This window comes from Polypterus senegalus, chromosome 9 (genome assembly GCF_016835505.1).
Source record: "Polypterus senegalus isolate Bchr_013 chromosome 9, ASM1683550v1, whole genome shotgun sequence".
Taxonomy (NCBI): Eukaryota; Metazoa; Chordata; class Cladistia; order Polypteriformes; family Polypteridae; genus Polypterus; species Polypterus senegalus.
In genome coordinates this window covers 39,439,728-39,728,085 of record NC_053162.1, presented here as the reverse complement: position 1 = coordinate 39,728,085, position 288,358 = coordinate 39,439,728, and the positions used below count along the sequence as shown (strand labels likewise).

At 39.0% G+C, this 288,358-nt stretch overlaps 2 protein-coding genes across 2 annotated transcripts; one reads left to right on the top strand and one right to left on the bottom strand.

Moving 5' to 3' along the window:
• Positions 1–60,036: 60,036 nt before the first annotated feature.
• Positions 60,037–179,339, top strand: hsd11b2 (hydroxysteroid (11-beta) dehydrogenase 2). Its single transcript, XM_039762949.1, has 5 exons — positions 60,037–60,385; positions 120,439–120,651; positions 153,663–153,848; positions 155,319–155,456; positions 178,411–179,339. The coding sequence occupies exons 1-5, from the start codon at positions 60,118–60,120 to the stop codon at positions 178,761–178,763; spliced, it is 1,158 nt and encodes a 385-aa protein (XP_039618883.1). The 5' UTR covers positions 60,037–60,117; the 3' UTR covers positions 178,764–179,339.
• Positions 179,340–229,265: 49,926 nt separating this feature from the next.
• atp6v0d1 (ATPase H+ transporting V0 subunit d1) lies at positions 229,266–282,820 on the bottom strand. The gene is given in 8 exon segments (XM_039762948.1): positions 229,266–231,757; positions 232,237–232,314; positions 244,136–244,312; positions 244,789–244,866; positions 252,572–252,651; positions 254,996–255,174; positions 257,723–257,942; positions 282,537–282,820. Coding segments are annotated over 8 exon segments (1,104 nt in total). The 5' UTR covers positions 282,667–282,820; the 3' UTR covers positions 229,266–231,595.
• Between the last annotated feature and the right edge of the window lie 5,538 nt (positions 282,821–288,358).

Genomic DNA, 288,358 nt, shown 5'->3' with positions numbered 1-288,358 from the left:
ATACAGGACTGAGCCTTTCAAGTCCTCATGCAACTCACTGGAAAGTAACAACGAAAGCTGTTTGCAAAGAGCAGGTGAGATTGTGCAATTGCACTGGGAATCCCAACTAAAGCGCTGTTGAAAGCATGATCCTTGGGCCCTGGCAAGCAACTGCTTGTACTTGCAAAACAGCAGACATGCAAAGTGTGCCAGGAAAGAGGGAAACTGAATGTATTAAACGTCTTATCATGAATAGTAGAGCAAGGATCCAGGCCAAAGTAAACTGAGAAAGCCCTTCACACAATAGCACCAGAATGAAACTGAGATCTGGCTAAGCAAACAAGAACAGAAGTGTCAGATTTAACTGTTGAAGTTGACTGAGGTTGTTACCAGCACTATATAAAAAATGTTACTGAATTACCTAAAAAAAAACTGCACAAGATTATTCTTCTAGAAATTCTCATCAGTCTAATATGTCTCCATTTGGAAACAAATTTTCTTTGCCAGAATGTATTTTATTTAGTCAATGTTAATGTCAATTTATTTATATAACATATTTAAAACAACATAGGAATGCTGTGGCCAAAGTGCTTTACAATAAAAGAAGAAAAAAACATACAATTAACATAAATAACATAAATAGAAATAAAATAAATGAACATTGTGGCATGCGGCTGGGGGTGGTAATATTAAAAAAAATATTTTTAAAAAACTGTAAATATTAATGTAAATAAATGGCTGTGTTGGGTGATAAAATGATGTCCGTCTGTCTGTGTCTGGGGCTCATTCACAGTGGCATAGCCGGCAGGATGCTCTGCCTGGTTCAAGGCAGGGACCTGAATCAATAAATAAGTCTGTGGATGGCCCACCACAGCAGCGGAACTCACAAACACGCCGTGGGAGTGGTGCACACACAACCCCACGGGAGCGGTTCTCCCCACGGACCGCCACCGGTCCGTAGAAAGGCCATATTCCCCTGGTGCGGGGGTACTACAACGGGCGTTGCTGGAGTGCAGCGTGCTCTATCAGACGTGTTGTCGCAGAGGACGACCAGGACGGCATTGCGTCGAGAAAGGCCACACTGAGGCAGGCGCCTTGGAGTGACGGGATCCGGGAGGTAAGTGCCCTGCCCAACAGTGGTGGGCCCTGCGGGGTTGGACTCACTTTTTGTGTTTCAGGCAGGGACTGCCCGGTTCCGTGTCTGTGGCAAGGGTGTGCCGGTCCATGCGCCGTCGTCAGTGCGGAGGAGGCAGCAGGAGACGCTGCAAGGACAGTCGTTGCAGCTCGAGAGGCCGCGGCAACTGTGAGGTTGCCCGGAGGCACGCCACTGCACCTGGAGAGGGGGAGGCAAGATGGCCGCGGACCGGAAGTCACCTCCCCGTGACAGGCACAGGATTGGATGGTGTGTCTTATGTGCCTGCCAATGACTGTACTCAGGCGGGACCAAGGAATGTCCATCTCGTGCCGGGAAGAGACCCGATTGGGCCAGAGGAGAAGGCCCACAGAAAGCAGATAGTGGGTGACGAGCAGGTAAGCTCACTGCCGGCTGGCTTTTTTTCCTTGTCTGCGGCTCTGCGGGCGCTGGAGGCTTGCCTTCGGTCCGTAGAGTCACTTCCACAGGAGCTGTGTGCCCTCCGTGCAGAGGTGCAGAAGCCGGAGGGGAAGGCAGTCACGTCAGGGCAGGCACTGCATGTGCGGACAGAACGGTGCGATGCTCGATCCTTCGACCAGAGAGGTACAGCAGGGACGGTAAGTAGAGCAAACTTACTTCGGAGGTCCCACCGAAATGGCCCGTGAACCTTGTGAATGGAACCAAGTAGGCGGATCTCTGACAGTGGACGCGTCGGCAGGTGCTGTGTGCATCGTGAGGGGAGAGACAGCGAGGGGGCTGGCAGGACACGGGCTGAGGTGTGCCCCAGGTCCTAGCTCCCTCCGCCCTGAGCCAGTCACAGCCTTGTGTCGTTCTACATGGACGCAGACATATCAGGGGCTGTGTTTTTGCCATTGGCAGACCCAGACCATCACAGTGTCCCAGAAGAAAAGGAGGAATCGAGGAAGAATGCCGGTTCCTCCGATAAGGAAGGATGTGAGGCAGAATGCTCACATCTGTAGGCCGCCCTCTGCGGGTGCAGAGGGAAACACCACAGCCGGCTGAGGTGAAGGGGGGCGTTTGCGGTCCCGTTCAATGTCCCAGCATGGGGGGAAACGGAGGTCTCGAAAGGGGGGCCGAAGGCGCAAGCACCGGGGTGCCGGTCAGAGGGGGGAGTGTTGCCCCTGTTTAAGGCAAAGAAACGCCAAGTGGTGGCGTCAGGCCAATGTGCTCTGTTTTGTCTTTTGCAGGACCGGGGCCTGGACTGGAGCGTGTCGGCTTCCCGCTGAGGAAGTCCTGCCCTCGCGGGATGGGCCGCTGGTCCCTAGGGGTCTCAGCTTGTGGGGGGGTACTGTGGCATGCGGCTGGGGTTGGTACCCAGCTGGGACGCCCAAGAGGACCGGAGGAGGGTTTGCACCTCCTCCAGAGCACGAGGGGGCGACCGCCCTGGTTGCATTGGGAACCACGGGTGCCTGGAGAGCCCTGGACCTCAGCACTTCCGCCACACCCGGGAGTGCTGGGGGGAAGAGGACTGGGGACACCCGGAGTGCTTCCGGGGGCACAGCCGGCACTTCCGGCACACAGGGGAGTGTCTGCGGAGGAGTATCAGGAAGCACCTGGAGCCCATCCGGGCTTGTATAAAAGGGGCCACCTCCCTCTATATAATGACTGGAGTCGGGCGAGGAGTGGACGAATTCTTGATGGAGGGGAGTGGAGAAGGCCAGAAGAAGGCAGGCACTGGAGAGAGAGGCCTGGACTTTGCGGAATTGGTGCTGGAGCACTGGGTTGTGCACTAAAACTGTAAATATTAATGTAAATAAATGGTTGTGGTGGGTGATAAAATGATGTCCATCTGTCTGTGTCCGGGACTCGTTCCACAACATAAATAAAATAAATAATAAATAGAAGTAAGATTACATAGTCAAAGTACAGAGAAGGTAGCATGTCTTTCTTAAAACTTTTCAATACAACTTCTAAAACGCAGTTTGTTACAGACGTCTGTCCCTTACTGTACATACATGGGGAATGGAATCTAATTGTTTTGATAAAAGGTTCAAGAGAAGCCATTTCACCTGTGAAACGCTCAGCAAAAATATACTAGATCAAATACAAGAATATTACATAACTGTCACCCTGTAAGAAAATTATTAATGTTTGTTTTTACATTGTTTATTTTACATGTTACTTTTGTGATGTTTCTGCTTCTCCATTTTATTTTATAGGCACTGTTTATAGGCAACAGCACCATTTACAGTCTTGTGGTTTCATCAGCCTGCTACTGTAAAACATGGAAGAAATGTCTGAACTTTTCTCTCTAAGCAAAAGAAACATCATCTGCAGAATAGCATAGAGTAAAAGGCATGTAGAACTTTTTGATTTTAACTTCTTTTGTTTCTTGACATGTGAGTGAAAGGGGAAAAGGCTGGGAGACGCAAGGCACAAAAGGGACTGGCAGAAGTGTAATCTAAGTACAAGCAGGAAGTTAGTAAATCAAAATCTGCCTGAACTGAAGCCAAATTGTAAAATGGGAATCAAAGTCCAAACTTCACAACACTATGTACTATTTTCCTCTAAATATAGTAGGCTTGCATATTGTTATTAGAAAAAGTATCTGAATGCTGCATACCACCAAGTTAAAAAAGGTCTATGTCATTACAGGACATTCTGTAAAGGTGCTTGATCATGTAACCAGCAACAGATACCGTCTTTATAAGCAATATCATGTTCCTATATAGCTTCTTGTCAGACTACTGTCTGTTTAATTTCAGGTGGCATTTTCAGAAAGTTCACTGAAGTTTTTACAAGCCTCCTTGCTGTGACAACAACCAGACAGGAGCATGACCAAGAGTGCTAAGAAAGGGAGTGCTTTATTATTCCACAACTTACATTGCCATTCAAAATTTTATAATGCAAAGGCATATATTTCTATCTCATTGACTTACATTATAGAATATTCAGCTGTCATTATATTGAAGTTAGTGGCTTCAGTGATGCACAGTGGAACCAAAGGTTGCCAGTTCAGTGCAATCATTGACTTATTGTGTAAACATAAGCAAGGAAAGGTTGATTTCATGTTCAACTTCAAATTAATTGTCATATGTATAGAGTCCTACCGTAGTCACTCTGGCAAATCATAACGTTTGATTAATTTCTGTATCCCCAGATCCCCAGATTTAAGTCCAACCTAATTTATATGTATGTTTAAAGACTTATTTTGTATGGATATTAATGCAATTCTTTTAAAAGGTTAAACCTAGACAAATTTCTAATGAAAATATTCCCTGGCAATAGATGTCATTTCAATCAAACACATCAAAGATATATAATGGCTTATGTGCACAGCACAAAAAAGTGAAGGAAGAAACTAAAAGTAGAACAAAAGAATCAAAATGAATCAAAAAACAACCAACGGAATTGATTCCATATGTTCTATTAAGGCAAGTAGATAAATTTATATTATTTATATTAGTTGGAATGATTTAAAGGCATGCATGAGGGGGCCACTGATGTTATTTGAAAAGTGGCATAACTGTCAGGTTGGAGTGGCACATGCATCATATTTAGAAAATGAGTGAATAAACTGTTGTCCTTGGTATATGCCTCACATTTGTTTAGGTTTAGAGTGAAAAGACCCATGAACAAAATACTGACAATACAAAATAAACACAATGATAAAGGGAAATAAATAAAAAGGCAGTGGGAACATTGAGAACATTGTTTGGTTCTCTGCACACCAAAAAAAAAATACTATTCAACAGATGAGAAAGTGAAAGAAAACAAACCAAAAACATATTGTACACTGTTAAGCTGGGATGGATTTTGAATTTACTTGAAAGACAGTCTGGATTGTCCGCCAAAGAGACAAAATAGGGGAACAAAAGGATAAGAAAAGCGCAATATTAAAAAAAAGATAAAGTCATCCATACCAATGGAACATCCCAAAACTACCAAACTCCCCACCACACCACTTGGAGATGTCTGAAACAAAAAAGTAAAAAAAATGTTGGAAGTATGCCCTACACATCCACATTAGAAAAAAGTGACTTTTAATAAGTCCAACTACTTTTCAAGCAAGAGATTTCTATGAGCTGTGAATAGCTGCTGGCGTTTAGTTTACCAATCTAAAATGGATCAAATTATATCTCATCACAAGCATTCACACTAACTTTCCTATTTACATGTTGGTGGGAAGACTGGATGAGAATTACAAACTGGAATGTGAATTTACCATTCATAAAAAATTAATGGACTAGGCATGTCAAGGCTGCCATTTCAATTCTCTCCCCTGCAGGAAAAACTAGACAATGTCCTTGTTTTCTTAGGTACAGTACTGGTGTTCAAGATTTGCAGAAACACTTTCTCTTGTCCTTAGCTGAAAAATACTTCAAAGATAATAAAATACTGAGGGTTTCAAGACCATTGACCAACCTTTAGTGTAAGAGAAGAACCATTAAAACCTTGAGAAACAAGAAAACATTTGGACCCTATGCTCACCTGAATGACCATACACCTGACATGATCGTTGTTTATGTTAACTGGTAAACTTTCTCAAATTAAGTTATTTGAGTTATGTAATGTATTTAGTTATTAATAGTATTTATTAATTATTATAAATATTATTTATTAGTTGTTACTATTTATTACATATTTATAATTCTATTAATGATTTTTGAATGTTATGTATTGTTATTGTTCCTTTATATTTGTCCCAAGGCACAGACTAGATTTCATTTCACCGGATATTGTACTTTATATATAATTTGTACGTCAATTAAAATTTGATTTGATTTGATTTAATTTTAATCAAGTGACACTACTTCTGTGATAAGTACATTGAAGGATAATGTGCTCAGAACTTTATTTTTGTTATTTTGAACAATGACTAGGAGATCGGATTCAGGGAAAGACAAAAATTGTAGCCAAAGACAATCTGAGGTCAAATATCACAAAGGTAAGATAAAAGAAGCAATCAAAAACAGTTTAAAAAAATGAGATATGAAAACGAAGCAAAAGTTAAAGAACCAAAATTAACTGACAAATGTTCCTTATTAAAAAATGCTAGGATATCTTTGCCTATGTGCTGCCATCATATATAGGTGGAGGAAAATGACCCACTATATGAGATCAACCATCAATGATCACTGCCATGTAAAATTACTACAAAATGGGAGTTTACAGACAAATAACAAAATTGTGTGGCATGAATAATGATAAGAAAAAATTTGAATTAGCGTAAGCCGTCCTATTTTAGAGATTTCAAAGCATTTGAAAGTAATTCTTTTGAACAAATAACAAGAATAACTACAGCTTCATGTTTCTCTAGACTCTTAGACTCTCTGAAAATAAATAATTTCATAGTATCTCTTAAGCCTAATTTATCAAATAAACAGATGTTACCTTTAATGGGTAAATGAATGACAAAATTGGAGAGAAAATTGAATGAAAAAACTAGCCACACCAACAAAACTCTTAATTATTTAATCCATTCATTGAATTAAATTAAGGATGTGCAGCAAGCTGAAAGAATTTGGATGTCACTGCTTGCAAGGTCTGAAGTCTCTTCAGCAGCTAACTTGAGGCAGTTCTGCATAATAGCTTAGTGGTCAAACACATGACCTTCTGATCCAGTGGTCTGTGTTTAAATCCTACTGCCAACACCTCAGAGTGGCTTTTGCTGTGCCACTGCTGGGAGGCAGAGTAGAAAAAATAAAAATGTACTAATAAATGCCAGTCCAAAGAACTGACAGTTTAAATGGGTGCTTTTTTAAACCCACACTTTCCTGTTATAAAAAGAAGCTCATAAGGATGTACCAGAAGACTGATTGTGACTCAAACAGCTAGAAAAAAGACTGATTAACAGAAAGCCAGAAGTTGTTTTGTCAAAAGCAAAAATGCCAACCAGAAGTCAAAGTCAAAAATGATTGCTCAGAAATGCATACAACTTTCATTAGGATTTTTTTAATCTTAGTATTATTAATGCACTTATTTAAATTTTACTGGATTTCAGGTCATTGAGAGGTTAACTTCATATTTCAGTTTACAACTTTTAAATTCTGCTACTTTTCCTTCTGTGTTTTTTGAGTTTGCTAATTTTTAACTTGTTATGTTGATTGTTTATGTAGATTTTTATGTTGCAAAAAGTCACTCTTTTTTTGACTTCTCAGTTACTGACTATTTTTTGACTTTGCCATTTACCTCCATCAATGCTGGTCCCAAGGCCAGAGGAAAAAGTAAAGAGGGTTGGAGTGACGGGCTAAGAAGTATCCTCGCCATTGTCTCTGAAAAACTTTACTGTTATTGAAACAATGAGAGGAAAACCAGTGAGTGCTAACTGTCATGGAACATTGGCCTCAGCATCGAAAAATATGACTGTGCCGAAAAAAAACAATGATGGGGTTCGATTTTCACAGTGAAGTCATTAACTCAAATTGTAACATAGAACATCTGCACGCTATACCAGTATGGACGATGGGGACCTATTCTGCACGAATCTGACAACTACTGGATGGATTTCCTTGGAATCAATGAAGTTTGATGGACCAGAAGTGGTAAAATGATCAGTGATGGTGAAGTGTTCTTATATTCGGGCCCTGAAGACCAACACATGAGGGGTGTTGATGTGGTACTCAACAATCGTGAGTCAATGTCTCTGATCTTTTGGCAACTGGTGAGTGATTAAATCATTACAGCCCAGTTTCTGTGAGCTCATACAAAGATGATGGTGGTCCTGGTATACGCTCCAACAGAGGATGCCAATGAGGCTGGTAAAGACACTTTCTATATTGATAGATTGTTCTTTCAACATAAAAGAATCCACAAGCTGATGTGGAGTTCTCCGAATGGGTTAGTAACAAATGAGACTGATCATATCTTAATCAGCAGGAGCTGGAGGACTGGCATGCAAGATTGCCAAACTTTCCGAGGCACGAATGTTGGATTGGACCATCAGCTCATTGAGTAAAACATTAAATTAAAACTAAGAATGGTTATAAAGAATCAACTACTGAAGCCCCTTGTGGAAGAGAATTTGCAAAATTAAACTATGGCTACTGATTTTGCTTTGGAAATACATAACAAATTCGAAGCGCTTGAAGCATTGGATGGCATTGGGGATAAATGGATCTGGCACAAAGAGATGATTGTGAGAAGTGCTGATAAGACCATCGGACGCTGACAAGGGCCGCCTGAAAGAACAATGTATTCAGGATTACTTATAGTTCTTGATTGACCAATGGAAGTCAGTAAAACAGATCTGTAAACAAGCCAAAACCAATGACTGGCACCACCTCAGAAAGATATGGTCAGCTTGATTGGTTGGTCAAGCAAAGTTGTAGATGCAACAAAAAAGAGTGGATTGAGAAAACAGATGAAGAGGCACAAGAAGCAGTGGAGAGAAACATTAGCAAGTCCCTTTATTGTATTGTTAATTAAATCACAGGCACAAGGAATGCTACAAATGTGCCAATCAAAGACAGAAAGGGAATTGTATTGGCTACAGAAGCAGAGTAAAAAGAAAGATGGGTACAGCATTTTCGAAAGGCCCTGAATAAGCCCACTCCAGTGATCACCTATGATTTAGAGAAAGAAGATGCGTTGGAAAAACTGCAGGTAAACACTGACGAGATAACGAGATAACTAACGAGAGGTGAAACAAGTGCCTCTAGAACAGGAAAATGGCCGGTTCAAATGAAATCAGGGCCAAACCCCTTAAGGCTGGAGGTGAGACCATCATCCATGTGCTCACCAGTTTGTTTGATAGATGCTGGAGAACTAGGGAAGTCCCAGTGCACTGGAGAAGAGGCATAATCATCAAACTCTCAAAGAAGGGCAACATCTCGAATTGTAATAACTGGCATGGCATCACCCTCCTATCTGTACCAGGAAAAATATTCTGCTCCATATTACTCAGGAAACTCCAACAAGCGACTGACGACCGTTTTAGGGAGGAACAAGCTGGATTTTGTTGTGGAAAATCTTGCAGTGACCAGATTTTCGCCTTCCGGAACATAAAGGAACAGTCAGTGGATTCTGAGGATAAACATGGTCAACTTCAAGAAAGCCTTCAACAGTATCCACCAAGATTCACTCTGGGGTATCCTGAAGGTATACGGAATCCTGCAGAAGTTAATTAGCACTTTGAGCAGCCTGTATATACAGTGGAGCTGCTGCATTTGGATGGCTTCAGCTTACTCTGCATTCTTCGAGACTGAGACTGAAGTGTGACAAGGATGTATCTTATCACCATTTCTGTTCCTATTGGCCCTTGACTTTGTCTTGTGGAAGGCAATCAACAGCCAAGACGTTGGCTTTGATTGTAATGGAAATGATCGACTTGCCAAATTGGATTTTACAGCTGACATTGCTTTGATAGCAGAAGACAGCACCTGTCTATAGACAGCAATGTCATCCTTGCACCACAAAGTCAGTAAGACTGGGCTGCAGATTAGCACCGAAAAGTTGAAAATTATGCAAGTTAGAACTGGATGTGGAAGAACCAGGATACAGGTTGAACAAGACGAGCTTGAGGAGGTCGACAGGTTTACTTGCTTTGGATAGCATGATTAGCAAGGATGGGAATATGGAGGAAGAAGTACACTGTCAAATTGGCAAAACATTTGCAGTCTTTTAGAAGATGCGTCACATTTGGTCCTCAAAGTCCATTTGCAATTAACATTAAGGTTCACTTCTATACCAGCATCATTATACCCACGGCAATATATGTATCCAAAACCTGGAAATCAATGGTCAGGATTAAATATCGAGTCAATGTGTTCCACCAGCAATGCCTTTCGACTAATTTCTTTTGAATGGCAGCTAATCGGATTCTCAAAATGGCCATGACATGGAAATCATCAGGTGGTCGGTGAGGGAGGGAACGACTACAAATAACCTGGTGAGGGACATTCATTGATGATCTGAAACAGCTGGATCTGAGGAGAAGAAGATCCCACCTGATCGTATTTGCTGGAAACAACTCACTGCCTGATATGCTACATAATGTAAACATTGGTGGGACTAGACTAGACATTTTTACTGGTTACTTCTCAAATATTCTTGATAGTTTTCCTAGAGTAGTACTTGGAAGAAGAAGAATCTGTTGCTCAGATTTATAAAGTGTTGTGTCTATGATGATATACAGCATGACTTCTGGAGCCATGCTTCCTTGCAACCAGGTGAAAAAAAGACATGGGATTCGGAGTTTTGAAGGCACAGCTGCTGCTTCCCAGTTTTTATATATGAAAGTGTGCCCCACAATCTGATATTTCCAGTTGTGGATAAAAGTGGAAATACAGCCCATTGAAGCTGTTCACCTAATGGAATATGATATCATTTAAACCATCTCAGAATCCAGTGCTACAGTATACTATACATTTAGAAAATGGCCTTTATCCATCCATTTTTGAACCCACTAAACTCAATTTAGAGATGTGGTGACCAGAGTAGTGGATACAAGTCAGAAAGTGGCACTACATTGCCACTAACCCTAATTTAAAATCACCCGATGACTTGAAGGATAAAATTGGTAGTTTTCAAGTCACAGCTATTTCCTCACAGGCATGGTATGTAATAATTGGAGACATAAAATTGTGTTCTGAAGTGAAGCATTTTTGAAAAATTAAGACATGAAAATAAAATACCTGACCTGTCCATTAAAATGCTGGGCTTTGGAAAGTGACAGGGAAAAAAGTAAGTGCCAGGAGTAAGCCCATGTGCCTAGACTGTTACCATCTGAGATACTGAACCCCATTTCCAAAGGATGTGAAGTAGCAGTGCCAATAGCTTAAACAGTCCTTGAAAGAGTGGTTACCAAAGAACACATCCTATGTTTAGAGAGTGCATTCACACACAGGGAGTTTCACTTTTTTTTTTTTTTAATCATGTATACTGAATCTGTACAGAACATTTCAGTGGGTTTGCATAACAAATGAATATAATTATTTCTTACAGATACAGTATCCTCAGTTACCCTGGTGCGATATTAACTTTCACCACTTTGATTCTCATAATTCAATAGGACAGAAACTTATTGGAGCACACAGTGTTCTTGGAAAATCACAGTTACACAACACTTCACATTCTGCAAGAATTTGCTGTGTTTTTGCAAGTGAGTTAAATATTCCTAAAATATTCTAACAACCTCTTTTCATGTAGTCTATGCATCATTTAAACTGCAATAGTAATGAAAATCCAACAAAGCTGTTTCCAATCTACAGTCCTTGAGGGCTTGTGGTCTTCTGTTTTCCTTTACCCATCTGTTACCTAACAGGTTGATATGTCTGATTAACTTAATAGCCTCAGTGTTTTGAGGTATTCTAGCTAGAAGGGATTTTGGAAAGCCAACTGTAAAACTTCTTCAAAAACACTAACTGAGCAAATAAAAACATAAAGGAAAACTCTGACATTAATGAGGGCTGTAAAGAATATATAACATTCAAGGCCATGGGGGCCAAAGTTTACACCATCAGCACCGGTTGCAAGGGAAGGTGCACAGGGCACCAGTCCATTGCAAGACCCACTCAAACACACATATCTATTTTCAATTTAAAATCACCTGCTATCCTAATCTGCATGTCTCTGTGGATGTGGGGGGAAAAAAAGAGGAGAACCCACATGTGAGAAGAACACTCATACTCCACATGAACAATCTACAGGCATAATATTTAAACACTGGATGCTGGATCAATGAGGTGGCACCACTACCCACTGCACAACTATGCCACCAGCTGGAAAAATTATTCCAAGCTAATGAAAAGTTTTTTACATTATAAACAAACCAAGATGATCTTAAATTGGGTTTTCTATAAGACAATAGTACATGACTTATATTTCATAGACCAGTGATGAAGGTACTCTATTTTGAATAGATTCATTTGTTTCCTTTTCAATTGAGAATTTTACTGCATTGTGCACTGCATCATAAAAGAAAAAGAGGATGATTGGTAGATGCTTAAGCATATGTCAAAAGTTACTCGTTTGTGAGAACCAAAACAGAGTCATAAATCTGTAGTCAAAATATACAGAAGCAAAGATTATTAATTGTGAATTTCAAAGGAAAGTTTCACAGCACAGTGATTTAAAGGTGTATCAGTTAAATTCGGATACCCTGTTAATGCTTAGGGTGACTCTACACTCACCTAAAGGATTATTAGGAACACCATACTAATACGGTGTTTGACCCCTTTTCGCCTTCAGAACTGCCTTAATTCTACAAGGTGCTGAAAGCATTCTTTAGAAATGTTGGCCCATATTGATAGGATAGCATCTTGCAGTTGATGGAGATTTGTGGGATGCACATCCAGGGCACGAAGCTCCTGTTCCACCACATCCCAAAGATGCTCTATTGGGTTGAGATCTGGTGACTGTGGGGGCCATTTTAGTACAGTGAACTCATTGTCATGTTCAAGAAACCAATTTGAAATGATTCGAGCTTTGTGACATGGTGCATTATCCTGCTGGAAGTAGCCATCAGAGGATGGGTACATGGTGGTCATGAAGGGATGGACATGGTCAGAAACAATGCTCAGGTAGCCCGTGGCATTTAAACGATGCCCAATTGGCACTAAGGGGCCTTAAGTGTGCCAAGAAAACATCCCCCACACCATTACACCACCACCACCAGCCTGCACAGTGGTAACAAGGCAAGATGGATCCATTTCTCATTCTGTTTACGCCAAATTCTGACTCTACCATTTGAATGTCTCAACAGAAATCGAGACTCATCAGACCAGGCAACATTTTTCCAGTCTTCAACTGTCTAATTTTGGTGAGCTCGTGCAAATTGTAGCCTCTTTTTCCTATTTGTAGTGGAGATGAGTGGTACCCGGTGGGGTCTTCTGCTGTTGTAGCCCATCCGCCTCAAGGTTGTGCGTGTTGTGGCTTCACAAATGCTTTGCTGCATACCTCGGTTGTAACGAGTGGTTATTTCAATCAAAGTTGCTCTTCTATCAGCTTGAATCAGTCGGCCCATTCTCCTCTGACCTCTAGCATCAACAAGGCATTTTCGCCCACAGGACTGCCACATACTGGATGTTTTTCCCTTTTCACACCATTCTTTGTAAACCCTAGAAATGGTTGTGCGTGAAAATCCCAGTAACTGAGCAGATTGTGAAATACTCAGACCGGCCCGTCTGGCACCAACAACCATGCCACGTTCAAAATTGCTTAAATCACCTTTCTTTCCCATTCTGACATTCAGTTTGGAGTTCAGGAGATTGTCTTGACCAGGACCACACCCCTAAATGCATTGAAGCAACTGCCATGTGATTGGTTGATTAGATAATTGCATTAATGAGAAATTGAACAGGTGTTCCTAATAACTGCCATGTGATTGGTTGATTAGATAATTGCATTAATGAGAAATTGAACAGGTGTTCCTAATAATCCTTTAGGTGAGTGTATACCATTGTCCAATTGATGTCACAAATGACCATCATCCTGTGAAATTCTAAGAATGAAATACAAAATGGTGTTGTGATAAAAGGCAAGAAAATTTACATACTTTATTGGCATTTGTTATACACAAACGTTAATGCCAGATTCTGAATCTCTGAGTCTCTGAACTCCAGAAACAATATATAACTTGACAGTACTTCAGCAGGAAAATGCAAAGTACATGTTTGAAGTTTACAAAATATAATATTTTGGTCTTCTGGAATTATACAAGTCTAAAATCTCTAATATTAGCCCAGCATCTGCCTGATTCATAGAGCTGCAAAACCGAATCTATCACCTCACATAACTGACAGAAGTAAGAAAGCTAAAACAACCCAACAGTCTACATTTTGTGAAAACAAAATCACTTGTTCCACATGTCATATTGTGTCTTTTGGCTGTTTTGATTGCTGGGCAACAGTCCTTTGCATTATAATCTTGGACTCATGACACTCAGTTTCAGATATCAGCATCGGATTCCTGTCAGGTCTGAAAAAACAGGAAGGCCTCACTAGCACAAGTAATCCTGGCCCTCAAACTGAACAAGCAGGTGTGCGGCCTGGTCAAATGAAAAGGGGAAAAGCTTATAAAATGTAAAATGAGAGAGGAGAATTGTTACAAACTTGGTCCAAAAGAACAAAGAACAATGTTAATAACTGTATAGTTTTTTTGGCATAGAATGAAAATGGTCAAGAATACAGAAAGTGCCCTCAAAAGAACCCAATCTAGAATCCAGAATCCAAAGATTCCAGTAATCAATCAATAGCACGGGAGCAGGGTGACATTATGAAGTATGTCACTAGGTATCATATGCCTAAAGTCTTGTTAAACAACCTACCAAGTGGCATTCATTGTACTAAGGTTATCAGGATGTCTGCTTCTGACATTTATTCTACAATTGCATAGGTGATTTTGGCGATTTCTTTTTTCTACAAGCCAAAAAAAAAAACACGTCAGGTCATATCAAAAATCAAGACAAAGATAATCGCTTTTATTAATATTGTTAATATTAATAGACTTGTTAATAAAAAGTTTCCAAGTGAACAAACTGGTAATAAGCAAAATTACACTAAACTGCCAAGGTGTATGTTTTAAAGCATTAGGAAAAAAGTTGTGCAGCAGCGGCACAAGTAAAACTGTATTTTACATCCATGACAGTGCACCTGTGCTCACTGCACTGCCAGTCAAAGAGCTTTTGAAAAAAAAAAAAGCAATATGGCTGTTGCTTTGCACCCTCCGAATTTGCCAAATCTCACAACCTTTGACTTTAGCTGTTCCCGAAATTAAAATTGAGACTGAAGGACAGGCAATTTGCTACCATGGAAAGAATCAAGGAAAAAATCACAGAGGGCTATATACAGGACATACAGGACCTAGGACATAGTAACAAAATATAAGTACAGAAACAACTAAAACTGCTGAAAGTTGTATAATTAAGTTTTTGTTTTTTAACAATTTCAAGAATTTTTGCGTCTTCTCTCATATACTAATAGTTAACAAGCCAAAGAATCAGTAGACAATGACTTACAAATCAAAGAAAGATAGGCCAAATAACATGAGCGGGAGCTATTGCTGCAGCATCTCAGAACTTACATTGGCCAAGACTAGTCCTCAGTTGCAGTAGCAGTGGTTCCTGCCCATTTGAGCTCGGTATACAAAGGACAAGAAATAAAACTAACAGAATTAGCATAAATTACAATTACATAATTTGAAAACGAAATTATGGTGCAGTGGGTAGCGCTGGCTCACAGTTAGGAGACCTGGGTTTGCTTCCCAGGTAATCCCTGCGTGGAGTTTGCATGTTCTCCCCGTGTCTGCGTGGGTTTCCTCCGGGTGCTCCGGTTTCCTCCCACAGTCCAAAGACATGCAGGTTAGGTGCATTGGCAGTCCTAAATTGTCCCTAGTGTGTGCTTGGTGCATGGGTGTGTGTGTGTGTGCCCTGCGGTGGGCTGGCGCCCTGCCTGAGGTTTGTTTCCTGCCTTGTGCCCTGTGTTGGCTGGGATTGGCTCCAGCAGACCCTTGTGACCCTGTGTTAGGATATAACGGGCTGGATAATGGATGGATGGATGAATCAACAAATAATATTAATATAGCAAAATAGCTAAAAAACAAAATTAATAGCAGAAAGAAGAGGCCAGGAATGGAACCCTTGTAAAGCCATAACAGTCTACCACATGACGTCTTGTTTCTGACAAATTCCCATGTAAAGTTAAACATGTTGACCAGGCCATTACTTTGCCTGTTTCCAAAAAAAACATTCTGTTGTTTTCTTAATGTTCTGGTGCATCTGTTGTTTTCTTTAGTTTGGTTTTTGGTTGATCCTTAAGTTTAAGTTGCCTGAATATGTACTGAAATAAGATAAGTTGAATGCGATAATGTCTGATCTTTTCAAGGATGTCTGTTATTTGGTTTAACAGTTCTTTGTGCAGTAGAAGCAGGCACCTTATATTCATGTGAAATTCCCTTCACCTTCCAGAGATCCAATAGTTTAGTTGTTTAAGGCATAATCACAATTAAATTTTATTAAATCAAAATGATACATTCATGTTTTAGAGTACATATTTTCAAATTGAATACTTTCATATTTAAAAGAAGACTAAATTTAGAAAATGTCACAATGAAAAAGTGTTATTTTCCTTTTGGTATCTTCAATTTACTTACCTGAAAAATTTTATATATTACAATCAACATTGTGGATATTTCCACATTTCTATAATAGGAGCAATGTACCATAGTCAGCCAACAGTTTAGAAATTGATCGGAATAAATAATGGCATCCACTGTTTCCCATAGGCCTTAAGTTGAGAAACCTCTGTTTTGTTTTACTTTTGCCTCACCAGTGCTGAAACTGTGTTTAACTACAAAAGTTTAGTCTGAAACAATGCCCATTTTGAGCTTGGCTAAGTTGAAACTACTTGTCTTTAATCTAATGTATATGTATACTGTATATTGTGACTGCATCCAAGCACTCCACCAACTAACACACAAACTCTCTCAAAAGGGTTTCATGCCAAACAACTGGGAATTGATTTAACAGCAAATTAAATGCAAAGAAGTCCAAGCAGTAATACAATTTGAGGAAACAACAGAAGCATTTGATCAGAGGGGCACATATGGTAAAATGTATCTTGATTTTTAAAAAGCTTTGATAAGGTTCCACAAGGGGCATGCCATCAAACTAAACCAAGTAAGAGTTCAAGGTGTGTATTGTGTGGGTAGGTACAAAACTGATTCAAAGAGTAAAAGTGTAGGGTCGTGGTGAAATTAACTTTTTCTGAATTGAATACACTGCTCTGTTTAATTGATATCAATGCTAAAAACGCAACTTGGCTTGCAGATGACACAAAAGCAAGTGGAAGAGTGAATACCCTACAATAAGCAGAACCATCATAGATGAACCTGGACAGAATTCAAACTTGGGTAAGTAAGTGGCAGATACAATTTAATGTGAACAGTTCAAAAGAAATTTTGAACTGTTGTTTTTAAAGTAAATTTAATTTTTCATAATTTTAAGTAGGCTACCATCAGAGCAAACAGTGGATGTAGGGTTGCTCTATCTGACAAAGATCAGATTGCACACTAACAGTGTACTGTAACCTTTCACATTTGTTCATTAAGCATTAATTTTCCAGTGGATATTACCCCCATCAGAACTACAACGGTGTTGGAGGTTATTGTAAGCCCAAGACTGTATACAAGTGATCCCAAGCCCAGAGACCCATGAGCCTGAGAAAACAACAAGTTAACCTCCCCCAATGCTGGCCATCAGCCAAAACCAGCCTGCTGATACGTCATATAAAAATGCATTATTCACCCAAATGATGATGCCTATTCATATTTATAAGACGTGAAATACAATCTAATAACTTCATTAAACTATCTGAGTAGGAGGCACATACTATATCATTTACACAATCATTTTCATTCTGATTTATGTGTGTGAAGGATATAATGTATAAACTGGCATCCTGAGTAGAAGGAATGGTGTTTCCCTACCCAGCCTGGAGGTCATGGATGGATGGAGGGGACAGATGTACAACCTGGCTGGAATGGCTTCTATTCTTTGTCTTGGTTAGAAAGATAACATAGTGGAAGGACAGGGAATGACTGCTTTCCAGGGCCATGGGTTCCTCCAATACACTAGATGGCAGCATCTTTCTGTCACAGGGCCAGCTCTAGCTTTTTTGCTGCCCAATACGCAAAAGTGAAAATGCTGTGTCCAAGTTTACAGAGTCTTAAAGACAATTACTATACAAAATGCATTACTGCAGATCATATAGTATTTTCTGCTTTTTTTGTTTCATACAAGTCACACACTGATGTCAGATCATTAGGAAGACTGAAGGAAATTCAATTCAGCTGTTTGTCCATAGGTGTCATATAGAAAAGGTGGAAAAAAAATCAATCAAGTTATATATGGATGTCATATTGAAAAGTGGGGGGGATTCACGAGAGTTGCTCATGGGTGACAGACAGAAGAACAGGGGGTCCTTGGAGGGTGATGCAATTGGCACGAAAAGCAGGAGTCAGGGGAGCCATAGTGAAAGGAACAATCAGGGGCTGGGCACCAAGGATCACCCTAAGCCAATCCCTACCAATGCCAAAAACTACCTCTATTTTAGCTTACAAAATGACACCCCCCAAAAAGACTCCCAAGGAGACTGCCAAGTTCTCCTATATGGTAAAAATAGCCCTGCCTTCAGCAAACATTTCTTAGCCTTACTCTCCAAGAGCCCAGAAATTTCCTTGAGCCTTACACAATAAATCTCTTTAATTCTACAATGCAACTCATAATCTTGCCTTAATTTGAAAGTATACCTACTTGCTCAGGTGTGGAGCAAACCACAGTGAACTTAAGAAAACACAGAAGTATTAAAGAATTAACTGGATGGTGCATTGGTTAGCACTGCTGCCTCAGAGATTTAATGTCCTAGGTTCAAATCCCAGACCTAGTCATTGTAGGGACACTACACATTCACCCTGTGAGTATATGTATGGTTTTTCATTCAGGTATGTAGTGGTTTCCCAAAAAACCCACTGGTTCCAGACTGGTGTTATATGAATGTTGGTGTGTGTGTGATTGAGCATTATGGACTGACACCCACTCACAATGCTGCTGAGGTAGGCTCCAGTCCTTTATACTGAATCAGATTAGCATGGTCTGGGAATATCATAGTATGTTATGATTTAGCTCCAGGTCACTTCACACAAAAAACTGTAATGTGACAAATATTGTGGATTAAACAAATCTGGAGGATTCATGATTTCCGTTCAAGGCAAAACTGTGACATAGGCAGGTCAGCCACCTGCCTAGGAAAGGGTGTCACAAGCTTTGATATAGCTATCGGAAGTAAAGAGATTTTAGAAAAGATATGAGTTTCTATTATGTCTCTAAATCTGGAAAAATTAGCAAGTGTTTTCTCTTATCCATCCTGCTTCTGAACAACTAAGTTCATTGTGAACTATTTGAAACTAAAGCCTCAGAAGTCAGACAGGACAAGACTCCAGTTCACACACCTACATGTACTGTATATTTATATGGGCATTTTACACTTAATCTACCATGAACCCCTTTCAAATGTGAGTGGAAACTGCAGAAAAATCCACATGAAAAAGAGAGAACAAGTAAACTACAGAGACCATGACTTTACCATATTTTATCAGTTTCCTTAACGGGAGATGAAGTGGTACTCTCTAGCCACTGCACTGGTGTGACAACCCAAATCCTTTTTGTGCAACAATGTTTTAGGAATCACAAAGCCAAACCATGTTCTGCTCAAACTAGTTGAAACGAGTTGAAACATATTCATAGAGTATATTTAAATCTGGCACAAAGATGTGTCTTTCTCCTGCAAAAATGCTGAAATATATATCAAGAGTAACTTTAGGTCTGAAGGATCACAATGGCAAACCTGCAAGCTGGTATGATCTTCTTTATTTGCCTTGACAAACAGTCATTTCATAGGCCTAGAATAAAACAAAAAGTTTTAATCTTTAAATGCTGAGATGAAGGGGGCAGCTGGATGTTTGTACCACATGCCAACATTTTAATAATCCTCAGATTTTAAGATAGCCAGTACATCCTGGATCATAAAATTTGTTCAGTGAGGTTAAATGGTGGTAAAGAGTACATAACTTTATGAGCTAAAAGGTCAATTTTAAAACTATTTCAAAGTTCTGCACATTTTAACTTACACACTTAAGGCAAAACCAAAGTGGAAACAAATGCCGATCCAGCATAATTCACAAGCCTCTGGGATAGCTTGTAGTGATTAATAAAACGGCCAGGTGGAGGCATGTTGAGAACAATCTGCACATACAATAGAAGGATGACAAGAGAAAGCTAATAAATGGAGACCCCCTGGGCTTGTAACTGATCTGGAAAACTCTAAAGCAGGCAAGCTAACCACAATACCACCCATGAGCAGTGTACACATATTCATTTATTTAATGAAAATGCATTAATTTTAAGATTGTGCAGGTATCTATGTCAAACCAAAAAATAATATTAGTCGCTATGATGTGCCCTCTTAGGAGTATTTGTAGTTATAGAATATTGCTTGCTCTCTTTATGCACATCTTTGTACAGGATTTCAGATACTAATTCTGGCCATACACAAACTCTAAGTGCTGACTAGGTTTAGAAATAGGCCAAAAGTAACTGGCAGCCTTATGCTTTATTCTAAGTGGAATAAATTAAAGATGAAAGAGTTCTGTGGCTGACGTCCAACCAGAAAATGACCACAGTTAGGAATTAGGCAAGCGGAAGATCTTAAATAACACATCTGCCTTATATTTGTACGTTATCATAAATAATAATAAAACTAATGTAATTCACTTTGTGGAACTGCAAGAAAAAATGCAACAATCTATTCATTTTTAAACAAATTTAATCTAATTCAGCCTTGAGCTTGCCCCAGTTGAATTAGGCACCTGGTAGGAACTCTCTGGATGGGTGGTAAGTAAAATGAATTAAATAATTTTAGCTACAGTTATGAGAAGGTCACAAAGTTTAAAGTTGGGGTTATAATATTAATAGTTGGTACTCTTTCACTATACAATGTCACACACGCGTGATTAGGGGACAGCCAGAGGGCCTGACGGAGCGCGAATGAAAACGAGCGAGACAGGCGAATAAGACAAAGTATTATTGCTTTTCTCTCTTCCTCATTAGAAAACAAGAAGAATAAAAACCTACAACGGGTCTGAAAATGCCATCCAGACAGGACTCCACTTCCAGGTTCAAGCTCTGATGTCTGTTCTGTCCTCCTGAGATGACCTCACTTCTGGTCCTTTTCTGTTTTCGTCAACTTCGGTCTCCAAGAATGACTTCACCTCCCTTACTCCCCACGTCACCATAATTTCCTTTGTTTGTCTACTTATGCCCAATGATAGATAAAAGACCCGTAGAAACTGTTTGCGGTTGTCAACTGCTTATTTTGAACGTTTTGACCTTGGGAGCAGTCGTGACAGAAAGCTTGACTCCACCACGTTATACGTGGACAGCTCCCCAACCATTAATCTGTTTTGTTTTGTCTCGTTTCTTCACAGATTGGCATAGTAATAAGCAGGATTACTTTTTGAAGTATTTCAGAAGAACTGGACCTCAACTCTGTCAACTCTGTCTTGGGCTCAATACTAATAGAGCTCCAGACGATGAAACTGCAGCTGGAAGAGACTTGGACCCAGCTCATGGAGACAGAGGCTCGGCTTGTGGTAGCAGAAGCAGTAAAGCTGGAGACTGCATGGCCTACCCCTCCTCCGTTAGTACCATTAGCAGAGGGGATCGATATCGAATTGTACTTGTTGATCTTTGAACGCACAGCCACCCAAAACCATTGGCAAAGGACAGAGTGGGCATACCACAAGGGTGACGCACAGCATGCTTATTATGATTTCCAAGGAGGAGGCTGCTGATTATAATACCTTGAGGGGTAAAATCTATAAGCGTTATGGTGTTACCTCAGGCCAGCAGGCGAGGGAATTGCAGCATTGGAAATTTGACCCTGGCCAACTGGTGCGGGTCAAAGCATTTGGGATCTGGGGCAAACTGGGCCACTTTCTATGGCCAGATATCAACAATGTGTGGAAGGTCATAGAGCAACTTGCTTGTGAAGCCCTCGTCAATGCCATGCCTGATTATCTCACCCAGCAGGTCCGACGGCAGCCTTATAAAAACATGGATGGCTTTGTTGAGGTAGTCTAGCATCACCTGGCAGTTGGGGGGATCAGAACAGTCCACTTGTAGAGTCCAATAGGGACGTGTCACTACTCCTGAGTCCTCCTGCCGCACCACGGAGCCTCCAGCCAGACAGAAGGATAAACAACCCAGTCTCCCCCGCTGTTTTAGGTGTGGGGAGCTGGGTCAAACAATTACAGCCTACCCGCTGACAACAGAGCCAATAGACTGCACCTTGGCTCGGGGAAAGAGGTACTGTGCTTTGTCTATTCCCCTGTTAGTCCCACATAGGGGAGTGGTATTAGTGAATGGGCAACAGGTAATTGCGATGATAGACTAGAGGAGTAACATTACCATTGTTGCTTGCCGTTTTGTCCTACCATGACAATTCCTAAAAACAAAACTCATTGTGAAGTGTTTACATAGGGAGACCACATATTATAAGTCCACCAACCGTTATATAACCTGGGAGGGCGTAACCAAGAAATTATTAGTTGCTGTACTGCCTGATCCTCCTTACCTGGTTATATTAGGACGAGACTGATCTGAAAATAAAAGCTGTACGGAAATAACCAGTTCTAAGAATAAGTAGGGCCTCGTAATGGACAGACTTTCTTCTGACCTGGCTGTCCCCATGGCATGTTATCCCGGAAACCCAAAGTGGTGCTGACGCTCAAGTGGACGAGTCCACCCCATCACTGACTGACCAGGAAGTGACCCCCGGAGAAGTTGCAGAGGACGAGGCTCCACCTCTAGACGTCAACAACAACTCTTCATCCACTCTAGACACCCAGTTTAGGTCTAAGTCCTCATTCTTTAAATGGGAACAATGAAATGATAATTCCTTAAAATTTGCTAGAAATGCTATAGTTTCAGCTGATGGGCAACCCACACAAAATCCCATGCCACAAGGACCCTGTTTTGAATTAAATAATGATCTGTTGTATTGAGTAGCAGAGTATGAGGGGGAGCTGAGGACAACATTGCTAGTTCTGTGAACCTTCCGGTGGAAGGTTGGTGAACTAGCATATGTCCATCTCGTAGGCGCCCACTTAGGTGCCGAAAAGACACTAGAGATGGTTAAACTGTGATTCTTTTGTCTTGGAATAAACAAGAAGGTCCGACAGTTTTGTTGTTCCTGCCAATAATGTCAACTCCGTCAGATACCCCGTAGGGACCATGCTCCTCTATATTTCTCTTCCCTTGTTATTCCCTTTAAGAGAAACAGCATCAATCTCGTTGGCCCCCTAGAACCGTAAGCAAAAGGTCACAGCCTTCAGTAAAAGGTCACAAATATAAACTATTTATGGTGGATTACGCTACTCAGTTCCCAGAAGCTGTTCCCTTACACATGGCTAATTCTAAGAATATCACACGGGAACTTGTAAGGCTCTTCTCGAGAGTAGGAATCCCAAAGGAGTTCCTTATAGACCAGAGCACCCACTTTTCACCTCAGACACGTTCAGGGAGGTTGCCAAGTTATTCTGCATTAAGCATCTCAAAACGTCTGTTTACCATCAGCAGATGGACGGTTTGGTAGAGAGATTCAATCAAACTGATGCTCCGCAAGATAGTCAGTGAGGATAGGAGGAACTGAGATCAGTTACTGCCCCTTGTACTTTTTGCTTACCAGGAGGTACCGCAAGCCTAAATGAGGTTTTCCCCTTTTGAATTACTCTAAGGTTGAAAACCCCGGGGCCTCCTGGACATACTAAAGGAAGGGTGGGAAGGAGAGGCTCTTCCCTCTGTTAACATTTTTGTATATCGCACAGTTACACGATAGATTTGAGAAAATTGACCCATTCTAAAAGAACACATAGAGCAGGCTCAGTCACCATAGTTTTGGAACTACAATAAGATCAACACCCTGTGGGAGTTCCTCCCCGGGGATCACGTCATGGTATTTGTACCCGCTTCCCACTCAAAACTGTTGTCACATTGGCAAGGATGATACTAAAGAAAGACAAGGGGTTGTCGATTACTTTTTTAAAGAACCAAACTGAGCAAGCGGGTTAACCATGTCAACTTATTGAAACCAAGGAAGGACAGGGAACTCGACCCTCTCTCCGGTCAACCCTCTCCTTTTTCTCATAAAATTCATCTCTTAATCTCAGCTCAAATTTAACCCACCAACAGAGGCAGGAGCTGGAATCAGCCATCCTGCCAGTCCTAGAAGTGGTTAGTCAGCTTCCTGGTTGCACTGTGCTGATACAGCATGACATTTTGACAGACCCAGGGGTAGTCATCAGGGAATGCCCTTATTGCTTCCAAGAAGCAAAACATGCTGAATTGGAGTTAGAAATCAATTGGATGCTGGATCTGGATGTGATCGAGGAAAGCCAAAGCCCTTGGTCCAGTCCTATCGTCCTTGTCTCTAAACCGGTTGGGACTTGTAGGTTCTGTAATGACTTCTGACGTCTCAATCAAGTTTGATGCATACCCAATTCCCCGAGAAGATGAACTCCTTGAGAGGCTAGGGAATGTGCAATACTTGACTACTCTTGACATGACAAAGGGATACTGGCAAATTCCCTTAACGGAGTCCGCTAAAGAAAAAACAGCGTTTAGTACTCCTAGTGGACACTGGCAGTACAAGGTACTCCCTTTTGGATTGCATAGGGCATCAACAACCTTCCAATGTATGGTAGATACAGTGCTAAAGCCCCACAATGACTATAGTGCCGCCTACTTGGATAATGTTTTCATATATTCCGGCACATGGGAAGAACATGTGCTACAGGTCTATACCATTTTGCTGATGTTAACTAAAGCTGGCTTACGTATTAACCCAAAAAAGTGCTTCTTTGGGTTAAAGAAGGCCAAATATTTAGGCTACTTGGTGGGCAGTGGGACACTTAGACCACAGTGTTCCAAGGTTGATGCCATTCTAAACTGGGCCCGTCTGATTACCAAGTGGCAGGTACAGTCCTTTCTTGGATTAGCGAGTTACTACCACCGATGTGTGCCTCAGTTTTCAAAATGAACTGCCCTTGACTGATAGATAGACGAAGAAAAGGGCCCCTTTCAATGCAGTATGGAATCAGAAAGTGGAACTTGCATTTTGTCACTTAAAAGAGGCCTTTACGTCGGCACCTATATTGAGAACTCCTGATTGCTCTTCTCCTTTTATTCTCCAGACCGATGCTTCGGCGATTAAATGGACAGTGACCCAACTGCAGTATTATCTCTTCGGCCGGGAGTTCACCCTGATCACGGACCATGCCGCCCTCCAGTGGATGGCTCTTCATAGGGAGTCGAATCTTCGGGTCACCTGGGGCCTCATGCATAAACGGTGCATACGCACAGAAATGTTGCATAAGAATGTTTCCACATTCAAATCGCGAGGTATAAAACCTACACTTGGAGTAAAGCCACGCACTTTTCCACGGTACCTCATACCTTGTCGTACGCAAGTTCTCCGCTCGGTTTTGCAGACTGGTGGCACCCAGCGTCAAAGCACTGCTATTGTTCCTGTGTGGTTACTCCTTATTTTCCTGACGCGGCTTTATAAATACACTGAAACTAACCGCATATTGTTCATTAGTGTAATGCATCTGATTGTAATTAACTTGTAACAATATAATGGTCCAGGGAATAGCCACAGTATTCCAAATACCATAACTGCTTTAGCGTTGTTACTCTCACTACACCTTCTTCTTCTTTCAGCTGCTCCCGTTAGGAGTTGCCACAGCGGATCATCTTTTTCCATATTACTCTCACTGCACCACTTAGAGTATTTATATCACTGTATCTGAGTGGAGATTCACAGCAGCAGCTGATCCTAAATAGAATTATCGGTATACAGTATCAAGCACACGCTGTCTCGGCCAAGGCAAAACGTTTCAAAGCCTTTCCTGTACAGACCTTGCAGTTCAGAAACAGTTTCATCCCAAGAACTTTAAATGCACTCAATCAATTGCTCCTTGTAGAACTGTTTGTACTTATTAAGTACAATCACCCCACTGTAAACTTGCACTACAGTTATAATATTACACAACCTGAGCCACTTTATAAAGCGCGTATTTACATATGATGACGATATCATTTTTAAGATGAAGTGCAGCAAAATATGTTTATTATATTATACAGATAAAACTTTAACTTCATTTAAATAATCTATATTCTTCACTGGGAGTGGCATGAAGGATAGAATAATTAAACATGTACTACGAAGTACTACGAAGATATTTCACAAACTACTACGAAGATATTTCAATGTTCCTTAAATGTTTTAAAGAAGTGGCGCTCTAAGCTTACAGATGGCTTAAAGTCTATTACAGAGCTACCTGTGCAGATTCAGATGGAGGTGATTGAGCTGCAGTGTAATGGCACATTGAAGGCAAAGTACGATACTGCAGGGCCCGCACAGTTTATTCACTCCATTCCTGCAAAAATGCTCCAGCTCCGTCTACATGCGGCTCGAACCTTGTGCATGTTTGGTAGCACATATCTGTGTGAGAAGCTCTTCTCAGTCATGAAGACTAACAAAACAGCGCACGGGAGTCGCCTCACTGATGAGCACCTGCAATCCATCCTGAGAATCTCCACAACACAGAACATCACACCAAACATAAACAAACTTATTGCCAAAAAAAGATGCCAGGCGTCCAGCTCTGATAAAATGGCATATGAGCAAAGACAACTGAATGATTTGATTTGTTATTGCTGAAAAGAACAAATTTTATTTATATTTCCAGGTTTTGTTATGCACCATGTTCATATTTGAATTTGTATAATTTTGACAGGATATATTTTTATGGAGAGCAAAATCTTTTGGGATATTTAAAGTTTAAGTTTATTTTTTATATAAAATTACATAAGAGTAAAGAAATTTGAATGTCAGTTCTTTTAACGTTTACTTTATTTCTAAATTGTATAATTTAGACAGGATATATTTTTATGGAGAGCAAAATATTATAGTTATATACTGTAGTTATTTAAGGTTTGAGTTGATTTATTCCGGAATAATATTCTGTCAACTAAATAAAAAATCCTTCTATTTAAAATTTAAATAGAACTTGAACATATACGATAGTTGTGTGTGTGTCTGTGTGTGTATATGTATATATGTAGATATGTATGTATATATATGTTTATATATATGTGTGTGTATGTATATATATAAGTAAGAGCTGCTGTTGACATAGTTGCACCTGAAAAGACAGTGAAAAAATCTTCTAGCATTGTTATACCATGGAAGACCCAAAGAGTGTCTGATTTAAAGAGAACATGCCGTAGAGCTGAGCGTCAATGGAGGAAGACTAAACTTACTATCCACCACGAAATATTAAAAGTCAAAATAACAGAATACAATAACACTGTTCCTTCTTGAGAGACGCTGCTATTTCTCCAAGATTATAAATAACAATGCTAGTAATCCCAGAGTCTTATTTTCTACAATTGATCGCCTACTAAACCCAGGTAGCTCAAAGGAATGCCTCCTAAGTGCTTCCAGTGAAACCTGTGAGGCTGTCGCTGTATTTTTCAATTTTAAAAATTAATGATATTAGAAATAACATAGTATATCCCTCCAACACTAAGGATCCTCCTAAACCCCAGCATCCTGTTATAAACAAATTAAACTCTTTCACTAGGATAGATTTACCTGATTTAAAGAAAATAATCTCTCAATTAAAACCCTCCACCTGGGTCCTTGACCCGATACCAACAAGGTTTTTCAAAGAAGTATCAGGCGTGCTAATTGATAATGTTCTTGACATAGTAAATTCGTCACTAGATTCGGGGTCTTCCCAGACTGTCTTAAGACTGCTGTAGTTAAACCCCTACTTAAGAAACATAATCTTGACCCTCAGCTCTTGAAAATTTTAGACCCATCTCTAACCTGCCTTTCTTAAGTAAAGTTCTGGAGAAGGCAGTCATTATGCAGTTAAATGACCACCTAAATAAACATGCTATTCTTGATAAATTTCAGTCGGGTTTTAGAACAAATCACAGCACAGAAACTGCACTCGTTAAAGTAGTAAATGACTTGCGGGTAAATGCAGACAGAGGCCATTTATCTGTTCTCATCCTCTTAGATCTGAGTGCTGCATTTGACACCATTGATCACAACATTCTTAGAAATCGCCTTAGTCAATGGGTGGGCCTCTCTGGCAGTGTCTTAAATTGGTTTGAATCCTACCTGACAGGGAGAAAATATTTGTTAGTTGTGGGAATTACAACTCGAAGACACATGATATCCGATATGGTGTTCCACAAGGCTCTATCCTGGGTCCGCTGTTATTCTCAATCTACATGCTTCCGTTAGGTCAGATTATCTCAGGGCACAACGTGAGCTACCACAGCTATGCTGATGACACACAGCTGTACTTATCAATAGCACCTGATGACCCTGATTCTATTGATTCACTAACACAATGTCTGACTAGTATCTCAGAATGGATGAATAGTAATTTTCTCAAGTTAAATAAAGAGAAAACTGAAATTTTAGTGATCAGCAATAATGGATACAATGAGGCTATTAGAAATAAACTGGATACATTAGGATTAAAAGTCAAGACGGAGGTAAAAAGCTTAGGGGTGATTGTTGACTGTAATCTGAATTTTAAATCACATATTAATCAGATCATTAGGACAGCATTTTTTCACTCATTTTTCCGCTTATATCACTGAAAGATGCTGAGAAATTAGTTCACGCGTTTGTTTTCAGTCGACTAGATTACTGTAATGCACTCCTCTCAGGACTACCCAAAAAAGATATAAATCGTTTGCAACTAGTGCAGAATGCAGCTGCTAGAATCCTAACTAGGAAAAGAAAATCGAACACATTTCTCCAGTTTTAATGTCACTACACTGGTTACCTGTGTCATTCAGAATTGACTTTAAAATTCTGCTTATGGTTTATAAAGCCTTAAATAATCTCGCCCCATCTTATATATCGGAATGTCTGACACCTTATATTCCAAATCGTAACCTCAGATCCTCAAATGAGTGTCTCCTTAGAATTCCAAGAACAAAACTTAAAAGAAGTGGTGAGGCGGCCTTCTGCTGTTATGCACCTAAAATCTGGAATAGCCTGCCAATAGGAATTTGCCAGGCTGATACAGTAGAGCACTTTAAAACACTGCTGAAAACACATTACTTTAACATGGCCTTTTTATAACTTCATTTTAATCGTAATTTAACTTAATCCTGATACTCTATATGTTCAATTCCTCAAAATAACTATTCATGGTGGCTCTAAAATCGGTACTGACCCCTACTCTCTTTTCTGTTTCTTTTTCCGGTTTCTTTGTGGTGGTGGCGCCTACTCAAAGCTTCATGATGCTCCAACAATGATGGATGGATTAAAAGGCAGAAGTCTACGTGACCATCATCATCATCAAGCCCTTCCGTGAGAATCCTAAATCCAAAGAGGACTGTTTCATTTATATTAGGTAGAATGCCCAGAGGGGACTGGGCGGTCTCATGGTCTGGAATCCCTACAGATTTTATTTTTCTCCAGCCGTCTGGAGTTTTTTTGTTTTTCTGTCCCCCCTGGCCATTGAACCTTACTCTTATTCGATGTTAATTAATGTTGATTTATTTTGTTTTATAATTGTGTCTTTCATTTTTCTATTCTTTAATATGTAAAGCACTTTGAGCTACTGTTTGTATGAAAATGTGCTATATAAATAAATGTTGTTGTTGTTGTATATATGTATTTGTGTGTATATATGTGTGTGTATGTATATGTATTTGTGTATATGTAGATATATATATATGTGTATATATATGTGGATGTATGTGTATATATGTATGTATATATGTGCGTGTGTGTATATATATATATATGTATATATATATATATGTATATATATATATGACAGCAACACACATCACTCACAACAGTGACAAAACAATTACATTGACAATCATGTTACGTTATTTTCAAAATGTTTCCTTTTCTCTTTCATTGCTTCTTTAACACACTACTTCTCCGCTGCGAAGCGCGGGTATTTTGCTAGTTGAATATAAAACAGAAAGAGAAAATTACGACACAGTTAAAAATGCAGGGGCAAATTTACACAAGTTAAACGCTTGTGTCATGAGCACGAGGCGGCTATGCAGTGTCCGCAACGGATGTGGCCATCCACCGTGCATAAGATAACATTTTGACATTGGGGGGCGAAAGGGCCACCGATTCTTTCTCTGCCCAGGGCCGCCACAAGCCTAGAGCCGCCCATGAGTACTGCTGCAATAAATAATTTCATTGAAGGTCGCACACAATAACTGCGCCGTGAAACCCATGTTTAATAACGTGCTTTAACTCCTATCATCAAGAAAATTATATCATGTATACATTTCAGTATTTTAGTTATTCAGAGAGCTGTAATATCACAAATGTAATGGATTCTGTGTCCAATTGGAGGAAGAGAGCCAGTTTAAGAAGCAAGTAGTGATTCACACATATAGAGCACATAGAAGATCACATACAAAACAAAGCATTTAACATGCTACTTTAATTACGATGTGATTTGAGAAACTGGTTAATTCAACGATTTTAAGATGAAGTTTATGATGTTCTACTTTAATGGCAAAATAAACAACATGATTAAAGTGGAAATTTCGAGATTGAAATTGACATTTCATGCTTTTTCCCCACTGTGTGCCTTTTTTTTCTCTGTACCCTAATAAGCTTTCATATGACACTCAGACGGTGGGCTACAACTTGCCTTTTCACGGCGACTTTGATATCTGACAACTTCTTTTTTGTTTCCAGCACCGTGCGACTTTGTGAACGTGAGCTTTCAAGTTTCTCCAACACGCTGTCACCCGATCAACTTCCTTTTGTTGATTATACCACGGTTTAAATAAACAAATAGTATGTTTTTCCTTTGCCTCAACTTGGTATTCGCTGAAATTCTTATATTTTCCCCCGTGCTTTTCCCATTGTCTTTTCACAGAAGGCTGAGCTTAAGGGCGATTTATATTGATTTGCATATTCAAAGAGGCATCATTCTGGGAGGAGCTGGGGCGGGACAGAAGGCACGTGCACGAGCGTTACTTTTCACGCTGACCGGGATTTATGCAGCAGAAGAACGCGGAAGTTGTAGTACGCACTGATTCCTGCATCTGGATTTTTCTGTGTGTAAGCACATTTCGGCTTTCGTGCTTACGTCATGTTATAGTGTGAATTCTACACACGGCGTTATGCATTAGGCCCCAGGTGTTTTTTTGACCTGCAGCCTTATAGGTTCAGTGTCATTTATCACCGGGGCACTCTCCAGGCTAACAGCAATGTCCTTTCTTGGGTATTTGACCTTTTGGTTCGGGTTGCCTGACCAGGAGGCTGTATCACACACGTGTGATTAGGGGACAGCCAATGGGCCCGACGATACACAAAAGAAAATGAGACAGGGGAATAAGACAAAGTATTAATGCTTTTCTCTCTTCCTCATCAGAAAACAAGAGTTAAGAAAAACTGAAAACGCCTTCCGGACAGAACTCCACTTCCGGGTACAAGCTCTGATGTCTCTTCCGTCCTCCAGAGATGACCTCACTTCCGGACCTCTTCCGTTTTCCTCATCTCCAGTCTCCAAGAATGACGTCACCTCTGTCCCTGAATCTCCTCGTCACCATAATTTCCTTTGACTACTTCCGCCCAATGATATATAAAAGACCCATAGAAACGGTTTGGTGTTGTCAACTGTTTATATTGAACTTTTTTAACTTGGAAGCAGTTGTGGTGCAAGCTTGCCTCCACCACATTATACGAGGATGGTTCCCCAACCTTTAATCTGTATTGTTTTGTCTTGTTTCTTCACAATATATATTAACATATATTCTCTCCAGAAGCTGTTTTACAATTTGATGAGATACAAGCTGTGTATGTATGTTACTATAATAACTGAGTAGATGACTTTGATATCAAATACCTAAACTAAAGTTTGTAAAGAGGGAAAAGGTCACTGTACATAGTAACACAGACTTGACAAAAGAAATAAAAATTAAAATATTTTGATTGTTTACTGTAAATATTCATTTTAAATTTTTTTGGGATAGAATTTAATGTTGAAAATCACCGAAAACTTGCACAGGCCAGCAAATGCTGTGTAGCATTTGTAGATGCCACATGGGCTGGACGGGCCAAGAAGGAAACAAGAAGCAGACCTGGAAGGAAGGATACGAAAACATGGACAGACATCCCATGTAAAAGAAAAGATATCGCTGGGGAGTTTTTATTCCTCGAGTACGCTAGATGGCAGTAGTCCCGGATATCCGTGCCAAGTGGGAAGCTAGCAGGGCATGCTGAGAAATGTAGTCCAGCAGGGCAGCCCTGCTGGGGTCACTGGGTGCCATGAGAGGGCACTGCAGGGAGACAAGCTCCCTTTTATAATGGACTTCCTTGTGACCTAAAAATGCTTCCATCGGGCATTCACCCTGGCACCGTGTCAGGGTTTGGGCTTGCTGACACCCAGGTTTCCATCACACACTACAATAATTATGTGCATATATTTTATATATGATACTCAGTTTAATTATTTTTTATCCATAATAATATTGCTTTAATTTTCCTTCTTCAGGACAGAAGGTTTAAAAATGTATGGGGTGACCAGAGAGAAAGGGTGGCTCAACAGAGTGTAGCCTTAACAGAAATATATGAAAGAATGCTCTGACAGTAGCAATATAAAAGAGAATGTCAGAATGGGAAGAAAGGCACTATATGGAAAATAAACCCTATTATATGCACTGAATGTCCCAGAAGGGTTGGTGTTGGCCTCTTATGGCAGGCAGCATAAGACCTGGGCCTTTAAAGAAGGTTTCAAAAACTGAGGAGTATGGGCTGCCAGAAAGCAAAGTGTCCAGGTGGCTATAAAAATCTAAACTCTAACCCCTAAACCCAGATTTCACTGTAGTGCTTGGCTAGAAGTTACTCTGAAGAGGATTGGGTGAGATGTAAAGCCTTTTCTAGCCACAGTTGGGCTAATTGTGACATCATTGATGGGCTAGAGCACGGGTGTCGAACTCCAGGCCTGGAGGGCCGCAACAGCTACAGGTTTTCATTCTAACCCTTTTCCTAATCAGTGACCTGTTTTTTCACTGCTAATTCACATTTTAATAGCCCTGTTAGAAGGATTCAGTCCTCTGAATTCATTCGTTTCCTGATTAAAATGCAGCCAAACAGAAATGAGATGTGAAACGAGTCAACAGATGACCAGCTAAACTGAGGCTTCAAACTCCAACCAGTTTCTTAATGGGAAGCCAATTCTTGCTGTTAATTAAACTCGTTATTTAATTCCACGGCTTGTTGTTGCTCTCATTCTGCCACAGCTGACATTTCCAAAACTGTTGATTTTCTGTTTTTCATAAGAACATCGTCAAAGTGTTTTGGTGAGTTGAGAGATCAACCTTACTGAGACCTTCACCTTTCTTTATTCTCAGATATTGTGTGATGTGGCTGCTTGTTTTGTGTCTCAATATTGTTTGGCTGCTAATTAAGGAAAAAGAAACAACTAAAGGGCCTGAGTCAAGTTAATTAAAAGAAATAATTAGCAGCAAAAACTGGTCACTAATTAGGAAGATGGTTAGAATGAAAACTTGCAGCCACTGCGGCCCTCCAGGACTGGAGTTTGACACCCCTGGGCTAGGGCAAGGGCTTTGTGACTTTAAAAGAGTGCATTACTGGTGAGGAACAATACTATTTTTAGATAATGCAACACAACATTTGAGCATATTCAATTAGAGTGTCATGGGAAAACATAACCTTGAACTCTGCAATTTTCTTTTTTGTCTTCATTTTGTAGTTGTTTTTTATGCTTACCAACCTTTCTTAAACAATAGCTGAAAGAGATTTCCTCCTTCTATAGAGAATAGAACTTTTGGAAGAGAATAAGTAGCCAATGTGAAAGAGTAGGGCCTAGAATACTACAACTCAGAGACTATAATAAAAACAGAAAGATCTTAGAATGTTGTTATGTTAAAGACTCTTGTGTTTGCTTACTATGAAGACGTTCAATTTCTGAACCAATATTTAAGATAAAAGGTGTCTGGGTCTCTGAATGCACTTTGTAATATCCAAGTTTATACCTGGATCTTAATTTAAGCTAGGCTAAATAACATTTTATTGATTCATTCCTTGAATAACATTTTCATGAACAATACCAGCTGGTTTTCACGTGTATAGTTTGCCTCTGGTGAGCAATATGACACCTGAAAGGTAATTCATCTTGGATATGATTATATTCATAGCTCTTTAACTGCAACGTTGGATTAAACAAATCATCTTCAAAGCAAATTACTCTTTTCATCATGATCTACAAGGAAAAAGTTAGTGAGCAAGTTTAGCAAACTTATTTCATACCACCTAAAAATATTTGTGTGAACAGCGCCCTCTTTGGGGTGAACTAGAATAAATTCTTCACTTTATCAAAGAACAAAACAAGATATTGACTACCATGACAAGTGTCTTTCACAGTATCTCCATCCATCCATCCTCTTCCACTTATCCGAGATTGGGTCACGGGGGCAGCAGCTTGAGCAGAGATACCCAGACTTCCCTCTCCTGACCACTTCTTCTAGCTCTTCCGGGGGAATCCCGAGGCGTTCACAGGCCAGCCGAGAGACATAGTCCCTCCAGAATGTTCTGTGTCTGATACTGTCCTTTCCTGAAAATGTTTAAATAACATATGCATTATAAAATATCACATTGGCAAGGACCTTGTATCCCTGTGCATTCAATGAATATTTTGAATGCAATGTAGAAAAAACTTTTAGCAACTTACAAAAAAAAATGAACAGCAGAAGAATAGAAGGCCTTGACAAGAAAACAGTTGTTCAATGTGGCATGAACAATCAGTGTACAGATAATGACTACCTGAGAGGCATTTATTTTACATAAATATGCAATTATAGATTACCAGTATATTACCTTTTCTCCAGTAACTAACTGTCTAAACAATTTTGCAATTTGAGGCACTGAAATATGTCACAGCTTCACACAAACGACGATCATTTTGAAGAAGTGATGAAAAGTGTTTTTGTTAATTTAATTAACTGATCACAAAAGAAGGCACCCATCCATCCATTTTGTAACTCCATCAATCTATTACATATAGGGGATCATCCAAACACTGGTTAAAAAATGGCTCAAAAGAGCCATTAACTATGCTGTGATATCATGACACACTGTATTACATTAAATAAAGTTTCACCCTGGTAATCCTTATAGGATAGTATAATTACGGGAACAAGGTAAAATGAATTCCTGGTCTATGGTTTAAATTTAATTATAACACAATGTTTAAAATTAATAAAAAGGAAAAAGGAATGTAGAAGATCGTAAGTTAAATGTGTTAATGATTGGCAGAAAAATTAATATTCCTGCAAGGCTAACCTTGACACCACAATGTTACATGCTCCAATTGCCCTCAGCAATGTTCTGAATGACCTAAGAGCCACCAAATGTGATGAAAAAGAATGTATAATTGCATCTTTATGCTTTCAATATGAGCCTTTGGGTAGCCCTGCTCTCGCATTATAGCAACCGCATTTTTGATTACTACATACATTCTAATGGAGAAAGTACTGGAAACTGGATGAAATGTGAAATTGGAATTTTCAACAGATATACACTTTTTAAATCACCAACAGAAACTGTCCATTTCCAGAGTTATGCCTGTCCGCATATGTGCATGTTTGGCATGCATAGCTTCTGAACAGATCAACTGATCATGTTTACATGTGGCACTCTTACTATACTCCAAAATGCCAGAAAATTAATGTCATGAACTTGAAATATTCAGGGGTTTATTGAGTAAATTAATTGTTATAGCAATGACCCTAAATGTTTTCTTGTAAAAACATGTTTCAACAAAATGTTTGGAAAAACCACTATATTTAATTTGAAATAATTTTTGATTTTTTAATTTCCACTCTGAAGAAATGGAAAAATGTGTTTCAAAAGAATGTGGTTGAAAGTAAAAGTATATACAACATTTTCTTGAGCTGTTTTTTGAAATTCTCAACCACTGTTGAGCAGCAGAAGACCAACACGTGTTTTTTCTACTTAATGATATCCCATACACTTTTACACTCCTAAAATTCACGGAAGTTTATATTTGTGAAGTAAGCGCTGATATCAGCTTTTTTTTTGTTTATTGGTAGGTGACCCATGATAAAATTGATAAGAAAAAAGACTAGAATAAATGTATCATTATAATTTGAACATGAAAAATTAACAACTGTATAAAATTAAATTCTAATCATATGACTCTGATTAAATTCTAATTTCTATAATGAAACCAAGTCTCTTAGATCCAGTTGCACCTAAATTGTACTCAATTACTATACTTGTGAAGCCCAAACATTTTTATAAGTCACACATCTCTTTCTGCCATTACTATTTCTAATGCAATTCAGTATTTGTTTGCCAGTCATTTGTATTTAAATAAAGATCTCAAGTGAGGAAAAGAATCATCAGACTTGTTTCCTGTCACTTGTAAACATTTTGTTGAGGTTCCAAATGTATTTTGTTTTTCAAGTCCCCACTTTGCCAATTATGATGACAAATAGGGTAATCACAATCATAAAGATGCACTGGAGACAGAAAAGAAACTTAAGGTGCTTGCAAAGTACAAATTCTTAGACTCTTCTATAGGAATAAAGAACCAGGAAGGGGTGGTTACTAGATACACCTTTGAGTCAGGAGCAGGGGCTTCCTCTTTAATGAGATTTTCCTAAGGAGACAGTAATGTGCAAGATGGGGTGTTTGGGTATATCATCATGTTGAAAACATGCAGCATGTTGCATTTTTAAAAATCATGCTGGCGGTGAAGTGACAGATTCCTGCATTATGCAGCTACAGAAGAGAACACAGATAAGCAAGGGAGTGTGAAGAAGACTTTAGGGAGCAATATAATAAAATACTATAATTCTATTGTTACGTTTTTTTGTATGTCACAATTTCAGAACAAATTTCAAGATTTTCACTCATCACTACACAAAGGGCTGTTGCATGATGTAAAATGACTATGTAAGATCTGGTTGAGTTTAGCAATGATGATTTCAAATAACTATGGCACCCCAGAGGTTTATTTTTCTGCAAGTAAATTGTGATCTGAGGCATTTTTTTTCCTTCTCTCACATTGCCAATGGGCAGAATCACCTTATATCTTAAGATTTATTCATTTTCTAACTTTAGGAACTAGAAAACAAGAGGTACTTAGAAATTTTGTATATATTCATTTATGCCTATCTATTCATATAGATGTGTGTCATTGTATTCAGATATTGCATCATTCATTTCCTGTGACTATGTTCTGTTACAGTTTCATATTACAAATAATGTGCATGCAGTTCAAGCCTGCCTTCTGAGAATTAAACTGTGTAAGAAAAATTCACAATGACATGAATATACTAGGTCAAACTATGTAGTATAGGAGATCACAAAAGTAGTACACAATTAGCACTTTGTATATTCTATTCTGTTAAAGATACTGTACATGTAAACATATGTAAATTTATCTAATGACAGTTACCAAGTAAAATCTGAAAATTTTATATTAGTAGTATAGTGCTAAAAACAAATGAGTAGCGATTCATCATTTGCAATGTTATACAGTATGTTTGTGCATTAGAGACAAATGTGGCATTATTATATTTTCTTTGATATTGAGACTGCATAGTCATTGTGACCTAGCTACAAAAATTACAGCATTAACCACTGAGCATCTATACTTTCAAAGTATATAAAGCAAGACAACATAGCACAGTTCAAAGCATACTTTTCAAAACCCTCATTTCTATCTTCAGCTTTGTAGATAAGCAGCATCTTTTTAAAGAATGTACTTTAAATCTTCTGTCTGACCCTTAGGTTCAGCCAATGGTCCCAGGAGAAATGGTAAGCAGAGAAAAATTATAATATTCAAAAGCACTTTTTTGTTTTCATTAAAATCTTACCTGAATTAAATTGAGCTCATCTCAGGATCAGGATATGCAAAAACCTTTACTGCAAATAACGAATGTAAGGCAGAACTAAATCAGGAACTAGTCAGACATCAATGGCAGGTACAGACCCATTATTGTAGGCTGGTGTCAGTAGGCTGCATCCACACAATCAGATATGTGTGTAATTGTGAATTCATAAAGAATTAAACTGTAGATTTTAAATTTTATTTATCTATAGCTGCTCTTCTAGCATGGACGATTATCGTTCATGACTACAGAAGATTGGCTGGTTAGTTGCTGGTAGTAGCCAGAACAATCTTAACAGCATCATAGGCCCCTGGGCAAAGTAGTGCACTGGGGCCCCTGTTTTCATACCAATATGTTAACACTGCCATGGGGTAGCTCAGTGTTTACCATAGGTAGGTGCTTGTGTACATGTCCAAAGTCATGAAGGCAGACCTGTAATAATTTAAATCAGACAGCATTGTTTTAGAAAAATTACATTATGGATTTTAGACAGTGGCTGAAGTCACCACCCACCAACTAAACTGCAGGCAAGATCTGAAAGGACTCCATCACTGAGTTTTATTTTGCAACAAAAGAACCCCACATTAATGGTGGAAGAATAGAGCAAGCGAGTGGCAGGAATAGATTTTGCACTGGCTTTAGCTGTGAAGAAGATGCTGAATCACACATGTACTAAGTTTGTTCACTCTGGATGACATCTGCACAGACATTCCTAAACAAACTATACTGAGCAAATACTGTGCGAGCTCCAAACAGGGTGCGTGATCATTGTCTTCTCTGTTTCACTGCATTCATCTGCCATGACATTTACACTACCCATATTATTCATATGTGTGCTGTCAGCGTGTTGCCACACCCATGACATGACAACCACCTGGATTGGGACCCACCTGAGTGCGGCAGCCCAATGAAGTAGAGTCACTTCTGGCGTTTACGGGATTTGAACCGGCCACCTTCCTATTGCCAGTGTAGATGTGACCAAATTTAAAAGGTAAACAATGAATAAACATTACTTGTTTTTAAATACATTAATTTATGTTGATAAAACGTTGTCACTACCTGATGCTTACCAGCTACTGAAAATGTTTGGCCCAGCTATATTTTCTGGTTTGAAAATTTGGCCCAAATGAATTTATAATTCAATAGCCCTGATATAGCGTATTATTCAATGTTTCATCTCCAAAGACGAGCATGTTCAGTTAATTAGAGATTCCAAAAGTATGAGCTTTTGTGATTATGAGTTTGTATGAAAATATGCATGAGAATGTTTGGGTATGTGTGAGTATGAGTATGAGTGTGTGTGTGAGCTCTGTAATGGACTGGCACCCTTGTCCAGGGTTGTTTCTTGCCTTTAGCGCAGTTCTGTTAAAATAGGCTCCAGCATCTGAACTGGATTAAGTGGGTTTCACAACAGAATGTTATTTTTTATCTGGTAATTTTTAACAGGCCTTTGAACAATTGTACTTGGAAAACAATACAAAAAATGGAGCCATGGATATATGCAATTTACTGGGATTTGAGCATGTATGGTATAATGGACATTTTAAAGTTCACTAATGAAACGAAAGGTGCAACTTCTAGATATTTCTTCTTGAATGTTAAACATAATTGTTATATGAAGTACAGAAAACAAATAGCAGATGTGCCACAATAATAACTGTGCCACAAAGAGCAACTCTTCAGTGATAAGAAATATCTGCTGAAACACTGCTTCCATTGTAAGGGTATGCAAATAAGTACCAGGATATTATAGTACAAATACCTGTAGATACAATGATCTAAAAAATACTGGAGACTCAAAACACTGTAAAATGTAACATTCGGAAAGCCACAGCAGAAACTCCTTTCTTCTGAAATCTTTTATGGATTTTAAAATTGACAGTCCACTTTATTAGATTGATGTCACTCACCAACCCTTATTAATGATTCACCATATTTTATATGCAGATAATGCTTTTAAAATCAGGCAAACAGCTACTAACAGATCATTTATACCAGGGGTCCCCAACCCCCGGTCTGCAGCTTATTAGCGGGCCATGGCTGTCTGACAGCTGGGCCGCAAGAGAACTGCCGGCAACAGAGACTCACTCAATGAAGGGCTACAGCAAAATGGCTGCCCCCTTCATTGAGGACACTTTTCAGAATGCTAGGTGAGCGGGGCTTTGCAGTGGTGCAGAGAGAGGAGAGAGACCTAGGTGAGAGAGTATTACAACAAAATATTTTTATGGTCCCGACAGTTTCCCCATATGGCACAAGTCTATAGAAATCTCGTTATTATGAAGTACATTCAGAAGATACTTTGACCTTGAAATGCTTGAATGAATCATCCACAGAGCAGTTAGTTCTGTGGTCGCAGCTGAGTTGTGCACATTTGCACAACGATCCCCCTACAAACACTGTAAAAAAAATTTCTTTCTTCAAACTTTCCTCGTACTGTATTTTTGCTGTTTTTGTTGTTTGTGGTTTTCAGTGATACCTTTTGCTTATTGCTCGTCAACATTTGAAAAACATCCATTGAAACTTAACTCATTGTCACCCTCCTATAGAAGAGGCAGACACGAAAAAATTGTAACAGTGTTAATGTTTGTGATGTGCAATCTGTTGGAATGACAAATGCAATGCATATGTCTTTGTTATATGCAAAAAAAGAAGAGAAATCTAGGGTTGCAAACATTGCGAACTGCTGCATTTGAAGACAGTTTTTATGTGGTTCAGTGATGCTCGTTCAATAAACATTCCTATTAATGTGGCACTCATTCAAGAAAATGTGAGGTTTCTAAACTCTTTTGGGACCTCCGTCAACGGGACAACATGCCGAAGAGTGTCCCGAAGTGCGATCACCGTGTCTGTGGAAGACTGTTTATCTGTTGTCGGGACAACAGCAGGCTCGCAGCTCTGCTGTGTCTCTCCGCCAAAGCAAACAGAAAAGATCTCGATGGGTGATGCAAGGAACATTGTAAACACCAGGAAAATGATTACTTGGCCACTAACCTGGTCACAACCCTGCCTGACTGCTGTGTCTGTTTACAGGAGAGTGGCAGATCCCACTACAATAAATAACCGTGCTGTTCCTGTTTCAAGCTGAATAAAGCTGGTTTTGCTAAAGTACTGAGACACAGTCTCGTGTTTTGGGGTGTAGAAAGAGACTTACATCGTGACCACGATTTTTTAGGATTCACTTCTGTGGTGGTTCACTACAGCGCTGTGAGCCTGCTGTTGCCCTGCCCCGGCAACGGACAAACAATCTTACACAGACGCAGCAATCGTGCTTCGGGGCGCACTTCAGTGTGACATTCCCATTTGGGATCCCAAAAGAGTTCAGAAACCTCACAATATGAACAGGCATACAGGCACTATTGGGCTGCCCACTCTGCAGACTCAGTATCCAGCCAGGTAGGAGGAGGGCTGGAGAAGCCTAAGAAGGAAAATCTGAGCCAGTGGTGGAGCAGTAGCATGTGGGACAGAGGCAGAAGATACCCATTGTTCAAGATGGCAGATAAAGTGGCTGCATTCAAAGCCAAACTTGATTTATGGGGCTGACGAGTGAACACTAGGATTTTAGATATGTTTGAAATGTTAGCAGAGGTTGTTAAAGATACCAAGCCAGGGCCTTCTTTTTCCCAGCTGGTGTATGATCGCCTATCTCAGCTTTCAATAGAGTTTGAGCATTATTCCCAGCCACAACTGCTTGAGGTTGCAAATGATAGTGGTCTTAAAAGTATGTTTGAGACAACTTCAAATCTTCATACGGTTTGGATTAAAGTCAAGGCGGAATATCCTGACGTTGTCACAAACGCACTGAAAAGTCTGTTTCCATTTCCAACATCCTATCTTTGTGAGGCAGCGTTTTCTGCAGTGACAGCAACCAAAACGAGATTACGGAGTAGACTGAACATAAGCAACACACTTTGTGTGTCACTGTCTTCCATCGTCCCCAGATGGGATCGTCTGGTTGCAGGAAAACAAGCTCAGGGCTCCCACTGATTCTGTATTATGGTAAGTTGTATAATTTCTATTACGATATTATAACTTAATAATAATAAAAATGTAATGTAAATTGTGTATAAAACTGCCCTACGAAATTGCCCCAAATCCACACACCCCCTCTGGTCCCAAGAAAACAAGGCAGGAAACAAACCCTGGGTAGGGCGCCAGCCCAATGCAGGAAAAGTAAACCTTGCCTAGTATTTACAAGTTCAGGCCTTCAGGTCTTTTCATGGCTTAAGAACCTCAAGTGGTGCCACTGGCATGGTATTATGCAGAAGCCTAAAGGGTAAAAAAATCTTTTTCTTCATCATGTGATACACATGTCCTTTGTGCAACTGTTAACATTATGCTCTGCTTCTAGAAAGCATTGATGAATTTTTAAGATGACATGCCAATAATTAAAAACAAGATGATGGCAATTTATTTCCAAAATCGGACATTATTTTATGAAATTTCATAAAAAAATCTTTCTTCCAAAGTAAAAAGAATCTGAGTAGGAGTATGTATATTCTCTGGGAAATCTGCAAAACTGTAAACAGCACCTCAGTGCAATGGTGCTACTGACAACTACCCTGAGATAACATAACATAATCCAATTCAGGATCGTGAAGGGCCAAAGTCTATTATCCTAGATGCACTAACCTCAAGACAGGAAACAGCTCTGGGCAGACAGCTAGCCAACTGCAGGGCTCACTCATAAAAAAAAAAACACCTCAGGCAGAGGCTCATTTGGAATCAACAATTTAGTCTACCGCATATGTTTGGGAATGTGGGAGGAAAACCAGAGTAACCAGAGGAAACTCCACACAAATACTGGAGGAATGGGCAATCTCCATACAGACACTGTGCTGGGGTAATCAAAACATAGGATGCTGATTTTGTGAGGCAGTTTATAACCACTGTGTTATCAAGCCACACATCAGACAGAGATGTTTTTATTCATTCACAAGTCACAGTGTTGCATTGATTGATTGCAAGTCAAACTTTACTCATAGGTCTATAAAAGGTATTCTCCCGCTTGGATTTTTTTTTACATTGAATTGTTATACAACACAGAATCACAATGGATTTAATTTGGCTTTTTGGCAATGGTCAACAGAAAAAGACTTCTTAATGTCAAAGTGAACAAAATATTTGCAAAATTATCTATATTAATTACAATTATAAAACACAAAATAATTGCTCACATAAGTATTCACCCCGTTCAAGTCAGAATTTAGAGATGCACCTTTAGCAGCCATTCCAGCCTTAAGTCTGAGTGTACAAGTCTCTCTCAATCAGCTTTGCACATCTGGACACTGCAATTGTTCCCAATTCTTCCTTGAAAAACTGGTCACTCTCTGCATGGGGATTGTAAATGAACAGCATTTTTTAGATCCACCCTCAAATTCTCACTTAGATTGAGATGTAGACTCTGATTCAGCCACTCCATGACATTAAAATCATTGTTTTTGAGCCATTCCTGTGTAGTTTTGCCTTTTTTCTTGGGGCCATTGTCTTGCTAGTTGACAAATCTTCCCCTAAGGTGCAGATCGCTTGCAGGCTGAATCAGGATTTTCAGCGGGATTTCCCTGCATTTTAATGCATTCATTTACCCTCTACATTTACAAGCATTCCAGGCTCTGTTTGCAGAGAAGCTAAATGATGCTGTCATAGCCCCATTCTTCACTGTGAGAATGGTATATCTGTGATAATGTGCAGTATTCAAGCTTGCTGCTTAGTGTGATGGCCAAAAAGCTCAATTTTGGTCTCATCAGACTAAGAACATTCTTCCATTTGATTTCATAGTCTCCCACATGTATTCTGGCAAACTCTAGCTGAGATGTCCTGTGTATTTCCTCTTTGCCACTCTCCCAAAAAGCTGCGACTGGTGAAGCACCTAAGCAACAGTTGTTGTCTACACAGCCTCTCCACTGTCATCCAATGTAGCTTGTAGCTCCTTCAAAGTTCTCAGAGATCTTGATGGCTTTCCTCACTGGTTTAGGTCTTCCAGCATCACTCAATTTTTGTGGATGGCCTCCTCTAGGCAGATTTACTTGTTACATTTCTTAATGATTAATTTAACTGGACTATAAGGTATATTCAGTGACTATGATATTTTCCCGTATCCATCCCCTCTTGTAAATCTTTTAGTTATCTTTTCACAGAGTTGTTTGGAGTGCTCTTTAGTCTTCTTCACAGACTGGACCTCCCTTGTAAGGTGCATTTATATTATAATCAACTGAAACCCCTTGACTACAGGCAGGTGATCTTGACTGAACTCATTATGTAATTTCTAAAACCAAATGACAGCACCAGTGATGGTTTAGGTGTGTTACATTAAAGGAAGTGAATACTAATGCAATTAATTGTTTTTTGTTTTATGTTTGTAATGAATTTAGACCACTTTGAAGAGATCTGTTTTCATTTTTACATTTTTCTTTTGTTCAGTGTCAAAAAATCCAAGTCAAATCCACTGTGATTTAATACAGTTTATAAAAACTTTTTCAAGAAGCTGAATACTTTTTATAGGCACTGCACATAGGCAGTCAGAAGCTTTCTCATTGTTTTCAGTCTGTTTGAACTTACATATTAAACTTATTTATTCTCACATTTTACCTTCTGATTCTGATTTTTTTCTATTTTCACTTTATTCTTGTCTGCAGCAGCTGCACTGCTGGCTTCCAATAGCTCAATTTCCTTCAGATATTTAATAGTCAAATATATTTATCCACAGCAGAACTCTTAGTTATCTCTTTCAATAGTGCAGCCACTTATAATTCAGAGTCCACAATCTATTCTACCCAATGACTTTTATTGTATTCATGTTGTCCTTTCCAGTTCAATACCACAATGCAATTGATTACAGACAGGGTTCACCAAATGTTCTCATTTTTGTTCTATATTTTTCACTATGACTACACTAGCAATTTCATTCTGCATTTTACTGCATGGTTGGTTTTATTCTTGACTAGTAAAATACCCGCGCTTCGCAGCGGAGAAGTACTGTGTTAAAGAAGTAAAGAAAAAGAAAAGGAAACATTCTGAAAATAACGTAACATGATTGTCAATGTAATTGTTTTGTCACTGTTATGAGTGTTGCTGTCATATATACAGTGTATATATATATATATATATATATATATATATATATATATATATATATATATATTGTCACAAAGCTGAGACATACTCAAAGAAAGGTTTGGGGCAGCCACCCGTATATTCTGGGATCCTGGCTACAAAGTCGTTTTTTATCACAATCAACAGCACTGATGTGCATACAAATTAGTCCAAAACAAGACTGAGGGAAAGGGGAAAAAGGGCAGGCTTTTAAAGGGGAAGACAGGAAGTGAGGTCATGGGAATCGGGCACGTGTTCATCACTCATTGAATCAGGCCCAGACGTGACATCAGGGGGGCCGGCGCCGGTTAGTTCTGTCTCCATTGGTTCGGTCCCGGAAGTGATGTCACGAGAGCCAGGTGGAGTCTCCCAGGGATGGTCTACAGGGAAGTGAGAAAAAGAGTCAGTGTACTCTGCCACAGCCCGGCCTGTCTCAGAACTGCCGTCACTCAAGCCCTTTAGCTGCCTCCCATGCGCGTGTGACAATATATATATATAGCAAAATACCCGCGCTTCGCAGCGAAGTTGTGTGTTAAAGAAGTTATGAAAAAGAAAAGGAAACATTTTGAAAATAACGTAACATGATTGTCAAAGTAATTGTTTTGTGTATTTGGCGGCAGCGTCACAAAGTTGTTTCGTCTAGCTGCATCATAAAATGTACCACGATGTCTGACACGCTTCCTTTTTACTGTTTTCTCACAGCTTGGACTGCTGCTGTCAAAATATATATATAAATATCGAGCTCAACTCCATTACATTATATGGAGAAAAATAGGTTCCAGTTATGAACATTACGCGTAGAATTTCGAAATTAAACCTGCCCAACTTTTGTAAGTATGCTGTAAGGAATGAGCCTGCCAAATTTCAGCCTTCTACCTACACGGGAAGTTGGAGAATTAGTGATGAGTGAGTCAATCAGTCAGTCAGTGAGGGCTTTGCCTTTTATTAGTATAGATTGTTTGAATGTTCATTGCATTATCTGTCAAATCTTGTGGTATCATTTTCTGTTTACTCTTAGAATGCAGAGTTTGCTGTTTTTGGAGACGCACTCAGCTGGAAGAGGGTTTTCAGAAGCAAAGTTTATACTACACTGGTATAGAACAGTAGAAGGCCTATCAAGAGAAGAAGACAGAGAGCTGGAAGTTCACACTTGTTGGTGACTTCCTCTGCATGCTAGTGTCAATACTCATTGACCACTAGGGGCACACTAGATCATCTTCCAGAAACATTCTAGAATGGTGCTTTGCTAAGGTTTTTCCAAATTTCTGATAGAAACCCCAACATAATAGGTATGTGCATTCACATCCTTATTTAAATCTTAAAAGGGGATTAGAGGAAAAAAAAAACATATTTACATTTACAAACATATTTTTAGGAATGATTTTCTGCAGTTAATGACTGGAGTATTTTAAAAGTTTCTGTGATATTAAGTCTAATGACAAACAAGTTAACTTGCATTTCTTCATCAAGCATTTGTAAGCTTAATGATTTTTAACATTTTATATATATATATAGCTTGTTTACTGCTTTCATTTTTGTATTATTATTGAAATTGTTTAAATAATCACGAATTATAAAGAGCGTTTTCAATATAACCAAAGTTCATTTAGCTACCTGAGCCAACTTGCATTTAACACACAATACCTTTAACAAAAGTGTAATGAAAAACAAATAATAATGTGACCTGTATTTCATTTGTGCTCTAACAGAAAAGGGGCGAAAAAGAGAATTTGAGTTGATTTTATCTCCCTATTTTATTCAACAATTGCTGGCTATTGCCTGCAGTACTCAACTGGCATGTCGTGCTGCAGAATATGAAATAAGATCAGGTCACTTAATCTGTTGTTCATCAACTACAATAGAGGCAGCAGAATTTGTTTTATCTTATCCACAATTACTTGGAAGTATCTCTATAATCATGCACATCTTATGTGTTACATGCACTATTCTGATAACTTTGGACTACTTTGGCATTACTCTTTGTATTGAGAAATTTAAAGAGTCGCATATTACATTTTATACATAGGTATGCCACCAGCTCTTATGTTTTATATCGCTACCTAACATTTTACTGCATGAGAATTAAATGATGCCAGCTTAAAAAAAATTCTGTTGTCCACATTTCTTTACTTTGTTCATATTTACACCTTTCAACAGCAACATACAGAGCATCAGTTCTTTAAATGATCAATTCTTCTTCCAAACACAGGTTGTTTTTCAGATGTTATGAATTTGTTAGGAGTATTTTTGGTCCATTTCATTTTTTTTTATTACTTATTTGTTAGGGAGTATCATGGATAATAGGCATAATGCACACCATGTAAACTTTGACATGGCCACAATGCTGCAAACATTTCTATATAAATGTCGAGAAATCATAGGAAAGGATTGCAAATGACTATTGTCAAGAAAAAAAAAAACTATTTAGAAGATGTTTTTAGTTTAAAGATTTTGTTTGATGTTGACAAAATATTTTTAGTAAGCATTTTGGTTTTGATAACATTTCCAAACAAAACTTCTGTTAAAGACCTTAGCTTTTGATTGCTGTTTTATTTTTTTCCCTTAAGAAAGACATTAGTTCATTTCTTAAATACTCCAAATAAATCCTGTTTGATTGGACTTACAATCTGTCCAATTTGGTCTTAAAAACAAGTTTTGACATTTTTATTTCAGCAACCAGAGGTGGATGCACATTTTTGGGGCCCTGAAGCTTGAACTGTTATTGGGGCCCCTTTGCAACGAGCAACAATATCTAGGTAACCACTGTTATCTTATTCAATGGGGTTGTTCCATAACAGATCATAATTTTTTTTAAAAATAATTAACCACTACATCTCAGATTTTGATTAAAATTGCTGTTTTAGAGTGATCACAAACAAAGAAATGTGCCTTCATTTTCTTGATTATGGTTAGTGTTAAGATAAATAATTGTAATAAAAATGTGAATTTCTGTAATTAATGTTAATAGTGATTTAAATTATTTATATATATACAGTATATATATATATATATATATATATATATATATATATATATATATATATATATATATATATATATATATATATCTATACTAATAAAAGGCAAAGCCCTCACTGACTGACTGACTGACTGACTGACTGACTGACTCACTCACTCACTCATCACTAATTCTCCAACTTCCCGTGTGGGTGGAAGGCTGAAATTTGGCAGGTTCATTCCTTACAGTTTCCTTACAAAAGTTGGGCATGTTTCATTTCGAAATTCTACGCGTAATGGTCATAACTGGCAGCTGTTTTTCTCCATTTACTGTAATGGAGATGAGCTTGAACGCCGTGGGGGCGGAGTTTTGTGTGACATCATCACGCCTCCCACGTAATCACGCAGTACATAGAAAACCAGGAAGACCTCCAAAAGCGCTGAAGAAAACATGCATTATATAATTGAGAAGGCAGCTAAACAATAAGAAGCGAGCAGTGACATATACAACCATATTCATGAGTTCTGCTACTTCGGAAACAAAGCACGATGTACACCTACACTTTAAATTAAGTTCATAGACAGGCTGCCGCTGGCGTTTGTAATTTAGTGCCTGCCGGCAATCCAATAGCAAACTCCCACTAAATATTCACGAGTTAAGGACTGTGCTTATGCAGAGGAAGATGAGATGGTCAGGGTGGTGTTTGGCACAAACTCAGCAAAACTGCGAGAGAAAGTTTTAAGTGCCAGGACTAAGGTAACATTAAATACAGCCATGGACATAGCACGAGATGGCACCAGCACAGCTGGGAAACTTCGATGCATGTACACCGAACGGCTCACGTGAACTGACGAGTGCACAGATAAAAGCAACAGTTCCAAAGAGCGCTGAACAAAAACCGAATTACACAATTGAAAAGGCAGCAAAAAATATGAAGCGTCTGATAAGCATATTCATAAATCCAGCTACTGCGGAAACAAAGCACACGGTGGAAAAAGTCAATGTCCCGCTAAAGGAAGACAGTGTAAAAAAAACCGTGCATGCAGTGTGTCAGGTCTCAGATAAAGAAGAAGACGAGCTGTTTATTGATGCAGTAAGAAACGAATCGATGAATGAAACCTGTCATCTTTACAACGATTGACAAACACGGAATGTAACTTGAACACAACACATCCTACAAATACGAACCTGATTGAAAGAAATAATGATAATCAAATCCTTGATGACAGCAACACTCAGTAACACTCACAAAACAAATACTGTATATTGACAGTCATGTTACGCTATTTTTAAAATGTTCCCTTTTCTTTTCTAGCTTTTTAACACACTACTTCTCGCATGATACGCGGGTATATATATATGTATATATATATCTCGATCTACATACTCGAATAATGGATACTTTATTCGCCATCAATGATTGTTTTGGTAAAGCCATACTCAGTGTATTCATTAGATGAACGGTAAAAAGTAAGAGCGAGGGAGGATGACTTATTGAGGCATGCAGGCTGTAGCGCGTCAACTCTATCTGAATTGCGCGATCACATTTGAAAAAATATCTTTTCAAGTTCTATTTAGTCCATATGTGTCAAACTCAAGGGCCGCGGGCCACATCCGCCCAGCGTAATTATATCCGCCCCGAGATCATTTTATATACTGTATTATTGTTATTAATGGCCCGGTATATGAAGCGCTGGTAACACAATAAACTACAGATCCCATAATGCAGCGCTTCAGCTGCCTTGCCGAACACTTACCGCGTTAATCAAGTCTAGCTTATGATGCTGCAAGTTATTGGGAAGCTAGCTCACACGATGCTGAAGAGAAAAGTTGATTCTGAAAATAGAGCCTTTAAAAACCGATGGGAGGCTGAGTATATGTTTACTGAACCCGTGTGTCTCATTTGTGGAGCTAATGTGGCTGTAATTACAGAATTTAATCTAAGACGGCACTATGAGACAAAACATCAGGGTAACCTGAAAGACCTGAATGCAATGCAGAAGATACAGAAAGCAGAAGAATTAAATAAGAATCTGACACTTCAGCGGACGTTTTACCGTGCACAATCACAAAGTGATTTCAAGTGAAGCTGCTTTTATGGGAGACACAAATGCACCAGTGCAACTTGCCCCACTTTCCCTGTTGCCAAGTAATGTTAAACCAAGTCGTCACTACGGTGTTCCCAAATACGCACTTTTGTTGATAAACTGAGCACACTGAGTTTGCACGGCGCTTTGGTGACTTTGAAGAACAAAAAAAGTCCGTCTACATGCGGCTCGAACCTTGTGCATGTTTGGTAGCACATATCTGTGTGAGAAGCTCTTCTCAGTGATAAAGACTAACAAAACAGCACACAGGAGTCGCCTCACTGATGAGCACCTGCAATCCATCCTGAGAATCTCCACAACACAGAACCTCACACCAAACAGAAATGAACCTGTGGCCAAAAAAAGATGCCAGGCGTCCAGCTCTAAAATGACATATGAGCAAAGACAACTGAATGATTTGATTTGTTATTGCTGAAAGGAACACATTTTATTTATATTTCCAGGTTTTGTTATGCAGCATGTTCATATTTGAATTTGTATAATTTTGACAGGACATATTTTTATGGAGAGCAAAATCTTTTGGGATATTTAAAATCTAAGTTTATTTTTTATATAAAATTACATAAGAGTAAAGAAATTTGAATGTTTGTTCTTTTAACGCTTACTTTATTTCTAACTTGTATAATTTAGACAGGATATATTTTTATGGAGAACAAAATATTATAAGTTGTTTAAGGTTTGAGTTAATTTATTCAGGAATAATATTCCTGTCTGTTTTTACCATTCCTACCAAAGATATTTCTGTCGACTAAATAAAAATTCATTCTATTTAAAATTTAAATAGAACTTGAACAAATACGATAGTTCATAATATCCACGCAGACTTGCACGTAAGAGCGGGAGTTATCCGTTTTAACAAGCAGCGTATTGCACTGATACGAAATAGCTGTGTGTGTATATATGTAGATATGTATGTATATGTTGTCAGGGATGCCAGGGGCCATGACCCGGCCGGGACGCCAGGAGGGACCGGAAGAGGGTCAGAGCCCGGCCTGGAACACGTGGGGTTTGCCTTCCGGGTTGCTTTGGGGGCCACGGGTCAAGGGCATGGAAGCCTTTCCCTGTAGGGGCCTGTGGTCACCGCCAGGAGGCACCCCAGTGCCTTGGGGACCTGTTGCCCCAGCACTTCCGCCACACCAGGAAGTGCTGGGGGGGAGATTTATAACGGCGCCCGGAGGAATGCCGGGAACACCAGGTGCTCATCCGGGTCATCTATAAAAGGGGCCGTCTCCATTCATTCGGGCTGGAGTCGGGTGGAAGGAGGACGAGGCAAGAGGAGAGTGGAGGCGGCCAAGAAAGGCATTTGTGGCCAGGACTGTTTGGGGTACTGTGCACTGAACTGGGTCTTTGTGACCATTATTTGGGGTCTGGGTGACCAATTAAGTGTAAATATTGTAAATAAACGTGTGGTGGTTTGTGCAAAACAAGATGTCTGCCTGTCTGTGCCCGGGCCAGGTTCACATCTGGCGTAGTCGGAAGGATGCTCCGCCTGTTACAAGGCGGGGACCTGTTCTCAACAAATTTGTTGTGGACGGCCCGGCACAGCAGGGGACCCCACCCACGTGTAAAAGAACCCCACGGACCGCCAGGGGTCCGCAGGAAGGCCATGTTTCCCTGATGCGGGCGGGTGGCGTGCCTACAACGAAAGTGCAGCGGTCTCCCTACGAGCAGGCCGCTGCTGGAGGCGCCCGGGACCGCATGGCGCCAAGAAAGGCCACGCCGAGGGAGTGTCCTCGGTTTGACGAGTCCGGGAAGGTGAGTTCCCTGTCTAGCGGCAGCCGGCTCATGGGGTCCGGGCGTGTTTTCTCTTTTGCAGGCAGGGATTTCCCGGATCCACGCCGGTGGCAGGCGCATGCTGGTCTGCGGGCTGCGGCAGCGCGGGCGGCAGCCACGAGGGCTGTGGAGGAGGAGACGCTGCAGCTCGAAAGACGCTGGCAACAGCAGGGCTGCCGGCAGGCACGTCGCCACCGCAGAAGGGGAGGCAAGATGGCCGCGGACCAGAAGTCCTCCCCTGACAGGCACGCGATTGACGGTGTGTCTTGCGGGCCCGCCGATGACTGCAGACAGGCGGGACCAAGGAATGTCCATCGCGGGCAAGGGGGAGACCCGATTGGGCCGGAGGAGAAGGCCCACAGGAAGTGGCCGGCGTTGGAGGCTGACAGAAAGGTAGGCTCCGCGTCGGTTCACTTCCCGTCTTTGCCGGCTGCTATGGCGGAGCTGGGGGTGTCCCTTCAGTCCACCGGGCAGCGTGTGTTGCAGATGCTTTGTACCCTCCGGGTTGAGGTGCTGGAACTGGAGAGGAAGGCGCTCGCGGCGCTGAGACTGTTTCGATCACCAACGGGACGGCGCGACGCTGGAATCTCCAGCCGGAGAGGTACAGGGAGACGGTGAGTACAGCCGACTCGCATACAGCATGCGGGAGGGTCTGTTGAAAAAGGCTGTGATGATAATGATCAGTTCCGAGTAAGCAGCCCTCCGGAGGAGGAGGCAGGCGCCACGGGCTGTGCGCGCGGGCGAGGGGAGTCCGAGAGGACGCTGAGGTCACGGGCTGCTAAGTGCCCCGGGTCCTAGCGCCCTCCGCCCCAAGTCGGCTGCGGTCTTGCGCCGCACTACAGGGACGCAGACGGGACAGAGGCGCCTTTTCTTCAATAAGGAGTCTCAAACCGTCATGGCGTCCCAGAGTGAACGGAGGAATAAAGGGCTGGGTGCCGATTCCTCCGATATGATGGGGACGCAGGCGGGAAAGGGGCTCGTGTTGGTTAATACGGAGTCGCATACCGTCAAGGCGTCCGAAAGCGAAGGGAGGATTAAGCGGCTGGGTGCTGCCTTCCAATATGGTGAGACGCGTTGCTGGGTGCACGCGTACGGCTGGCTGCCCTCTGAGGGAACAGAGGGAATCCCTGAAGCAGGCAGAGAGAGAGCAGGCGGTGCCGACGGCTCTATCATCGAGAGGGACACGGAAGCCACGGAGAGGGTGCCGATCAGGCAAGTGCCGGGGTGATTGGAGGGGGGAACGCTGCCCGTGTGTGGCACGAGCTGGGTGCTTTGACAGCGGTTCTGCCCCTGTGTTCTCTTTTGTAGGGACGGACCCCGGGCGAGCTGAAGGAACCCTTCGAGGCGGAACAGCCCTCTGATGTCGGGCCGTCTGCGGAATGATCTCTGCCGGTGCGCAGGTGCGCTCACAGCTGGAGGAGCCTACGGGGGAACGAGTGGCTCGGAACAAAGGGGCGTGGAGGTCTCGGAGGGGGCCGATCGAGGAGGCCCCGGGTGCCGGTAAAAGGGGGGAGCACAACCTGTGGGACCCGTTTCGGGGCTCTGCTGCCCTCGCGGGACGGGTCGCTCTTACCCACGAGTAGTCTTCGCTGGCTGTGGGGCACTGTCAGGGATGCCAGGGGCCATGACCCGGCCGGAACGCCAGGAGGGACCGGAAGAGGGTCAGAGCCCGGCCTGGATCACGTGGGGTTTGCCTTCCGGGTTGCTTTGGGGGCCATGGGTCAAGGACATGGAAGCCTTTCCCTGTAGGGGGCCCGTGGTCATCGCCAGGAGGCGCCCCAATGCCTTGGGGACCTGTTGCCCCAGCACTTCCTGAGGGGCCGTCTCCCTTCATTCGAGGCTAGAGTCGGGTGGAAGGAGGACGAGGCAAGAGAGGAGAGTGGAGGTGGCCTGAAGAAAGGCATTTGAGTGGCCAGGACTGTGTTGGGGTTTGTGCACTTGTGGACAGTGGGTCTTAGTTACCATATATATTGTAAATATTGTAAATAAAATACGTGTGGTGGTGAAGAACAACATGTCCGCCTGTCTGTGTCCGGGTCGGCTCCACATCTGGCGTAGCCGGCAGGATGCTCCGCCTGTTTCAAGGTGGGGACCTAATAAAAACAATTTTGTTGTGGACGGCCCGGCGCAGCAGGGCACCCCACCCACGTACCGCCAGGGGTCCGCAGGAAGGCCATATTTCCCTGATGCGGGTGGGCGGCGTGCCTACCAGGAGTGCAGTGTCTCCAACGAGCGCGCCGTTGCGAGAGGTGCCCGGGACGGCATGGCGTCAAGAGAGGCCACGCCGAGGATGGTTCCTCGGTTGGACGAGTCCGGGGAGGTGAGTTCCCTGCCTTGTGGCAGCCAGCCCACGGGGGCAGGGCGTGTTTTTCCTTTTATAGGCAGGGACTTCCCGGATCCGTGTCAGTGGCGGGCGCATGCCGGTCTTCGGGGCTCCGGCAGCACGGCGGCAGCCGCAAGGGCTGCGGAGAAGGAGACGCTGCAGCTCGAGGGGCGCCAGCAACAACAGGGCTGCCGGCAAGCACGTCGCCACCGCAGAATGGGAGGCAAGATGGCCGCGGACCAGAAGTCCCTCCCCCTGATAGGCACACAATTGGACGGTGTGTCTTGTGTGCCCGCCGATGACTGCAGAGGAGGCTGACAGACAGGTAGGCTTCGCATCGGTTAACTTCCTGTCTTTGCCGGCTGCTCTGGCGGAGCTGGAGGCGTGCCTTCAGCCCGCGGAGCAGCATGTATTGCAGATGCTACGTGCCATCCGGGCTGAAGTGCTGGTACTGGAGAGGAAGGCGCTTGCAGCGCTGAAGACGTTAGCGACAACGAGACCGCGCGACGCTGGAATCTGCAACCAGAGGGGTACGGCGGAGACGGTGAGTACAGCCGACACCGTACAGCATGCAGGAGGGTCTGCTGAACATGGCTGTGATGTCAAAGATCAGCTTCAAGTAAGCAGCCCTCCGACAGGAGGTGCAGCGCTGCGGGCTGTATGCGCTGCGAGGGGGGAGTCCGTGAGGACGCTGAATGGACACGGGCTGCTAAGTGCCCCGGGTCCTAGCGCCCTCTGCCCCGAGTCTGCTGCGGTCTCGCGCTGCACTGGAGGGACGCAGACGGGAAAAAGGCTCTTTCTTTGTAATAAGGAGTCTCAAACCGTCATGGCGTCCCAGAGTGAAAGGAGGAATGAGAGGCTGGGTGCCGATTCCTCCAATAGGTTGGGATGCGGCGCAGGGGCTGTGCTGGGTGACAGCAAGGGGCTGGCAGGACACGGGCTGTTGAGTCCCCAGGTCCTAGCGCTCCACCCCAAGTCGGCGGCAGTCTCGGGGCAGACGGAAGGAGTCTCTTTCTTTTCCATAAGGAAACTCCTGTCAGGGCGTCCCAGAGCGACAGGAGGAATTGGAGGCCGAGTGTCGGTTCCTCCAATAGGATGGGACGTGGTGCTGGGTGCGATTCCACCATTCGGGGGCAGAGGGAATCCCTGAGGCCGGCGGAAAGAGCGCAGGTGGTGCCAGCGATTCCACCATTAAGAGGGACACGGAAGCCGCGGAGAGGGTGCCGAACAGGCAAGTGCCGGGGGGCCGATTGGAGGGGACGCTGCCAGTGCGTGGCACAGGAAGGGTGCCTTGGCAGCGGTTCTGCCCCTGTGTTCTCTTTTGCAGGGATGGACCCCGGGCGAGCAGTAGGACCCCCTTCGTTGGGGACCTGCCCTCAGATGTCGGACCGTCTGCTGAAGAATCTCTCTGCTGGTATGCGGGTGCCACCACGGCTGGAGGAGGCTGCAGGGGAGTGAGTGACTCCGACCAAAGGGGCGCAGAGGCCTCGGAGGGGGTGCCGAACAAGGGGGCCCTGGGGTGCCGGTAAGAGGGGGGAGCGCAACCTGTGCGAGGCGCAGGGGAGCACCAAGTGGTGGTGCTCAGGCCGCGTCTCCGGCCCTGTCCCTGCTTGGAGAGCGGGACCGGACCCGGCTGTCCTGGAGTAGGACCCGCTTCGGGGCTGTGCTGCCCTCACGGGACGGGTCGCTCTTTCCCCCGAGTGGTCTTCGCTGGCTGTGGGGCACTGTCAGGGATGCCAGGGGCAACGACCCGGCCGGGATGCCATGAAGGACCGGAAGAGGGTCAAAGCCCACCCTGGATCACGTTGGGGCCGCCTTCCTGGTTGCTCTGGGGGCCACGGGTTGAGGGCATAGAAGCCCTACCCTGTAGGGGCCCGTGGTCATCGCCAGGAGGCGCCCCAATGCCTTGGGGACCTGTTGCCCCAGCACTACTGCCACACCAGGAAGTGCTGGGGGGGAAGACTTTGGACAACACCCGGAGAGCTGCCGGGAGAACAGCCGGCACTTCCGCCACACTGGGGCGTGGCCAACGGGGGAGTCTCGGAAGCACCTGGAGCTCATCCGGGTCATGTATAAAAGGGGCCGTCTCCCTTCATTCGAGGCTAGAGTCGGGTGGAAGGAGGACGAGGCAAGAGAGGAGAGTGGAGGTGGCCCGAAGAAAGGCATTTGAGTGTCCAGGACTTTGTTGGGGTTTGTGCACTTGTGGACAGTGGGTCTTAGTGACCATATATATTGTAAATATTGTAAATAAAATACGTGTGGTGGTGAAGAACAACATGTCCGCCTGTCTGTGTTCGGGTCGGCTCCTCAATATATATATATATATATATATACAGTATATACTGTATATATTTAGAATGAAACAGCCTTAACTTGAACATTTTTCCATTTACGGTTAGCCTACATGATCCTTTAATAATCTTTTCATTTTTATTTTAACTATTATTTTTACTAAATTACACCGTATTATTACTATTATTATTATTTAAAACAAAAAAAAAACTTTCTTATACAGCAGACACCCTATCTTTTTAGGTAATGTTGGCTGGATTCGCTTCTGTGGCACTCTCCAACATTTGGGGACCTGAATTATAGACTTCATTAGTTTCATAGTAGAGCCACCCTGCCCTGATCCTTTTCACACACAGAAGAGAAATTGTCATGTATTTTGTTTCCATATCAGGAAACAAAATCAAACGTTCAATATTTCAAAAAGAGACATAGGTGAAGGAATCATTTGTTGGGATGCAGGGAGAGGTTATGAAATAAGAACACTTGTTCCAGTGGACAACACTTATACAACCCACTGATTGGAGACTGAGATGTACTGATGTGCCGATGTCATCTTTGCAACAAAGTGGCTGATACTTTTGTGTTCTGTGGTGTATTAATCAAAAAATACATTTTGCTCCTAAAAACTTTGTGTTTTGGTTGCCACTAAGGAGCCGTGTGGGAGTTTTTAAAGGTTTTTTTCCCCTTTAGAATGGTTGTTGCTTTGTTCCGAATGCTTACTTGTTACTTGTACTTGTTGTTTGTATTTAAACTAGCATTGGTGTGTCAGGGCAACAAGCAGCAGCAGCTGATATGGGACTCTCTAAGTAAGTAACAAGGCAGCGGCTGTCTTTAAAGCAGTAAAGAGAAGGGCTCAGAGGTACATAGGCAGGTGGCTAGAAATAAATCGATGATCAGGAACAAACGGTTGTAGGAGCAGACATGATAGCAAGAAATCAACTAGCAGTAGATATTCAGTAAGTGAGTTTTAATGTCAAAAAAGTAGAGCAATTATGAGAGCGAGAGAGCACAAACATTGCTAGTGGAAAGCTTTTAAGTAAGGAATAAGAAGAGTGCAAAGTTAGGAGAAGAGACAGAGAAAAATACAATAATGTTAAACTCATAGAAAGAAGAAACAGTATGCTGTTGAGAGGGATGCTTAAGGGGCCAGAAGGTCTACAGTAACTGTCTTTAATCTAATTTCTTTATCTTAATTTTTTTATCTTTACCATTAAAGTAAATCATTTCATTTTAATAACATAAAAAATGAAGGCAGTTTTAGTAATCCTAACTCAAATTTAAATAATGAGGCTAGTGCAATGCAATTCCTGTTGGATGTTGGACTTTCTAGAGGATGGCTTGGAGGAGCCTGTCTTTTGTTTGAGCCACATCTGCAGGAGATGTCAGCTGATGCAGCACTTTGAGCTTAGGGTCGCTGAACTGAAGGAGGAGTTGGCTAGCCTGCGATGTAGTGGAGAATTGGTGAACCTGGTACTGTTGTCCTTTAGAGAGTTAGTGTGCAACCATAAGTTGGTGTGGGAGTAGATTTCAGACCAGACAAGAAGAAATAGGTGGGTCACCGTCAAAAGGTGCAAGTTGAAGGGTGCATACTGTCCTGGGGCATAAATAACCCAGAATTGGAAGTGTCAAACCGTTTGCAGGTCCTTGAGAAGGCAGGCGGTGTCCCTGAAGATTCTGAGGTGGTAGACAGGCACGATGAGCCCTAACAGGGCACCTCAAAAACTGTTCCTAGAAAGAGAGATAAGCCTCACCTTAGTGAGGACATGCAGCTTCATCTGGAAAGCATAAGGGAAAGTGGCCTTATTTTAGGAGTTATAGACCACCCAAAGCAGACTGTGCCATGCAAACATTTTTGGTCATATAAAAAGGCAAGTTTACAGGGGGATATTATAGTCATGGGGGGCTTTAACTACCTGAATATTAACTGGAATAATGGAAGGAATTATTAAGGATAAGATTGAGCAACACATGGCAAGCACAGGAGTTTTACAGAACAGTCAGCATGGGTTCAGAAGAGGGAGGTCATGCTTTACCAACATGCTGGAATTCTATGAGAAAGCAAAAAATGATTTGATCAAAGTGGAGCATATATTATTTATCTTGTCTTTCAGAAAGTATTTGATAAGATGCCACATGGGAGACTGGGTATCACACAAAAAGAAGTGGGAGTTCAGGGTGTTGTTTATAAATGGGTGCAAATCTGCCTCAGACACAGGAAGCAGAGGGTTATGGTTCAAGGAACCTTCTCAGAATTGCTTGATGTTGAGAGTGATGTTGCTTAGTGTCAAGTGCCAGGGCAGCTTCTATTTTTAATATACTGTATATAAATGATTTGGATAGTAATGCAGTATAAGTAACAAGCTGATTAACTTTGCCAATTATACCAATCTAGTTGGATTGGTAGATAATCTGGAATCCACCGAATCATTACAGAGGGACTTGGACAGCATACAGGCTTGGGCAGATTTGTGACAGATGAAATTTAATGTAAGTAAATATACATTATTGCATGTAGAATGGAAAAAATTAAGTTTGAGTACACAATGGAAATCTTAAAATCAAAATTTCACTTTATGAGAAGGATTTAGGAATTATACTAGATACTTTTTGAGATTGGGCAACTGAGATGTTGTATGAGAGACAAGCCTTATATCAGCAACTGAAAACTCAGGGGCACATTACAAATGGGAAAATATATAGGGAGTTCTTTACTGGTATCTATATAGTAAATGAATAGTTGTCCCTGTCCTCAAAAGTCTCTTTGAGAATTGTGGAAAAGGCTTACCTGACTGGAGAAAAAGATAAGGGCTGAGAGGGAGAGACTGAGAGACAGAAAATGGAAGATTTAAGATAAACACCACGTCTTTGTTTTTCTATTTACTATGCACTTTTGTATTCCTTCTTGTTTATCACTCCCTCTATACTTAATTTGATTATACAATTTTAAAATTTCGTTTTCTTGGTGTTATTCTAAGGTGTCAGAGGTTCCTGGACTACAAAGTGTAATGTAATGGTGTTAGCCCCATCTTTCTGATCTATATTGGCTTTTTTCACTTTACTCTAAATGTCTTCCTGAATAATAAGATGTCTGATTTAGGTTGATTTGTAACTCTGAATTAGCATTGGTATGAGTAAGTGTGCCACGTAATGAACTAAAGCCGCACCCATGAGTCAATTCTATTCTGTGCCTCTCTATGACCCTTTATTCAATAAGAGGACTCGTAAGAAAAAAACGGAATATAAACAACTGCGATGTATGCTAATACAGTAGTATACATCACATTGGATAAATGAAAGAAATTAATAACGATACTGAATTCACAAACTTTGCTGTAGACTGACACCAGTAATTACAATATCATGAAGACACCATCATCTATTTTCCGCATAACTCCCAAAACTGTATGCATAAAATATAATTTAATATATATAGATATGAAATATGCAAAATAGGGTAGAGCCTTACAAAATCGCTCTTCACAAGGTACCAATTCTTATATTTGAGAGTTTAGAAAATGGATTGATGTAGAGAATGAAGTAAACTCTGCCTTCCACGTTACACCAATTCTTTTCAAAGGGAGTAGAAATCCGATTGTGTCTGAGCAAAGAATACACATCTTAACCGTTACCGCATGACAGAGTGATTCTAAGCATTCGGAGACCAGCTGCTTCACATTCTGCCAGGTACTGGAGCAGGTGTGCCAGATGGGGCTCGTTGTGGAAGAATTCGTGCCAGACACAAAGAGAGGGCTACAAGCTTGATTATCCCACTTGTTCCAATCAATTCCTTAAGCCCACTTCTGATCTCTTTAACTGTATGTAGTGCATGAAACTCCGGTTTTTAAAGTGAGCAGGAGACAGCGCTCCTTAGCCCCGCCCCTTCGCCTAATATAAAAACAGCGCGCACGAGACAACTGACAGCGGCGCGTGGCATCGGTCTGGCAGGCTAAGGCAGAGAGCGAATAACTGCTGGAGGCAATGTACTCACAAGCTTTTAATTCTCCCACTTGGATCTACCTGACTATGGGGTTACTCATTACAGGAGGGTCACTAATGCGGCAGCGGGCATGGTCTACTTCATTGGCGTTCTGGGTACCGCTGCTCGTTTTGCTGGGGCGCCTGTGTTCCTTCTGGCTACCTACGCCTGTTGGAGTCGCGATCTTCAGCGCCGTCTTCTGGTTCGTGGTTAGGACGGGTTCACAAGACAAACTTCTCCCTACTGAAGGAAAAGCGGTTTTCATTACAGGTAAGAACTGGCAGACTGGAGAGTGGCTCCAAAAAGCACCGAGGTGCCCGTGGTGCGTGTCTTTAAGTGTATGCCTCTATCGAGCGCATTCACATTTACTTATTATGCATCTGAAGTCATTATAACCAGCATATAGATTATTGATGCATACTTGCAAAGCTATGCCCAAGTTAAAGTTCAAACATTCTGTCTCGTGCGCCGTGAATACAGAGTGAACGTCCTCGATGTACATTCGCCCACACATTCACCTTTGTGTGGATTAAGTCATTTACATGTTGAACTCACTACGGCGTACGTGAGCTAGCAACCTGGTGAATACACTTAGATTTAATACAGTCTGAAGCAAAACGAAAGAGATTCATGCTCGTCACGATGTAAATGCTGAAAGATTTACAATGATTTACAATCACTGCATTGCTGTTGTGATTTTACGTGGTTACAGTTTCAATTATTGCTATCCTCTCTAGACATCATATCAGAATTTACTTCTGCATTTATAATGTGGCACATTTCACACGTGCCATCAATCTCTTGAATAACTACATCATTTAACATCTGTATGTGTTGTAACTCAAGTTCGGTTCACTTTTTATGACCACTGAGACTGTACCCACTGGTGACTGACCACAAGTCCCCACACTCTGCCCCTTGACTGACAAGACTTAAGAAAAGATTTTAAAACTTTTAAATAACATAAATAACATTGATATAATTTGCATGAATGTAAAACACTTTTAAAGTTTTTTATTATGCAGGTGTAGAAAGAATAACAGCTTAAGAATAATAGCTCTCGAACCTATTACAGCAAGCAAACATTTCTATTCAGTCAACATGCTGGATTCATAGTTACTTTGAAAAGAATGCCAAGGAAGGCTTTGGTCTTTATAGGTATATTTTGGTGACATCTTTTGCTACCGTATGACTGGATTGCGTCAAGCTGTGTTTCAGGTTCATTAGAGGTTCACATTTAAATGGAAGCTCACGGTAGCTGATTAAGTTTTTATGGGTTTGTGGGTGTGGCTGGAAGAATATGGTATTTCCTTGTCTTTAATAACCGTCCTGAGTGTGATTATCCCTCTTCAGGTTCCAAGTGATTTTCTGAGATATGTCCTTGAAAAGCATGAACTTGTATTTTGTCTACAGGCAGAGGTTAGTTGACCTTTTGGCAAATAAAGGTTTCTAAATGTTTCCCTGGTGGCATTCCCCTTCTGAAATACGTTGATTGAACTAAGATTATCTATTTAATCTTGTATATATCACTAGAAAATAATTATCATGTAAACTCATTAAAATCTGATAAATTTTGCATATTATGTTTGTGCATTTATTTATTGGGGATTTTGAAGGTGTTTGTTTTCGTTGTGTTGGAACAGACAATGCTTACCATACAGCCTGGTAAAGTTAATGTTTCTTTTTATTGTAGCTGGTCAGGAGAATTTCTAATGCAGAAAAGATTTACTTTTTTTTGTACCATTCTCAAATACATCAAATAGCAGTGTGATGTTTGTTGTCTGAGTAGTCTATTGAATGGTAACCTGTTTAATAAACTCATATCAATTTAAAACAAACATTAATATGTTTTATGGAAATGCATTTTATGCATAAAAGCTTCCACTTAATTTGTCAGTTTGAAACTGTGGAGGCAAACATTATTTGTCTTTCTAAGCAACAAACATAATATAGTTTAATCTTTTTATGAGACGTTATTACTTTGATAGTGTACAAGTAGTCATTGAAATACTAAAGGATTGATGTAATTAAGTTTTACTTTAACCTGAAACATAAAAAAGTACAAAAGTACAAAATAAAATGTGTAGTACATTATTCTTTTTCTCAATTACAGGGGTTAAAACAAGAAAAGCCTCTCAGCCTGAAACTTTGGGCTGGGTTTATTATAAAAGCTAGAATAACAATAAACAAAATGAAAATTAATTTGTCCAAAACTGTATTTATTATATAAATAATGTAAACAACAATTTGAAGTGCTGAGCACATTGGAAAAAAAAAAACCCATCCAATTAGCATATATTTAGTGTTATAGCTGAAATTAAAATAAAAGCTGCAACATTTTCATTTTGAATAAATTTAAAGTTGTTCCTGTATTCTTCACAACTTTGAAAATAAAAAAATGACAGTACATCAACAAAAATGAAGAAGAGAATTTCAACACAGGTTGCTGGCAGTGGAGGATAACCAAATTTAATAATGAAAGTAACTTCAAAATAAATTAATATTTAAATGCATAAACAAGTGAAGTGTGCAGTATGTTATTTCTCAGTTGTTTTTAGATTATATGTGTGTTCCAACTACATAGGAATCACACTCCTCAGCCTCCCAGGTAAGGTACTGTATATGTAAGGGGGCTGGAGGGAAGAATCTGTGTGATGTTTGAGTCAATGATACATGAGGAACAATGTGGATTCCATCCTGGCCATAGAACAGTAGACCAGTTCTTCTCCCTGGCACAATTCCTGAAGGGCATAGAAGTATGATAACCCAGTCCACGTGTATTTTGTAGATTTGGAAAAAGCATATGACCTTGTTCCTCAGGATATGTTGTGAGAGGTACTGCAGGAATATTGGGTAACAGGGCTGCTCTTTTGTGCTATTCATTCCCAGTATGAATACAGTGAGAGCTGTGTCTGAATACTTGGTGCTAAGACAGATTTGTTCACTTTCAGTATCATGATCTCTCAAGGCTATGACCTGTCACCGCTCCTGTTTGTGGTTTGAATGGACAGGATATGTAGGCGCAGCTGAGGATCTGAGGGTGGCACGCTTTGGTACGCATTCAAGCAATATGCTGTTGAGTCTGAAGCACCTGTGATGAAGATTAACACCTCCAAGTCTAAGGTGGATTGCTCTCTCTAGGTGAGGGGTGAACTACTGCCCTTAGTGGAGGAGTTTAAGTATCTTGAGAACTTGTTCGCGAGTGACAGAAAAAGGTAATGTGAGGTTAATAAAGAGATTGGAGCATTGGCATCTGTTTTGTGGGTGCTGTACAGGTCTATGATGGTGAAGTGAGAGCTGAGTTCAAAAACAAGGTCTTGGTTTACCAGCTGATCTACATCCCTGTCCTCACTTATGGTCAGGGGCCGTAGATAATGACTGAAAGATTGAGACAACAAGTACATGTAGCAGAAATCGGGTTTCTTCACAGGGTGGCTGGACTGAGAAACTTGGTGATTCGGGAGTGCCTCAGCTTAGAGTTGCTCCACCTCTGGATCAAGAAGAATCAGTTGTGATGGTTTGGGCATGTCGAAAGAATGCACCGGTGGATCCCCCAAGAGCTACTCCAGGCATGTACCACTGGGTAGAGACCATGTAGAAGACCCAGGACATGTTAAAGTTATTATTATATATCTTGGCTGGCTTAGGGCCACCTGGGAATTACCCAAAAAGAGCTGGAATCTGTAGCAAGGGAAGTCTGGGCTGACCTGCTTGGCCTACTGCCACCATGACCCTCACCAGGGAAAGCAGATGGGAAGATGGGATGAGATTAGACACAAGTCATTGAGGGGCTGAGTTATTTTGAATGATAAGTCATGCTCCACAATAAATTTGTCAATACATGTTTTTTGTTTGCATGCAAGATCTGTTATAGACAGAGCAGGAACACTAATGTACGTTTGTACAAGAACCCATGTGTGTTTGATTCATGTCATGAAGTAATAGTACCTCTGTCTTATGTTGTGGAAAACATAGTGCACAAACAAGTAATAGGTTCAATTAATTTGTGACACCAAGTGCCAAAGCATTGTCCTTCAATCCTTGTTTTTTCTGACTAAACCTACCACCATTTATTTTTAACATCTCTTTAACACACTTGTATCTTTCCCATGATTAACTAACTTTGATACCAATTCGAATGAAGAAGTTTGAATCATACTCTCAGTATGTTCCCAACAGAAAACACCTTGCTGACGACAGGTTAACATCTATCCTCCTTGCACACCATTTTAATTGTTCCTTTTCATACAATTCAGAACTAACATATTGAATATTAATATTAATTCCTGTTAGCCAGCAATAGATTGTATTTATTCCACCTCTCTACTTTTAAACTACTTCCAAAAAGCGATTTTCATAATGTAAAAACAACATTTATTTCTATAGCACATTTTTATACAAAAGATGTAGGTCTAGGTGCTTTACGAGATGTCAAAGAAGCAGTTATGTACAAAGAAAAATAAATTATAATTAAATAAGAATAATAATGAATAAATAGTATACAAAAAGAAAATAATGCATAATTACAAAAAGGGAGGTAACAGTTTGTAACTAAAAGAAGTACTGTAGAGTCCTTAAAGAAGTATTGTTGAAAAGCATTTCATAACGAAAGCATCAAAACATGACAAAGGTTATTCATATTTTGGGGTGTATTCCTTCATAATTACCAAGATAAATTTGGTAACAGTCTTTTGCCAGTATGGTAACAGTTTCAGCTAACTAGTTTTTCACATTTAATATTAGCTCACTCTTTTTCAACTGATATCAATATGTTTGGATATTGAATAAAGGAGGTACATTATATGTCTTATTATAATTTGACCCTATTTTATCTGAATGATAGTCTACCAACCATTTATTTTTACATTGTTTCAAAAGCTTTTTCATGTTTGTTGTATATGTAATTCAGTGTCAAATGTAGTCAAGTAGCAAAATTTTCATGAGAGCTACATGCAACAGATTAGTGAGGAAGAATTAAAAGCTATATATGCGTTAGATTACTAATTTAAAAAAATTGCTTTAACTGTCAACTTGTGAAGTGAAAATGTTATGCAATTGTATTGGCACTGACAAGTTTCATCGGACAGGGAATGAGTTACCAGCATATAAGCAGCTTCAGAGCCAATTACAGGAGAGCCTGTAAAAATGGCAAGCAGCCAAAGTCATAAATAAATTCTATCTAGTGGAGCAACAGCGATCAGTCCTATTAAGGACAGTGAGCTACCCCAAAAAGCAATGTAAAGAGGGAGAGTCCATTGACACCTTGTGTTGACAAACACTGTACTGCTGCAGCTCGACACAATTATTAAATATAGACAATCACCTCTTCAAAAGCTGATTCCTAACACCAAAGTTGTTTCAGCTAAAACGTCTTTGCTCAGTATCAATATTATGGCAGCATTGAGACTCTATGTAATCATAAGAGAAACACTACAGAAGCTTTTGCGATGCTGCTATTGTTTAGCCCTTGACTGAGCCTCTCATAATTAAAAACACATTAGTGTGAAAAGGGCTTATTACAAGAACACTATCATGTTTTGCTACAAAGAATCCACACTATTAGGAAATCCAGAATGCTGTTGTAAAACTCTAAGCTCTCCAATTATATATAAGCACAACATCAGCATATTTTATTGATTACTTATTTATAGCATTGATAAATCATAGAAAGATATCCATATCTAAAAAGCTTTAGAACCCCTTACTATCTAAACCAAGCTGACAGAAAAATCTATATCTTAACTCATATACACTTCTGTTCTTCTTCATTTGTCACTTATTTAAGAGAGAATAGAATCATGCTTGGATAAGTAAAATCAGATACAAGTAAATGCCATTATGCTAAAGCCATATGAATGAGTTATTTTCAGCATTCCCTTTACCTTAAGAATAGTGTGTTGTACATGATAATGATGACACTGTGCTTCACAGTTGAAAGTTCACACTGAATTACTGGCCACTGTATTATGGCTTCAAAGATGTGTGAAATTACTCTTTTCCTTATGAAAAGTCAAAATGCACCTAGAGCCATCTATGATGAGCTATTTATGTTCAAATGTGCAAGAAATGGCTCATTTTGCAAAGTTATTAGGTGTCAAAGAAAATTTAATGTGTTTTTTCAAAAAACATATATTTTGCATTTACTTTAATTTCGAAATTCTGTCTATGATTTGCAACAAGTACTTGTATCAAAAAGTCCACTGAAGATATAAAAAACACAAGAATGAAAAGGAAAGTGAAAAGGTTATATTTAGCAGCATGGATCTAGTGAGAAGTCAAGCAAAATAACACCTTTTATTGGCCAACTGAAAAGATTACAATATGCAAGCTTTCCAGGCAACTCGGGCCCCTTCTTCAGGCAAGATGTAATCATCTCATTACATCTTGTAACAGTATCCTTATCTGGCTTGGATGAAAAGTAGTTTCAGCATTTTATACTTCATACAGTTTTGCAGATACTTTTCAAATAGGTCAACTTAGTAGTAATTTAAATGTCCAAAAAATTACTGAGCCAGCTACAGTCTTTAATTTGTCGTTGTCTATGTTTCTTATAATCAGTTCACTTGCATGAATATAAGTGTGACCATCATGATATTTTATACATATTTAACATAACTGTTTTCTGGCTTTTTTCATACACAGACCTGTCAAATTTTTGCAAATTACCAGGTCATGTTTCCCGGGATACTTGACTTGGCTTTGTTCACATAGGCTTAATTCATCGGATAGTTGGTATCGCTGAATAGGCTACTGTGAGCAGAAGCTGGTGTATTATTGCTGTGAAAGAGGTTTTAGAAAATGTTCCAGAAAACAACAGGTAAGGAAAATGAGATATACAGAGACCCTGGGAGTGAGATGAGTTCAAGGCTTAGAAAAACATAAAATAGTGAAATGGAAATCGTGAGGAGGAAGACCAAAACAGAGGATAAACTAACCAAGTGTGAGAAATTCTCATATGTCTAGAATGGCAGCAATGGTGAAAAACCAAGAACAATGAGTGATTAAACTGTAGGGCCAGACACAGTTCTCATAACAAGAATACACATCTTGGGACGCCTCACTAAAATCTTGGTTATACATAGCAGAAAAATCTGTGTCTGAAAAAGCGACACCCACATGGAATTATTTCTAAGATCCCAGTCCAAATTTACTCCAACTGATGCACTGTAAACATTCAGGGTACAACTAAAAACACAGTTAAGATAACATTTAACAGTAAATTTTCAAAATGGATGTCTTATGATTAGAGAATTAGTACTGTGATGCATATCTACATAATCTATAGCATGTTTGGCATTTATAATTAGATGATAATTTTAAGCAACAGAGAACACGTATCTAATGTTCTCAGCACACAAAAACATACTTACACTCACCAGCTACTTTATTAGGTACACCTTGCAAGCACTAGGTTGGACCCCCTTTTGCCTTCAGAACTCCTGTAATTCTTCATGGTATAAGTTCAACAAGGTTCTGGAAACATTACTCAGGTATTTTGGTCCATATTGACATGGTAGCATTATGTAATTGCTGCAGATTTGTTGGCTGCACATCCATGATACAAATCTCCCATTCCATCACATCCTAAAGGTGCTCTATTGGATTGAGATCTGGAGACTGAGAGTATAGTGAACTCATTGCCATGTTCAAGAAACCACTTTGAGATGATCTGAGCTTTGTGTCATGGTGAGTTATCCTGGCCGGAAGTAGCCATCACAAGATGGGAACACTGCAGTCATAAAGGGAAGGACGTGGTCAGTAACAATGCTCAGGTAGGCTGAGGCATTTAAATGATGCTCCTCTGGTAATAAAAGGCCCAATCTGTGCCAGTAAAATATTCCCCACACCATTACACCAGCCTTAACTGTTGATACGAGGCAGGATAGATCCATACTTTCATATTGTAGACGCCAAATTTTGATTCTACCATCCAAATGTCACAGCAGAAATCTTAACTCATCAGACAGATCAGCAGTTTCTGAAATACTCAAACCAGGCAGCCTGGCACCAACAACCAGGCCATGTTCAAAGTCACTTAAACCACCTTTCTTCCCAATTCTGATGCTCAGTTTGAACTTTAGCAGGTTATCTTGACAATGCCTACATGCCGAAATGCATTGACTTGCTGCCATATGATTTACTGATTAGATATTTGTGTTAACAAGCAGTGCCTAATAAAGTGGCCATTGAGTATACATGTTTAACATGGGAGTTTTTGGATGACTTTTCAGTCAAAAACTTGCGGATATGCTATTGGCCAGATGATGCTGACAAAACCACCATTGCTCTTTGCCGTTTAAATAACTTTCACTACTATGAGCTATACTGAATCATTTTTGATATGCAGGCAATTGTATATTACTTTTCTGAATCCAAGTTTAATATAATGAATATGGTTTTGGCATTATTATCTGTTTTTATGATTTTGCTTTTAAAGCAATAAGTTAATTTAATAACTAGATGAGTTAATAATTACAAGTACTGAACAGTCTACTCGGTACATCTACAACCCCTGTTAAACCTCTGGTCTTTCTTGACTTTTTCTCCCAAATCACTCTTCATGTTCACATTAAACTTCTAAGTTTGACAAATCAGTTTTGCCAAAGTTGCACTAGCTACCATCAAGGTCCTCTTGCTGAGATGGCAAAATTTCTATGGCTGCTGGCATTTTAAGAACCAGTTCTCTTTTGCCCAAGTCCCCATCCTTACCCGGTATATTTGAAGAGGATTTGCTATGTTAAGAACTAAACTCTGCCCAAAGAAGGATAACAATTAGGCATTGCCAAGGCACCCTCTAAAATCATTTAACTGTTGTGGGTTAATCCAGCTAACTTCGACCATGTGACCTAACTTGTCACCAGGTAAGGTAAAATATACTACAATAGGAGGGAATGCACCACCAGCCAAGAAGTCTTGTTCCAATACTGTGTGCAGATTTGTTCCAGACAAATCTAGTGTATGTTTGTCAATTTTAACCACTAGCTTTTTCAGTTCCGGTGAAGTGATGTTCTATTTTCTATCTAGAACATTCCTGCACTGCATCTCCACTCAAATGTCATTTTGTCCTGAGCCCAGTCTTCGCATTGCAGTAAAATAGCCAACTTTGCACCTCCACAATCATACTACATTTTTTCTAGTTCATCAGATAAATCCTAAGGGTATAGTGAAATGCTCTTGTTTTATTTTGTTTCCTGTAAAAGATGCACTTACTATTTTTACTTTGAATGTCAAAAAATATGTAAATTGGTCAGAGGTGCCTGGTGTTTTGCAGAAACTGTATCTGCAGCAGGAGAGGATTTTTCAAGGTAAAAAAGAAAAGGCAAATGTGACCAAGTGCAAGCCAGTGGAGGCAAGCAGATTCACACCTTGGGACCAGCATTAAGTAGCATTACTTTTGGTGAGAAAGGGGTCATCTTTTGTGTAGAAAAACTAAAAAAAAAAAAATCAAATTTTAGAATTACAACAGCATTTTATTGCAGCTATTTAGTAAAACTGAAAGAAAGCTCAAGAAAGGGTAAGAGCATTATACACACATTCATTAAATAATTAAGCATTTAAAAGTTACAGTTCTCATTGGAATGGTAAATGCCTCTTCTAATATTAAGAAGTGGGTATTAACTGGAGCAGTTCTCAAAAGAGCAGTCCTGACTGAATGTCTAGTTGGAAGCTCATTTGAAAATGCAGTATTTTTATTATTAATTTCAATAATGAGTAAATTAGAGAAATAAACTGCTCAAAAAAATTAAAGGAACACTTTGAAAACACATCAGATCTCAATGGGAAAAAGAAATCCTCCTGGATATCTATACTGATATAGACTGGGTAATGTGTTAGGAATGAAAGGATGCCACATCGTTTGATGGAAATGAAAATGATCAACCTACAGAGCCCTGAATTCAAAGAAGCCCCAAAAATCAGAGTGAAAAAATTATGTGGCAGGCTAGTCCATTTTGCCAAAATTTAATTGCAGCAACTCAAAATTGTACGCAGCACTTTGTATGGCCCCTGTGTTCTTGTATACATGCCTGACAACATCGGTGCATGCTTCTAATGAGATGACAGATGGTGTTGTGGGGGATCTCCTCCCAGATCTGGACCAGGGCATCACTGAGCTCCTGGACAGTCTGAGGTGCAACCTGGGGGCATTGGATGGACCAAAACATAATGTCCCAGGGGTGTTCTATTGGATTTAGGTCAGGAAAGTGTGGTGGCCAGTCAATGGTATCAATTCCTTCATCCTCCAAGAACTGCCTGCATACTCTCACCACATGAGGCCAGGAATTGTCATGCACCAGGAGCCACTGTACCAGCATAGGGTCTGACAATGGGTCCAAGGATTTCATCCTGATACCTAATGGCAGCCAAGGTGCCTTTGTCAAGCCTGTAGCGGTCTGTGTGACCCTCCATGGATATGCCTCCCCAGACAATCATTAACCCACCACCAAACTGCTCATGCTGAATGATGTTACAGGCAGCATAATGTTCTCCATGGCTTCTCCAGACCCTTTCACTTCTGTCACGTGCTCAGGGTGAACCTGCTCTAATCTGTAAAAAGCACAGGGCACCAGTGGTGCATCTGACAATTCTGGTATTCTATGGCGAATGCCAATCGAGCTGCATGCTGCTGGGCAGTGAGCTCAGGGCCCATTAGAGGACATGGGGCCCCTGGGTCACCTTCATGAAGTCTTTCTGGTTGTTTGGTCAGAGACATTCACACCAGTGGCCAGCTGGAGGTCATTTTGTAGGGCTCTGGCAATGCTCATCCTGTTCCTCCTTGCCCAAAGGAGCAGATACTGGTCCTGCTGATGGGTTATGGACCTTCTATGGCCCTCTCCAGCTCTCCTAGAGTAACTGCTCGTCTCCTAGAATCTCCTCCATGCCCTTGAGACTGTGCAGGGAGACACAGCAAACCTTCTGGCAATGACACGTATTGATGTGCCATCCTGGAGAAGTTGGACTACCTGTGCAACCTCTGTAGGGTCCAGGTATCGCCTCATGCTACCAGTAGTGACACTGACTGTAGCCAAATGCAAAACTAGTGAAGAAACAGTCAGAAAAGATGAGGAGGGAAAAATGTCAGGGGCCTCCACCTGTTAAACCATTCCTGTTTTGGGGGTCATCTCATTGTTGCCCCTCTAGTGCATCTGTTGTTAATTTCATTAACACCACAGCAGCTGAATCTGATTAACAACCCCCTCTGCTACTTAACTGACCAGATTAATATCCCATAAGTTTCATTGACTTTATGCTATACTCTGATTAAAAAGTGTTCCTTTAATTCTCTTGAGCAGTATATATTAGGCCAGTTTTAAAAAGCCATATTGAAAACTAGCAGACCTCGTGCGCTTCGCTGCAGTCGCTGTATTTGGATTAATTATATATCTACATGCGACTTATAGAGCTTCTTTATATACAACATTTTTGGTTTGTCCTCCTGGAGCCAAAATATATAAATTTTCTCTATGACTAATTCGTGAACATGCTACATAAAAATAGAACGGGAAAACGGCAACACCGGGAACAACAGTAAAAAACAACAGTAAATGAGATAAAGTAAAAGTCTACTAAACACTAAAGTACAAAAACGAAGTAGAAAGTAACAGTAAACCGCAACACCGGGAACACCGCACACCGAGTACTAAACACAAAGAAACACTAAATAGAAAAACTAAAGGAAAAAATACTATTCAGTAAGTACTGCGTCTAGTAAACAGTACATCAGTAAAGGAGAGAAGACTAAACACTAATGAGAAAGAACGGCAAGACCGCGTCAGCTGCAGAGCTCAGCTCGGAGCGAAATGAAGTGATTGAAATGACGTAAATGGGAGGGGAGATGATCACGTGACTCCCTCACCCTCCCTCCACAAACACAGTCTCTTGGATCCCAACTCTCCTTTATATGTATAGATAATAGCAGTCGACTGAATATTGCTAGTCATGCAGCAGTGCAGACTATATTTTTTATTGTACAGTGAAACATTAAGTGTGTGTACTGTATATGTTACTATTAATACTTTTACTACTTTTACTATTAATACTCTTTCCTCAAAGGTGAAGTGCCTTTATTCGATCAGAAATAATAATTTAAATGGCTGATCCAGTGTTGCAGCCATATACAGCAACCTTTTTTCAAATACATATCTATTTTTAAGTCCTTAAAAGGATCAGATTTAATTTCTTGCTAATGATGACTACCTCCGTTAATGTGAATGCTCTGAATGAGATGAGAATGTAAAGGTGCCACAGTTAACAGTTTGGAAATGTCTCCAGCTTATTTAGCGTCAGTGACACACAATTCAGCAAAGCTGCCCATATACTGTATAGGAGAGTCAAACTCAAGACTTTGAGAGCCACAGTGGTTGCATTATTTCATTCCAGCCACTTTCTTAATGTGTAGCCAATTCCTGTCTAAAACTTAACCAGATTATTTTGTTTAATTTTAACTGACTTGCATTTTAAAATTAATAACCTGTCGTGTTTTTTCTTTAACCAAGAGGCAAACAAAGAAATACTAAACGAGCCAAATGATAACCAGTTTTATATAGGCTTGTCAAAGTCAGTTGCCGGAAGGCCACCATTTTTACTCCAACCAATTTCTTAATTAGAAGACAATTCTTACTTTGATTTAAACATGTTGATTAATTCAATTGCTTGCTACTGCTCTCATTCAGCTACACTACACATTTCCTGAAGTAAACTCCTGAAAACTGCTGGAAAATTTGCGTAATGTGGTATGGCTATAAATGAGTTTGTCACCTGTGCTGTAGTAGGTTGTCATTTGAGGTATCAAAAGCGCTTTTCCAACTTGTTAGAACACCAATCTGGGCACAGCTTAAGTTAAAAATGAAATACATAACCACAACCTAACAGCAAAATGCATGATGAACACAAAATTAAAATACAACATTTAGAAATATACAGTACAAATGAATTTGTATCAATTTTTAAATAAATTAGGCCTATATGAATAACTAATGGACTATCTGTCAATGGAAATGATAAAAACAAAATTCTTGCCCATACAGATTCTGTCTGCACTTAGCTAATTGGTAATCAGTCTCTCCCTGGGCATCCTAACAATTCACAATGGACCAAGGCAAATGTCTAAGAATCAGGCAAAATATGACAAGATAGGCCTGTCATTGGTAATATAACATCCACTCTAAAATACTGTCACTATGCCAAGAAATTTAGCTTTATTCAAATTTATGTGAGTTCACGTGCCATATGAAAACACCAAAAAGAGAAATGGAATGGGAGCAAAAAAAGCAATATAGGCATCCCTAACAGCTGCTGTCACAACTTTGGTAGAAATTAATGCTGAGACCAATTGAGGATTCCCCTCCCTTTCATGATTCTTACATATATACATATTAATATTAAAAAGACATTATCACTGGTCTTTATTTTCCTCATTTCAACAGTATCTGGGAATTACAGTATCTTATTACCAGTAATGGCGCACTGCATGATAACATGCAGTGAATATACTTGACTTGAGCATTCATAGTTTTCATACTCTTTCTCTGTATGTTTAGCATTCGTTTGCTCAGTGGTTGATCCGTTTGCTGCTTCCTGAGCAGCTCTTCTCTTCTTTTGTCTGCATCTTTTTGCGTTAAAACTGATTAAGTCAGTGTTTGTGTTGCAATTACTTAGTATGTTTTCTTTAATTTTTCACTTAAGCTGCCACTTATGTCTTCAATCTGCCTCAAGATTGATTTAAGATTTGAAGATTTAGGATAAGTGACAGCGAAGGTGGTAGGGATGAGAACGGCGCCCATACACATGTGCTGCACAGCCGCCCTGCTGGCCGCTGCCAAGAGTTGATTCTACAATAAAATGGGAATAACCTTGGAGGTCAATCATTACCCTGAATGCAGATATTAGACATCATATAGTATATGTGTACCAAATTTCAGGTCAATAGGTCAAACTGTTTGTGAGCTACAGGTGATTTAAAATCCTGGACAGACAAACGAACAGCCACGGTAGCGTATTATATATAAAGATATTTCATTTCAAAAATACTTTGCCATTGTTTATTGTACATGTTATTTCTTCAGTGACTAGGCAATAAGATGGATCCTCCTTGTTTCAGCAGCAGTAAACTGTGTCCCCTTAAGTATACATAACAATACAGCCTGTTTTACTGTTCATTATATTGACAGAAGTGATTATCATTCTAGACTTTATATTAAACATTATTTTTATTTCACATTTTATTAGGTTTCTTAGCTTAGGATTATTTGGATTGCTGGCCCCTACTGTTAATTTATTTTTAGTAATGGTAAATGTTCAGTTTAAATATGGAAACTGTGAATGCATTTACAGAAGAGAACATTTGGTTTAAATATTTATTTATAATCTTATTTTGTCTTCTACAGCAGTTTTATACAGTAGTACAGTCTTTTGCTGTTATCACAAAAACTGCTTCATTATGCTTAGAGTTAAATGTCACATGAGTTACATAAAGATTAAATGCAGCCTATGTCTTGTAATATTTGATCTCTCAAAAATTGTTAAAGTTCAATGATTTGATCCATGTACTGTTAATTGAAAATGCAAATTGAACAATGCACATTTTAAACCTCTTAACCTGTGTTGTTTAGGAGATTAGAATAAGTTAAATTCTTTTGGGGATGAAGGTTTATTTATATGGTGGGCAGTCCTGTTGTTACAGCAGTGGGAGGCTTGCTATACTATCTTGAGGTGTGAGTTTAGATGTATGAAGAACAACAATTCAGATCTGTAGAATTTTACATATATTAATCTGAGATTTTAGAAGAAAACTGCAGAAGAAATAGACACATAATCCTTAAAAATGTTTATGCTAAGAGGTGTGAGGAATGACTGCATCACCACATCAAATGTAGTATGCATGCCATATTGATAGCAACAGTAATTAATTAAATCAATTAGAGAAGAGAACTGAACTAGCAACATTGTGATGTGCAGGCTAGTTACCACAGAGGCTTTTCCCAACCACAACAGAAAGATCTTTTTTTGGCACAGTACAGTCATATTTCGGCTTTACTGCAGGGTAGTGGCTACTTTATTACTTCCCTGAATACAGGGTGTGCATGATGACTGACCATGAAGGAGATGCCTGTAGATAAGGACATGGAGCACACAGTCAAGGAGGAATTTTTTTAATGCTTTTAAAACCTTTGCCATTTTCAAATTGGGACCATTAAAAGGTGTGACTTCAAGTGCCATGAAATAAAATCATAAAGTTTGTAATCAATTTAAAGGCAGGTGAGTAAAATGCATCTTACTTTTTACTGATGAAATACTTGTATTGAGTGACATTGGTGTTCAGCTTTTTTCTTGGGAGTGGCTAGAGGTGTTTTGCTGTTGTGTAATATTCCTGTTGCTGTCCAGGAAAAACTAAATAATGAAATTCGTGTTTGTACCTGTATGTCTTCAGGGTTTCTAAATTTTACAAGTACGGAGATGGTATTCAAGTATGAGTATAAAGTGTAACACAATAAATGTCACAGTCTAAGTATATCTATTTTAAACTTTTTATTGAAATTGAAAGTAAAAACAATGAAAGGAAAAATCAATTAAAAACACACACACACACATTCTTATCCATGAGGTTTCATGCATCTATAGCTTTATGTTTCTTTAAGTTACTGTATTCCTATGTGACTACTGGGCAACATTATGCTATGATATATGTTAGAAAACAGAATGCCAATGCAATTTGCAAACAAACAATCCAAATTATTACTTATTTGGATAGCTGTTCCGTACGTGTTAACTTATATGGTAGAATCTTATTTATCTATTTATGTATGGTATTCATTTACAAGCCAAACAAATACATTATTTTAACATTAACTTAATATGAATGGCTATCACAGTATTTAATTTTGTACTGTCATTCCCACTAATTAGAGGCTCTTACTGTACAACCTCTGCTTCTGATATAATTTTAATTTTCCACTGGCTGTGATCATGTTACATAATATTGAAGCACTTTGCAGACATTTGAAATGTTTCACATTAAACTATTCCACTTAATAAGAGTGGAAAAATAGTGTGTTTGTGGATCCCTTTTTTAAAATATAAGTAGCGTAAATTTAAGTTTTTTTAAATAAGCCCAAGTGTATCAAATAATGCTGTAACAATATAATTCACACAAACAGATAATAAACAGTTAAATTACTTAAGTGAGGGAAAATATTTGTTTAGGTATAACATAAGCACCAAATAAAAAAAGAAAAAAAAAACTTAACTCTTGCCTGCCTTTACAGTTATTTTAAAAAGTAATTGTAGTACATATCAAACACACCAGTATTCGTTATGTTTATGATGAGAAAAATACCAAAGAAAACCTAATCTAAATACCACTTAAAATCAATAAGCATAAAATTCTGATTACTGGCAATTGAAGAAAGGGGTAATTTCAGATTTTTTTTTCATAACACACTACATCAGGGGTGCCCACACATTTTCGGCTTGCGAGCTATTTTTAAAATGACCTGGTTGAAATGATCTACCTACATTAAAATGATAATCACAATCTGATTGTATGGGTGGTTACCTACCAGGTAACGCGTGTGGTTGGTCTGCAAGTCGGCAGACATGCGCCATGGTGCCCTCTTCAGTTGCGAGAAGCAGATCATAGAATATTACATAGTTTACTGTCAAATAATGCAAAGAGTACGCGACACGTGTTTCGCCCTATTTTGGGCTCATCAGGCGTACACACTCCACTGCACCCCTCATCGGGGATCGAACCTCGGATGTCAGACAAACGCACTTCGATTGTGACATTGTGAGAAAAAAATCATCTTCCAATTCCACCTCCAGCCCATACCCTCCCTAAACATTTTTTTAAATCCCTTCTTTAGCCGATATAAATTGGAAGGCTAACTAAATCACATCCGGAGTTTTGCAGTAGTTTGATCGTGCGTGCGGGATGACCAGTGTGTGAGAAGAAGAGAGATCTCAGACTAGCCGCCCTGTACGTTAATCAAGTGGGAAATGGCATAGGGAGGATATTTGATAAACTAATGGTTAAAACATTAAAAAATGTTTTTTTGAATGCAACGCGATCTACCTGCACTACCTTTGCGGTCTACCTGTCGATCAAGATCGGCGCATTGGGCACCCCTGCACTACATGTTACCGTCACTACTTATTAAAATGTTTTAACTGTAGCCTGGCACAGAATAATAAGATTAAACAACTGTTCCTCTGGAGTTTAAAGTTCTGGCTGAGGTTCTCGGATCTACCTAGTGGCTTTTAGCGCTTGTAAAAACTACACCTTGCATTCTGCATATAACCCCTTAAAGCTTCAGCAATGCAAAAGAAAATAGGCAGAATCATACAATTCAATTATTAATATGGAATTCAATATTAATCATGAAATACATTATATATTGATAATTGTACACATTATTCATGAAATAATCTTGTGATGTAAATTTTGGTCTAAACAAGCATACTTACTAAAAGTGCATCAGCCATAACAATAGCATCAGTGGTTTATAGCAGGGTAAATAGAATAGGCTTCAGCTCCCTATGACACCAAATGACATAGTACATTGAAATGAATGCATTACTGAATGCTTATTATAAAACTAAGAACCTGCATGTTAAACGAAAAATATCGAACATTTCTGTTTCTAAACAATTTCTGTAAATGAATCAGTAATATTTTTTCTTTTAAATTCTTTTTTCTTTCTTTTAACTTCTGCCAGCATTGTGGTAAATGACACTGAAAGACACATTTCAGGAGGACATATCCAGATAATGTCTCTTCAATATAGTGATGCAAACAAAAATCTTACAGGAACAAATGTCACAAACCAAAGAAAGCGATTTTCAGACAAACCTAACTTGAAAAATTTGTTATCTCAAAAGTAGTGTTTGTGTAAATGAAAATATCCAGAATAATTTTGGCATTCACCAATTTATGTGGTTCTGATTTTATAATGTTTGAATTTTTAGTATTGCTTTTAGGTACCATAGTATTAAATATTTGTATACTCGACAGAAAATGGCAATGAACACATTTAGTATAGGCACATGGTACAATAAATAAAGATATGACCATCATGGACTTCCTTGTTTAAAAATACTATGCTGAAACTCCATCAATTTGTTGTTAAATTGGGGTACACTGCCACAAATAAAATTCAGCCTCTGAACTTGGTGACTAGAAGTGTGGCGAATATTTGGTGTCTTCTTCAAAAGCAAATCTCGAAAATTACAGACAGCAAAAGAAGCTAATGTTCAGACACTCTCCCCCACAGGTGCCTTTTATTCTACTCTGAATTTTGTTTCATCAAAATATTGCATCACATTTGTATTTTCTTTTAAATTGTCAATTATTAGGGATATGATCATTCTGACTTATACTATGGGCGGCACGGTGGCGCAGTGGTAGCGCTGCTGCCTCGCAGTTAGGAGACCCGGGTTCACTTCCCGGGTCCTCCCTCGTGGAGTTTGCATGTTCTCCCCGTGTCTGTGTGGGTTTCCTCCCACAATCCAAAGACATGCAGGTTAGGTGGATTGGTGATTCTAAATTGGCCCTAGTGTGTGCTTGGTGTGTTTGTGTGTGTCCTGTGGTGGGTTGGCACCCAGGATTGGTTCCTGCATTGTGCCCTGTGTTGGCTGGGATTGGCTCCAGCAGACCCCCGTGACCCTGTACTCGGATTCAGCGGGTTAGAAAATGGATGGATGGATGGATGGACTTATACTATTACCCAACTTTGGAAATTCTCTGCCAAAACATAAACACAATATTCAGCAGTTGCAGCTGACAATAGTTAAAGTACCTATTTCACAGATTCTATAATGTTATCACTCAAGTTCAGATAAATGATAGAAATGCAGTGTTTTAATACCTCTGGAACAGTGAAGGCTTTATTGTACCTGGCCAGTAAAAATATAGCCCGGAAGGTTGTTGCTCATTCTTGCTGAGTTAGTGAAGAGGTGACTATTTTCCAGCTGTGATTGTAGTTTGCTTTCAAAACCTCAATTTCCATGTGCAGGTTCTCAGACTGTGGTGACCATAGTTCTGAAGATGGTGATCTTCTCTTACATTGGATTTTTTTTCATGACTGTTTTACTGCAGATTAGAGAGACTGGTTGAGCATTTCCAGATGTTGGCATAATAATATGTTTTTGGTTCATTCATCCTTACAATAATTCATCTTTGCATCAGTTTTCTTCATAAGACATCTTATATTCATAACTAACTTGCAGTCTTAATTTAGAATGTCACTTCCTAGCTAATCAGTAAAAGTTACATGATTGGTTACAATCAATGTGCATTTTATGTTAGGAAAAAAAACCAATCAATTTAAAAGACTGAGTTAATTTAGAATGATAAAATGAATAACACCATAATGAATTCAGTGTAACATATACTTAATGATTCCTTATCTTATGTAAATATAAATCTGATTGGTTTGAAACAACATGTTACATTACATTACATGAATGAGGCAGTGTGTCTGTTAAAGTGTTTGAGAGGGGGGTGTGTGTGTATGTATGTGCAGGCGCTGAGGGGAGTCTTTGTTATGGCGAAATCTGGCCCAAATAGTAGTTGCTCAATGTGATGGGCCTAGGCATGATCTATTGAGGAACCCTAGGCTAAGGCATTATGATCCCATTAAATCAAAACAGCAAGGTTTATTTCACATACTCCCTTGTTACAAAGTGTCTGTCATCTTGTAAATGCCATTTTAGTGTCTTGAATTAATTCTCTGCCTACTCTGCCTTTGTTATAAAAGACTGGTGTTTGCCAATAGATTACTATTAAACCTTATTCAAACATTGTGAAAAAAATGTTGTTAATTGTAAATTAACGTTAATTGTAACTAAAAAACACTTTCACCAGAGTTACTTAACATGGCCAATGCAATAAATGTAGTATTGACAAAACAGGTTTCACTTATTTTCTATTCTGCTTATTCCTTGTTAGTTTGGTGCCCATGCTGCCTGCATTAAGCACTGCATTCATAGAGTGAAAAATTAACCTTAATGTATTTTTTTTTTCTTTTTTGGTATACCTAATGCAGTTCAGTATAGATTTTTGCATTGGAAACATACAAGTCAACTTTTCTATATGGTTATTCACTTTTACATGATTCTCAAGCATTGTAATTTCTGATATTATCTGAATATTACAACACCATGGTCTCATATCCAGAAACACATTTCACCCATCCTCTGAATTCTGTATTTGTGTCCTATGTCCTTTGATAAGCTTTTACTGATAGTTTAGCTGGTGTACCACAAGTGTAAACATTTACAGTCCACAAATATGGTAATTACTATAAGTGGTTCCTCTACCTTTAAGACTTCCTCTCTTTTTCTTTGTGCACACACAGTAACCAACCAAACTTCACTTAGAAACAGATTAATTTCCTTCTTTGTGGCAATTCTCTTTTTCTTATGCAATTCAGGATACAAAAACAAAAAAGTATAGGACAGTTTAGGTGTTAAATTTTGCTGCTTTTGATGGAAGATGTAATTCTACCTTTTACGTAGTCGCCAAGCATTCATGTTAAAAGGGTGAACTAAACTAAGATCAGATACTATGTGGCAGTAAATTTAAATATGAAATGTGTGAATGTTAATTACCATCAAAATAAAATATTTTACTTTTTTTGCTTCAGCCATCTCTGAATGGTGGTGGGGTGGGTAAGACGGACTTTATTCTTTTTTTGATGTTGCACTTTTCCTATCCTGTTGTTACCCATTTTTCTCTCTTTAAAAATAGTAAAAAATACTCCAGATCCTGAGTGCTGTATCTGTTTTGTGGCTGTCATAAACTATCAGCTTTTGTAACACATTATTTTCAAATTAGTCAATACTAATTCAGGATAATCATTTGTTTTATATTTTCCAGTGCTTTTGTGGCATTAGGCATTATAATCTTCTTTCGGCTGCTCCAGTTAGGGATTGCCACAGTGGATCATCTTTTTCTATCTCTTCTTGTCCTCTGTATCTTGTTCTGTTACACCCATCACCTCCATGTCCTCTCTCATCACATCCATAAACCTCCTCTTAGGCCTTCCTCTTTTCCTTTTTCCTGGCAGCTCTGTTATTAGATAGATAGATAGATAGATGGATACTTTAAAAACAATATTAAATTAAAGAGTGATAAAAATGCATGTATAACTGACAATAACTTTGTATAAATGTTAACGTTTACCCCACCGGGTGGAACTGAAGAATCGCATAGTGTGGGGGAGGAACGATCTCCTCAGTCTGTCAGTGGAGCAGGACAGTGACAGCAGTCTGTCGATGAAGCTGCTCCTCTGTCTGGAGATGATACTGTTCAGTGGATGCAGTGGATTCCCCATGATTGACAGGAGCCTGCTCAGCGCCCGTCGCTCTGCCACCAATGTCAAACTGTCCAGCTCCGTGTCTACAATAGAGCTTGCCAGTTTGTCCAGGCTCTTCTTCGTGCTGCCTTCCCAGCACACCATCATGTAGAAGAGGGCGCTCGCCACAACCGTCTGACAGAAACCCTAACCCTTAACATCCTTCTCCCAATATACTCAGCATTTCTCCTCTGCACATGTCCAAACCAATGCAATCTCGCCTCCCTGACTTGTCTCCCAACCGTCCAACTTGAGCTGACCCTCTAATGTACTCATTTCTAATCCTATTCATCCACGTCACACCCAGTGCAAATCTTAGAATCTTTAACTCTGCTACCTCCAGCTCTGTCTCCTGCTTTCTGGTCAGTGCCACCATCTCCAACCCATATAACATAGCTGGTTTCACTACTGTCCTGTAGACCTTCCCTTTTATTCTTGCTGATACCCGTCTGTCACAAATTACTCCCGACACTCTTTATCACCCATTCCACCATGCCTGCACTCTCTTTTTCATCTCTCTTCCACAATCCGCATTACTCTGTACTGTTGATCCCAGATATTTAAACTCATCCACCTTTGCCAATTCTACTCCTTGCATCCTCACCATTCCACTCCCCCCCCTCTCATTTACACACATGTATTCTATCTTGTTCCTACTGACCTTCATTCCTGTCTCCTCTAGAGCATATCCATTGCAAATAAGAAAGGGCTCAGAGCCGATCCCTGATGTAATCCCACCTCCACCTTGAATGCATCCGTCACTCCTACCGCAGACCTTACCGCTGTCACACTTTCATTGTAGATATCCTGTACAACTCTTACGTACTTCTCTGCCACTCCCGACTTCTTCATACAATACCACAGCTCCTCTTGAGGCACCCTGTCATATGCTTTCTCCAGGTCCACAAAGACACAATGCAACTCCTTCTAGCCTTCTCTATACTTTTCCATCAACATCCTCAGAGCAAGCATTGCATCTGTGGTGCTCTTTCTTGGCATGGAACCATACTGCTGCACACTAATCATCACCTCACTTCTAATCCTAGCTTCCACTACTCTTTCCTATAACTTCATGCTGTGGCTCATCATTTTTTTCCCCCTGTAGTTAATACAGACCTGTACATCCCCCTTATTCTTAAATATTGGCACTAATACACTTCTTCTCCACTCCTCAGGCATCCTCTCATTTTCCAAGATTTCATTAAACAATCTGGTTAAAAACTCCACTGCCATCTCTCCTAAACACCTCCACGCTTCCAAAGGTACATCATGTGAACCAACTCCCTTTCCATTCTTCATCCTCTTCATAGCTGTCCTTCCTCCTTGCTAATCAGTTGCACTTCCTGAATCACCACCTTCATATCATCCAACCTTCTCTCTCTCTCATTCTCTTCAATCATCAGCCTCTTAAAGTACTTTTTCAATCTGCTCAACACACCCTCCTCACATGTGCAGCAGGTTAGGGTGATGAAGGATAAAGAGGGGGACATTCTCACATCTTTCCCAGCTCGGTCCCTCTGTCTAGCCAATCGGTACAGGTCCTTTTCTGCCTCCTTAGTGTCCAACCTCTCATACAACTCATTATACGCCTTTTCTTTAGCCTTCGCCACCTCTCTCTTCACCTTGCGCCTTATCTCCTTGCACTTTTGTCTACTTTCTGAATCTCTCTGACTATCCCACTTCTTCTTTGCCATCCTCTTCCTCTATATACTCTCCTGTAGTCCCCATTCCACCACCAGGTTTCCTTTTCCTTCTTCCTCTATCCAGATGTCACACCAAGCACCCTTCTTGCTGTCACCCTTACTACATCTGCTGTAGTTGACCAACTGTCTAGTAACTCTTCACTGCCACCCAGTGCCTGTCTCACTTCCTCCCTAAACTCAACCTTGCAGTCTTCCTTTTTCAACTTCCACCATTTGATCCTTGACTGTGCCCTCACTCTCTTCCTCTTCTTGCTCTCCAACATCATCCTATAGACCACCATCCTATGCTGCTTAGCTATACTTTCCCCTGCCCCCACTTTGCAGTCTTTAATCTCCTTCAGATCGACTCATCTGCATAGGATGTAATCTACCTGTGTGCATCTTCCTCCACTCTTGTACGTCACCCTATGTTCCTCTCTCTTCTTAAAATACGTATTCACCACAGCCATGTCCATCCTTTTGGCAAAATCCACTATCATCTAACCTTCATTCCTCTCCTTGACACCATACCTACCCATCACCTCCTTGTCTCCTCTGTTCCCTTCACTAACATGTCCATTGAAATCTGCTCCAATCACCACTTTCTGTCCCTTGGGTACACTGTTCATCACTTCATCCAACTCACTCCAAAAATCTTTTTTCTCATCCATCGCACACCCAACTTGTAGGTCATATGCACTAACAACATTCATCATCACACCTTTAATTTCCACCTTCATAATCATTACTCTCTCCATCATATCTGGAAAAGGGAGAATAATACACCAGAACAGTTCATTATTCCTCCTTAGCCTGTGCTGGAAAGAAGAATACCTAGTCAAATAAAATGTACAACTGCCACAGGTGCTGCAGTAAGTGGTTGGCTTGTAAAATTATCTGGGCACTGGGCAGCACACATTAAGAATGCTGAGAAGTTTTAGAGTGTGGTTCAAATCTTTGTTTACGATAAAAGGTCATGGTTTTATGGGACCTTGGCTCCCTTACAGAACAGAAGGGACTTATTTTCTTGTGATGGCTTACATTTGAAATAGATGAAGACAAATGAGTAAGTTAGTCAAGGATTTAATAAAGTAGTGAATGTCTGGGTGGGGTGGCACAGTGGGTAGCGCTGCTGCCTTGAAGTTAGGCGACCTCGGTTCACTTCCTGGGTCCTCCCTGCGTGAAGTTTGCATGTTCTCCCCGTGTCTGTGTGAGTTTCCTCCCACAGTCCAAAGACATGCAGGTTAGGTGCATTGGCGATTCTAAATTGTCCTTGGTGTGTGTGCGTGCCCTGCGGTGGGCTGGTGCCCTGCCCGGGGTTTGTTTTCTGCCTTGCGCCCTGTGTTGGCTGGGATTGGCTCCAGCAGACCCCCGTGACCCTGTAGTTAGGATATAGCGGGTTGGATAATGGATGGATGGATGTCTGAGTGGGTTGGGTATTGGTACAAATGGTATAGATGTTGTTTGGATTGGGGTGTATTTGGCATATTGGCAGTTTAGGACAGTTAAGGTTTTTACTTCATATAAAGGGATAGAGTGTAGTATAACTTTGAAACTTCTAGCCCACAGTCAAAATGCCAAAGTAAAAGGAGTAATTACATTAAAAATTGCTTGCCTTAATCTAGGAGTATCTGGAATAGAACAAGTATATAGCTGAGCATAATTATGATATTACAGCAATCACAGAAACCAAGCTAATTCTGAGAAATGGGTATAACAAAAAAAAAAAAAAAGGAAAGCCAAAATGGTGGAGGAGTTGCTGTTTATTTAAAACAGTATCTGAATGCATGTCTACTTTATTTGAATGGTGAGTAGTAATCAGCGAACATTCCCAAGTTCGCTTTGCTGTGAGTTCCCTGAGATCACACGACGGTGTGAATCTTAGTGGCACCGGACCACTACAGCATTATTCATTTCTCCTTGCGGCTGATTGACTGTGAAGCATCCCCAGCTGAGTGTTCTTCAAAAAAAACCCTCTCAAAAATATTGCTCCCTTACTTGCTGGGCTTACTTGCGGCTGCTGTGTCGCGTGATATGCTTCTCGCACAATGCTACGCATACTTAAAGGCCTGAATAGCACATGTCCTTTTTGACTGATTGCTTTGTTTCTCTCTCCTCCCCCAGACATCCTCTGCACCCGTTATGCTCCCCTATGATGTTTGCCTATTCTTTTAATCGATAACTAACTGCATACTGAGCTTGTTTTACTTCTGAAAGAGACATGTTTGTTTGAAGTGTTTGAATAAAGTTCCTGTCTCTACAATCACCTGTGATTCTGTGACCCAATCGTGACACACTGCAGCCTGACTGTCTCTGGGATTGAGCCGCTGCACTATAGCCTGCCAGCATCAGTGCTTACCTCTTTGTGCTTGCATGCAGCCAGTTCAAGCGCAGTTGGCTCGGTGATTTCATCCATGGCATCAGTTACACCTTGTACATATTGTTCCGGTAGTTTTTTAAATAGTTTTTACAGTTCATTAGCAGTGTGTAAAATGATCAGTGTTGCAGTAATTGTGATGCTCTTTGCATGAAAAATGTGCTCCATTGAAATTTTACTTTTTCTTTGTGAATTGTGACGTTTACTTAAAGTGCAGAAAAAAAGTATTTGGTGTCCAGAGATGCATTAACCTCCAAGTATTAACAGTTTAAGAGTTAAAGTGCTAAGATGCCGCCGAAAGGCCCTGCACCTTCTAAGGCTTCTGGCAATGAAAACGCAATTGCATGAAATACAGTACATATAGCGGTAACATCACTATTTTACATTCTAGCATTGTGAGAGACAGCAGTACAGTACTATACAGTATACGGGTTTACCTTTACATTCTTTTTTTAGGTAATGTATTGAGCTGAGTTTGAAATTAAATTAAAGTGTTTTGGGGGCATATTTAGGGTTTAAACTATAAAAATAGGCATTTTTTTTAACCACATCCAAAATTCCGGTTTGTCACAATTTTGGGGGTGTACTGTAATTGGGAATGAAGAATGTGATGGATATGTAAGAGACCCTGAATGTAAACTGAAATATACAGTTTTAAATCTTCCCATATTCACCTGGATATTAAAAAACTAAAACTGTTACGCTTAAGGTTAATAGGGCAAAACTGCAACAGATTCAGTAAAGTCTAAAAAAGATAAACTGTAAGGTTTTAAGCATGTAGACAGTTAAGGATCAACAAAGCTGGTTTAAGTGTTTTACATACAATCCAGGATAAGTTATCTAAAAAGTTACAGGTAGTAAAATCATAGAAGAGAACTCCACAGTGGATACATAAAAAGCCAAAATGAATTTACATAGGATAAAACAGCTATACAAAATGTACAAAACAAATAATTCCAGTGATATCCTTTGAATTATAAGAGCATGAGAGCAATGATTAGCTTAAGAAAGATAAAATGTTCAGACAAAAATACTGCAGAAAATTCAAAAGATGACTGAAAGAGTTTAGTAGTAAAAAACAATCAAAGAGGATGTGATGTAAATTAGAAACAGTATGGGTGAATTAAAATATTCAGACAGTGAAATAGCTAATGCTCTATACTTGTATTTCTCTGAAGTTTAAACACCTGAAAAAGTCAATAAACTCCCAACAGTAAAACGGACTATCAATGAGGTATTTTAATGATTTGGAAATTGCACAACTGCTGCTTAGCGTAAACAGGGTGGAATCTCACAAGTTACAGGGACCAGATAACATTTCTCCTTAAGTACTAAAGGAGTTCACAGGGTACATGTAGGACGTTCCTAAGAACTGACAGCTAGCACATATTATTCTATTATAAAAAGGGGTGATCAGGCTGATTCAAGTGACCATAGACCAGTAAGGTTAACATTCATCACAAGTGAATGGGGAGATTGTGTTTTACTTATATGATGGAGTTCTATGAGGAAGCAAAAAAAAAATATACAATCTGGAAGGTGCATTTGAAATTTAACTTTCAGAACAATCCCAAATGAAAGGCTAGCAATCACACTAAATGAAGTGGGAATTTAAAGTGCAGTGTATAGATGAGTGCAGAATTGCCTCAAACATAGTGAACAAAGGGTTATTGTGAGAGGAACTTTTTAAATAATTTGATAAAAATGGCGTTCTTCAGGGATCAGTGATGGGACAGGTGCTCTTTTTATAACATATAAACATTCAGGATAAAGATAAGGATGACAATATAAAAAATAAACTCATTAACTTTGCAGATGATTCCAAACTAGGTGGAGTGGTAATAATCTAGAATCAACACAAATGTTTACAGAAGGAGTTTACACGGGGAAAATACAGGTTTGGATAGTTTTGTAGCTGATTGAAATTAATGTCTCTAAGTAAACGTATTTAGCAGAAGTGTTACATGTAGGATTAGTAAATGTTAGATTTGAAAAAGGTATAGTTTGAAACTTCACCTTATGAGGTGGATCAAGAAGTCATGGTGGACTCACCATTATCTACATCAAAACAATGTACAGAAGAGATCAAGAAGGCTAATTAGATGTTAGGTTATATATCACAATTTGTGGAATACAAGTTAAGGTAGGTTGTGCTTAAGTAACACAACACATTAAAGAGGCCTCACCTGGAATACTGTTTATAGCTTTTGTCTACATATTTCGAAAAAAGACATGGAAGCACTAAAGAAAGAGCAACTAGATTATTGAGAGGTATGATCTTTGAGGAAATATTGAAGAAGTTGAACCTTTTAAGTGTAACTCAATAGAAATTAAGGGGCTGGTTACATAATTTTAGTGTTTAAAATTCTGAAGGGAATTAGTAAATTGGGCTTCTGCTTGTACTTTAAAGGAATTCTTCAACAGTATCTAAGGGACTCAAATAGAAACTTGTTACAGTTAAATTCTGCACAAACATCACAAAGTGTTTCTTCTTACATAGTATTATAGACACATTGAATTAATCACCAAGTTTGTGGTAGGAACAAGGACTTCATGGATCTTTAAAACTCTAATTATATGAATATGAATAAGATCGGTGAGCTTTATTAGGCTGATTGGCTATTTCTTGTCAAAATTTTTGTAATGTTCTAATACAACAAAAACAGCAAATATAAAATTATTTATATAACATTCATATCACAAAACATATTGTCTTAAATGGCACAACAGTGTTCACATGTATTTGACCTTGCTCTGACACTTGATCATTACATGGACAATGTCAGTAGTAATCGATACACTTAATGAAAATTGTATTGTATTTGATATAATTAAAAAAAACAAGTGAATCTAACATGACCCTTCTCATTTTTTTTTATTCACTGGTAATATTTGATAGCTGTAAGAGATTCAACAATTTGTGGGTCTTCTCATATAAAATCAATGGCATAATTTCTTTTTCAGTGATTAAAATGAGATTCTATCCAGCTGTGAGGAGCATTCTGCTGTTTGAAATTAACTGCTCCCAGCAGCTGAACACTTCGACTGCTTTAGCAGTCTTGCTTCTTTGATTTAGGATTTTTCTTCCTGCTTTGATTTTATCTGAGTTTTTCAAAAAAATTAGTTACACATACTTTGTATGTTCAGTATCCAAGTGACAAGGAAGCTTGTTTGGTTTCAAGGCCTCATTTAACAAGACTTTGCAGTACAAAATGCTTAATGGTAGAGGTTTGTTTCTATGACTACAAATGTACAACTCAGCTTTCTGTTTGAATCTTTTCAAAATTCTGAGCTGATCCATTGTAAAGTCACCAGAAAGCACATCTCATGTATATTGCACCCAGTACGTCGAGTGACTATTGCGTTCAGGGTATAGCTGTTAAATATTAATTCAGAGACAGAAATGACTGTGTGCGTGTTTTGAGTGACGTTTTAAATCAATGTTGGTTTTCACATTGCCCAACAGGCCTGTCTTCAGTGGGCTAGTGGCCCAAATGCTGTGCTTGAGGGAGTCCCACTTTCAAAAAGAGAGAAGATAAATCATGAGCACCTGTAAAGGGGAGATGTTTTTCTGCTGTAAAAGTAATATTGGGTTTTGCCCTGTATTTCTAGAACTTCTCATTACAATGGATATCTACTGTAGTTTTCAAGCAGTACACTCTGAATTGAAAAGAGTAATGCATGCATAAGCAAAGAAAAATGTGAAATCGTGCATGCCCGTTTTCTTTCTGAAAATGTAAATAAGGAAAATCCAGAAACAGTCTTAAAGGAACAGCCTCAGCCCATTATTACATTTCAAACCTGTCTGGATTTTTGTTTTGTTGTTTTTTCTTTTCTGTGTTTTTTTTTTGCCACTTTGGGAAAATAGCTCCATAACGGTACGTTTTGCTTTTTATGTAAATGAAAATGATTATTGCCCTCTTGCAACTATGGGCTGTAACTAGCGCTGGGCGGTATACCGGTTCATACCGAAAACCGTTTTTTATTCTTTTTATGATATGGATTTTTCTTATACCGCAACACTGGTTTAAATTGCCTAAACGACGTTTGGAACGTGGCGCAGCGAGAAACTGTTCAAGTGGGGACCTTTTTCACTGCTACACCGCTAAACACAGATTTGTTACACTAGGGCTCTTTTTCACTGCTACACCACCAAATAGTAGGCGGTAGCATAGTATGCCGCGCGGTGAAAATGGACAGAGAGCATTCCGAATCTGAACTAAAAGTAAAGTTGAACATGATGAACAGAAGAACTTTTGCCGAAAAAAAGGAGTCACGTCTGTCGCCTGGAGATAACTTTAGTTTTAAAAGGTCAGATGTGTAAATACTGTTTCTATACTACTGGATAATACTGCAAGCCAAGTATTTGTTTTATTTATTTTCAATACAGTGTAATGTACCTGGGTACTGTAAAATAGTGTGACAACATGTTGACTTTATTCTCGTAATTTGTCATTAAAGTAGACCATCGTAAACTAAACTTCATCGTAAAATGAATATTTCATTTACTAGATCTTCTCAAACCCCGTCATAAGTTATATAGCACATTAAATGTTTTGTGTTAAGTGATTCTTAAACTGACTTCTTCTTGCACTAAGAGGAGGCGCCGGCAGCGATCGCCGACAGAATACATTCACTTCATGATCTTCCTGCTGTCTGAACATTTAGAATGCTAAGATAAATACTTAATATAATTTTCATGGTGAAATGCATTAAAGCATGCATTAATCATATAGGGGCACGGCGGCGTACCTGCCTTGCATTTGCATGTTTTTCTGGTGGGTTTACTCGGCGTGCTTCAGTTTTCTTTCAAAGTCTTGTAGGATGTGGGGTTTTGTTGTGCTATATTGACCCTGCTAGTGTATGTTTTGCTTGTATTCATCCTGCGATGTGCTGGTGACTGGTTTAGAGATGGGCGCAACTCTGAATGGATGGCATAATTAAACATGTATAACGAAGATATTTTTAAAGTTCTGAACACTCCGTGGGATAAGTTTATAACTAGTTTTAATTTCACAAAGACGTTTATCGTGTGGTGATTGGTTATGTGGTGAAAGAAAAAGGAAGGAAGGAAAAAGGAACTGGGGTTTTGGTAAGTCAGATAGAGACAGCATGCATGCAATAAAGATAGCCCGCTCAGAAGAACAAGCATTGAATTCTGTGTTTGTGTCTCCGACCAGCAGATCAGAAACACAACATTTGCACAATATTTAAGTTAAACCTGTGCGATAGCTATTCATACATCCAGTTTTTTGGAGCCTCATCACACCTGCCATAAAGTTCTCTACACTGAACATACACCTGGGGACCCCTTACTGCAAGGGAGCAGCACTACCGCCTCACTACCGTGCATGTGTAATACCTGCTTTAATGCATTTCATCATGAAAATGATATCAAGTATTTATTTTAGCATTCTAAATTTTCAGAAAGCAGGAATATCATGAAGTGAATCGATTCTGTATGGTGATTGCTGTCTTTTCTTAGTGCGGAGGAAGTCAGTTTTTTTTTGTACAATGTACAATACTCTTGACAGTGGAATAGGTTATTCTTAGCCAGTAATTGCAATGGAAAATGTGGTTAACATCCACTCATGCATGGGGAAAAATACCGTTGAATACCGTGAAACCGGGATAATTTAGAAAAATACAGTGATATAGAATTTTGGTCATACCGCCCACCCCTAGCTGTAACCCTTAGTTTTAGAAACACTGTCATAGTTTTTCCAAAGAAGTGCAAAAGTGTGAATTAGAGCTAAATACAGTGGAACCTCAATTATCTGGTTTAATGACCAGCGCCCATCATCCGGATAATCAAAAATCACGGATAATCGAAAATAACTCTAAAAATTCGCAAATCTATACTAATAAAAGGCAAAGCCCTCACTGACTGACTGACTGACTGACTCATCACTAATTCTCCAACTACCCGTGTAGGTAGAAGGCTGAAATTTGGCAGGCTCATTCCTTACAGCTTACTTACAAAAGTTGGGCAGGTTTCATTTCAAAATTCAACGCGTAATGGTCATAACTGGAACCTATTTTTTCGTCCATATACTATAATAGACTTCTGCTCGATGGCCGTAATTTAGTGCCTGCCCATATAAGGCCGTCCGTCAGCGGCAATCCAATAGAAACACTGCTGCTAAATATTCACGGGTGAAGGACTGTGCTTATGCAGACGAAGATGAGATGGTCAGGGTGGTGTTTGGCACAAATTCAGCGAAACTGCGAGAGAAACTTTTAAGTGCCGGGTCTTAGCTAACATTAAATACAGCCGTGGACATCGCACGAGATGGCACCAGCACAGCTGGGAACCTTCGATGCTCACGTGAACTGACGCAGTGCACATATATATATATATATTGTGAACTTGAACCCGGACACAGGCAGACAGACATCGTTGTTTGCACCACACACTCGTTTATTTACAGTATTTACAAACAGTCCCGCGCTCAAGTCCGCAGTGCCTCTTGCACCAATTCCTCAAATCCAGGCCTTACAATGCCTCTCTCTCTTTTCTCAGGCCTTACAATGCCTCTCTCTCTTTTCTGGCCGCCTCCAGTCCTCCCGCTAGCTCCGTCCTCTTCCACCCGACTTCCGCTATCGACGGAAGAGAGGCGGCCCCTTATATCCTGCTCCCGGATGAGCACCAGGTGTTTCCGGCATTCCTTCCTTGGCCACGCCCCAGCGTGGCGGAAGTGCCGGCTGTCCTCCCGGCAACTCTCCGGGCGCCACAATAAGTCTTCCCCCCAGCACTTCCTGGTGTGGCGGAAGTGCTGGGCTCCAGGGTTCCTCAGGCTCCAGGGTGCCGCCTGGCGGTGGCCACGGGCCCCTACAGGATTGGGCTTCCAAGCCCTCTACCCGTGGCCCCCTATACAACCAGGGCGATCGCCCCCTTGCGATCTGGAGGAGGCACAAGCCCTCCTCTGGTCTTCCTGGGCCCCAGCCCCGGCCGGGGACCACAATATATATATATATTATTGTGAATGTGGCCTGGCACAGGCAGGCAGACATGTTATTTTCCACCACCACACGTTTATTTACAATTATATACAATGTTCACAAGTGCACACAAACCCCAAAGTCCTGGCCAACACACAATGCCTTCTTCTTTGGGCCGCCTTCTCTCTGTCTTCTCCTGCCTCGTCCTGCTTCCACCCGACTCCAGCCTTGACTGACGGGAGACGGCCCCTTTTACATTATCCCGGATGAGCTCCAGGTGTATCCCGGCATTCCTCCCTGGACACGACCCAGTGTGACAGAAATGCCGGCTGTTCTCCCAGAAGCTCTCCGGGTCTTACCCCCAGCACTTCCGTCACACCAGGGCTTCTGGGCGCCCCTGGTGGTGACCACGGGTCCCTACAGGGTTGGGCTTCCCAAAGCAACCAGGAAGGCAGCCCCCCCGTGATCCAGGGTGGGCATTGATCCTCAGCCAGCGAAGACCACTCAGGAGGAGCGACACGTCCCGCGAGGGCAGCTTACCTCCGAAGCGGGTCCTACTCCTGGGCCACCGAGGTCTGGCCCTGTTCTCCAAACAGGGATAGGGGCGGAGACACCACCTGAACACCTCCAGTTGGTGCTCTCCTGTGCCTCGCACAGGCTGCGCTCCCCCCTCATACCGGCACCCACTTCTTCGGCACCCCCTCCGAGGTTTTCGCGCCCCTTTAGTTGGCGCCACTCGCTCCGTCGCAGGCTCCGCCAGCCGTGGTGGCACCCCCTCGCCAGCAGACAGTCCTTCCAGCAGACGGCCCATCTCCTGAGGGCAGGTCCCCAACGAAGTGGGTCCTACTGCTTGTCCGGGGTCCGGCCCTGAAACAGATAGAAAGGGGCAGAATCGCTGCCTGGACACCCTTCCCCGGCGTCCCTCTGTGCCACGCACTGGCAGCATTCTCCCCTCCATCCGGCACCCTGGCACTTGCCTGTTCGGCACCCCCTCCGCGGGTTCCGTGTCCCTCCTGTTGTTGGAATTGACGGAACCGCCTGCAATCCTTTCCTCTCCACTGACCTCAAGGATTCCCTCTGCCCCCGCAGAGAGTGGCCAGCAACCGGACGTGTGCACCCAGCACCACGTCCCATCCTATTGGAGGAACCGACACTCGGCCTCCAATTCCTCCTGTCGCTCTGGGACGCCCTGACAGTCTGAGTTTCCTTATGGAAAAGAAAGAGACTCCTTCCCGTCTGCGTCCCTGTAGAGCGGCGCGAGACTGCCGCCGACTTGGGGTGGAGGGCGCTAGGACCTGGGGACTCAACAGCCCGTGTCCTGCCAGCCCCCTTGCTGTCTCTCCCCTTACCGCGTGCACAGCCCCCTGCGCCGCATCCACTGTCGGAGGACTGCTTACTTAAAACTAATCGTTAGCTTCACAGCCGTTTTCAGCAGACCCTCCTTTATGCTGTACGGGGACGGCGGAACTCACCTTCCCCGCCGTATGCCTCCGGCTGAAGAATCCAGCGCAGCGCCGTCTGATTGCCTTCAGCAACTCCTCCATAGATGCGACCATCTTCATCTCCAGTACCTGTAACTCTGCCCGGAGGGCACGTAGCACCTGCGATACATGCTGCTCTGCGGGCTGAAGGCACGCCTCCAGCTCCGACAGAGCAGCCGTCAAAGACAGGAAGTTAACCGACGCAGAGCTTACCTGTCCGTCAGCCCCGGATGCCGGCAACTTCCTGTGGGCCTCTTCCTCTGGCCCAATTGGGTCTCCCCACTGCACGTGATGGACATTCCTTGGTCCCGCCTCGATACAGTCATTGGCGGGCACGCAAGACACACCATCCAATCGCGTGCCTGTCAGGGGGAGGGACTTCTGGCCCGCGGCCATTTTGATTCCCCTCCTGCTGCGGCGACGTGCTTGCCGGCAGCCTTGCTGTTGCCAGCGCCTCTCGAGCTGCAGCGTCTCCTTCTCCGCACCTCCTACAGCTGCCACCACACTGTCGAATCCCCGCAGACTGGCATGCACCTGCCACTGACGCGGATCCGGGAAGTCCCTGCCTGGAAAACAGAAAACACGCCCAGCCCTGCTGCCGATAGGCAGGGAACTCACCTCCCAGGTCCCTAACCGAGGAAACGTCCTTGGCGTGACCTCTCTGGACGCAATGTTGTGCCGGGCGCTTCCAGCAACGGCGTGCTCTTTGGAGACCGCTGCACTCATACTATGCACGCCGCCAGCCCGCGACAGAGGAAAACGGCTCTCCTGCGGACCCCTGGCGGTCCGTGGGGTACTTTTACCCCATGGGGCTGTGTGCACGCCGCTCCCGCGGCACATGGGTTGGGTCCCCTGCTGCGCCGGGCCATCCACAACGAGATTTATACTTTCAGGTCCCCGTCTTGCACCAGACGAAGCATCCTGCCGGCTACGCCAGATGTGAACGTGGCCCGGGCACAGACAGACAGACATGTTGTTTTCCACCACCACACGTTTATTTACAATTATATACAATGTTCACAAGTGCACACAAACCCCAAAGTCCTGGCCAACACACAATGCCTTCTTCTTCGGGCCACCTTCTCTCTCTCTTCTCCTGCCTCGTCCTACTTCCACCCGACTCCAGCCTCGACTGACGAGAGACAGCCCTTTTTATATTATTCCGGATGAGCTCCAGGTGTGTCCCGGCATTCCTCCCTGGACACGATCCAGTGTGGCGGAAATGCCGGCTGTTCTGCCGGAAGCTCTCCGGGTGTCCCTTTTCTTCTTCCCCCCAGCACTTCCTGGTATGACGGAAGTGCTGCGGTCCAGGGTCCCCAAGGCAATGGGGCACCCCCTGGCGGTGACCACGGGTCCCTACAGGGCTGGGCTTCCAAGCCCTCTACCTGTGGTCCCCAAAGCAACCAGGAAGGTAGCCCCCACGTGATCCAGGATGGGCATTGACCCTCTTCCGGTCCCTCATATGCCCCGCCGGTCGTGCCCCTGGCATCCCTGACAGTATATATATATATATATATATATATATATACAGCAACACTCATCACTCACAACAGTGACAAAACAATTACATTGACAATCATGTTACGTTATTTTCAAAATGTTTCCTTTTCTTTTTCATTACTTGTTTAACACACTACTTCTCCGCTGCAAAGCGCGGGTATTTTGCTATGCTAGAATAAGTGCTGTACAGTGAAATTCTTACCTTTCTTGTGTTGTTTATGAAGTTTTCTTGAAAAAAATCAGACAGGAGACACTGCTTTGTGTTCTTGCAGCGCTTCAATTTTATTGACGTGTTAGGATGTCACTAAAATCTGAATCCGCTTCCTGCTCAAGAAAGTCTAGCAATATTTTGGCACAATTTTGCACTTCTGCAAGTGAAACTTTCTTTTCTGAAGGTTCATCTTCAACCGTGCCATCGTCGCTTTCTTCCGGTAATTCCGCACTTGACTTTGTTTCTGCAGCAATGGTGGCGTCCTCTTTCACTTGATATCCAGTCTGATCATCATCCGAGAGTAGCCATTCTTCGATGTTTTCTCTGCCGACGTCTTCAAATCCATTTAAATTTTGAATTTCCTCCAAAAGTGACCCCGCTGTTATTTCTTGGCTTTCACTGTCATTGACGTTTTCAACACTATCCATCACATCAGGGAACAATTTTCGCCATGACTTTTGAAAAGGTTAAGTTCAGCATGTCATCCCAACTCTCTGAACATGAGAAAATTGTGTCCTTAATTGCCCATTTCTTCTAAAACTCACGGAGAGCTCCATCTTCTTCCAAGAAAGAACGGAGTAAAGATTTCCTGTAACAACGCTTGAATGCTTCTAAGATGCCCTGGTCCATAAGTTGCTTAAGCGACATCATGTTTGGAGGGAGATATGCAAGGAAAATCTGGTCATCGCTTGTTTTCAGGACATTTTCGCTAGGATGGGAAGGTGCGTTGTCCAACAGTAACACAGCTCTTTGTGGCAAATTTTTGGAGTGGTAGATAGTCTCGAACAGCAGGAACAAAAACCAATCTTTACTACAATCATGAATGAAGAGAGAGATTTTTAAAGGACAGGAAAATTGTGCATTTGTGTTCCCTTAAATGATCATAGATTCTTAGACTTTCCAATGCATACGAGTTTCAATTTGTGCGAAGCTAGCACTGTTATTCGTTCCTTACTGGACTTGTGACCTGGAGCAGACTTTTCTTCTTTTGATACGAGTGTTTTTGGCAGCAAAGCCTTCCAGTACAAACCAGTCTTATCAGTATTATAAAGTTGGTCAGGTGAAAGATCATGAGCTTTGACAAATCGTTTAAATTCCGTTACGTAGAGAGCTGCAGTGTCAGAATCACCGCTTAGTTTCTCACCATGGATATCCAACTGTGTAATTCCGTGGCGAGATTTGAAACATTGCAGCCATCCTTGAGACGCAGCTAATGGTTCAGGAATCTTCATCTCACAGTGAAACCATTTCACTTTTTCAAGCAGCAATGGCCCGGATACAGGACATCCCTTGGCGCGTTTTTGTTTGAACTATTCGAACACAGCTCTATCCAGATTGTCAAATTTTGAACCCTTTATTGTCTTGCATGCACTCGTCCCGTTAAATGTATTGGATGAAGTTACGAACTTGTAGAGTTCATCTTTCTTCCGAACAATATCACGCACTGTTTGATTTCCGATGTTAAATTGCGATGAAACCTTAGAAATTGATTTCCCCTTTTCGGCACGTTCAACAATTTGCAGTTTCGTAGCAATTGAGAAAACAACTCTTTTTCTTTTCACTCCCGCACTGGACCCCGACATTTCGGCACAAACTTACGCGAAGCCGCTTTCTAACCTTGAGGTGCGGACGCCAACTGAATGAACTCGGAACAATGGTCGCCTACACGGACGGTGCGACCCATACACAATCTTTTCCAAGCAAATTGTTAAAGCAGAAGACAAATGTCAAAACTTATTGACGAATGGCAGTCGTCAGAATTTGGAAAAAGGGGAGGGAGAGTGTTTGGAACGAGTTCTCTGCATCGGATTAAGTCTAATGGTTTTTCACAGCAGGGGATTGCCTGGCTGATGCACAGATGCTATACTTTCAATCCTTTTAGAATAATTCTCAGAAACCCATCGACAAAGAAAAGTTAAGCTGTGACACACATAGTGTACATTCCTGTATTCGGAATTCTTGACAGCGAAATCTTGGCGGTCTTGTGATGTCTAGCAGTTTTTGTTTTGTTTTTAGGCGATCTCGGATAACCGAATGCACGGTTAATTGAAGACAGGATAATCAAGGTTCCACTGTATATCAATTAGAAAGTAGACAACTGCTATGAGGTCTTACAACACTTTCTACTGCTTACAGTTTACAGGTATGTATGTTTTACACCACATTAGATGCAGAATGTCAGAGTAAGAAGTGTGGAAGTATTAATTACATTTTAACAAACTCCACTACTTGTATGTAAATTATTCCAATAGATCTTATTTTTAGTGCCACTGAATTTGCCGGATCAGTTTTCTATGGGGGACACAATTTTTATGGCAAAATGTATGAGGAAAAAACCTGAATTCAGCATAAGAACTAGAAAATTGTCCCAAATGCTAAAAATATTTTTAAAAACTTTTTGAAATTGTATTATAGAGTTATAGTCTTCCAAACTTTAACTTTTTTCAATAGAGCATTTAATAAGATTTTGAACCCAGCCACAGGGGATGCACAAACCAGTGTGTTTCTTTGTGCCAGTCCCAAGCCTGGATAAATGGGGAGGGTTACATCAGGAAGGGCATCCAGTGTAAAATTTTGCCAAATCAATATGTGGACAACAATACAACTTTCCATACCAGATTGGTCGAGCCCCGGGTTAACAACGACCACCATCAGTACTGTTAGTCAACAGGGTGCTGGCAGAAATTGGGCTGCTGTTGGCCGAAGAAGAAGAAGGAGAAGAAGAGGGGGGAGACGTGTCCGGAGGCAGGAGGAGAGGAGGATGGTAAAGAGAGTGGAACTGAGGCTGGGAACTTTAAATGTTGGCAGTATGACTGGTAAGGAGAGAGAGTTAGCCGATATGATGGAGAGAAGGAAGGGTGATATATTGTACATGCAAAAAACTAAATGGAAGGGGAATAAAGCCAGGTGGATTCAGATTGTTCATGGTGTGGATAGGAGAAGAAATGGAGTAGGGGTGATTCTGAAGAAACAGTATGTCAAGAGTGTTCTGGAGGTGAAAAGAGTGTCAGACGGAGTAATGATTATGAAGCTGGAAATTGGAGGTGTGATGATAAATGTTGTTAGTGCATATACCCCACAAGTTGGGTGTGCAGTGGATGAGAAAGAAGATTTTTGGAGTGAGTGAATGAATGAAGTGATGAGCAGTGTACCAAAGGGACAAAAAGTGGTGAATGGAGCAGATTTCAGCGGAAATGTTGGTGAAGGGAACAGAGGAGACGAGGAGGTGATGGGTAGGTACGGTGTCAAGGAGAGGAATGAAGAAGGTCAGAGGATAGTGGATATTTCCAAAAGGATGGACATGGCTGTGGTGAATATGTATTTTAAGAAGAGGGAGGAACATAAGGGTGACGTACAAGAGTGGGAGAAGATGCACACAGGTAGATTACATTCTATGCAGAAGAGTCAATCTGAAGGAGATTGAAGACTGCAAAGTAGTGGCAGGGGAAAGTGTAGTTAAGCAGCATAGGATGGTGATCTGTAGGATGATATTGGAGATCAAGAACAGGAACAGAGTGAGGGCAGAGCCAAGGATCAAATGGTGGAAGTTGAAAACGGAAGACTGCAAGGTTGAGTTTAGGGAGGAGGTGTGACAGGCACTGGGTGGTAGTGAAGAATTACCACACAGTTGGGAAACTACAGCAGATGTAGTAAGGGTGACAAGAAGAAGGGTGCTTGATGTGACATCTGGACAGAGGAAGGAGGAAAAAGAAACCTGGTGGTGGAATGGGGAAGTACAGGAGAGTATACAGAGGAAGAGGATGGCAAAGAAGAAGTGGGATAGTCAAAAAGATGCAGAAAGTAGACGAGTACAAGGAGATAAGGCAAAAGGTGAAGGGAGAGGTGGCGAAGGCTAAAGAAAAGGCGTATGAGTTGTATGAGAGGTTGGACACTAAGGAGGCAGAAAGGGACCTGTATCAATTGACTAGACAGAGGGACTGAGCTGGGAAATATGTGCAGCAGGTTAGGGTAATAAAGAATAAAGATGGAAACGTACTAACAAGTGAGGAGGGTGTGTTGAGCAGATGGAAAGAGTACTTCAAGAGGCTGATGATTGAAGAGTATGAGAGAGAGAGAAGGTTGGATGATATGAAGGTAGTGATTCAGGAAGTGCAACAGATTAGCAAGGAGGAAGTAAGGACAGCTATGAAGAGGATGAAGAATGGAAAAGCCGTTGGTCCAGATGACGTACCTGTGGAAGTGTGGAGGCGTTTAGGAGAGATGGCAGTGAAGTTTTTAACCAGATTGTTTAATGGAATCTTGGAACGTGAGAGAATGCCTGAGGAGTGGAGAAGAAGTGTACTGGTGCAGATATTTAAGAATAAGGGGGATGTACAGGACTGTAGTAACTACAGGGGGATAAAATTGATGAGCCACAACATACAGTTATGGGAAAGAGTAGTGGAAGCTAGCTTAAGAAGTGAGGTTATGATTAGTAAGCAGCAGTATGGTTTCATGTCAAGAAAGAGCACCACAGATGCAATGTTTGCTCTGAGGGTGTTGATGGAGAAGTATGGAGAAGCCCAGAAGGAGCTGCATTGCGTCTTTGTGGACCTTGAGAAATCATATGACAGGGTGCCTCGAAAGGAGTTGTGGTATTGTATGAGGAAGTTGGGAGTGGCAGAGGAATATGTAAGAGTTGTACAGGATATGTACGAGGGAAGAGTGACTGTGGTGAGGTCTGCGGTAGGAGTGATGGATGCATTCGAGGTGGAGGTGGGATTACATCAGGGATCAGCCCTGAGTCTTTTCTTATTGAGAAAAAGATGGACAGGTTGACAAATGAGATTAGACAAGAGTCCCTGTGGACTATGATGTTTGCTGATGACATTGTGATCTGTAGCCATAGTAGGGAGCAGGTTGAGGAGACCTTGGAGAGGTGGAGATATGCTCTAGAGAGAAGAGGAATGAAGGTCAGTAGAAACAAGACAGAATACATGTGTGAAAATGAGAGGGAGGTCAGTGAAATGGTGAGGATGCAATAAGTAGAGTTGGCAAAGGTAAATGAGTTTAAATACTTGGGATCAACAATACAGAGTAATGGGGATTGTGGAAGAGAGGTGAAAAAAGAGAGTGCAGGCAGGGTGGAATGGGTAGAGAAGAGTGTCAGCAGTGATCTGTGACAGATGGATATCAGCAAGAGTGAAAGGAAAGGTCTACAGGACGGTAGTAAGACCAGCTATATTATATAGGTTGGAGACGGTGGCACTGACCAGAAAGCAGGAGACTGAGCTGGAGGTGGCAGAGCTAAAGAGGCTAAGATTTGCATTGGGTGTGACGAGGATGGATAGAATTAGAAACGAGTACATTAGAGGGTCAGCTCAGGTTAGATGGATAGGATACAAAGTCAGAGAGGCGAGATTGCGTAGGTTTGAACATGTGCAGAGGAGAGATGCTGAGTATATTGGGAGAAGGATGCTAAGGATAGAGCTGCCAGGCAAGAGGAAAAGAGGAAGGCCTAATTGAAGGTTTATGGATGTGGTGAGAGAGGACATGCAAATGATGGGTGTAACAGAACAAGATGCATAGGACAGATACATATGGAAGAAGATGATCAGCTGTGGCAACCCCTAACAGGAGCAGCCGAAAGAGGAAGAAGGATTTAATAAGATTTTGCAGCACAGTATGTTTGTAGTTTTTTGTTATGCTTGTGAGCTAATAATATGAAAAATATAAATGTTTATTGGACTAAATTAACAGGGCACAAAAATTATGTTAATATGCCAAATTATTTTATATCTGTTTCTTAGTTTTAATAATTTAAATTTTTACCTCCAAAATATTATTTCTCAAAGAGACCTAAAAATAACTAAAATAATTAACATTATCAACAATGTAATTACTAAGGAACAAAATGTACACTTCTTTTAAATCTTCATGATCCAAGGAAACAGTCTAATAAACTCTTTAATGGTTGATTTAGGAATTGTAACTCATAGCAGAGTACCTTTGGGGTAATGAGTAGCCTAATCAATAACAAAGGAAAAGTAATTTATGACCTTGCATTCAGTTTTTTGTGAAGCCCAACTAGAACTACTGTGACCCTTTTAAAGTATTAGCAATGCTCAGAGGGGCTTTTGAATTTGAATTGACACTCTTTTCATTTCCATTTCAATACAGTAGCATGCATCTGCTTTCCTATTTTTTTTTTCACTGCAAGCTTGTTCTCAACTCTTGTCTGTTCCTCTCTGTATCCAAGGGGCATCACCTCTTTACTCAAACACCTACATTCCCTTCCTTGCTTCGCCACGGGATTCACGTCTCCCTGCTGATAACTACAGCCTTTTTATTTAATCCACGGCTTCTCCGCTGTTTTATTGTTCGTTTATTACCATTATAGTTATTGTGTAGGTATTTTAGACTTACTTTACATTGTTCAGGTACCCATTTCTTTTATCGTTCCAACCAAACCCCTATTAACATGTTTATCGAGGTGATCACCATAGATCAAAGAACTGTCACTTACCGAGTGATTTCCATGCCCGGTGATGGCACCTGCCTTTTCCATTCTCTTTGTTACATATTGCATGGCCATATCAGGCTCACTTTTGATATCCGGAGGAACATTGTGTCTTATGTATTAAATGACTGGGACAGGTTCAAAGTGTGGACTGATGACGGTACAGGAGATAATTATACTACACAGGAGCACTATAAGAGTGGAATGCTTAAGCCCTTCACCTATGGTTCTGCATGTGAGTTGATGGCTGCCGCTGAATTGTTCGGTTGTCGCTCTCAAGTGTACCGAAATAGCCAAATATTTTACACCTTTGGACAACCGCCAATGCCTCTTAACATCTTAGATTCACAGGTGACGATTTCAGTAGTGGACACTTTGATGTTTATGAATGTTTAAACTCTCAAAAGCTGGATGTGAAGTTATCGATGAAACCGGTTGTATGCTTACAACGCTTCACAGATGCCGAATGTCACTTCAACACAAGTCCTGGAAATACTGCAGTAATTGAAACAAACCATTAAACTCAAACCGATTATGACAGCAGCAATCCAAGCTGTGAGATTTGAAACAAGATTACTTTTCACATGGCCAACTGTACGTTGCATGTTCAAGAGTAAGCTTAGCGCACAGCTTGGTCATATTACAACCAGAGGGCTGAAATGACAATGTGGTATACAAAGAGATCCTTAACAAATAATTATTGGTATATTTTATATATTGGTATATTTTCCCTCAGTTTAAAAAGGTTTAATGTTCTTCTTAATAAAAATTTTAAGGCAGTACTTTGCTGCTGCGAAGTGCGGGTATTTTGCCAGTATACACACACATTATATATATATATACACAGTCATCCCTCGATATATCACGCTTCGACTTTCGCGGCTTCACTATATCTCGATTTTTTTCTCATACACGCTTACGTCACTACGCATGCGCTTTCTGAGAACTTTTATCTAAGCCCTACGATGGCTCCTAAACGTGCTGCTTTTTCTAAGCCTTCTGACAATAAAACTAAGCGCCGGAGGAAGATGCTTAGTATCCAGGAGAAGGTGAAACTCTTGGATATGATTAAAGATGGCAATACCCTACAAAAGCCTCCTCACGCATATGAAAAGACAGCGCCAGCAACTGCCCATCAAGATGTTCTTCAGCCGCGCACCCAGACACCCACTGCCTACTCCTAGTACTTCTTCACTGAAGACAACAACGCACCTGCTGAAGATACTGCACCACCTCTGAAGACTTTCCTACTGAGGTCGTGCCTTCATAGGTTAGTGGTTGTGTGCAATTAAATGTACGGTACAATAATCTACTATATAAAAGTGTTCGGGATTGTCCTTCCGTCCCGTGAGTGCAAAGCGTAGCGGTATTCCGCTTATTACAGACTTACTACTTGCGGCTTGAGGTACAAAGCGATGCAATGTGAGCAGAGTTCTGGTGCTGTCATCGTTCCCTTGCTTTTGTGTGCGATATGCTGGAAAAATAGACAAAATTATGTCTCTGGAAATAATTAATGATGATGGAGTACAAATGCCTCACAGCCTAGTAAATATCAGGGGAGATGGTGCTTGCTTATTCTCATCTAGAGCTTATTTAGTGCATGAAACTCCGTCTTTAGCGGTACAGATTCGGGCTGACATTGTACGACTTTGGACAGGCACTTGAGGGGATAAAAAACGTAGGTTTTCGGGAGATGTTATGAATGGGCACTTTGATGTTCTCATTCTCTACACTTACATGCCTGATGTACACAAGGAGCGCACAAAAATTGAGGATAAAAGTCTGTAGCCTTAAAAGGCGAGTGCGCCTAGTAATATGATATTTGTAAAGTCTAATATGTCTTATTTTCTCTTATTTTGTCTAATATATTGGGTAATACGAGTGTAATGGTGACTAAAGGGTGTTATTTCATGTCTAGAGGGCTCTAATAATGTTAAAAAACGTATTTAGAAGGTCATAAACAGGTTTTCTATACTCTAACTGCGAAAATATTCGATTTATAAATAAAGAATTCTACTTCGCGAAAATTCATTTATCATGGTAGAGTCTGGAACGGATTAACCGTGATAAACGAGGGTTCACTGTATATGGCACGTTCAAAAGGTATACACACCTTTTTTGTTTTTAACTATATTTATAAAGAATTTCAAAAACAAATTACATCACATTTCTACATAGTCACCTTCATTTGTGATGCAATCTTCCCAGTGTCGTACTAACTTTTTAACACAAGAATCCCTGAAGCCTACGAAAAAAACTTGTAATCCTGGGGAACCTTAAATTTCTTCGCACCTTCTCCATTAACGTCTTTTGTTTTGTAAATGTGTCCATCAGCACAAGCAACTGCTATTCCATCCCCTCACTGCCACAGCTCAACTCAGGCAAAAAGTTCTCCCAGCTCAAGTCTTGTTTATCTGGGTGTGAGGTGCCTGGAGTTGTATAGGGTAAATAATATATAGTTATTTGGAACACATGCATTTCATGTGTGATCTGTGTCTACAGCGATCTATGTAAATGTAGGATGACAGGAAATGCAAGAAATGTTGAACACATAACTAAAACAAACTTTTATCATGTTATAGTACTAACGAGAAAATTTTGACATGAAGTGTATAATGTGTGAAGACAAGTCCAAATATCAAATAAATACTTTCAAAAAAGGTACATGTATAACAAGTGCGTTTTTATTCAAAAATATAACCAGAGAAAAAGAAATCCGGTTAGGAAATGACGCTGACACACCACTTGGGTGGTGCAGCAGTAAGAACTGCTGACTCATAATCAAAGGGTCACATGCTTGATTCCAGAATTACCGTTTTAAGTACTGAGCTGCTCTTATTGTTACTATTATACAATAAAAATATGTATTGATTTGAGTCTGTAACAGCTGGTGTAAATTTATGGTACTTTTAAAGGATAGTGTTTATTTTTAATTCTCTCAGTCACGTTCACCCCGATCTGACACTATTGTTTTCAAATAAAGACATGCTACAACAATGGTGAACTCAGATGAAGGTTCTACATCAGAGAAAGAGAATAGAAATACTCCCCACAAGAAACATCCACTCACACATAAGAACAACACAGCTGCATCAAGCTACTTTTTTTCAGTTTATTGCTTGACTTTGTTTAATGTAAAGGCTAATATATCAATCGCTTCTCATTCACTGATAAAACAAACATCCACTTCCAGCTCTTTGTTTACACTGCAGAAAATTTGCAGCAAATGGAAAATAAATAAATACATTTTTAATTAACAATTAAAATTAACTTAATAATGAATTCAAAAATGTAGTAAAAAAGTAGGATAATGGTTATAATTAGAGACATTTAGAAATTGTGACAGTTATTATTTGGAATCATTTAAAAACTCTCTGCATTTTAATTGTCACTTAATCTTTTTTTTTTTAATATTTCCAGCCACCCTAATGCCATACGGTCCTTGACACATTACAAAAACCTTGACTTGGGTGGGAAAGTGAATTAACAGAAATGACAGTAGTGACAAAGTGGAATCAAACCAATGATCTTAAAGTGAAATATAACATTCATTCATGTTCATTTCTCACTTTTAAAAATACTAACCACGGTGAAACCTTACATGTCTGAAGTACTGGAAATATGTATTTGTCTACTGGGGAACTGAACCATCAATCTTTCTTAGAAAAGCCCAATGCTTTATCCAGTGAGCCAATTATCACCAAATCACTAAAAGGAGTATTTCACCATATTTCGGCATAAATGATGAAAAACTGGTAAAATTAAAAACAAAAATTTGTTTTGTTTAGTTAAACATTCAACCATTTGATTGAAAGTCCAACACACTAACCACTTAACCAATGCTGCTTAATTGTCATATTGAAGTAATTTGATAAAACTCATTTAAAGCCGAAAAACACTAATCACTTTACAAACACTGCTAATTTCTATATATGTAAAATCCAACTTCTCTCTGTTTGTCCGCTTTTCACGAGAGAACTACTTAACGGATTTAGATAGTGGTTTTTTTTTTTTCTATAATTTGCTTGAACATTCCAATTGATTTTGCGACTTCTCTCATCACGCTAAGTATTATAGTTTGGTTGCAGCACTGATGTATTTGTGCAAACCCGAGAGGCAGGCTGCGGGCCGAGGGGAAGGGGAGGCAGGACCTCAGGAGTAGGGAGTCGAGCAGGGCCATCCTCACTCATGTGCCAGCCTCAATTTGAGATTCTCTACATCTTGCCACATGTTGCAGCATACCTTTCCTCCACTTAGCTAGCAATACCTGTTTGTTCAGCAGACATTATCATCTAGAGACTGTTAAAGAGTAACGTTTGACATTTTTGAGAGAGAGATCACAGCTACGTGTGTTTTAGAAGGTACCTGCTCATTGGCAGAGATATCACAACCACATGCTCTTCTCTCCACGGGGGGACGCTCTCCAATCAGAGCTGAATATGACCAGATATAGTGGCAACATTTGATATTGGAGCGTACCTATCTTCCACTTGGCCAGAGATACCTTGCCAACTTTTTACATTTTTGGCAAAGAGATCACAGCTACATTCTCGACCCTGATAGCAAACCCAAAAATAATGTATATCAAGAGCCCCTCGGATACATTAGCAAGTCTTTTTTTAATAAAAAGGGGACAATTTAGATCGTTGGGCGATCAATCAGATCATCTCTAGAAAACAAAATAATTACAGTCAATAATTAATACTGCAAAAAAGTAAACCTGTTTTGTGCAATACATGCTGCAAAATATTTACAAATATAATTCTGTGCTTGTAACACAACATTTTAAATCAAACAATCAAATCAGATTGCAGCAAAGCTTGCAGTGCACATTAGGAAAAGGAGAGATAGAAAAAAAAAAACTTGACTTTTGCCTTTTCTTTACTTTAGGTCAGGAAGCATCTCTAGTCTGTTTGCCAGTACACTTGAAACATTTACCTAGATGACTACATACAGTAGCACTCACGTTAAGTCACCCTAAAGGTGTTTGCCAAACATGGTAAATATAAGCACTGTAAGCACTATGCTACTAGCCTGTTAAATTTCTGAAATAAAATAAACACGATGGCAAAGTGCTGTCTGTGTCCAAAGCACTGAAGTCAGAGCCAGTCATTGACTTCAGTAGCTTTTATCATATTTTTCACATTGTCAGTAGTAAAACACAATAGCCCATCTTCACATAAACACCAGCTAGCCAAAGTCCTCCAAAAACCCATAGCTATCGTACCGCTGACTTGACTTCCCCATCCCACGCACACACAGGAGGAGCGGGAAAGAAACATTTCAACTGCAGCCTGTCAGAAATGGGACAAAATACGTGGCAAAAAGAAAGTGGGAAGAGCCTGGGAGAACAAGAGGAACAACTAGCTAAGGATCGTGGGCGATTCAGGAGGACAGTGAAGAATAGGAAGAGATAGGTGAAAAACAGTGGCACCTAGAGCAGTGAGTGAAGACTTGGCACTAGTGACTATCTTGTTTTGATGGTGTGCCCAGGACCTTAACATCGGTTTGACAAGAGGGGAACAGTGGTGCGGACTACACTACATAATTAAAGTAAAGCTGTCCGGCATCCACGAAAGCTTAATTGGTGTCCTGTGTGGTTCCTTCAAAGGGATGCTACATTGGTGTCAGAAGTGATGACTGGTGCTCATGCGGCAAGAAGGGCATCCAGGCATAAAAATGGATGGAATGGCGATGAAGTCCAGGCAAATTTTGGGTATGCGCAAAAAGCACTTATCTGAAAATGTTGTACAAAGGCTCCGAATGGTAGGGGGCAATTTGATCACATAAATAGAGGAGCTATTTGTGGGCAGGCAAGATCACAGCGCTTGTACAACAGACCAGTACCCACAAACTAGTGGAAGCTTGGTGTCTTTTGGCAGCGTATGTACACAAGAGGTGCCTTGTCACCCTGGGCTGAACAACTGGGCAGACTTCAGGCAAAGTTTTAGGAGATATGCGGTAATGCAGACATGGACTACGGAATAGACAGCAAGGCAGTTTATCTTGCAGCTGCGGGGAAACACGATTCTGATGTGCAGAGAGGCTCCACAAAAAGGAGGCTGTGGTTATGCAGCTTTGGTAGAATACGTAGAAGCTACTGAGGGACGGAGCTCCGCTGCTGCATCAAGTGAGATGGGTGCTGAAACACAGACAGCTGCCTCAGAGGAAGTGACTTTGGGGAGAGGCGCTAAGTTTATAGGAGGATTAAAGGAGCCTCCACACACAGCTGCAGGTTAAACCTTAACATTATGATGGATGCTCTTCATGGGTGGCATATTATGTTAGATTTAAGATGATTGCTGTGGCTATTAGGTGGAGCTCTTTGGAGAAAGTAGTGCCGCTGGTTGCTACTTTGGAAGGTGGTGCCCTGCTGGCATTTATGGAGTTAAAAAAAAGGTGAGCTCCAGGATTATAGAGCTATTGCTACAGCACTAGAACACAGTTTTGGATGGGTGGAGCCTGCTGCAGGCCTGCATCAGTTGTTAGCTTCTAGAGTACAAGAACTTGGGAGTATTTCCTGCGGAGGTACAATCCTCATCATGACACTGATACCCTCAACATTCTTCAGTGGTGCAAGAGGTTTCGATAGGGGACTGCCAGTTTACGTCAGCAGATCTTGCTGACTGTACCACCTTGGAGCAGGCATTGGCCAAGGCACAGGAGGTAGAGCATGTGCTATTAGAGGACAGTGAGAGTCTCACTTCACCAAATACCAATCTGCAACAGGGAGTTTCCAATGAACCAGCACCCCAGACACATTCACTTGGTGCAGACCAAGTGCCAGTTGTGACAAGAGCAGCCAGGAGAAAGGTGGTCATGAGGGATCGGCTTCAATCACAGTATTTGCAAAGATCACAGCCATAGCCTCCTATTATCACAGGTGCATCATTTCTTGCAACAGAATGTGCCATTTTTGGTGAATGTAGAACATCTGAAGGCTTTTAATCAGTTAATAGCTGCACTTTGTTAAGCACTGGTGCTGACTTATCCTAATGTAAGTCTTCCTTTCCTGTAGGATACTGATCCTGGCAATTTTGGTATTGAGTTTGTGAGAAAGTGGTCGCCTACTACAGCCACCCTCTTAGTAAGGTTGAGCGTTACATGGCGAGAGCTGCTGGCAGTACTGGAGGCAGTTCGACACTTTAAGCCAGGGGTCCTCAATCATGGTTCTGGAGGGCCGCAGTGGCTGCAGGTTTTTGCTCCAACCCAATATATACTAATAAAAGGAAAAGCCCTCACTGACTGACTCACTCACTCACTGACTGATTCATCACTAATTCTCCAACTTCTCGTGTAGGTGGAAGGCTGAAATTTGGCAGGCTTATTCCTTATAGCTTACTTACAAAAGTTAGGCAGGTTTCATTTAAAAATTCTATGCGTAATGGTCATAACTGGAACCTACTTTCGTCCATATATACGGCCATACCCTGCAGCTCGGTCGCCGTGTGAGGCGGAGTTGCGTCCCGCATCATCACGCCTCCCACGTAATTGAGTGCCTGCCCATATAAGATAAATATTCACGGGTGAAGGACTGTGCTTAGCATATTCATAAGTGCGGCTACTGCGGAAACCCTCTGACGTTGAACAAGCCTTTATACACATATAAATAGGAAAGCAAGGTGTAAAGCTTAAGTTTAAATTACGTTCATAGACACGCTGCCACTAAATATTCGCAAGCAAATCCACAACTTAATACCGGGAATGCCTATTAAACATCTTAGATTCACGAGTACCGATTTGGGTAGTGATCACTTCGATGAATGAAACCGGTTCAAAAAACGCATTACACAATTGAGAAGGCAGCAAAAGAATATGAAGCGAGTGACACATACAAGCATATTCATAAGTGCAGCTACTTCGAAAACAAAGCACGGTGTAAACCTAAAGTTTAAATTAAGTTCATAGACAGGCTGCCGCTGGCGTTTATCATGCCCACAATGAATACGATATTCGCGAGATACAAGTTTAATGAGAAGACGCAGGGTATAAATGAGACTTTTGATCACTTTGTAACAAAGTTAAAAATGCTGTAACGGAGTTTAAATTGCTGGTGAAGGACTGTGCTTATGCAAACGAATAGGAAAGTAGGGTGTAAAGCTTAACTTTAAATTAGGTTCATAGACACGCTGCTGCTGGCGTTTGTCATGCCTAAGACGAATACGATATTCGCCAGATACAACTTTTAAGTGTCAGGTCTGAGCTAACATTAAATGAGGCCATGGACATCGCGAGATCGCACGAAATAGCACAAGCACAACCGAGAAGCTTCGATGCATGTACTCGGAGCGGCTCACGTGAACTGACTTTGCAGGACTGGGAAAGGTTAAATTTAAGTTCATAGACAAACACGGAATATAACTTGAACACAACACATCCTCCAAATACGAACCTGATTGAAAGAAATAATGATAATCAAATCCTTGATGACAGCAAAACTCATAACAGTGACAAAACTATTACATTGACAATCATGTTACGTTATTTTTAAAATGTTTCCTTTTCTTTTTCATAACTTCTTTAACACACTACTCCTCCGCTGTGAAGCGCGGGTATTTTGCTAGTTGCTTAATAAGAAGCACTTATTGCTCAAGTAGCACTTCTGCTTTACTTTAGTTGTCTCGCTCGTTAAGATTTTAAACCCTTACTGCTTATTTTAGTCTTAAACAGCTGTATTCTTGGTTTTCAATCACTCCTAATTACCTTGTTTCCCTGAAAGTAAGACCTAGCAGTAATTTCTGATGTACCGCTAATATAAGCCACCCCCCGAAAATAAGACCTACCACTAATCCGCCATTTTTGCACCTGTTCTGTGAACTGCCGTATTTAGCCTAAAAGCTGCCCTGGTTACACTTGACATTGCAATAAACAAGCCATTCAAGGACCATTTGCAAATAGAAGTCAATGATTACATTGAAAACAGAATGATAGAAATCAGCGGGGGAAATTTGTGAAGCCTAAGCTGCAAAAGGTGGTGACTTGGGTGAAGAATTCATGGGATAAAATCACTGAAAGCTGTGTTGCCAATGCACTACGAGCAGGTTGCCTGTACAAGAAATGTTCATTTAAGGAATTTAAATTAATTCTAAAGGAATTGGAAAATGGATGGAATTAGAGTCAAAAGAAATCCAGGAAGGAATTGCAGGTTCAGATATGGAGAGTTATGATGATATTCTAGAAGAAGATGACATAATTGTATTTGAATAAATGTAGAAGCAGTTAACATATGGTAGTTTGTATAACATGAATACATGTTGATTGTTAAACCAGAGTTAACATAGGTGGGGATGTCCAAGGGAGTCCGTGATACTGGTAGCGCTGCGCTGGCCTGGGCTTTTGGGGTGTACGTTTTTCCTGCTACGGTGGGTGAGTGTGGAACAGCTTTCAACCTCATTTTTTAGTTCTTCTCGTTCTTTGTGGTCGGTGTGCGGCTGTGGGCTTTGCTTTTGTTTCCTGCTGGGAAGGGGTTATGCATTTCACCTTTTCTTAGGTGAGAAAAATCTTTTCTTGTTTGGGAAGGGGTGAGGTGTGGCATTTCTCCTCGGCGGGGGTTCACGGCTGCACGCTGGCCACAGGGATCGAGAACGGCAGGAGACATTGAAACTTGGGGCACTACCTTGGAGTAAGTTGTTCTGTGCTTGCCTGCCGTGGCGGGGAAGGTGTGTGCTCCGGGGGCTCTGTCCAGCGCGGCGCTATTGTGAATTCTTTTGGGTACCCCCTCATACAGTAGTTTGTAGAACATGAATACCATACTTGTTGATTTGATTTTTGAACAAGCGTTACCGTACTAGTAGTTTGTAGCATAAAATTTGTGAACAGGAATAAATGTACTTTACTTTTTTGAACTTCAATAAAAATAACACCTACCCAAAAATAAGCCTTAGTGCATTTTTTGGACCTAAAAATTAATATAAGACACTGTCTTATTTTCAGGGAAACACGGTAGCGATAGCAAGCAAATAACAAAAGAGACCAGCATTTCTCCATTTAGCTTGTTGCCATTTACACATGTGTGTATTTATTGTGCACTATTGGGTTTAATTAAATACTTGGAAGGAAAGTGAAGAGAAAAAAGTGAAGGACTGAAAACTACTCATCCATTTTCGCCTTCAAATCGTTTGGAAGATATCCTTAGAAAGGTGCAGAAAATCTACGATACGAGAATTACCTGACATAGCAGAGTTAAAGCACTAACAGGCCATGAAATTCAATTATTGGCAAGAATTGCTTTCTAGTTAAGCAATTGGGTTAGAACAAATGTCCTTCCCACCACTGTATTGAGCCATAAAGGATATTGTATTGTATATTCTAAGACTATCCCTGTTATTATACCCAAACATTTTAATAAAAATATTTGCAAACACATAGTACACAGTATACTTTACTTCCAGACATACAGGAAGTAATCTATAAGCTTAATTTACAGTATGTACATTCAGTGCGAAAAGTTTACAATGAATATGAATTCACAAATGGGCAAATACATTTTCACAGCACTGTATGACACACATGCAGTACTTTTTCAATAGCCTGTTTAATTTTTATTTTGTTTCATGGGATATTGTAATTACTGTGTCACTGCTGTCTAAAGGCAAGCGGATAGAAGCCCTAGTTATTGCCTGAAAAAGAAATTTGCCAAGTCAACACTTTTAAATCATCTGGTAGTGTAATAAATACATATAAAACCACTAAGAAGTTAAATGCCCATAATCTACTACAGTCCCTAGTCAACAATATTTTATATTGTGAGCAACCAGGGGGTGTACAATAACCCTAACTCAGACACACACAGGCAGGACACAGGTTCAACACAACACCCGGTTTATTTACAGTTTAAAGTGAACAATCACTAGCACCAACACACCAATACACAGTCCCTTCTTGCCACCAGTCCATCCACCTCCACTCCTCTTCAAGTTTTATCTTCTTCTGCCCGACTGTGGCCATTCAATGGAGTGAGGCGGCTCCTCTGATTCAGGTCCCATGAGTGTTCCAGGTGTCTCATCATTATTACCTGGAATCACTCCCAGGTGTGCTGGAGGTCCTCTATAGGGTTCTGCAGCTCCCCCTGGCGGCCCCCACGGAACCCAACAGCGCTCCACCAAACTCCAGCTCTCGCCATGCCCTGCAGGAATCCGTGGTGCCACAGCCACCCAGGGAGGGCTGCCCTCTAATGTCCCAGGGAAGGTATTGCCTCACCAATGCCCTCTCCCCTGGTCCTTCAACTCTGTTGGTGTCCTGTGGGCGCCCGTCACTATATATATAAAAGTATTCACAGCGCATCACTTTTTCCACATTTTGTTTTGTTACAGCCTTATTCCAAAATGGATTAAATTCATTTTTTTCCTCAGAATTCTACACACAACACCCCAAAATGACAACGTGAAAAAAGTTTACTTGAAGTTTTTGCAAACTTATTAAAAATAAAAAAACTAAGAAATCACATGTACATAAGTATTCACAGCCTTTGCTCAAAACTTTGTCGATGCACCTTTGGCAGCAATTACAGCCTCAAGTCTTTTTGAATATGATGCCACAAGCTTGGCACACCTATCCTTGGCCAGTTTTGCCCATTCCTGTTTGCAGCACCTCTCAAGCTCCATCAGGTTGGATGGGAAGCGTCGGTGCACAGCCATTTTAAGATCTCTCCAGAGATGTTCAATCAGATTCAAGTCTGGGCTCTGGCTGGGCCACTCAAGGACATTCACAGAGTTGTTCTGAAGCCACTCCTTTGATATCTTGGCTGTGTGCTTAGGGTCGTTGTCCTGCTGAAAGATGAACCGTCTCCCCAGTCTGAGGTCAAGAGCGCTCTGGAGCAGGTTTTCATCCAGGATATCTCTGTACATTGCTGCAGTCATCTTTCCCCTTATCCTGACTAGTTTCCCAGTTCCTGCTGCTGAAAAAACATCCCCACAGCATGATGCTGCCACCACCATGCTTCACTGTAGGGATGGTATTGGCCTGGTAATGAGCAGTGCCTGGTTTCCTCCAAACGTGACGCCTGGCATTCACACCAAAGAGTTCAATCTTTGTCTTATCAGACCAGAGAATTATGTTTCTCATGGTCTGAGAGTCCTTCAGGTGCTTTTTGGCAAACTCCAGGTGGGCTGCCATGTGCCTTTTACTAAGGAGTGGCTTCCGTCTGGCCACTCTACCATACAGGCCTGATTGGTGGATTGCTGCAGAGATGGTTGTCCTTCTGGAAGGTTCTCCTCTCACCACAGAGGACCTCTGGAGCTCTGACAGAGTGACCATCGGGTTCTTGGTCACCTCCCTGACTAAGGCCCTTCTCCCCCGTTCGCTCAGTTTAGATGGCCAGCCAGCTCTAGGAAGAGTCTTGCTGGTTTCGAACTTCTTCCACTTACGGATGATGGAGGCCACTGTGCTCATTGGGACCTTCAAAGCAGCAGAAATTTTTCTGTAACCTTCCCCACATTTGTGCCTCGAGACAATCCTGTCTAAGAGGTCTACAGACAATTCCTTTGACTTCATGCTTGGTTTGCACTCTGACATGAACTGTCAACTGTGGGACCTTATATAGACAGGTGTGTGCCTTTCCAAATCATGTCCAATCAACCGAATTTACCACAGGTGGATTCCAATTAAGCTGCACAAACATCTCAAGGATGAGCAAGGGAAACAGGATGCACCTGAGCTCAATTTTGGCTGTGTACATGTACATTCTCAATTTTTTTATTTTTAATACATTTGCAAAAACCTCAAGTAAACTTTTTCACGTTGTCATCATGGGGTGTTGTGTGTAGAATTCTGAGGAAAAAAATGAATTTAATCCATTTCGGAATAAGGCTGTAACAAAACAAAATGTGGAAAAAGTGATGCGCTGTGAATACTTTCCGGATGCACTGTGTATGTATATATATATATATATATATATATATATATATATATATATATATATATATATATATACATATACACACGCACGTACGTTACCCAATAAAAATATATATAATTTATGTATGTGTGTGTTTGTGCGTGCTAGTGACATGTAAAAAAAAAAACTAGCAGGATGTCCGATTGCCCCATTATTTTAAAAATGCATCTGCATGGCAACAAAGGATGTGTTTGACTTACTCCTCTGTATTGACCAAACATGACCCTTTCAAATCTCTTGTCCTCACAAAAATAAATGGCAAATGTTTTTAGTTAAGTTTCAGTGAAGTTTCGGCCATCAATGTACCTTTATTTAATTAAATTTTACTTATAAGAAAATAGAAGCAATTGAGTAAAAACCAAGAACAAAAAGACTCCTACAACAGCACAGGGAGTTCAGAACTCATCCCCCAATGAAGAATTTTTTTTTTATCTAAATTTTTATAAATGCAGAAACAAATTATTCCATATGGCCCATCCATCCATCCTCTTCCGCTTATCCAAGGTCGGGTCGCGGGGGTAGCAGCTTAAGTAGAGAAGCCCAGACTTCCCTCTCCCCGGCCACTTCTTCCAGCTCTTCTGGGAGAATCCCAAGGCGTTCCCAGGCCAGCCGGGAGACATAGTCCCTCCAGCGTGTCCTGGGTCTTCCCCGGGGCCTCCTCCCAGTTGGACATGCCCAGAACACCTCACCAGGGAGGCGTCCAGGAGGCATCCTGATCAGATGCACGAGCCACCTCATCTGACTCCTCTCGATGCGGAGGAGCAGCGGCTGTACTCTGAGCCCCTCCCGGATGACTGAGCTCCTCACCCTATCCTTAAGGGAAAGCCCAGACACCCTGCGAAGGAAACTCATTTCAGCCACTTGTATTCGCGATCTCGTTTTTTCGGTCACTACCCATAGCTCATGACCATAGGTGAAGGTAGGAACGTAGATCGACTGGTAAATTGAGAGCTTTGCCTTACGGCTCAGCTATTTTTTCACCACGACAGACCGATGCAGAGCCCGCATCACTGCGGATGCCGCACCGATCCGCCTGTCAATCTCACGATCCATTCTTCCCTCACTCGTGAACAAGACCCCGAGATACTTAAACTCCTACACTTGGGGCAGGATCTCCCCCCCAACCCAGAGAGACACTCCACCCTTTTCTGGCTGAGGACCATGGTCTCGGATTTGGAGGTGCTGATTCTCATCCCAGCCGCTTCACACTCAGCTGCGAACCGCTCCAGAGAGAGCTGAAGATCACGGCCTGATGAAGCAAACAGGACAACATCATCTGAAAAAAGCAGTGACCCAATCCTGAGTCCACCAAACCGGACCCCTTCAACACCCTGTCTGCGCCTAGAAATTCTTTCCATAAAAGTTATGAACAGAATCGGTGACAAAGGGCAGCCCTGGCGGAGTCCAACTCTCACTGGAAACGGGCTCGACTTACTGCCGGCAATGCGGACCAAGCTCTGACACTGGTTGTACAGGGACCGAACAGCTCTTATCAGGGCCCATATGGCCCATCCATATGGCCCATACAGAGTAAACAAATATACACTATACAATACATTACATTAGTAAATCTTGGAAAATACCCACTCTCATAATGTTATTTCTGTTACCGCTTTGAATTAGGAGACATAGTATATAGTAAATTAAAGTAACATAACTTCACTTAAATCATAATATAAATATATATAGTACCTTTCACAGCAAGCAAAATCACACAGGAAAGAATAATATAATGCAAAACATGGTAAAAATCAATATTACATGTAAATTGGTGGATAACATTGAGACCGGCTGAGGGTATATAAGAACTGACTGACAGTAAGAATTTAACAGACAACGCACTAAATTCAGAGTTGGCAGAAAAATACAAATGACTCACTTATAAAGTAATTAGATACATGAATATCATGTGTACAATGAAAGCATGAAAAAGATGGGTCTGCAGATGTCATGTGATGCTATAAATAATACAGCTTCATGGACGTAAGGAAAGTGACTAGCCTTTGCTCATCTGTTACAACACAACGTCATGACCTGCTAATCATGGAGTGAACTTTTGCCCTTTTCTCTGATGTTATTAAATGTGTCACTTGCTTCAGATCCTAAAAATTTTAAACAGACATGTGCACTATTTATTGAAAATAGGAGACACCTTCTAACCTAATTAACTAGTTCACAAGAATGCAATTTTACACAATGTTCTTGGACTGAAGCCAGATAAAATCAATCTAAGAAAGATAATATGAGCCAGCAACTATAAATATCCTGAGTGAAAGTTCTTATGTAATATGCTGCTGGCAAGATTTCACTTGAAACGTGTCTGTGGAACTGTAGCCACTAAAATACTGAAACCCAGCAGGCACAAAAAAGACAATTTCTTTGAGCACTATGTACAATGAAAGTCTTTTGTTACTTGCCTTTACTACTTTATGGAAGTAATATCTACCAAGCTTTCTGTCAGAAGCTTTCTAAATTGGATATATCTGGTATGGCTAATAGTCGATGAGTTTAACTGCCTTTAAATCTCCCTAACATACAAAAGTTTTGTTACTGTATGCTGTAATTGCATCCCCTGATTGATTCATATCCCCTATCTAAATGAATAACTATATCGATAGGTTTTAGTAAACAAACATTCTGCCAAAATACTCATCCACTAAAATCTATACCTTTCAAACTCATTCAAATTTTATGCATGTTTTGTTTTTTTAAATTAAAGAAAAAGTTAAATTTCTAACTTTTCATATTAAGAAGTTCACTAAAAATATTGTGTTCCAAGATAAACAAATAAACAAATAATTTCATGACTCTAAAAAAAAAAACTCTATGGAATTTATTTTATTAAAGTAAACTAATTAGTGGCCCTTCTCTGCTATGCATTGTTTTTTTTCTCCCTGCAATCATTTCATGCACATGTGCAACTGCTGAGCCTTACTGTGTCATGCTGTACTTTGGGATATAATATTTTCCAATTGTATCTTATATAAACAGGCCACTTTGAGGACCCACAGATCACATCATCAGTAGTTTGAATGGGAGAATCTAAATCAGAAATACTTCATTTATTCACTGGCTGAATTAATTGGAAACTATCTGTACCTTTTTACATCAGCTAAAACAGGTATGAGCCATTATTAAAGTGTGAGATTTATACTGCTTTCTCACACACAATTTGCACATAACTACTTGTTCATCTGCTTGTTACTTACATCTTTAACAGCCACAAAATCAATTCAATTCAACCACCAAAAGGAAATACTAAGAATATTTTCAGATTTGTGCTCCTAATAGACATGTAACATTCTTCTGTTTTCAATTATACTGTACTTAAATAAACATTACAATATTTAATATGATGTGATCAGACTACTCCTGTCTCCGGAGCATAGTGCTTTTAATTATTCCTTCTGTTTGCAGTGTCTTTCTTAAGAATGAATTTCCACACTATTGCTAAACAGTCGTCATCTTTAAAAAGCACATTTCATGCTCTGCCAGAAAATAATGTTTTTGGTTTGTTTTATTTGGTTTCTTTTTTAACTTCTGTGTCATTTTTGAAAGTACAGATTTTCTAATCCACGTTTTGTTAGAAACAGTAAGGATAAAATCCGGTCATCCTGACAATACCTTAACTTGAACTTACTTAAACCTGTTGCATCTATGAAAGTTGGGGGATACTCCAAATCGGCTTCTTGAATAGTACATTTTGACAGGGAAAGACAATGTATTCTGAAATGTGTAAAGACATACCACGATACAGTGTCTGGTCTAAAAAAAAGAGCCTGAAGAGTTACTAAAGTTATTAATAATTTTACAATCATTTATACTTCAGTTAAATATACTTGATGCAGTGCATAAAATGCTTTCCTTCTTTTTGGTGGAACACTGAAAAAATCTGAATTGCTTTAAAAATCAGGTATTGCATTTTATTTCCTTACACTGTATTACACACTCAGTCCTACTTGTGTATACTTTTCATGTAGAAACAACCTATGCTATACATATTTGCATGATGTGAGTTTTCTGTTGCACCTCCTTGTACCATTATAACAGTAAAAATAAACGCTCATTTTGAAAATTATATTTTTTTGCAATGCTGCTGTCTCCTTATTGATGATTTTGTGTTTGCCACTCCATACTTTGCTTTGTTAAATTGTGGTGATTCTATGAATTTTACTATACTAAAGAAAGGTTTAGATAACAAATTGACGAGGACATGGTGATTAGTGTTCAAATGGAACCAGGAAAATGTTTCCTGGAAAATGCTAGTCACTTCAGGCTTCAGCATGCACATTGCCTCTTGCTGGTGCAACATTTCTCTTACAAACTTAAATTTAGCTGCTTATTGTCAGCAAAGTTGCCATACAGAGAGGGTAAGGATAGGCAGTATGTTAAAAAAACAAACATGGTGTATTATAAAACTGCAAGATCAATCCATTTTGGTGTTGAATACCAACTGCCACAGCCAGTCTAAATCCGGGAACCACAACCTAAGTCAAGGCTTGGTAAAAATGAACAACGATAACACCATATGGGACAAGCAAATCACCAAAATTTTTAAAAAACAAATGTTACAAAGCTAGAAACATTAGATATAAATTCAGCTCAAACTGAAGCAAGATATATAAAGGGCAAGAAGAATGGAAATTCACTAAATAATGAGTTGAAATAAATAATCTTGTGAAATACCAACTTCCACCTAACTGCTTCTTAAAGAGTGCTGTCAATTTGAGTAAAATAGGTGGCACCAAGGGCAAGTCACATACAGAATGAATATCGGGATCAAAAACATACTGTACTGTATATACCACAGCAGAGATGTGTGGCACAATGAATGACAGTAGTAGTTAAAAAGTGTGAGTCATTTCTTTCCAATTTGAATAAACTTCAGATGTAATTTAAAGTAAAAGTTGAAATTTAGTACAGAGTGGTACAGTGGAAGAAGTAGTAGTTTCATCAGGTATACAGAGTACAGTCAGTTTCATATGGGATGTCTTGCCAACATGCAGCATGTCATCATTCTCCTGTGATGGCCTGCTCACTGGATGTGTTTACTTTGCCTTTCTCAGCATATACGTTCCAATCTGAATTGTAACCATTTTCATATCTGTATGTTGTCATGAATAAAAATACAAGCATTTTTACAGCCGCCTTTAAAAATGAAAATAAGTAACTAATATAGATTAAGTGCATTATTGCTAGATCATATGTAATTTGACTGTAAAAAAATACTGCTTTTAGTGCAGTGTGATAAGTTGAACGATGTTTAACATTTTCCTAATCATACCAAAATCAGTCTGGTAATTAACACACTGAAAAATGTTACATAATTCTGCATCACACTGCAATCTTTTACCATACTTTTGTTCATTTTTTTTTTCTTTCTGATGAGATGACAATCTGTTATCTGCTTTTTTGTTTTCAGGGTGCGACACAGGATTTGGAAAAACAGCTGCTATCCAGATGGACTCACTTGGCTTTCAAGTGTTTGCCACTGTGCTAAACATGGAGGGGCCTGGAGCTTTAGAGCTTCGAAAGAGATGTTCACCTAAGCTGACCCTAATTCAGATGGATATGAGAAAACATGAGGACATCGAAAGTGCCTTACAGATTACAAAAAAGAAGCTTGGACGAAAGGGTGAGAATTCCAACATAGTGCATTTTGAGTAAATCAGAGACCAACCAATGGATATTTTTAATGTAGATGATTAAAAATGTAGGCTTTCTGGTTGTTTGTTGTTGTTGTTTTGTAAAATTAATGTGAATTTTTTGTCTTTGGGCTGAAACCAACATACTTTTGACTGAATAATGAAACCTTTGTCAGCATTCTGTTGGATGTCATTTATAATATTTCCTTGAAAGAATCAATGCACCACTTTGACTGTTGTTGTGTAGCTTTACATTGGATGACAAGAATGACAGGTGATAACACTGCACTATGCCTGAACTTCTGTTCTTGCTTTACGTTGCAGGCTTCATGATTGCAGCCCTAGCCAACACAAGGCAGCACAGGATAGCACAGAAGTCAGTAGTAACTCTTAAATATAAGTCATCTAAATCTTTAAGAAATCAGAGAGCATTGATTTAATTTACAAATACTGTGGTGAGTTTTTTATTTATACGACTAGTTTTAATTTTAGAGAAATATTCTTCAAGTCATCATGAAATTACCTTTAACCCTTTCTTTGTGTTTTCTTGATGCTATATTCTGATTATGGAGTTAATGGAAGTTTTGGAATTAAAATGTAAAGCTTGAAGTTATATTTGCATGATGCTGTAGTAAATGCATGATATCTCGCTTACATATTCATGTTTTCTTTGGTGCTATTCAGGTTACAAAAGAAAGTGAAATATGCTTTTTAAAGAAATTTTAAATAGCATGTTTTAGAAACCATTAATATGGCATCCAAGATAAAAGAGAAAGTATCTTGTACAGTGTTGTGGTTCATTAAAAGAAAAACAAATGTTTTACTATCTTAACATTTTCCAAAGATAATTTACTTTGTTTTCTTTTTTCTGTGATTTTATTAAATAAAATAAATAATAAATTAACAATTACAACTAAGTTTAAAATAGAGTTAAAAAAAAAAAAACTTCATCTGCTCCCTCACCATCCTAGCTTAGTAAAGAGAGGTTAAATGTTAAGGGAAAAATGGGACTTATTGGAAAGTGACAAAAAAGAGTGGCAATCTGGCCACCATGGCAGAAAACAAAGGCTACATGTAGGGATCAAAAAGACCAAAAGACTCCTATGTTATTGACTACCAGCCACCCATTTTCCAACAAGCTAAACAGCAGACAAGGAATTTTTGACATTGGAATTAGATGACCAATTAATCTGTCTCTCAATGCAGTGACCTTTAAATACTATTCAACAGATGCAGACTGCTTTTTGGATCTTTTAATGAATTTTTGCCCAATTTTGTGTTCATAAGGATTACTTACGAACACTTTGAAATCATTTCAGCTTTTTTTTTTTATCCTCCTGACTGACTGGTGCAAACACCCCCCACAAATGATATACTGTTTGACTTGTCTAATTATGCAAGACATCCCGCTTTTTGGCGTTTCCCCCCATTTTTGGCCCTCTGGACCCAAACAACAATCATTCTTAGGACATTCATGGACCAATTTTGTTCAGGAAATTACACTCTTATGATAAAGAGTCAATCAGTTGGTATCTTCAGCAAAAAAAATCAGAAGGACTTAGTAGTGCCTGCCACGGCAACCGACCCTAGGGGTTCACCCTCAATGCGATACTTGGGGTCAAAGTTACTCCTTTTCACAACATCACTACATCTTTTAATTTGATTCAGGTCTGCAGTTGATGGAATTTAATAAATACATGTAATGGCTGGATTGGCTCAAGCAGAGACTTGGAAACCAAAGTTGTGTTGTTCTAGCTGTCTCACAGAAATGAAACAATTAGTATTATCACATAGACAAAGTGGCTATGAAGAGTACAAGACTTTTAGGCTTACAATTGGCAGCACATGTTCCTTATACAGAAAAGTTGGCACTGTGTTTCCTGGCACTGTGATAATTACATGAAAGAACCGATTCTTTAAGAGCTACAAGAAGCCGAGGTGTGCAAGGATGGGGAGGATTTGGGGGAGTTCTAATCAATACAGTCCAACACTCAGCAGCTTGACCTAAAAGAAGGTCAAGTAGGAAGTAAAAGTCTCCTACCAGAAGAACTGTAAATTTAGATTTAGAAGTAAAGCGAAAACTTATTCTGACTGACATGTAAAATAGAGGCCATGATCAAAGGAAAAAGTGAGAGGTAAGAATGCATTGTTGTGAAAATTGAAAGTTTGTCCAATAGGAAAAATGAATCCTGTGCTTGCAAGCCCCAGTGTAACAGCTAGATTTTTCTTTCTTTTTTCTCTTCTCTTTGTAATTTGTGTTCAGTCTCTGCTGATCTCTCTCTCCCTCTTTCTGTATTTAGGTGTATAAGAAACATAATGTTGCAACATATTTTCTATTTCATAGCATTCTTCCAAGTCAGGAGTGATGCCAGAAGGATTGTTTCCTATTACAGTAGACAGAGTACACATACTGTACTACATATTGTGTGCTAATCAAAATTAATAATACTATGCAGGATGTCACAAGAAATGTCACTACTAATGCTAAAGAATATTAAATACACAGACTATAAGTAACTATACTGTTAGGTTCTCTAAGTTATTTAACAGGCTACATGAGGATAGTGGTGACTGTATCTTGGCAGTTCTGTCATCGGATCTGATGACTGTGGTAAGGTTTTATTTGCAAGTCATGGCTTCAGTTATTGACTGCAGCAAATAAAGTATTATTGCCAGAAAATCACCCACACAAATAATTTCCAAAACTTATTGGAGGAAAACCAGTATAAGCTGGTGTAAGCTGGTTATAAAGGTTATTATATAAAATGAAATGGAATAAACATTTGCAAAGAATGTAGGACAAAATAAATTATAATAGGGTGGTTGACATTAAAGTGCCTTACCCAAGCATAATTTATAAAAGGATAGCTACAGGAAAAAAAAAACATATTTTTATTACTCTTATAAAAATAAAAATGAATTTTAAGAGCAAGTAATCTCTCATGTATCTTTCTTTTGCAATTCTGTATTCATGGAAAAAAATCTTAGGTTTGAAGTTTATAGGCAGCACACAGGGCTCATGCCCTGAGTAACTCAAACTTTTGAAAGTGATTTAGAGCAGTTTCTTTTCTTTATACTTCATGATGGTCAGAGTTCATAACAACACTATATTTTAAGCAACACAATTTTTGGTGATTTGCTCTGTGATATTTTTTAAAAGCTAAACTAATTGACAATGACAATAAATTAAATATTTACACTACTGTAAATTTATTTTTGTACTCATGTACTCAAACTATAGATGTAAGAAACCAGTAACTGCACTGGCAGTAAAGAACAAAAAACAGATACTCATATTTTATAGATGTTGCTTTGACACAGCATTTTGATTAGAAGTATTATTATTCTTTAGACAGCAACTCATCTTGTATACCTGTTCATTTTGACATCCATATTTGATTCAGTCTCAGTCCTTGGACTAAAATATCTTCTGTCACATTTTTTCTCATGCTATCTGCCTGCATTCTATCCAAAACAAAATAATTAAAATCAGATTTACAATGAATTTTTAATTATTATGTAAACTGCTCCTTTTTTATAATTTACTGCTCAGTCAAAGACACCATTACGAGCATATACAACACTGTTTAAAGCAGGTATTTAGGTACAAATACATTAAGAGTATTCACATAAAAAAGGGCTGACTAAAGATATGATTGTGTGTGTGGTTTTAACAGATGGGTTACGGTAAGTTGCGTTCAAGTTTAAGATTAAGTTTAGTAATAACAAACTATGAAATTTTCATGAACAATTGTAGTGTTAAAAGAGGTATATTAGAACATATGCATTAAGCTTTTCACAGATGGAGTAATGTGCAAAACTGCACTACTGTTAGCATAAACAAAAAGATACATTTTCCGTGGGCTAAGTATACAAACACTGGTGGACTAGAAAAATATCTCCTGATCTAATGAATTCCTGATCCTGTTGATTCACACTACTGGAAAGTGGTAAGACCCTCATGAATCAATAAATTCATTCTGCCAAGTCCCATCTATTAAGTATTGTAATGCTGGGATGTATGTTTTAATGTCACCTATCTGTTTTCTTGATATAAGCTGAGAAACACTACTGTGTTACCACTAAAGATCTAACATTAGAGCAACACAATTTTCTGCAAAATAACTTTTTAGTGACGCAGTAATTCTCCAAGCTGCAAAGCTAAGAAAGTCCTGAAATGTTTCCAGGAGCATGAAAAGGAATCCAAATTAATGCCATGACCTGCTGATATACCAAATCTCAATCCAGTCAAACATCATCTTGGATGAAGTCACCTTTAATTAGAACATGAAGTGTTCATAACACAGGATGCATTGGTCACTAATTATAAAATAGGGTTGGATAATGCATACAATTCTCAGGTCAAAAAGTCATTGCCTTAAACACCATCAACTTATGATGTTATTGCCAGGGGTAGGATATCCTCATTTTTAATTGAGTAAGCTGACACTGCTGTTCTGCAATTTTAATTTTCTATTTGGTCATAGGGTCTCTTCACTGGTAACAGCCATGCCCTATAGCATGATACAAGAGTAGTTTGTTTAATGTACAAAAGTACAGATGGTCAAATTGGTGGCTAAGAAGAAATCAGCCATGCCAGTTGGGCTTTTCTTTGGCTTGAATATAAATAAGTGTGGTGAGCCAAAAGATTTAACCAAAGGTATTTGTCAACTAAGCAGGAAAGTTGTTGCTACAAAAGATTTAAAAATAACAAACTTGCATAATCACTTGCAACTACAGCATCCAGCTGACTATACCAGTTTACTCAATGCTGTTGATTTAAGTGCCTTACCGGCCGTTAAGTATCGGCATTAGAAAACTCACAAATTATAAGCCGGCCAGGGCAACATAGACATTACCAACACTACAGACAGATATTTTATTCACATAAAATATGCATGTTTTACACATTCTTTCCAGAATGTCTTTTTAAAGCACAAGCTTTAACTCATCCCAAAAGGCAACCTTAGCACTGCAGGGTATGATCAGTGATAGCCGGGGATAATATTAAGTGGTATTTCTTTGGGTTGTAATAACCTGCGTCAAATTGTTTTTGGGGCAGTGATGGAGATATGTGATCCATTAATTGAACCACCACACAGAGTAATTACATGAATTTGCTCCCCACAATGGAGACTGATGAATGTTTGGCTGAACACTGAACACACTGGCTTACTAATGATTACATTATTCTAAAAACAAAATGGATAAGGTGTTAAAGCCAGCACCCAGTTGCAAGATACTATACCACCAGAGTAACATACTTTTTGTTACATATAAAATTGTGAAATTGCATATCTTTTCTTCTCAGAAGAAGCTGCAGTCTTTCACAAATACAGGATTTTATCTCGTAGTCTTGATTCTGTTCAAGCATCCAGACTGACTACAGCACACCTGCAGCTTTGATGAAAATTATAACAAAGGCTGCATCAGTTGCAGCATTATAGAATGTCTTCTATTTCTCTTATCATCACTTAATAATATGCCACTGTTGGATTCTTCTATGGGCTGTCATTTTTAGTAAAAATGCATGAAGAATACAAAACTCTGCTGTACCCACCACGTAGACCAGATTGCTAACCTCTGTGTTGAAAAGGATGATGTCATCAGATTTGTATCTGCTAAAGATTAATTTCAAGTTTCTAGTGTGAAAGTATGTTTTGTACAGTGCATTTACAGCCTATTAACATACAATCAAGACACAGGAGCTTATTGTAACATGGTATTTATGAGGTGTTTAATCATGTGGTTTAAATCATTGGTAAAAAAATCCGTCAACATAGTAACCAATCAATTATCAATTGCCAAAGATAACATCCATTGGCACAAGTTATTACAAAATGCATGGCAATATCATAATTTCCCAAATGTACCAGTAATTTTCCCAAGACATCTAAAAAAATTCAATTGATATGTGAATAAAACAAAGCTTTTGGCTGAAGAGTCCCATAATGTCTGCAAAAGTCACACTACATCTCTCCAAAGAATGGCATACTTGTGTTATGAAAATTATGACAATATCCTGTGTTCTTATGAGAAGAAGATTAACACTAGAATTACCAAAGCATACGAAAAAAAAAACGTAAACCAGGCCCACCTTAAATCCGTTTGTACTTCTCCATCAGCGACTTTTGCATTGAAAATGTGTTGATAAGCACAAGCAGCAAGCAGCCAGCAGCCTGCTATCCCATCCCCCCACCGCTGCAGCCTTGTTTATTTGGGAGTGAGTCACCTAGAGCTGTATAGGATAAATAATATATCGTTTTTTGGATCACATGCATTTCATGTGTGTTCCGTGTCTACAAAGATCTATGTGAGTGTTGGATGACAGAAAATGCAAGAAATGTTGAACACATACCTAAAAGACATTCTTTTCATGTTTTAGTACTAATGACATTTAGACATGAAGTGTATAATGTGTGAAGACTGAAGTCCAAATATCAAATAAGCACTTTCACAAAAGGTACAGATAGAAAAAGTACACTTATATTCAAAACTATAACTGAAAAAAAGAAATTGGGCTACTGTAGTTTGTTGTCACAACCTCTTTGGTAGTACGGTGGTAAAAATTGCAGACTCATATTCAAGAGGTTGCCAGATTGAGCCTTCTCACGTCCCAAAATGAATGTTTTGAGTAGTGAACTGCTCTTATTGTTACTATTATACAATAAAAACATACATTTGATTTGAGTCTGTAATAGCCGATGTAAATATATGGTATTTGTAAAGGCTGGCATTTTTTTTTATTCAGTTTTATTCTCTCGTGCCCATGCTCCCCCTAATCTGGCACTGCTGTTTTCAAATAAAGACGTGCTATAACAGAGGTGAACTCAGATGAAGACGAGGGTTGTACATCGGAGAAAGAAAACAGAAGCCCTCCCTGCAAGAAAACGTCTACTCACATATAAGAACAACACCACTGCACCAGGCGTAAAGGCGAAAGATGACACCGTTTGGATGCAGCAAGAGGTCCAGCATCATCCTGCTAGTCAGTGTGCCCCACACCTGTCCTTCAATGAAACAGCATGGCTTACAGAGCGCGCCAAGGTATTGTGCAAAGTCCAGTTTGTGATTATGTTTTGTGGTGGTCTTTATATAAAACATTTACATGTACTTAAATAAAAGCCAAATCAAATGGTATTTACCTTGATTCATTTACTTATCTTCCTACAGCGTAAAGTAACAAGTAAACTGCAGAGCTTTCTGTGTTTGATCGACACGGGCATGCTGACACAATACATGTGTACTGAAGTGACTTCAGCTGCAGGTGGAAGGTAAATAACAATCGATCTGCTCCCCATCTCATGAAGCCCAAAGACTCCAAAACACAGCATCAAATCCATCTCAGGATAAAACAGGAGCTTAACAAAGAAAAGGGTCGTCACAATACCAAAATTTCAGACTCTGATATGACTAAGAAAAGTACTGAAATTCTATATTGTTTTTGATACCCAGTACATTATATAATGTAACTCAATGAAAAAAACTATTTAAATGAATTGCAATTATGAATGCATTAAAATTTTTATATTGATGAAAAAAGTAATAGAAAATGTAGTCATTAACTGCAAATGTTTGAAGTAGTGCAATCTTTTGTAAAAGGTTAGAGTAAAGTTAAACAAATAAAGAAGTTTAATTCTGGTCAACAGTTTTTTTACTTTGATGAAAACACATACTGTTACTGAGGAAGTACACCAAAACGTTACATACAGTATTTGTCATTAGCTGATTTTGGGGTTTGTCAGGGGTGTGTTCTTGCTCTTACTCTGTTCAGTGCTTGTATGGACTGGGTGTTGGGCAAGGTCGTGGGGTCCAGCAGCTGTGGGGCATCTGTTGGTGAAGAAAGATTCACAGATCTTGACTTTGCTGACGATGCTGTGATTTTCGCGGAGTCAAGAGAGGCTCTGATCAGGATGCTTGAGAGACTGAGTGAGGAGTCTGAATGTCTGGGCTTGCGAGTGTCCTGAATAAAAACAAAGATCCAGGCCTTTAATGACCTCTTGGGCACAGCCATCAGCAGTGTGTCTGTTTGCAGAGAGAGTGTTGACCTTGTTGAGAGGTTTACTTACCTTTGCAGTGACATTTATGTCTCAGGTGACTCTTCCTATGAAGTCAGTAGACGGATTGGGAGAGCATGGGGGGTCATGAGGTCGCTGGAAAGGTGGTATGTGGTGCTCTCGATATCTATGCAAAAGGACAAAGTCCAAGACTTTGGAGTCCTGGTGCTTCCTGTCTTGCTATATGGTTGCAAGACATGGATGCTATCCAGTGACCTGAGACGAAGACTGGACTCCTTTGGTACTGTGTCTCCCTGGAAAATCCTTGGGTACCGTTGCTCATGGAGTCCTGAATGAGGCAAATTACCTGCATTGTGAGGGAGCGCCAGTTACGGCACTACGGCCATGTGGCACGTTTCCCTGAGGGTGCTCCGGCTCGTAAGATCCTCATTGTTGGGGACCTGAGTGGCTGGACCAGGCCAAGGGGTCGCCCACGTAACACCTGGCTGCAGCAGATAGAGGGTCATTTCTGGAGGGTGGGACTGGACCATGTGTCTGCCTGGGGGGGTTGCAAACCGGGATCCTGAGTTGTTTCGCCATAGAGTGGGTGCGGCAACGCACTGTACCAGTGCATGCTCCCCAACTTGATTTGTCATTAAATTTTAACTGTATAAGTATGGTAATCTTTTGTAAACAGTGTACATAAACATAGGAAAACAAACATTAAATAAACATTAAAATTAAAAGAAAATTTTTTCAGAAAAATAACACACAAATAGGAGCACATAGTGCACATTGCATTTTTGTGAAAATAAGCTACAGTGTCTATGTAACAACCAATTCAAGTTTTTGCAAGATAGACTACAGTGTCAACATGCTCTTCTGTGAGGTGTGCTTTTGTTGGGCTGCACATGAGCCCTGGCATACTAAATACACACTCCGTATAGTAGTATATGAGTATACGGATAAATGGCACCAATGTTTATGTACATAAGCACTAAAAAGATGTAGAATCTTAAAATATACAGTAAATGTGATAAAATATATTTTTAAAATCGCACATAATAAAATCGGTGAGGAGTTAACTAGAAAATTGCTCTGGGGCACACAACAATGGCTGACCCTGCACTCTGACCCCCAAAGGTCATGTGAAAAGACAATTTCCCTTCGGGAATTAATACAGTGTTGCAAATAAAAATCAAGGAAGCTCTAGTGCTAAAGAGTGTTGCCACTGCATGACAGTGCAGAATAAAACTGGCCTTTAGGGAAAAATAACTGCAGACCTTAAACATTTAACTGGCTACAAAAAATGTTACATGCCTACTTCGAATGCAACAGTTTAAAGGTTTATACCTATTAATGTTTCGGTAATTTAGAAATTAGACACCTCCTGAAATTTTTGGCAGTCCTTCAAATGTTTGGCTAAATTTATTGTGTTAAATCCTTTAGTTGGTATTGTGTGTCAGCATATCTTGCATACAGACTTGCATGTATCTTGTGGTTTTCTGTTCCCATTTGCTACAAAGCCAAATTATTTCCAGATAGCACTCCAGCTACCCTCTTTATCACTTAAGTGTGCTGGTGAAGGCTCCACTAAAGTTGCCATCTTATTAACACCTGTGAGTGGGTAGTAATGGGGCTGCAACTTAAACCATGCCAATTGATTGCCTGCAAGGCTCAATTGTGAAAAGTCAGAGCAAACTGGAAGTATGTTTGTAATGTAGGATGTAGAGTTAATGCCATGAGGAATGAGTATTGAAGTCATTTTAAAATGTTAAAATCGTTTCTTTTCACAACAACTGCCAGTACACAGTATTGTAACAGCTTCAAACTGTGTGACACACACACACAGCCTCATAGGAGAGTCATGAAAAATACTAAACCTGATGGCAAAATAAGGAAAGCAATGAGAAACTTGCAATTATATAAAGATTTACCCAACAAAGATAATAAAAAGCATGTAAAAGCTGTTACTGAATTAATAATATTTCCTTCAGCAATTGTTTAGACCAAAATTATAAAGGGGGCGGGCATAATTAATTAGTTTACCAACTATTTATAATAAAAATGAGAAAGAAAACTAAGCTAACTTAGATTTGTATTTAGTGTTTATTTAGTGTTTATTATCCTGTGTTTATATACACTGTACATCCATATATAGTATCTATCTTATTACATTGATTGTGTTTGGGGTGAGAAAAGGAGACTATTGCCACATTCAGACAACAAACAGAGAAAGTGAAAATTTATTTATTCTCATAGTTCTGGCATCCTGGCTTGAATGTGAGGAAGAGGGATATATATTCCACACAGCCCTGTAGGTTACATACTCTGCATCCTAAGGGTGCTACATGTCTTCTTTGCAAGTCATCGTTCTAAATTCCACTTTTATAGTACATCATGCAAAACACCCACTGTGTTTAAGGACATTTAATTCCAGGTTTGTTGCCAAAGATTAATAAGTAACCACACCCTAAAGAACTTTACTGCATTTTTGAACAGCACCCAAATCCTTAGTCATAGCATGGAATCAATTAATGTAGATTGGTGAACGCTTTAAAGATAAGCTACCATGGAAAACACCTAGATCACATATGGCAAATGTTTTTCTTCTTTATTACTTTCTTTGTATCAAGCACTTTCCACTACTCAACAAGTTAACTGGGGAATAAAGTCAACATTATTAATAACAGTACAATAATAGAGTTTATACTTTGATAAAGAAAGCAACCAGCACTGTTACTGTTTTCAAATTTCAGACTATAAATATAACCATTCAAGTTATAAAATATTTCATGCTCCTGAAACACCTTTAGTTATTGTACCACTCTACTCAAATGTTTTACTGGAATCTGTCATCCTTTCAATCTCTGTTAATTCTGGAATGTATCCAAAAAATGTATTTTATTGACATTCTGAGAACATGGATCCTGGACTTGCAGATTTTATTTCAGATAAAGTACAAAATTACTACAACTGAAATGTTCAAAAAGACTTTAGCTACTCTTCTAAAAACAATGATAATTAAAGTGTACATTGTAAAGTGGAGTTGTTTAGTCATAACAAACACTGCTTTATAGTAGAGCACACATGATGAAAATATAAATCATAATATAATAATATAATTATAAAATATAATTAAAAAACAGTAGGGAAGATGACAACAACCAACTTTGGGGGAACCACAGCCATTTATAACAAAAAAAAAGGTTTTATTGACTTAGAATAACTATCTATAATGGTATTTTTAGTAAGTACTGAATCCTAAGGTACTCATACACTCTTGCACCTCAATCCATGTTGAGGAAACTTGTGCCTCAGCTGCATATTGTGAAGAGAACAGAATAGTAAAAATGCATGATCATCAAGCTTTTATATATGAGCAAATAACTAACCCAGCTGAAATATGATCTGGCTAATTAGCAACTGTTATAAGGGACTAAACTAGTCTTCTCATACAGGGGAACTATGGAGCATCCCTTACAAGCAGCAGGCAGATAATGCCATAGTTTGCTTGACTAAAGACTCGCCATTTTATAGAACTGTACATATCCTTGAAAGTTTTAGAAGATATTGTGGCATCTTGTGATTATAATGTGTACTCAGGGATGCATGTGTTAACGAGTTATGTTACATATTGGGTCAAAGTAATTAAATGGCTGTATGTAATAAGAGGACTATAGAAGGTATCCCAAATTTTAACTTAAAGCCAATCCAGAGACCCAAGGCTTAATATAGAGATTCATAATGCCCCATGTAGAGTATTTTGATTTAACTGACAGCTACAAACAGAAAAATGTTAAAAGCCTCTAGATAAAACATTACGTTCTCAATTCTACTTAAACTAAATATATATATTTTCTGTATCCTGCATAGTAATAAACCATATAATTTTCCAATATGCCCTAGCTACTTAAAACAGATTTTGGTTACTATAATGTGAGTGAAAAAAAAATGGATTAGTGTCAAAGATAACTCATAGGTTGCAAGCTGATTCAGCATAAGTAGTGTTCATGCCAGCTTTTATATTTGTTTAAAAAGAAACAGTTATATTTGTCTCATTGAAACTAAAAATTTAAGACAGAATATGAGAGACATCATTAGGATAAATCATAACATGAAACATCTGCATGAAGGATAAGATGAATATTATGTATTAATTATTATGAATATTATATTTAAAAATGTAAAATGAAAACAGTAAGAATCCTAGACATGAGCTCTGAAAGACACTGTATTTTGATGGAAAATTATAACCACATTTTTTAAATTGATTATGTAATTCTGAACTAAACAATTAAGTAAAAGGTGTCAAAGTGTTTTACATATAATACAGGACAAGGTTATTTAAAGATAAATCTGTAGTAGATAAATAAAGAGCTAAAAATAAGTTACAAAAAAACAGCTCTATAAACCATAAAAGACTACTAAGTCCAGTGCTAGCCACAGGACGTATGAGAGTATGAGACCAATAGTTAAAGATTTTGGGAAATCCGAGCGGCTACTAACAGAAACCTTGCAGAAGAGGCAAAAATGACCCAATGCTTTATTTTGAGTATTAAAGAACAGTAAAGGAGGAGGAGAAGAGTATTTTGAACAGTAAAAGCAAGCTAGAATATACTGACAATTAAATAACAAATTCTCTGAACTTGCATTTTTTTGCAAGTTTTCACATGTGGAAAAATTGATAACCTCCCAAAGGTAACATTAACTATTAAGAAGGTACTTACTACGAGGGTAAATCAGAAAGTAAAGCCAATTTGAATATTATGTGGTAACCACAATGGATAGAAGCTGACACAATAAAGTAGATTTGTGATGGATTATGGGTAGCTCAAGCATGCTCAGCGCAGCACTAGGCTGTTAGTCTAGTTGAAGCCAAGGTCAAATGAAGAAGGACACTCCGCTACAGGATTGCAGAACTGTTGAACATGCTGTAGTAAGGGAGTGAAACCTTCCGAAATTCACCAATTCACAGAAAAACAAGAAGAATACTATCAAAAACAGTCATACTACTCCATGACAATGCATGTCCCCCTGCAGCAACTGCAACAGTGGAGGCAATGCAACAGCTGCAGTTTGAACATCTTCCACATCCCCAACATAGCCCAGATCTAGCACCATGGAGCTATTACATCTTCAGTCCACTTAAAGAGGCTCACAGGTTCACGTGTGATAATGAGGTTAAGGATGTGGTACAGACCTGGATTCAGAAGCAGCCGAAAGCCAAGGAATGAAAAAGTTAGTGGCATGATGCACAAGAAGTGCATCGACTTGCAGAAGACTATGTAGAGAAGTAATATAACTGTTACATGCATCTGTTTACAGTTACCAGTACTAAAAGGTAAGTTGCCTTTATTTCTTTATTCTTCCTCGTAGCTTAGAATTTTTAGAGGAAGATATATTGCTTAGATTAAGTAGACTGAAATCTAACAAATCACCAGGACCTCTGTGTTAAACTGAAATAAACACGGCGTTTAATTGTTGATAAAATTTATTAGATGCGTTCAGCAGCTTCTTCGCTCAGTCTCCACCCAAACACCCTAACAAAAACCACCCACTCATACCTCCCCAAAAACTCCGCCCCCCTTATCCCGGAAGCACAGACCATGGGTTAAATAGTGCAGGTGAGATGTGATATATTAACAATATCCCATATAATTTTTTTTACAACAAAAACAACAAAAGAATAAAAGGGAAACATACAGTATGTAACAAAGTCCTTGGTTACCATAGCAGAACAATAAAGGCCACAGCAAACACAACAAAACAGTAGTTACATATACAATTGAAAGTGCATAGATTTGGAATGTAGCCCCTTTATTTTTATTAAACGTTTTGATAAGACAGTTTTAGATAAGATTTCAGTAGCACCGTAGCCCTTCGCTGAGTACTTTTAATAACATAAGAGCAGATGCTCCCCTTTTTGTAAGACAATCCGCAAGCTGAGTTTTTGTGTCCAACCAGAGAACCTTCTTTATTTTTTTACTCTGTATGAGCTCCTTTATACTGCTTATTTCTAGTCTAAGTCGTTTCTCAGTGACCTGTTTTGTTGACTTAAGAGCATCAGAGAGTGATTGTCTGTCATACAGACCAAAGGGGGAGCATTCAGATCAGCATTTCCAGTAGTAAGCTCAGAAAAGAGGGTCGCCAGAAAGATAGCATTATCTATTCCATCTGACAGGGCTAGAGTTTCCCCTGCCAGAGTGCTCCTCACCACACTTCTAATTCTCTTAGACTGCCAGAACAGGGGAGAAAACTTCCCTCCTTCTCCCATGAGACCAATTAATATTCCCCCTTGTGTACCCCCATCAGGAATATTTCCTAGGGAGGCATCACTGAAAACTGTCAGATTCAGAGCATCATTGTTTCCCAAATGCTGAAACCTGAGAGTGACTTTTTCAGATTTAAGCTTTCTAATGATCTTATTTATCTTGTGAATTGACTGAACTGTGGCATCTTTTATATTTGACCCTAATCTGCTTACATCAAACATGATGTCTGGTCTGGTTTGTTTTGCAACCCACAATAACTGTCTAATTTTTGACCTAAGCTGCTCTTTTTCAGTCTCATTAACAGAGGCATCTCTCTGCAGGACACGCGCTGCTTGTAGGGGAATTGGCTGTAAGTTTTCAATGTAAATAAGCTGATGAATATGAATTTCACCATTAAAAGTAACAAAGTCCATTCCCACATAGCAGAAATTTTCATGTTCCTCACGCCCCACCTGAAATGCAGACTTAAGCGTAGGAATCACATCTTTTGAGAAGGTTTGTGAGCCTGCCCAAAGAAAATCATCAACATGACATGCAAGTACTCCAGTAACCTTACACTGCTCATCCAACCAGTAGAATACTGCTGGATCTACTTTGGACATTTTACCACCTGTACTCAGCATGATTTCTTTCACCTTATTGTACCAATACAGTGATGCATCAGCAAGGCCGTAAACACACTTGTTGAGTTTCCATAGAGTATTTTTCTTTTCTGCTTCAGCAGGAGGCCGGATATGGATTTCTCTGGACAACTGCATGCCCTGTAAGAAAGCAGATTTGATGTCCATGGAATGGATGTGCCATTTGTTTTGACAGATTACGCTAACAATAGTCTAAGAGACTCAGAAGCACAAGTTGGAGAATCTTTCTGCAGCTCGTGAATATTAAGCTCTTCAAAACCTCTAGCTACGAGGCGTGCCTTGGGCACAATGCCATTGGGAGTTTCTTTGAGACTACACACCCATCTGTTAGAGATACACTTTTGACCTACATCGTCAACTTCTTCAAAAACATTGTTTTTGTACCAATTCATGATTTCATCCCGCTTAGCCACATTAAATGAAATGTCTTTTGTTACAAGCACATCACTCTCCCTAACAGGTGATTCAATGTTAAGATTATCAACACACGATAAATCTACTGGCTCCTTTTGCCCATCACTGCCATCAGGTTCAATATGTTGCAAATTATACCAGCTTTTGTATTTTCCAGAAGCTTTGCCTGCTCTACCTAAAACCCTTGCTTTCTGTAGACCACCACCATCCTGCTTCATAAAGGTCACAGTTTGTCCCTTCTTAATCTTTACACCAGTGGGAGAGGCAGGGTTATCATAAACAATGTGATCTGTTTCCATTTGTGTCATACTAGGATGAATCACTTCTCCTGTATTTACCTGTTTAATTGTTTCCTGTTTGCTGTCTGTATTTTCTTCACTATCTGAGCTTACATTGCTTAAGCTGTTTTTTTTTTTCTTTCTGCCTGTTGTTGTTCTGCCTCTTTCACAGTTTGCTCATCCTGAGATTCCTGATCCTGCGTGTTTATCTTACAGAGCCTGGATTGATGCACTCTTACAAGAATCCCCCCATTTCTTATAAACACCACAGCTCCATCCTGACCAATAACTACCCCTGGTCCCTTCCACTCTGGACAGTCCCCTCTTTTGTAATATACCTTGTCTCCGGTCACATACATTTCATCAGTGGGCCTGAGCTGCTTACGTATTGCCCTTCTTATCCGCTCAGAAGACTCAGCTTCTGTGAATGCTTTCCTGGAAGCATGTAAGGCAGAATTATGTTTTCCCACTCTAGCATTCATAATAGTACCTTCTAAAGCAGGTGGTTTATCGACTATCACAGAAGGAAGATTAGGAATTTGTCACAAACACTGATACGGACTGTAGCCATGAACGTTTAACATACTGTTCTTAGCCATGAGGGCCTAATCAAGGGCAGTGTGCCAGTCACATCCATTCTCTCGTTTGACCTTCAGGATGATTTCAGTCAGTGTCTGATTATGTCTCTCGAGTAGCCAGTTGCTCCGGGGACTGTATCCTGCTGTTGTTCTTGTCTCGATGTTAAAGTTCTCAGCCATGTCTCTGATCTCTTCACTTTTGAATTCACGTCCGTTGTCGCTGTACAGCCTCTGAGGGGCGCCATGAACACTAATCCAAGTGTGAATGAAGGAGTTTACAATTTCAGATGACTTCTTTGTAGTAACAATGTTTAGAAGCTGAACTGCGTAAAGTGATTGATTATGTGAAGATACCACACACCTGGCTCTAACTCGTGCAGATCCACCGCCGTCTCGTTATACTCTGAAGCTAAAGGTAACCCCACAGCAGGCTTTGGCTTTGTCCTTTTGTACTTCTTGCATATTTCACAGTCATTTACTATTTGTTGTAGAATAGTACAGCATTCTTTGTCCTTATTTCCTGAACTGTGAATAAGTCTCTGTAGTCTGTCTGCTGATGCATGACCAAACTGCTTATGGAGCTTCAAAAGGACTCTGCGTTTCTCATCTGTAGACATATTTTCTGTCACTGTAAGGACCTCCTCTTCACTCTGAGGTTTTTTAGCTTCTTGGTCTCTGATGTCTACACAGTAATGTCCAGAACTAGTAAATTCAAGAGGAATGGATTGTTTGAACATCACTGCACTGTCCTTTTTCATGTTCAGAATGGTTCCTGCCTTCTTCAGTGACGTTTTACTCAGCAGAAGTGGAATGTCAACCTTGACAACTTTGGTTTCAATGTTGCATTTTGTCAGTCCTATTTTAGCTGGTAGTTTCACATTTCTTGTGGAATACACCAGATTCCCATCGCCAAACTGAAATAGTCTGCAACTTGGAGTTTCTGTTTGCATCAGTTGGTTCACTTGTTCTTGAGTGAGGCTGGCAATATAGTTTTCTAGCCATTTTTCCCCACACACAGTACGAGTACAAGCCGTGTCAATAATCGCTGATCCCAATGATTCAGTCATAAGTATCTCAGCATCTGACATGGAGGCCTTTATGAACAATGTGATATTACACTCTTCTACATTTGCATCTTCAGTTATTCGCACTTGTTCAGTTTTCTTATGAGGACAGTCTTTAGCCCAATGAAATGTACACTGGCAAATAGCACATCTGGATCGCTTACCAGACTTATCCAGTTGATTAGTTCCCTGTAATGGCTGCTTTTGTAGTCCACTTTGCAACAACGCGTTCCGTTTCCCTCTGCCTTGCAGTCTTTGTTCTGTGAAAAACGCAGATTCTTGGTTCACTTGTATTCCATTCAATGATTCTGTAGTTTTCCTTCCAAAAATCCTCTTGAGAGCTGACTTCATGGAGGAGAACTTTAATTCTGTACAGGCCGTCAAAGCTAGCTGTCTGCTTTTTTCATCGAGGCAAGCCGTATCTAAAAGCTTAAAAACCAACACAGCATCAGGAAGCGTCATATTATAATTTTTCATCCGGTTATAACGCTGTTCAAAGTCAATTATGTAGTCCGCCATGGAAACTGAACTGCTCTTCATTATGCCATAAAAATAAGAATACGCTTCATATACACGATCCTTTTCCTCTTTTAGAAACACGGCATCATCGTCATACCGCTATCACTATCCAAATCTTCCGCAGGTATTTCCATCGCGGTTTCACAGGCTCTCCCTTCTAGCCCCAAAGTAACAGCAAGTGCTTGTTTCTTTCTGTCAAGGTCGGTAACTCGCGTCCAGACATTGATTTCATTTTTCCAGCACTCGTATGGTCTGGCTTCATCAAACTTCGGCGGGACTTTATAACTACCTGCCATCCTTATGAACCATCCTCTGCTACCATGTTAAACTGAAATAAACACGACGTTTAATTGTTGATAACATTTATTAGATGCGTTCAACAGCTTCTTCGCTCAGTCTCCACCCGAACACCCTAACAATAACCACCCACTCACACCTCCCCAAAACCTCGGCCCCCCCTTATCCCGGAAGCACAGACCATGGGTTAAATAGTGCAGGTGAGATGTGATATATTAACACTCTGTTTGTCTGAGTCCACCACTGCGTCCTTCCCATAAGCTGTATTCTACCAACTGATATTATTATTTCCTACTAGAAGCAGTACCCGGCGTTTCATGGGTAATTTTAGGCCCTGATTCATTTGTCTACTACTGTGGCTTCATTCTGTTCTGGTGTTTCACTTGCTCTGAGGCACTTGGTGGCACTGTGGGATCCTGTGGTGATTCATCGTGTGATGGGTGCAGCAATGTGCTGTATCAGTGCATGCTCCCAACCATCACCACCAGGACCAGATAACATTTATCCTTAAGTAACTACAGGCCAGAAAGCTTGACATGCATCATGGGTAATTTAATGGAAACTATTATTAAATAAAAGATCAAGCAGCATATGGCAAGAACATGTGTATTAGCAAATAACATAGATTCAGATGAGGAAGATCATGCTTCACTAATTTGCTTGAATTCCATGAAGAAACGACAAATTACTGTATATGATAAGGGAGGTGCACATGATATTATTTATCTTAATTTTTAGAAGGCTGTTGATAAAGTACCACAGGAAATGTTAGTGATCAAAGTAAAAAAAGTCAGAATTATAATTCTGTGTGTAGGTGGATAAAGAAATTGTCTTAAACACAAAAACAAAGGGCTGTAGTTAGAGGAACTTTTTCAGAACTAGGTGATGTTAAAAGTGGTGTCCCTCAGACATCAGTGCCTGGGACGCCTTTCTTTTTCTTATACATAAACAATTAGGACAAGAATATAAACAACAAGATGTCTAAATTTGCAGATAACACAAAGCTAGGTGGAAGGGCAGATAAGGCAGAATCAACTAAACTGTTACAAAGAGATCAGGACAGTATATAAGCTTGGGCAGATCTGTGGGAAATATACTTTCATTAAATTTTATTTAAGGTAATGCATAAAGGAAAGAGAAAGGATAGATATGAATACACAATTCAGGTTTGAAAGCTGAAATTACACCTCATAAGAAGGGCCTGGGAGTTACACTTGGAGTCCTCACTCTCTACATTAAAAAAGTGTACAGGGGTGATTAAGAAGGCTAATAGGAAATTACATAATATAGCATGAAAGGTGGAGTACAAGTCAAGGGAAATTATGCTAAAGTTGCATAATGCAATATTATTAATTAATTGTGATACTTAAATTAGTATACTGCAATATAAATAAATATGTACATCTGTAATTTATGATATGCATGGAAAGGTGCAGGTAACACCTGGAGTGTCTTCACTGTCTAGTTTGCATTCAGTTCCTCCTTCTACATAATGCAATGCATTAATTCCACTTCTGTGTTAAAGTAACACAAATAATTTAATTTCAATAAATGCTGGCAAGTAGAGGCTAGCTTAGAGTCCTAGATACAACTTGTCTCCATCATATATGATTAAAAGCATTTAATATGTGCTCAGAGTGTTATCCAAAGAAAACTGTCAATCAGATTTCAAATTCTGACATACTGGGTGGCATGATGATGTAGTGGGTAACAGTGGTGCCTCACATATACAGTCTCCTGGACTGGAATCCTGTGTCCGGACATTGCCCATGTGAAGTTCATTCTCCCTTTGGCTACATGGGTTTTCCTCTTATTTTACAAACAGTGTACAGGTTAAATTGATTTGTGATTACACACAGGCTCTTTGTGGGTGTGAGTGGGCCTTGTGATGGACTGACATCCTGCCCAGGGCTATGTCCTCTCTTGTATTTAGTGCTGCTAAGATAACCTCTGGCTTACCCTGATCCTGATTTGGATTGAAAGGTGTAAGAAACAGATGAGAATTTGGATACTGAAAAAATATTTTACTACACTGAAACAGAATCCAGCATGAGTTAATTATTATTGCATTCCATGATTATTAATCATGCATTAAGTCAGTCTGTTGTTGCTAGGTTCTCCTTTTTGTGATAAGCAATGTAAGCTCTTGCTAACCCCAGCAAAATTATTGTATAAATAATTACACGAGACCCTGCAAACAGATCTACAGGTGAAAGCTAAAAAGAAACAGTCAAAGAAGAATTGCTGATTTGTAGTGATACTTTAACTGTTCCCTTTTTCTTAACCAATAGCCACAAATTAATGAGATGCAAAAAGAGCCAACAAATGATCAACTAATCTGATCCCATTTGGACTAGTGCATGTTGGGCATACAATAGTTGCTTCAAGAACATACTTCAAAAGAGAAAACAGTAAAGACCTTAGAAATACTGATGTATTCTGGTTAGCAAAACACCCTGATGGTGCTTTTGGAAAAAATGACAATCAACTGTTTTGGAAATGTGTGGTGGACATGACCTTCCAGAAATCAAGTTTCAGATCCCCTGGGGATCTGTTGATTTGGTTCCCCTGTTCCAGACAATTATAAAGCTATTCTCACATATTTACTCTGCTTATCATCCCATATGGCCCTTTTATCATTAGAATCTCTGAAGCCTTCAAAAAAACTTGTAACCCTGGCCTACCTTAAATCCCTTCTTACCTCTCCATTAGTGCCTTTTGTTTTGTAAATGTGTCAATCAGCACAAACAGCCTGCTGTCCCATCACCTGCCTTGACGGAGCTGAACTCGGGCAAAAAAGTTCTCCCAGCTCAAGCCAGGGCTCCTAATCTGCATGTGAGGTCGATGGAGTTGTATAGGGTAAATAATACAGTAAATCATTATTTGAAATACATGTGTTCCGTGAATACTAAGATCTGGGTAAGTGTAGGAGAAAAGGAAATGCGAGGCAAGAAATGTTGAACACATACCTAAAGCAGAAACTTTTTCCATGTTATACTAATAATGACGTGAAGTGTAATTTGTGAAGACTTTAGTCTAAATATCAAATAAACACATGTCCTTTTATTCAAGAATATAACCAAAGGAAAAACAAACATCTGATTTACATGTTGCTGTCAATGAGTTAAAAACCCAAGCTCAAATGTCAATCGACAGGGAGTTTATACATGTTCTTGAATGGTGCAGAGGTAAGAAACACTGCTTTATAACCCAGGTTCCGGGTTTGACACTGGGCGCTCCATGTTTTGAGCAGTGAGCTGCTATTATTATTACTACTACTACTACTATAATACAATAAAAACTTGATTTGAGTCTGTAACACCCGGTGTAAATTTTGGATATTTTTTTGGTAAAAGTTAGTGCTTGTTTTTTTATTATTCAGTTTTATTCTCTCAGTGACATTCACATGGTACAACAAACTTGCCTCTCCCTCTCTGAGTTGATGGCTTTATCTCCATTCTTTTCAAATGAGCAGCGATAACCACAGTGGCTACTGTGGCTGATACCTGCTCAGAACTATTTGTTGTACCGGTAATCAAAGAACAATGTCCCGTGACTACTATCAGACTGGACAAAGGCAGGACCATAACAACAGACAACTTCTTCACAGCACTGGGACAGCAGGCTGCTTGCTCTGATTGACACATTTACAAAACAAAAGTTGCTAATAGAGAGGTACAAAGGGATTTAAGGTGGGCCAGAATTACAAGATTTTTCCTAGGCTTCATAGATTCGAGTGTTATGCAACTCTCTTCTCATAACCCTGCCACTCCTCAGCAGTTTATAACTAGGTCTGCATGTAATCTATACAAGAATTTAGCTGTGACCTGCAAGGTGGAGGAATAACTGGCACAAGACAGTTTCTGTGATTTAAGGTCTCTATACAAGACCATTTATTTGGAAGTCAGAAATCAAAACCCTAGCTTGACCTCCCATAGTTGTGACATGGAGAAAAGCTGACTCTCTGAACTACTCCTGCTGTTCAGGTCTTAGAAGACGTGAAGTACTTATTCCCAAAAGATCTTCTTCTACACTCATGAAGCTCCTAAAATTGCACTCACATATTCTTCTACCACTCTGGGTGACTTCCCTTTTTGTCTCTCCCTTCCTCGCTCCATAAATAGGTCTTTTTCTCTTCCCTTATTTTGTATACAGAAAATTGCTCTAGTTTGATATTTACATTTACAACTAACACAGAAATTTGTATTTTTGCCATTACCACATGTTGTGATGTGAGATTTTACATATAACTTGATAAATATTTTGTATGTCTTTATTTGTAATTTAGGCAAAGCAATGTAATTTAGTGTTTACCCCCGGCCCCCTTGGGACTTATTTCCAGAAATAACACAATTTTGTTATATTCAATCTAAAGCATGCTCACACACAAAAAGGGTCAGTGGTGTTGGGTTGTATGAAACTTCTGAAACAAAGACTAACTTTTCAGTGTTGTTCTAATTTGAAAAATGTATTTTTGAGCCATTTAAACGTAAAATCACTTTGACATGAACCTCAATTATAGCTGTGTTTATGCTACTTTTAATCATATTAGCTTGTTGCTTAATTACACACTGGTTAATTATTATATTTGGATACTCTCCAGCTTTGTCCCATTTTTGGAAAACTTCATGGAATGGAATACAGTGGAACCTCGGTTTGCGAGCATAATTTGTTCCGGAAACGTGCTCGCAGTCCAAAGCACTTGTGTTCCACCCAACGGGACGACATGCAGAAGAGCGTCCCAAAGCAATCACAGTCTCCCAGCGCTGTAGCAGTTTGCCGTAAAAGTGAATTCAAAAAGATCATGGACATGCTATAAGCACCTGCCATTGATGGGTGATACAAGGAAAAAGGAACATTATAAATGCACAGGGCACAGTACTGCTTGGCCACGACCCTGCCTGACTGCTGTGTCTGTGTATATGAGAGTGGCAGATCCTGCTACAATAAATAACTGCGCTGTTGCTGTTTCAAGCTGAATAAAGCTGGTGGTGCAAGACAGGGACTCGCATGTCACAGCACACACGCACACAGTCACAATGCTGTAGTAAACCGTATACGCTTGTAGGAATGTTGACTATGAGACGGAGAATAGGAGACGATTGCCCACAATCCCGCAGCGAGAGAAAGAGAAGAGCCATCAGCTCAGTTGTGATTACATGACGCTCAGCAGACAAAGCATATACATACTACTCATATTGCCAGACGACACTCGTTTATCAAGTCAAAATTTATTAAAAATTTTAGCTCATTTTGCAAAACACTAGTAAACCAAGTTACTCGCAAACCGAGGTTCTACTGCACTTTTCTTGTGCTAAGCTGTGTTTAGATGATTTCACATATTAAAACAGCCTCTATTTCAGTGAATTACGGCAAAGTGCTTTCTCTCTAGTATATGTTTCACCATAATAGGTAAAGGTAAATCATAGGATAAATTTTTGTGTACAAAAAAAATCTAAACAGCTATCACAGAACAGCTTAATTAGCCTATATAATAATGCCTCTTTTTTGAAGCTAGATGTGATCAAAGGATCTCACTTGGGTATAGCTAAAATGATGTTTGCTTTGATGTCTGAATGCTGCCTTTTTAAAAAGGCAGGAAAATGGGACTGGATAAATTCTTCTAAATGTATATTTGTTACTTATTTCATAAAAAAGTAGTCAATCAGTTTTTAAGGGTTGTAGTTGTCAGTTATTTTTTACATATGACTACTTGTTTCCACCCCTATTAAAAAGGCAAAAACAATCAATATGTACAAATATCTGCCAAGATCACTACTAGAACAATATCTGTCTTTGATATCCATGTCAGTATAGTACTGTGGTCATTAAAAATACATATGTTGGCTGCATTTATTATTCCAAATCTTTCACATTAGCACTTCAGTGTCAACCTCACATAGTTTAAATTTGGTATGCATTAAGAATTTTTACTCCTTGAATATTATTTTCTTGCATATAAACCTTAGTTTTCTGGTTGTTTGGAATGTCAAGGAATTCAGATATATTATTAGTGTTTTAGTACATTATCTCTGAATTAGTTAGTTTTTATTAACAATGTTACTGTGTCACCATTAGTTGCTTCATCTCCATGACACAACAGTCCATTGCTGGGGGCATGGGCCCAAAAGTTGTGCTCATGACATCATACATGCCATTCCTTATAAGCCAGTCCAAGACGGTGGATAAATTTAAATTCTGCTTGGACTTATTTTTGACTACAACTGTTTTGTCTTTGTTTTGAGGAAAGATTAGTTAGTCCTTCCCGTTTTGACCCTTGCTTCTTATGTTGATAATGTTCATCTCATGGTCCTTTTCTTTAGTCCTTTTGGCCTGCCACTTTTTCTGTCTTCTGGCAGTACAGTAGATATAAGCCAACTGTGGGTTGCCAAACTATTATAAACAATGTTGTCTTTTTATAATTAATGTTTTTGTTTTCATTGCATTTTAGATGTTTATCATTGTGAAGAGTTATTTATTTTTCTCTTTTTTATTGTGTGTCCAGTAGGGGGCACTCAACAAACCATAAGAAATTACTCTTTTCCAGCCTGACATGCGGACACTTTTATTTAATATTGCTTTTTGTTTGTTAACCTTTGGACTTTGTGTGTTCCTGGACTGCTATGTTTTCTCTGTGCTGTCTGGAGTAAATTTAGGCAGCATTTTTTCTTCTATAGAGAGGACATGGAAACTGGCCTTAGATTTTCTTTCTGCACACTTGTTGGTTCTGAAAAACGTTTTTTAAGTTGCATTAATTTCGAAAACATTACTTTCATTCAGAATAATCTTCTGATTTGCTTTGTGATATATGGTGAGCTTGTTTGACATATTTAATCAAAGAGTAATACTACACGTTCTAATGTACAACTTGTTTCATTTTGGGTTCAAACAGAGCACCAAAAAACCAAAATAGATTGAAAACTGGGAATTTCCTTGTTTCAATATTTTAATCGCAGAACAACACAGCTACTGGACAACTGTAGACAAGGAAGTTAAGTATATATGAACACAGCAACAAAACCATCATTAAAAATACTAAGTTATAATTCTGCTGAACAGAAGACAGTAAATAGTTTATTAACGGTCAATTGCTTAATTTCTTGAAATTATTTTCCTGTGTATTTTAATTAGACCAGAAACATAAGAATCAGACATGGGTGTTCTTTATATGCTGTGAGTAGGATTTGCATGCCAACTTATTTCTATTCACAAGATTAAAATGACAATCATCTAGTATTTCTCTTCAGGTACTTACCATATAATAGCACAACTTTAAACAAAAATTAACTTTAAAATATTTTTCATATTTCTCCTGTTTTTGGATTTATATCCTTTATTTTGTCTAGAATATAAACTAAAACTTTAACTTTTCCCATTTTGTCCTGCTCATTGCTTTCATTACATTACACAGATTAAGAATAATAAAATGCAGATGTCATACACATACTGTAGTTTGTGTTAACAGGGCCAGAAAAGGCTCACAAATTCCAAAATGTGGGTCTTTCACTTTTTAAAACAATTCAGTTATCTAGATAGAGGACAAAATGTCTTGAACTGTTTTTTCCTCTGTATTATGAGTTCAGCAGCAACTGTGCTTTCACAGCACAGCTGAAGATAATGAGCCATATTTGGCTTTTTCACAATTGATATTAAACTAAGTTTTAAAAATTATCTGTTTGGCTGGATTAAAATAAACTCAGAAATGGACTAACTTCATTTAAGTAGCATTCATAGAATCATCATAGAAATGAAAAGGAAACCGTGTTCTTTTGCTAAGGTTTAAAACAGAGCTCTCAATAAAGGATATCAAGTAAAAGAACAAGCTTATAAAGTATTTATAATTCTAATGATTTTTAAGTGTGGAATGTGTAAAAAAAAGACAAGCAAGTCAAGCAACATTAATATGATTATCTAGCAATTAATAATAATAAAAATTCATTACATCATATAGCACTTTTCTAGGTACTCAAAGCGCTTTACCCAGTGAGTGGGGAGTCACTTCAACCACCACTAATGTGTAGCATACACCTGGATGATGCAATGGCAGTCATTTTGGACCCACCACACATTAGCTGTTTGGTGGTGAAGGGTCAGAGATACTTAGCCAATCAAAAACATGAGTTGCTAATTGTCTTTCAGACTCTTGGCAGCACAGGGGCCAAGGCATTGGCTACTATCTGCTACTTAAGTGAGGGATGCAAATAAAATAGGTGCCAATTAAGCAAGTCACCTGGAGTAATTTTGGAATGTTTCTTGCCTATAATCAAGTTACAAATAACAAAAAGGACAGCCCTTTGTGTTAATGTGTCCTTCTCACCTATTTGTGCTTATTTGTCTTTTCATAAAGGTGTTTCTAAACTATTTAAGAAATACAAACTACAGAGAACTACAAATGCACAGAAAATAACATGAGGCTCTGCAGGCCACTTTCATAACATAAAATCAGTAAGTGAAACTGAACGTAAAAGCATTAACTATCATAATCTTCTTCCCTCGCTGATTGGCGTGGGTTTATTTGGTTTCCTATTCTAACAATATTCTAAACACCCCTGAAATACCTATACAATCTGTATCAACACAGCCTGTTTTCCAGTTTCCCTTGCAACTCTCACCAATTGCAGGCAGAGTGTCATCAAGAACATGCCAGAAACTTTACAAATAAAGTGCAGTATTTCTAAAAAGAGGACTAACTAGAATAATTAATACATGTTTAGCATCTTTTAGTGCTTAATCATATGGTTATTAATTTTGAATGACATATCTTTGAAAAATATAATATGCCAAAATGCTATTTGCTCACATTTACAATATTTAAATACTGACAATAGTTATCTAAAAATGTTCTTATAAATATTTTGTTTTTTATCAGGTTTTATACATGTTGCAATGGCAAATTTGCCTAAATACAAAGAGAGCACTTAAAGCCCATAAATCTGTTCCCCTTTTCATTTTTTTAGAATTGACTCTCTTGACAAATATCACTGTGTTCATATAGAATGTGTTGCACCCTTAAAACAAATACTGTATAAAACATGGCTTGTGGCCAGACAAGACTTACAAAGTTTCTTTGTCATGTGCACAAGTGGTGGCAACAATCCAGTTGTATTTGAAGCCTTCAGGTTAAAAATCAAAAAGGACAAATTTACCAAAAAACATTCTGAAAGTTTATAAAAGTTATATCCAGAAAACATAATAAATAGGATTTGAACTAAAAGCACTGAAAAACCTATTTGTAAAAAGTTCGACCATTTTGGAACTCCCACTCTATAGTGAAAAAGTTACCAGCTAGTAAACATCATATTATTTTAAAACTCTTAATACTGATTAAATATGGTTAGAGAGTGAACAATTAGTTAATAGAGATTTGTTTAGCCAGATACTGAATGCTCTATTAAGTAGGAACAAATATCAGCCAGTTTTAAAATTGTATCTGTAGTTAATGAAGTGTCTCAGAATTCAACTTTTTAAATTATATACTGAAAATCTTTATGTCTCATTCAGTGAGAACCCTTTTTTTTATAATTTAATTGATTTTATTGAAATCACACAACATTCCATACAAACAGATCAATTTTACAGGAATAGGATTGAAAACAAATCAACCACCAGCCCCGAGAAAGAGAGCATGGGCAGCAGAATAAAAATTAAGCTAGTAAAAATAAGTAAATAGATAAATTAATAAGTGAATATAGATAAATGGAGAAGAAAAAGAAATGGGAATAGAATCTGCTTCCACAGTGCTTTAAAAGCTTATTCTAAAATGTTATTGATTAGATCCTGCCAGGTTTTGAAAAATTTCCGCACAGATCCTCTAAATGAGAATTTGATTTTTTTCCAATTTCAAATAATATATAACATCAGTTACCCACTGACTTAAAAGGGGAGAGTTAGGATTCTTCCAGTTCAACAAGATAAGTCTCCGTGCCAATAGAGTAGTAAAGACAATCACAGTTTGTGTGTTCTTCTCCACTTTAAGCCCATCTGGGAGTCCACCAAACACAGCTATTCATGGGTTAGGAGGGATTGTGACACCAAGGCTGTCTGAAAGGCATTTAAAAAGTTTGGTCCAGAATGACGTTATTTTGGTGCAGGCCCAAAACATGTGACCCATTGAGGCTGGAACTTGATTACAGCGTTCGCAGGTTGGATCTTGCCCTGGAAACATTTTGGACAATTTTAAACGAGACAGATGTGCTCGATATATAATTTTTAGTTGAATAATTGTATGCCGTGTGCATAAGGACCTCGAGTGAATTCTCTGCATTGCTACCTTCCATTCCTTTTCTTAGATGCTGAGTGAGACACCCTTTCCCACTTACCTCTTGGATCTTTGAAAGTTGAGAGACTGCAAAATGGTAGGGTGCAAAGACATTGTTTATGTACAAAAGTGATTTAATCCCAAATGTTTTCCAGACATTAAAAACTGCATATGTTTGTGAGGGTTCTCGTGCAGAGGTTCCACCGATAAAAGATTCTCTGTCTTAAAATGCTTCCTACATTGGTTCCATATTCTGAGTGAGTGAAGCACAATTGGGTAGTTAGTCTATTGGCAATAACTTGCAATTATTGGGACGCAAAGCAAGGAATATAAAGAAGTACTGCAGGATTTTATTTCTATTGCAGACCAAGCCTGTATATGTTCATCTATTTGTGTCCATGTCCAGGTGTTTATAGTTTGTATGGTTGCTGCCCAGTAGTAAAATTGAAAGTTAGGTAGAGCCATGCCACCTTCTGCCATTGGCCTTTGTAGGGTCGCTCTTTGGATACGTAGATGTTTTGAATTACAAATAAATGTGGTTATGGTTGAATCTAATTTCTTAAAAAACGATTTATTAATGTATATTGGGATGTTTTGGAATAAAAAGAGAAGCTTAGGGAGGATATTCATCTTAATAATGTTAAGTCTTCCAGCTAAAGTGAGATGAAGGGTTGACCATCTACGCAAGTCTTGCTTAATTTTTTCCATACAGACAGCGAACATTTGTTGATAAAGAGCTTTATGTTTACTTGTGATGTTTAACCCTAGATATTTAAACTGATCTGCAATGATAAAAGGAAAGGTATCCAATCTAATAGTGTGTGCTTGAGAATTCACTGGAAAGAGCACACTTTTAGCCAATCTTTTGAAATTCTGTTAGTGCATTTAGGACTGCAGGCACAGTGTTTTGTGGGTCTGATATATACAGTACCATATACAATACAATACAATACAGTTTATTTTTGTATAGCCCAAAATCACACAGGAAGTGCCGCAATGGGCTTTAACAGACCCTGCCTCTTGACAGCCCCCCAGCCTTGACTCTCTGAGAAGACAAGGAAAAACTCCCAAAAAAACTTGTAGGGAAAAATGGAAGAAACCTTGGGAAAGGCAGTTCAAAGAGACTCCTTTCCAGGTAGGTTGGGCGTGCAGTGGGTGTCAAAAGAAGGGGGTCAATACAATACAATACACAGAACAGAACAAATCCTTAATACAGCATAATAATAAAAATTTTAGAAGGACCCCTTTTTTCCATGATTCCTGTGATCCTCCATCAGGGATGACTTTACCACAGGCAGGCAAACAACTTGGCAGGTGGGCCGTGGCACCAATTGCCACATTTGAGTACCAAGAACAGAAACAGAATAGGTGAGGGTTAGTAACAAATTATAACAATCATGCTACTTATGTTTTAGTGCTAATGACTAACAACAGAGATGCAGTATGTACAGTTAATCAGCAGCTCTAGTCAGAATATGCTAAACTGAAGTAGTGAGTCTTCAGCCGAGATTTAAAGGCTGAGACTGAAGGGGCATCTCTTATAGAAGCAGGAAGACCATTCCACAGTTTAGGGGCCCTGTAACTAAAAGCTCGACCTCCCACTGTTATTTTATTAATCCTTGGAATCATAAGCAGACTGGCATCTTGAGATCTTAATGTGCGCTCAGGTTTGTAAGTCATGATAAGTTCAGACAAGTAAGCCGGACCTCGGCCATTTAATGCTTTATATATTAAAAGGAGGATTTTGAAATCTGCCCTAAATTTAACCGGGAGTCAAGTGTAAGGATTTAAGAACTGGAGTTATGTGTTCATATTTTCTTGTTCTTGTAATAATTCTTGCAGCCGCATTTTGGATTAACTGGAGGCTGTATAAAGAACAGTTTGAACAGCCAGTGAACACCGCATTGCAGTAGTCAATCCAACTAGAGATAAATGCATGAATTAATTTCTCAGAATCCTGTTTATTTAGAAAGCACCTTAATTTCCTAACATTTTTAAGATGGAAGAAACATGTTTTGGACAACTTTCATATCATCTGAATACAGAGAAATTTTCTGTTCAAGTCCTTCTCTGATAATCCCCTTTATCTCATAAGCATTTCGACAGTAAACTGGCAGTGGCTCAATGGCGACTGCAAAAAGTAGTGGTGACAAGGGTCATCCTTGTCTGGTACCACGTTCCAGTTTGAAGTAGTCTGAATTAATGTAGTTAATACAAACTGAAGCTTCTGGATTGGTATACAGTAGTTTGATCCATGCACAAATGTTAGGGCCAAACTCAAATTTCTCCAATGTAGTGAAAAAGTAGTTCCATTCAATCATATCAAATGCTTTTTCTGCATTCAAGGATAATAAAATCTCTGGGGTGTTTGACTTTGGAGGTGAATATATTGCATTAAACAGACGTCGAAGATCTTGTGATATTACCGAAGGCAGCATTTTCTCCATCCTTCTAGCTAGGACTTTGGAGAGTACCTTAACATCATTATTCAGAAGTGAAATTGGTCTGTATAATGCACATTGTAATACGTCCTTATTTTGTTTAGGAAAGACGGCGATTAATGCTTGGCGAAAAGTTTGAGGTAGAATTTTATTTTGTCTAGCTTCTGTGAAAGTTGCTAATAGGAGGGGAGCTAGCTGAGTGGAGAACTTCTTATAAAATTCGGCAGGGTAGCCATCGGGGCCTGCTGCTTTCCCACACTGAAGTGACTTTATAGCATCTAATAATTCTGATAGTGACAACAGTTTATCCAGTTCATCTGCACTAAGAGTATTTATTTGTGGTATCTCTAATGAATCCAGAAATGCATTAGATTGTGTCTTGTCTTCTTTAAACTCAGTAGAATATAAGGATTTATAGTAGTCTCTAAATGTGTGGATTATATTTTTATGGTCAATGATTTTGTGTCCATTTGTGTTGATGATTGCTGGGACTGCATTGAGAATTTCTTGCTTTTGGATTTGTTGAGCTAAAAGCTTATTAGCGTTCTCTCCATTTTCATAGTAATGATGTCTTGATTTATAAATAAGTTGTTCAGTTTCTTTAGTTGTGCAGAGCCTGCCTTTTCCTATGAAGAACCTCACTTGGACATATGGCATGTTCTTCTTGATCTACTGTATTCTAGTAATTTTGCTGGTTAGCTTTGATACCTGCTTGGTTTCCAATTTATTTCTGTTGTAAAGATATGAGATAATCTGTCCTCTTAAGAAGGCCTTCAGGGTTTCCCAGAGTATTCCTGCAAAGACCTCTGAGGATGTAATTGTCTCCAGAAAAAAACTGATTTGTTTTGATATAAATTCTATACAGCTGTCGTCTGATAATAAAAGTGGGTTAAGACGGCATCTGCAAGATGAGTATGTGGGGCATAATGATTTTAGCTCCAAGATAAGAGGGGCATGGTCGAAAAATAACAATAGCGTCTAATTTGCAGGATTTAATCGTAGGCAGGAAATTGTTATCTACAAAGAAATAATAAATTATTGAGTAGTAGTGATGCACTGGTGAGTAGAAGGAATATGTTCTTGAGTTTGGGTTTATAAATCTACAGGGGTCTGATAAGTTCTGGTCAGTTACAAACTGTGTAATTGTCTTTGCAGTGTTAGATATCATCCCCCTATGACAGGAGTCCTACCTAAAAGTGGGTTTAAAACACAATTAAAATACCTAGCCATTATAATTTTATGAGTGTTCACATTAGGAATGGATGCAAATACATTTTGGATGAAGTCCCTATCATCCAGATTGGGTGCATAAACATTTATCAAAATCACTTTGCAATTAAATAAATTACCCATGACAATCATGTATCTCCCTTCAGGATCAGATACAACATCTGATACTACAAATGTACAAAGACTGTTCTATGGATAAGAATTCCCACACTTCTAGTTTTTCTTGTAAAGCTGGAATGGAACATTTGGCCACTCCAGTCTTTTTGTAGCTGGAACTGATCCTTGCTTAAAAAGTGGGTCTCCTGTAAAAATACTATTTTAGCATTTAGACCTGTTAGGCAAGAGAATACTTTCTTTTTAATTCGTGATTCAGGCCTTTAACATTCCAGTTAACTGTCCCGTGTTGAAGACATTGATTCTGAATTTTTGAACATGTTTATTAACATCCGTGTGTAATCCTGGAATTTTTCAAGATGCTGCCTGCTTCACGAGAGTCCACAATTGTCCTTCTTGCTGCAAAACAGAGTGAACCCAATATGTTCACTTATGATGCTGACAACGCCTGCTCTTCAGTATTGTAATCGCCAAATATAAAAGCACTAAATTCATACAAGATATTCTGGAAACACAACAATCACCTCAAAACGTTACAGATCCACACAATCCCCAAAATGAAACCCCCAAACGCTGGAAATCTACAATACTCAAGTGTAAATGGTGCTAAGGTTGCAAGTTTACCAAGGCAAAATCCAACTGCCAGGACTGATATCTAGCCAAACACATTCCAGTACATGCTGGCTTTGTACATTATTACATTTATTTTTTCTCTATATTTTTTATAGCATAAATATAGATGTTACTGATACTACTTTATCACACATAGGAGTTACATAATAATTTTGTATTTAAAAAGATTTTAGAGTCATTCATTTTGTAACTTATATCAGACATGTATTTGGAGAAGAGCTGTCCATATGTACCTAATGTTTGTTTTTGTTTTTACTTTTAGGACTGTGGGGTTTAGTGAATAATGCTGGAATCTGCACCACTATTGGAGATGCTGAACTTTCTCTCATGTCCAGCTATAGAGGCTGCATGGAGGTCAATTTCTTCGGAACAATAAACGTGACAAAGATGTTCCTACCATTGGTGCGGCAGGAGAAAGGGAGGATTGTAACCATTTCAAGTCCATCAGGTTTAAATACTTTTTTAAACGTGTCACTTCTGTTTAGAAAGTTTAGAAACATTATGTGTACCGTGTAAGACATGTTGCTAATTGTTAAATCATAGCAAAGTATATTACTTTTTTGGTTCTGTATTTCCCTGTATATTAAGCTAATAGAATAGCTAATTTAAACCATTTCATTACAGTAGATCAAGTGGTTCATCAGGTTTTCATTCTGCTCATCTCTTCCAGAAATGTGTAATATTCACTATCTATCCACAGACATCTGCTTATTGGGGATGGGAATTGTCAATTTTAACATGATTTTCTTTTAGAATATTACAGATTTAGATTTTTACAATATATTAATTAATGTGATTCAATTCTGAAATAGGTTTCAATTTATATTCCCTTTATATCTTAAAGTTAGGTCAAATTTGTCACTTTGTTAAAAAAAATGGAAAAATATTAAATTAACCCTTGAATCAAATCATCCCATTTAAATCTTTTTTATAGTGGAAATGCAGTTCAAATATCTCGCTATTCTAAATAGTTAGAATGCCAGTATTAATTTATAACTCACTAGATAGCCGACGCCCGCATAGCATACGGCGGTGTAAGAATAGGAACGGAAAACGGTGCATTGCCTTCATCAACCGTTTGTGTCAAGAAATAACCCACTGATAGGAACAGGCAGTTGCTGGATCCCAGAATAAAGATTACGTTGTACAAAAACCTGTCAACAGAGAAGTTACTATTGTTCATTTTATAACAAAGGCTTAGGAAACAACCGTTGCAGTATAACGATAATAGCAAGGTGTATGGGAAGAGGACGAATAGGAATCGAGAAATTCCGTGTCGGCTGTGTGTGGGCGGGACCGGTTTTGAAGAGGAGCCGCAGGCAGCGTGGAGAAGGGTTTGGAAGAGGACGAATAGGAATTGAAAAATGCCGTGTCAGCTGTGTGTGGGCGGGACCGGTTTTGAAGTGGAAGCAGGACGAACCAGAAGAGAAATATATATATAAGAGATGCCTGTGTATCAGTACATAATTTAATCTTACCTCATTGTCAGTAATATGATTGTTATCCAAAAACTGACATCACTTTTCATTTTAAAGTTGTTTCCGCTGTATATAGGTACGTTCCCATATGCAATACATGTTATTAGGCAATTAGCATTCTTTATTTTCACAAAGAAATTTTATTTATTCCTAATGTTTCTTGGCAGCTGAATATGGCAAGCAATTTCATCTAAGGTTTCCTTTACGCAAGATTCTCATAAAACTGTATTTACAGGAAGAAAAATAAATGTTAAAGATGGGGTTAGCCTTCATTTGTATTGTGCCTTATTACCAAATGGAAATACTTACATTTTGCATGACAAGACAGAGATGACAGTTCAATTTGAGATCAATAAAGCTAAAATTAGCAGAGCAGTAACAATAAGATTCAGAATAACCCTAAATCCATTAATGTTTTTTTTTTTCTTTTTTAATTAAAGCGGAACAGCCATTTCCTTCTCTGGCCGCTTATGGATGTTCAAAAGCGGCTTTGAACCTTTTCATGAAAACTCTGCGGCAAGAACTTAAACTGTGGGGTGTCTCTGTCTCCACCATCCTGCCATCAGCCTATAAAACAGGTGAACTACTACTTTCATATACTAACTTCCTATACATTAACAAGGTTCTTTGAGAATGAAATGGTGCTACCCTGAGAAGCCTTTAAGTATAGCTTATTTCCATCACCATAGGAAGCAGTGGTGCCGAAAAAGATAAGACAATTGGAAAAATAGATTCATGTTTACTCTTGTGCTCTGTTTTAGCTTGCAGTTGAACTATTGTTCCATGGTTTCTCAGAAGCATTTTTATGTGTGGGGGTGATAGGTTGTGATGGACGGCTGGGGCCCTTGTAAAGGAAGGACAAGGGAAGAAGATGTGCATAGGTCACTAGATGGCAGCCCCTGTGGGAAGCAGCAGTGCCTTGGATTTCCACAGGGCTCCATGGAAATTGGAGTTTGGCATAGCCCTGTTGGATTCCGTTGGGGCTGCCAGGTGGAGCTGTGAGCCCTAGTTTGGGATTCCACCATACCTGGAAGTACTTCCAAATAATGCTGATGGGCTACCTGAAGTGCTCCCAAGTGAAGCATAAAAGGGACCACCTCACTTCATTTGAGGAGCCAGAGTTGGGAGGTAGAGGATGAAGCTTGCTGGAGGATGAGTTGAGGTGGAAGAAAGAAGATAAAATGCTGTTTATTTGACTGTGATTTCTGTACAGTGCTATGGAGCTGGTGGGGAATGTAGGAAAAGAGTTTCCCACAAATCAATAAAAGCCTGTCTTGTGCTGGACTTGTGTCTGGTGTCTGTCTGTGTCAGGTTTGGTGTGCTGGTGCGCCCCCTGGTGGCCACAGTGTCCATCTGGTTCCTAGGGTTAGGGAGAAAAAAAACAAAAATGGGCAAAAATATAAAAGAGGGGTCAACAAATCAAAAATGATAATAAAGATACTAAAACAGGGTCTAAAAATAATTTTTTTTTAATCACGTTAGCAACTTTCTTGCAGCCAAATGAACAAGGTTTATAGATGTAAAGCTAATCACTGATAGCTTTCAAGGAAAACAGTCAGGAGGACAAAGCTGCCTTGGAGGAGTGGAGGAGAAAGAAGAGTGTTTTGTGGTGTGTTTTTTTTTTCATTGGTAGTTTTGGGGACTGTGTTGTGCCTGTGGGACACGAGGAAGATGTGCCCCAGAGGTGAAGAAATTAAATCTTTTTGTTAATTTTTAAACGTGCTTCTGCAGTCAGTCTGTGTCGGATTGACACCTATATAGAGCCATTGTCACAGTGTGTATTGTAATACCAGACCAAATGGAAACATTTGTACCATATAAAAACATGACGTCTGTGCTGATTACTGAGATTTCAACCAAGTCTTAGATGGGTAGCACAGCAAGTGACTTAATGATTACATAATGTAGCCCAACTGTGAATTAACGTTTTCATCTTCATATAAAGCACCAAGTCTTTAATGTCTCTCTATTATAAAAAAAAAATCCTAGAAAGCAAAAGCAGGGCAATGATACGTGATCTTCTTGGAAGTTCTCGGAAGACATTTAAGAGACCCGACAAAAGAGACTTGTCACAGAGTGTCTCGCGAGGATCATAAACATGAGACTTGGTGCCAAGAGATTGTCCCAGGGCCGTCTCATGAGAAACATGAGATTCTTGCAAGACACGCCCTACTTACAAAAGATATCATATAAGAGTACACCCATCAAAAAACACTCAGTCATGTAAAAGCATGTAGTGCACACAGACCCTGTGCACTCAACACATATAAAGCATATAAGGATAATACAGAGAATAGAGACCCAAAGGTGTTGGAGAGAAAAAAAGGCAGATAAAAGATTATGAAAGCAGTGGAATTCGAAAGGCTCAAACAAACGATGGCGCGATACACATGCAGAGAAAGGTACAGAATATGAAAGCAATAAAATTCGAAAGTATTGTAGCGTCCCAGCCAGGTTGAGGCCTTTTTGGTTTTAAGTGACTGTTCAGTCTGATTGAGGGAGGGCAAAGTACAGCACGGAAGACTGATAGCAGGGTATTCATTGATGCGGTAAGGGGTGGGGGGCGAGATGAGGGGTTGGAGAGGGTGCTAGAAAGTTGTGTTTGGGGTTACGAAGTCAGCGACTGTTCAAGTAGAAGTTTTGTGACACTTTATCATGTCAGTCGCTACAGTATCAAAGAAAAGATAGAAAAGATCGCATTACCACAAACAAAAGGTAATTAATCATCAGAACCAGGTGTAATTGAAAAAAGAGCAGGACAAACTGAGGTCAGAAATAAAAGGCAAAGAGTAAACAACAAATTCTTTTCGCCTTCACATCATTCAATGCATAAAATGTGGATTTACACAATAATGGACCATACATTATGAGAGTCTGTGGTCCCAGAACAGTTAAAGCAATGACAAGTTGAATTTCAAAGAATACACAATTCGGTCAGATGTATATTTATGATCACGGAGAAGCAATGCAAATTTTAACAGGCAAAAAGAAAGGTAATGTATATATTCCACAAATAACATTACACACCAAAGGAGATTGTGATATGCCACTTGTATTAAAATGTTTACAGTTTACCATTAGAATAGCTTTTGCCATGACAATCAATAAATCACAGGGACAAACATTAGAAAAAGTCTGATTATTTCTTAGAGAAACAGAAACAATATTCACTCACAGGCAGTTATACGTTGCATTGTCACAATGTGTCTGCAAAAAATATTGTTTTTAATGAAGCTTTAAAGTAAAAGTGCAAATAATGAAACTGAAACAATTCCAAAGGAAAAAAAATGCAAATTGTATATCCAATTAACCAAACACAGGGGTTGGCGAGCAAAGCGAGCAGGGGGCAAAGTCCCTAGTCTTATATTATAACTAGCAAAATGAGTGTTGTTGTCATATATATATATATATACAAAATGTTAGAGGAGGGAAGAGCCTCGCCTACACACACACATCACCAACCCGCCAGTTTGCGGGTGATAGACTGACCCAGGTGCTTTATCTGCAGCTTGAACGATCCAAGTGAAGGGCGACCCTGGTCCGTGGAGAAGTAGTGTGTTAAAGAAGCAATGAAAAGAAAAGGAAACATTTTGAAAATAACGTAACATGATTGTCAATGTAATTGTTTTGTCACTGTTGTGAGTGATGAGTGTTGTTGTCATATATATATATATATATTTACACACACACACATAAACATATATATATATACATATCTATACATATACACATATATATATACATATATATATCTACATATATACACATACATATACACACACACATAAATACATACACACATACATACATACACACACATATATACACACAAATACATATATATATACATACACACACACATATATAAACATATATATACATATACATACATATCTACATATATACACACACAGCTATTTCATTATCAGTGCAATACGCTGCTTGTTAAAACGGATAACTCCCCTCTTACGTGCAAGTCTGCGTGGATATTATGAACTATCGTATTTGTTCAAGTTCTATTTAAATTTTAAATAGAAGGAATTTTTATTTAGTCGACAGAAATATCTTTGGTAGGAATGGTAAAACAGACAGGAATATTATTCGTGAATAAATCAACTCAAACCTTAAACAACTTATAATATTTTGCTCTCCATAAAAATTTATCCTGTCTAAATTATACAAGTTAGAAATAAAGTAAACGTTAAAAGAACAAACATTCACATTTCTTTACTCTTATGTAATTTTATATAAAAATAAACTTAGATTTTAAATATCCCAAAAGATTTTGCTCTCCATAAAAATATATCCTGTCAAAATGATACAAATTCAAATATGAACATGCTGCATAACAAAACCTAGAAATATAAATAAAATGTGTTCCTTTCAGCAATAACAAATCAAATCATTCAGTTTTCTTTGCTCATATGTCATTTTAGAGCTGGACGCCTGGCATCTTTTTTTGGCCACAGGTTCGTTTATGTTTGGTGTGAGGTTCTGTGTTGTGGAGATTCTCAGGATGGATTGCAGGTGCTCATCAGTGAGGCGACTGCTGTTTTGTTAGTCTTTATCACTGAGAAGAGCTTCTCACACAGATATGTGCTACCAAACATGCACAAGGTTCGAGCCGCATGTAGACGGACTTTTTGTTCTTCAAAGTCACCAAAGCGCCGTGCAAACTCAGTGCGCTCAGTTTATCAGCAAAGTGCGATTTGGGAACACCGTAGTGACGACTTGGTTTAACATTACTTGGCAACAGGGAAAGTGAGGCAAGGTGCACTGGTGCATTTGTGTCTCCCATAAAAGCAGCTTCACTTGAAATCACTTTGTGATTGTGCACGGGTTAAAACGTCCGCTGAAGTGTCAGATTCTTATTTAATTATGCTGCTTTCTGTATCTTCTGCATTGCATTCAGGTTAACCTGATGTTTTGTCTCATAGTGCCGTCTTAGATTAAATTCTGTAATTACAGCCACATTAGCTCCACAAATGAGACACACGGGTTCAGTAAACATATACTCAGCCTCCCATCGGTTTTTAAAGGCTCTATTTTCAGAATCAACTTTTCTCTTCAGCATCGTGTGAGCTAGCTTCGCAATAACTTGATTAACTCGGTAAGTGTTCGGCAAGGCAGCTGAAGCGCTGCATTATGGGATCTGTAGTTTATTGTGTTACCAGCGCTTCATATACCCGGGCTTTAATAACAATAATACAGTATATAAAATGATCTCGGGCCGGATATAATTACACGCCGGGTCGGATGTGGCCCGCGGCCCTTGAGTTTGACACATATGGACTAAATAGAACTTGAAAAGATATATTTTTTCAAATGTGATCGCAATTCAGATAGAGTTGACGCGCACTACAGCCTGCATGCCTCAATAAGTCATCCTTCCCTCGCTCTTACTTTTTTACCGTTCATCTAATGAATACACTGAGTATGGCTTTACCAAAACAATCATTGATGGCGAATAAAGTATCCATTATTTGAGTATGTAGATCGGGTTTATATATATATATATATATATATATATATATATATATATATATATATCGCAGCGAGAAGTAGTGTGTTAAAAAGCTAGAAAAGAAAAGGGAACATTTTAAAAATAACGTAACATGACTGTCAATATACAGTATTTGTTTTGTGAGTGTTACTGAGTGTTGCTGTCATCAAGGATTTGATTATCATTATTTCTTTCAATCAGGTTCGTATTTGTAGGATGTGTTGTGTTCAAGTTACATTCCGTGTTTGTCAATCGCTGTAAAGATGACAGGTTTCATTCATCGATTCGTTTCTTACTGCATCAATAAACAGCTCGCTTCTTCTTTATCTGAGACCTGACACACTGCATGCACGGTTTTTTACACTGTCTTCCTTTAGCGGACATTGACTTTTTCCAACGTGTGCTTTGTTTTGGATTTATGAATATGCTTGTATGTATCAAACGCTTCATATTTTTGCTGCCTTTTCAATTGTGTAATTCGGTTTTGTTCAGCTCTTTGGAACTGTTGCTTTTATCTGTGCACTGCGCCAGTTCACGTGAGCCGCTCGGTGTACATGCATCGAAGTTTCCCAGCTGTGCTGGTGCCATCTCGTGCTATGTCCATGGCTGTATTTAATGTTACCTTAGTCCTGGCACTTAAAACTTTCTCGCAGTTTCGCTGAGTTTGTACCAAACACCACCCTGACCATCTCATCTTCCTCTGCATAAGCACAGTCCTTAACCCGTGAATATTTAGTGGAGTTTGCTATTGGATTGCCGCTGACGGACTGCCTTATATGGGCAGGCACTAAATTACAAACGCCAGCGGCAGCCTGTCTATGAACTTAATTTAAAGTGTAGGTTTACATCGTGCTTTGTTTCCGAAGTAGCAGAACTCATGAATATGGTTGTATATGTCACTCGCTCGCTTCTTATTGTTTCGCTGCCTTCTCAATTATATAATGCATGTTTTCTTCAGCGCTTTTTTTAGGTCTTCCTGGTTTTCTATGTACTGTGTGATTACGTGGGAGGCGTGATGATGTCACACGAAACTCCGCCCCCACGGCGTTGAAGCTCATCTCCATTACAGTAAATGGAGAAAAACTGCTTCCAGTTATGACCATTACGCGTAGAATTTCGATATAAAACCTGCCTAACTTTTGTAAGGAAGCTGTAAGGAATGAACCTGCCAAATTTCAGCCTTCCACCCACACGGGAAGTTGGAGAATTAGTGATGAGTCAGTGAGTGAGTGAGTGAGTGAGTGAGTGAGTGAGTGAGTGAGTGAGTGAGGGCTTTGCCTTTTATTAGTATAGATTTAAGGCTGTTCTTAGTGCTGTGGTCAAGTATCAACAGATAAAAAACAGCCCCGGACCTACCTTTTCACAAAGAAAATTAGGACCTCATCTTTCTTTAACACTAGAATCCCTGAAGCCTACAAAAAAACTTGGAATCCCAGCCTACTTTAAATTCCTTTCCACCTCTCCATCAATGTCTTTTGTTTGATAAATGTGTCGATCAGCACAAGCAGCAAGCAGACTGCTGTCCCTACATCCCTGCATCCCCCTTACCGACGGAGCTCAACTCGGGCAAAAATCTCTCCCAGCTCAAGCCTTGTTTATCTCAAGGTGAGGTCCCTGTTGTTGTATAGGGTAAATAATATATCGTTATTTGGAATACATGCATTTTATGTGTGTTCCATGTCTACAACGATCTATGTAAGTATGGGATGACAGAAAATGTGAGAAATGCAAGAAATGTTGAACACATACCTGAAACAAACTTTTTCAACTTTTAGTAATAAGAAATTTTGACAAGAAGTGTATAATATGTGAAGTCTGAAGTCCAAATATCAAATAAATACTTTCAAAAAAGGTACACATATAATAAAAGGTGTGCACTTTTATTCAAGAATATAACCAAAGAAAAAGAAATTGGGTTAGAGTACGACACTGACACGACCATTTAGATAGTACAGTGGTGCAAACTGCTGACTCATAATCAAGAGGTCATGGGTTCGATCCGGACCGCGTCCCAGAATTAATGTTTTGAGTAGTGAGCTGCTCTTATTGTTACTATTATACAATAAAAACATGTATTTGATTTGAGTCTATAACAGCCGGTTTAAATGTATGGTACTTGTAAAGGTTAGCATGATTTTTTTTTTTTTAATTCTGTTTTATTCTCTCAGTCACATTTATGCTCTCCCCGATCTGACACTGTTGTTTTCAAATAAAGACATGCAATTACAGAGGTGAACTCAGATGAGGATGAGCAAGACGTGCTGAGCTCACCAAGGTATTGTGCAAAGTTCTGTTTGTAATTATGTTTTGTGATGGTCTTTATATAAAAAAATTTACATGTTACTTATATAAAAGTCACATGTTATTTACCAGTCTATATTTACTTATCTTCCTACAGCGTCAAGTCACAATTAGACTGCAGAGCTTCTATGTTTGATCGACATGGGCATGCTGACAAAGTATATGTTTAATGCCACGAAAAGTGCGGTGGCAGCTTCCACCTGCAGCTATAGACTCTTCAGTATGTAAACAACTCTCGACACTAGTGTACACATTGATGTGAAACTGACACTTTTTTAGCAAATGTTTTACTTATTTGTTAAATTCTATAGGATTTTGTCAGATTGTCAAAGGTCCAACTCATAATCATAACCACACATTAGATTTAATTATAACTTACAAAATTGAAATTCAAAATTTGAAATATTACTCCATTAAATGTAGTTATTTTCGATCACTACTTAATTACATTTGATGTAGTCCTGCCCTTGCCAACGCACTCACAGATTAAAACAAAGTGCGACATCTAGATTGTAATTCTGCTTCAAAATTTATAGATACTTTGAGTAAGTCGAGTGTAATTGAGGAAAACCATTTAGATCAGCTAACATCACATTATAATGTGACCTTGACAGATGCTCTGGACGAAGTGGCTCCCCTTAAAACAAAAGTGATCAAAGCACATAGAAACTCGAGCTCTTAAATTAGAGTGTTCAAAACTGGAGCGCAGATGGAGAACAACAAAGCTACATGTCTTTCAAATTGCATGGACAGTGTGTTAAAAAATATAAAAAAACTCTTTTTAAAGCTCGGTCAGAATACTATTTTACAATAATAGATTGCAATAATAAAAATCCTCAGGTACTATTTAGAACAATAGCTAAATTAACAAAATGGGAATTCATATCTACAGTGCAAAATACCAACAGATATTAGCAGTACAGACTTTATGAACTTCTTCAATGAGAAAATTAAAAATATAAGATCCCAGACCCTGCCTCACATTGCATTCAGCACTTTAGTAATTTTAATCCTGTAACTGAGCAGGAAGTCTTAACTTTAATTTCTAAAATGAAAGCCACTACTTGTTCCTTAGATCCAGTGCCAACAAAACTAGTAAAAAGTGCAATGGATGTTCCTGCAGTGCCTATTCTAAACATTATCAATAGTTCATTATTGCATGGCACAGTACCTGATGCAGTAAAAGTGTCAGTCATTAAACCATTGCTTAAAAAGTCAGACCTAAACTCACACATACTTATATTTATAGGCCTATTTCAAATTTACCCTTTGTCTCTAAAATACTAGAAAAAGTAGTCGCCAATCAGCTTCAGTCACACCTTACGCATTACAATTTATTTGAGAAATTCCCGTCTGGTTTCCACACTGGCCATAGTACAGAAACGGTACTAACGTGGGTTGTAAACGACATTCTGATATCCTCTGATGAGGGAAACTCCACTGTAATTATGTTGTTAGACTTAAGTGCAGCATTTGACACCATTGACCATTCTATTTTACTGCACAGGCTAGAAAATTATGTTGGGCTTACAGGCACTGTGCTTGCTTGGTTTAGCTCTTATTTATCAAATTGATTCCGATATGTACAGAAATATGCTGACAGTACTTCATCATTATACACAGAAGTGAGATCGGGACCTTTACTTGTTTCACTTTACATGCTTCCACTGGGATCTATAATTAAGAAACAATGTTAATTTTCACTCGTATGCAGATGAGACCCAGTTATACCTTTCATTTAGATCAAATGAAATTTCTCCGATGTTGTCTTTAATTACTTGTGTTAGTGAATTAAAGGAATGGATGGATGAGAACTACTTGTCTTTAAACACAGATATTAATTGTTGGAGGAAATGACGCTGATCACAGCAATATTTTGTCACCATTTAACTCAGTTGGAATCATCATTAATTTTACTGAATCAGCCTGCAATCTAGGAGTTACACCTTTGACTCTAGCATGTCATTTAAAGCGCATATTACAAAGTTGTCCAAATCATGTTTCTACCATCTTAAACATTTTGGGAAATTAAGGAGCTTTCTAAATAAACAGGATTCTGAGAAATGAATTCATGCATTTATTTCTAGTAGGATTGACTACTGCAATGCAGTGTTCACTGGATGTTCAAACTGTTCTTTATACAGCCTCCAGTTAATCCAAAATGGTGCTTCAAGAATTATTACAAGAACAAAAAAGTATGAACATACAGTATAACTCCAGTTCTTAAATCCTTACACTGATTCCCGGTTAACTTTAGGACAGATTTTAAAATCCTACTTTTAACATATAAAGCATTAAATGGCCAAGGTCCGGCTTACTTCTCTGAACTCATTATGATTTACAAACCAGAGCGCACATTAAGATCTCAAGATGCTGGTCTGCTTAGTATTCCAATGATTAATACAATAACAGTGGGAGGCCAAGCTTTTAGTTACAGGGCTCCTAAAACTGTGGAATGGTCTGCCTGCTACTATAAGAGATGCTCCTTCAGTCTCAGCTTTTAAATCCTGGCTGAAGACTCACAACTTCAGTTTAGCATATCCTGACTAGAGCTGCTGATTAACTACACAGACTGCATCTCTGCTGTTAGTCATTAGCACTAAAACATAAGTAACATGATAGTTATAATTTGTTACTAACCTTCACCTATTCTGTTTCTCTACTCGGTACTCAAATGTGGCACTCGGTGCTACGGCCCACCTGCCAAGTTGTTTTGCCTGCCTAAGGCAAAGTCATCCCTGATTGAGAATCGAAGTAATTGTGGGGCACAGGGGTCCTTTCATCGAAGGTTGGGGGGCTGTCAAGAGGCAGGGCCTGTTAAAGCTCATTGCAGCACTTCTTGTGTGATTTTAGGCGATATAAAAATAAATTGTATTGTACTGTAAATACAATGTGCCAAAAAGTGATTGCAAATAAAAGTAAGTATGTGTGGGAAATTTAATGATACAACCTGGATATTTTCGAAGCTATCATAGATGACGCTGGCCGATACACCCAATATGTATGGCGTTGAGTCTCTTAAGGTTATATTGCTGCATCTCACGGCAGGCAGACTATGTTTTTCCTTATATCTTCTCTCCAATTAATTTCATACTTCCAGTGTAAGTTGCTGGCTTTGTAAAGGTTGTCAGGGCTAAGGTGAACATCCTTAGCCCCACTCCGTCCTACAAGGTATGCATGCACAAAAAGGTATTCCATGAGGGCTTTGCTTTTACACATGTGGAAAGTCCAGAAAAACGACCAGTTTACCATTTAAGGTTCTGAACTTTCTTCTTCACAGACCTATCACTTTCTATAGTGATAAGTTTAATTTAGTGTATCCTTCTGCCTGTTGACTCTACTAATACTTCCTCTTTCTGTAGTTAAATCATGCTGCTTTTACGGAGAATTTAAGTTCCAGTACAAAACAACAAAAAACAATTTAAACATAACTGTAATAACAAATAGTTGTATTTAATCCTTCTTAACACTTTAAAGCACAATAATAAAATCACATAACCCTTCATAATAGATAGACAAATTGATTAAATAGCATACACAAATTTGTATATTGTCATATCTTTACTGAAGATATTGCTTATATAACAATAAAACACTCTTCTGTGGTGGCTAAGCTGATCTCACTACAGTACATACATAATTTTTACTTTGTTGCTTGGCATGCAAAATCCTACAGAACCCACCCCTAAACCCTCCAAATAGCTGTACTCCCCCCAACCATAGTAAAACAGACAGGCATCATCTTTCCCTGCCTATGAGACAAAATATGTTACAGGCAATCTCCTTTTCATTCTATTGTGCTGTGACTGGTAGTTCTTCATTAATTTTTAAAGTTTTCTGGAATAAGTATGCATTTTTTATAACAAGAAATTTGTTGTTTTTCTGCAAGATATATCTTAAGAAATGCAAAATATTTTTGTGTTATCTAATAACACCTTTTTATTTTTGCTTAGGGTGCTGCCATATTTTGAAATTTGTATTGTTAAATTTCCATGGCAACCCTACCCAGAGTGGCCTAGGTGTGCATGATGTCATTGGAATGTCCATAAAAAGATCAGCACAAACACTTCCACATTATTCAAGATTAGCATTCTTCTGAGCTTTTAAAAAACAATTCTTTACTGTGTTTTTCTGGTACTTCAAAACTTCAACTTTTGGTTAAACGGTTTGACTCTTAGCGCATTGGGCTTGATGAAAGATATAGACATGGTTATTTTTTTAGAGATATTGACTATAACTCTGTTACTGGTCCTCTTGCTAAAAATATTACAGTAAATAGCTTTAATGCAGAGGCATTTTGGATTTTAAAAATATGTAGTAAATTAAAACTTTATTAAGAAATGCTGCTCATTATTTATAACTGCAATAGTGTGACATTATGTCTAGATGAGGAGGCACTAATCAAATGTCAATGCAATTCAAAGAATGAACAATAAAATTAAGTGACCATAAACATGACTTTGAAGTAAGCACCAAATTTGTCAGCAAAACTACTTTGTACGGTATCCACATACCACAGTGTCATGAATGTATCAAGAATAGGTTACTTTCCCAAAAAAATGATTCAGGTTCATGTGCCTACAACCTGTAACAAAGAAAATACGAAATTGGAAATATACTAAAAAAAATGTATGAGTTACCAAATCATTTAATTACTAGCAACTATGCGCGCACTACGCTGCGCGTTGGATGACCACAGTTGAAGGACTCAATCGTAAGGACCTCTCGTCGGGTGTCTCATTGGCACGCTTTTGCCTCTTTCTTTCGCGATCACAGCGTAATCTGTCTCCTCTCTCTGCAGGGGTTTCAGTTGCCTTTCGTTGTGCGGCAGAGACGCGTCGTTGAGCTAATCTGTGTGAATGCTGAGTGTCCGTTTCTTGCGAGTGATTGTCAAGCCTTTGCCTCTTTGCTTCGTGATCATGCTGTAATGTGTCCTCTCTCGCAGCAGCAGGTTTAGTTGCGTTTCGTTTCGGCTTTGTTCTGTAAGGTCTCCTCCGTACAAGTGCACTTGGGTAGCTGAAGACAGAAAGGCATAGTGGGCATAGAGAAACACACGAATTGGTGACCAGGGGAACCATCCGACTCAGACGCGTAGCTCGAAATACTCAAGTGCCCATGTTATTTATAATGTAATTTTTTTTTTATTATGAACTTCCCCAAAAGAGTTGATCCCTGTAAATAGTTAATAGTATATCAACAATATAATCTGTTGTAGTACGGGCGTTAATTAGTGTCACACCTCATAACCTGCATATACCACGTGTTTGGCTGTAACGCCAGAAGCACGGTGTATGCTGTAAGGGTAGGTTGTGGTTTCTGTTTCTTTCGTGATTTTTTTTTTATTTTATTGATTATTTAATAGGCAGAGGGGAGAAGACGTTAATGTGACGCTCTGTCTATTTCTTTACTTTTGTTTTGAAAAGATTTTCAGGAACAGGAAAAATAAAAGCAAAGGGGAAAGAACGGAGGGGGTAAGCAGGAATTCTGAGAGGGGACGGACTGGGGCTTTTCAACGGGGCGGCTAAAAAGGAACAGCCAAAAGGAACGCGGACACGGACACAGACACCGCGCTGGGCTTTTATTATATAGATGTGATTATGCCAATGTATTGCAAAAGGATACAGAACCATACTTGGGCAGTCAAGCTCATATATTTCAATCTGATTTCAAACAGATACACTCATACGTATGAGCAAAACAAATGGTTCCTTTACACAAATTTAGTTTTATAAACTACAATCGGTTTGAGTTACTTAAAATGTTTAAAGTGTGTATCTTTCAATAGAAATTTTTAAAATATTAAATAGAAACTGTGCAAATGTTAGTACTTAAAATCATGTAGTGTCAAATTATTCATCTTTAAAAGAAATCAAACTGCACACTATGGGGGCACACATGCTAATCACTGGTATTCACATTGGGCCCGTATCCCTTGTACTTGTACATGGTATCCATCCATCCATTATCCAACTCACCACATCCTAACTACAGGGTCACAGGGGTCTGCTGGAGCCAATCCCAGCCAACACAGGGTGCAAGGCAAGAAACAAACCAACTCCAGGCGGGGCGCCAGCCCACTGCAGGGCACACACACACACACACACACACACACACACACACACTAGAGACTATTTAGGATTGCCACTGCACCTAACCTGCATGTCTTTGGACTGTGGGAGGAAATTGGAGCACGGGGAGAACATGCAAACTCCACGCAAGGTGGACCCGGGAAGCGAACCCGGGTCTCCTAATTGCTAGGCAGCAGGTCTACCCACTGCGGCATCATGCCGCCCACATGGTATCAGATTCATTAAAAAACTTTCTTCAACTATGAAATGAGTTCTCTATTTTGAACTGAGACCATCAGAAAATTAAAAAGAGTCAAATTTAAAATACAAAATGTGGTAGAGATGGCAGAAAGTAAATTACTGTATATGGAAAGAATAGGCTTAGGTATGAATGCTAAATAAAAGAAGCCCAATAACTCTTACAGATTACTGCATAAATAGCCATTTCCATAGTCTACACAGAGTTTGAACACAAGCTTTTATTCCTGTCAAATGTTAAAGTAAGTGTTACTACACCTAAAATATTGTACATATTTCATCTTTAGGCAGTGCGAAAAGAAGCACTCTTAGGTCACATGCTGTCAGTTAGAGTAGGGACATGAGCACTCCAGTCTAAACCTCACATGCTGTGGCAGTCTTATATAGGAACTAATAATTAACATGTGTCATACACATGCGACTAGGAAGGACCTGAGTGGACCAAGTGAGGTAATTACCTGCCAGGCCAGGGGATGGCGGGATGCACTAAACGTATCTCTGTTATCTCTACAGGCCAAATATGGGAAAACCCTGCCTGATTTAACATCACTTCCGGTACTGGTACCCAGACTGACGTCACTTCCCGTTCCGGCCAAATGACATACCTTCCACTTTTCGGCTTATAAAGCCGCCATCTTTTCTTAACATCATCAGTTCATCTTTGGAACTCATCAAGAATACATCTTGAATATTTTCTTTACCCTTTTGCAGCCAGGGACAATATATGGGTGGCTGCTCCAAACCTTTTTTGTGTGTTGAGACTACTTCTTTTACACATGATGCATGATTTCAATCATTCAGTTCCTTTATCTTTGAAACAAGCAAAGGCAAACAATGTCTAATTTATATAAAGAAAGTCCTTCTAAAGTTGCTGACTACTGCAAACAAAATCTCTGAGATCCACCCTAATTCTACAACCATTCTCAAAAGATGGGGACAATATTGTGGGCTGGAACGTGGTCTTGTTTTAATTTCCTGTTCTTCTTTATTGAAATGCACTTTACAAAGGAAAACAATCAATAAAAATCAGTAAGTAAATGTATGAATGCAGATGTCATTGGCCTAAAGTTAACTTATCTAAATAGTGTGATGGAACTGAAGCCTGTCCCAATTACGGTTACTTTTGTCAATGAAAACTAACTAATAAGGGACTAAAAAGTCTTTCTGAAATTAAAGCTGCATAATTTAAAACTAAGTGAAATAATATAAAAATAGGTGGAAAAGAAAATATGTTGCTTTTGTTTTTAAATAAATCAACTGCCAATAGCTTGGTTAACACAAAATATTCCCTTTGAGGTGTTGACATGTAGAGTGTGCACAAAATTATCCAGTAGGGCACAAAGACAACTCAAGAACTCTCCATCGATTAAATTTTGCAAAAGAGGGCAGCACAAGGGCCCTACTCCTGGTAAACAGTTATTAAAACTTGACATGAAAAGCTCTTTGATTAATCCTTTAAAAACTGACATTAAATTGATCCAATTAGTTTTGTCCTTTCTGTGCACCCACCACAGACATTGTTAGTGCACAGTATAGTAGTTATTTTTCTGAAATTAACTTTTGTTTGTGAAACATGGCGAAGCAAAGTTCAATGACCAAATATTTCAACAAATAGCCCTAATTTGAAGCATTAACGTCTAATCTGAGTTCAAGCCATTGTATCAGAGAAGAACCCCACAGGTGGCATTATAGGAAGGATTAGGGACATCATCAGTCTGTCAAAATTTACAACAATTAGAATATTCTGAAAAGTCCCTCTGTTCCTATTTGCAATGACAGGTGAACTGGAACTGGTTTGAAAGAACGTATCATGCATAGCAGGAAAAGCCGCTTTCTGTAAAAGGTGCAAACACAAATGAAAACTACAGTGAAAGCAGGGGCAATACCATGAACTGTGCAGCCCCACACATTTGTTGATGCTTATGGTAAGCTTAAACATTTCCTTATCCGTGCTGTTACTCGTTAGCTTTTTTGAAAGTGGAGAAATGCTTTACAGTGAGTGAAGCCATGCTGTTTTTTAATGTCTTGTTATTAATTTTGTCTTTTGTGAGAAGTAGCCTTTTCTGTGCAGTTTTGATTTCTGAGTGGATCTAATACTGTTTAGTTAGGCTCTGGTAGATTAAGCAAACTTAATCATGAATAAATGGATGGATGAAGAAAATAATTTAAAACATATGAAATAGGTACATGGCCAAGTAGTCATTTTTGCAGGTTAAAAATGTTACATTGTTTGTAGTAGTTGTAGTAGTAACATCACGTGTAAATTTTTGTACATTCAAGTAAGAATTTCACTGTACTAACTCCATTTCATTATAATAAACATACACACATACATACACTATGTAATATGCAGACTATTATGCATCTTCTATTTAGACTGATTCCAATACAGTTTATACTTGTGATTTATCACAATTTTAAATCAAATTTCAAGAATTTTTAACATCTGTAGTACTAGGGTGTTGTACCGTGTTAGCCATTAGGAATGTATTCAGAAGTCACGCAAAAGAACACCTTTTACTAGCTAACTAAAAAGATTACAATATGCAAGCTTTCGAGGCAACTCGGGCCCCTTCTTCAGGCAAGGCATTATCAAAAAGTTTTCATATTGCAATCATCTTTGTTAGCCAATAAAAGGCTTCATTTTGTTCTACTTCTCAATAATTTTTAATGTGATATTCTATTTAAAAAGGTATGCCATTAAGCTACCAACACAATTTTTAAATTTTCATTAATGAGCAATATTCACTACATTGGTTTAGCTTCATGAATGAATGAATTAGATGTGCCTGAACAATTTAAAATAAATTTAGTTAGTAAACACATTAAGTGTGTGCTGTAATACTGTACATACAAATTTCATGTTACATATGAATAGGTAATTATGTTACATAATAGTAAATAGTGCAGAGAATTGAAACGGAAAATTCTGTTAAACTCAATTCTTGGCTGGAATATTAATTGTTTACTGTCCATCTTTTTTCAGTTAATAGCTACAGTTAGGTCCATAAATATTTGGACACAGACAACTTTTTTCTAATTTTGGTTCAGTACATTACCACAATTGATTTTAAATGAAACAACTCAGGTGCAGTTGACGTGCAGACTTTCAGCTTTAATTCAGTGGGTTGAACAAAAAGATTGCATAAAAATGTGAGGCAACTAAAGCGTTTTTTTAACAGAATCCCTTTATTTCAGGGGCTCAAAAGTAATTGGACAAATTAAATAACTAGAAATAAAATGTTAATTTCTAATATTTAATTGAAAAGTCTTAAACTCCTGGACATCACCAGATGCTGGGTTTCCTCCTTTTTAATGCTCTGCCAGACCTTTACTGCAGCGGCTTTCAGTTGCTGTTTGTTTGTGGGCCTTTCTGTCCGAAGTTTAGTCTTCAACAAGTGAAATGCATGCTCAGTTGGTTAAGGTTGGGTTAAGATCAGGTGACTGAATTGGCCATTCATGAATTTTCCACATCTTTGCTTTAATAAACTCCTGGGTTGCTTTGGCTGTATGTTTTGGGTCATTGTCCATCTGTATCATGAAACGCTGCCCAATCAGTTTGACTGCATTTAGCTGGATTTGAACAGACAGTATGTCTCTGAACACCTCAGAATTCATTCGGCTGCTTCTGTCCTGTGTCACATCATCAATAAACACTAGTGCTGCCATGCACGCCCAAGCCATCACACTACCTCCACAGTGTTTTACAGATGATGTGGTATGCTTTGGATAATGAGCTGTCCCACGCCTTCTCCATACTTTTTCTTGCCATCATTCTGGTAGAGGTTGATCTTGGTTTCATCTGTCCAAAGAATGTTTTTTTCCAGAACTGTGCTGGCTTTTTAGAAGGTTCTTTAGCAAAGTCCAATCTAGCCTTTCTATTCTTAAGGCTTATGAGTGGCTTGCACCTTGCAGTGCACCCTCTGTATTTACTTTCATGCAGTCTTCTCTTTATGGTAGACCTGGATATCGATACGCCTACCCCCTGGAGAGTGTTGTTCACTTGATTGGCTGTTGTGAAGGGGTTTTGGCTGTTGTGAAGGGGTTTCTCTTTACCATGGAAATGATTCTGCGATCATCCACCACTGTTGTCTTCCGTGGACGTCCAGGTCTTTATGCGTTGCTGAGTTCACCAGTGCTTGCTTTCTTTCTCAGGATGTACCAAACTGTAGATTTTGCCACTCGTAATATTGTAGCAATTTCTCGGATGGGTTTTTTCTGTTTTCGCAGCTTAAGCATGCCTTCTTTCACCTGCATGGAGAGCTCCTTTGACCGCATGTTGTCTGTTCACAGCAAAATCTTCCACATGTGAGCACCACACCTCAAATCAACTCCAGGCCTTTTATCTGCTTAATTGATAATGACATAACGACGGACTTGCCCACACCTGCCCATGAAATAGCCTTTGAGTCAATTGTCCAATTACTTTTGAGCCCTGAAATGAAGGGATTGTGTTACAAAATGCTTTACTTGCCTCACATTTTTATGCAATCTTTTTGTTCAACCCGCTGAATTAAAGCTGAAAGTCTGCACTTCAACTGCATCTGAGTTGTTTCATTTGAAATTCATTGTGGTAATGCACAGAACCAAAATTAGAAAAAAGTTGTCTCTGTCCAAATATTTATGGACCTAACTGTATGCACTAAATATGGCTATGTAGTCTCATGAGTTTGACAGATGTCTCCTGCCTAGAACATATTTTTGAATACGTACAAGCAGCAAAAAATTGATCATAAATGAGAAGATCCTGTCATGAATGACAGTGACAGTAACAAGAACAAGTGTGTAATCAATGACACAAGTGCCAAGTGTGCAGTATTCTTAAAATACATACATAAATAAGTCTATACAAGCACTGGGTACCATACATGCTATAAATTACATAAAAAAATACAACACACACAATCCAATTACACTAAAATAGAAACCTGCTCTCTGGTTACTCCTGTTGATTTAATACAAAAAGGAAGAATGTATGCTAGTAAAGCTACTTGTTAAATGAGTAATGTCTACCAGGTTGTGTGAATGATATGCCTTCTTAAGGTACTGTGAATTATAGTACTTGATCCAAAGTTTAAAATGCCCAGTAGTGTCAAAGTAAACACTCAGCTCCTACAAGAAATGGACGATGTGAGTCCCACATATTTTATTAAATATATGGAAGATAACTATCTGTATAGATGACTAAAGAGAAAAGAGCCTTAATGAGTCCATTATAGGCATATCTGCAGATTTCTACAATCCTTTAACTTTATATAGTACATATAGTGTGCATTTATTAGTCTGCATCAAATATTCATTTTATAAACTTGAACTGGAACAATTTTCTCAAAATAAAAACAAATTAAGTTGCCAAAAATAAAAACTAAAACAGAAACAATAAGAAGTTCTTGATTCTAAACTGAAATTAAAAATGAAATATGTGAAAATAGCACTTAAAAAAAAAAAAAAAGGTAATTTCAAAAAACTGAACTAAAATTAACCTTGGTCCCAATATGCGTTCTGCAAAACTCTCAAAATTTCAAGAGAGGCAATCTGTAGTGTTGACTTCATACCATAAGAAAAAAAGTCACAGGCACGGATTCATATTAGCAAGCTGCAGTATGTATTTATGTCAGTAGTTTTTAAGCGAGTCAATACATTTTCTTTTAAAGGACTCAGGGGGCTTTGCCCCCTGCTCGCTTCGCTTGCTAACCCCCGTGTTTGGTTTTCCGGATACACACTTTTAAAATTTTTTTTCTTTGAATTGTTGCTATTTCATTAGTTTCACTTTTATTTCAGAACTTCTGTAAAAACATTATTTGTAATCTTGCGAGTCCCAACGTGTTGAATCTTTTTAATGAGGTCAGTGAGACGTGTTTAATGACTTTGTACCATAATTCAGGATAGGTTTCTCTGTTTGGAATTTCAGCACAGACAAAATGATCGACATCATCAGCAGTTAATTTTTTTTTACAAAGTAACCAATAAATGTATGTGCGGTAAGCTCAGTTTTTGAAATTCTCAAGATTCTTTATTTGTCACATGCATAGTTATACAGGACAAAACGCAGTGAAATGCATCCTGATTCGCTTATCAAAAACTGTGCAAAGTTAGAAGAATATCAGTTAGATTAACAAAAAGTCATAGATTGAAAGATAACAGTATAGTAGAACATAATAAATAACTATAATTATATGAATAAAGTAGAATTAAGTGTTAAGGTGCAATAGTGTAGTGATTACTGTGCAAAAACCAAAGTTAGACTGGTGCATAGTTAAATGAGGCAGTTTGTTTGTGCTACTGTGTTTCCTGCAGAGGCATTAGCTCTCTTGGAAATGTGTTCTTTTAATATTGTGGCTTATTAAATAATTAGACGATATCATAATATACCAGAAAAGGCGATATCCCTCCCATAGTGATTACGGTACAAGAATCACATGAGACAAAATATCTTTTAGCTTACATTTACTGACGTTTTACGCAGTTACAGACGAGGAGGCATATGGACAGACTTTATCCAGGTGGGAATCTGGATCAACACAGTCAGCCATTTTTTCCGTCCCTACGCTGGGAGGGTTTCCAACACCTATGTTGGCACAGCCTCAAAGGGTCTGGCCACTGTCCAGACCTTTTATATGGTTCTTGCTTCATTTGCTGGTCTTCTCGTTTCCAAACAAGGGCTGAATTCCTCTCCCACAAAATACAGAAATATCATAGTGCTTACATGTCGATTCTCATTCTCCCAAGAAGGAAAGAAGGTTTGTGCTGATAGAGGACAGAAATACCCTAACCTGTGTTTAAGATGACTATACAAGCCTCCAGTTGTCTTTGGCTATCTAATCCAATGCTTGGTCAGCAATTCTAATTGCTGAGCCTCTGTGTGCCACAGTTAACATGCACATGTGAATAAAACTCATAACAGTACTGTCCAGATACAGTGACATAAAGAAAAATGTAGTATTACATACTGCGATCTTTACTTTTTTATATTTTCTAATTTTCCTACTTTCACATCCTTTAACTTTCTCCACATGTATATAGTAACCAACGGTTTTTTTTAGAGCCTTTCGAATTACACTGCTTTCATAATCTCTAACCTGCTCTGCATGTGTTTAGCGCCAATGTTTGTGAACGTCTTTATGAAGTACTAATTTGTCTTTTACTCTGTCTTTTAATTCTGAGACGGATTGGACGTGCTTTTTTTTTCCAATTCCACTTGTTCCGGGCTGATAATTACTTTCCTTATTTTCTGAATTTGCACCTTGATTATTCTTCTTCTTTTTTTGCTCATTTTTCTCTCCAACGCTTTTGAGTCTTTTTCTCTGCGCTGCTTTCTTCTTTGCCTCGACATTTCATTTATAACGTATTGTCCTTATACTCTTTATATGTGCTGAGACCCTGGATATGTGTGTGCTCAAAGCCTCCTTTACTCGACTGAATGTTTTTCTGCCTCTTGGCTTATTTGATATTGATTGTAAATAGGGCGTGTCTTGCAAGAACCTCATGTTCCACGTCATCGCGAGATGGTCTTGGGTCAATCTCTTGGCACAAAGTCTCATGTTTAAGGTCCCCGCAAGATGCTCTGTAGCCATCTCGCGGTTTCTTTTAACTGTCTTCCGTGATCTTCATGTGACACCCTTGTGTTTCTCTCCATTATTTTTTATAATAAAGAGATTTGGATCCAGTGTATACTATCTTCCATATAAATAAAATCAAAATAACCATTATCTGTCCTTTGAATTTCTTGGATTTGTTTAATGCAGATTATCCATTAGCTTACTAAAGGTCTCATTCCAGCCTTCCTATTGCATCTGTTTATTTGTTCTTCAATCTCACTGAAAACACTGAACCAGTTTTCACAAAATTTTGCAAGTAGGTTGCCACTAGTTCAACTTAAAATAGAGGCTAAATGGCATTTCAAAAACATTATTAAGTGTGGGGGGTTGCAATTAGGGCAACCCAAAAACTGCATGCACAATAAATGTGCACCAAGTTAAAATCCAGGAAATGTGGCAATTTAAAATTTTTATCAGGAAGGGTGGTTGTAATGGAGGAGGGAAAAATGCATCACATGAAAACAGTTGAGTCAAAGTTCAGGAAATTTTGCATGCATATTACTGATGATACAACTTAAAATGAGGAACCAACACATAAATCATGCAATACCAAAATGTGGCTATGGCTAGGAGTTTGAAGATTTTCATTCAGGAACAACACTAACACAACACTAAATTTGTTGTGCTTAGTAAGTTTTTGAAGACAATGGTCTACCCATCAGCATAACAGATAAAATCTAATTAAAGTATAGAATGCATATACAGCTTTTATTTCAGCAGTATGGGAGCAACTGAGATTAGATAGATAGATAGATAGATAGACAGATAGATAGATAGATAGATAGATACTTTATTTACAGTTTGTGCATTAATTTCAGCAGATTAAATGAAAAGTTAGTCCTGTTAAAGGCTGAATTTTTAACGTGTTATTTACAAGTATTAATGGAACAATGGAGTGAGAAAACCTGTAATCGTGTGTTATTAACTAACATTTAATTAAAATATTTCCTGAATGAACAAATGTAAATATAACTTTCACAAAAGTAAATTTCAAGTACCATGACAATATGAACTGTCCACATGGAAGCCATGCACTCTTTATGCTGGTTATTTTTTATGAAAGTGTGTTTTCTTTTGTTGGTTGAGATGACATTTGAGTAAGAATTTCATTGTACTATGTGTGTGCACATGACAATAATCCTACTCTTCATTTGCATAGTATTGATGAAGCACCAATAATTTTTCATTGACTAATAAAAAATGCCAAAATTTAGTATGTGTACCTATTAAGATGAAACTCATTTTGAAAACCCTTCTTGTCTATAAAATTCCTCCACTTCTTGTTAAACGGGAATGAATTCACTTATCAAAACAAAATCCAAGTCTCAATTTCCATGTTTTTAATAAATGTGTTAATGTTAATATATGGTAATTCTTTAGTAATTCAACAATGTTTAGCAGGAATATTTTACTTCCTATTCATATTTTTGTTGTTGAAATTCAAGCATCATTCCTTTTTAATGTAAGTGCTCACTTACATCATTACTCAGCGATAGCCTCCTCTGTTCGGTATTAACTGAGTGCTAGTGCTCTTTCAGGGCTGCTTGTATGTTTTCCCACTGCCAGCTGCTGCACTTGAAATTTTTAATTTGCTTTAAGAGTGCCAAATTGATTTATCTATGATTTTAACATTAATTGTTGATTTATTTATTTACATACTGTTATTTATTCACTCTTTATATCCTCTTTTTATTCTAAGAAATATCATAAATAATTTAAAGCAAATAAAGCTCTTCAACAGACATTTGCCATGAAGGAATTATTCGTTGCTCTGAGGATACTCAGCCTCTTGATATCTTTTCAGCTCCTTCTAGAGACCCATTTTATTGGAATGACCAGTGTGAACATCTGATTCGCAATCTGCCGCCTAGCCTTCTAGAAGAGTATGGAGAAGAGTATGTTCAGGAGACCAAGCACCTTTTCCAAGAATTTGCCAAACACACAAGTGAAGATTTCAGCCCTGTTATCAATAGGATTGTGGAAGCTCTGTTGTCCAGCAAGCCAAACAGTAGGTACTATGCAGGACGAGGTATCAGGCTCATGTATTTCATTAACGATTACTTGCCATCAGAGGTCAGTGACCGGTACCTTCAAAAGATCTTCCTGAAAAAGAAGATTTTGCCCAGAGCTTTAAATAATTCAAAACCACCTTCATGAATAGTAAAAAAAATGTGATGTATGTGCAGGATCAAGTCTCTGTTATGCAAGTGCATTTCTGCAGGGGTCAATATACACCAAAATCCGCAATACAAACCTCACAAAAATCTGAGGAGTCAATCAGGTCAAATTCACTCAATCGACAATCAATTGTTATCCACCATTCTGATTTCCTTTACACAAAACAATTTCTTTTGCTATATCTGAAGTCCTTCTTAGAATGGTCTGTAATGAACTAATGCCATCAGAAATGTAATTCAAAGAGGGCTTACACACATTTCCTGGGTACACTGGTCTGTAAAACTTAAGCTTCCATTTCTGAAAAAATAGTCCATTGCTTGTTCAATCATCATTTTTCTGAACACATATCAACTTCAGAACACAACTAATACATTAGAACTGGATTATGATACTATAACAACTTTCATTTGTCTTTGCATTAAATGAAAAGTATCACCTTTTATTTATGCCAGTTTGCTTTAGCAGAATCAGTGCAACCTGTGAATTCTGTAATTTTGTACTGTAACTCATATATCCTTTTATTTGTTATTATTAAAACTGATTTTTACGACAATGCCTGTTGCTGTTTTTTTTCAAAACATGCTACTTAACTGGTAAACACATTCAAATAACTAAGATTTATTTCTCAGTCAGTGACTTATAATAAACTGAAAACAATCCTTTTTAATCTAATTTTTCACCCTGTTGTTCTGTTAAAGGCAATTTACATCACAACAAAATGACTTGATTCCAGTCATTTCAAAGCATCAGAGGATCTGCTCCAAGCAATCTCCCTGAAACATCAAGATGACCATCCAGTCACAGAAAGTAAACTCTATAACCCTATGGAGAACTTTCATTTATGTCACTAGTGCCATTATCACATTCTTTTGGCCATTACCCAGTGTTCATGACTATAGCCAAGAATATGGGTATAAACTAAATGAGGTTGTTCTGAGAATTAACTTACTGTTTTATGACAACCATCTAGTACAAAACCTCCACAACTGCAACCAACGCCTCAGTTATTAGGTCAGTTTCACAATCTTCTACATCCTCACTTTTTACCAAGACCCCAAGGATCTTAGCTTTCCCAGTTGGAGGAGTTTATTTCCCTCTTACCTGCCCATAACAAGATGCTCTTTAACTTTGATCATAATTCTGGCACTATGGAGGGACTTAGAGCTGTATATCTTCGGGGGGCTGATCATCCTGGTATGGTTACTCTTGTCAAAATGATCAATGGGTAAGTGCAAGATTGAACTGAATTCCTTGATTGTTATTGTACATAGTAATAATCTTGCCGATTAAAATTACAAAAATAGCTGACTAAAATATACAATATGAAAAAATAAGTACAAATGTACGTATACATATAGCGCAAAGTGCTCCACCGGGAACACTTAATGGACTGATTGACTGCATTTATAGCCTTTGGGGGTGAAACTATCTTTGAGCCTCAAGGTCTGTGCATGAAAGCCTCTGTAGCATTTGCTGGATGGGAGAAGTTCAAATAGACTATGGCATGGGTCAATTTATGCAGATGCTAGTGGCATTCCCAAGGCAGCATGTGCTATAGATGTCCTCCTGGGCTGGAAGTTGCAACCTGACAATCATCTGCACTCTTGACACAATCTGCTGTAGAACTGTAGAAATACCACACACAAATACAATGGGTTAAAATATACTCTGTGGTGCAGCGGTAGTAGGTCAGCAGTAATTGTTGAGGAAGGCTGGCTTTTTTCAACATTCTTAAGAAAAACAGCCTTTGCTGTGCCTTCTTCAGCAGTACCGTGGTGTTATCTGTCCATAAAAGGTTCCTGGTTATATAAAGCCCCAGGAACCTGAAGCTTGATACACACTCCACCCTGTCTCCATTGATGAAAATTGGAGCATGAGCATGATCCTCATCATTTGATCTTCTAAAATTGATGACGAGCTCCTTGGTCTTCATTGTGTCGAGGGATAGGTTGCTCACTGAACAACCAGATTTTTCATCTCCGCTGTCTAGGCTGATTTGTCATTGGAAATGAGCTCAATCAATGTTGTGTCATCTGCAAATTTTATGATGGTACTGTAAGTATATGCAGGTATACAACTGTGAGTGAAGAGGGAGTAGAGGATGGTGCTCAGTACACAGCCTTGCAGCGGGCCTATGTTCAGGGTTATGGAGGCCCAGTCAAACCACCGGATGGGTGTTCCAGCAGAAAACAGAGGATCTAATTACAAAGTGGTATGCTGAGGCCCAAATGGTGCAGTTTATGGATGAACTGGAAGGGGAAAACAATATTAAGGTAGAGCTATTCTCTACAAATAGCATCCTCACATATGTGCCCTGTCTCTCCTAGATGAGTCAAGGCTGTGTGCTGGGCTAGAGAGATTGCATCCTCTGTAGATCTATAAGCCTACGAGTTCAGGAAAGTGAGGAGGTTGGCTTTAATGCAAGAAAGAACCAGTCTTTCAAAGCACTTCATTATTATCAGTGTCAGAACAATTGGCCCATAATCATTCATATTACTGATGTTGGTTTCCTTCTGCACTGACATAATAATGGCTGACTTAAGGCATGCAGGGACCATTTCTAATGTCAAGGAGAGATTAAAGATATTTGTGAATACCTCAGCAAGTTGCTCAGCATAGTTTCTATGCAACACATGCTGAAACTCTGTACGTTCCCACAGATTTACATAGATTGACCCTCTGGTGCATGGGCCATACATCATCCATCCATCCATTTTCCAACCCGCTGAATCCGAATACATCATACATGCTCAATCTGAAGATGGAAACTTCCAAGGGTGGAATGACGTTGCTACATTGAAAGCGAACAAAAAATGAGTTAAGATCATTAGCCAATGTGACATTACTGAGAGGGAAGACAGGGCTGCCTTTGTGGTCAGTAATAGCACTAAGGCCGGGTTTATATGTCAGGCGATGTAACATGTGTGCCTGCGGAACCTATTGCTGAACAAGCGCTGTACTGTTTATACTTGCATGCATACTTTGGGTAAAGCTGATCCTCACGCCGTTATATTCCTAGGACACCTTAACATAGTACTTCTGAAAAGGATGGAGGTTTAATGATTACATTCATCAATCCAGGAATGCCCCTAATTCAAGCTTGCATTTAACAAAAGGCAGAAACAATCCCTGGATGGGGCAGGAATCAGCTCATCACAAAGTGAATACAAACAGACACATACACTAGCATCATTTTAGCATCATCAAATCCCCACACCTGCAGGTCTTTGGAAGGAAACCAGAGCACACTATGGAAACCCACCAGGAAAACATGAAAACACCAGGCAGGGTACACCAGGGATGCGACTCTCTGAGAGGCAGCAGTGCTACCGCTCTACCACCATGCCACCCCCACATGTGTAATTATTAAAAGTATTCATTATTTAAATGAAATTAACGATTTATCTGTAAAATGTAACATACATACTTTAAGGCATTTCATCATGAAAGTGATATCAAGTATAAATCTAAGGATTCTAAATGTGCAGAAAACTGGAATAACATAAATTAAATGTGTTCTGTGTGGCAACTGCTGCTTGCCACTACAGTCAGTGCAGGATGAAGCCCCAGAATCAAGTAACGCTTAACAACTGGGTCGATTTTAAGACAATGTTTACAATGTTCTACTTTAATGACAAAATAAACTATGAGATCAAATTGGAAATTTCGAGATTAAAGACGAAATTTCCACTTTAATCACAAAACAGACCATTTCACTATGTCCCTAATTTTTTTGTCTGTGGTTCAAATATGCACAGAAGATAGTGAGACCTTTAAAATGTATAATATCATTACAATGGGAGAATATGTGACGCCTGAAAAGCACCAAGTATACATTTGTATGTCAGCATTTTGCTTCACCTCATCAAACCATTCGTCAAACATTGAAGCACTCAAATCGAAAATTGATCCTGTAGGATCTGTAAAGCGGCTTTCTGTCACATGTAGACAGTAAACAGAAACTCTGACTTCACGTTCCAACTTTAACACATTGTGCCCCCTGATTTTTTGCTGGTACTGCAACTTGTGCATGTTAATTTCTGAGCACTTGCTCAGAGGACACATCAAATGAACACTAGGGACGTGTGGCAGCCATGATGCAGGTGTATACATGTTCTGAGCGTGAAGTATAAACTGGCCTTAATGCTTTTCCACATGCCCCTGGTATCCATGCCATAAAACTGATCTTCCACACATTTCCTGTCTTTGTGTTTGGCCTTTTTTATACCTATTTTCAGGACTGACCTGGCAAAACTGTAGACTATGGAATCTCCAGATTTAAATGCCTAGTTACGTGCTTTTAAAATGCTCAATTGTATCAGAAATTGTCACCAACAATAATTACGTATATCTATCAGCAATATATTATGACACTGATAGTCTAGAAATATTTTTTATTCTGTTGGCTTATTATCAGTTTCCAATAGTACACATTTTAATGCATTTAACAACATACTATTCTAAACATATGATTAGATAATAAAATAATAAAAATTAAATATTTATATAACGTTCAAAAATGTGATTGTAGGCAAACAAACACAACAATGAATAACACTAAATCAGTGAAATACAGTATATACTGTAACATGCAGTACCATAGATGACTAGGAAATCACACTAACTCAATGAAATAAGAGACTACATGAAACAGCACAGTATATTCTGTAACATACAGTAGCACAGAAGACAAGTATTCGGCGGCAAGAAATTTTAAATAGCGTATCTGGTCTTATTAAGTGATATATGAGCAGTTTTTTATGTTAAAAATTAAACCACAAAATCTCCTTACCTTTAATGTTCATATTCATTATGTCTGCGTTGTAGGTGTATGGTGATACAACACCTACAATTTATATTTCAGCTTACGCTGACAGCTTTCGTTATGATTAAATAACAGATAACCATTACAAAGCATACAGTAATGTAGAATTAAGAAGGAGTGCACTACATGTGCAGTCAAGTCCTCTTCCACTTGAGACTAAAAAATTGGATACCAATAAATTCCTGGAATATTTTGCTGGCATTCACAACTAAATATGATGTATTGGTTAGTTAATGATCTTTGCAGGAGAAAGAAAATCATCAGGGGCCCTAATGTTTACCGCTGTAACAATGGCCATGTGGCAGAAACAGTTAACATGAAATGTTAAGATTGGCAGACTCTGTTTATAATGATTAGCATACATAGAGCATAGTTATATTTCTCAAAATTTGTAACAGTTTTTGAACAGTAATGACATTTATACAATTTCTTAATATTTTTAATTTTTTAATTGTAACATCTTATATGTGTTTTACAGGGCACACTCCTCTTGATTTTTAAGAATAATGTATGTTATGCATGTTACTGTCAATACTAGTGTGTCCGATATGCCCTTTTTCAGATTTCGAGGCCAGAAATGTGTGCACGTTAAATAAGGATGCAAAACTTGACCTAACAACAATTCTGACATTGCTCAAGAAGAACCAGTTTCCATTTCTGTTTGCTTATACCACTTGTGTCTGGACTATTTTGGTGAAATGTACACTAAGGAATTCTTAGGAACCACCAATTAAAAATAGCATTTTGATCCACAGTATGTGAAATTGCCTTTAATTTTTTGGACACAAACTACCAATTACCAGAATTTTTACTTGTGAAGCAAATTTCTTTTTGAGGATGTTATTCACTGCAGTGGGCTGGCTCCCTGCCCGGGGTTTGTTTCTTTCCTGGTGCCCTGTGTTGGCTGGGTTTGGCTCCAGCAGACCCCCGTAACCCTTTAGTTAGGATATAGCTGGTTGAATAATGGATGTATGTATGGAAGTTATTCAAGGTGACCTGATTGAACTCATGCACTAACTAGTTTTTAGTTGAAAAAGCCCAGCTCTTTAGACTGGTTTCTGTTACAAAACCTACAACTGCCTTTACAAAAATTTAAAAATGAAAAATACAATAAAAGCCTGACGCCAAAACTAATTAAATCATCATTACTAACCCACTTCCTGTTTAATTTAGGGAAACTGTGCACCATATTTTTGTTGCATTTGGACTCCTGTTGTAGAGCTGTCATGTGGACTCATCCTATTACTGAATACTGTCCTCCAGTTAGTCTCCTGTTGCCACTGTAAATATTGACCCCATATTTACATTATTAAATATATACAGTATTAAGAAAAGAACACTTACAATAATGCAAAATTCTAGTGCTTCTCAATAATCCTGTGACAAAACAAGTAGACAATAAAAAATAAAGCAGTGGTAGAAAGTGATATTAGAAGAAATGATGTGTATAGTATTGGCATATGTGTCTCATATTGCTTTTAAGCTTTTAGACCTGCTGGCGGGACCTGCCATATTTCAGTTGTCTGTGTACGTTTAATAAACCTACAAGCCAGCCAAAAGCAATAATAGTCGTTTTACATATCTAAGATTGTCTTCTTTCAAATAAATCATAAATTTCCATATGGTCTGCCCTCAAAGTATGTGATTTGCATACATATATGCCAAGGCAAGCAGCATGTCTCACCTTAGTTAACCTGATTTTCTTTATGATCTCACCTACACTGAGCCGTGTTACCACTAGATAGCTGAGGTTCAGACCATTTCAAACATATAGTTGTCAATGGTTGGTCATACAACATGTGAAGACAGGAAATAAATTTGGTATGTGAGAGATCAGTATTATACACTGTTATACATTAAGCTTCTGTAAAATTGTAGTAGTGGAAACATTTATTTGGTTGACACGGACTAAGATGTTAATTGAGATGGGAAGTTCTTCGTCAAAAAAAGAAAAGAAAAAAAAAACATTTTTGAGGAAGTTCTAGAAAAGGTGGCCAATCCAGTGCTGGTTCCTCTGTGACAATGTCTAACCTCCAATAACTCAGAATGTGATTAAATGAGTTTCAGAATTAGAAAAAGCAAGCACCTAACTGGGGTCATGTGAACTCAAGTAAGCTTAGTATGAGCGAAAAATAAGCCACATGGTTCACCTATTATGCATGATGAGCAAAAGAATCAAAGAGCAGTTTATGTGAGAAATCAGCTGTACAGCATAAAAAAAAGATTTGGCTCCCCCTGCTGATCATTTATGGTATAAGAAAACAAAAATTTTAATAATAAAATTATAACAAAGTAACTGCTATCGTTTAGCGAAATTTGAACATAGCTGTAAACAAGTCATGAATTTGATTAAGTAGTTTTTGCATCTATTACAAAAAAAAAATCCTAGAGAGAAACACTAGGGCGTCGAGACGTGATCTTCATGTTAAGACACTTAAAAGACCCGTGAGAAGAAAGAGAATGGCCACAGAGCATCTCGCGGGGACCTTAAACATGAGACTTTGTGCCAAAAGACTGACCCAGGACCATGTTGTGATGACGTAGAACATGAGATTCTTGCAAGACATCCCCTACTTACAATCATTATCAAATAAGACAACGGGCAGCAAAACACTCAGTTGTGTGAAGGATTTGAGCACACATGGATCCAGGGTCTCACTGCATATAAAGCATACAAGGAAAATACGTTATAAATAAAACGATGACGACTAAGCGAAGAAGAAAGCAGCGTGGAGAAAAGAGACTCAAAAGCATTGGAGAGAAAAAAGAGCAAAAAAGAAAAAATAATCGAGGTGCAAATTCAGAAAATAAGGAAAGTAATTATCAGCCCATAACAAGTGGAATTGAAACAAAGCACATCCAATAGGGCTCAGAAATTAAAGACCAAGTAAAAGACAAAGTAGAACTTCATAAAGACGTTCACAAACGTTGGCTATACACATGCAGAGCAGGTTAGAGATTATGAAAGCAGTGGAATTCGAAAGGCTCAAAAAAAAACAAAACAGTGTGATACACATGTGGAGAAGGTTAAAGAATATGAAAGTAGGAAAATTAGAAAGTATAAAAAAAAAATAAAGATCGCAGTAGCACAAACAAATGGAAATTATTACTCGAAATTAATCACCATGGACCCTTTTTGTCATTAAAACAAAAGCAGGATAAATCGAGGTCAGAAATAAATTACAGAGTAGAAAATAAAGTAAAACGTCATAAAGAAGTTAAAAATAAGGGCCCAAGACATGCAGAGTAGGTGAAAACTGGAATTCAAAAGACTCAAATAAACATAGGCATGAAACACATGCCGAGCAAAATACAGAATATGAAAGCAGAAAAAAATGACAGTGTCAAAACAAACAAAGTAAACATTGCATTAGCGCAAACAAAGAGAAATTATTACATTGATAAATAACAAAAAGGCGAATAGAGATCGAATAGATGGACATAGGTGATATGTCAGAAGTATGTAAATATTTTAAGGCTTTGAAGTTTAAGTCAGAGAATTTCAAAAATGTGGTTTACCTCACATGCATTTATTGGATTACTTTGCAAAAAAAATTATTAACTGCTGATGATGTAGATGACTTTGTCTGTACTGAAATTCCAAACAGAGAAACCTATCCTGAATTATGGTACAAAGTCATTAAACACATCTCTCACTAGCCACATTAAAAAGATTCAGCATATTGGGACTCAAAAGATTCCAAATATTGTTTTTACAAAAGTTCTGAAATAAAAGTGAAAGTAATGAAATAGCAGCAATTCAAAGAAAACAAAAATCTTAAAAGTGTGTATCCAGAAAACTAAACACGGGGGTTGGCGAGCAAAGTAAGCAGGGGGCGAAGCTCCCTAGTTTCTATAATTATTGTATAACATGCTAGGCTAATAAGTGGAAGTGTGCTTAATAAGAATAAATGGCATAATAGTTTCTAATAAACTTTCATGCTAATATACCATTTTTGTCATAACTAGAATCACAATGCTATTGTTTCAACACAATTTGCATTCTGGTGTGATCATTTTGCAGGTCTCTACACACAACCCCACTGTGCACTAGTGAAATTCTCATTGCAACCACACTTGACTTATTACTAGAAACATGCTATGTCTTTGACTTTTGATTGATAACTAATACACCTCAAACAATACGCCCCACCTGTGAAAACACAATTAAGCCAGTCTGAACAGAAAAAAAGGATAAAAAAAGAGGACATGGGCAAGAGGCAGATGTGGACAATAAAGACACATCACAAAATAAAAGAAATTGTGGTTTAACAACATCATCAACTATGACATGAGCGTAAAAGCAGCTGGGAAGTGAGCCCAGTCAAATTGTTGAACTTTGGTTAGAATCATTAGGACATAAAATACTGAGAAGCGGTTGAACAGCATAAAACTTTGACTTTCTTATGCATACAGTGTGTAGAACTGTGAGAAGATCATCTAATGGTAAGGAAAATGACATCTTCTGCCAAGAATAAGAAAAAGAAACTTTAAGTATGGCATTATCAAATAATGGCATCAAGAATAGACCGCTATTTTCACTACAAATCATGTGCCAAGAAAGACACGAGTTCAGTGTGTACAAAATATATGAAGTTAAATTTGGGAGGAACTGTGATTACATAATAGAGTTGTGATTCGAAGAAGTCTATCAGTTTACAGTGCTTTGCCTATTAACTGGTCTGTAATCTTAGTTTTTACACTGATATGTCCATATCCAGAGAATACCTGAACTTTTGTTGGAATTGTTGATTCAATCCAATATGCCCTGGCTGATGAGGAAGGATTTGATCACGGGACAAAGAGCAACATTGGAGGGCCCCGGCCAAAAGGGTATATATGCACACAGTACTGCTGACTTACTTCCGGTGAAATCTCGTAACAACTCAAGTCACTTCTGTTGTCCATATTGTGGCTCTACAGTTGAGCAATTTTGTATACCAGAGCTTCCAGTATGTACAACAAGGTACTTAGTTTTCACACATTTCTCTCAGATGCAGAAGCCCAAGGATCATCACTATCTGGAGAGAGAGCTTTACGGTTAGTCCCCATTCCAAGTCTGTAGTCGGAATTTTCAAAAAAGAGAATTTTGGCGAGCCAGGGTCTGAAACAGGGCAGCGTCTGTTGAAGGATGGCAAATTCTTCTTTTTCTGTTCTATTTCTAATTCTTCATATTTAAAACTTGAGCTACTTTACTAAAACACTAATTTCCCCACGGTCCACGTTCAGACAATTCCATGTTAAATATAGGACCAAATGAGAGGGTCTTTACTCATTAAAACAACAAAGACTTCTATTGGCAGGGGCCCATTTTCTTCCACTTCAAATTCAGCTAGACAACATATACATATATTGTTCCTCAACATGCAAAGGTCGACTACTCAGCTTACTTTTACTCAATTTATTACACTACTTTAATTAATTTAAAAGCCAATGTTTTAGTCCTCTTTCTCTCTCATAAACTCTGCCTGGCAGCTATTCATTTACAAGAAGCACTCCAGTAATAAAACAAGAAGCATCCAATTCCAGAGCCGCAGGTCTACTGCAGCATTTTCATGGCGGAAGTAACATCACTGCATGTCCATACTAAACTAAATAAAATATGTACAAAAAAATTAGCCATTATGCATATGGCATAAAAGAAAATAATATGCTTCTCATAATTACAAGCTGAAATATAGTTTTGTTTTTTTTCTGTAATACACCTATCTGAAATAAAAGTTATTAAAAAAGTAGTTTACCATATCTCCAACAAAAAAATTAAATATATTGTCACACATGCACACATGGGGAGGCAGTCTAAGAGCTTAACTGAGGATAAGCTACAGAGTCAGGACGAACCTTTCTGGAGGAGGAGTGGAATCAAAGAAAGAAAGAAAGAAAGAAAGGCATTTCCCACAGGAAAAATAAAAGTGTGTTGCACCTGCATTGCACATACTCGCACAATAACTTAATTGGCATTGGCAATTAAACACTACTTAAATGTAAATATACCCACACTTATAGATTTTAAACATTTTTAATCAATAATTGCTCTACAGTTTTTTTCTATTAAAGTATACATTTACTATGTTTATACGGGTGTTTTTTTTTCTTCAGTGTATCAGCTGTAAAATATAGATCATTTTAATAATACAGTATAGTACTTATTCCTTACCAAAATTTATACTGCATGACACGCAGCAACAAATAATAAAACAGTACAAATCTTTAAAACAGCTGCAAATGTATCAAATGTTTGTAAGTTGTTTATTAAGAAGACACAAAACTAACATGTTTAACAAGTTTATAAGTAAAAGACATTTTTTTCTGTTAGACTAACAAACCTATTGTTAACTCAGCAGAAGTTTCTAATTTGTCTTTATCTTTTCTTTTTCCAATTAAAAATGTAAGCTGCTGAATCTTCAACAACCTTGCAGTTCATTTTAATTTAAAGGACAAAATAAAAAGGTATGAATTCATTAAAGTGGCTTTTCTTGCTGTTTGTTGAACTGCACAACGACTTCTCCGATTTCTTTTTCTCAGTTCATTACTCCACTTTCTTTAACATAAAGGCTAATATTCCGAATGTCTCTATCCGCTTGTATAACAAGCCTTGCCTTGCTTTGTTTACACTACAGGAGGTTTGCTGCAAAAAAAAAGCAAAAACAAAAAAGATGCGCGCTGCCTCAATTACCATAATACCTTGCATAAAATGCTAAAAAGATCATTCTTTACCTATCACGAATCCTGTATTTTTAGTGAAAAACAAACTATTTAGTTCAGTAGTCTATTGATCAAAGCATCTCTAGAATTTCATGATACTCAGCACCTACTTGATATCTCATTAAAAAGCAGAAATCCCATTCATTTTATTAAAAGGACCACCATAATTCAAATGAACAAAATAGAACTTTATTTTGTAATAGAATATAAAATATTTACATATTAACAGTAGCAACAGCTTTTAAATAGTAGTATGTCCATCAGGACTATCATTTAAGTAAACTAGTATTGGCAATAATAAATAGCACAGTACAATGCAAGTCAAGTCAAATTGGGGAGCATGTACCGGTACAGTGCGTTGCCGCACCCACTACACAACGAAACAACTTGGTATCCCGGTTTGCAACCCCCCAGGCAGACACGCGGTCTAGTCCCACCCTCCGGAAATGACCCTCTATCTGCCGCAGTCAGGTGTTTGTTGGGCGACCCCTTGGCCTGGTCCAGCCACTCGGGTCCCCAACAATGAGGATCTTACGAGCCGGATCACCCTCTGGGAAATGCGCCACATGGCTGTAGTGCCGTAATTGACACTCCCTCACAATGCAGGTAATGTGCCTCATTCAGGACTCCATGAGCAACCGCTCATTCAACACAAAGTCAAACCAACAGTACCCAAGGATTTTCCGGAATGTTTCGCAACCATATACCAAGACAGGAAGCACCAGGACTCTAAAGACTTGGACCTTTGTCCTTTGGCATCGTAATCCGGAATGCCACACACCCCTTTCCTGCGACCTCAAGAACCCCCATGCTCTCCCAATCTATCTACTGACTTCATAGGAAGAGTCACCAGAGACATGAATGTCACTGCCAAAGTAAGTAAACCGCTCAACAAGGACATCTCTCTCTCCGCAAACAGAAACACTACTGATGGCTGTGCCCAAGAGGTCATTAAAGGCCTGGATGTTGGTTTTTATCCAGGACACTCAAGCCCAGACACTCAAGACTCCTCACTCAGTCTCTCGAGAGCCCCAATCAGAGTCTCCATTGACTCCACGAAGATCACAGCATCGTCAGTAAAGTCAAGATCCGTGAATCTTTCTTCACCAACAGATGTCCCACAGCCGCTGGACCCCACGACCTTGCCCAACACCCAGTCCATACAAGCATTGAACAGAGTAGGAGTAAGAATGCAAGGCTTGAATTTAATTTGTGAAAAACATAGGGATTCCCTCAGTCAAGTAACAAATGTGGGGAATGTTATAATCTAGGGGGAATTCAGCATAAAGTTTATAAAGAATGATATTTTCATGGACCATGCAATTTTTCTTACCATAGGCAATGAACTAAATGTATTCTGAAATTTTCTCCCCACTATTTGAAGAATACTGCTTAAAATGAACACTAAAAATAAAAATGTTATCAAATATTAGATCTGTGCTGTTGAATTAGTGAACTCAAGGATATTTTCTTTTAAACAAACTCTTTAAAGCAAGTTTTTAAAATTTGGTTTGTCAGAAAATCACAGTTAGGTTTGTAACATTTGCTACTGTAACATCTATATTCACAACACTGTCTGGCTAAAAAAAACTTGAAATGTCATAAACTTCTTGGGTTTTAATTGTCTAAATCCGACCGTTAACATTTGTCAGAACTTTAACACTTCCTGTGTAAAATCAAACTTGTCCAATTTACATTAGTACAGTGTACATTATTTCAGAACTCCTGTAAAATAGCTTTTGTTGTACTGTTTTCGAAGTATCTTACCCACCTGAGGCCACAGGTCCGCCACGCCCTCAATCCTCTGCAGTTCGCATACCAGGAGAAGGTGGGAGCGGAGGATGCCATCATCTACATGCTACACCGATTCCTCTCCCACTTGGACAGAGGCAGTGGTGCTGTTAGAATTTTGTTTTTGGACTTCTCTAACGCCTTCAACACCATCCAACCTCTGCTCCTTAAGGACAAGCTGACAGAGATGGGAGTAGATTCACACCTGGTGACATGGATTGTGGATTATCTTACAGACAGACCTCAGTATGTGCGTCTCAGGAACTGCAGGTCTGACATTGTGGTCAGCAACATAGAGTGTGCAGAGGATGCAGACCTATAAATGCTTGGGAGTCCAGCTGGATGATAAATTGGACTGGACTGCCAATATTGATACTTTGTGTATGAAAGGCCAGAGCCGACTATACTTCCTTAGAAGGTTGGCGTCCTTCAACATCTGCAATAAGATGCTGCAGATGTTCTACCAGACGGTTGTGGCGAGTGCCCTCTTCTACGCAGTGGTGTGCTGGGGAAGTAGCATAAAGATGAAGGACGCCTCACACCTGGACAAACTGGTGAGGAAGGCAGGCTCTATTGTAGGAATGAAGCTGGACAGTTTAAAATCTGTAGGAGAGCGACAGGCGCTGAACAGGCTCCTGTCAATCATGGAGAATTCACTGCATCCACTGAACAGTATCATCTCCAGGCAGAGTAATAGCTTCAGTGACAGACTGAGGAGATCGCTCCTCCCCCACACTATTCGAGGGGGTAAACGCTAACATTATTCAAAGTTATTGTCTGTTTTTACATGCATTTTTATTACTCTTTAATTCAATATTTTTTTTTTTTTTTGCATCAGTATACTGGGCGGCACGGTGGCACAGTGGTAGCGCTGCTGCCTCGCAGTTAGGAGACCCGGGTTCGCTTCCCGGGTCCTCCCTGCGCGGAGTTTGCATGTTCTCCCCGTGTCTGTGTGGGTTTCCTCCGGGCACTCCGGTTTCCTCCCACAATCCGAAGACATGCAGGTTAGGTGGATTGGCGATTCTAAATTGGCCCTAGTGTGTGCTTGGTGTGTGGGTGTGTTTGTGTGTGTCCTGCGGTGGGTTGGCACCCTGCCCAGGATTGGTTCCTGCCTTGTGCCCTGTGTTGGCTGGGATTGGCTCCAGCAGACCCCCGTGACCCTGTATTCGGATTCAGCGGGTTAGAAAATGGATGGATGGATCAGTATACTGCTGCTGGATTATGTGAATTTCCCCTTGGGATTAATAAAGTATCTATCTATTTATCTATCTACTGTATATGAACAAACAGACTTTATTATTGCTTATGCTGTTGTACTAATCCGGAATTAGAAAAATTACTCAAAAGTAATGGGTCGCCACCCAGTGGTCAATAAATATTGCTAATGGACACCTGGGGTAAAATCTGCCAGTTCTCAACTTTAATGCTGGTCATCTACCTCCTACTCAAGTGCACTGACCCACAGCATTTAGATTAGCTACCATCTCTAACATAAGAAGGAGTCTTATGAGTATCTCCATATACACAGGTGCTGGCCCATTGACTACTCTACGCATTCAAGAGAAAATACATTTTACTAAAGATAGTTATATTTTTTCTACTGATTACAAATGCTATTTAAAAATGTTCATAAAAAGCCACTAGGAATGCAAAATGCCATATCATTTTAGTAAGATATACCAAAGAATAAGGTATCACCATTGTGCACTTAGCAAACTTATTACTTTGCAAGAAGAAATCTGTTTGGACCTATTCTTGCAGGTGATTTGGTTTGTTTTCCAGAGAAAGGTCCTTTACATAGGATTTTTTAAACTGGGATCCCTTTTACATAAACTGATATTTTTTAACTGGGATCTCTTTTACATAAACCGATACATGGTGGCACCAGTGGTCAGAGGGGTATGAATTAAAGCATGACAAATCTTAACTTTAAGTGATGCAGTTCCCTTCCTGTGTATACAGAGCTCCATTTCATAAGTAGCCTAAAGCTATCACAGTCTAATTTCCTCATCCTACCATTTATGTCAACATAATTCTTATACAAATAAATCAAGTGTTTATAATTTAATAAAATAAAAATTTTCTGAGATGGAAATTGACTTGAAACAAAGCATATATGCAGCAAAAAAAGCCAATACAATTATGAAACTTTGGATTTTCAGTGCCTTTAATCTCCTTGAATTAAATGTCAAGTTTGATCATTTTCATTGAATTATGTGTAAATGGTGAAACAAAAAGAAAACAAATGAAATGGGGACCAACACTTTATGCCTGAACACTTGAATTGAAAATGAATATCTTGCTATTAGAATATTAGGTTGCTGTTAGAATATTGAAATAAACTGGCACAGCCCTAAACTGTTTACATAGATGTTCAAAAAGAAAATAAAAGTATGTGCACTGCGCTCAAGCACCTACTATCATTTTTTGAACCAGAATCATCAGAAACTTTACAGTATAATGTGGTTAAAGTTATCAGGTGCACTGAAGTATATTAATATTGTGTATGTAAGACGAGTAATTACATTTACAAAAAACACAAGTAGGTGCATAGAACCTTCCATTACATGATAAAAAGAAGCTCTTCCTCAGCAGTACATCATTGATGTTAGCAAGTGGGCTTACATTTGTTTTTGATATGCACTATTAAAAAGCTGCATACATCTGGGGTGGGGGTTGAGCAAATTAGATGACTATGAAATAAATCAATATGTTTCTTGAAGTAAATTATCATTGAAAAGACATGTTTTTAAGTGCTTTTATTAATAGCAGTTATTGTGTTTGTCTATGGACAGATATTGAACATTTGTGTTTTTAGCAATACAATTAACTTAAATGTAAAAAATGAGTAAATAAGAGGTCAGTTCTTGTTCATTGCAAAAGTGGAGTAGGTAAGGCAGCATTATGAATAAGCGGTATGGGAACAGGGTATAAAGTACATCAAATATATTGATTTGTTTTTCATTAAATAACATGGACGTATGTGCTTGAATACATTCTTGTTTAATTTCACTGGAAAGTGGGGATGTGTTCATGTCAGGCATGTAAGAAAGAATTTCAACGTCGGGAATGTAAGAAAGAATTTCAATGTACTTTGTACATGTTAAAATACTGCAAATACTAATCATTTGAAAAAAAATTATTGATTTAGCTATGTTAACCTGCTTATTAAAACTTTAATTTAAAAAAAAATTACTTAGGTTCATATTTATGACAACTAAAGACTGAAGAGGAGATAAAGTTCAGAAACAATGGCCAAACAAAAGTTGAGCAGCTACTGTATTAAGCACTTGACAGAATATTTAAGAATATAATTAAACAGTGGTGTTGAAAGTTCTCAAGATACAGACTAAGAGCAAGATAGATACACGCCTAGTATTTGAGTTTGAAATGTGGACATTTTGTGAGTTAAGCCGCAAGATAAAATCAAATTTCTTGAAAACTATACACAAGAAGAGAAAACTTCTTAAACCACTTCTAAACAAAAAGAAATAGCTTTAACACATTTCAGAAGCAAAAATCAAATGGGACATGAATTCAAGGGCAAGATAAAAGGTACGAGACCAAGTAGGAAAAGGACAATAACACTGTCAAGTCGAATAAAAGGTAAAGCCTTGTCCAAGCTTAAAGCAAGGAGAAAGGAACTGTGCGGGCTAGAGAAGACTGTACCTCATTTTGGTTAGAACATGGATGTTACTGCTCAGAGCACAGAAATGGGCCCAAAAAATGTCTAAATAATTTCAATTAAACAAAGAATTTAGCACAACATTAATATACTCTAGTAATTCCAACAAGTGTGTGAAAAAAGCATACATAGACTTACTGCATGACAAGTCGTTTAACATGATAAAATTAAGTATAAAATGTATCCTACGCCCTTTGATTACTGATGTCTACTTCAACTATTTGTTGTCATTTATTGCATTACCCCAAGCTAAAATAACCATGACTGCTTGTGACATGGAAAGAAATTAAATTACAATGCCCTAGATTTAACAGTGCTATGGTTTGGTAAAGTGATTTCAGTCATTTCATAATTACCATGTAACATGCTAACTCCAGTCACCATTTAACAATTAAATCACCCTGTTCTCCAAGTAAACAAATTATCCCTTTCTTTTTAGGACAGACAAAACCTCCCAAAAGTTCAACAGCACTGCTCTAAATTGTAATGTGATTTTTTTTGGCCTGGCATTTGGGCATGCACTGAAGCAATATACAGACATTTTGCGATTGCGTGTTGTTGTGATGTGAGATTTTGCATATAACTTGATAAATGTTTTGTATGTCTTTATTTATAATTTAGGCAAACCAATGTAATTTAGAGGTACTGTATTTGTGTTTGCCCCCTTACGACTGTCTCGTAATTTTATGACAGGATTTGGGGGGATGTTACTTAAACCAGTTTGATGAGTATTTCTCTGCTAAATTCATTGAGCCCCCTGCAAGGAAGCCAGGATGTTTAACATATGGTTTGGGGGCAGGAGATAAGATGATCTTTTCCACCCATTGGTCTGAGATATGGCTGTCTGGATTGGCCGTAGGGGTTGGACAGAAAACCTATAAATTTGCTTGCTCAACCACATTCTCTCTCTCTAACCAACATATGATGAAGAAGCATCTCTCTTGCTACCCTGTGATGCTCAGCAGCCATATTGAACAGACTTGTGGCTGAAAGCAGAGCACCAACGATGCCTTAACTAAAGACATTTTAAGTAACTACAAGTCTGTGTGCCACCTGAATTACACATCACCATTTTATCAGGTTGTATGGTTGCCAATATTCAAATGTACTTTGCATTTTGTTATTATTTATGAATTATTATCAGTAATACATTATTTTATGTGTAACTTAACTCCTGCTTGTCTTTTTACTACATCTAATTGCCTGAGGTTATAGATATAGAGGGGAAGGTGGGGTTAAGTTATATACAATAATACCTTATAAACAGTGGTAAGCCTGTGAGATTAGGCATATAAGGCTACATATTAATAATACAATAGGGGAAAGTAGAGCAATATATATTACTCCATCCATCCATTTTCAAACCCGCTGAATCCGAATACAGGGTCACGGGGGTCTGCTGGAGCCAATCCCAGCCAACACAGGGCACAAGGCAGGAACCAATCCTGGGCAGGGTGCCAACCCACCGCAGGACACACACAAACACACCAAGCACACACTAGGGCCAATTTAGAATCGCCAATCCACCTAACCTGCATGTCTTTGGATTGTGGGAGGAAACCCACACAGACACGGGGAGAACATGCAAACTCCACGCAGGAAAGACCCGGGAAGCGAACCCAGGTCTCCTAACTGCGAGGCAGCAGCGCTACCACTGCGCCACTGTGCCGCCTATATATTACTCTACCAAGATAAAACAACTGCCGTAGTCGGGTAGGATTCTGGGGTAACCATGTTTTGCACCCTGTTTGCAAATACTGTTTTGATGTATGTGGTTGTTTATGTATGTGAATTTTAGGGCACCCAGTGTACAAATGCGGTGGAAGTAAAACATTGTTTGGTTGCTGAATGGAATATAACCAACAAAGTGTAGAGACTTCATGTGTGTCACAAGGACACCCGCATGTTTGTTAGTACTGGTGGTAGTGAGTCCCTAATTAAAGTGCTAGGGAGTGATGAAAGATGCATGTGTCATTCATACGGCATTTAAGTGGTTAAAGTGCTAGGGAGTGATGGGACATGCATTCGTCATTCATATGGCACTTATTCGTTTAGGATCTTTGTGGATGTATGTGTATGTTTGCTTATAGGCCAAACCATAACGAATTTGGCAAATTGTATTAGAGTAAATTGTAGACTCAGAAATGCCTAAATTCATTTTAAAGTCAGCCATCTTCCAGTGGAGTGGCAGAGGCAAGCAGGCTAAAGCTAGGAAACCTGTAGTTCAGGTAGAGAAAGCAGAAGCTGAGCTGAGTGTGCCACAAAATGGAAGGGGGCTGGAAGGATTAAAAGCAAGAAAACAGAGATCAGGCTTAAAGAAGACAGCTGCTGTTATAAGAGGTTTACTAGCTTGTATTATTGGTAATAAGGAAGATCATGATAAGGAAGAAAATAGCAAAGTAAATGAAAGTGAAAGTTGTGGAATGTTGAGTGAGAGTTTTGAAAAATGTAACAGCTGGTGTGAAAATTGTGAAGTGTTAGCATGTAGAACACCCGCTGCTAAAGTAGAAAGCAGTGAAAGAAGTGGAAAAAAGAAATGTAAACCGCCCATGGTGAAAGTTAGGGCAATAGTAACCAGATCGGACTGGAACCCTAAAACATGGGTGGGTGACTTACATGAGACAGATGTGTGCTCAGATAAAGAGTGGGAATGTGAGTGTGAGGAAAAGGAGAGAGATGAAAGAAAGGGAAAACAGCAAGGGTGTTTTCTTCCTTTATTCTCCACTGCACCACAATCTCCAAGTAATTCTGAGGCCTGTCCAGTATTTAAAGAGCATGCTACACTGATAGATATTTCACCACTGTTAGGAAAGGTAACCAGTGCTGCATTGAAATTTGATTTAGGACAAAGAGATCAGATAGAAGGCAGAGGAGCTGGTGAGTGTGAATGGCAATTGTTGACTAGAGGGCATGAACTGGATATTGGCTTAAGGATACTGAGTAAAGAAAGTGTGGAATTTAAACAAAGAACAATGGAAATGAAAGGAATTCAAGTGCTTGTGTGTGAAAGGTCTGAATGTGCTAGTGCAAGAATGGCTGAGTTGGAAAGAAAGTGCACCAGTTTAGGAGTTGGTTTGAATGAAACAGGACAAGCCAAAGAACAAAGGATGGGGGATGGTGCAGCAGGAAGTTTTACAACCTCAGGCAGGAAGTCAGGAATGCACAGGGGTGTGAAGGTCCTAACAGCTGTGCTAGGGCCAGCAGTAATTAAAAACCACACACACTTAGGTTCAGTAATTCAAACCTGACTGACCAGTTGTTTAAAAAGACAGCCTATGAATCTCCATGCAATAAAATGGAGAAAAGTGAGCTGGTCTTTAGTAAAGAACACAGGTCAGTTTTAGGAACGATGCTGGATTTAGCACTTGGATTCTGGAGAGGTTTTAGCCCACACTTTCAGGTAGCAGTTACCATACAATAAAAAAGGACACACAGGCAATGAAAAAAAAAATAGAAGGGTAGCGCAGGAAGACAGGAAAGGGAAAACAGTTATTTCTGTTTCAATTTTCTGGCCTTTTGCAATAGATGCAACTTCTATTTTAAGGTTTTATGGACTTTGGTTTGGTGCAGGTAATAAATAGTGAAGGCAATTAGCAGAGTAAAATCCATGCAGGAGATTGGGTTACCATTGGCACATTGGAGTGGCATGGCACTAGTGCCAAGCTGTTCCAATGAATGCCTGGAAGCAAATTTTGAGTGTTGGCACCAGGTCGACAGCCAAGAAAATGAGATGGACAGAAACTGCTTTGTCACCTTCCATTTTGCAGACCTGCCTACATAGCAGAATGAAGAAAAGACAACATGTAAAGACTAAAGACAAAGACATGAAGAAGAACTGAAGAGACAGCAAGAAAAGACACTTACTGGGGTTTAAGTGAGTAACAAGTCCACAAGTCATGCAATAATAATAGGACTAGTCACAATAGCTATAGTTTAAAAGGAAAGGTTTGTTCATTACTGCAGCAAATTTATATTCCAAGGGGTGGAAACTGAACAAACCAGTTAGGAATGCCAAAATAAAGGGATTCATTTTGGGCTCATAAAGTATACATTCTGGGTATTAATTACTTAAATGGGATAACTAATATAATTAATACTATATAAGGAAAATGTATACTAAGAAAATTGGTGAACTTTTCAGGAAAGCAGGTGCAGTACATTTGCAAGACATATGGGTCCGATGTTTAGGTATAGTCTAATTGGGAAAATATGGAAGCCCTGCTGAGATGGTACAGGCACAGGACCAGTGGGTCAATTCTGAACCGAGGTGTTTAGCACAACGAGTATGCATATGGTGAGCAAACAACTCTAGGGGTGACCTACAGTGGGAATGATGAGAGTTGCATAGCTTTGATGTCTCATGGTGGTGATGCCAGCCTATACTGGTAAAGGCTGATGGCAGTCAAGAGTTGCACCATGGGTAGGAAAGCACAAGAGGCAACTAAGTCAACCCCAAATGTGTGCAGAGGGGCCACAAATGTTGGTTTGTGAACAGTTTATGCAGTGGCACATGTGCTGTCACTTGGGCAGAAGTGGTTGTACTGGCACCTGTGGCATGTTACCTTTCAAATTTTGATGTTAATTGTACAGCTGCATATGCTTAAACAGATAGTTTGGGACAGGGGTCTAATTAGCAGTTAGACACAAAACAAGCACAGATTAAAAATTCACACAACAGACTAAATTGTCGTGGGCTAGTTTAGTGGAAGGTGTGGACTTGTCTCATTTTGAACCACCAGATCTGATGACATATGAAGACTGCAGAAAGCTAAAGAAACAGCTGAAGCAAGCTGGAGCAGATACAAGTCATCAGGAGCGCTTCCAAGTTCTTCAGATTGTCTTTGAAATAAAGAAGATCTGTAATGGACAAATGGTCACGGACAACTTTTAACACTGGGAGAGCAAATACTGCCAATCAATGCACAAGTTATGCATCAGACTCTTCAAACAATTTGAAGACATTGTTTATAAAGACATTGTACAAAACATTCATCGGGGTGGAGTGTTGTCATGTGAGATTTTGCATATAACTTGATAAATGTTTTGTATGTCTTTATTTATAATTTAGGCAAACCAATGTAATTTAGAGGTATTCGTGTTTGACCCCCCCCCTCCCCTTACGACTGTCTCTTTGTAATTTTATGACAGGATTTGGGGGGATGTGTCTTAAACCAGTTTGATGAGTATTTCTCTGCTAAAGTCTTTGAGCCCCCTGCAAGGAAGCCAGGATATTTAACATATGGTTTTGGGCCAGGAGATAAGATGATCTATTCCACCCATTGGTCTGAGGTATGGCTGTCTGGATTGGCCGTAGGGGTTGGACAGAAAACCTATAAATTTGCTTGCTCAACCACATTCTCTCTCTCTAACAAACATATGAAGAAGAAGCATCTCTCTTGCTAACCTGTGATGATGAAGACAACACAATGAAGAGCACAGCTCAGTAGCCATATTGAACAGACATGTGGCTGAAAGCGGAGCACCAACGATGCCTTAACTAAAGACATTTTAAGTAACTACAAGTCTGTGTGCCACCTGAATTACACATCACCATTTTATCAGGTTGTATGGTTGCCAATATTCAAATGTACTTTGCATTTTGTTATTATTTATAAATTATTATCAGTAATACATTATTTTATGTGTAACTTAACTCCTGCTTGTCCTTTTACTACATCTAATTGCCTGAGGTTATAGATATAGAGGGGAAGGTGGGGTTAAGTTATATACAATAATACCTTACAAAACAGTGGTAAGTCTGTGAGATTAGGCATATAAGGCTACATATTAATAATACAATAGGGGAAAGTAGAGCAATATATATTACTCTACCAAGATAAAACATGTGTGAAGGCTTGAAACTTGAAAAGATAATCTTAAAATCAGATATTTTGCTACTTTGTACTAGGTTCATGTTTATGACAACTGAAGACTAAAAAGTTGATAAAGTTCAGAAACATAATGGCCAAACATGCACTCAGCAGTCAATCAATGCCCTCAAGCTTTCATTGTAGTTGTCGCCGAGTTCAAGTAACAAAAATTAATCTAATCCCTGTATATCATCAATACAGTACAGATGTACAAGCTGCCAAAAAAAAAACAGCTCTGATTGAACCAAACGAAGAAATCACAGCCCACTTGAAGAAAATCAGATATTTGATTTCAAGTTAATGAACATGCATGCTGGAGATCACACAACTGACTGCATGAGCTTAATAATCAAAAGAAAACAGTGGCACTACTGGCTTCAGAAAAGTGTGACACAGCTAATAAAATAGCTCTATAAAAAGTATAAAAACAGATAAACAGGAGCCAAAAATTACCTACACCCTATTGCCAAGGCATCAGAAGATGTTAAAAGCAAAGGTCATTTCAGGTTAGTTTATTGTCTTTAGAGCAGAATAGTTTGTAGACAGGCTACTAGGAGGCCAACTAATAGTTAAATGGTACATGCCTTTAAACATTAAAAAGCAGGATAATACACAGAAAAAAAACAATCCTGGAAAAATGGCTCTTGGCCTAGACAATTACAACCCACATAATAAAGAGTAAACAAATTAGTGCTGATTAACTAAAACAAAACCCATGTACTTGGCACACAAAAGAAAGAATACTACTACTGCCGGAGAGACAATCCAAAAACAGTATGAAACAAGTCCCAAGAATACAACAAATCCAACTGGTTCTGTTCCAAAATACCATGTGCCTGCTCCAAGGAGGCCAGAGATCACAAAAAGGACCAGCTTGAGTTTTCCAAAAACCCATAAAAATGTCCCTATGATACCTGGAACAATTAGGAAAACACAACCTTTTGGTCCACAGTACTGATAGCCTACTTTTAACACAGCAAAATATGAAAAAACAGCAGGCCCCATCAGACCAAACTCTTGATAGCACACTGCTAACATGCTGAACCCCACAAAGTAAACCACTCCTTTTACTCCATAATAAGAATAGCTTGATCCAAGGAGGGTAAAGAAACTGAAGATCATAGCTGTTTCCGGAGCAAATAAGGTAAAGAATATCAGGACAGCAAGAATTGCCACAAGATAATGCCTTAATGGACCAAGAACTTGCTCTAAGGAAATCCTGTTTGCTTCCCTGTAAGTAGCAAACATTTCCAAAACACTCAGTCTGGAACTGAGTGAATTTGGGCTGCTGCTGGAAGAGCTGCTGCTGGATTCTGCCACCTTACTTCCACACATGACTGTCTCTTTGTTCAGTTTGTTCTACTATGCACATCAACTCATATTTATAAACATTCTCAGACTCCTCCCATAATACTCTACAGGCCCCACCCATTTTTAGAAATGGTTTAGGTCAGAGTCAGAACTATGATGTGTTTTCAAAGCTCCACCCACATATTGTATATGTATGTCAATGATGGGTGTTAACACAAGGCACTTGTCACAGTTTTCACAGATATACCACATCCATGCACCACAGGCTAAAAAATACATTTGGAAGGCTAAATCTGACAATCACATCCCATCAGTCTACACTGCACTTTTACCATAACACTACAACTAAAAACAGTTCAGCAGGTTATGCAATGTGTGTAAGACATATAAAGAGAGGTCAGACCTAAAAATAAGAGATGGCACTTGGAGACTATTGTAAGACTTCATTAAAATATAAATTTATAATGTCTCTTTGCCTCTCTCCCTGCTGGCATAACAGCCATTTTCAGGGTATGCTAGAAAAGTATATACCAGAGATACTATAGAATGCATCTACACAAAAAAAAAAAATAACTGATATCAGTTCCTCAAACGCAGTACTTATAAATTTCACTTTTCTTGTTAGTGGAAATTACACCTAACTAATATGACACAGTTAAATATAAATTTGTACTTATCTCCGTTCTTCTAAAGAATTCATTTCTTTAATTGCCATATCTTAAACCATAGCTGTCACACAAATAGTTTTGTCAGATCAGATTTTCAAAAAAAAAAAAAGAACCTGTTGAGGCAATCTTGAACTACTTGCAGCCTCCATTTTTCTATTTGCACATTCTTGTATTTCTGGTATGTAATTCTTTCAATAATACCATGAAAGTAGCAGTCAGCTTGCTCTGTTTTCAAGCCTTCTATGCATTCATAAGTTAAATATGACCAAACTTTATTTGACTTTAGTAGCTTGTAACAGAATGAATGTATTATTTTTTGTTTTATAAATATTCAAATGTAAAAGGAGTCATTTTGATTTAAGATTAGATTCCAACACCTTTCCAGTCAGTCAGTCATTGTCCAACTCGCTACATCCTAACACAGGGTCACGGTTTCACTTAAGTCAACCAAATTTTGCGTACAGGTATTAGGTACAAAACGTAGATTTCTGTCAGCTTTTGGGCTATTTCTGTTAACCGGAAGTTTCAGTTACCTTTTATTAATGTAGCTGCAGAGTCTGATTTATTCAACCTTACTTTTATAAGAATTGTTGAATATATTATTAATTTGATTTGATTTGTTGATGGTTCTGTAATGTACATAATATAAAAATACAATTACTGTCTTGTGGTTTACTCCACAAATATCCATCCCCATATCTAAGTTTTTTTTCCTTGATTTTTTTGTCAGATAGCGGGCACTTTATTTAAAATATGTACTCGCCTGGTGTCTCTTTAAACCTGAAGACCATTAAGACTGTTACAGTGACTGAAATTAGTGAATATGATTAGTTTGGACTAAAGGACAGAATAAAATATATGTAATAAACAAATTTAAATAAAAAAAATAGGTAGGTTAAAATGAATCTAAAGTTTCTGACAAAGTAAGAGGAAACGAGAAATTACTTATGAAGAAACAATATAAAAACATAGAAGGCGTGAAATATGCAATTTAAGATGTAGTTACACCTTTGTATCAAATTAGGTATTGATTGCTTGTTGCTACCTTTGAAACTGAAAGTAATAGCATCTCACTTGTCCGGGTGAGGATCCTTGGAGCAACGCCCAGTACCATATCCGTAAAATAATCCAAGGTAATACGCCTTAATAATGGGAACAGAATCAAGGAATGTAGAACATGCAGTAAACAGAGTGAAAGCTAAAATATTGTATTGTTAATCTGTGACAATGCCTCATCCTCTACTGCACATTTTCTGTTTTTATTCCAAATGAGCTTTCTTGATCTCTGTCAAGTTATTTACTGAAGAGCAGAAAACTGCTAGTTAATTTTGAAGCTCTGCAAGGGTAGAGTTGATAAATTCCAATAAAAACTTCCACGATTATGGGCTGCAGAAAGAGATAAAAACTTTATTATGCATGAACATGCTTCTTTTTTCCTTTTTTTTAGCCATGTTTAACATTGCCGTAGCAAATTTAGCTTAGTAACCTTAGAGAATAGAGTAATGGACACAAAAAAGTGACGAGAAAGATCTTCAAATGAACTAAAACAACCCACAAATGGTACTATTAGATAACCCAGAAAGACACATATGCCAAGTAGGGGCAAAAAGATATGTATAGTTTTGCTTTATAGCTAAAAGGCAAATGTACATTTTTATAAAAGGTTTTGAGTTGTTTGAGTTGTCACATTACTTTTGATAATAAAGCAGGCTGCAAGTACATGCAAAGTGATTGTTTTTTCAATTTAGTCTATTAGCATTACTGTCCACTTTGGTATAAAATAAATATAAAACACTAGGCACAATGCAGTTACAGATATTTAAATATAACAACAGACTGTTTTAAAGATGCTGAAAGACATAACTTAAGCATATGGCAAACTATACTAACCTACTGTAAAGCTCAGTTTTTAAATAATTTAATAGTTCTAAAGTCAGCTTAGAAAAAGGGAAAGAAAAAACTCAAGTGTGCACAAATTCCAGGTAAGTTCACCAATAAGTGCAAGGATGTATTCATCTTTATTTCTTTCTACAATCTGAGCCATATTGCCTACTGCAGTTTTAACACCACCAATCAAAACAGTATGATTGATATTGCTTTCCCATGGAAAAACTGCTTTTTTTAACATAACAAATGATATGTCACTAAATACATTTCATCATAAATAAATGCAGACTTTGCATAGAACTCAACATATATAACACATTAGTAGTATCCCAAAAACGGGTATCATCTCTTTTTCAAAAATTAAAGACGATAACCAAAAACAGTGTATTTTTTCATACTAGGTAATAGAACATTATTTTAGGAAACCAAGCATCGCCCAGCCAACAGCAGCTATGGGACCGTACAGATAGTAACTTGTTCCCAACACACCAACAGATGCAAAAAGATCAGGGCCTTTTGAACCCAAGGCCCAAAAACTTGATATTTGTAAAACAATTAAAATAACACAAAAGAAGGCTTCTAGTCCAAAATATATATATAAGAATGACAGCAGCCCAGAAAAAAAACATATGAGAGTGGGCTTTAGTCCATAAAACTGATGACATGCCACTAACAGAACAAAGAAAGTACACATAAGGATTGTTTCTGGCCCAAAATAAAAGCAAATATATACAGTCAATGAAATAGCACAAGCACAGGAAATATCAGATCTGGCTGACAAAAATGAGCCAAAGTATTTGGAAGTCAATATACAAAGCAAAACCCCCACTGGTCCAACATGCCAAAAAACGTATGCCACAAGACAAAAGAATATACCACACAAAACCACCTCTGCTCCAAAATAGCAAACACCTACTCCCAGGAGGCAAGAGACAGTAAGGATAGCTGATTTTGTTCTGCCAAAAAATAAAAGAAATGTGCCCAAGATACCAGCAACAATAAGTAACCCTCCCTTATTTGACCCAAACAGCAAATAACAAATTCTCAGAAGAGCAAAATAAAAAAATATCACAGTGCCAACAAAACCAAAATCCTGAAGGCATGCTGCTATGACACTAAAAGCAATAAAACAAACAGTTCCTTCTGCACCAAAATGAGAATAAATCGCGCCAAACAGAACAGAGTATGCAAAAAATACCGCTGACTCTGGATCAAGTACAAAAGTAAACATTGTAAAAGTAAAGCCTGCTCCAAGATAATGTCTTAATGGGCAAAGAAAGCACTCTGCAAAATGTATTGATACTTTACTAGACATGCCAAATATGCCATAACCAAAAAGGCTATTACTGGGTGCAGTCGGATTTGTAATCATTTCTGCTCTAGGCATGTCATGCTGTATAGCCTAAGCCTTACACTTAAGAGTATTGTTTTGCTGCAATATGTACTGTATATTTGAATTGTTCCTAAGCCCCTCCCACTATCATGCAATATTAAAAATAGACTCCACCCATTTGCAAAAGCTTATGTACAGGCTCCATCTAAAATCCTGTTCAGTTCTTTACTACAGGATGTCTTTTATACTTCTGTCTTGCGACAAAATTCACAAAAGGTATTATTACTACATAATGTCTGAAACATGACAAGAATTATATCACCAGCTGATACACTGTTGTGTAGGTGGTAGCATCACTCACTGCCAGTGCAGTCTGGGTATCTTCTTTGTAGAGCGTGCAAGTTCTCTCCAATATATGTTCCAGAGGTGTACTGCTGTATTCGAAGGGCATGTGGCTAGGCTAGTAAGGACATCTGAGTTGGTAAGGTGAGAAACTATGTGCATGATTATGCCCAGTAATAAAAATCATGTTACTGCTAAAAACACAAATGTTTAAATTCTGAGCAGAGACATGTGCTGGACAACCTTACGTCATGGAAATATTAAGGAATCACAGTTATGCTGCACAATTTGTGACATCCCACATCACAGTTATGCTGCACAATTTGTGACATCCCACATCACTTTTTTTAATTTTAATTAGGAATTCTTTATCTTTTGTTAAAAAATGGACCCAAGACAATGACATGTCTACCATGACAGCTGCCAACTTCCACAAACCAGATTTCAAACAGTACACAAGGGATCTACAGTATCTCAACTCAAATTATTAATGATACAAAACAAGCCTATAATTTTGGAAAGCCAGAAAAAAAAATCATTACAAATTTTTGCAAATGCTCGATTACATAAATTCTTTCAGTTTAAAATATATACAAACATATTTGGGTTCGTCCAAAGACATACAGGTTAGGTGGATTGGCGATTCTAAATTGGCTCTAGTGTGTGCTTGGTGTGTGGGTGTGTTTGTGTGTGTCCTGCGGTGGGTTGGCATTGGTTCCTCCTTGTGCCCTGTGTTGGCTGGGATTGGCTCCAGCAGACCCCCGTGACCCTGTGTTCAGATTTAGCGGGTTGGAAAATGGATGGATGAATATTTGGGTTCTCTGGGATTCCTGGTTAACAAGGTGGTAACAGATGAGAAAAGGCTGTGCAGAAAATGCATGTATAATCACCCATGTCCTAGATAAGGAAGAGAAGCAGGCACTAGCAGTGTTGATTCAGTATAGGGGGTTTAGTGTGGAAAGGCAGAAAGGCAGGAAGTAGAAGGAGGCAATGTATCTTTCGTAAGTGCAAGACACTTTGAAAAGGTCATTATAGATGGAAGTGAAATTGGTGGCCGACTGAAATAAGATAAAGAAAATAGTTCAATTACTGGATGCCAAACTCTGCAACCGTTGTTTATGTAAATACAGTACACGCAGGATGTACTGTGAATTTAAAATTATTTTACTCTTATGTTATTACAGTACACAAACAAATCTTAACAAACATGTAACACAATTTTCATTAGATGCTTACTCAACAATAGTCTTCATGATTGAAAAAGTATATTGATGAATAACATTCTCTTTAAGGCATTCATAAATTAAAATATTTTTGTTTATAGTATGTAAAGCCTTTAGTTTATCCATTATAATTCACATAAGTAAAAATATAAATAAAAATTTGTTTAATAGTTATGGTTGCCTACTGGACCTAAGCTGGATCTTCAGAGAAGCAACAACATGTCAGTGGTCAGAGATCACAAAATGGGCACTTCTGTAGACCCTACAGTTCTGTAGCAGCTTCCAGTGTTGGCCCACAAGGATTTGACCAATCTCCTTCACCATACCACCAGTATTGGAGTACCAAGTCTAACGATGTGGTTCAGGGCGCTGGAACCAGGATTCAGCTCTCCGTAGCCCCTGACCTTTTGCAAAGTCAAGGAACATGGAGCCACTTTCATAGTGGTTGCCAGAACCATGGGGACTGACACAATCCTCATAGCCAACCCTGTCTGTGCCAGTGGTCACACTGAAGTCACTCATGAGCAGAGGAGTGTCACCTCATGGGCACCGATCAACCAATAATCAAAGTCATCTATATTGATTTTCGATTTTTAAAATTCATCTACATCACTGTTCAAATTTATTTATGAAACAGGACACTTCTACTTAAGAATTTTGTATATCTTCCTCTTTTGCTCATCTGATAGCTCCTCCTCAAGGCAAAACAGGTCCCCATTACAATTTAGTAAAACACCACCAGGGTTGCATGTATGGCAGTAGTTTGTGGCTAATGCTGCCTTTACAAGGAGTGGCAACAAGTTGTGTGAACCACAATCAGTCCAGCATTCTTTTTCTACTGTTTGATATTGTACAAGGTAAAACTACATGTCCTCTGTAACTGTAAAAGTAAAAAGAGGTAATACGCATAAGCATAGCTCTGTGACTTGTTTTATATATATATATATATATATATATATATATATATATATATATATATATATATATATATATAGTGAATTAGTACATACTCACCATTTATGTTACACTGAAAACAATTACAATGCTGCACTATCAGCACATTATAATTATTCTGTATTTCTCTAAAACTATAATTTATCAGTAAAGCACTATAATGGCCTTTTATCCAACTGGTCTGTTGCAGCCAACAATTTCTGCTTGAACCTTCAGCACAAACCTTCTCGATCAATATGGAACAGCTTTAAAACATTATAGTTCATTTTTTTGGTGAACTTGACCACTGAAGTCCTTGCTGAAGATCTGCCATTTTTTGAATAAACAAAAGAAAACAAATGGCCAGGAAAAAATATTCTTGATATCTATCATGAGTGAGTATTTTCAGTCTTACACATTCATGTTCATTTTTGTGCTCCTTCATAAGTAAGGACATTTTTCACTCAAAAAGGGTGTGGCTTACTGGAACTTAGGATGTAATTATACTATTTTGATGAGGTGTGAAATGTAACTGGGCATCTTTGCCTTTATTAAATCAAAAGTGCCTTTCAGTTAAATTTATTTTAATATAGTACACTTTCATAAGCAAACCCAAAGTACAGTATGATGGCAGTTCTACAATTAAAAAACAAAATGCATTACATGCAAAATACATTAAAGGTAGTGTGCTAAAAATAAAATGTCCAAGTGAGTAAAAGGTTTGAAATGAATTGGTGTTACTAATGTACTAAAATATTAATAATTAAATTGAAAACAGAACTCAACAGAAAAGTGAGAACAAGATTCCTGACTACGATGGACTGGTCTGCCTTTGAGCAACCGATCAATTTACTCTCTTCATGTTTATTGTAACGGACAGCCAGGATTCTTACTCAGCCCTCTGTAACGAATGGACCGGGGGAAGAAGAGATTGCACAGGGCAGTACATCCCCGGGACAACAGAGGGCAGCCCCCCAGCTTGCTACAGGGCCACAGGTTTGGAGCATGAAAGCTCAACACTGCTGGGGCCTGTTGCCACTGCCAGGGGGCACATGGAGAATGGCTCAGCCCTCTTCTGCAGGGCTGCCGTCTCACCCAAAAGTGATTATGGAACACCTAGAGCACTTCTGGCTACTCTATAAAGGGGGCCACCTCACTCTATTCAGGAAGGCCATAGTCAAGAAGTAGAGGACAAAGCGTGTGGGAGATGTAGTGGAGGTAGACAAGAGACAGATGTGAGAGAAAGGAAGAAAGAAGGACTGCAATTTGTGTATTAGTGCTGTGTGCTGCTTGTACTGTGCTGTGTGGCGGGGAACAAGACAAAAGTGTTTCCCCACTGAAATAAACATGTGTTGTGCTGAACTTGAGCTCTGTGTCTGTTGTGTCCGATGTTTTGGGAGCTGTATGCCCCCTGGTGTCCACAATATCCATAGAATGAAGAGTGGCACAAACATAAGTTGGTAATTTCGGGAAAAATACATCACACTGCAATATTAGGTTCATCACTTGTAATAAAACATTGACTCAAAGTCCCACTTCAACACCAGAAAGCATAACCAGATGAATACGGTAGAGACTTCAAGGATCACCACTACACACAGAAAAGTGTGAGAAAATACAAATCACAAAGATTCAGTAGTAGCACAACATGAAAACTGCCTAAAAGCATTATGTTAATGAACAATCCACAAAATCACCTCAGACAACTTGCTGGATAATTTACCACAACACTGTTTGACTCTGGAAGCTGGTCAGGCTCTTGTGTCTGTCAACTTCACATATCCCATATAATGTGTATGGTTTACAAATCTAATGAAAAGCACATGATCATGTAATGTATTCATATTTCTAATTTCAATAAGAACATCAAACAGCTCCCATAAATGTTGTATAAGAAATGCTTGCACAAACAGCTTTGTAAATTAGAAAAGCTAATTTCAAAAAGGCTATCCATCCAAAATGTACTTCTCCTTTTCAAAGCATCATATACACTTCTTCTGTTGATTTAATATTGTCTGAAGCTCTCTCCGCCACGAATATAGTAAGCGCTTATATTGGGAAAAGAATTACAGTAATATAACCTTCAGAAGCATAAGATTCTACACTTATACTCTAGCAAAAGTTATTGCATTGGACATTCCATTACCACCTGTTTAACAGCTATTTTGGGTTTACTTATGTGGGCCAGTTTTCAACATATTATTCCTATAATCCTTTATGCATAAAGTTTTTCAAAAATGCTACATGCTCTCGAAATGCCGCCAGTTTCACCTTTTGGAAGATATATCTAGTACTTTAGATTACAACTCTGTGCACTTTTTACCATCTTCTACAAAAGAAATTAAGTCTTCACATTCTACTTGCAGCAGGTCTGTGTACATTTTTCTATGTGTTTTGTGGCTCTCCTGTCACACACTAAAGAGGTGGGTGTGTAATTATTTGGTGAATTTAATTCAGCCTGGATGAAATGTGCGTGAGGGTGTGAGAGTGTCCTGTGATGGACTGGTTCCCCATTCAAGGCTTGTTTCTCTGGTTTTCTGTGTCACTTTAATGGAATACACTGGTCAGAAAATGGATGAACTGAGACCATCCTTACAATCTTGAGAGGTGCTATCTATAATTTGTTCATTTACTGAAAGCCTTGGAGAACTGATGCCAACATTGGAAGGATCACAGGTATAGTGTGCAACAGATAATAATTAATAATCAGAATGTGACTATGATTTACAATATACAATTGTTATGCATACATGTACAGTATGTGACCTTTGCTACTTACCTTGAATTCATAAACAAATACTTGGTTTGGATTGGAAAGAGCATATTACTAAATACACAATATAAAGATTATTTTTAAAGTTTTGAGACAAGGCCCTTTCCAAATATAAAAATCTAGAGACAGGCTAAAAACAAGATAATATGCAAGCCAAGCACAAGATCTTTTAGAAAAAAAAGAACACGCCAGAAGGGACTAGCTATGAAGAAAAGTGAGAAGATTGAGGGTCTATATATTTTGTTTGCTTATAGTACAAATACATGTAAACAATATTAGGAAGGGATTCATTTTATACCAGGAAGTTGGCTAATTTAATACCAGAGGATTTATGCAATTAGTCCACTCTGAGTCGCTCATGTGTGTAACTTTTTACAGACTGCGCATTCATGTCTCAGTAAAGATGACCTTCAATAAAAAATCAGAAAAAAATATCCTCAGGTTAAAACTAGTCATGTGCAATTGACAGGTCAGTAAAATTAAATAAACTGAGCGATTTGCACAAGACCAAAATGGCATTGGTCCTCCAGTAATAACTACTTTGCTTCACCTCCTAATCCCATTGAATTACCAATACTATGATAATGTACAGTAAGTATGAACCTACATACCTCTCATCGACTCACTCACTGGCTGATGATAAATTCTTGGCTACTTGCAGACAACTTCAGAAAAAACAGTTATCACTGTTTAATCCAAAATAACTTAAAAAATAATGGCCCACATCACCTCCCCTACTGTGTGATTGAGCATATGGTTTACTATATTTATAAGTAGAATAAATAAGACATGGACTGAAGACCAAACAGAGAGTCAGTCAAAAAATATGAAGAATCAAAAGGCATATGCACTTATTTACATAGGACTAATCTGTTAGTGCCCAAGAAAACCCACACATACACAATAATAACATGCAAATTCCACAGTTTACCTAGTCCTGGACTTGCACTGTCATGTCTACAGGAGTAAACGGCAACACCCATCACAGCACAACCGTCTACAATCAACATATACATGCGTATGCATTTTTATTATGTAATCATTTTAATGAGTATATCTTTTAATATTTCATTATACTTTAAGTATTCATAACACAAGTTGAATACCAATGCGGGATTTTGTGAATCGTGCCTGTTATATAAAAATCCAGCATGGATCCAATTAATACGATGGGAATCCTGTTTTTCTTTTAAGACAAGGCAGCTTTCCATACTGAAATTTTAATCCCATTATGGAATTTGTGCAGAAATTAATAATACATAATTAGTTAAGGCAGGGATGTCAAACTGCAGTCCTGGAGGGCCACAGTGGCTGCAGGTTTTCATTCTAACCATCTTCTTAATTAGGGACCAGTTTTTGCTGCTGATTACTTCTTTTAATTAACTTGACTCAGGCCCTTTAGTTGTTTCTTTTTTCTTTAATTAGCAGTCAAACAATAATGAGACACAAAAAGAGCCGCCACATCACACAATATCTGAGAATAAAGAAAGGTGAAGGTCTCAGTAAGGTTGATCTCTCAACTCACCAAAACACTTTGACGATGTTCTTATGAAAAACAGAAAATCAACAGTTTTGGAAATGTCTGCTGTGGCAGAACAAGAGCAACAACAAGCCGTGGAATTAAATAACGAGTTTAATTAACAGCAAGAATTGGCTTCTCATTAAGAAACTGGTTGGAGTTTGAAGCCCCAGTTTAGCTGGTCATCTGTTGGCTCGTTTCACGTCTCATTTCTGTTTGGCTGCATTTTAATGAGGAAACAAATCAATTCAGAGGACTGAATCCTTCTAATAGGGCTATTAAAATGTGAATTAGCAGTGAAAAATAGGTTACTGATTAGGAAAAGGGTTAGAATGAAAACCTGTAGCCGTTGCGGCCCTCCAGGCCTGGAGTTCGACACCCATGAGTTAAGGGGTGAAGCCAGCCTCCCGGGTGAGATGGGTCTTTTTTTCCCCCAAAAAAATTGACTTTTTTTAAATAGCTTACCATTTTGTTGATTTTCAATTTATGTTATGTATTTCTCTGGTCTAAGAGTTTCTTTTGAAAAAGTTAAATATATAGATACAAAACCAACCTACTGACACAGTGACATTTAGTTTCTATTATTTTGATCTGTGAAGAGGATTACTTGAGTTTTGTATTGTATTTACCCAATTTTTTGACACCCATTGCATGCCCAGCCTACCTGGAAAGGGGTCTTTCTCTGAATTGCCTTTCCCAAAATTTCTTTCATTTTTTTTCCAGACAAGGGACTTTTTTGGGTGTTTTGTGTTGTCTTCTTGGGAGTCAAGGTTTGAGGCTGTCAGAAAACAGGGCCTGTTAAAGCCCATTGCAGCACTCCTGGTGTGATTTTGGGCTGTACTACAAATAAATTGTTGTTGTCAATGCATAGTTTTGCCTTTCATTTTAATTCTCAAATCAGTATAAAACTGTTAATAAGTGTTCATTTCAATGAAACATGCTACCAATGTTTTTGTTTACTGTATAACTTAACTACATATTAAATAAAATTTTGTAAAACATAACACAGTATTTAATAATAAATACTAATAATTCTCTAATAGTTCTCGCATTAAACAATACGTCACATCTTACATTTGAGTATTTTGCATGTTTTACTTTTAAATTACTTTATTTGTAAAGGCTTTTTTATTTCACAGTGGGACTGTTCTGGACGGCTAATTATATACTGCATTTAAAAAGGTCTCTTTCAGCCCTGGTTTTCTCGTCTATCAATCAGTCAGTCTTTAACTTTGTATAGATTGTTGCAATTTTTCTCAATCGAATAACTTTTGTCACAATTTAATGCACTTTTTCATGTGATTATTTCATAATAATTTAATAATAATTAATAATTAAGCTTTGGAGTTTTTTTTTTCTCTGTCCACCCTGGCCATCGGACCTTACTTATTCTATGTTAATTAATGTTGACTTATGTTTATTTTTTATTGTGTCTTCTATTTTTCTATTCATTTTGTAAAGCACTTTGAGCTACATTTTTTTGTATGAATATGTGCTATATAAATAAATGTTGATTGATTGATTGAATTACCTTTTGCTTTATTTCATTTTGACACAAATACGCTCCTGACAATAGAGAATGGCATCCTAATTTAACACACCTTACTGTTGTATTCCATCGCGGGGGACACACAATCAAATGTTATCATCTGGCAAAGTCTCAACTGTGGCGAGCTCACGGTAAAATATTAGCAGATGATAAGATAATGATGTCCTCGACTCTTTGCAACCCAATGGAGCTGACTAATCAAATGGCAATTCATCTAATAATGTACTGAAGAACGCGAAGGTTCTACCTGAAAGCTTTATTTATATCTTGTCCTTAGTTATCGGAATAGCTGTTCTGGGCCAATCATTTCCTTTTTTTCCGTTCCTTTCGCCCCATTTTGAAAAGCTACCAGTCGCTCCAAAAGCACCAACATGGGTAAAGAAGCTGATTCACACCGGCTAAGTAATTTTTCATTATGAATATGTATTGGCTTTAATTTACGTATTAACTTTGTGTATTTAATTAAAAAAAAGTAACTGGGTACTTTTGCGAATACTGTGATCAGCGCATGCGCTCAACCTACCTACCTACCTACCTATGCGCTTAATGTTTTATTTTTATGCAGTTTGGTACCCCTCTACACGCCGGCCACGCCCCTGTAGTTCGTGCTTTGAGAGCGCACTAATATGACCAATCAGCTTTGAGCTGCGCACGTAACTAACCAGCCCTTTTTCCCTCCCTCTTGGTGAGCGTGGACTATCTTCTAAGCATCCATTTCAAAGAATTCCTCCAAACGCCCAACATTTTCACTTTTCCTTCATGCTAAAGACCCTCTGTACATAAACCGAAGAATGTCTAACTCAGAACACACAGATGTGGAATTTATACAACAATCACTTGTTGGATGAAGTGCTTGTTTATAGTTATCAAATCGAGTACTGATTTCTCTAATATTAAGTGCATTGTCCTCGTTCTATTTAGACATGTGTTCTGTGGAAAAACAGTAAGGCACAATACTTGGCCTGTTTACAAACTGAAGCAATTAACACGCTTGTCTTTGAGGCAAAAGTAACGGGGGGGTTTGGTGTGGAGAGAAACACTAACAGCGAGCAGCCTGAGATTCAAAGATGTGCACAACTGTTGCTACTTTTCTTAATGTTAATATGTTGCATGTATTACTTTATATTTTTTATATTTATTTTTCAATATTTATCACAGAGTTGTACACATATGTTTGTCAATGTACTGTATATAATACCTCACATTTGGCTTTCAATACTTATTTCAGCTCGCCCTTTACACACTTAAAATAAACGATTTCCAAAAAGCTCGAGATTAGTGCATCTGTAATGTACAGTTCCGTTTGTTAAACGGCGTTATAATTAGTGAGCAATACAAGTTATAAGTGATGCTCCACTCACCTGTCCCTTTAATGCTCAAGTTAATCGATGTAGCGTGACGAGTCCAGGTGTCTGCACCCAAGCTGCGCCTTCCTCGCCAGACAGCCAACGTCACGGGGCCGCGCGCGTTCGCCTTCGCGCCATAATGAAACATCTCAGCTCGGAGGCGGTCACGCTGGGACTTTTAATATTGTGACTGCGATTCGTTTCTTATATTAACCCTTCGGTCTCCATCTGAAAACATCCCATTGGAGAAAGTTTGAAGCGTCCTTAGCCGTTAATGGGTAAAAGCGTTACAGGCCTGGGAGGAGGGGCCTCGTTGCTGTGGATTCCAAAAAGGGGTCAAACTCCGAACCGTGTCCGCATAGAGTTCAAATGTCCAGCCCATGTTTGCTGGTTACAACGTCGTTGTTTGGGGTTATGGGTGAACAGTCGATTCCTGAATGATCCCGTGTGAGTGAGCTGGGCCTGCGATGGACTGAAGCTCCGTTATTGGAATAAACGAGTTTATACAGACAAGAGTGTAACCTTCCCATTGGTTAGGCCTCTGTATTTGAAACATATGACGCGTTTCATTTACTTCGTATGTCGGAGCTGGGAATAACACAACACCCGAGTTGACTGCGTTCCGTGAAACAAAAAAAGCCTCCAGGTAAACCTGTTGCGCTTGCTGTAATGGAATATTGACAACTACTGAACTTGCACGGACGAATCGATTCAGTAAAGCGCATGCGTGGTACCGTCAGCCTGCTCGTGAAATTGGCACTGTCATGTTACTAATCATTACAGCACAATGACTGCTTACAAATAGGAAATTTGCCCCAGAAAATCCCAATGCATGAGGTAGACAAAATGACACACCGGAAAAGGGGGTGGGGGGCGTCAAAGTTAGCGGTTAAGACACATACCAAAGCACAAGTACCACCCCTTTGAGGTATTTCAGAGTGTGAATGGGTATACTGTATTCCAACACACAACCGGGTGGGGCTGGGATTTTAGAACAAATAGTCTGGGAAGGGCTGCGAGATGGATGACAAATTAGTATAATTCTTTTTTTTGGGGGTGAAAAATAGCCCAAAATACATCATTTGCGACCTGCAGAAGCTCATTTATTCACACAGACAACAATCAAAAATAGGCAAATTGGGTGTGATAACCACAGACCTGAGGACATTTTATGAAAGTATTGCCTGTCTGTCTCATTGTATTTCTGGTCTGAACTAAACCATCATCTGCAAAAGAGACCTTTCATTGATACTCTGTCGTTCATCATACCCACTGTTCGGTAGCTAACCCATGTGGCTAGGTTTTTCCCTGTCTTATGATCTGCACCCTAAGAGAATGCCTAATTCGCCTTAATGGGGGTGCCGGCCCTGACAGTAACAATACATTTATTAGAATGTATTGTTTGTTTTGTATAATTTGTTAACGGAATTGCTTTAAACTGGGTTTATAAACATGATATGTTACTTTTGTACATTCAACAAACTGGTCACGCAAAATTTAACTTCATAGCAATATTATTTGCTTTCAAATTTACTTTAGCACACACGTTTTTCAGCTCATTGACATCCTAGAGCATATCTTATTCACCGATTCTTTTGAGTTCAAACTGGATCATTACCCGAGAACGAGTCACACACTTCTTGTTCATTTGATACATGAATGAGTCTCACAATTCCTAGTCATTTAATTCATAAATGGAATAAACAAGTTTATGTAGCCAGGATGTAACCTTCCCATTGGTACAGAATCAATACCCAAGAATTAGATGCTTAATTCTCATTCACTTGTGATTCTTTAACGTAACATCTTTATTTAAAGTGGTATCTTAAATGTGTTATTGTACAGAATCAAGATAATGTCATATGAATCATTCTGATGTTAAGTATATACAAATTATATACATACATACACTGTGTACAAAATAATGTACCAGTTATTTATTTGAGATGCAATCAGAGGGGACTCAAGCACCCTTGCCTCCATATATGTACTAGTCTCTAATCCTATAAATGAAACAAGTAAATCTAATGAATCAAAAGAATAAATTCACCTAAATGGGTAGGTTGAATGGATCAAATCAGTGAAGTGAATCAAAATGCCCACCATTAGTAGGTACTTCTGGAACAGTCGCCTCCACAAAAGCTTGTTTATCTCACTCACTCCACAACTCCATTCTTATCCAGAGTGTAGCCATACACATTAGTTGAGTCAGATAACTCTAAACCTAACCATAAAGTAAGCAGGTGTATCAAGGAAAAGCACATCTAGTTTGGACCTCCACACCTTCTAGTGTACACTGGCGGTCATATGTTCCTCCAGTGAGAGACAGGAGGAAACTTTACAGCCATAGGTGTCCCCTTGAATGCAACACATGGATAAGATCCAAGAGAGAAGTTGAAGCCCCATGTCACCATAAGAGTAGCACATCAACTACAGCAGAGGAGAAGGCTGCACTATCAGAGCAACATGGGCTCTCATAACACCTGAGCAGTGCCACAGACTGATCGCCGCATTGCTGCAGTAATCCAGGCCAAAGGAGCCCCAACTAAATACTGAGTGCTGTACATGCTCATACTTTTCATGTTCAAACCTTTCAGTTGGCCAACATTTCTAAAAATCCTTTTTTTGCATTGGTCTTAATCCATCCATCCATTATCTAACCCGCTGAATCCGAATAGGGCACGGGGTCTTGCAATCCCAGCCAACACAGGGCACAGGCAGGAAACAATCCCGGGCAGGGGGCCAACCCACCGCAGGACACAGCAAACACCCACACACAAGCACACTAGGGCCAATTTTGTGCCAATCCACCTAACCTGCATGTCTTTGGATTTTTCATGTTCAAACGGGAGAACATTCCACGCAGGGAGTTGGCCAGGTCATTACTGCTAAAATCCCACTTGCATTGGTCTTAATTGATATTCTAATTTTCAGAGATACTGAATTTGGGACTTTCGTTAGTTGTCAGTTATAATCATCAAAATTAAAAGAAATAAACATTTGAAATACATCAGTCTGTGTGTAATGAATGAATCAAATATACAAGTTTCACTTTTTGAAATAAATCAACTTTGTCATGATATTCTAATTTTATGACCGTCACCTGTATGTGAACTGAAGGAATCAAGAAAGCTACAAGTAAGGGGGTGGAGATAAAGATGACTGTCTCTAAATTTACAGAAAGACAGCTGTGAATGTTCTTTGGAGGTGCACTGAAATCAGCAGAGACTGTAACCTTAAGAAGAAAGTAGCACACTGCAGAAGGTCAAGAAAGTCACAACACTCCAGTGCAAAGAGCACATCACCAGTCGGAGTGGCCCTGTGGGAACAATGATGGCACGAGGTTACCAAGACACAAGTCAAGGTTCAGCCAGGGCCATTTCCTGGTTCAAATGTATTGGTTAAGTCGTTTGTTACGTGCCCTGTCTCCTGTGTGCAGGCAGGGGCACCTGATTATACTGCTGGGGAACTGAAATCTGCATGGAGAAGTGACAGTAAAAACAATCTTTTTTATTCCTGTTTTTGTTTTGGGTTACTTTTTGATGCTTGGATTTCCATTCTTCTCACACCTGTGTTTGATCTAAGGTGCCGTGTCTGCTTTGTGATTTTCTGATTTGTTCACTAAAGAAGCAACATCTTGTTTGAGCTTGGGCCAGAGCTTCTATGGTTTCCTCTGTCCCTTTTTTGTGGACATTTGTTATGTAAAAGCCTTTTGCCAATTTTGGGCCTGTGGAGGCTGCTATTATGTGTTCCCTGGCTTATGTTTAATTTAAATTTAATGGATATTTAATGCTGCTTTTGAATTATGTAAATTTTGTTAAAATTGATATCTGAATTTATCATTTAATATTTATGTTTTGTGTATTTTCTTGTTACTTGTGTTTTGTGGGGTGGCACCCTAACAGGCTCTGATGTCACTGTTGAAGGCCACCATCAGTCTATTTATTTCAAGCTGTGCTCATCGATTGTCATGAAGTGCTTTTTGCCTGTTTTTTTTTTTATTATTTTGTTTCTGAATTTCCATTTTAACTTGTCTTGTATTGTCTTTTTTAGGCCTTGCTTTTTCCTGCTTTATTCTCTATTTTTTTATATACAGTGCATCCGGAAAGTATTCACAGCGCATTACTTTTTCCACATTTTGTTATGTTACAGCCTTATTCCAAAAATGGATCAAATTCATTTTTTTCCTCAGAATTCTACACAACACCCCATAATGACAACGTGAAAAAAGTTTACTTGAGATTTTTGCAAATTTATTAAAAATAAAAAAATTGAGAAAGCACATGTACGTAAGTATTCACAGCCTTTGCCATGAAGCTCCAAATTGAGCTCAGGTGCATCCTGTTTCCCCTGATCATCCTTGAGATGTTTCTGCAGCTTAATTGGAGTCCACCTGTGGTAAATTCAGTTGATTGGACATGATTTGGAAAGGCACACACCTGTCTATAGAAGGTCCCACAGTTGACAGTTCATGTCAGAGCACAAACCAAGCATGAAGTCAAAGGAATTGTCTGTAGACCTCCGAGACAGGATTGTCTCGAGGCACAAATCTGGGGAAGGTTACAGAAAAAATTCTGCTGCTTTGAAGGTCCCAATGAGCACAGTGGCCTCCATCATCCATAAGTGGAAGAAGTTCAAAACCACCAGGACTCTTCCTAGAGCTGGCCGGCCATCTAAACTGAGCAATCGGGGGAGAAGGGCCTTAGTCAGGGAGGTGACCAAGAACCCGATGGTCACTCTGTCAGAGCTCCAGAGGTCCTCTGTGGAGAGAGGAGAACCTTCCAGAAGGACAACCATTTCTGCAGCAATCCACCAATCAGCCACTCCTTAGTAAAAGGCACATGGCAGCCCGCCCGGAGTTTGTCAAAAGGCACCTGATGGACTCTCAGACCATGAGAAACAAAATTCTCTGGTCTGATGAAACAAAGATTGAACTCCTTGGTGTGAAAACCCTAAATACAAAGAGGACTGTTTGACTAATGTTAGGTAGATTGCCCAGAGGGGACTGGGCGGTCTCTTGGTCTGGAACCCCTACAGATTTTATTTTTTCTCCAGCCTTTGGAGTTTTTCTTGTTTTTCTGTCCACCCTGGCCATCGGACCTTACTCTTATTCTATGTTAATTAATGTTGACTTATGTTTATCTTTTATTGTGTCTTCTATTTCTCTATTCATTTTGTAAAGCACTTTGAGCTACATTTTTTGTATGAATATGTGCTATATAAATAAATGTTGATTGATTGATTGATTGAATGTCAGGGATCACGTTCGGAGGAAACCAGGCACCGCCCATCACCAGGCCAATACCATCCCTACACTGAAGCATGGTGGTGGCAGCATCATGCTGTGGGGATATTTTTCAGCAGCAGGAACTGGGAGACTAGTCAGGATAAAGGGAAAGATGACTGCAGCAATGTACAGAGACATCCTGGATGAAAACCTGCTCCAGAGCGCTCTTGACCTCAGACTGGGGTGACGGTTCATCTTTCAGCAGGACAACGACCATAAGCACACAGCCAAGATATCAAAGGAGTGGCTTCAGGACAACTCTGTGAATGTCCTTGAGTGGCCCAGCCAGAGCCCAGACTTGAACATCTCTGGAGAGATCTTAAAATGGCTGTGCACCGACGCTTCCCATCCAACCTGATGGAGCTTGAGAGGTGCTGCAAAGAGGAATGGGTGAAACTGGCCGAGGATAGGTGTGCCAAGCTGGTGGCATCATATTCAAAAAGACTTGAGGCTGTAATTGCTGCCAAAGGTGCATCGACAAAGTATTGAGCAAAGGCTGTGAATACTTATGTACATGTGATTTCTCAGTTTTTTTATTTTTACTTTTTATTTTTTACAATTCACGTTGTCATTATGTCTACATTGTGTGTAGAATTCTGAGGAAAAAATTAATTTAATCCATTTTGGAATAAGGCTGTAACATAACAAAATGTGGAAAAAGTGATGCCCTGTGAATACTTTCCAGATGCACTGTATGTATAAACTCTATTTATAGAGATTCTTTGCTCATCATTTTTTTATTGAGCTAGAGGTTTATGGTCATCTTTCTCCCCTGAATGACATTTTTGTGCATTTAAAAATGTATTTTTTGAGCTTTAAAACCTGTAGCCCATTTTGGGTTTGAGTAGGATCACAGGGAAGCTGGAGCCTATCCCAGTAAACATTGGGTGCAAGGCAGGAATATTCCATTGGCAACATCGCCAATTCACCTAATCAGCATGTCTTTGGACTGTGGGTGGCAATTCACAATTTAGTCTCAAATTCAGGTTGCCAGCTATTTGGGTTTGGTTAATGGTTCAGGTCTCCAGTGAGTTCCTAATCAAAGAGGTACATATTAACTTTAGCAAGTGAAGTACATACCCGTGTTTATCCCTTGAACAGTCTGAACATGATTAACTCTTTCAGGGCGTATGTTGACTTTTGTCAAAATTCAGGGGTAGAAGACACTGTAAATGGTGACAAAACTGTTACTTTTTAGTTTGACTCTCTTTGCTAGAAGGAAAGTTGGCTTCATTGATTTGACCTCGACTTCCTGCGCATGTGTGAGTAGAGAAGAGCAATCAACCTCCAAAATGGCATCGACATCTGGCGTGAGACCAAAGCGATTGTATACAACAGAATATTCCTGGGCGGCGTTTTGCGTATTATCGCTGAATGGGACTCTGACTTGTCTCTCAATTATCCATGGTGTCTGTGCCAAGTACTATGACATGGATTGAGTAACTGACATTCACCTTAAGAATGTGCCCAAGCTGCTCATTTCACTTTACACCAGAGGGCTTGGTCAGTGAACCATATCCTTACTCAGCTGGCCAAATTTAGATTTTTAATTGCCACTGTACAAATTTTACCCTAAAAATGAAGGCAATTTATTTCAGTGTACAATTATGTCAAGCGCATGTCTAAATCATTACTTACCTACTCCATAATGAATGCAATAAATGCTCTTGTGGGTTACTACTGTCTTTAACATAACTAGGAAATAATAACCACAGCAAATGACTGCCTGTGTGAGGGTCATTATTAGAAACAAATATGCACAGTACGTCTATTTATTATACTTACCAAATGCTAAACACATCCTCTGGCTTTAGCTGTTTCCTTTATAATTTTTTATTGGTTAAGAAGCTAGTAGACATGAGCTACAAAGTAATTAAGCAATCACTGCTCAGTATTAGGCCTCCAAGCCAGGTAAACTAAAAAACATTTGGTCACTGTAAGGAGCATACTGATCAAATAGATATTGGGCAAAGATTAGAGGGCTTACATTTGAAAGTGATCCACAAACTCAAACACACCAGTAATGACTCACATGTCTATGATAGAATCCCCAGCATGAACTACAGGGTGCGCACAAAGTCCATATACCCCTATCTTTTGTAGGATGTTGAAAGCTAAAGGTTAACTCTTAGGAATACAAAACATCTGTATGGGTCCCTCCATGATCTCTGCATAGCCGAATGGGCCGCCAGGTTCTCCTGCTCATGTTCTGCAACATTTGCAGGGTGACTTTCTGGAACGCTGCGCGAACCGCATGTTTCAGTTCATCGTTCGATGAAAAACGGCACTTCCGCACGTCTTCTTTGATAAACCCCCAGAGTGCATTATCTGGAGTTGTGAGATCAGGGCTTCTCAGAGGCCACGGAAGAGGAGCGGGATTGTTGTTTGATCCTCGTCCGATCCAATGATTCCCAAAAACTTCGTTGAGGCGATCACGCACAGTGATTTCTAAATGGGAAGGTGCCCCATCTTCTTGAAACCAAACAGTGTCAAGGACGCCCTGGTTTCTCAGTTGCGGGATGAGCCAGCCATTCAGCATTTCCAGATAATTGATTTGGTTAACAGAACCATCAAAAAAATAAGGGCCAAACAAATACTGTGCTGTCATTCCGGCCTAGATCATCACATGTGGTGGGTTATGCTCGATTTCTTCAAAGAAATGTGGATTTTCTTTTCCCCAGAAAAATACGTTTCGATTGCGGGAGCTGCGATACATCGCGCACTCGTCAGAGAACATAACCTTTTCCCTCTCAGCATTTGTTGGAAATTGGTGCAGCATCAGATCACAAGCTTCCTGACGTCTGTCCAAGTCAGCATCTGATAACTCGTTAACGTGCAATGGATGCCAACATTTCATTTGCAAGTCCTGTTTGATGTGTTTTCGCATTGTCAATTCCGCTATTCCCAACTCAGCAGCACATTTACGAGAGTATTTTATTGGGGATTGTTGGGCAGACTCTGCCACATCTGCACATATTTCATGCCTTGTGGATGGTCTTCCACTTCACGGCGCATCTCGGACACTGCCCGTTGCAAAAGCCTTCTTCTCCCACTGCCACAATGTCCTCTTTGTCGGTGATGCCTTCCCAAAACGCACAACAAAGTCATCCATGACATTTTTGATCGATTTCCTAGTAACAGGCCACTCATGAACCCACACAATGGCCACCAAACGCTCCTCGATCATGAAAACACTTATGTCACCCATCCCTTTTTTCTTGGAGTGACTGCCACGTTGTTGCGATTTCTTGAGCGGCAGCAGGTGGCAGCACCAAACAGGATGTCGGAAACACACCTTGAAATACCGGGAAGACTTGGGCTGATGTCCACAGGAACCAAATTGTCATGGTTATTCCTGTAAATGCTCCTAAAGACAGGGGTATACTGACTTTGTGCGCACCCTGTACATACTGTACCAATGAGTGTATTTACATATGCTTTAATAACCTGTTATTCACAGAAAATTCAGCTTCAACAATTGCCACAATTTTTGTTATAAGAACCAGTATATTGGTCTCTGAGAATACTTCTCCAAGAGTAACCAGGTTATTTGGCCATGTAAACCCTCAGGCAGTTAAAGATTTCATAGCCTGCCCAGGTCTTAGTGTTGCACATGCACCCCACAGCCACAGGTAGAAAATGGTGGAAGTGTTCACAAAGATCAGTGTCCTGAGGCCAATGCTCAGGTGATCACATTATTCCTCCTTCTGGTTAAAATAATCTGTCTCAATATTTCAGAAATCACTAAATTTATGTTGATGAGCTGAACGTAGCGTGCTAAACTTAGCAACACAATCTCAGGAAACACAGGCTCTGCGCTTGTTTTTGGTTTGACAGTGGCCACTGATGAATAATCATTCTGTAGCGCATTATGACATTAACACTAGAATTACCAGAGCCTACGAAAAAACTCGTAATTCCGTCCCACCTTAAATTGCTTCTTAAATTCCTTCACACCTCTCCGCCAGCGTCCTTTGTCTTCTAAATGTGCTGATAAAGAGAAGCTAGAAGCAGCCGGCCATTCCATCCCCCCCACCAATTTAGAACGTGCACAAACTTCTCTCAGCTCAGGCCTTGATTGAGTATCTGGGAGTGAAGTGGAGTTTTAGAGTGGAAATAATAGATCGTTATTTGGAACACACGCATTTCATGTCTGTTCCGTTTCTACAGTAATCTGTGTAAACACATTGTTAAAACAGAAACGTTTTTTATATTCTAGTAGTAGATGACAAAATGTAGGCATAAACTATATAATGTATGAAGCCTGAAGTCCAAATAGCAAAGAAACATTTTCACAAGAATAACACAATTGCACTTTTATTCAAAAATATAACTGCAGAAACAAAAAGCCGCCTTAACATGCGACATTGACAGCCGTTTATTGTAACTTTCTCCGTGGTTCAAAATAATCAGTTCCAGCTTGGGAATCAAAAGGTCCCGAGTTCGATCCTGCGCCACTCCATTTTGAGAAGTAAACAGCTATTAGTCTTACAATGTTAGAATAAAAGCATACATTTGATTTCAGTCTGTAACATCCGGTGCAATTTATGATCCTTGTAAAGGTTAGCTTTTTTTTTAATTCACTTTTCATTCTCTCAGTCACGTTCAGAATCAATCCATACAACCCCATCTGACACGGCTGTTTTCACTAAAGACGCGCTATAGCTCTGCAGTGTACCACGATGCATACTAACACCCCCCACCAGGTTCTGACACACAAACGCTGGCGAAGCTGCTTCTTCGTATCTCACCGTCACTTGATTTTCTTTTTATTCAGTTTTATTGAGTGTTCCTGCCAGTCCCCGCATGTTGCTGTATGCTGTTTCTTTTGTACTCCAGGACATGCAGAGGAAAGAATGGTAAAGAGCAGTAACTTCGGCGCTATATGCAATCATCAGACACTCCCCATCTGCCTGTGTCGTTCAAACACAGGAACATATATTGGTGTAAAAGTATAACAAAGTGTACTTTTATTCAAGTGCACTTTTTCCATCGCCTTTTCCTGTAAGAAGCAGTGTACACACTTCTCTCTATGCTGTGGTTTCTATTACACACCTGAAAGAAAGAGACAATATATATGAAAATATAATCGCACTAATGCAATATTATTTGAAAACGAACAGCGTCAGATTGGGTGTGAATTTATGCAGGAACTGAAAATTCTCTGATGCGGGACCTTCCCCAGGGAAGAAAGTACAGTGTCAGGTGCTCATTCAGTGTAATAGGAACCATAGCACAGAGAGTTGTGTGCACGGCAACAAGTACACGTGTCGTAAATGTAGGAAGGACGGTCCTTGGGTGTGTGGGAACTTAATATTTGAATGTGATGATTTTATATAGCACGGAATGAAAATCAGCACTTCTTAGCATTGCACCATGCAAGCTGTCGTATCAATCGCCTACTGTAACTTGCTTTCTTTTTCTTGGTTATACAGGTAGTCTTGAATAAAAGTGCACTTGTTTTGTTTGAAATGAAGTGTCTGTGCACTTTTCGTGGCATTACACGTGTATTTTTTGAGCATGCCCGTTTGAGCATGCTCAAACACAGGAACATAAGTTGGTGTGAAAGTATAGCAAAACAACGGGCAGATGGGGAGTGTCTGATGATTGCATATAGCGCCGAAGTTACTGCTCTTTACCATTCTCTCCTCTGCATGTCCAGGAGTACAAAAGAAACAGCATACAGCAACATGCGGGGACTGGAAGGAACACTCAATAAAACTGAATAAAAAGAAAATCAAGTGACGGTGAGATACGAAGAAGGAAGCTTCGTTAGCGGTTGTGTGTCAGAACCCTGGGGGTTACGTTAGTATGCATCGTGGTACACTGCAGAGCTATATCGCGTCTTTAGTGAAAACAGATGTGTCAGATGGGGTTGTATGGATTGATTCTGAACGCGACTGAGAGAATGAAAAGTGAATAAAAAAAAAAAAAGCTAACCTTTACAAGGATCATAAATTGCACCGGCTGTTACAGACTGAAATCAAATGTATGCTTTTATTCTAAAATAGTAAGACTAAGAGCAGTTTACTTCTCAAAACGGAGCGGTGCAGGATCGAACTCGCGACCTTTTGATTCCAAGGCAAGAACTGATTCCATTGCACCACGGAAGGAGTTATAATAAACTGCTGTCAATGTCGCATGTTAAAGCGGCTTTTTGTTTCTGCAGTTATATTTTTGAATAACAGCGCAATTGTTGTGTTATGTTTGAACCTTTTATGAAAATGTTTCTTTGCTATTTGGACTTCAGGCTTCATACATTATATAGTTTATGCCTACATTTTGTCATCTACTACTAGAATATAAAAAACGTTTCTGTTTTAACAATGTGTTGACACAGATTACCGTAGAAATGGAACAAACATGAAATGCGTGTGTTCCAAATAACGATCTATTATTTCCACTCTAAAACTCAATCAAGGCATGAGCTGGGAGAAGTTCGTGCACGTTCTAAATTGGTGGGGGGATGGAATAGCCGGCTGCTCCTAGCTTCTCTTTATCAGCACATTTAGAAGACAAAGGACGGTGGCAGAGAGGTGTGAAGGGATTTAAGAAGCGATTTAAGGTGGGACGGAATTATGAGTTTTTTCGTAGGCTCTGGTAATTCTAGTGTTAAAGCATTTTGTCATGGGAGAACTCCATAAGTGGACTCATACTTGAAAATCGGTTTGTTAAGAAAGCAGGTTTCTGCTTTAACTAGGTTACTCATCTTATCAGGGCTTTGTGTGTGCAACTAAACACACTCAATGTGAACAAAATCTGCCAAACATTCACGTAAACACTGGGTTATATAACCATCTATGCTCACACATACTGTATATATACAAAAGACAGATGTATAAAGAATAATTTTGTAAATAAAACACAGAATTATATATTTATGTATGACTGTACATTCTTTTGTCTTTCTAAATTCTCATCAAGATTTCAGCATATGCAGAATGCTGTATATTTATTTTTTAAAATCTGCATTTTATTAACTTGTTTTTTGTGTGTTCAGTGGGTTGCATAATGCTTTGAGCGAATCCTCTGTGGAGAGCACTACACACAAATACCATAGCTGTTCTTTTGATTTTCTCTTGTACTTGCTATAAGTGGGAGATCAATTGCACAGCAATCATCAGATGAGGCCACACAACTTAAATTACATTCATAAAATAATTTTATGATTAAAAGACTGACTGTGCTGCTTGATGAATTTACCTTTTCTGTGCCATGCAGCAGACCCCTTTGAAAAGTGATATACTGCTGATGATTTCCTTACCGGTTTGCAGGCTTTTGAAAGAGCATCCTGTGCAAAGGTTTCTCTAAAATATAAGAATATCCTTACCAAAATCATGCTATGAATATCATTTAAACACTGTATAAATCTAGCAAGAAACAGCCTACATAAAACAGAATGTAAAATCAATTAAGGACAACCAGAATCTGTACTCTTATTCTTCACATCAGTTATATATTTATTGTCACATTAAAGTCAAATGCCATATATTGACAAATAAGGAATAAAAAGACCATCTGTCACTAGGCTGATGCAATTTAAATCTGAATATGTACACCACATAGTTCTCATGAAGAGTCATAACATAGTTACTATAATAATCTCTTATTACATTTTAATAAAGTTTCCTTTTAAATAATTAAAACTTATTGTTCAAAAAGCTACAATTTTACAAGGGCAACGAAGGCAAAACACAAAGCATGTTCAAGTCACTCCTAGACAGAGGATTCCATGTACAGAATTCATCATAGAACTGGACCAACTCATGACAAAAGTCTGAACTATTTTAGCTAATCAGACATTTTTAACAGCAGCAGAACATGGGTTCTTCCAGTCTGCTAAAGTGTATTTCAAGTACACCATCATTTTATTAGTGATTTATATTTGCACATAAATACTGTTATGTCATTGACATACAACTTGAAAGACTAATATCTTTTAGTGAAAACTTTTCCGTCTATTCCATATAATTTACATACATTCCCTGAGGCCATGCCATTAATTTCTTCCCTCACTCACCTTTTACAGAACCATCTGAAACACCTTCAATATGGTTGTCTTTAACAGAATCTACAATGGTTCAGGTATTTTTTTTTTTTGGAGCTGCTCTGGGTTTAATATAGATTTATATAAACATTGGCTTTGTCTGTGCAATTAATATTTTTAGCATTAGAAGTAACAATACCAAACAAAAAATGTCTTCTACTGGAAAGGTTAAAGATAATGCAAATGGTCCCATTTAGACACACATCACAAACACAAAAATTAGACTGTAAACAGTATACAGTGAGTGCAGGAAACAGCAATTTGAAATGACACATGCATAAAACATAAAACTATCCCAGAACAGTGATCATTCAGCACCTTTTAAAATTTGAGGCAAAGTACTCTGGTATGCTGAGAATTTATAGAAACAATTTCCCCAAAAAGAAAAATGGTATTACAATATTCATTTATATAGAGTAGACTCTCTGCACCTGGTTCAAATAAAATAATCTGGTCTTGTTTTCATCAAATTAAAAAAAAACATGTAAAGAATCATCTGAACAAAATTAAAGGCATTAACTTGCACTGCAATGCTGTTCATTAGGTCAGATCCCATACACAACTTGCATAGGTGCCTATCAATCAAACATATCGATATCAAAGGCTCCACAATTTTTAACTTTCCCATTCCATGGCCTTTACAGTTCATATCATTGCTACAATTTACAGAAGTTCACCAATGAAATTTCATTTTTGTAATTTCACCATATACGCGCTACTGAGTAACACAGAAAAAAAACTGAGTTGCAGAGAACCAAGACTCCTCAAACACAAGTAATGTGCAAGCATGTGTGTGTCGTAGATTTAGAGTAGTGACATGTTGGCGTCTGGCTGGAGACTGAAAGGTCAGTGTGGACTGAGCTATCATGCGCCACATCAAAACAGAGTGGGTGGGAGGGTCCACGACCATCAGAATCTACTTAATGAAGTTTATTTCTAATTATTATGTCTCTGTGGCTAAAATGCTTTGGCATCCATGGTCTAGAAAATAGAGATACTTATTTGCATGGTGCTTACAATAATCAATAAAAAACATGATTGTTATACAGAAAAAGAGGGACTTGAGTACTTAAAATTCCACTTGTTTCCATCAGCATTGCATATTTAATGCTTTTTTATTTTAAGAAGGGTGAGTCTACAACTCAAGGTACTAAGGCCAAACTCAACTAAGCAATATCCGTCTTAATTTGAATGAACAGTTAATGTAGTACATCCCTTCGCCATCAAAATATCTCATATAAAATCCTGACTGATAAAAGTCTGGTCACACTAGCAAACTTAAATGATTTTGTTACATTTTAGATCACCACACAATTATCCATTAGCAACACAAATTGCCTGTTTAAAGACTTCAAAAGATTTTCTTTGTGCAATTCTCTGTTTTTTCTCCAGAAAAAAAACAAACTACTATATAAAAAAACCACAGAGACTTTGATTTAATCTCCAGATTGACACCTAGGAAGTTTGGTGTATCCACACACACACACACCCACCCACGCAGCTTAGGGCCCTCTGACTGAACTGAAACAATTGCAGAACATTTAAAGGTTTTTTTTTATCCCCTTTAAATAAGATTAAACATATAAAAGAACAGCAACTCATTTAAAATTATGAGAATTACCTACATAACAATACCCAGTTCTGCTTTTGTTCTGACTTCAACCACTCTTGTGCCAATTAAACAAGAATGGTAAAAATCCACTTTCTACTGCAGTAGTTAAAAAATAGGAATGTAGTTGTCAATCTTTGCTCGGTGTCTCTGAGCAATGCACTCTGCTATCCACACAATGTTTCTGCACTCTTGCTCTTTCAGCTTCACATAGGCATAGAATACACTGAAGTGAAATTGGTTCAGAAATGCAAGCTTATTCAGCTTCACCTAAATAAAGACAAAAAGAGAACACTCAGCATACCGGCATACTATATTATTGAGATTTTACTAAGCTTAAACATATTAGTAAGAGTTTCCACTAGAAATCTACTTATAAATACATATGCATAGCTAATAAACTGTTTACACATAAGGTAAAAGAATTAAAGTTATTTTCTGAACTGTATAGTACATTTAACATAAGTAATAATGTATCTTACATATTAGTTCAATGAAGAAACCTGAAAAGCAATCCATCCATCCATTTTATTAACCCGCTTGTCCAGGGCTTAGTTAAGGGGAAGTGGGCATCAATCCCTGCAAAGCATCCTGTGCAAAGTAGGAGCAATCCCTGGAGAGAATGCCAGCCTGTCGTAGTCTCTCACACATACCCCACTCCTTGGGTAACATTTAACACTGCCAATTCACCTAACCTGATCTGAAAAGGTGTTATGAATCTATTTGTTTATTTTCACAAAACTCCTCACCTCATGCTCAAAGAACCTGTCTTCCAATGTTTTATCACCTGGATTGCTGCCAGCTCCTTCAAACAGCAACTTGTACTCCTAAAGACAAAATGACAAATTACCACTAATATAACCAGCGCAGACGATATATTATACATACATACAAATAAACAAAATAATTAACATCATAAAAATAATTAATACAAATTAAAATACTTTATACTGTATAAATAATCACATACACAGAGATATACACACATATATATATATATACATACATATACGTATACATATACACACATATACACATACACATATACATATATACATACATATACATACACGTGGACAAAATTGTTGGTACCCTTCAGTCAATGAAAGAAAAACTCAAAATGGTCACAGAAATAACTTTAATCTGACAAAAGTAATAATAAATAAAAATTCTATGAAATTTAACCAATGAAAGTCAGACATTGATTTTCAACCATGCTTCAACAGAATTATTTAAAAAAATAAACTCATGAAACAGGCCTGGACAAAAATGATGGTACCCCTAACTTAATATTTTGTTGCACAACCTTTTGAGGCAATCACTGCAATCAAACGATTCCTGTAACTGTCAATGAGACTTCTGCACTTCTCAGCAGGTATTATGGCCCACTCCTCATGAGCAAACTGCTCCAGTTGTCTCAGGTTTGAAGGGTGCCTTTTCCAGATGGCATGTTTCAGCTCTTTCCAAAGATGCTCAATAGGATTGAGGTCAGGGCTCATAGAAGGCCACTTTAGAATAGTCCAATGTTTTCCTCTTAGCCATTCTTGGGTGTTTTTAGCTGTGTGTTTTGGGTCATTGTCCTGTTGCAAGACCCATGACCTGCGACTGAGACCAAGCTTTCTGACACTGGCCAGCACATTTCTCTCTAGAATCCCTTGATAGCCTTGAGATTTCATTGTACCCTGCACAGATTCAAGACACCCTGTGCCAGATGCAGCAAAGCAGCCCTAGAACATAACAGAGCCTCCTCCATGTTTCACAGAAGGGACAGTGTTCTTTTCTTGATATGCTTCATTTTTCCGTCTGTGAACATAGAGCTGATGTGCCTTGGCAAAAAGTTCAAATTTTTGTCTCATCTGTCCATAGGACATTCTCCCAGAATCTTTGTGGCTTGTCCACATGTAGTTTGGCAAATTCCAGTCTGGCTTTTTTATGATTTGTTTTCAACAATGGTGTCCTCCTTGGTCGTCTCCCATGAAGTCCACTTTGGCTCAAACGACGACGGATGGTGCGATCTGACACTGATGTTCCTTGAGCTTGAAGTTCACCTTGGATCTCTTTAGAAGTTTTTCTGGGCTCTTTTGTTACCATTCGTATTATCCGTCTCTTTGATTTGTCATCAATTTTCCTCCTGCGGCCACGTCCAGGGAGGTTGGCTACAGTCCCATGGATCTTAAATTTCTGAATAATATGTGCAACTGTAGTCACAGGAACATCAAGCTGCTTTGAGATGGTCTTATAGCCTTTACCTTTGACATGCTTGTCTATAATTTTCTTTCTAATCTCCTGAGACAACTCTTTCCTTCGCTTCCTCTGGTCCATGTTGAGTGTGGTACACACCATGTCACCAAACAACACAGTGACTACCTGGAGCCCTATATATAGGTCCACTGACTGATTACAAGATTGTAGACACCTGTGATGCTAATTAGTGGACACACCTTGGATTAACATGTCCCTTTGGTCACATTATTTTCTAGGGGTACCATCATTTTTGTCCAGGCCTGTTTCATGAGTTTATTTTCAATTTCTATCTTTTATTTAAAGTTATTTTTTCGATTTTCCTTTTGATGTGCAATCTGCCACTGTTGAAATAAACCTACCATTGAAATGATACTGTTCTGAGACTTTTCATTTCTTTGTCATTGGACAAACTTACAAAATCAGTGAGGGGTCAAATAATTATTTCCTCCACTGTGTGTATATATATATATATATATATATATATATATATATATATATATATATATATATATAAAATAACATACAGTGGGATGCAAAAGTTTGGGCAACCTTGTTAATAGTCATTATTTTCCTGTATAAATCGTTGGTTGTTATGATAAAAAATGTCAGTTAAATATATCATATAGGAGACACACACAGTAATATCTGAGAAGTGAAATGAAGTTTATTGGATTTACAGAAAGTGTGCAATAATTGTTCAAACAAAATCAGGCAGGTGCATAAATTTGGGCACCACAAAAAAGAAATGAAATCAATATTTAGTAGATCCGCCTTTTGCAGAAATTACAGCCTCTAAACGCTTCCTGTAGGTGCCAATGAGAGTCTGGATTGTGGTTGAAGGTATTTTGGACCATTCCTCTTTACAAAACATCTCTAGTTCATTCAGGTTTGATGGCTTCCGAGCATGGACAGATCTCTATGTGTATATATATATATGTGTATATACAGTCATGTGAAAATATTAGGACACCCTTTGAAAGCATGTGGTTTTTTGTAACATTTTTAATAAATGGTTATTTCATCTCCGTTTCAACAATACAGAGATTAAAGTAATCCAACTAAACAAAGAAAACTGAGGAAAAGTCTTTTCAAGATCTTCTGTAAATGTCATTCTACAAAAATGCCTATTCTAACTGAGGAAAAGATAGGACACCCTTGCCCCTAATAGCGAGTGTTACCTCCTTTGGCTGAAATAACTGCAGTGAGACGGTTCTTGTAGCCATCTACCAGTCTTCGACATCGGTCTGAGGAAATTTTACCCCACTCCTCAATGCAGAACTTTTTCAGCTGTGAGATGTTTGAGGGGTTTCTTGCATACAGCCCTTTTCAAGTCACCCACAGCATCTCAATGGGATTCAAATCTGGACTTTGACTTGGCCATTCCAGGACTCTCCATTTCTTCTTTTTCAGCCAATCTTTGGTTGATTTACTAGTATGTTTTGGGTCATTGTCATGTTGCATGGTCCAGTTCCGCTTCAGCTTTAATTTTCTAACTGATGGTCTCACATGTTCTTCAAGCACCTTCTGATACACAGTAGAATTCATCGTGGATTCTATGATGGTGAGCTGACCAGGTCCTGCTGCAGCAAAGCAGCCCCAAACCATGACACTTCCACCTCCATGCTTCACAGTTGGTATGAGGTTCTTTTCTTGGAATGCTGTGTTTGGTTTACGCCAAACATGTCCTCTGCTGTTGTGTCCAAATAATTCAATTTTGGACTCATCTGTCCAAAGAACATTATTCCAGAAGTCCTGGTCTTTGTCAACTTTATCTCTGGCAAATGTCAGTCTGGCCTCGATGTTTCTCTTGGAAAGCAAAGGTTTCCTCCTTGCACACCTCCCATGCAAGTTAAACTTGTACAGTCTCTTTCTGATTGTAGAGGCATGTACTTCTACATCAACAGTAGCCAGAGCCTGCTGTAGTTCTCGAGATGACACTTTAGGGTTTTGGAGACCTCTTTTAGCATCTTGCGGTCTGCTCTTGGGGTGAACTTGCTGGGGCGACCAGTCCTGGGCATGTTGGCAGTTGTTTTGAAAGCCCTCCACTTGTAGACTATCTTCCGGACAGTGGAATGGCTGATTTCAAAATCTTTTGAGATCTTTTAAATCCCTTCCCAGACTCATAGGCTGCTACAATCTTTTTCTGAAGTCCTCTGACAGCTCTTTTGTTCTCACCATGGTGCTCACTCTCACTTCAACAGTCAGGAGCACACCAAACTAAATGTCTGAGGTTTAAATAGGGCAAGCCTCATTCAACATGCAGAGTAACGATCTACTAATTATGTGCACCTGGTGTGATATACCTGTGTGAGATCTGAGCCAATTTAAGAGGGAATACATGTGAGGGTGTCCTATCTTTTCCTCAGTTAGAATAGGCATTTTTGTAGAATGACATTTACAGAAGATCTTGAAAAGACTTTTCTTCAGTTTTCTTTGTTTAGTTGGATTACTTTAATCTCTCTGTATTGTTGAAACGGAGATGAAATAACCATTTATTAAAAATGTTACAAAAAACCACATGCTTTCAAAGGGTGTCCTAATGTTTTCACATGACTGTATATATATGTATATACATATACATACACACATATATATACATACATATACACATATATATATATATATATATATACACATATACCGCTTAGTATTAAGGCCAAAAAGTTCTATCTTGGACTCATCAGACCAGAAAATCTTATTTCTCACCATCTCAGAGTCCTTCAGGTGTCTTTTAGCAAACTCCAAGACAGAACTTTTTGGCCTTAAATCTAAGCGGTATGTGTGGAGACAACCAGGCACTGCTCATCACTTGTCCAATACAGTCCCCACAGTGAAGCATGGCGGTGGGGGTGTTTTTCAGCTGCAGGGACAGGACGACTGGTTGCAATCAAAGGAAAGATGAATGCGGCCAAGTACAGGGATATCCTGGACAAAAACCTTCTCCAGAGTGCTAAGGACCTCAGACTGGGCCGAAGGTTTACCTTCCAACAAGACAATGACCCTAAGCACACAGCTAAAATAACGCAGGAGTGGCTGCACAACAACTCTGTGACTGTTCTTGAATGGCCCAGCCAGAGCCCAGACTTAAACCCAATTGAGAATCTCTGGAAAGACCTAAAAATGGCTGTCCACCAACGTTTACCATCCAACCTGACAGAACTGGAGAGGATTTGCAAGGAGGAATGGCAGAGGATCCCCAAATCCAGGTGTGAAAAACTTGTTGCATCTTTGCCAAGAAGACTCATGGCTGTATTAGCTCAAAAGGGTGTTTCTACTAAATACTGAGCAAAGGGTCTGAATACTTGGGACCATGTGATATTTCAGTTTTTCTTTTTTAATAAATCTGCAACAATTTCAAAAATTCTTTTTTTTGTCTGTCAATATGGGGTGCTTTGTGTAAATTAATGAGGGAAAAAATTAAATTTAAATGATTTTAGCAAATGGCTGCAATATAACAAAGAGTGAAAAATTGAAGGGGGTCTAAATACTTTCCGTACCCACTGTGTGTGTGTGTGTATATATGTGTATATATATATGGCCCTAGTGTGTGATTGGTGTGTGGGTGTGCTTGTGTGTGTCCTGCGGTGGGTTGGCACCCTGCCCAGGATTGGTTCCTGCCTTGTGCCCTGTGTTGGCTGGGATTGGCTCCAGCGGACCCTTGTGACCCTATTCGGATTCAGCGGGTTAGAAAATGGATGGATGGAGATTATATATATACTAGCAAAATACCCGCGCTTCGCAGCGGAGAAGTAGTGTGTTAAAGAAGCAATGAAAAGAAAAGGAAACATTTTGAAAATAACGTAACCTGATTGTCAATGTAATTGTTTTGTCACTGTTGTGAGTGATGAGTGTTGTTGTCATATATTATATATATATTTACACACACACACATAAACATATATATATATACATATCTATACATACATATATATCTACATATATACACACACATATACATACATACACACACATATATACACACATATATATACATATACATACATATCTACATATATACACACACAGCTATTTCGTACAGTGCAATACACTGTTTGTTAAAACGGTTGACTCCCGCTCTTACGTGCAATAACAAATCAAATCATTCAGTTGTCTTTGCTCATATGTCATTTTAGAGCTGGACGCCTGGCATCTTTTTTTGGCCACAAGTTCGTTTCTGTTTGGTGTGAGGTTCTGTGTTGTGGAGATTCTCAGGATGGATTGCAGGTGCTCATCAGTGAGGCGACTCCTGTGTGCTGTTTTGTTAGTCTTTATCACTGAGAAGAGCTTCTCACACAGATATGTGCTACCAAACATGCACAAGGTTCGAGCCGCATGTAGACGGACTTTTTTTGTTCTTCAAAGTCACCAAAGCGCCGTGCAAACTCAGTGCGCAATAACTCTAGCTTCGCAATAACTTGCAGCATCATAAGGTAGACTTGATTAACGCGTTAGTGTTGGCAAGGCAGCTGAAGCGCTGCATTATGGGATCTGTAGTTTATTGTGTTACCAGCGCTTCATATACCGGGCTTTAATAACAATAATACAGTATATAAAATGATCTCGCGGGCCGGATATAATTACACGCCGGGCGGATGTGGCCCGGCCCTTGAGTTTGACACATATGGACTAAATAGAACTTGAAAAGATATATTTTTTCAAATGTGATCGCACAATTCAGATAGAGTTGACGCGCACTACAGCCTGCATGCCTCAATAGTCATCCTCCCTCGCCTTACTTTTTACCGTTCATCTAATGAATACACTGAGTATGGCTTTACCAAAACAATCATTGATGGCGAATAAAGTATCCATTATTCGAGTATGTAGAGCGGGATATATATATATATATATATATATATATATACCAGCGTATCAGCGAGAAGTAGTGTGTTAAAAAGGTAGAAAAGAAAAGGGAACATTTTAAAAATAAGCGTAACATGACTGTCAATATACAGTATTTGTTTTGTGAGTGTTACTGAGTGTTGCTGTCATCAAGGATTTGATTATCATTATTTCTTTCAATCAGGTTCGTATTTGTAGGATGTGTTGTGTTCAAGTTACATTCCGTGTTTGTCAATCGTTGTAAAGATGACAGGTTTCATTCATCGATTCGTTTCTTACTGCATCAATAAACAGCTCGTCTTCTTCTTTATCTGAGACCTGACACACTGCATGCACGGGTTTTTTACACTGTCTTCCTTTAGCGGGACATTGACTTTTTCCAACGTGTGCTTTGTTTCCGCAGTAGTTGGATTTATGAATATGCTTGTATGTAGAGCGCTTCATATTTTTGCTGCCTTTTCAATTGTGTAATTGGTTTTGTTCAGCTCTTTGGAACTGTTGCCTTTTATCTGTGCACTGCGTCAGTTCCGTGAGCCACTCGGTGTACATGCATCGAAGGTTCCCAGCTGTGCTGGTGCCATCTCCTGCTATGTCCATGGCTGTATTTAATGTTACCTTAGTCCTGGCACTTAAAACTTTCTCTCGCAGTTTCGCTGAGTTTGTGTCAAACACCACCCTGACCATCTCATCTTCCTCTCCATAAGCACAGTCCTTCACCCGTGAATATTTACCCGTGGCAGTTTGCTATTGGATTGCCGCTGACGGACGGCCTTATATGGGCAGGCACTAAATTACAAACGCCAGCGGCAGCCTGTCTATGAACTTAATTTAAAGTGTAGGGTTTACATCGTGCTTTGTTTCGAGTAGCAGAACTCATGAATATGGTTGTATATGTCACTCGCTTCGCTTCTTATTGTTTAGCTGCCTTCTCAATTATATAATGCATGTTTTCTTGAGCGCTTTTTTGAGGTCTTCCTGGTTTTCTATGTACTGCGTGATTACGTGGGAGGCGTGATGATGTCACACGAAACTCCGCCCCCACGGCGTTGAAGCTCATCTCCATTACAGTAAATGGAGAAAAACTGCTTCCAGTTATGACCATTACGCGTAGAATATAAAACCTGCCCAACTTTTGTAAGGAAGCTGTAAGGAATCAACCTGCCAAATTTCAGCCTTCCACCCACACGGGAAGTTGGAGAATTAGTGATGAGTCAGTGAGTGAGTCAGTGAGTGAGTGAGGGCTTTGCCTTTTATTAGTATAGATAACGTACCTCGCCGCGCGCCCCACTTGCCAGCGATGGTGGGTGTTGGCTTCACAACGCATACGGAGCTCCTACCTCTCCGAGCTTTCGGAGCGGTAGGATCGGCCTAGACGGGAACCCCTGTGCGGTAGTGAGTTACACGGTGGAATGGAAAGTTCATTAGAGCAACGGTACGCGATCAAGTTCTTCGGAGTGAAGGGGATCATCCACTACGAGTTTGTCCCGCAAGGACAGACCGTGAATGCTGCTTACTACTTGGAAGTCCTGAAAAGGCTGAAAAGGAGCGTCGCACAGAAGCGAAGTGACATCAAGGACAGCTGGAAGCTTCACCACGATTAACGCGCCCAGCCACACCGCCTTTATCGTGAGCGCCTACCTGGCCCGGGTGAATGTTCCAGTGGTCCCCCAGCCTCCCTACAGTCCGGACGTGTCGCCTTCTGACTTCTTCTTGTTTCCGCGCTTAAAATCGGCCCTGAGAGGAAAACGCTTCGACTCGATCTAGGACATCCAAGCAAATGTCAAGGCAGCCCTTGCAACCATCCCAGAACAGGCCAACGTGGACGCCTTCGACTCATGGAAAAGCCGCCTACAAAAGTGTATTGATGCAGGAGGTGCCTATTTTGAAGACTATTAATTAGTTGTACCGATTTGTTCAATAAATTTGTCTTTTTGAACAAAGGCTCATTACTTTTGAATCCTACCCGGTATGTATGTATGTGTATCTATATATATATAATTCACTAAGGCAAGACAACCATGGAAAGCACGCCGGAAGGGGCGTGGATTCACTAAGCCGCCGAGAAGTGAGACACCTATGGCGCACGCAGGAAGAAGCTACGTCCACCAACTCCAAGACCATTGGATACGACGATAACTCACAGAGCCACGCCCACCAACTCGGACGCAACGACACAGAAAAACCGGCGTCATTTATATTCGTCTGTCGTAGAGGTCACATGCAGCTCCGACCCATGTTGACTGTTAATAGAGGCATGTTTCTCGCGGAGGTGAATCACCATATGCGTGTAAAACTTTTTGCGAGGGGTATCCCATGAGATCCTTAAAACGTTCCTTTACAACTGAGGTTAAAACACAATGAAGTGATCAGTCTTTAAAAAACGAGTTTTCGGTTACGACGCACGACCGCGTTCACTATAGCAAACTGTTTTACACGCTACATACAGCAATTCGCATCCGCGACAAACATGCGTCTTCTTAGATACTCCTGCACTTTGTATACACCCCCCTCCCACCGTGGTCGGGTGTCTTGGTGGATTATATATAGAAAGGCAGCCAAAACCGCACAGAGCAATGAAAAGTCTACGTGAGTCACAGGTGCATCTGGACTGTACAAAGACTCGAGTGACGAGTTGGAGGTGGGCACATGAGCAGGCAGTGTATACTGAACGAGAAACCAGCAGACTAGCATGACGGAGGGAGCGGAGTGGATGTCCTTCTCCTCTCCTCCTGTTCCACCCTGAGCGCCGCACGGACAATTGTGTGTTGGTTCGTTCCGTGCATTGATTAAAACCCAATAAAGGAAGCAGTCTTTAAAAACCAATAAGCCCTGTGCCTCTGTTTCATTACCATCTCACCTGCTTCACTAATGCAGGCCCCACAACAGGCGATCCGGCGGCGTCATTCCCATGACCCGCCGGGCAGTCAACCGGGTGTCTACCCAGCGTGGGTAAGCCGTTGAACCCCATTCGTGATGGAGACCGTGGCTTCCAATTGTTCCCCACTGTAATGGAAGGATTTTTCTAAAGAGAGGGGGGGATCAAGAGAGCAGATGGGCGTTGGTCGCTCAGCGCAAAAACCAGCCTCAAGAAGGAAAAGTACTGGGAATATGGCCAGAGGGTTATGCTGACTTGTTTTTCACTTCGAGGGGCTTCACTATTTTTGTGTGCCTTTTGGTACCAGACGCCGTCTCCGTCAGGATAAAGGGGCATGCTGACTTGTTTTTCACTTCAAGGGGCTTCACTACGCAATTCTTATTTTTGTGTGCCTCCTGGTACCAGGTGTCGTCATCATCAGGACCAAGTGCAAAACAACACCGCGTCCCGTGGAAAGGTGTGTGTGCTGAAACTAATCACTTCTGTATACACTGCTTACACGTAAGCCGCTTTGGGCAAGGACGCTCAATTAGTATATAAGGGAAGGTTCCGCCCTCAGTTTCTTTGGAGGCTCAACCGTGGGGACAGCGCGCACCGCCCGGTAAATGAAAGGCTAAATGGGTTGGTCCTTTGACAAGACTGACAAGCGGGCCCCCTCAGTCTACTGGTCTGGGATGATGGCTCTGGGTCTTTTGATGTATGTTACTGTATGTATGTATGTTATTGTAAGTATAAGTTTGTCTCTTTATTTCTATAACCCATTCATATGTATTTAAATGTTATAATTGATTAAGTAAATAAAATAGAAGTATTGGACCTCTTCTCTCTGATTCTTTGCCTACTTATGTTCTAATCCCTGGAACCATTTTCCCGTAACAAAACACCCACGGACGAGAAATTCCCAGTACGTGCGGGTCATATGCTCGCACTGATTACGTCCCTGCCCTTTGTAAAGCCCCCCATGGTCGGGTGACTTGGTGGATTATATATTAAAAAAAAGCAGCCGGGATCGCAAAGAACAATGAAAAATCAACGTGGAAACCGACTGAGGCGGTGTTTGGAAAATTAACAGTCAATGTGACTCACAGGTGCGTGTGGACTGTACACAGACGAAAGCGATTCAGGTAGGGAGTTGGGGGCGGGCACATAAGCGGGCAGTGCGTACTGAACGAGCCCTGTTTAACCCCGTCCTTCGCTTTGGAAGGAGAAAGCGCGACGGCGCTCCTCCGGTTTTCAGTAACGGACAATTGTATGTAGGTTCCTAGCGTGCATTGTTGCAATGTTACTTTTCTTGGTGGTTTATTAAATTACAGATTTTTCAAATGTTTATTTTTTCCTCTGTGCTTAAAAATCATTTAAAAAGCGGCCTGATTATGCGGCGTATGCTACTCCGCGGGTTGGCTAGTATATATATATATATTAGTATGTATGTATGTATGTATACAGTAATCCCTCGCTATATCGTGCTTCGACTTTCGCGGCTTCACTTCATCGCGGATTTTAAATGTAAGCATATCTAAATATATATCACGGATTTTTCGCTGGTTCGCGGATTTCTGCAGACAATGGGTCTTTTAATTTATGGTACATGCTTCCTCAGTTTGTTTGCCCAGTTGATTTCATACAAGGGACGCTATTGGCGGATGGCCGAGAAGCTACCCAATCAGAGCACGTATTACATATTAAATAAAACTCCTCAATGATATCGATATGCTTCCCGAGGCTGCTTCGCACACTTAAAAGCTCTAACAGCCCGTATTGATTTTTCATTGTTTGCTTTTCTCTGTCTCTCACTCTCTCTGAGAAATACTGTACAGGCAGATACTTATTCATCATGCAATACCATCAGGGAGACGTATGATTGGCCCCATTATCTGCTCCTGACGGAGGGGGTGTGAGCAGAGGGCTGTTCTTCAGTTAGAAGATACGGACGCGCCTGTAAAAAAATGCTGAAAGGCTACCTTCACATTGATCCCTTCATTGCGCCGCTTTATCGAGGTGCTTGCATACTTAAAAGCGCAACAGCCCTTTTGATTTTTGATTGTTTACTTTACTCTCTCTCTGACATTCTCCGCTCCTGACGTCGCACCTTGAAGAGGAAGATATGTTTGCATTTCTTTTAATTGTGAGAAAGAACTGTCATCTGTCTTCTCATGGAGCACAGTTTAAACTTTTGACTAAAGGGTGTTACTTCATGTCTAGAGGGCTCTAATAATGTTAAAAAATGTATTTAGAAGGTCGTAAACAGGTTTTCAATGCTCTAACTGCGAAAATATTAGATTTATAAATAAAGAATCCTACTTCTTGGAAATCCATTTATCTGTCTGGAGTGGATCAACCACTATAAACGAGGGTTTACTGTATAACTGTGCGGAGAATATTTATAAAAAGTGTGGGAGAATTTCTAAGAGCTTAAAATATATAAAGATAACCATACAAACATATGGTCTATACTTCGCGGATTTTCACCAATGGCGAGGGGTTCTGGAACGCAACCCACGCGATTGAGGAGAGATTACTGTATGTCAAAGTATACTGTATATGAAGAGGAATTTGTTTATGGTTAAGATTTTTAAAAGATAAACAATGGCACTTTTAAGATGCAAGATTAAATAATATAAGCAAGCATTAAAAAGATAAAAACACAAAAAGTTCTAGATGAAGAGAAGTGTGTTATTTCTACTCACAGGATAGTAGTCCGCTACACTTTTGACCTGATCGTAGTCATCAGCTCTGGCCAGCTGGGCTAAACCTTCAGGGTAGAGTTTGCCACAATGAGGAAACAACTTTGCTCGATCTTCTTTAGACAGCTCGGTACCAAAAGAGTTAATGGTAATAATGAAGGCTCTTCTGTCAGCCTCAAACTAGAAAAAAGTAATATATGTTATAATGCATTACTAGAAATCTTTTTGAGAGTATTATTTATTTTGAGCAATTTAAAATTCTTATTAGTATTTCTATTCTGTGTAATTTTTCAGGCACAAGGCTTCAATGCGTGGCCAGAATACTACTGAACAAGTTAGAAAAGTTAAAGCTAAACAACACTTGAAATATTTCACAGTTTCTTTAGATAACAAGGAAAATAATCAGATTGGTTTCCAAAAAAATTGAGCTGGATCAAATTAAGCTAACAGAATAAATGTAACACTACTTTAATGTAAGAAATTAGCATTTGATTTAAAAGATAAGCAGAAGGCCCGATACTCTTGTTGTGACTAGAGTAGGTAGCCCTAAACACTCATCTCAATTTAAAAAATGCATTTTCAGGAGGAATTAAAAAAAACGCAACATATATTGCATAAAACAGTGCCTCATTACTAAATAACTGTCTTACACTTACTTCAAGGATGGGACACATGGTATCTGCAGTTGTACCTCCTAATGTGGAGCAGAACTTGTAGAAAGATTCTAAATATGCCTGTGGAATTAAACAAAGATGGGTGTTGGCAAAGACAATACAAGTGTACTCATTCATTAAATAGATTTCATATTTTTAGACAAGAACTCAGAATCTGTATAAAAACAAATACAAAGGTTTTGAAAATGATTTTTGAAGAAGACAACCACAACTAAAATGGCACAATCTAATGCATTAAAGTCACACGCTGCGAGACTTTCTTAACATGTTAAGAAATTGATCAGTACTAGAAAATATTCTTTCCAAGACACTGTACAAATAATCATCTATACAACGGATAGCAAAGAAAGATTGAAATAATAAAGAAACGTTCCAAACCATACACTTAACAAGGTTCACCATCAGTGGTTTAATGTGTTGACTAAGCAGTAAAACTCCATTGCTAATATGTAAATTCACACACACTTAGACCACCATTCCGTACCCACATACTTTCTATACACAAAGCCCTCACTCACATTTCATCTTTTATGCACCGACTTCAGACAACATGTACATATTATTGAGATTCTCTCAACATTTCTACCACATATGCCACATTGCCATTCACCCACCAATTCCACACCCCCTACCCCTTCAAACTCTAAACTATCATCTTAATCTTTTCTTAATATACATGCTTTGCTCCTGCTTCAATGCAATAAACATTCTAAACAGGAAAAAAAACACACATACAAGTACAAAATATAAATATACTGTTATTAAATTCTTATAGAGTGCCAATGAAAAGGGGGGTGAGATATGGCCGCATTTACAACTTTAGAACCACAATCTAATACTTCTAAAGACTAAACCTGAATCACACAATTGCATTGTCTCACAGATATAAATATACCATTCATATATAAAGAGGCCTGTTCAACAATAACCAATGCAAACTGTAGCATTCTCTCTGGTAATAACAGATATACTTTAAATTTGCTAAAAAACCTGGCATGGTCTCCCTTCTTGTCCCATATAACACTGGGAATGTATGTGCCACCATTGCAGTTGCAAGACCCAATCAAATCTCAATAGCTCAACCTTTAGATAAAATACTAATCCAGAACTATTTAACATCTAATCTAAATTTTTCTATTGTCCTAATCAAGTACTGCAGATTTGGATAAAATATGAATTAAATAATAGTAGCCATGTGCTAAATATTTATAAAATTGAGAACCATGATGTAACTGAGCTCTATGGTACATTTCACAGAACTGCATAATTGTATTCAACTTTTTGTTAAGGAGCATATGATATTTAGTTATACTTTCATTTTCCATTTGTTAAAAAGTTATGTTTAATATATTCATTAAACTAAAGATGAGTAAAAAACTGTCTACACACTACTAAAAAAACTTTGCAATAGGTCATCAGGGAATTTTGTTGTTGAAGGACTAATCCACGACAACCGATAAAACTACCTCTAAATCAGAAGATGTACACCTATTTATTTCTTCCTCCCTCCTCTGAAAACAGTTGATGCTATTGTAGCATTTGTTGACAACTGTGCCCTTTCTGAAATGGCAGAAAAAAAAATCCTAAAATGCAGATGAAGGGACCTCAAAATGACTGGGAAATTCACAGCCACATTTCTACAAGTAGTGTTATAAATATTTAGCTAAGAAGATTTGAAGCATCGGTTATGTGAACATTTTACAAAAAATACATTATATTCCAGAATGTTTGCCAAATCTCATGTGAAAAATGTACTTAAAAACAGATTTATTTCTTTAAAAAATAGATTTGCTGCCACTCAGTTCAATTTATAGTGTCCAGCTGAATGAAGAGGATATACGGGAAATTAAATATAGGCGTATTTCATAACAGGAAATCAAGCTTTTGCAGGTTGAGAGTGTGCTAGTGAAGACATCAGGGATAAAAAAAAAAAAGTTAACAAAATGCAGTATGATTTCATGCCAAATGTAGGAGAAGCATGGGATGAAAGCAAAGAAGCTGCATTATGGATATATAAATGTGGAGAAGGCATATGATAAGAGTACCACGAGTAGTGATACGGTAGGCAGTGAGAAGGTTAGGTGTGGATGAATGATTAGTGTCTGCAATTTTATCAATGTACAAAGGCGCATGAGCTCTATTACCCTTAGAAGTGTAGGCCTTTCATTAACAGAAACTACAGTACAAAAAAAAAAAAAGTGTCATGGAGTAAGCCAGTAAGGTGTCCTACACAATCCAAAGGCAATTGGAAACTGGAAGAAAAACCGATAGAGAGAGATCTGGCATACCCAAAGTCACAACTCAATCAAACATTTCTAAGGTTCACCAACTTGCATGAAAGGCTCCACACAGCTTAACAGTGGTCAAAAAAAGCATATCTCAGTTACTACTACTCTCCTTTAAGGAATGGTTTTCTTACTGCCACTCGCCTTGTCAAACCTGCAGCACAAAGTCACCTCACAAAGGGCACCACCTTTTTTTTGCTGTTTCTCTTAATGAAAGACCTACACTTCTAAGGATAATAATGCTCTGTCTCATTTTTTTTTGTTAATTGCTGTTTTCTTGCCATTAACCCTGGAATATTGTCCAAGTTGTACATCAAAGGGTGTAGTAACACAGGCTGTTTCAACTCTGCTTTAAGATAGACAGAGGGGTTTTTAAGTAATTGACAGAAGTTGAGACACCTATGTAAATTGTTAGCTTAAACTTGCAAGGCTTAATTTATTTCAATTGCTGCAGAACATCCGTAGGTTGTTGTTCCCTGAAGAAGTCCCATTTGTAATATTCAGACATTTCCTTTTTTCCATTTTTTGCTAACCTAAATTTTAAATTTAAACCTCAACTTTAAATTTAAATCTCTGGCAGTTTAGTGCTCACCTTTTCACCATTTTAGGCTATTTACTGCATTTCAACTAGTTAAATTTGAATAGAAACAGGAAAAACCAAAGGTATTCTAGAACTTTTGACCAGTAGTATGAAGGGGCAAGAGTGTGAAGTAAGTGAGGGAGAAACTAAATATGCATGTGTTGTCTGAAGCGGGTGCATAAAAGATGTAATACTGTAATGAAGAGTCTGCAGTCAGTCAGTGTGAGCTTTGTTTTTAGAAAGCATGCGAGAGGTGTACTGAATGTATGTGTGAGAATATTAGCAATGGAACTTTGGAGAGAGTACAAAAGTTCTGCTGCTAAAGCAACATATAAAACCAGTGATAACACTTCTAGCCTTCATAGTAAAAGATATATCATGTGTCTAGCACATGACTTTTGACATCAAGGGTGTCAAACTCATTTATTAAGGGCCAAACATAACACTCTTTATACCCAGTGTGGGCCAAAGGTCTGTCACTGGGTATATATAGTAATTGGGACATAGACTCTACAAAGGCCCTGTTATTTTATCAAAAAATAACTGATTTTAACAAGCTCAAAAAACAGACACTGTAACCTAGCAATGTTACTTTAGATTTCAAAAGCAATGAATTACTCTAGTCCAGTGGTTCTTTAACTCAGTCCTGGGAACTCCTGCATTTTTTTAATCCAGTCAAGTTCTGTTTTTAATTGGACTCAGTCTAATGCAAAAAGTCATTATTTTCCTGTTTATATGTTTTGATGTCAACGTAGAAATACTGAAAACAAATTTGGTAATTTTTTTTTAAATAAAATGTACTAGGCACTTATTTTACACGGGAGCTATTTAGTGTGTGTGTGTGTTTTTTTTAACTTTTCATTCTCCATTATTTCCTAATGAACAACATGTTAATGGGGCTGACACTGAAGTAGTTCCACCATTTAAGCACCCAGTGTTGTGAAACTGGTGGGAATAATAATTTGCTGTCACTTGTAGTCTCTAGGACTGAGGTTAAAATTACTGAAGTAATTTATTATAATTTAACAATATAACAGTTAATTAACTGGAATTCCAATCATTCAACCATCAGGAAATATGTGTGCGTCAATGTAATCGATGTACCAGGAAATCATGCATTGACAAAAGTTCCCCTTTGCTTGGAATTGAAAGTGTGATTAAATGCGTTATTTTTTTAACACGTTATAGAGTACATGCATCGAAGCTTCTCAGCTGTGCTTGTGGTAAGAAAAGGAAACATTTTAAAAATAACGTAACATTCTGCGTTAACCGCATATTTTTTTCATACGTCTCAAACCAAGGGGATGCAAAGATAAAATGAATCGGGAAGCGCGCATACATACTCGGTGCATCCCCTCTCGGGAATCGAACCTCGGATGTCAGCACTAGAGGCGAAGCGAGTCAGTGAGTGAGTGAGTGAGTGAGTGAGTGAGTGAGTGAGTCAGTCAGTCAGTCAGTGAGGGCTTTGCCTTTTATTAGTATAGATTAAATACAAAATATTGATAAAACAATTTTTAATACTGTACTTTTATTTAATACTGTAGATTAATTTATTAAAATATGGTAATTTGTTTAGTTTTACAATTGTTGTTATTTTTGGAATACGAGATAAAACTAAATGAGGTTGATCAGAAACTTATGATAACGGATTCTACAAATTGTATTACACATTTATACAGACATTTTATGTTTTAAGTCAGCATCACTGTGAGTCTATGAAAATATAACAATTACCCATTAAATGTTCTTGCACACTGAAACAATTAATTGATGCTGGTAGCCAAAACACTGCTTAAATGTACATATGCATGCATTTATTTGGTTTTAAATCATTTTTAAACAATTGTACTACTTTTTTTTTTTACTATTGAGATATACCTATGCTACACACCTTTTTTAGTTCTATTAATTATTCATTAATAATTTTCTGGTGTAATTATGAATATGAATTTAACTTATACAATACTTTGTTCTTATCAATCTTGTACTGTATGATACATATAAAAGTATTAAAGTATCATCTCTTCAGTTCTTTTGCACAAAACAGTGTAGTATTGCTGAACTTACTAATGTTGGCAAGTTACAGTGGAAACGAAGTAAGTTCTGACTCTTTCAACAGATGCATTTGATAACGATTCTTAATGTCATCTCTACAAGAAATAGATTCAGGTTTGGTTTCTACATGTGCTTTTGACACACTGCTTATTAGATGTTCACATTTGAAATGTGGAAAAAAATTCTTTTAATGTACTTTTCTCTTTCCTTGTTTTGTTTTTCACCTTCTGGTCTATACTGATGTTTCATCAATACACTTTCTATGAAATAAGTGAACAACTTTTCAGAGTAACACAAGTCCACCGATGAAATAATACCTTTGTAGTCATAAATCGTCACAGGCTGACCAGGACTGTCATCACAGCAGTAACTTGCATATCATGAATACATTTCACACCAGCAAAACAAGTATGTGCGAATCTGTAAACCTGAAATCTTGAAATCACATACAATACCATGAAAGTGGTCGGTGGCACTGTGCCAATTTTAAATAATAGTGCCCCACAAGCATGCAAACTCTAAACGGGTGCAAGTGCGCTTCGCTCAGAGGATGGCTCGGGGGTGCCTGTCTGATTGCAAAGACACGTGCAAAGGAGCTTGTCAGGCAGATGTCTCATTAATTTCTCGAAGGGCATGGCTTGTTTTAGTGTAAGAGGAGCATGGACCAGAAGAATTGAGAAAAACGGAAAGGAGAAAAATGAAAGAAAAATAAGGGAGGTAAAAGAGATGAACAGAGAGACAGGCAGGAGTGAATGCCTAAATACAAAGAGGACTGTTTCATTTATGTTAGGTAGATTGCCCAGAGGGGACTGGGCAGTCTCATGGTCTGGAATCTCTGAAGATTTTTTTTTTTTCTCCAGCCGTCTGGAGTTTTTTTTTGTTTATTCTGTTCACCCTGGCCATCGGACCTTACTTATTCTATGTTAATTAATGTTGACTTATTTTATTTTCTTACTGTGTCTTTTATTTTTCTATTCTTCATTTTGTAAAGCACTTTGAGCTACATTTTTTTGTATGAAAATGTGCTATATAAATAAATGTTGTTTTTGAGAGCCGATGCAAGGAACCAAGTGGACAGAAATGGAGCCCCAGAAAGGAGCATGTGGCCAGCACTTAGGAAAGGACTGAAGGATCGTTCCTATGTACACTATGTGTGGGAGTACAGCACACTCTCACCAGGAGGAGCCAGGTAACAGCAGCGGTGCGAGCAGAGCAGGACTTGATGGCTCTCCGTATAATGCTGTGGGATTTTCAGCCAGAACATGTAAAAGGCCAGGATAAAAGCTGGTCTGCGTCTGTTGGATGGAAGTCTGTGCATGGTGCCTGATCGAGGTAAGAGGGAGAGATGTCTCCGAAAAGTAAATGACAGTATGCTGTGCATTTTTAAACTTATTTTTAATGGATTTACTTATTGGGATTTTTAACCTGCACAGACACTTCTTTTTATGGATTATTTATTTATTGAGTTTTTTGCACTGCACTTTGTTTTGAATACCATTTGCTCTGACAGTTTTTAATAAAAACACTGGAGCACTGGAGATAACATTGGGTACATCATCTGCGGTTGCAGGTTGAAAAGGCTCCCAGGATGCAATCGGTAGCATGGAGCTGACCCACATCATCATAAGTACAAGCCTTTTAGTAGTGGAAGGGAGGTCATCCCTTACACCTGCATAGCTTTAAAAACGAACTAAGTGAAAAGGGAGCTATCTATATGTCTACTTATTTACTTAATGAGAATGTGACATCTTTGTTATCATGCTAAAACATTAAACTTCTTTATGGCAGTATGAGTTGTCAACTTTTTTACACTATCTATCGTATCATTAAAAGCAGTCTGTTTTCATTGTAACTAGAATTTCGGAGGTTTGATTCGCTGTGCTGTGCAAATAAAAAGGGATCAGATGTCAAGTTTATCATTATGGTAAACATACCAAGACTGAATTATTGCTGTAGTCCCCTTTAAGACAATATATCTTCCTTGCGGACACGCGCTGATGTTGTTAGTTTCTGATGTTTGTATTGCAGTTCTCTTTCAGTTTGTGTTTTTTGCATCTTTGAAAGTAAAAGTGTTTCACATTCAAACTGGTGTGCTTATTGAGGACTAACATAGACACTGAAGGTGCATTTTAATGCAAGGTGTAAATGTATTCCAGCTAAATTATATATAGATACAAAAAATAAATAAATTGAAAGTTTTGATTCCAGAAAAAATAAAGACCAAACATTAATAACTTTACCTAATCATTACTATGCTTCATCTTATGAAGTGTCACAGGTGTAGTGGATCTAGACTATCGTACCTTTTTTCAAAAATGAGCCTTAAAAATAAAGACTGCGACAAATCCTCAGACTATTTTTTAAATCTGTCAAGTCCTGTTTAAAAGCTTTGGACAAAATTGTATTTACAGCAAAAACACCAAGTTACTGACAGTAGAAAGCAGCACATTTCATATACAAGGACATGAAATTATATACTTATGTTACGATATTATATTTGCCAAAATGACCATTAATTCATTATTTACAACCTACAGAGAAATAACCCAGTAAGCGAATGACCTCTAAATGTTACACACATTTTTATTTATAATGACAAATTTAATTAGTTAGGCAGATATACACTGCTGTGCATCCCACTCCGACTTTCCATACATATGTGTACCTCAATGGACAAGCAAACAGGACCCAAGTGTGCATGAAATTCGGTTTTGAAATGGCCAAAATTCTGGTTGCTGTTCCACTAAATTTGCTGCACTCCACAGTTTTAAGTTTTTTTCTGTCATGAATGAATGTTTTAATAGTGATGTATTGCTGTTTGGATTAAGCAATAAAAAAAAGATACCTTATACAGAGTGTTTCTAATGATTTCAATGTTCATTTCATCCAGATCTTGTTCGGATATACAGTCTTGAAAGAACGCAGCTGAAAAAATACAAGTTTTATTACACTAAAAACACATGTAGGAGTATTGTCTAACGCAGATACACTGACTAATTAATCTTGGTACTTATAAAGTTTTCCCTTTTATTTTGAAAAATATTTTAAAAGCTTAGAAACAAATAATCTTTTATATAATTCAGCATAACCAAGCCTTAACTTTTTATGAGCAAAATCATATAAAAATTAAGAAAAGGCAAATAACTGTTCTTTAGAATGAACGTTTTTCATTTGTTAGTTGTATAACTGCATAAACTAAATTATACTGTACTAAAAATACAAAATGAAATGTGCATTGCTTTTTTTTTGCTTATATTGATTTAATGTCTCCAGAGGATGTTCATAGAATACGAAATAAAAACACAAGATGTTGCTTCTACCAAACATTTTAAAAATTACCAACATTTGTTCATAATGGGAATACCAACAGAAGTTTACGATATATGGTACACTGTCACTTTCCCACCTTTAAATACCTGAACCAAACACTAATACTACTATATGTGAATAAATTAAAAACAGACATGAAAGGTCAAAGGCGTGGGAAATAAGGATAATTAAATTGTCACTGTGGTATATATTTTATAAAACAACACAGGATTAGCATACCCCACTTAATTCAATTCAAAGCATATGGGTGGTGGTATTTGGGACTGGCTGGAGTTTTAGTCCCCTGCAGGGCCCACTCGTTCTCATACTCACAATGACACTCACAAAGGGTGAATTTGGAATTGTCAGTTAATGCTCGTCTTCTAGGATTTGGAAGGAAACCTCCAAGAAAACCTGTGCAGACCACACACAGACAATGACTGGGTTCTGGATAGCAACCCAGGACACTGCATTTGTTAGGCTGCAGTGCAACAATGTCTCCCTTTATGTATGCGAGAAGTGTTTCCACACATCAGCAAAAACTAACCATGAAGAAAGACCCACCTGTGATTTCAGAGGAAAATGCAGGGCCTCTAGAGCAAAAAAAATGAGTTTGTTGTAATGGACTATTCAACTCAAATAGCCAAAGAACAGCAATCAAAACTGCTGTCTTTTTGATTCACTCTACTTGCTCCATTTTTGCTTGTGCCGTATTCACATACTCAATTTTATGCTCTTCAGGTCTTTTACTTGGGCCAAAAAAAAAAAAAAATTTTTATCAACCTTTGAGGAATTCTTTGATCAAAATTCCTCTTCCCACCGCGATCAGGACGTTCCTTACAGTTCAGCAAAAAATAAGAGCTATGGAAACTGGAATACCAGGATCTCTAGAGAAAGCCTTGTACCATTTTGCATTTTTATGTTTGGTGTCAATAGTGGTAATAGATGGTCTCAGACAGCCTGTCTTTTCTTGAGCATTGTCAATAAAGGACAAGTACTAAAAGGGGTCTTTTTTAAGCATTCAAGTCATCATTCACTGGTTAATCATTCATAATTTGTGTCTTTAATGTACTGGTGATTTATTGCAGACTAGTCCAATTTCATTGCAGTGAGAATCTAGAACTTCTAATCAACCCAAATTTAATTCATCAAAAGGGTACCAATAAGTGTGCCATGGCAACGTTTCAGTCTTTATACTGTTTCCACACTTTATCTTTTTAAATAGTGCCATCCTGGGCTGCTTGTATCAAACAATGAGTGTCTTTAGACCACAGCTGTTTCACTGACCTATTACTGCCATCTGCCCCCCCAAACATACTGCCCAAAACTGTATGTACACAGTGCCTGGCCAGGAGAGATCACAGGTTCTGGCTTCATTTTTTTGTTCCTTCAATAATGTTCTCCTCAACAAAAGTTTGTTTCTGTGACAATGGTTATGCAGTTTCCTTTACTTAAAAAATGCAACATTTATCTGTCTATAATTTTTAAAACCACAACATTATCAATATATTTAAAACTAGCATCAGATGTTATCTGTTAGAAAAACGTGCCATTGTAGTTATCACAGGCTTATCAAAATGTGTTCCATTATAAATGCTCAACAGTTTTCTTGCTGAAACTCAAAAAGGAAATATCATTGAATATATCTAAATTAATGACTGTATCAGATATTATAATTAAGTGGTAAAATACTTAACAAAAATGAATTGTAAGGAATTTTTTACATGTTCAGTCACATGAATTATTACTGTGACATAAAAGAAAGAGTTGTGCAAGTTTTGGTTGACTGCTGTATTTGACATGGTCACAGGACACTATTATGAAATCATAATTTTTAGATAAAGAATCTACATCATACATTGTAAGGCAGATTTTAATGAGAATGGCTTGACAGAAAGAATAATACAAAAAAAGTAGTTTAAACAGATTTTACTAAAAGCAGTAGAACGGATACCCTTACCTAAGGGAGTGTCTACCAAAATGGCATTGTAAAGCTCTGCTGGGGTCTGAGCAATGTTGACTGCCTCCATTTGCTCAAAGCTTCCCAGAGGATGACATTTAGGCACCAACTCAGAGATTGCTCGCTGATGCAAAGTACCAGTTATCAAAAGAATTACATTGTCAATCATGTAGCTGTATCTAGAAAAAGAAGAGATATCAAAGTTATGTCTTGAAAATATTAATAAAGAGAAACATGCCTTGCTATTATTTTACCTTCACAGTATAAATATTTAAATGCATTTACTTACATACAGGTAGAGGCAACAGAAAATTATTTTCACTATTAAATACTGAATTTTTTCTGCTGTAAAGCTTAAGATGTTTACTTTTTAAAGTACTCACTGTTATGGCCCCTGGCTCAAGTTTATTTCATGTTTCCTTAAGTCTTTTTGTTTAAATATAACTTCTAATATTATGCTATTAGTTCTGTTTTGGTTTTCTTCTGCCTGTGTTTCATTTATTTTACATTGTGGTTATTACCTGTTGTGTAAAGTTGTGTTATATTAATACTGTATTTACTAATTTGTTTTGTTATTTTCAACTGTAGTGTCTCTTGTATGGAGGTGGGCCACCAGCAGTATAAATGGTGAATCTGCTTCTTCCACATCAACTTTGGTATTGCTAGTCTGTGACTTCTAAATTTGATTTATGATTCTTGCTTTGATTTCATGAATTTGGCTCTTGCTTTGATTATAAGATACTGAGATTTGATTTACTGTTTTTTTTGGTTTTGTTTGCTTTAGGTTTTCCTTTATAATAAATAATTAATTAAAAATATTCAAGGAACTTTGTTGGTTTTGCTGAACAGAGACCTTTATAGTTTTCCTCTCTCCTTTTGATATAGTTGGACATTTTAAAATTTTTTTACAAATCTTAATCTAATTTTAGGCCTGTGTAAACCTGAAATTCTGCCTTTAAAGTTTAGGCTAATCAGCCTAGAGATTAGGCTTTTCAAGTAGTGTCAGACCAGAAATAAGGGCTAGTTTGGCTTTTTGAGCAGCTCCCCCTTTTTACACCTCTCTGGGAAAGAATTTCGCAACAACTTATATCCTGATTCCTGTCCCTCGCTGCTGCATGATTAAAAACTTTAATTTAGTTCCTTCTCATCTTGTGATTGGTTTTTCACTTTACAAGGACACTTCTCTTTCTTCACATGAAAATACAAGAGGCCAAATATCTTCTGTTCATGAAAAGTACATTTTTAAATAATTAAATAATCAATCAAATCAACCAATGTTAGCTCTGGCTTTACAAATTCAAGACCCCAATATATTTCCAGGTTAGCATGCAAGCTATGGATTGCCTGTGTTGACTTTGTATGTTCTGTTCATGTCTATGTGGGTTTTCCTCACACATCACAACATTTATGTAATAAGTTAACTGAAGACTCTAAAGTAGGTGGGTGAATGAGTGTCCTCGTGACAGACTGAAACGATGCATGAAGTTGCCGGTAAAGATGCCAGCTCATTATTACCCTGAACAAAATAGTGGCTGTATTCAAAATGAGCAATTTAATAAGATTAATACTATGGAAATATGCTTATTTCAACAAGACCTATATGGAAAATGCAAGCTTGTTAATTTTGCAGATATTACCAAGAAAGTTGGATAGGCAGATAATTTGCAATTAGTAGATGTAAGGTACTACATATAAGAAGTAAAAATGATGGGTTTGAATACACAATGAGAGGTCTAAAAATCAAGAGTATGCCTTAGGAGAAGATTTAGGAGTCACAGTGGACTCCACACTATCAACTTCCAGACAGTTTCAGAAGCCATTAAGAAGGCTAACAGAATGTCAGGTTATATAGCGCCCTGGTGTGTGGAGTACAAGTCCAAAGATGTTCTGCTCAAGCTTTATAACGCACTTGTGGGGCCTCATCTGGAGTACTGTGTGCAGTTTTGGTCTCCAAACTACAATAAGGACATAGCAGCACTAGAAAAGGTCCAGATAAAAGCGATGAGGCGGATTCCAGGGATACAGGGGTTGAATTATGAGGAAAGATTTAAAGAGCTGAGCCTTTTCAGTTTAAACAACAAAGATTAAGAGTGGACATGATTGAAGTGTTTAAAATTAAGAAGGGAATTAGTACAGTGGATCAAGACTGTTATTTTAAAATGAATTCATCAATAACACGGAGACACAGTTGGAAACTTGTTTAAGTGTATAGAGGTCTTTATCTAGGACTTTATCTGTGAAAGCAAAATATCGGCGCAATCGTTTTGTCCACACATTGTCCATGTGGTCAGTGTATTTATCTTTAAATAATAAAGCAATTCACCTTTACTGAATACAGACTTTCAGCAGAGCACACTGAGAACAGGCCTCTGTTCAATTAATTTTATACATCCAAAAGGCCAATGACATACATATTTATAGGGTGCAGGTATTACTAACACAGCAGTCAATTAGACATTACTATAAAAAAATAATGTAGGGGAAGGAAAATAAATAGCTACAAGCCTTAAATAACAGTGAAAATTTTCAAAAGCCAAATAGAAATGGTATGTTTTAAGTATGGTTTTGACCCAAGATTTAAAGATTATTCACTGAGGAGTGATTGTTTTAGTTAAATGTATGAGAGAAGTATAATAGTCTACATAATCTTGTCTATTGGTATTACCAGTGTTTACAAAAATATGTATGTACAGTATTTACACTTTTCAAGTAAGGCATAGAACATACGTGATGAAATCCATAAAGCTGGCCAATGGTTCATAAGACTGGTTCCTCATATGACGAAATTCCACCACCATCTTCTCCTTCAGCTTATCATCAATAACTGACACTGTAAGAGGAGATGCTTCATATGACGAAATTCCACCACCATCTTCTCCTTCAGCTTATCATCAATAACTGACCAAGAAATTCCCATAATCAGTGCTTTGTAAATGTAGCTTTAGATCTATTGGGGGGAAAAAAGAAATAACATATTTCACTGCTTTAAATAGTAAAACTTAAAAATTCATCTACTCAAAAGATCTCCTAATCTTAAGACTTCTCTTTCTCTCTAATATACTGTACACACTACCTTTACCTAGTGGAAGATATGATGAAAACCTCAGAAAAAACATGACTGGAGAGACATTGTAACTTTCCTTCCCAAGTATTTTATTTTCTTCTTATAATTATTAATACAATTAATATCACCGTTGACCTTTTGTCTTACTACTAAAATACTGAGTGAAGTTCACAGCCTTGTAACTTCCTATTTAAAACCAGACAAACTGCATCTCACCGAGGACATTCCCCAGTTGAATGAAAAAATTAGTAAAGCTTCTCATGTAAATTCATAACACATTCTTAAACCTTTTCTAAACAATGTGTATTGATTACCATTACGTGCATACCAATCTAGAGAATTCACCCAGGTTTCCAAAACAGCTGTAATATCATATCTGCTTCCATCACCCTGCACTCTGACCTCCAAAGATCATGTGAAAAAACAATTTCCCCTTGTGGATCAATAAAGTTAATCAAATTGCTGCCCGTTATTTTACATTTTATTCTAAACCTTCTGTGTTCCAAGGTTCTAATATCCCTGCACCCTCACCAGACCTCCCACTTATGCTTCATCTTTCATATTAATAAGCAACAAAGCCAACATCAGTGTTCACTTGATAAAAATAAACATGGAATTAATGTTATGTTAGGTGCTGAAGATGGGAGTGGCCGTTTCAGAGGGCATGTCAAATCTCTTGTCCATGTTGTGGAGATTTGCCTGCTTTGTTCAAAAATTGCTGTGAATATGAAAAAACAAAATAAAAATTTCAAATATTTTATATACAGTATAATATTATTCCAAACCACATCTGTATAAAAAACTTTTCAGAAAAATTAATCAAACTTATAAAATGTAAGATAACAGACCAAACACCGAAGAATGTTTATAAATTTCACCTGAAGCATTTTTTTCAGAAATGAAAGTTTTTAATATGTCCTATAAAAAAATCATAATCATGGCCGGCAAGGCATAAAATCTTTCCAAATGTTAAAAACCCATAAACAGATCCAACATAAGTTGTCAAATCAATGATGTGTGAATCATACAGAAGTCTCATGTCAAGTTTTTGACTTAATTGAAATGTCCCTCTCATATTGTGTATAATGTACACAACCAATTTAATAATCACCAAAAACTATTAGCTTGAATGCCTTCGGAATGTACAGTAGTAGGAAACTAAAATAACTGGAAAAAAAACTCAAAAAGCACCAGAGAGAACAATCTCCAAAAACATACAAAGATTCAAAGATTCTACTGGAGCTATAAAGGAAGGAGTGCTCATCACAGTATAACGATTATTATATGAACAACGCTGCAATGAAAAAACAATGTAAATATTTTTTGTGAATAGAATGCCCTAATATGTTTTGTAATATGGATTCTGGCACAGTGGTTTGCACTTCTCCTTATTAGCTTGTAGGTGGCAATTCTAGGTATGACTACTGTCCACTGAGTAACACTATTTATGTAGCCAATGTGCTAGCACTTTAAGGACGCATGTAAACGCTGTAAATCTTAAGACAGCACAGGTATCTCTTGAAATCACAGCTATTTTTGCAGCATCTTAGGTTTGCTTAGACAACTGCAGCGCAGATGCTTTCGTGTTATATTTTATGATTTTGTTATTTATCATTTCATAAATTACACTGATTTACATGAAAGTAAAAAGTTGTGTTATGTATATAGTAGGGGCAAATAATTAAAATTTTTAATTAAGATCAGCAGCAAAATGTCACTTGTTCAGTCTCGATTAATTAAGTTTTTAACCAAGGTAGTTCAGAAATGTCACTAGTCCCCTGGGAATGTGACTGCTCTACAAATTTTGAGCTACTCAAACTGTGACTGACATCTCTCAGCCTTGTACCTTCAATTATTTTTAGAGGACTGCAGTCTGCTGTGATTCATTTTGCAATAAATATCAGTATGCTTTCGATTTTGTTTTCATTCTTGGTCATAACTCGAGATGTACATTGATGAACTGAGTCTGCTGCAGATTTTGGTGCTGACAGTACAGTTTTTAACAGAGGCATCACACACGTTTTGCTCTTAAGTGACAAACCAAGGATGCTGCATTTCTGTGATGTTTAAAATTTGCCTCCACTAGGCTTAAAAAAATATCAACAATATTGTCATTTGAAATGTGTGGGAGTTTGTTATATCAAAAGCAGCCACTATAAATTCAGCCTTTCTCAACTATCGTTAATGGAATAGCTTAGATCAGGGATTTCCAAAGTTTAGGTCAAGCCAACCCAAAACACTGTACCATTTATTTAGGGCCCCCAATGATATTAAGCCAATGCTGTAAAGCAGAACATGATCTTCTATTTTGGCTACTGCTAGCAGTAGAATACTGCAAAATCTTGTATAATAGTAGTAAGGTTTAAGGTTTCTTTATTTAGTCATGTTTACGCAAGAAAACATGAAATTTGCCTTCTCAGTTGCATCTAATAACGACAGAATGAAATAAAACAGACAAATAGAAACAAGAATGGTTAAGGTAAGGCAGTTAGGTAATACATATTTACACCAAAAAAAAAGGTTACAGGATATATATCAAAACCTTAATCATTATCTCCGATATTTCTTATTGAAAAGTCGTATGGCACTAGGTAGGAAGGAGTTTCTGGAATGATTGGTGTGGGTTTTCAAAGCGACTATCCTTCCTGATTTACTGAACTTTACTTCTACATGTAATGGATGACTATCATCAGTTGAGAGGATTTCCAGTTTCTTTAACATTTCCCTCTGACACACACTAGACAAATAATCTACATCAGTCCCAATAACTTTAGCTGCATACTTCGTAATCTGCTGGAGCTTTTTTGAGTTTTGGTTTGTCAGAATATTAAACCAGGCAATGAAACTGAAAGTGAACACAGACTGGATCAGACTGCGATAAAAGGACAACATGAGGTCCTTGTCTACTTTAAATAGTTTGAGTTTATGGAGGAGAAATAAGAGCTGGTTGCATTTAGAGAATAATTTTTTTGCATTTGTATTCCAGTTAAGAATGTTATCTAAGTAAGTTCCTAAGTATTTATATTCAGTCACTATTTCTACCTCCTCTCCCAGAACTGCAATAGGTGAACATACAGATTTCTGTCTCTTAAAATCAAATATCATTTCTTTGGTCTTTTTTACATTCAGAGTGAGAGAGTTTTTATTGCACCAGTTTACCATACAGTCCACTTGATTTAGATAGTGGCTTTCATCCTCCTCAGATATACATCCTATGAGCATGGTGTCATCTGGATACTTGATAATGGAGCAGTGGTCATTGTTCTGGCTCAAGTCACTTGCGTACAGAGTAAACAGTAATGGTGATAAGACACACCCCTGTGGACTTCCTGTGTTTGAATGAATGACTATTCAAGTAGTGTCCTGAACTTTAACTGTCTGGGAACGGATTAAAAGAAAGTTCTGAATCCATAGTGTAATAAAAGGGTTTACATTCCTACTGTTCAATTTCCCAATCAGTATATGAGGCTGTATAGTATTGAACGCTGAAGAAAAATCCAAAAATAGTGCTCTGACATATGAACCAGGCTGATCCAGAAAGGCGTAGATTTGATGTAAGATAACAGATAACATGCAGAGCATCTGCCACACTTCTGTTTGCACAATAAGCAGTTTGATTGTTGTCTTGAAAAGACTTTGTCTCTGTCATTCAAATGTTTTTCACCAAATGTTCGAAGCATTTCATTGGATTACATCCTGCCTGAAGAAGGGGCCTGAGTTGCCTCAAAAGCTTGCATATTGTAATCTTTTTAGATAGCAATCTAGATAGGTAATCTTATTATATGATATCATCTACTGTTAAATTCTGCTCCGTACTTCTAAAATTTTTATTTTTATGCCGTATTGAGGATTTGTTTTGTTCTGTTCTGTGTATTGTGTTGTATTGACCCCCTTCTTTTGACACCCACTGCACGCCCAGCCTACCTGGAAAGGGGTCTCTCTTTGAACTGCCTTTCCCAAGGTTTCTTCCATTTTTCCCTACAAGGTGTTTTTGGGAGTTTTTCTTTGTCTTCTCAGAGAGTCAAGGCTGGGGGGCTGTAAAGAGGCAGGGCCTGTTAAAGCCCATTGCGGCACTTCCTGTGTGATATTGGGCTATACAAAAATAAACTGTATTGTATTGTATTGTATAGCCAATAAAAGGTGTCACTTTACTTGGCTCTTCTCTACATTGGAATAGATGTAAGTGCCACTGGTCTGTAGTCATTTAAACAGCTTGGCCTAGAAACCTTAGATACAGGGGTAATGACTGATTTTTTCCACGATTAGGTACAATACCACAGGTCAGAGACCAGTTAAAAAGCAAATGAAAAACTGGAGAGAGCTGCTTAAAGCAAGACTTTAACAGCCGACCTGATATGCCATCTGGTCCCACTGCACTGTTTGTTTTGGCCTGCCACAAGCCTTTCTCCACTTAAGTTAAACTGAACCCCATCATAGCAGAATTTCTGGTGTTTTTATAAAGCATCTCTTTTATTTCTGTACTTTGGGTGCTGAAATCACTTGTTTCAAATCTGGCAAAAAAGTTATTCAGTTCATCTGCTAAAAGCTTGTGGTCTTTGTCAGATGGAAAATTCACATTCTTTTTAGAGCCCATTCCCAATTGTTTTTAGTCCCTTCCAGACCTGCTTTGAATTGTTATCATTAAACCACCTCTTGATTTTTCCACCCATCCATCTTTTTATTTTGTTTACTTAACCCGTCAATCCTTTGCCGTAAAATTCACTTATCTTCTATCTTATTTTCTTGATGTGCATGTTGCTTTTCCAATAGTAATGCTTTAACCTCTTTAGTGATTCATGGGTTACTCTTTGGGTACAACTTGACATTTTTTTCCTTAATGATCATAGAATCACGGAATTTCATATATTCACTGACAGTGTAAGTGGCCTCATTCAGTGACTGTGAGGATATCAATCAGCACATCCCAGTTTGTACTGGAGAAGCACTCCTGCAGTTCCTCCACACTGTCCTTGCACCAGTTTTGTGTTATTCGTATAGTTTCTTGCTTCAGTTTCTGTTTGTACTTCGGGAGTAGATGAATAACAACGTGGTCAGACGCATCTAGGGCTGCTCTGTGATGCAATATGTAGGCATCAGGGACGTTTCCATAGCACTTGTCCAGAGTTTTGTCCCCTCTAGCATTAATATTCACATACTGATGATAATTTTTTAATACTGACTCCAGATTGCATAGTAATATTAGTTGTAATTAATCAAAGCAAATGCATTTGATATATGTATAAGAAAAACTAAAAAACTTTAAATGAATTATTTTTAATGTAAGAACAATAGCATGGCTTGATAAGTAATAAAAATTTCCATATTTTAATTCACAAAAGTTATACAGCTACCTATGAACGAAGTGGAAAAATAAGTTACACACAATATCAGGTCAAAAAAAGAGGAAAATAACTCAAAGTCAGTTGTGAAGGTTGAGAGTCCATATTTCATAGGATCACTTTTGTTAATGTCGGGTTCCAATTTTGATAACTTTAAGCACAGCTCTACTTCTAACTTCTGCCTATTCCTGAATTTATTTTTAAAGAAAGGATGAAGGTTACCAAATACTGGCAATTCTGTCTGAAGCAATATCTTTACACTCTTGAGTAATATTAATAACACTAAAACGCAATGTTAGATAGCTGTATTTCATTATTAACAACTGTTAAAACCATCTTTGATCTTAATTTCCAATTTCTAAAACTTTGTAAAAAAATGATGATACAAGAAACAAGTTAACCAAAACTAAAAGTCTTCTAACTTATAGGCCCCAAGCTTGAGAGAGACAGTCACACTGTGCAAACTACTCATTTCGGTGGAGATGATAAGAAAAACTGCACTTACTCGAAACAATCTCCTTCACAAAAATCCATCAGTCTTGGTGCATGGCTCCCAAGCTGTCTCCATGCTGGCATGGAAGCAACGGGTGAGCTTTTCATTCATAGCCAATGTGAGCATTAGAAAACTTTGATTTGGCATGGACAATAGATACAGTAAAAGAGAATGGGGATGGAAAAGACTGGCTGCCTGCCTGCAAGCACACACTCGCTCTCGCTCTCGCTCTCTCGCTCATACCGGTTCTCTCTCCATACTACTTCAAGCTATCCTGCAACCTCCGTCTCTTTTTCTTTCCCTCCTTAGCCGCCTCGCGCTTCTATTTATGAAGAGGACGTGACAGCTGTGGCAAATCAGCAGCCCCGAGAACAGTCACGGATGCAGACGATTTCTCACCTGTGCGCTTAGGTGAGAAACGCCCACATCATAAATCATCCCGGGAACCGCTTCAGCCACACAACCACCATGCCCCCTCGCTAAGCCGCGAGTGCGGTGATTATTTATTTAAAACTTCCCTTCCTGATGGGAGCTGTGGACCCGCAACACCACATTCCACTTCCAATAAGACTCCAGCTGCACGGGAAGGCTCCAAACCAGTAGAGTGGAGAGAAGGCCAGCTGCTGGTAGGGCAACTCTCCTGTTGAGAAGCCTGATGGGAGAAGCAGGGGAGCCACCAGGTAAAAGATACCAGGCTTTGGATTTTTTTTTTTTTTTAAAGGACTGCTTCCAGCTGTGTAACCAATGGTCTTTTCAAGTTCCACTTTTTATTTATTTTTTTCTTGTTTCCTTCACGTACCACCTGACAGATGTTTGTGTACCACACAGGTTGAGGACCATTGTTGTTGTGCATAGCTAACACTGATAAACGACTATGTAAGTAGCAACTGAAAAGCATTTTCAGTTACCCGTTTCTGTATTTACAAACTAGGCATTTAAAAGACATTCTATAAAACTGGAATTGATTTATTTAATAATGTCAGCCTTGCTAGGATTGTGGCACCCAGTTTGAAAACCACTGTCTTAGATATGTGTCAAAAATTCATGCACTAAATGCAATATAGGAAAACAACATGTTATGATTTTGAAAGTAATTGCACATATTGACATTAACAACTTTCCTTGGATGAAGGTGTCTGCTACATAAATATATATAATAAATGTGACAGTTATAAGTACAGTAACTAATGTATTTGATCAATAACAGGCACTGCTAAATGGAAGTGCTTCTTCTATGCAAAATTATGTTGTCCCACACAATGCATGACAGGCAGAACAATATCCAAACAGAAGTGCACCCTTCTCCTTACAAATTATGAACCACACTTCAAATTTCATTCTTCTCAGTAATGTGGAGTTTAGAAATTAAAATGCTAAAAGCTGCCTGGACGCTAGAGCCAAAACGTTCTACATAACGGCTACATATTAATATTTGAATGTTTTCCTAGCACTATCAGGGCCATTTTGAAACAGCAGGAAACTAAGTGCTCTGAAGATACAACACACTGTTGATGCACACATGCTGTTAAGCACCTTGACAAAGACACATACACGCCAGGATAGTGTGACTAAAATGCAGAATACCTTATCTAGCCAAGAATCAAAAAGCTGTACAAATACAAAAAAAAAAAACCTGCATTTGATTTGCATCTTAAGTCAAGCTACTGTAACCTTAGACCCAGAGAGTCCTTTGTAAAATATCATACAAGTGTTATACTAGTAATAATCTTTAACTATAATAATCTTTACGATAAAATATATCAGTATTTAAACTATACTAAAGTATAGTATAAAACTATAAAAACAGAAACAATGAAGAATGTGTTTTGTTCATTAAACAGGAATAATAAATTCAATAATGTTGAAAACAAATTTGTATTAATCCTAAATGATTCTATTTATTTCCTGTTAAAGTTTGGGTACTTTTGTTATTTTATATAGAAAAATATTTAAAACATTTGCAGTCCAATGCATATCATTATTAAAATGACTATTATTTTTTCAAATGAGAACCAGGCATACTTTTTTTTTCTCCATGTCACATACAAATCTTTATATTGTAATAGGCAATTTCTGAAAGATCAAGATAAATTTATAAATGCAAATAGAAAGAGTCATAGGCTTATTCTATATGACCTTTCCAAAAGAATCTGCATTTTTACAGGAAAACCTGACTTCACAAAATACAGACAACTTATTTTAATTAATTCTTTCAAGATTTCTAAGGGTTTTATGGTTATTTAAACTGGGTATGTTGAAAATAATCATGCTTTTGCCACAGTATAATTGGTGACAATCTAGGTAAAATTATATTAATTCCCAAGTAGACTCCACAGAGCATAAAAAATGAACATAGAAATTGGAAATGAATCCCATAGTCAGCACGAATATTACTGGAAACTCATCTTTAATCACCTTTTCAACACTTCATCAATATTAGCCACAGATGCAGTGTCAAGATGGCTAAGGGGGCGACCCAGCCGGGACGCCCAGGAGGACCGGAGGAGGGCTTACGCCTTCCCCAGACCATGTGCGGGCAACCCTATAGGTGCCCGTGGTCACTGCCTGGGGGCACCCCTATGTCTTTGGAGCCCTGGACCTCAGCACTTCCGCCACACCCGGAAGTGCTGGGGGGGAAGAGGAGCAAGGACACCCAGAGTGCTTCCGGGGATGCAGCCGGCACTTCCTACACACTGGGGCGTGTCGGTGGAAGATCGCCGGGACACACCTGGAGCACATACTGGGGAGCATAAAAGGGGCCGCCTCCCTTCATACAATGGCTAGAGTTGGAAGAGAAGAGAGGACAAGGCAATGCCGTCTCAAAAAACAAGGCCCGCTCATGCGTTACTTATTGGTCCAGTGACGTCACAATCGAGGTGCTAGTTTACAAACAGTGCCAGCGGAACTTTCCGTCTAAGATCATCGTTGAAGTTGTAAAGAAAGTTAATGGCATTTTAGTTTTTGATATAAAGTTATTGCAGTCATAAAAGTTATAAGTTCAGATGTCTGCGGTGCAGTGCAAGGTAATATTTTGATGTGTTTTATTTATTTTAAATGGTGAACAACTGCACCACGTGCCGGGTAACATCAATAATGCTGCAAATGGAGGTTAGGGCATGTAATGTCGAGAGTAGGCTTAAGAAAGGAATGTTTAGCTACAGTTGTGTAAAAATGTATATGAACAGTAAGCTGCAGGCATGGTGTTATTTAGTGTTGCAAATATGTGAATTTACTAGAATGGGAATTGAGTTGCAAACCATGAGAGGGACGACTGACTAATGAAACAATGGTAGCACTGAAACACACAGTATTAACATTTATTGACTTAATTCCATATTTGCTTGAAAATTTGAAGTTGAACTATGTTTTGACGGGAAAATTCCAAACTGACTGTCTGGTACAAACTATCACATCTCCGTACAAGAGATTCAGGAATCTGAAAAAAAATTGAAACTGATTAGTTTACTGCATGTTGTGTCTGTTTCTAAAGCTCAAGTGTCATTATTAGACTTCATTTCCCAATATACTGAAACAACTGATAGCTCAAATGATGACAATGTTGACATTCTTAATTCGGATTTGGTTACTGTTATCTCTAAATGTGATAATTTAATGTTAACTGAGGCACAGTCAAAATCACTTATATTTGTTGCTGGTTATGTAGGGTTTAAAATGGTTACAGGTGCAGTTCAGTGTGACATGTGCAGAAATGAGCTAGTCATGGATAAGTCATTGCATTTAGAATTTTCACAGGAATATAATTACCTGCTTGACTCAGACAGGGGTGGTCTGAAATGGCCCTCAGATTTGTTGGTTGAATGTGTTACACAAATGTTTTGATTTTACAGTCAATTGTTACTAGTGCCGAATACGAGTCAAATTTTTTATTGTTAAAAAAATCCAAAATCTGCATTAATTTCACTGTTTAACGAACGCCTAAACAGATGTGGACTGCAAGTTGGTAATTGTGTTTGTGGGAAGAGTATCTGTGACTTACTGAAGTTGTCCATGTCTACAGTGGCCAACATCTGTTAAAATAATTACTGCAAGTGCGCTGCAGATAAACGTGGTACTTTGAAGGAAAAAGCTAACCCCAAACGTAAACTGGCTACATTGACAAAAAAGAGGTAACTAATAAGCCAATTCTTCTGATTTAACGTTCTGCTTTCGTACAGATTAATATCAGCACATTTGTTAATTCTGATTATTTTATGATGGTATGAAAAAAATCATTTATCGTTTATAATGGCTGTTTGTATTTTATCTGGTGTTGCTTGTTATTTTTTAGATTTAACTGCATTAACAAAGTGTTAAATGTAGCTTTTCTTGTGATTATTAACGGGTAAATCTGCATTATTTTTCACATTACTTCTGTTTAATCCAGGAATATGTGATTTCCTGAGATGCATGTCAATATTTTTCATATGGTGCCAACCACTCGTCGCTGTGATTTTCTAGTTTTTTTTTTCTTACTTTATCATAGTCATTTTCATATATGAACATTCAGTATTGGATTGTTTTATTCAATACAGTATTCAGTGTTGCTCTTAGGTTAATCTCATGTTTAAGGAATTAATTGCATTAATTTTGAGTTGCTGATACTGTATCTATATAATAGTCACTGTTAAGTATGTCAAATATGTGATTTAAACGTTATGTGTGATGTTTTATATAAAAATAAATAAAATGCATAATGCAACTGACTTGCCTTTGTTATTTCACACATTGCATTAATTAATTTTACACGGGAATAATTTACACGCGTAAAACGCGACAGGTTCTCTATATGCGTCTGTTGCTGCTGTAGCACCTCGATTGTGACGTCACCACAGGCATGAGTGGGCCTTGTTTTTTGAGACAGCATTGGACAAGGTCTGGGAGGAGAGACAAGGAGGCGGCCTGCAGAAGTGAGGCATTGTTGGTTGGCCAGGACTTTGGGGACTTTTGGGGTTTGTGAACACTTTATTATTTGTAATTATGTATAATAAACGTGTGTGGGGTGATTTACATGCGTCTGCCTGTCTGTGTCCGGGCCAGCGTTCACAGTAGTTTGGTAAACCCAGCAATCTGGGAAAGTTCTTGAAGCTAGCTTTGAAAAGTTTTAATAAGACATTTGCTTCCATATAAAAGTAAAAATATACAGAGAAAGAAATAAAAAATTCAGACATGAGCGTCAGCAGGCTTTGCGCCCTAGGAACCAAGTTATCTGAACTTTTCTCTAACATTTCGGTAATTATTTACCATTCTGATGCCGATCTTTCTGACCATAAAATATATCATTATGATAGCAATTGACAAGAAGGATTCATAATTAATTGCAGAATTATGGTACAGGCAGTCCCCGGGTTATGGACATCTAACCTACAACTTACAAACGAGGCTGCAGCTGCAACGCATGCGCCTCAGTAACTGCTGCTCCATCATCTTCGGCCTGGGGATGCTGTAAGCAGTGGCTGGAGGTGGGCGATTTCGCTGCTCGCGCAGTGTGGTGTCTCTCGGGCGGCTCCAGGCAGCTCCCGACGGCAAGTGGTGACACCGTGGTCCATAGTCACTGGGGCCACAGCTATCGCTCGTGTGCAGGACGATGGTTAAGCTGCCCAAATAAGCAAAGTGTAAATGTATGAGCAAGAGGAAAACAATTCACAATTCAACGCTGATGCTGTGAATATTTACATATCTGAATAATTACAGAATATTTTAAGCATACAGTATAAGAAACATTTATCATGTTAGCCTGCCAGAATCTGGCTGTTACCTTAGTTTGTGCAGTCACATAGGCTAACATTACTTTCTGATTTATTAACCGCAAATGCGTGACATTACCCTTTCAACTTCTCGTACCTTTCAGGAACTATGATTCTGAGATGCTGTCTATTTTACAATATGGTGCCAACCACCGCCTTATTTCTGTTTTTTTCTTCACTTTCGTCATAGTCTTGTCTTATAGAAAATGTCGTTAGTTTATCCATAACAGTATTCAGTGTGCTTAGGTTATCTTTAGGTAAAAATTTAATTGATACCTTTTTTAAAATTTTTTTGTTTTTAAAATTTTTTTAAAAAATTATGCTGCAAAGGGCCCCGTTTGCGCGCTTTCTTTTCTACACCATTTCCCCCCTACAGGTCCCCGTTTGGGGACGACCTTTATGCCGAAAACTGCTTCAAGTGCCAGTTAGCGAGGGAGAAATTCCGGCTGATGGGATTTTAGCCCAAAACACCACACAGTCTGGAAAAAACCGGAAACAAATGAACCTCCGCACACAAACAAGTTACCTGGAAATTCCCCCTTTTTTTGCCACTTCCCTGCACTATAAATAACCCGCATTCATGGCATCCCCAAAAAGGTTCGCCACAAGCCCTCACGGATCCCATAAAATGCTTAGCGGAACGTTGCGTGGAGGATGTGCCGGGGGCGGTTTCGCGTACCCCACCCCGCCTCTCGCCCACCGCCACGCACTGTCCGGCCTTTGGTTGTCCCTATGCGGAAAGGCGCTGGGCCCTATCGGGCCGGCGCGCGCAAATAGCGGGCACAGGTTTGTGGCCCCTAAAGCCGTGTTACGTCCCGCTGGTACCCCGGGTTTAAAGCCAGGCAGGCTTCCTCGCCCGGTTGTTCCCGTGTGCAATTTTTCGACGCCCCAGCCTTAGCAAATGCAGCCAAAAAATCGTTTAAACCATTTTACTCCAAATGCATCAAAGGCTCCACCACCGTACGCCAAATTTGAGCCAAAATTTTGGGGCATAACGCCAGAAACCAGCCCGTCCTGGCGCAGCAAGTTTTCAAGCCTCTGGTGGGGCCACTTATCCTTACCGCCTTTATTCAACCTAACCCCACCTTTTCGACAACATCCCCCAAACCCAAATGCCAAACAGTTTCCCCTCTTCCTTTAAAAAGGGTGAGGGAGCGGCCTTTAAAGCGTGGACAGCCAAACCAACCTTTGGGCCGATTTTAATCCAACCCTTTTCCTTCGGGCCCCGTTGCACAGAACTCTTTAGCAACGCAAACTTAACCCCCCCAAAAAATTTTCAATGATGTCAAACCCCACTCGAGGGTCGCGCCCACACCCCGGAGAAAAAGCCGGTACGCGGGCAATTTAACAAAGAACAAACCCCGTTATTGGAAAACTAAAAAAACCTTTTCACCCCAACAACCCAAAGTCACAACCAAGCCCAAAAACCCAAAACCAAACCGCCAAAAACCGCAGGGAATGAGTTTCCCGGCCTGGCACCCGCCCCGATGTTTAAAAATTTCGGTACGTTGCAAAATGGACGAAAAGGGCCCACACCTTCAGATCCCAGTATTGAGCCGCCCTGACGGGGCCGGTAGATCAGCCTCGCTGTAAAAAATGTTTGAAATGCAACGTACTCTGATGCACGCACACCATTGTATCCTGCCCACACATTCGCATGAGAATGAGCCATACCAACTAGAAAGGAAAATTCACTTTACCAAATAAATACACCAAATAAATTCAAACAAAAAAAACGAGCTGACAGAAAGGAAAGCCGGGGTCCGGGCTAACGTTGGCATGTGGGAGGGAGCAAGGTCGAGCAAAGAGGGCTGCGCAGAGGAACCCGTGAGTGCGGGAGGGGTTGGAAAGAAGATGAGACAAAATTTGGAATTGGCCTGGACGGGAAGAAGTGAGCATAGAAGACTTGTAAAGCCGGCAACTGTTCAGGCTGTTACATCACATCATTCCAGCTTACTTCAGCACCAGAACCGTCACTACCACATACTTAATCACAAATTTCACTCCCGTTACTTCAGCTCAAGCCACCGCTTGAGCATATGCAGCACTAGCTAAAACAGCAAAACGGTATAGCTTGAGGCTGAATATTTTCGAAAGTAACAAAATTTTTTCATTCATACATCAGCCCTATTTGCTTACCTGTTTGTAGAGTCACAGCTATCCCTTCAATTATTAACCACCAAATGGTGACATTATCTTTACCTTCTCCTTACCTTTCAACACTATTTAGCCTGAACCAATCCTCACTAACTTCTAATCTGCTTCTGCCTCTTCAATCGTCGTCTGAAGATCGTATTCATGTTCACGGAACGCACGCACCATTCAGCTGACGTATTCTGGGGCAGAGTATTGGCGAAAGTTGCGGGGAAAAACGTATTTACGCCTCACTCCGCTTTCACAGTGTTTGTCAACACATTGTTAAACAGAAACTTTTATATTCTAGTAGTAGATGACAAATGTAGGCATAAACTATATATGTATGAAGCCTGAAGTTCATATAGCAGAAAACATTTTACAAGATAACCAGTCATTTATTCAAACATATAATCTGCAGAAAAAAAAGCGCCTTAACATGCTACATTGACACCAGTTTACTGTAGTTCACTCCGCGGGCTCAATAGACTCAGCCCGCTAAATCAAGGGCGGTCACCGCGCCTCCGCTTTGAGTAACTGCTCTGTCTTCTGTTTTAGATCAGCATACTTTTGATTTCACCTTAACAGGTGCAGTTTATGATCCTGTAAGCAGTTTTTTAATTACTTTTCACTCTTTCACACATGCGCAGATCAATCATAGCAACCCTCATTCGACACGCTGTTTTCACAGACGCGCTATAGCTCTCAGGTACCACAATGCATACTAACGCACAATCACCCCGGTTCTGACACACAAACGCTGGCGAAGCTGCCTTCTTCGTTCTCACCGTCACTTGCTTTTCGTTTTATTGAGTGTTCCTGCCAGTCCCGCATGTTGCTGTATGCTTTTTCTTTTGTACTACAGGACATGCAGAGGAAAGAATGGTAAAGACCAGTAACCGGCTATATACAATCATCAGACACTCCCCATCTGCCGTTTCAAGCACAGGAACATATATTGGTGTAAAAGTATAACAAAGTGCACTTTTTCCATCGCCTTTTCCTGTAAGAAGCAGTGTACACACTTCTCTCTATCCAGCATACAGCAACATGCGGGACTGGCAGGAACACCTAATAAAACTGAATAAAAAGAAAATCAAGTGACGGTGAGATATAAGAAGGCAGCTTCTGCCAGCGTCTGTGTGTCAGAACCAGGTGGGGGGGCGTTAGTATGCATCGTGGTACAACGCAGAGCTACAGTATAGCGCGTCTGTATTCTGTTTCTTTTGTACTCGAGGGCAAGCGAGAGGAGAGAATAGTAAAGAGCAGTAAGTTCGGGCGCTATATGCAATCATCAGACACTCCCCATCTGCCCGTTGTTTTGTTATACTTTTCAATACTTTTTATACTGCTCAAACGGACATGCTCAAAAAATACACGTGTAATGCCACGAAAAGTGCACGCAGACACTTCATTTCGCAAACAAAACAAGTGCACTTTTATTCAAAACTACCTGTATAACCGAAGAAAAAAGAAATCAAGTTACAGTAGGCGATTGATATAGAGAGAAGTGTGTACACTGCTTCTTACAGGAAAAGGCGATGGAAAAAGTGCACTTGAATAAAAGTGCACTTTTGTTATACTTTTACACCAATATATGTTCCTGTGTTTGAACGACACGGGCAGATGGGGAGTGTCTGATGATTGCATATAGCGCCGAAGTTACTGGTCTTTACCATTCTTTCCTCTGCATGTCCTGTAGTACAAAAGAAAAAGCATACAGCAACATGCGGGACTGGCAGGAACACTCAATAAAACGAAAAGCAAGTGGCGGTGAGATACGAAGAAGGCAAGCTTCGCCAGCGTTTGTGTGTCAGAACCGGGGTGATTGTGCTAGTATGCATCGTGGTACACTGCAGAGCTATAAGCGTCGTCTTTAGTGAAAACAGCCGTGTCAGATGGGGTTGTATGGATTGATTCTGAACGCGACTGAGAGAGTGAAAAGTGAATTAAAAAAAAAAGCTAACCTTTACAAGGATCATAAACTGCACCGGCTGTTACAGACTGAAATCAAATGTATGCTTTTATTCTAAAACAGTAAGACTAAGAGCAGTTTACTTCTCAAAACGCAGAGGCGAGGATCGAACCCGCGACCCCTTGATTCCCAAGCGGGGGCTGAGTCTATTGAGCCACGGAGTCAGTTACAGTAAACTGGTGTCAATGTCGCATGTTAAGGCGGCTTTTTGTTTCTGCAGTTATATGTTTGAATAAAAGTGCAATTGTGTTATTCTTGTGAAAATGTTTCTTTGCTATATGGACTTCAGGCTTCATACATTATATAGTTTATGCCTACATTTTGTCATCTACTACTAGAATATAAAAAAGTTTCTGTTTTAACAATGTGTTGACACAGATTACTGTAGAAACGGAACAGACATGAAATGCGTGTGTTCCAAACAACGATCTATTATTTCCACTCTAAAACTCCACTTCACTCCCAGATACTCAATCAAGGCATGAGCTGAGAGAAGTTCGTGCACGTTCTAAATTGGTGGGGGGATGGAATAGCCGGCTTCTCTTTATCAGCACATTTAGAAGACAAAGGACGCTGGCGGAGAGGTGTGAAGGGATTTAAGAAGCAGTTTAAGGTGGGATGGAATTACGAGTTTTTTCGTAGGCTCTGGTAATTCTAGTGTTAAAGACAAAGGTACAGGAAAGGGGTCCTAAGGGAGTAATGTCACCCATTTTGGTTGAGCTAATAATTGAGTAATATTAGTATATGTGGACTTCTGCACAAACTAAGGTAAAAGCCTCCAGAGCTCTGCAAGGCTAAGCATGAATGAGAATTTTATTAACTTGTATGAAAAAAATATTTGCTGTTCGCTTTTCAGAAAAATATTCAATATACAGAGAAAGAAATAAAAAATTCAGACATGAGCGTCAGCAGGCTTTGCGCCCTAGGAACCAAGTTATCTGAACTTTTCTCTAACATTTCGGTAATTATTTACCATTCTGATGCCGATCTTTCTGACCATAAAATATATCATTATGATAGCAATTGACAAGAAGGATTCATAATTAATTGCAGAATTATGGTACAGGCAGTCCCCGGGTTATGGACATCTAACCTACAACTTACAAACGAGGCTGCAGCTGCAACGCATGCGCCTCAGTAACTGCTGCTCCATCATCTTCGGCCTGGGGATGCTGTAAGCAGTGGCTGGAGGTGGGCGATTTCGCTGCTCGCGCAGTGTGGTGTCTCTCGGGCGGCTCCAGGCAGCTCCCGACGGCAAGTGGTGACACCGTGGTCCATAGTCACTGGGGCCACAGCTATCGCTCGTGTGCAGGACGATGGTTCGCTGCCCACCCACTACGCCGCCACCGCAGCTACTGCTCCTGACTGGACACAGGCTGAATGGAGTGGACGGGGGCGTTTCACTGCCTGCCCAGCACACACGGCTGGTAATGCTGCAAGCAGTGACCCAGTTTTGGCTGAACGGGGCGGAGGGGGTAGCATTGTAGTGTGCCTCGGATGGCTGCCTGTTGAATTGGGGTTGGGCGATTCACTACCCGCCTTTGGCCGCACCATGTTTGTTCTCGGTGGGCAGATGCTTCAGGCAGCATACTGTAGTGGAGGGGACTGTGTGGTGGGCGAGTGATGTTCGTACCCAACCCCAGTCATTCTCAATAGTAAGCCTGCTTGTACTGTTACGCACATAGAAGGAAGTTGTCTCTTGTCAGTACATCAGACGTGTTGACAGGTGCCTTCCTGCTATGATAGCATGTACAGTGAGTGCTGTGCAGAAGAGCTCATCTTAATCTTTTGTCTTCACCCTTCAACAATGTCTCTGAAACACAAATCTGATGCAAGCACTGGTGATACAGTAAAGAAGAGAAAAACCATCACCATTGAAAATAAAGTAGAAATAAAAAAGGTCAGAGAGGGGTGAAACCCCATCATTCATTGGCAGAGCACTTGGTTACAGTCGGTCAACAACAGCATTTATTAAAATAATGTACCCGTTTTGACTTGCATTCAAATTCAACTTAAGTACAAACCTACAGTCCCTATCTCGTACGTAACCCGGGGACTGCCTGTATTTGAGCATCTCTTTCTCTTGCACGATTTGGTTCAAAAACTAATCAGCACGTCATCATGTGTTTTAGCTCTAGACCATCCTCAAGAAACTGTGACACAGAAACACACACACATACATTTATGGTCACTACAGTATTTGGATTTAATAATCGTCATGTGAAAAAAGGCTGACTTGCATAAATAAGTAGAGCCGAATAAGGCAGTCAAGGAGCTTTTGAATTCAGCAGAGTGAAAAATGACAGCTGTCCGATTAACTGCGATTTTAGTTCCCTCTCCTTTCTCTTTCTCAGATCGCTTTTTGGAAGGACGTCAGTTTCGTAGTTTTTATGAACAGTTCGAAAATGCCTTTCCACATTTACCTTCTTTGGAATAGCAATGCTAGATCAGACAAACACACTTCGATTGTAACATTGTGAGAAAAATCTTCTAATTCCACATCCAGCTCATACCCTCCCAAACAGTTTTTTTTTTAATCCCTTCTTTAGTCGATATAAATTGGAAGGCTAACTAGATCACAGCTGGAGTTTTGCAGTAGCTTGTGCGCTTGATCGTGCGTGCGGGATGACCAGTGTGTTAGAAGAGAAAAGATCTCAGACTGGCCGCCCTGTATGTCAATCAAGTGGCAAACGTTTAAAAAAACTATTTTTTGAATGCAACGCGATCTACTGGTCGTTCGCGATCGACGCATTGGGCATCCCTGACCTACACACATTACATGCATGAGGAATGAGTTTCCATGTCTAGCCCAACTGCAGCAATGGCCACCATTTTACTTTTTTAAATTAAATAAGTTAATAAATTAGCACTGTCCAGAAAGCAGGAAACAGAGCTCAAGTGACAGGATTAGAAATGAGTACATTAGAGGGTTGGCTCAGGTTGAACGGTTTGGAGACAAAGTCAGAGAGAGAGGAGAGATGCTGGGTATATTGGAAAAAGGATGCTAAAGATAGAGCTGCCAGGGAAGAGAAAAGGAGGAAGGCCTAAGAGAAGGTTTATGTATGTGGTGTGAGAGGACATGCAGGTGAGATGGGTTTGACAGAGCAAGATGTAGAGGACAGAAAGATTTGGAACAAAATGATCCATTGTGGCAACCCCTAATGGGAGCAGGCGAAAGAAGAATACAGCAGGCTTAGTTTTTTGGCAGTTTGGCACTATTTTCAGGGCACTATTACATACTTCATCATCCCAATCTACTGTATAACGCAGTCACTGACCAGTTCTATAGAACTGTCACTACCACAACAAATGGCTTAACGTTCCAACAGCTCACATTGTACCCATCCTGCTTCCACAAATGCCATGTCAAGAGCCACTGTTTACTAGAGACAAGTAAGCTCACGCAAGGTGGTGTGTGCAGCTAGCAAGACAACACAATTGGCCAGTCTTGAGGCAGGAATATTTTTCTGAAAAGCGAACAGCAAATATTTTTTCATACAAGTTAATAAAATTCTCATTCATGTAGCCTGCAGAGCTCTGGGCTTTACCTTAGTTTGTGCAGAAGTCCACATATACTAATATTACTCAATTATTAACCCAACCAAAATGGGTGACATTACTCCCTTAGGACCCCTTTCCTGTACCTTTGTCTTTAAGCATTTTTTCTTATTTGTTCATATGGGTCACTGAATTTACTTTTCATATTATGGGTGAAAGGCTGCTAGCCCATCATAAACATTTCAAAGAAATAATGATTACGCATCTCAATGAAGCTTCAAATTTCCAGTGGTCAGTTAGTCAAATTAAAAGGAGTGAAACAGATTATGAATTCAATTAACAATCCAAGTCAATTTCTGTTTTGATTTTAACACAAGTAAATACTTCAGTCTGTATTTTGCCTTCAATTTAACAAAATTTAGTCAAAATTTCTTGAAACCAAAGTTTAAACAAAGGGCACCATGCACCATCTTCAATTCCTGCTGTGCAGCTTCTCAGCTGCATGCTCCAGTGCAACAGATGGCTAACATCATATGCATGTGAGCGTAACAAAACTTACACAATAAAAAAATAGTAATAATTTATAAGAAATTAGGCACAGTTATAAAATGGTAATTTTAAAAGACCTAAATATTCTTTCAAAAACCAAGAAACATTGCTTACCAAATAAATATGTGCAGGAAATTCTCACATTAAAAATTACTTATGGATATTAATTATTTGTGCTGGATACCTGAAACTTGTGGAGAATTTCAAACCCTGGGAGGTGTAGAAACAGTTTGTTCCAACACGGCTATCATACAGACAAAATATTTTTAGTAATCAACAAAATTTGGGACACCTGTAGGAATTGTTTCCATCAACCCATTACTTGTTCCCTGAAAAAATGCCTTTTGTATAACTCTGAAAATTACATTATTTTTTCAGTTTACTGCTTACTTTTGTACCATTTCATATTGTTTTCTAAGCGTGAACTGCTTATATTTAAGTAAAAGCTGGAAAAATTGGGGTGTTCTAAAACTTTTGACTGGTATATATAAAGCATACATATCTTCTATAAGTACCATTAAATGCTATACATTGCAGTAAAAAAGCTAATGCATGTTGTAAAGAAAAGCAATTACTAAAGATACTATACTTCAATAAATGGCTATTTAGGGTTATTTTGTATTTTTGCATATGTAAGCCAATAAATCAAAGTTAAATTATCTGAAACTAATTAAACTGGTATATTTCTAATCAAGGCAAGTTGGAAAATTGATTGTCAAATGATTTATTAATAGAACAGTGAGCTAATTTACATACATGGAAGAATAATAGGAGACCATCTCAATTAGGCAAAAAAAAAGATCTACCTGTAGATTATATTTTTATTTTATCTGACAGAAAACCTTTGCCCAAACTTGCTACATCTGTTCCAGTAATTCATTTACATGCAGAAAGTTGTTGTAAAAGAAGAAAAACAAAAAAAAAAAAACAAACTGTTGTACCTGACACTTACTATAGAAGTAAACAGCTATGCAAATTTCACCCCTGGCCATTACTTACAAGTTTAAAGCTACAGTCGTTCAACAAACTGTGCTACTGGAAAACCAGAAAAACAGTTCAGCAAGAAAAAACTAACCGTAGCCAGCAAATTAAGCAGTATACACTTAAACAAGCTATTCATTCCCTGGAGTCAGATATTCTTTCTTATGAGCTTAAAATATAAACAAATAAAAAGCTACTTTCATTTTATCACAGAAACATTCACTGTTTGATATGTAACTTTTAAACAGTCAACATTAATAAATGATATAAATAAATATATGGTTTATTTAAATGGCCAGTTTTCATTTCTCCGAGTTTTCAAAAGGTTCCAGATGCCCACATGATCAAATGGCTGGAGAACACATTGTCAAGACTCAAAATTCAGGACAATGCATGAAATTTTCCCAACATCTTTAAATGCTGAAATTGACACAGCTGGCTGGGAGATGTTAACCATGGTGTGAAGAGCTTCATCTTGTCAACCAGAAGCATCACAGTAGCAAAGGAGAAGGGTTGGGGTATATTACTGACCAATTACTATGATTAACAGTTTATTTGGTTGTAACCTTTACACAGGAGCAGATCTGAGACCAAACTACACTCCATTTTTTTTAATATAAAAATTACTTTCTTGGGGGTCATTCACCGAGATGAAGGTCAGGACTGAGCAGGCAGCCATATGCTTCAACGTTCTAATATTCTAATCACTAAAACTGAGTGCTTACAGAGCTCACCAGCAGGTCATATTTATGGTATTTAAATTTTTCAACCTCTTTAAAAAGAAGATGAAAAAGTCTAGGGTTGCATGGATCTGAACCTACGTTAGCAGGATTTGGATAAGGGAGAGAGCAAAGTATAAACTGAAACCCAGCCACCCCATACTTATTCATCTTTGCAGGTTCATTCATTCATTCATCCGTCCATCCATAAACAGAGTTCAAAAAACACTATGCAATATGTGCGCTATTGTGAGCATGGTTTTTGTTTTAAATACTTATGTTAGGCAGACATAAGTGTTTAACTAAAGAAAAAAGAAATAATCTTTCCAGGAGACTGTAACAAACTATGGGCTGTAAATTAAGGTTAATGACTTGAAACAATTGCACTCTTCCAATCTGACAGAAGGCAGAATGGCCTTAGAGCATCTAATCTATACAGGGTGGTCCAGATCCAGATCGTCTGGATGACTGATTTATGTGGGGACGATTCCAGTTCGGCGCAAAGACGATTCTTCATGTCATCAGTTTGCAAACTTCTCGATGGTCTGGGATTTTTTGGGTGATTTTCTATGTAATAAACTTAATAAGTTATAGCGTAATGAAAATTACATAATTAGCTCTGCACCACCCTATACATAGCATTGGTCAGTAGCTTCTGCATATAGCTTACTGAATGTGCTAAATGGGACCCTAATCCATTAGTACTGGTCAGTGGAAAGTGTGGCATATAAGGCTTGTCAAGACGCCTCAAAGACAGCAGCCCCATCAACTTGGATTTGATTTACGCAGACGGTGACATCTAGCTCGAGTGATGTAACATCATTCATACCAAGCGTGACAGACTGCCATACACAACCAAAAAACTGGAGGTGTGGACTTCCTCTGTAACATTAGTCCCAGAAAACAGCGCCCACTGTACATGTTTTGCAGGAAAAGAGTTGTGCCAGCATAGACTCATAGAGATGGGTTTTGTGAAAGGCACTTCTTTGAGGACTGTGTGTGTGTCCTTATATATGAAATTATTATATTGCAATATACATAAGGAGTGAAAGCTGCATTTTAAAGCAGGTTAAATGTATCTTTTCTTTTGTACCATATCTCTGTTGTCTTAATATTCCCACCAAGGTTACTGAAAGGACTGTGTACAGGTTCAAGTATGAGCTGAATTTATAAAAAGAACACATTCCCTTGCTTCCTGTTGGATACAACACAGCATAATTTGTAGTGCATAATGGAAAAATCAGGTACAAGGAAAAAAAAATTAAAAATCCATAACTAAGCTGTCATTCCACTGCACTGCATGTTTACTTACATGTTCACCTGGGCAAAGACGCTGATAAGTAGGTCATGCAAGCCTTCACAATGCAGATGGATACCAAGTACCCAATGAAAAGCCAAATGGAAACAGGAAGAATGTAAAACCTCTGTACATACTGTGGTAGGGAAAAGATTACAGAGGCAGCATTATGTTGTGCAACTCTACCACTGTGTATGAATGTTTATGGGTGCATAAAAAAGAGCTTATTAATAGTATTTAACATATTTCCATTAACTATTAATTTACGCAAAGGTATAAATAAATGTGTTTTAATCCATCCATCCATCCATCATCCAACCCGCTATATCCTAACTACAGGATCACGGGGGTATGCTGGAGCCAATCCCAGCCAACACAGGGCGCAAGGCAACAAACAAACCCTGGGCAGGGCACCAGCCCACCACAGTAAATGTGTTTTAAGTTGTTTCTAAAAGAATGAATCGAGTCGGCGGATATCATTAATTAAGGTAGGTCGGACAAAGTTTGGGCGCAATTGATTTGAAGGCTCTGATCTCCCATAGAGTACAGTATAGTCTGGGACACAACAAGATTGCCAGAATTGCTGGACCTTAGTGGGCGAACAGGACCATAGAGATGGAGTTGGTTGCTGCTGCAGTTTGATGCAAGGAAATTTAAAGCTTTTTAGGTTAGGAATAAAACTTGATATTCAATTCTATAACACATAGCCAGAGAAGTTGGAGCTGGATTGAAATGTGTTTGCTGCTGCTGGTATGTGTAAGGACTCGTGAAGCAGAGTTTTGAGCTAACATCTCAATCATCCTCTTAATGTGTCCAAGTAGAATTCACAACATATTCACTTCCTTAATACAGAAACAGCACAAGCAAGCACTCAGATGTCAGCAAAAAGAACTGGGGCCGAAAAAATGAAGTTACAGAGTAATACTACAAAAGGAAAAAATAGATGACTGGCCACCAAAGGCAGAAGGTCCGCCTCTAATAACATGTGAAAGAAAGCGTTCACATCTTGAACACCCTTCATATTAACCGTACCGTGACACACTGGTCCATACATTTTTTCATTGTATGGAAAGATAACTTTCACTGAACCGGCAAACCCCAATTTTAGGAATGCAAGTGTCTCACGCGAACTATACAGTTACGGGCGAAAGTCAAGGAATAACCGTGCACAAGTCGGCAAAAGGTATTAAAATAATTTGGAAATATCAGTTTTACCATCGAGTTGTCCATGATGTGGGCTACAGATACCAAAAACCACACAAAAGCGAAATCCGACATGAAGTGATGGTTAGCTGAACTGTACATAAGGAATCGGAAAGACTTGCCCTATGCTCCACAAATATCTGCAAATCAATTACGGTAAAGTGTCAGAATTCACACATTTTCTTCACATACATATTGAGCACGTAAAATATGTGCACACCCTCAGTCAAAATTATGCTTACTTTTCTTGTCCAGCCTTGTCCCTAACGTACCGATAATATTATAATATTCAAATGTTTAGGTTAACAAATAAAACCGATATTAAACCAAGTGGATAAAGCAGATGCTCTGTCAGGCCTCAAACATATTCAGCAACAGTTTCATCATGGTACAGATGCTTCCATTCTGCCAATTCGACGGCTATTTTATCAACATAAGAAAAAGCTTTTTCGTGAAAAAATAAGGTTCAGATGATCTTCTCCATGCATTTATTTCCCAAGGCCTCTATATCCCCTGCTTCAAGTATGTAACATACACGGTACTCACCCTCCAACGTCTCGCACTGCACTAGGTTAAGATAATCTTCTTGCGTCAGGATTCCAGCTTTGAAGCCCCGGACCAGCCCTTCCAGGTAGCCATTATCTACATTGAAATAAAGTTCTGGAAAAATAGACATGATGGACTGATTGTTTTAATTCTCTCTTTTTTTTCCCCTTTTTTTTCAACGAGTAAATGTTACCGATGCGAGATGCCCAGCTACTAATTACGTGAGGCCAGAAACCCCCGGCTGCAGCCGCAGGAAGAGGCAGCACGTGACTCAGGGAGGCACTCACGTGACTTACACAGACGATGACATCTAGCTCACGTGACGCAATGGCTAGTTCCCGTACCGCCGTTTTGCTCGTGACAGTCATAAGTCGTGATGCCGTGATGGCTCTGTGGAGTTGTAATTTTTCTTTATTTGATTATTAACACATTTTTACATCTTGTGATTCAGCAAATCACATACAGAAACAGCTCAGTGCACCTTATAATAATATAATTTTATAAGCGCGCAGTAGATGAAGTTGTTTACTAAACTGCAACACAGGGGCCCGTCTTTTTATTACCTTTTCTATATCTGTTTATACCGCTTATTGGTTCTGTAGTTATTTTCACTGATGCCACACCGGTGTTTGGCACCGCCTTTCAGCATTGGCACCGCCTTTCAGCATATTTCAGGCCTCGACTCGGGCTCGGCTTCAGGATGTCATTTAGCCGGGCTAAGCCCTCCAAATGTAATGTCAAACCTTCCCACCCACCTGCTCTGTGGAGCTTGACGGACCGTGGAAGTGAAGTGTCGAATCAATCATTTCATGTTGCACTTTGGAAAGGTCGGCTTTGTCATGAAACTTTTTTTTAAACATTGCGAAAAAAAGAATTAAGTGCGAACTAGGGGTATCGCTAGTTTTAGCACTTATTGGGACCCCAACATCCACCCTGATAATCCCGTTAGCTGTACAAGTATATTAATTGGAAAAGCGAGGGGGGGGATTCCCCCTTGGAATATCCATGCATATCACAACGCAGAACAGAGGAAGATGGGGTTGGGCTCTCAGAGAACAGGGCTGGACGCTTGAGCTCATGGGACGGGGTTAGGGGAGGCTCTCGGAGAACAGGGGCTAAGCCTCCGGAAGCCCAAAACGACACCACTGGTTTATACACAAAGAATTACATACACATTCAGTTGAAAAGATAACAGTCGTTGCAAATTGTCTTGAGAAATATTGGTGCTAGAGAAAATTCACGATGATAAAATTGCAACTATAAAGACTGATGAACAACAGAGCTCGACATTTAGCTCGCGTTTTAACGCAATTTTTAATATAAGCCCATTTAAGACATGCTTATATTAAATCTTTAGCACTGTATTCAAAGTATACTGTTTCAATTGTGTTGCCTTGTTGATCATTTAATTTTACTTTGTCAAGTGGCATTATTGTCATATTATCCATACACAATATTGCAGTATACGGTGGCACAAAATAATTTTACCCAGTGCGGCATTGCAATATATTGGTGGTGCTAGGACAGAGTTCCAGAAGTGGATTCTTTTGCACATTCCGTGGTTCTATAAGGTGGCTCTCTGTCCTTAAAAGGGCTGCTCATCCTTGCCTCAAGATACTGCCAAGTTTCGTTTCACATTCAATTTTGTCTTATACAGTACATGTTATTGTTTTTAATACCATTTTCGTGTGTTTTATTTTTTGAAGCCAATAATTTTTTATATTACATTTTTCAAAAACTTATTTATTTGTTTTTGCCTAACGTTCCATGAGTGCACTGTTGCACAAAGATTGTACAGGAATATGTACTGTATGTTGTATCATCTCGTGTCTAAGAAGGCAATGTGGGTGTTTGGGCAAATGGGCAGCAAAAAATATATCTTGCCTCCAGCCTCGTGAAAAGAACTGTGGTTGTTACATTCACTAGTGGAAAAGGTTTCTTTCTATTGCTAATTGTTTCTCGCTTCACACTCGTATTACACCAGGCCTGCTGTCAGGTATACTGTTACATGTTGAATTTTTAAGACGTTATCACACCATGCCTCCCAGCCCACCCCGTGGAATTACAAATACCCCCCCTTACCATTTTTGGGCTGGTTCGAATCTGGGCCAGGCACTGCCTCTGTGGAGTCTGCACTGCACATTCCTTTTAGGTCTTTTAGCTTTTCTTTATACAGATTAACTGCTGACTGTGAATTGGACTGTAAAGGTGTGTCCTGCAATGGATACCATGCAATGGACTGTCACCATATCTAGCTCACTGCCTTTGCTGTAATAGATGGTTACTGTGCTGCATGTGCTTGAAGCGTAGGAGCAGTCTATCTTCTTCCTATCATACTCATCAGATGTCACGGTTTCTTCTTTTTCTTTCTGCCATGTCACCATCTTGATCAGTTTGCTTATCATTTTCCCAAAGAAAGCCACAGGGGGAAGTTAAAATTTCTGAGTTTGCAGCCACATCAATTTTTTTTTTTTTTGCAATACCAGTACATATCAGGTCATATGCTTTCGATAAAGACCAAGATCAAGGTTCTAGCTCAGGGGTCTCCAACATGTTGCTCACAAGCTACCGGTAGCTCGCAACCCCTTTCCAAGTAGCTCGCCAAAGGGTTAGTGAATCCTACGTAAATTTGAAAACTTTGTTAGTCAAATTAGGGGTGGGTGATCTTTCCAAAAAATCATATCACGATCCACAATCTGAATTGCAATCTATCTTTTCAATGTGGTATACACTTAAGAGAATATCAGGACTCAAACTCATCAAGACCTATGTAACACTTTAATTTACAGTGGTGTGAAAAACTATTTGCCCCCTTTTGCATGTTTGTCACACAAAATGTTTCTGATCATCAAACACATTCAACCATTGGTCAAATATAACACAAGTAAACACAAAATGCAGTTTTTAAATGATGGTTTTTATTATTTAGGGAGAGAAAAAAATCCAAACCTACATGGCCCTGTGTGAAAAAGTAATTGCCCCTTGTTAAAAAATAGCCTAACTGTGGTGTATCACACCCGAGTTCAATTTCGTAGCCACCCCAGGCCTGATTACTGCCACACCTGTTTCAATCAAGAAATCACTTAAATAGGAGCTGCCTGACACAGAGAAGTAGACCAAAAGCACCTCAAAAGCTAGACATCATGCCAAGATCCAAAGAAATTCAGGAACAAATGAGAACAGAAGTAATTGAGATCTATCAGTCTGGTAATGGTTATAAAGCCATTTCTAAAGCTTTGGGACTCCAGCGAACCACAGTGAGAGCCATTATCCACAATTGGCAAAAACATGGAACAGTGGTGAACCTTCCCAGGAGTGGCCGGCCGACCAAAATTACCCCAAGAGCGCAGAGACGACTCATCCGAGAGGTCACAAAAGACCCCAGGACAACGTCTAAAGAACTGCAGGCCTCACTTGCCTAAATTAAGGTCAGTGTTCACGACTCCACCATAAGAAAGAGACTGGGCAAAAACGGCCTGCATGGCAGATTTCCAAGACGCAAACCACTGTTAATCAAAAAGAACATTAGGGCTCGTCTCAATTTTGCTAAGAAACATCTCAATGATTGCCAAGACTTTTGGGAAAATACCTTGTGGACTGATGAGACAAAAGTTGAACTTTTTGGAAGGCAAATGTCCTGTTACATCTGGCGTAAAAGGAACACAGTATTTCAGAAAAAGAACATCATACCAACAGTAAAATATGGTGGTGGTAGTGTGATGGTCTGGGGTTGTTTTGCTGCTTCAGGACCTGGAAGGCTTGCTGTGATAGATGGAACCATGAATTCTACTGTCTACCAAAAAATCCTGAAGGAGAATGTCTGGCCATCTGTTCGTCAACTCAAGCTGAAGCGATCTTGGGTGCTGCAACAGGACAATGACCCAAAACACACCTCTGAATGGCTGAAGAAAAACAAAATGAAGACTTTGGAGTGGCCTAGTCAAAGTCCTGACCTGAATCCAATTGAGATGCTATGGCATGACCTTAAAAAGGCGGTTCATGCTAGAAAACCCTCAAATAAAGTTGAATTACAACAATTCTGCAAAGATGAGTGGGCCACAATTCCTCCAGAGCTGTAAAAGACTCATTGCAAGTTATCGCAAACGCTTGATTGCAGTTATTGCTGCTAAGGATGGCCCAACCAGTTATTAGGTTCAGGGGGCAATTACTTTTTCACACAGGGCCATGTAGGTTTGGATTTTTTTCTCCTAAATAATAAAAACCATCATTTAAAAACTGCATTTTGTGTTTACTTGTGTTATATTTGACTAATGGTTAAATGTGTTTGATGATCAGAAACATTTTGTGTGACAAACATGCAAAAGAATAAGAAATCAGGAAGGGGGCAAATAGTTTTTCACACCACTGTAAATATAAAACAAAGTTGAATTCAATTGTTATATCGTTTGCTAGCTAAGCGGAGTTAAGGAACATACCCTGAAGTTGGCAAGTGAGTGAGGAAGGCCCCTCTCCTCGGCCCACTGCCTTTGTCTCAGATTCACACAGATAAATCTGTACCACAAGTGAACTATAATACACAGCAAAATGAGAGAAGTTGCAAAATCATGCGGAATGTTCTAGCAAATTATAGAAAAAAACCTGATCTAAATCCGTTAAGTAGTTCTCTCGTGAAAAGCGGACAGACATACAGACAGACAGATATTGGATTTTATATATTATATACTGTACACTGCGGTGGGTTGGCGCCCTGCCCAGGATTTGTTCCTGCTTTGCGTCCTGTGCTGGCTGGGATTGGCTCCTGTGTTAGGATATAGCGGGGTTGGATAATAGTAGTAAGCCTTCAAAATAATGTGCAGTTAAAGCCTCAACAGCATTCTCAGCAATTCTGGAGCTTAGTAGGGACAGATAACTATAAGAATCTTCACCAAGCAGCTCTGAAAATGTCTGCTTTGTTTGGGTCTACATACCTCTGTGAGTCTGCCTTTTCTTACATGAATGTAATGAAATCAAAGTCCAGAACAAGACTGACAGATGAACTTTTAAATGACTCCATAAGAGTGAACCTAAGTGGCTACACTCCACCATACACCTCTCTTGTTGACTCCATGCAGTGCCAGTCATCTCACTAACTAAAAAACACATCACGCATGCAACTGGACCTGTGAATAAAGTGAAACAGTGACATGGAACAAAATGACAAATGAATAAGTCATATCTGTTTAGACAGATAGGGGGCACTGTCGTCCCCTTGAACCCTCAGATCAGATGCCAGACACCAGATGAAAGTCCAATAATTAGTTTTATTCCAAAAATAAAGTGCACAAAGCATCCTCCACTCCACAATACTCATATAAATCACTAATAATCAGTACAATAAACAATAATCAATCCTCCTCTCCCAGACGCATTGTCACCCTGCCACCCGACTCAGCTCAATCCCCTGGTGTTTCTCTTAGTCTTTTAAAGTCCTTGACCCAGAAATGTTTCTCTTCTCACTGTCCATGTGACTGGCAACACTTCCGGGTCAGATGAAAACTCCTTTTTTTCTTCAGCCCGGAAGTACATCATTTCTTCTGTCCATGTGACTGGGATGTACTTCCGGGCTGTAGGGAAAATACAAGTCTCTGGGTCTCCATGCAGCGTCCCCTGGCGGCCCCAACATTATCCAGCAGGGCTGTACAGGAAAACTCCACTGTCCATGATGCCTTGCTGAAATTCGGGCCACCTCCATGCTGTAGGAAGGGCTCCATCTGGCGGCCTGGGGGTACTGGCTGGGATGACCGGCCAGCCATATACTGTATCACACTGTGTATATGTAATTGCATTGTTTTGTTTTAAAAGCATTCATGTTTTAATTCCAT

What these genes read in the sequence shown, in the direction of transcription:
- hsd11b2 (XM_039762949.1), top strand. Translation starts at nt 60,118, where the DNA reads ATGTACTCACAAGCTTTTAATTCTCCCACTTGGATCTACCTGACTATG. An exon ending in AAAAGCGGTTTTCATTACAG is followed by an intron (nt 60,386 to 120,438) that starts GTAAGAACTGGC and finishes TTTTGTTTTCAG; the next exon opens with GGTGCGACACAGGATTTGGA. An exon ending in AACCATTTCAAGTCCATCAG is followed by an intron (nt 153,849 to 155,318) that starts GTTTAAATACTT and finishes TTTTAATTAAAG; the next exon opens with CGGAACAGCCATTTCCTTCT.